Source organism: Diplotaxodon limnothrissa, linkage group LG7, assembly GCF_057381915.1.
Source record: "Diplotaxodon limnothrissa isolate DT_005_m linkage group LG7, D_limnothrissa_male_GT1.1, whole genome shotgun sequence".
NCBI classification, from domain to species: Eukaryota; Metazoa; Chordata; class Actinopteri; order Cichliformes; family Cichlidae; genus Diplotaxodon; species Diplotaxodon limnothrissa.
Window position 1 is genome coordinate 43,726,674 of NC_140602.1, and position 288,358 is coordinate 44,015,031.

The 288,358-nt window shown below is 40.6% G+C and overlaps 8 protein-coding genes across 10 annotated transcripts; 6 read left to right on the forward strand and 2 right to left on the reverse strand.

Moving 5' to 3' along the window:
• Positions 1–30,177: 30,177 nt before the first annotated feature.
• On the forward strand, positions 30,178–149,980 carry mmp17a (matrix metallopeptidase 17a). Its single transcript, XM_085359737.1, has 10 exons — positions 30,178–30,318; positions 99,763–99,895; positions 101,570–101,705; positions 119,829–120,115; positions 129,925–130,101; positions 130,636–130,738; positions 131,925–132,007; positions 137,176–137,328; positions 137,479–137,736; positions 149,655–149,980. The coding sequence occupies exons 1-10, from the start codon at positions 30,178–30,180 to the stop codon at positions 149,978–149,980; spliced, it is 1,797 nt and encodes a 598-aa protein (XP_085215863.1).
• A 19,054-nt stretch (positions 149,981–169,034) lies between these two features.
• On the forward strand, positions 169,035–191,936 carry ulk1b (unc-51 like autophagy activating kinase 1). 2 transcript variants are annotated; one of them, XM_085359738.1, is made up of 27 exons: positions 169,035–169,680; positions 171,272–171,364; positions 171,702–171,743; positions 174,697–174,729; positions 176,161–176,197; positions 178,006–178,179; positions 180,609–180,682; positions 180,947–181,048; positions 182,254–182,312; positions 182,687–182,769; positions 182,934–182,984; positions 183,254–183,345; positions 183,658–183,823; positions 184,006–184,060; positions 184,274–184,360; positions 185,432–185,563; positions 185,694–185,860; positions 186,816–187,075; positions 187,212–187,417; positions 187,730–187,851; positions 187,989–188,102; positions 188,653–188,837; positions 189,275–189,459; positions 190,205–190,323; positions 190,601–190,758; positions 191,114–191,249; positions 191,481–191,936. In XM_085359738.1, exons 1-27 carry the CDS (start codon positions 169,591–169,593, stop codon positions 191,534–191,536), a joined length of 3,078 nt encoding a protein of 1,025 aa, XP_085215864.1. In that variant the 5' UTR covers positions 169,035–169,590; the 3' UTR covers positions 191,537–191,936. The 2 variants fall into 2 exon arrangements, with proteins under 2 accessions (XP_085215864.1, XP_085215865.1); XM_085359739.1 differs by having other exon boundaries at positions 184,009–184,060.
• Positions 191,937–200,268: 8,332 nt separating this feature from the next.
• ccdc74a (coiled-coil domain containing 74A) lies at positions 200,269–203,157 on the forward strand. 2 transcript variants are annotated; one of them, XM_085358132.1, is made up of 7 exons: positions 200,269–200,560; positions 201,208–201,268; positions 201,366–201,470; positions 202,270–202,465; positions 202,568–202,668; positions 202,767–202,826; positions 203,031–203,157. In XM_085358132.1, exons 1-7 carry the CDS (start codon positions 200,269–200,271, stop codon positions 203,155–203,157), a joined length of 942 nt encoding a protein of 313 aa, XP_085214258.1. The 2 variants fall into 2 exon arrangements, with proteins under 2 accessions (XP_085214258.1, XP_085214257.1); XM_085358131.1 differs by having other exon boundaries at positions 201,208–201,255; positions 201,356–201,470; positions 202,267–202,465.
• Positions 203,158–208,088: 4,931 nt separating this feature from the next.
• Positions 208,089–217,973, forward strand: crkl (CRK like proto-oncogene, adaptor protein). Its single transcript, XM_085358133.1, has 3 exons — positions 208,089–209,360; positions 209,735–210,206; positions 215,759–217,973. Exons 1-3 carry the CDS (start codon positions 209,050–209,052, stop codon positions 215,891–215,893), a joined length of 918 nt encoding a protein of 305 aa, XP_085214259.1. The 5' UTR covers positions 208,089–209,049; the 3' UTR covers positions 215,894–217,973.
• Positions 217,974–221,294: 3,321 nt separating this feature from the next.
• LOC146628859 (T-box-containing protein TBX6L-like) lies at positions 221,295–227,037 on the reverse strand. Its single transcript, XM_085358134.1, has 9 exons — positions 226,995–227,037; positions 225,812–225,950; positions 223,256–223,358; positions 222,605–222,769; positions 222,369–222,515; positions 222,179–222,255; positions 221,975–222,045; positions 221,616–221,823; positions 221,295–221,478 (listed from the first exon to the last, which is right to left on the reverse strand). Exons 1-9 carry the CDS (start codon positions 227,035–227,037, stop codon positions 221,295–221,297), a joined length of 1,137 nt encoding a protein of 378 aa, XP_085214260.1.
• A 6,763-nt stretch (positions 227,038–233,800) lies between these two features.
• LOC146628860 (plasminogen receptor (KT)-like) lies at positions 233,801–238,832 on the forward strand. The gene is made up of 4 exons (XM_085358135.1): positions 233,801–233,892; positions 236,871–237,001; positions 237,118–237,227; positions 238,125–238,832. Exons 1-4 carry the CDS (start codon positions 233,812–233,814, stop codon positions 238,250–238,252), a joined length of 450 nt encoding a protein of 149 aa, XP_085214261.1. The 5' UTR covers positions 233,801–233,811; the 3' UTR covers positions 238,253–238,832.
• Positions 238,833–251,354: 12,522 nt separating this feature from the next.
• LOC146628861 (plasminogen receptor (KT)-like) lies at positions 251,355–260,198 on the forward strand. The gene is made up of 4 exons (XM_085358136.1): positions 251,355–251,446; positions 257,364–257,494; positions 257,611–257,720; positions 258,614–260,198. Exons 1-4 carry the CDS (start codon positions 251,366–251,368, stop codon positions 258,739–258,741), a joined length of 450 nt encoding a protein of 149 aa, XP_085214262.1. The 5' UTR covers positions 251,355–251,365; the 3' UTR covers positions 258,742–260,198.
• A 21,074-nt stretch (positions 260,199–281,272) lies between these two features.
• LOC146628862 (plasminogen receptor (KT)-like) lies at positions 281,273–287,092 on the reverse strand. The gene is made up of 4 exons (XM_085358137.1): positions 287,001–287,092; positions 283,977–284,107; positions 283,751–283,860; positions 281,273–282,857 (listed from the first exon to the last, which is right to left on the reverse strand). Exons 1-4 carry the CDS (start codon positions 287,079–287,081, stop codon positions 282,730–282,732), a joined length of 450 nt encoding a protein of 149 aa, XP_085214263.1. The 5' UTR covers positions 287,082–287,092; the 3' UTR covers positions 281,273–282,729.
• Between the last annotated feature and the right edge of the window lie 1,266 nt (positions 287,093–288,358).

Here is a 288,358-nt window from a genome sequence, read left to right on the forward strand (position 1 = left end):
TGGACACATAAATCAAAGACTTCCTTTCTTTTTGGTTGCTGTCAGTATTATTAGAGGAAAAGAGTGATGACTACTATTGAAACATTGTGCTGGGTCATTTACCTATGTTTGAATGTTCCTGTTCGTGACCTGAATGCTTCCTATTTGCAAAGGTGCCTCCGGCGTGCGCCAGCGCATCACTGTGCATGCGCGCAGACGTGCAAAGACACCTTTGCGCGTGTTTTTGTTTGCAGATTGGTACGTACACATTTATGTGGCGCTGCTCAGTTGCACAGAAGCTGGGCTCATTAAGCAGATTAATTTGAAAGATTAAATGAACGTGGGAAGGATGAAAGAAATGAGAGGGGACAGAAGCCATGACAGCAGAGAGGGAACGAGAAGATGAGATCGGCAGGGAGAATGATGGACAGCTGTGTGGGATAGTAAAGAGACCTGAGTGGAAGAGAGAAATGGAGAAAGAGAGGAAAATAAAGATAGGAGGAGGCTTCTGGGGAGCAAAAGAGAGCGAGAAAGTGAGTGAAAGCAGGTAGGCGGCAGAGGAACATTAAAAACTGAGACAGCAGAAAGGAAGGGGATATGAATGTGTGATCTTCTTGTGGAGGATAATGGCTCCCCTCTACTCTCTCCTCTATTGCTCACTGAAGGGCAGAAGTATCTGTGGGCAAATATGTATCAGACTCTGGGCAGCTTAGGCAATTTCATGGCGCTAAGGAAGATGATGATAATCCAGTTAAATTGAAAAATGGGAATGACGATGGATCCTCCTTCATCCTGTAATTAATCCTTTCTTACATTCATGCATCCAGATAGTCTATGTGATTAGGATTGACTGAGGATAATACTTACCCTCAGTGTCGCCCTGCTGAGAAATTCCTCTCTGGCCTGTGATATACAAAAGAACGTTTATTTCGAGCTTTATGTTCGGCGAAACAGGCCTGAATTTACATAGCAGGATTGAAAATGTGCTTCGTGATGCTTGGTCATAAATAAATCACTACATTTTTGCGGGCCCTCTAGTGTTTAATGGAACAGTTAAATGGAGAGTCTGTCACGGTCCTGGGTCGGTGACCCAGTGTTGAGTTGCTTGTGTCTGAGAGTTTTTGTATTATGATCTTAGTTCTCTTTGTTGTCTTAGTTTGGCTTTCTTGTATTCTGTTTAGTTCACTGAGTATTTAGTAGCTGCCCTCTGTGTCTCTTTGTTGGTCTCTGTGTTTCTTAGTTGCGCTGTCTCCCCTAGTCAAGTCTGCGTCTGTGCTACTTCCTGTTTTACTTTGAAGGTCTGTGTCTCATCTGAGTGTATCCTACTTTGCTTCCTTGTCTCTTCCGTTCTGATGTCTCCCAGCTGTGCCCTCCCTCTGTGTCTCATTCCCCTCATTCCTTCCAGTGTATTTAAACCCTGTGTTTCTCTGAGTCAGTGTTGCCTCGTCCCTCAAGCTGTGTGTTTCCTCGTGTGCCTCTCTGCAAAGTGTAAGTTTATATTTTCCCAGTTTAGTTTTGTATGCTTTTCCCCTGTCAGCAAATAAAGCTGAGTTTTTTGAGTTCATCCCTTGAGTCTGAGTGCCTGCATCTTGGGTCCAACTCCTGCCTGCCACACAGCACTTCCTGACAGAGTCATGAGGACAGGGAGGGGAAGTACAGAGGTCTCGCCCTGTTTGTGTGTGTGATGAAAGAAAGTTTCATTGGGAGGCAAAAGCACATGTCCAAAAGGCTAGATTACTTTGATTTGGTATAAATACAAGTATAATGTTCCTTATTGTGGTTAGATCAAACATTATAATGCAGAGAAGGAAAAATTAAGTGAAATATTTGTTGAGAAATACGCAAAATGAGTTATTCCTTTCAAAGCCTTTAAATAATCCCAGTAGGATTCTTGGTTTTGTTAGTGTGGGAGCTGTTTGTAGAATAAATTATGGTGTCACTTTTTTTTCTTTTCTAAATGACATTTAGCCCAGCAGCTTATTCATTTGTGTATCTAAATGAATTCTTTTTCTCTCAAGAACATTGCCTAAGATGTATTTAACCCTTTAAAGCCGGTCGGAGCGGACACGCTTCGTTTTGCTTAACTATTTTTAAATCCCGGTAGCACTGCAGCCACGTAAGCTAGCGCAATAATTTTTTTTTTTTTGCATATGAAACCAGAGGAGTTGTACTTACATCTTATGCCATCAGCTTGTCCTAGGTCACAGTTTCCTTCCACATATAGCTTTGCAAAACTGCATAAAAAGCATTTGTAGCAACAAAAACATAATATTCCAGAAACACGCTTTGCCGATCCGATCAGCTGTTTGTAACACTTCATACGTCCATCAGCGCAAACTATCGCGAACTATTGCGGAAATGTAGGTTTTTATTTAACCATCAGGGCCTTATGAGCCTATACTGGTGTTTTTAAAAGTTATGTTTGACTTTCTGTGTCGTTTCTGGGATACTTAGGACTCATATTGCACTGCTGGAAATAGTTTATTTTGATGCATATGCTGTTATTTTGCAAATTTGCATTATAATATTCATTTTTGTTTTTCCTGCAGTATATGAAAATTGGTGTATTTAAAAAATAAAACTATGAAGACACTTAAATACAAACTAAATTTCCTGTGGTGGGAAACTATTTTGTGCAACATTTTTGTATTTACAGTTTTGAGGGATAAGCCTCTTAAATTTCCCTAACTAGAAATATATGTTAAAAAACAAAAACGATTTTCAATTTTTTTGTAGGTTATTGCACTGTTTTGCAATTTATGTAAGTACTATGCACTTAATGCGTAGATTTTATTAAAATTTGGGCTATAATGGTTGTCTTGATGTATATCAACTTGAAATGCGCCCAAAAATGGCACTACAGCATGTAAAAATATAATATAAGCTCTGGCGGACTTGGTTCTATGGTAGGGTTAATTTTCTAACATCTTTGCATTTTTGAGAGGACATGTCTATTTATGCAAATGTGAAAAGACTCAAATTCACACAGGGGTGAGCCAACAACATGTTTTAAGTGGGGAAAGAATATCTAAGCCATCCTTCAACCATTAATGCACACACACACACACACACACATACATACACAAAGGAACAGGTCATAATGAGAAAATAAGAAAGCTGTTAAGCTGGTATTAAAAGATCACAGATTAATCAGAGCTGTGCATGTTGTGTTACTTGATGCTAAGTAGAAATTAAGAATACATTAGATCGTTAACCATAAAGTCTTTACATACTGTGAGCTGGTCTTTTTTGTGGATTGTCATCTTTTGTGGTGAAGAAGCTCGTGTGGTCCTGAGATCCCAAGAGCAGAGCCATCCAGAGTTCATGCTCCTGGTAATGTCACCCACTGAAGTAAGGAAAAGAAGGATGCTGACTTTGTGGGTGCATGAAAATCACTAGGAAGGTGGATGAAAGCTACAGCAGAAAAGCGATCCAAGTCTTCTTGTATTCCATGCCAGTGAATCCTGGGCCTGTTCTGGGAAGGATCATGCACTGATTTAACCCAGCCATGGTTGGACCACGAGCTTGGATAAATGGGGAGGGGTTGCATGAAGGACAGTTAAAACAAAACATTCGGATCATCAAAATTTAGGCTTATATTCCAAATTGGTCGGGGCCCGGGTTAACGACTACCACAGGCAGTGTTGGTCAAGTTACTTGAAAAAAGTAATCAGTAACTAATTACTGATTACTTCCCCAAAAAAGTAATCCCATTACTTTACTGATTACTTATTTTCAAAAGTAATTAGTTACTAAGTTACTTAGTTACTTTTTAAAAACACAATTTACAACCTGAATAGGTGATAAAGCGATAGATCTTTCAGCCCAATTCCACTTTTTCTGCATAATCCATCATACAAAATGTAATCAAATGGAAAAGTCTCTTTTTAAAACTTGTTTTATTAGTTTTAATCTTTTAACTTCATGCATCAAGCAAAAATTTAATTATATGCACCATTCTCTGACTTGAATAAATTAGTTTAACATTTGAATCTATTTTCTGCACATTCCAGCACATAAAATAAAATATTTTTTGTGTTTACACTCAGTCTTTCAAATAGATGCAAGTAAAACACAGCAGAAAATAAATAAAGTCAAAGACTCAGCGGTCCTGTTGCTCTATTTTCACCTGTAAAGCAGGAGTGGGGTAGGCGGAGGTTTACCCTGGTGCAGGTGTGCCGCAGCGGTCAGTTGAAGAATCCGCGAGTTTCTCTGTGAGTTTCCCATTATGTCGTAGTGCACTCGGTGCTTGCTTGGAAGTTTAGGGGTTTTTTTTCGCTGTAAAAAGAAGTTTTCTTCCCACGCAGTGATCAGCGGACACTAATGTTTTTGTCACTTTTTATGGAATCAAACTCAAAGTAAGGTCAGTACTTCCACACTTTAAACGCTGCACGCTCATACTCTCTCCCGCACTCGATATATGATCCATTGTTGATCTGCACACAGTTGTTGCCACGAACGGCGCACTCGCTTACGTCACTGTCGTGAGACATTCTCGCAAAAAATCGCGGTTTTAGTAACGCAGTAACGCAGTGTTCCTACGGGAAAGTAACGGTAATCTAATTACCGTTTTTGCGATAGTAATCCCTTACTTTACTCGTTACTCGAAAAAAGTAATCAGATTACAGTAACGCGTTACAAGTAACGCGTTACTGCCCATCTCTGACCACAGGTGATGTTGGGGAGCCGGGTGCTGGAAGAAACTGATATGCAGGTTGATAAGTGAGATCACTCTACCTGATTTTCAACACAGAAGCCGATGCTGTGTGTATAAAATCACTATATATTCTCCACATGTAGTTTCTCCATGAGTGACCTGAATAGTCGTCGTTAGAGGAAAATACTATTTCAGGTTTTTAAAAACGTACATGTCTTTTAATGACATGGATAACACGGTAGGTGTGCTTTAGTGGCTTCGCCCCCTCTAACTTGTTTTATTGTATCTCAACAAAAACCTTCACCTTACCTAATGTAGTCCTCCTCCTCTCATTTGTGTCTCAAAGAAAGCACAGTGGACATTTTCTAGATTTATGAGGGACAACAACTTCTTACAGGCACTGCTTAAAGATTGTGAGTGGGATATGCCTTACTAAATCTAAGAAGTGACATTTTGAAGGTCTGACCCTTCTGAAGGGTACATTTATCTTTCCAAAAGCACCATGCTATTGTGGCGCTTTCTATCTTGAATCAGCCCACAGTGGGAGCCTCTTAAAAAGATGCCCTTTTGTTGTTTTTTGTAACAAAGAATTGGCCATTCAATTTGGGTTACAGTTCAGATGTTCTATACACTTTGACATGTCCCAAAAATGGCACACTGAATTGATTAAATATGATTTAGGAGCACGTATTGAGACTCAAAAGTTCATCCATCCATCCACCCATTTTTTTAAACTGCTTATCTAATTCGGGGTTATAGAAGGATGGAGTTTATCCCAGCTGTTATTTTTGGGAAAGGCAGCACACGCCCAGACAGGTCACATGTCTATCACAGCCTCAGCTAAAAAGCCATTGTTGTCTGTGCAGTAAAAACAAGTCCTTAAAGACAAGCAATAAGTTCGAGATCTATGCATATTGTACATGTACATGCATATGGATTTGTAGAATCTGTAGGCAACATTTTAAGCACTGGAAGCTTTCTGGTTTCTATTCTGCTCATGTCTGAGTGCTGTTGACTGGTCATGTTTGAGCAGACAATGTATGTATAATCAGTTTAGTGAGCAAATGTGGAATAACATTTACCAAAATGCAATCTCAGAACCACTGAATACTGACTGATGATGACATAGGCTTTTATTAGCTTGTTAAAATGCATCTGCATTGATAAACAATGACAGATGGACAAAACAGAAAGTCTTGAAGTGAACGTCCACTGTCCAGATTTCTTGGCTGCATTGAAAGCATCCTAAAATTGCCTATTTCCCAGAGAGGTTAAGTTGGCAGACTGACCGAATGATTTGCTGATCGGAAGATCTCTGACTCTGCCCCTGAAATGTTATCAAACACACAGCAGACATAAATAGTCCAACATATGTAATCATTTCAGTCCACCAAAGCTGTTGATGGCTGTCTGTTTTCAGACCAGGATAATAAAGGTGAATAGAGAGGAAACCAAGACCCTGATGGTCACACTTGCGTGATAATGCTGGTCCTCTGAAGCGCTGCAGCAAACAAGAGACTGAAAAACAGAATTTGAAAAGCACTTTTGTCGAATGCCAATGATTGTTCATCAGTGACCTGTAGTATAAAAATAAAAACTACACAGTCCAGTTTGTGAAATCCAGGCACACATGACTTAAACCTGCCTAGAGAACATGCTTAATGAAATCTGTAAGTATATGTTCAGATGTTAGGGCCTTTACCTATCAGCCTATCAAAATGAGAAAAAGATGCAGCAATTTACTGAAAGATGTGGAAGCAAAATACAGAACATAAAGCAGAGAGTCATTATGTGGAGGCTGCCTTCATTCTGTACCACATCCTGAACTTTATTAGGCAAAATCCGCCCTTTGGGTAGACTTTGGGTTTGCTTTGGCTAAACTGAAGCTACATTACTCAGGTCGTTGCTGGATTTTTCATATTTCTTAATAACATGACTTTCATATGCTGTAGATTCTTCTTTTGTCCTCCACTTGTCCATTTTCCTTTAATTTCTTTAAGGATGCCCTGCACACCATGCAGAGATAGAGGGTGAGATAAAGAGTGTTAACTGTGGTATTTTTGATCGATTCGGCTAAAGAAATAAAAGCAAAAAATGTGTCTTTCTGTGACAGGCTGGAAGGAACAGTGCATAAAGATGCCATTTAAAAAGAGTTCTTTGCTAAGTTGTGTATTATGTGTAGACACAACACTGGTTCACCTCTTAGGTGCCTCTTTTGCAAATAAACCCCTGTAACTCCTCTCACAAAGTGAAAGAGGAACAACTGTGTGAGCACAAAGAAAATACAGCGAAAAAGTCCGAGAATCTTAACTCTTTCCAGCTGTGGATAGATTTCTCTCTTACTACTATTGACTGAAACATCTAAAAATATCTCTGCACTTCATTGCATTTACCCTGAACAAACACATCAGGAAACACGTGGGCAGAATTTACACACTGGGGTGTAGAGTAGCATTACTTATTTATCAGGCCAGATGGAATTTCAAAATGAGATGCTGAGAGCATGGTCAGTCAATAACTCTAGTTTCCCCGAAACAAAACAAAAAAAGGAAGAAAAAAAAGAGACAAATAAAGATAGTTGTTCAGCACGTAAAAACAGAAAAATGATAGATACATACTACAGTGCCGCAGAAGGACTGGGACCAGACCCGCGTGCACTCCAGCGGCTCAGCAGCACTGCACTCTGTTTACTTGCAAACTGATGATTCCATTAATGTTAATTTAAAAGGAGAATCAAAAGAGGAAATGGAATATTTTCAAAAGCCCAGAGCAGAGCACACTTCTCTGAACTGTTCTCATATGAATAAGTAATCAGGGAAAAGGTTAAGATGTGTCATTCTTATGCTCATGGGATGAATCTCTAACACCAAAGCGACTGATTTCTGAGCCCGCTATTGTATCGGTAAGAACTGGGAGAGCACCTTCTTTTTCCACTGAGTTGTTTTTATGTATATCAGTGAGTAAGAACAAGGTCAAAACAGGACTTTGACTCTAAAATCCTCGCGTGACAGACTAAAGCAGGAATTTTGCATTTGTTGTTGTGGACCCAGATCCGTAAAATTTGCAATTGTGCAGCAAAAGTTTCAAATTCCATTTTATTAATTAGTAAGCAACAATATAAATGTTTAATTGAAAAAAAAACTAAATTCATAGCTAGAGTTGAGCCCCAGGTGTTATATTATGTTCCTTTGCGATAATCCTAATTTATACTGGGCCTCTCTTCAGTTCACATACTGTCTGGAACAAGGCATTTCATCTCTCTTCAGTCTTCTAAATGGCTGCGCTTAGCAAACAGGAAGTTTTGAAACGCTCGACTGGTGGTATTTGTATTTGAGCGTCACCCAAATTATGTCACTCTTCACTGTGCAGCTTATGGATCTTAAGTGAAGCTCCGTCATTCAGTTTAAGCCCTCTTTGTTTTTCTTTGAAATGTGCTTTATGTCAGGAGTTAACAGGTTTTGGATTCGTCACATGTGTGGAACGTCTTAAGGGATGTGTGCTGTGATACAAAGCTTAATGTAGCCCATGATGATAGAGACCCCCTCATTAAATCTCAGACATAAATATCACAGGCTGTGCAGGATAGCACTCCCTGTAGTCTTACATTTCCACCCTATGATCCGCTGACTGATGATGTGGGGCTTTGGGACTGTGATTCGCTATGCTGGAGCTCCTGTTTGTAACACAGTAGCAGGAAAACAACATAGCAATTGAAGAAAACTGAGTAGAGTGCGAGCATTGATAACATAAAATAGCATAAGGATGTCCATCCATTTTCCTAACTGCTTATTCATTTCAGGGTCACCGGAGGGCCTGGAGCCTGTTGCAGCTGTCGTAGGCTTTTAGATATCATTATAGTGATTAAAGAGGCTAAACAATGAGCTGGTGCTTACTGGTGGGAATACTTCTGGGAGGTAGGAACAGAATCTTCATCTCCGGTGCAGATATGAGGATGAACGTGGATACTGACAAAAGACGCAGACTCTACGGCTCCATCTTTGCTTGACCATCTTTTCGTAAAGATCATGAGCATCTGATTCTATCACAACCAGCCAGGTCTAATGATGGCACGCGTTAAATCTGTTTGCTTCATGTATTTCATGTGTGATATCTTTTTTGGGAGGTTCTAAAGGATGTACTTCACTAATATTAAATGTAATATTACTGTGTACACTACACTTCATTTCCCCTTCTTGTTTTGTTCAGGTGTTCGATGAAAGAAAATCAGCTGGCTTGATGTTGTGCACATCAGGACTGATTGCTGTTATCCAAACAATCACAAATCTATCAAAGAACAGTCTAATCTAGTCTTCTTTTGTCCACGAGTACTGACAGGAATGATGACAGACAGCTATAGCTAAAAAAACAAAATAAAAACAGTTAAAGTGGCTTTTGGATAAGAACTTTTTGTAGCTTTAATGTAATGGCTTTAACAGGTATTGCATTACAGCTGTTTTAATATCTAGTCCCCACATACAGTTTCCAGAGAGTTATTTGGATGCTGCAAGGCCAGAAGAAAACTAGTCAATAAAATATCAAGTCAAATCAGTACATCCTCAGTGCTGCTGTGTGGTTCCAAATCATAAAGCGAGGCAGCTTCGGAGTGGACCTCTGCATCCACTGCCTGCCAATGTCCTGTGCACCCCGACGTAACTGTAGCATGTAGCTATAACCACTGCTGGATAGCAGGAAAGATTAAACATAAATCTGGAGAAAATTTAATCTGGACTTTACACAGTATGCACATTGTCGTTTCTGTTGGATGTGCTACAGCTGGAAGTTCATCACACTCTTGTACAGAACAGTGTTAAAGAACTGTGGATGAAATCTGGAAATCTTATCAGACTAAATGATGAGATGATGCCATCAATTGGAGCATAATTTTCCATTTCTTAGCCAATAGCAGACAAACTGATTAATGGATTCTAAGAACAGCAGAAACCTGTCCTCTTCATTTAATTCTGTTTAATCATTTCAGAGTACTATCACAGTTTCTCTTTATGTGTGGGCTTTGCCAGATTCCAGATTCCCACATATGCAGCAAAAGGACTCTGTAGGGGATTTTATCCTAATTTCCCACTAAATGAGAAAGCTACAGCAGAACTTTGGCTTGTTTTGCTTGTTTGTTGGTACCTTAGAGCAGCGGTCCCCAACACACGGGCCACAGAGTCATTTGGTACCGGGCCACTGGGTCTTTTCCCGTGTGTTATGAATAAATCTTCTGTGTTTTTTGGTACCGGTACTGGTTTTATTTTGTTGTATTTATCCGCGACACCTTAAAGGGCAGTCCACGAAAATATTGTCGGACATAAACCAGTCTGTGGAGCAAAATAGGTTGGTGACCGCTGCCCTGGAGGGCTTTTTCTCATGTTTGCTGTCCTATGGGTGTACCTATAAGCAGTTTGTTTTGGAGGTCACTGGGCATTAAGCCAAATATGTTTAATGTATCGGAGCTTTACTATCTTGCATGTCATTTGCATCTGATTTACATTTAATCTTAGTTCAGCTGTGCTATAGGTACAATGAGTGTCCCAGTTTTAAGGCCTTATTTCATACAATGTGTTTTCTCAGATATTTTAAAACTGGTAACAATACCCATCTACTAGTGTCTGTATCTGGGTCTTCTCTACATTATGACACAAAATTTCTAACGTATGATTACCACAGCGTGAGTCACTGGCTGTTTTTTTATTATTTATACAAATTATTATCAATTATTTATCTAATAATTTGCGACTATTCAGGTGGGAGCAGGTTACAGCAGATCTAAGGAGTATGAACTTTGTCCAAGATTTCACTTCACGTTGTTCTAGTTTCAGAAACGTGTTTGTATTTCCACTGAATAGCTTTAATGTCTGCAAAAATAATAGCATTAGCATTATTTTTACCCCACCTATTAGGAAAAACAATCAGAATACACAAACTACCTGCAGGGGTGTATGCTTATTATTGATCTTTTAAAATTAATAAAGTGTATTTCCTACAATTATCCACAGAGTTAAACTACTGTAGGTGTTGCAGCTGTTTTTATGCATTTGGGTTCGTCTGGATTCCAGTCTCTCCTAATGCAGGACATACCTTTTTAATTACTGAAAAGTTATTGTTCAAGAATGACACTCCTGCAACTCTCACTGTGGTCTAAAGGGCACAGTTCAGTTTGAACGTCCTGCTGTATTTTCTGTTATCAGCATTTGTTAAGCTTCCAGAGCGCCGAGCCTTTAAAATGGCTTGCAAAACTGTCAGCATCACTACCGTTGGCCCTGTAAACTCATCCAAGTAATGAGCAATGCCCTAATGGCCCACTTTAAACTCCTCAAAGTATCTCTGAGGTTGTCTTTACCTTTCTCTTTACATTTAATGTTATTTTTTTCAATGTATAATACCTTCCTTCCACGCAATGATAATAATAGAATCTGGTAAAATCGTAACACTTCATTAAATCTATGTCTCATGCACCAGGATAAGAGACAATGCACCTGACAGAGCCTCGGGTCTTTCAATGCACTACTTTGCAAACCTGGGATTTGTAGGACTCACAGAAAGCTGCAGGCTGGTAATTAAGCTGGATAGCTAAATAGCTATTAACCCCACTGTTTTCACTGTTACTTGCTAATATTATAGACTTTAATTGGACTCCTTTGGGTGTTTTCATGGCCTAATTCTGTCTTTCCCATGGAAAGTAAGACAGCACTTTGGTGTAGCAAGCTACTATCATAAAGCCTCTTTAGGAGACTCGAGTTTAGTTCTCTGCTGATAACAAAACAAGTGCTTTGTGTTGTCTTGTTTTACTCTCTATGTATTTTTCTGTATATTCACGGTTTGAGTGGCTACTTCTATAACAATGTCACCTAGAAAAATTCCTCTTATTCTTCTTCGTATATGGACTCAGGCGACAGAGCTCCTTTACTTGTAGAATGACGTGCAACCTTGTAGCACTGACAGTGCCTAGCAAACAACGACTATGCAAATGAGGAAGGATTGATCCTTTCTTTGAACTGCTCTACCTCCTAAACACTACTTGCCAATGTTTTTTCATTGTTTTCCAGGCGAGACACAGCGGGCCTTCAAAGACGAGCAGCGAACACCGACAAATACAAATTACGGGATTGACATGGGCCATGGAATAGCAGAATGTGTGAAGAGCAGATGAAAGGAGAATATAGAGAAGATGAAGAAGGGATGGGTGACGGTTCCTTTCATGATGCATTGGTTTGCCGCATCCCCTATGGTGCAGCTGTTTGTTATCTGTCAGAGTCACAGCACCATGCAACTGAGGGAGTGCAAATGATGCAAACTCATCCTCACTGCATTGACACTTATTAACATTGAACTGGAAAGGCACTCGGAGAGCACATTCTCCTCCAAGGCTAATGCCTGTTTTAGTATTTACTTTTTTTTCTTTTTTTTTTAAGAAATTGATCTGGAGCACCAACTGAACTTATTGGCTTCTTCCATCACCCAAGCTTTACAGTACCTCTCCATCTAGTTTTGGTTTGTCTGACTTGCAAATAAACAGTGTTGCTTCTCAACTTGGCAGAAGAAAATCAGTAATGGGGATGATGATTACCCCTTGATTATCACAAACAAAGAATGGCAATGATCACATAATTCCAGCTTGGATCTCTCCTGGTGGAGAAATAAATGGAGCTTAGAACCATGTATATCGAAAATGATCAGCTTAATTGCTCTGAATGACACGTTACCCAAATACCAGTCAGAAACTAAAAAGGCTTAGATTCAGGTCAAATAAAGCAAGGAGTGAACAAATAACTATAGTAGTGGATGGTATAAAAGTCAAAACACATTTTTATTCAATTAACTCAGATTTATGAATCAACTTTTATGCTTTACATTATTAGGGATGGGGTTGTACATGTTTTGTGGCATTACAGCAGATGCCTATAAATATCATCACAGGAAACTAAACTCAGCACTCTAACATGTTTCTGACAATCTATAAAGCGCTGTGCAAAAGTCTTGAGCCACATCTTAGGTTGGGGCTTTTGGAGGCCAATCTACAACTGATAGAGGTCCATTGATAGGTTTGTAGCATAAACCTATTCGCTGGAACGTTGAAGGCAATATAATTACACTGCAAAGCAAGACACAAGTAAGCAAGCTTCTTCATGTTTCTCGTGCACGGGAGAGAACCGGACAGGCGCCGTTCCCTCGCCTGACCCCAGTTGCTCTCGTCCGTTCTCCCGTACCACTGCCCTTTTATTGAGGTTACATGAATATGCATAGGTTCATTAACATATGACGTCTACATACAAACAAAGAGTACCTTGCCTGTGTGTGTGTGTGCGCGTATGTGGTGGGTGCGTGTGTGTGCGTGGTGGATGTGTGTGTGTGTGTGTGTGTGTGTGTGTGTGTGTGTGTGTGTGTGTGTGTGTGTGTGTGGTACTGCTGATCAAAGGGTCATAAAAGCACACAAGCAAACATCCCTGGTCAGGAAGAGGGTAGACCCCCCCCATCCTAGATAACACCGTGAGGAAGTCCAGCAGTTCATTTATAAACAAAAGCACTTAGACTAGAACAGACGCAACTACGTTAATCCTACCGTAAAACAATAAGACAAGGCACGAACTCTCGTGCCCTCAGTGTGCTCTCTAATACACACAAAGTTTGCAGACTATTAAGTATGATCAGACCTCTACCAATCTACAACTAATTATAAACTCTAAGCATAAGTAAATATTTCTAAGCATAAATGACAATCAAAAATACAAACTCTAACATCCATTGTGCATTTTTCTGTTCAAGCATACTTGTGCATCGGCAGTGTGTTAGGGGTCATTGTCATGCTGAACAATGACGATCACCGCTGGCCTAAATGTTTTACGGATGTTTTACAGATGTCTGCAGACACTCAGTGTTGCACCACTCTTAACCTCCTGTAACTTGAACAAAACACCTAAAATTGTAATTTTTCAGTCTATAAGACCTGTTGTCACTGATTTATTTATTTTTTTCATCCAGTTCTTGTGTAATGTGGCATACCTCAGCCTTTTCTCACTGTTTCCTTTCTTTAAGAATGGCACTTCTGATGAGGCTTCAGTGAAGAGGAAATGGATCAACTAAAAGTGTCACGGCTGGCGGAGGGAGCCGTGTGGTGTGGAGGAAAAGGAGGACCCAAGATGCAGCGAACTGATGACAGAGTGATGTTTATTTACAAGGTGGTGGTGGTGGCAAAAACAGGCAACTCAACATGAGCAATTACAAACCTAAACTGGGAGAAACTAAAGACAAACCTGAGACCATACAAAAGGGGTGCGGGGCAGAGAGACGCAGAGACAGGAACGAAACACCATAGAATGCAGAGCTACACGGAGGAACGCAGTGATACATGGATGAACGCAGACGAGCCGACGAGGAGCACAGGCAGACACCAACTATAAATACACACACCAGGTAATGAGGAAATGGCACAATCCAACACCGAACAAAACAAGCTCCAGCGGACCGAGGGAATTGTCCAAAACAAAAACACACATGCTGGAGTACCAGGACAAAACACAGTTCAGGAGGCCGGCCCAGAGGCTCACAGCTCAGAAGTCCAGGACAGTTTATCTTCTGAGGCCGGCCACGTCGGCGACACAGCTCCGAAAGCCGACCGAGTGGAAGGCAGCGGTGGCGGAGCGGAGGCAGTTCAGGGGGCCGACCGTGCACACGGCAGCGGCGGCGACGAGGAAACCGTTCAGGCGGCCGACCGTGCGGACAGCAACGGCGGTGACGAGGAAACCGTTCAGGCGGCCGACCGTGCGGACAGCAACGGCGGCGTCTAGGAGGTCGTCCATAGTGACGATGACGCTCCACCAGCGGCCTGGCAGATGACCGCCGATGTCGAGGCGGCAGTTTGGGACCCGAAGGTGGCGTGGCCGTCGCAGCACCAGACGAGACCGAAGCAGAAGCCGGACCAGGCGATGCTGACGAGGATGCAGAAGCCGGACCAGGCGATGCTGACGAGGATGCAGAAGCCGGGCCAGGCGATGCTGACGAGGATGCAGAAGCCGGGCCAGGCGATGCTGAAGACACGAAGGCTGGAGCCGGGCCAGGCGAGGCTGAAGACACGAAGGCTGGAGCCGGGCCAGGCGAGGCTGGAGCAGAGGCCGGACCAGGCGAGGCTGGAGCAGAGGCCGGACCAGGCGACGGCGTGGGTGAAGACACAGAGGCCGCAGCTGGCGAGGATGGAGACACAGAGGCTGCAGCTGGTGGCGATGATGGGTCTTGGGGATGGACGGGCTCCTCGGGCCCCCCAGCTGACGAGACAGGAGGCTGGCTAGGTTCTCCTGAACCTCCAGCTGACGAGTCTTGAGGCTGGACGGGCTCCTCGGGCCCTCCAGCTGGCGAAGCAGGAGGCTGGACAGGCTCCTCGGGCCCCCCAGCAGGCGAAGCAGGAGGCTGGACGGGCTCCTCGGGCCCCCCAGCGAAAACAGTCTCTGGACCAGTGGGCACCGGGGCCCCTGGAACACACAGGTCAGAACCAGTAGGCGCACGGGCCTCTGGCAGGCACAGTTCAGAACCAGCAGGCGCACGGGCCTCTGGCAGGCACAGTTCAGAACCAGTAGGCACACGGGCCTCTGGCAGGCACAGAACAGAACCAGTAGGCACACGGGCCTCTGGCAGGCACGGGTCAGAACCAGCAGGCACACGGGCCTCTGGCAGGAACAGATCAGAACCAGCAGGCGCACGGGCCTCTGGCAAACACAAGGCAGACTGCAGCTGCACAGAGCATTGACCCAGCTCAGGCAGCGACAGCCGGATACAGTCCTCAGCTGGCTTCTTAATCTCCAGGGGTCCAGAGTCGGCCGGGGGCTGGGACCCAGCCTCTGGGGAGGCCCTGGAGTGCGTCACAGTCTCTGGGCTGGCCAGCTGTTGCGGACTGACAACTGCGTTATGTGGTGTGTCTCTCTGCTTGACATGAACAGGTGTAAAACAGCGCTTTTCCGGTTGGACGGACTGGACTTGTAGTACAGGCGGAGCTGGTGTAGATGGTGGCTGAATAGGTGGCTGAGCTGATAATAAAGCTGATGAGTCTCTTGCCAACTGAGCTATTGACTGAGCTATGGATTGTAACCAAGTGTCTAATAGGTCTGGCTGTGACAGTAATGGAGGTGGCGATTGAGTGGCTAACAGAGCTAGTGGCTGCTGGGCGGCTAACTGAGCTACCTGCTGGGCAGCTGGCTCAACAAACACAGCCCCGGAATAAACAGTCATTCGAGCTGGCGAAACAGACGGAGTGTCTTTTCCACTCACCACAGCCGGCAGTTCCGAAGTCCTAATCTCCGGCTGTGGGGCGACGCGCCGACGGCGCGATCATCGCTTCCTCCCGGGCAAAACCTCCGGCGGGCCGGGCAAAACCTCCGGCGGGCCGGGCAAAACCTCCGGCGGGCCGGGCAAAACCTCCGGCGGGCCGGGCAAAACCTCCACCGCCGGGCTGGGTTGGGAAGCGGTAGCGGCTGGTGGGTGAAGGTGCAGCTCATGAAGGAGGAAGTCCCGTGCCAGCGGGTGAAGCGAGTCTAGCAGCCAGGAGTGTGCCGAGAGTAGCTGCTGTAGCCTGGCTTCTACAGCGCGGTGGAACTCTTCTTCCTCCTGCTCGAGCCACAGGTTTACCAACCTTGCGACCGTGTCGGTTACCTCCTCCCGAAACCCCTGGGTAGGTGCGAATGCTGCTGGGTCCATGTTGGTCGGCTCGTACTGTCACGGCTGGCGGAGGGAGCCGTGTGGTGTGGAGGAAAAGGAGGACCCAAGATGCAGCGAACTGATGACAGAGTGATGTTTATTTACAAGGTGGTGGTGGTGGCAAAAACAGGCAACTCAACATGAGCAATTACAAACCTAAACTGGGAGAAACTAAAGACAAACCTGAGACCATACAAAAGGGGTGCGGGGCAGAGAGACGCAGAGACAGGAACGAAACACCATAGAATGCAGAGCTACACGGAGGAACGCAGTGATACATGGATGAACGCAGACGAGCCGACGAGGAGCACAGGCAGACACCAACTATAAATACACACACCAGGTAATGAGGAAATGGCACACAGGAGGGGACACAGCTGGAACTTAATGGGCATAACGAGACACAGACCTACAAAGTAAAACAGGAAATCTAGAACCCGAACCGGACACAAGGGGGGAGGACACAGAATAACTAGAACAGAGGGAAATAGTCACAAAACACAAAACGCTGGGTCAACGACCCAGGACCATGACAAAGAGGCCAGATATATTTCTCAGGTGCTGAGTCTGTTTTTTTTTTCTTCTTCTATTTCTTAAGGATATGACTGTCAGATACTTCAGGTGTCGTTCATCTGCTATAGCTATTGTTAGGCCAGCTACTTCTTCTTTTGTCCTACACTTGTTGAGCTTCAAGACATATTGCACATCAGTGGGAACAAACCTTGTGTTTTTGCCATGCTGCTGGTAACAAAACACCTAAAGATACAATTAAAAATTGGTTCTGTGCTAAGTGGTTTGCTATGTGTAGAACACTAGTTAAACCCACTGAGTTAGGTGCCTTTGCATGCCTGATTGATTCATAGGTCAGTTACCATATCTTTTTAGCTCCGTATTTAGTCATTAAATATTATTAATCTCTGGCTCTCTTCCACAGCTGCTTTTTGTCTTGTTTTGCTCTCCTCACCTCCAACAGTCATAGCAGCTGGCTGCCTCTCCCTGAGCCTTGTTCTGCTGGAGGTTTCGTCCTGTTAAAAGGGAGTTTGTCCTTCCTGCTGTCACAAACTGCTTGCTAATGAGGGTCATTTGCTTGTTGGAGTTTCTTTCTATTATTATTGTCTTTACCTTACAACATAAAGTGCCTTAAGGTGATTGTTGTGATTTTGCAATATATAGATAAAATGGAACTGAACTGACCTGAACTGAATTAAGTGGCTCAACAATTAAAACAATATTTCTCTGAAAATGTTGATGCACAAGGTCTGGACTGAAAATGATTTTAAAAAAAGCAGGCAAAGTCCAAAGGAAAGCCTTGAAAGACTTGGAGAAATATTGATGAAGAACACTTTTAAAAAGTCTGGCTCTTTACAAGCAAAATTCTCAACACTTTTACACAATACTGCATGTGTATATTTTAACCCAAATCATCAACTTTCCATTACCAAACTTAGAAAACAAAATCAAGTGGTTGTGAGACTTAGAGAATAGAATAAAAACATAGATGGTCTACGTTGCTGTGGTTTTCAAAAACACCCTTCACCTAAACAAATCGCATTGGTTCTTCTATCACCTATTTAAGCATTCCTGAAACAACATAAGTGTTTCCACTTTTAAGGGCAGAGAAAGTGTGCGTTAAGATGCAGGAGGTGTGGTGGCGGCATAAACACACGAGACGGATGACTGGGAGCCTGGAGTTAAGGACTCGTCTGGGGCCGCTTTTAATGACTAGAGTAGAAAACTCTATTCTACTACCATCCTCTGGTCATGACGACCCACTGGAGCAACACTAAAGTCTGATTAATATGGAAATGTGAAAAATGCATATCTACATCTTGACCCTGTCTATTTGAGTATTCAGTTCTTGTCGGTTACAGAGAGGCTACGGTAGAGGGAACGGTAGATGTTAAAATTTTGGACATTCATCTGTTTTACGGTGGCGGTTTCTGCACACTTTTTCAGCCACGATGTCAGATTTCATTACCCTGTGCTTTGTAGTCACAAATTTAATCAAGTGTGTAATCGTACTATCGCCACTAACAACAAATGGAAATGCATTCTTTGATCAATATGCATGTCATGAAAGTAAAATAATGTAGGCACACACTGTAAAATCTGTTCTGTGGCTACGCTCTCAGCAGTGGGGATTAACCCCCCTTTGCCTTAATGAATTTCTCTTGACAAGTGAAACAGCAGTGATTTTGGTTCGAGGGCACACCTGTGTTCACAGAGTGTCACTGCATAACTAGTGTCTAGTTTTAACAAGGTAGACCCCACAGGTCTTTAACCTCAGATGTACAACAAATCCTATTAATATTAACTGCTGCCACTAAGCTAAATCGAGCTATTTAACTGATCTCACAAACACTGGTCATCCCTCTGATCTAGGCTCCTTTCTCACAACCACCTACTAAGATCAGCCCCTGGTGTGCAAATTCTATGAAAATACTCAGAATTACGACATTTTCCTAGAACTTCCTCTTAAAGTTAAGACTAAATCCTGGTAACGATAAATTATTCACTGCAATCATACGAAGAAAGACTGTCAGGAGAGGGGAGGGGAAACTAAGGTTTAAAAGTTTTTAACAGGAATGAGAAAATAATAGAAAACAAAGTGTGGCATTACAGGAGCACCAAGGGAGGAACTACAATGTGCACAGTCTCCATAATCCTGTTTATTCTTCTTTCTAAGCGCTAAATCAGGTGTGGGCGATTAATTTTCCCAAGGGGCCATGTGAGAAACTGAGACTGTTGTGGAGGCCTGCACCAGTATGCTTATTAAAAGAAAATCAGTCACCACTGTGACATGCAAGAGAGCCAATAAAAACAAACCAGTCATTTTTAAAGAGTGTTAATTGATTCACAGCATCAGCTCACACACTGAGTAACATGCAAGAAACCATTCCATCTTGTTAATTGTCAGTAGCTGCCACTTTGAGCCTTTGAGCAACACAGTAAATTTTCTTTTGTGGAGTCTGTATGCTGATGAAGACATGTTTAGATGGTGATCATGTACATGTATGTACACAGGGGCACTCTGGGATTATAACGCTTTAATGAGAGAAAATGATCATTACGACGCTAAGATGTGGTAAAACTGGAAAACGTGTAGTTACAGTGTTTCACAGTTTCATGTTGTGAGTCCCTTTTCATATCTTTAAAAAAATGGCACTCTCATGCAGCAATGCTAGTGTCTTTGATATCAAAGAGATTAAAGACATCAGTGTGGTAATTAAAAATGAGCAAAAATACAACTCTAAATATGGGAACCTGTGCACGTCTGCATTTTCAAAGACTTTATGTGGTAGCTTTGGCTTTTGATCTATCCACAGAATCAGTTTCTAGCTTCACCATGTTTCAGTAGAGTACATTCTCCACTGTGATTTGGGATTTGGTAGGTCAATTTCATGTCCATTGTGCTGATTGTCACTAAGTTGGCATTGTTTCTTCTTTTATCAGGCACCAGTTACTTAATACCTAGCAATGGGGGCAATGACACTTGCTCACTGAGGTCAAACTTTTGGTCCCTTTCTTACTCAGATTTGCGCTGAGATCCCTCCGTCCATCCAGGGGGGCTGGAGTCCATCCCGGCCGTCAGCCAATGAAAGGGGTACACCCTTGACAGGCTGCCAAGCCTAACACAGAGTGACAGACTATGTTCACACTCACACCTACAGCCAGTTTAGGTTTGGTAAAGTTGTACACATCCTGTTTATTCTTGCAGCCGTGCAGGGATCATGTTTAATACTGGATTGAGTACCTCAGGTTCACCATTTAGAATTGAAATTAGAAGCCAATTTTCTTCTTTTGCACACAAAAAAATGAATTGCTAAAATTGACCTCTTGAAAAGGGCTGTACTGTACTGGTTGTGCAGTCTCGAAACACGTCCATCATTCACACTTTTATATTGTCAGTATTCACAGCTGCCTGCGTACATGAAAATAGTGACATATAAATAACACCAAGATATGAATGTGAGTTATTATAGTTTGTATTTTCTAATTAGTTTTTATTTTTATTTCACTGTGACTTTTTAAAAAATCCTGTTTAGTCTCAGTTAGTTGAAGTGGATTTTCTTGTTTCACAATCATTTTTACCCGTCTGCTATAATAAGCTGATGGGGTGGGCGGGTGTGCTTGGGCTTTTTAAATTTTTGTTTTAGTTGACAAAAATGTTTTTCATATCTAGTTTTAGTTTTAATAAAGGGCAGAATAAAGATTGTAACTGTAACTGTATGATGAGTTTCAGATAAACTGGATGTCTGGGTTGAGCTTGTGGGTTATGCATGGAAAAGAAAAGAACCGGCATGGTTCTTCAGGTGACTTTCAGAGAGCTGACTCACAGAGGTCGGGATAGGCATTAAAAAAAAGAAGAAAAACTTCCCTTTAACCACAAGATTAATTCCAGCATGACGGACAGGTAATGGTGTTTTCATGAGGAATATCAGCGATGACTGTGGCATCTACCCGGATAAGATTATTAAAGTGGTATTTTGCCGTATGTGCTGAAGTCGGTGTGAAGGATGAGTCTTTGCTGAGATATGTGGATCGATAAACCTATTTAGGTGTCTGAGGGTTGGTGAGTACCAGATCATTCTTTAAGATAGTACTGGTCTTTGATGGGATCAAATAAACCAACATGAGAACATGAGAGAGAAGAAGAGTTAGCGTCGCCTAAATACGTAGGGGCAGTAACTCTAGGGTGAGGCGAGGTCTTCTTACTGAACTTGTGTTTTGATGACTGAAAGATTTGCATCTGTGAAGTTGGGGTGGAAGAGAGGAGGTGTCGTAAGAGGAGAGACTTGGAGGGGTTACTGTTGAGTTCATGTTGGGGTGTTTTTGCAAACATTTGTCTGAGCATTCATTTTTGTATGGACATTAGGCTTCAGGGGTTAATAAATCCAAATGGTCTTGAATACCTTACAAAAAAATCATAATAGTCATAATAAATCTGTCTGGATGCTCATGTGGAAAGGCTGTGCACTTTTCCTGTTCTCAGTTGTCAGATACTTACTCTCTATGGAAGCCAAATACAAGCAAACTGCCAAAAGGTTGCCCAGTATGACAGAAATCTAACCAATAGGGTTATTTTCAGAAGGATTTCTGTGAATTATAGCAGTGTTTATGAACGATAGAGAGAGACGTTTACACGGTGCAGGGGAAGCAGAAAGAGAGAAAAAGGGTGTTTGCTTAATCTGGATGAGAATTGACAATATTAAAGAGATGATTGATTGCGGCCCCACACCTGCAGATCCTGTTAAGGAGTGAGGAGAGCGCTTAATCATTGATGGCTCCCGTGATGGCTCACGCTGAAGTCCTACCAATGAAACAAGTTCAGTGAAACAAGCTCTTAACGCAGAGCACATTTTCTATTAGGGCAGTAACTGTGACGAGGTGGGAGCAGGACTGGGTTTCTCTTTGCAGTTTCTACCATTGTAACACTGACATTTACAGACAACAAGGAAGTGTGTTCTTTGGACAGGTGGATTATTTCACCTGGATTATTTTTTGCAATTAGAATTTGTATTTTTTTTACGTTCTTTATGTGCTGAAAGTTGCAAAATATCAAAATGTTGAGCCGTTTGTTAATATTTATTTTGGAGCAGAAGTAGATTAAAGTATCCATGTTTTAGGGTGGGCTTTGCCTCCGTTAAAAATATAACCTAGACTTTAAAGGTAAGGGGTCTAATGGATGCTTTGGTGTTTCCAGGGGACAGGAATATGATGAATACTTTATTCAGATGTTAAGAAGAGGTATAAAGTTTCGTCATTGTGGTAATGGATGATGCACTCAGATGGTGGGGAAAAATAACACATAAATACTCTCCCTGATGTTACACGTGTTAAACAAATTTGTGGTGGAACGCAGCTCTGGAGAGGCTTTTGAAAAGAGGCCCTTATGATAAGAGGAGTACTGTGCTCCATATATTAAAGTGGGACCTTTCTAACCCTGCATCATTTCATCTTTTCTTTCTGAATAGAGCAGATTTAGCAGGACTGATTGCTCCAAGTCTTACAAATACATGTCAGATTCTCAGCATTAACATCAATCCTTGCCTAGTAGATAATGATTTACTGTATGGCCTTTCACCATGTAACATTCATTACTTATTTTCAACCCCTTTTTCCAGATACACTTTTGAAGGATGGAAGATTAAGTAAGGTTTTCCACATTCAGGCTTCCCCAGGGTGACGGATGTTGGATTTGCATTTAACTTCCCAGGTCCTACTATGGATGAGTGACCTCACTGGGGTGTTTCTCTTCATTCTGCACACAGGAACAAAATATAGCTGTTCTTCTTTTGTAGAAGACAGGAGGAAAATGACATTTTAAACAACTGAAGAGGACTCTTTTGTATAAGAACAATATGTATTTTTTCCTCTTTCCTGCTGCACCAGACTGAATGTGAGTAGAGCAGTAGACTGACAGAAAAAGCACTCTTTTCCTTTTTCCTGCACTTTCCTGCTATTCCCATTTTTAATGTTGTTTTGATTGTTTGTTTTTTACTCTTTTTACTCAACAGACAAGGTATTTTATTATAAGGATCTGAACTGAATACCTAGTTGATTGTAGTTTGCGACGGATACTTGGTGAATAATGAAGATAAACTTTATTTAAGGATCTCTAAGTGCATACATGTGTATTACACTGTATTATGCAGTATACTGTTTCTACATTGTAAGAACCTTAGAAGTTTAGTTATAGTTTTATTCTTTGTATTGTGATACATTATTTTCAGTAATACAGGTGTGATATCAAATAAACTATATACTTAATCAGTCTTTTTATAATTATATTGTGATAAACTTTAAAATGTTACATGGTAGCTGAGGCCTGTAGAGTCTGTTATATAGTTCTTGGGTTTTTTGCTGTTTCTCTGACCATTACACAATCTTACCTTGGGGATAATGTGCTGGGATATCCCCTCCTGGGAAGACTGGGAGCTGTTTTGAATGTTTTGCCCTTGTGAAAAAAATTTTCACTGCCGACCAGTGGACTTGAAATAGTTTGGAAATGGCCTTTTAACCCTTTGATGTACAGCAACAATTGCTTCTCTAAGATCACCGCTGTCTTTTCTCCTCGGTAATATGCTGAGACACACCATGTTTCAGCCCAGCAAACTGCCAAAATGTCTCCTTGGTTTTGTTTTGTTTTTAGAGGTGCTCACACTTGCTCACTAGTCAGTTAATGAAGTGTATCTTATTATTAGCACCTGGCTGCCACTTACCCTCCTAATTCATGTGGAAGCAATAAGGGTGTACTTTCACACACTACTTCTTCATTTTGGCTTAGTCTTGGTTTCTGTTAAATAAATAATAACGCCATGTAATATATTATATATTGTGGTTCATACGAGTTTGCTTACCTGAGATTCTTATTCATCTGCCTAATTTTAACACTTGGTAACTTATCCTGATGCCTAAAACCTTAGAAATGATGGTGGGTGAATTTTTTTCCTAGACACCTTTCAGAAAAGATTATGTTCAAAGATATTTGTCCAGCATTTATACATTCATACATTTATTCAGTTGTTGACCGAATAGACAAAGTAAGAATTATGTTTAAAGAGATTTTTTTTAATGAACTTTGAGGGAGAATTAATGAGAAAAGTAGTTCAGTGGCCATAGGTTCACTAACACTCCTATGGGATTTAAGGATATGGTTGTGTTCTCATGAATTAATTACATTCTTTTTGAGGCATCTCAGCCACTAACAGATGCACGCCCAATGACACACACACCACGCACACACACACTAAGGAGAGAATAAAGCCCAAGGCCAGATGCTTGTTCACAAACACCTCTTTGTCTTTGAAAGGCAGGTGCAGGTATATTTTATTCAGAAAACTGGCTTGTTGCGTTTAGTCGCTGTCAGTCTTCCAGACAGCCACGGGGGAAGGAGTCATTTAAGTGAGCTATAGCTAATTCTCAACAGGGAGGTGAATGAATTGGTAACTTCAGGGGAGAGGGAGAGGGCCTCCATGGGAAATTATGTCATTGTTTATCATTTGTAAATATTGAAAACAACATTTTGGTGTTTTACATTGGCCATAGGCATTGTTATTTGTCTCTCTGTGTTAGCAAAGGACTGATGACAGTGATGTCTTACAGCTGGTGTGGCGGGAAAGACCTGAGACACCCAACGAGCCCATGATACATCACTGACGATGCATCTCAGTGCGCCCCAGGAGACATTTCTTGTGTACTGTATACAAGGCAACCAGAGAGACAATTTGCCTCTGCTGTTCCACCCTTAAATCAATAAGTATATGTGTGCCTCTCTTCTTTATGTGGCTACTATCCAGAAATAGTTTTAAAATTTTAATATTAATATTCTGCCAATAATGTTTAATCTAAATTTTCCAAAAAAGATGATAATGTATTCATAATTTAAATCCTTACATCTGCACTGACTCTTTGCTCATTCTTGTTATAGCATTGCATAATCTTCCTTTTTTAAAATGCCTTTCCTGATTCAATCTGTATTTTGGTATTGCATATCCTATTGTGGATTTTTATCATTTCAACAAGTAATACTTCATGATTTGTCAACAGCGTTTTCACTCAGTCAACAATGTCAAAGGGCCATTCTGATGATAAAGTTATTGAGAGCACTGACCTGTTTGTTATGAATGATCTCACTTACCACTCACGAATAGACTGCTTGTAATTGACCCACCAATCATACCACTGTATGGGGTTATATAACTAATAATAACAGCTTTTCACCACTACAGAAAAAAGCAATAAACATTAAATAAATATTTTGGCCCCTGACCTACAACCTGTAATCTAAAATAAAGGATTATATACCCATTTCATCCCCTCGTCAATTACACTTGGTGTCACCTGGAACCTTTAAAAGGTGCTCTGGAAGCCTTGGGGACTCTTTTGGCCCGAACACCTTTGGGGGAGCAAATGACGATAAGAAGCACAGCTGTGCAGTTAACATATTCCACTCATTAAATTATAAATGAGCTTCCCTACACATATCCTCAGGTATACGTTAAAATTATTATTTTTTGGACAAACCAAAATTGCCATACTTATCTACACTTGAGCCAATCCTCATTTCTTTATATTTTTCTTCAAGAGAGCCAGGCTTTCTTTATATTTTTAAAGTTCTCCAGGCTTTCCAAAAGTTTTTCTTTGGAGACTAACTGATTTTTCACTCAATTTCAGTCCAGTTGTTGTACCTGACCACTTGTCACTGCCCTAATTCAAGACATGAACCAGAGTTGAGTCTAAAAACAACAAATAACTTGGCAAAGAACCACTTTTAAATTGTATCTTTAGGCACTTTGTTGATAGCAGCCTCCCGCAAAACACATATTTTGGGGCATTTCTTTAGTTGAATCTAAATGAAAGAAAATGTAAGAAAAACACACACTATTTAATAGGCATAAAATAGTATTTTGTGCCAACAGCTACTAGCTGAAATTCTGGCATATCTTGGCATGGTGTGCAGTGTTTCCTTTCTTGAGAAAAATGGACAAGTGGAGGACAAAGGATTAAAAAAATTCCTGATCTGTCCGATGAAGCCTCATCAGAAAAATTACCTTTCAATGGAAAGGTGGCTGTCAAGAAGCCACTCTTAGGAAATGAAAATGGGGAGGGGGGAAATGAGTTACTGCAAATTATGCAACAGCTGGAGTGAATTTGAAATTTCTGGCTCAAAAATTGAGGTGGTCAGTGAGGTACAACAGTGAGTCTTTACAGTCATCTATAGATGACGGTGGACGCCCTGTCGTGGTTTGGGGCTGCGTTTCAGCCAGAGGTGTTGGAGATCTTGTAAAAATGCAATTATAAATGAGGAAAGTACCGTGCAATTTTAATCCACCTGAGAATGGCAGATTTGATTGGCAGCAGCTTCATTTTTCAATGACAATGATCCCAAACACAGTGCCAATAGAATAAAAGCCCACTTGTACAGAGAAGCACATAATGCAACTCTTATCAGTCATGGATTGGCCTCCCTGGAGCCATTATTGGCGCAGTGTGGGATCATCTTGACAGAATAAAACAAAAGGCAGCCAAAGAAAAACTTTGAATGTCCTATGAGAAGTCAGGAGGACTATTGCTGAAGACTGCTTAAATAAATTTTAAGAAAGCTTCGTAAGCGAGTTCAGGCTGTGTTGAAGAATAAAGGCGGTCACACCAGTTATTGACTGTGAGGATTGACCAAGTGGTGGAGGCAGAAATAAATTGTTCAGAAGGTTGACAGTCCAGTCTTTTTATTTTTATTCTTTATTCTGGCACACACTAGTCCTCTAGAGGCTTTGCAACCCCTGATTAAATAGCCAGCAGCCCCTCCCACTCCTTGAAGTAGCAATTAAATACTGATTAATGATTATTATATACTGTATGTCCATGTGAGTTTGCACATTTTTCAATAAATTGTTGCACAAATTTCCAACTTTCCTATCAATGTATAAGGCTTTAGCACAGCCTAGTGCATTGTAATTCCTGGGGCAGATCTTCACCAGTACCTTAAACACAAGTCAATAAAACATCATAAACCTTTTTGTGTATGCGTATTCTTGTATCTTGAGCTAAGTTATCCATGTGCAAAGACGAGCTGTTTGCATAAGTACTGTGAAGACTCTTCATTTCAAACAACACCGAAAGTAGATGAAGCAGAGGCATTAATGAAAGCTTCACGGGTATTAATACCGCAATGTTAACTTGACTAATGGTAAAGCCCATTAGGTAGAGCTGAAGGTGTGAATACAAAACACATTAGGTGTGAATTATGTTATTAACATTTACAATCAAACACTGTCATCATATTCAAACAGCATCTCACTAAGTCCCACAATAATCTGCTCATCAATTCTCCGTGACTTTGCCTGACATTACTTGACGACATAGAATTCAAGTTGACATTTATCAATGCAAAAGGCATCGCAGCCGCCAACTTGGCACAATATGCCTCAATGAATATTAAAATACATGCATTACAATACCAGCCAATTCCTCCCACGTCCACACTGGGCAATAGATTTTTCTATAATTGTACGATCTGACCAGAGAAAATTAGCTAAATTTCTCTGGAAAATAGTTTGAAGGTGAAAGCCAGTGCCCACAGCAGACTGAGACAAGTAAATGGGTACTTTAACCTTCTGTTAATATCAAACTGAATGACTGAAGCTTCTTTTTGCCAACAGACATGCTGTGAGACAATATTCAGACGCTACAATTATCATAATGTTGTCGCAATGAGATGTATGTGACTAGCACTGAAATCACTCTGTCGTCGAGAAGTTTTGAGCATTTAGCACTAACACAGCAGAACTTAATGCTGATAGAAAAAAAAGTTTTCTTTGTGAACCAGTGATGAATGACTGCTGGAATGGATCTGAATGAGACAAGCAACTTGCCAAGAAGATATTGACCGCTTCTGTCACTGGTCATTTATTTGGACCAATTGATGGGTCAGTTGATAGTAAAAGTTTCCAGATTAGCCGGTGGGTGTTCATAATATAATATTATTAATAAATCAATCCATTTGTCTTTCGTCAAATGAAGCAAAGCTCAGGCAAACTGAGCTGTATTGAGCATTTACTGTCAGTGTTTTCCACATTGTAATATTTGCAGATTATCTCCCTGATTTCAGCACATTTTATGCTCCCCCGTTTTGCTTTGAAAACAAACGAAAACATTAGTGTAATGAAGGGAGCGAAATCTTTGCATCTCACAGGCGTGCACATTCACCACTTCAAGGAACAAGCTTGTGCTGATATGTGTTCTTAATTGGATGTCAGTTCCTTCCTGTTTGTTTCCCTGCACATTCTGGGACTCTAATGGCACCAGTCGACTAGGTCTGCCAGTGAAAAAATAATGATATATCTATTAGAAAATGTACACAGAAAAATGGTTTGAAGTGGTTACAAGCGCAGATCAATTGAATAAGCTTAATTTGTGAATGTGTGCGCCTGGCAATCATTGTGCATTTCTTTGCAGTCGAGTCATGAGGCCGTGGTACAATAAAGGAGAGCTGTGAATCATTAGTGACACTGTGGTTAGGTTAAGGAGACTGTCTATCAAAGTAGACACAGAATGATTAAGACGCTTGAATATGGGCGCCTGGATGTGGGTGGCCACCGAGGTGTGCACGTATATCTGCATTATGATTCACGTTTTAAATGCACGATCCACCCTGACGATAAAGAAGCCACAGTGAGCAGTTATTCTAAGCAATAGCACAATAGAAACAATCATGTGCTTTTTAAAACTGCTCCAAGAAAATGGTGTTGTTGTTTTTTAAATGCAGGAAGGTTTCAGTGCTGTTTTGTTGGGTCATTTTCAGGTCAACACCTCTAAACCTAATAAGGATTCAATGTCTAGCCTTAGGACAATTCATGAGAGTGAACAGCTTTCATATTGGGATCTATACACCAGAAGATAAAACGGTAAATATCACGTGTGTTTTAATGTTTTTTTATTTTAGAAATTTCTGATGTTTATTCATAATTAATAATTCATAATTATTCATAATTCACAATTAATCTCTTTAAATCATATCCAACCCCCCTCACTAAAACTTCTGAGCAAAGTAGCCTGGGTCTGGAGTCAGAAGTATTTTAGTCAGCAGTGCTCACTCAGTGATGTTTTTCGGCATCATGTTGCATCACATTTTAACTGATCTTTTAATTGCTTTCTTCGGGGCACTGACCTTTCACTTTCTGATGAATCACGATTCCAGTCAAAAGAGATTGAATGAAAGGTGTCTCAAGCCAATTCAAATTTTCTCACAGCTGTTTAAATAAAGTCACAGGAAAGAAATATAGCAGCCCAAAGGAAATTTGGGAACAGAATTCCAAAATAAAAGCACACATGAAAACTACGTAAAGGACATTGTAAATGTGAGATGACTACGTGGGAATTTTGTTACCATGGAGGCGGAAAGTCGGGCTTGTAAACAAATAAATACATTAATAAAATAGAGTATTTTGTACAGATGTGCATAGACCTTTATGACAATCCTGAACAAAAGTAAAACTAGCAATGACACCTTGTTAATTAGGCAATCTACTTTTTTTTTTAAAATTATGTTCACTTATTAGAATCAAACATATATATAATTTGTTTTAGTTGATTAGAATATTTTGTTGTTCTGCTAATAAAATGGAGACTGGATGCCATATATATCACATTTAGCATTACACTAAATTAAAGTGATTCTTTTCATAAATGTAATTGAATAAATTAATAGTACGATTACGTCATGAAAACAACATGTTAAATCTGTCTGTGAACTTTGTGTAACTGTAAACAAGTAAACAAACCAAAGATAATATTACCTTGCATCCTACCTCCTTTTTTGTCGCTTGTGTTTTACGTATATTTTGTACTTTTAGATTCGGGGCAACGTGCAGTAAAATTACGCTTGTATTTATAATTCCCTCCATTGACTTTTACTTTACAGGGCTTTACGAAGCCGTGGGACTTTTATTTTGAAACTTTCACGGAAGCTCAATTGGTTGTTGCGTCCGTCTTGAGACCGCTCGAGTCTCCTTGAGGCAGACGCACGCAGCTGGCAGCTGCTTCAGTGCGCGAGACCCAACCATCGAACGGGGAGCTCGCGCTTCTCGCTTCACCTCTGATGGACTTGAGATAAGAGGAGATCAGTCAGCGTCTCTCATTTTTGATGCCCCGGGTGTTAGTAACACAGCAAGACACAAACTGCTCTGATGCTCTCAACTGTTCCTGCGCCCATTTTAATGTGTTTTATGTGTTTGCGCTCAACAGTGAGGTAGACTTTTATCCGGGCACATTTTAGAGTGTCAGCGTGTGATTTATCCCGTGGATGCGGCTGTCGGAATCCATGTAAGCCCTGCAGGATCAGCCTGTCACAGGGCATCATGGTGCATCAGGTTCTTCACAAGTGGATGAGGAATATTTCTCCAGAGATGCTGTTGCTGCTCCTGGTGCCGATACTGTACTCCTTTCGTCTGTCAGGAGCGGCTCCCTCTCTGACTACCGAGCAGCTGGACATGGGGGTGGTAAGTTTTGAACCTTTTCTAGCTACTTACAGAGAACCGGGCTCGGAAGTTTTTCTGGATGGTGCAGGGAATATGAAGTGGTGTGTTCTTTTTTGTGTGTTTTTTTTAGCTTTGGTGTGTGAGAGAGCTGGAAGACCCCAACACCCCCCCCCCCCCCTTTTTTTTTTTTTTTACTTGGGCTACTCTTGAACGTCCAGCGAAGAGCAAGTGCTGGCCTCTCTAAATACTTGCTCTGAATTTTAACTGCGCTCTGCAGTCCACTCCACAAGGCAGAGTGGCAATAGCACACTGCTTGATTAAAAATAAAAAAAAAATAAAAGACTGTATAGGATTTTTTTTCTCCCGAGGAGGAACCGCTCCATTAAAAGAATGAAGTTGTGATAAATACATGTCTGTGCAGGGGGTTGCTTCGATGTTGTATCGACCTCTTCCAGCTTATAGTGAACGACAATCCACGAAGCATAATTTATTAATGCTTTTTTTTCCTCCCCTCCCAGTAACGCCTTTGAAAGAGTCCAGAGGATTGCTGTGTTTAAAATAGATGATCCAATACTGTAGTCTGGCGTGGCTCAGTAGACTTGAACTAAATGCAATCTCTTAAATAGGCAGCACCATTGGTGGAGGATACAAACAAATCGATCAGAGCTGTGACTGCTTATGAGAATAAATTTAAGACCTTTAATAATAAGCTTCAGTGAGCCTTCATGGGTTTGGAGCTAGAGCAGAGTAAACTAATCATTAATGATTCTGTTACATTATATTTAGGTGTGTGTGTTTGGTATTGGTGATGCATCTTGAAATATACACAGCCTGTAAAGTGGTAACTGGCCTAATGCTGTATGTCATCATCACTACTACTACAGAACAACAGCATGAATGGCATTTACTTAAGACTGCCGTTAAGAAAGAAAAGAGACCTTATGTTTGCAAGATCATACTGTGTGTTTATAGCCACTATAATGACGGCAGGCATAAAATTACAGTATGCACCATTTACTTTAAAAAAAAAGTTTGTAAAAGCTGATTATCATCTTCCTAAAGTAGTCCCCGCTGAAGATGCATTTTTCTCCATATTCCACTCCTTAGGGCAACTTCTTTCATTCTTTCATTCTTTCTTTCCTTTTTATTGTTTTTTTTTTGTTTGTTTTGCGGCTCATCCCAACTTCAGTCTTCCTGTCTCACTTTCTTTCAGCCCTCAAACTCTTCTCTCTCTATCTAAAAAGAAAAAAGAAAAACACACAAAAATCCCTACACATGGGATTATTTTTTTGCTTAAAGACAAGAACAAGAGAAGAGATAAGTTTAGATTTTTTTTTTTTTATTCATGTGTTACCTTCTGAGCGCTGCGTCATTCAGTTTTTGATACTCTGTTCTGACACATCTGGCACGGCAGACGATCTTATCGAGATGATATGCAGGCCGTAATTGTTGGCACGTATGAGCAACAGAAAGACAATCTGAACACGAAAATTCAAGATATGTAGGTTAAAAACTAGGCACAGATCTGTAGCACAGAGCCTTTTTTTAAGCTCAATGTCCCCACATATGACATATGAGTGTTTAAGTAGGACATATACACACTTTTTCCTTGCTGCATTCCTATGAGTAATGAAAGTAATGAAATGATACATAACAGCAAAAATCATCATATCAGATGTTTTCCTCTTGATACCAATATCTCTCTGTCCTCTGTTATTTTTTTGCACAATGCTATCCTCCTTTTTTAATTGTTATTCATTAAAGAATAGGAAAAATAAAAGCAATGTGCTTTTCGGGACCTCTCGCCCAGGCATTTCTTTAGAATTGCATGAACTGTGACACAACAAACAGTCCAGTGTCACCAGATGAAAAGCTGTAGTAACAGCAGCAATTTTCCTCCATTTACTGTGTCACAGAAAGAAATGCTCAAGGTGGAGTTTTTCCTGCATTTCTAGATAGAGCTGTGTGTGAAACACTCAGCCTCTGTGCAGCCTGTAGACTGAAGGGCTTAGCTTTTTGATGTAATAGTTGGGATGCTTTGCCCAGCTTTCTCTGCCATTAACAGAAGGGTGACACTGCAAAAAACATGCTGCTTGGTAAACCTGAAGCAATTAGTTTAATGGAATGACCGTTTCTTTTATGTTTGAATAGTTTCCAGCTCGATGTGTTGAGGAAACCTTGTTTTGGTTATCAGCCAGGTAAAGTCTTGACTTTTAATTGCAGTCATGTGAAAAAGTTTTCATAGGACGTTCTGCAGTCCTGTGACAATCATTCAATAGTCAACAGCCACCTTTAGCAGCTATAACTTGAAATAATCTTTTCCTATATGACTTTATTATTCACATCATCGAGGGGAAACTTTGGCCCACTCTTCGTTACAGTTTTACTTCAGTTCGTGAGGTTTTTCTGGCATTCATTTACGGCAACAACTCAAGAGAGGACCTCTCTCGGTCCTGCCACGGCATTTCAGTCAGGTTGAGGTCTTGACTTTGACTGTTTCATTACAACACCTTGATTATTTTCTTTTCCAGCCATTTGGTCCTGATTTGGTGGTGTGTGGGGGGGAACATATTCCTGTTGCTTGACTCAAATGTGAGGCCATCTGTCTGGCAGTTAAAGCTTGCCCCAAACTGACTCTAGAACACTTTGGTATACAGAGACTTCATTGCCCACTCAAGGACTGCAAGGTGCCTAGGTCCTGTGCCTGCAAAACAAGGCCAAAGCATCACCCCTCCATGTCTCTACTTGACAGTTGGTATGAGGTGTTCATCCTTAAATTCTGTGTTTGGTTTTCTCCAGACATGGCGCTGTGCATTATTGCAAAACATCTCACCTGTGCGAAGAACATTGATCCAGAAGTGTTGTGGTTTGTTCAGATACAAATTTGCAAACCTAAGCTGTGTTGCCAGAACAGGGCAGGCTTTTCTCCTGGCAACCCTCCCAAATGAGCCATGTTTGTTCTGTCTTTTTCTATTTGTAATGTCATGAACTTTAACATTTAATATGCTAAGTGAGGCCTATAGAGTCAGAGATGTAGCTTTTGAGTTATTTGCAATTTTCCTGAACATTGCGTAGCAGTATGTTTTTGCTAGGATGTCCACTCCTGGAAAGTCACTCTTAAATGTTTTCCCCTTGTGAATTATAATAATGGATTGGATTTATATAGCGCTTTTCAAGGCACCCAAAGCGCTTTACAATACCACTATTCATTCACTCTCGCATTCACACACTGGTGGAGGCAAGCTACGGTTGTAGCCACAGCTGCCCTGGGGCAGACTGACAGAAGCGAGGCTGCCATATCGCGCCATCGGCCCCTCTGGCCAACACCAGTAGGCAAGTAGGGTAAAGTGTCTTGCCCAAGGACACAATGACCAGGACAGAGAGCCCAGGGATCGAACCGGCGACCTTCCGGTTACAGATGCGATTCCCAACCCCCTGAGCCACGGTCGCCCTGTGATCTCTTTCTCACTGTCGAATGATGGACTTCAGATTGTTTGCAATTGGCCTTATAACCCTTCCCCGACTGACGGGCAGCAACAATTGCTTCACTGAGATAATTGCTGATGTCTTTCCTCCTTGGCATTGTGTTAGCACACAATTGAATGCTCCAGCCCAGCAAACTGCCAAAACTTCTGTATTTATAGAGATGGTCATACTTGCTAATGATCAGTTAATGAAGTGCTTTTGATTAGCAGCACTTGCCTCTACTTACCCTCTTAATTCCTGTGGAGACAGTAGGGGTGTACTTACAGTTCTGTGAAAACCTTCTTTTTCACATGACTCTTGTGGATGTGGGAGTAGATACCTGTCTCCCTGTGTTAGTCTTGTGATGTCTTGGCAGTCCAGTGGTGTATCTTAACTGTTGCCAAATTTTATCTGGAATAGGCTCCAGATAGTGGTTGAGAAAATAGACTGATGAAGTTTATACCTATAGCATCTGCTAAAGTCTTGATTGGGATTGAAATATTTTGTTTATATATATAGTCCAACCTTTGTAGTCCTCAGTGTTTTGGCAATAGAAACCCAGTCTCGCAGATGGTAAAAAAAAACAAAACAAGACAACTGCTACCGATTTAAGTCCATTTTCAAAGCAGTTCTGCTTTGTTTTTGTTTGTTTGTTTCGATTTAGTCTGTTTAATTAACTCTGATCACATATGCAGACATGCTGATGTCGATTGAAGTCATTTCTTGGCTTCTTCATGTAGGCTGTACTAAAATTTGTTTGATCACAGTGACAGTTTTTATAGTGGTGAGAGCAGCGTCTTTGTAGTTTCTTCTCTTCATTGTGGAAAAAAACATCTATAGACACTTTAAACAACTTTTGCAACATGTTTACATTGTGATCTTTGAAAATAAGTGTTGTTTCTTCAAAATATGCATACTTCAGTTGGGGTTTTCTAAGGGTATGGCGTAGCCTATTAGTTGTATTGAGATGTGAATTGTCTAGTTTAAGGAAAACATGCATTCCCCCGGACCAAAGCATATTTCTTACTTTGAAAACGGGAGTACCTGAAAAGGAATGTGATGTCCTCTTATGGCCAACCGCAAAAAGCGAAATGTAGAAAATCTCTCTGCTCAAAAAACCACAAAGACATGAAAGTGCCTTTCAAGTTTATATTTTCGAACCCCTCTTGACCAAGGATCTTTGCCTGCAAGTCTGGGACAGATCACATATTTCTTTTTTTTTTTTTTGGTACTAAGAAATAGTTTGAGGACAGAAGAAAAAATATGTACCGTATTTTCACAACCATAAGGCGCACTTAAAAGTCTTAGATTTTCTTCAAAAAGTACGGCGCGCCCTATAGCGCAGTGCGCCCTATGTGTTGTAAGGAGGACGTAGTAGAGAACATCATGAGAACGCTAAAGGGTGAAGTGTGTGCGTTGACTTTATTGCACATACGTGTATAAAAGAACAGGTATGTGCGTTATGCAGCACATCGTTGTTTTAACAACCCTGAAAATGGCAAAGAGACACGCTTACGAAGCACAGTTTAAACTGAAGGCCATCAGCTACGCGGAGGAACATGGAAATCGAGCAGCGGCGAGAGAATTTAAGATTAATGAATCGATGGTTCGCAAGTGGAGGAAGCTGGAAAACAAGCTCCGACAGGTCAAGAAGACGCAGCTGAGTTTCCGCGGACATAAGGCGATCATCGAGCAAAGAACAAGCGGGAGAAGCGTTTCGACGGTCACCATTCGGCTAAAAGCAGTTTCACTTTCACTTTTTATGAAACGGTGCCATTTTTCCATCCGGACCAGGACTACGGTAGCGCAGCAACTTCCAGCGGATTATAAGGAAAAGCTGGCCATCTTCCGCTCCTACTGCAGCAAACACATCGGCGACAAACACATCCAGCGATGGATGACCGATGGAGACCAGTTTCACCAAGAGTGGAAGGCAGCGCCGGGCGAGTTACGCCACAATTTGCCAATGGATTGTAGATGCTTGGGCTAACATGTCTGCTGGCACTGTTGTTCGAGCTTTCGCAAAAGCCGGCATCATTTCCGAGGAGCCGCACGGCACGGAAAGTGACTCTGACAGTGAAGAAAGTGAACCTGGCATGTTTGATGGAGATTTAGCGCAGCTGTTCAATTCAGACACAGAGGATGAGGACTTCGATGGGTTTGATTGATGATAAAAATGTGAGTACCAAACTTTGTTTTGCTCCTGCTTTATTTTTAAATACGCACACTTGTATGCTTGTGTGTTGTTGATGATGACGATTACTGGTAATAAAAATGTGAGTAAGGTACCGAACTCAGGTTTGCTCCCGCTTTATTTTTAAATACGCATACGGTACTTGTATGCGCCCTATGATCCAGTGCGCCTTATGTGTGTGTTAAATACAGTAATGGCACACATAACTGAGACTGCGCCTTTTAGCACAGTGCGTCTTATGGTCGTGAAAATACGGTATTCCAGAGAGGCGACATGAATAAGATGTCTTTGGGGAAACTCCTGACGCTCCAGGGAAGAGGTGTCATCCTGCAGTTCTTTTTTTCAGAGGCCTTATGTGACACCCTCCTACTCTAGGGATCTGAGCTAGATAGCAAATTTTAAGTTCATAGTTTAATTTTCCCAGTAAAGTAAGTGATCATATCATTATGAAAATTACCATATGTGAAAGCTTCTAGCTGAAGCTGGAAGCCAGAAGATGATTTTTAATCCTGCAAAGCCCTGTTAGAGGCAAAAGCATGTGTGAATTACGACTTTATAGCACCTTATACTTGATAAAGTAGAAGAATGTGATTTAGACTTTTTGGAAGATTAAAGTTTCCGGCTTTATTCATTGTCAAAAAAGAGAGAATTCTCACATTTGATCTCACACAAAAAAGTAAATGTAAACAGTATAACCTTACTTCATCTTCTAGGTTCATCATGAAAGACAGAGAGTGCTTATCAGTGCAGACAGCTGAGATGAGTATTAGTTGCCCAGTGACTGATTTGTTGTCACTGGGGAGCCAGAGTACACACAGAGGACATTATTCACTGGAAGGACTGTAAACTACAGATATTATCAGATGATTGTAGACATAATTCTCTTTCCACAGTGGATACAAACCAATGAGCCACAACATTAAAACCACCTGCCTAGAACTGTTCTTACAGGACAGGACATCTGGGGGCGGTCCACGTCGTGTTTGGCATACAATAGGATCCTCGCAATGGGCCCTTGGGGTCTTGTAGGTTATAAGATGGGGCCATGTTGGGCCATATGTAAATATTTTCCATCTGGCGACTGTTGATAATTGTGTGGTGTTCCATATACGCAGTGCAACCTGTACTTTGTGGCACTTGTTAGGTCAGAAATGTATAGAAAAAGTGAACAGTACTCATTATGAACCATACAATTCCAGGTCTTTATGGTGCTACATATGCTAGCTTTGCTTGATGAGAATTTTCATCAGGGTCTGTGTAAAGCTTTCGGCTTTAAAGCCTAAATTATACTCCATTGCAGAAACAGGAGAGTTGGGGAGACACGACGGCTGAGTAGCAGTTATAGTCATTCCTGTTTTATTTTGACATCTGCCTTAAGTCAGCCGTATAGGGAGCATCCAAAGTTTGTGGATTGTAATGTAAATTCTCTCCAGACGAGTTGGCACGATCACAAAAAATTAGGCAGGCATGCAGGCATCCAGTGTCCCTCGTGCTCACCATCGTATGAGGAAATTTAAGTCACTGGGACATTTGAACTGACTCCAATAAACTTCCAGATATAGAAAGTATAACTGAACTGTTAACAATTTGCACCTTCTAAGTTAAATATTCAAACAATGTAATTTCCAAGCAGTAAAACCACCAAAACCGCCAAAATAATGCCTAACAACCTCAAACACAAAAACTGTCCCCAAAGAACAATTACTGACAGACTCACCTGATATGTGTTCAGTCATCTATCCCATCAATAATGGTGTGGGTGCTTTTCCTGAGTGGTATACACATTGAGGTTCTTATCCTGCAGAGGGAGGTCATGCTTAGCCTGCCACTGTGTACACTCACCCGCCACTTTATTAGACACAACTATTTAAGTGCTCATTAACTCATATGTCTAATAAGCCAATCACATGGCAGCAACTCAGTGCATTTAGGGATGTAGACACGATCAAGGCACCCTGCTCTTGTTAAAACCCGGTGTAGAATGGAGAAGAAAGGTGATTTTAAGTGATTGAACTGGCATGGTTGATGTTGCCAGAAAGGCTGGTATGAGTATTTCAGTAACTGCTGATTGTCCAAAGAAGAGAAAATAAGTGCTCTTCTTTGATGCCAAAATAAACAGTAGACAACTCTGGGGTTCCACTCCTGTCTTTTAAGAGCAGGATGCTGAGATTTCAAATCACACCATTATTTGTTGTAAACAACATGAAAACATGGATCTATTCTGCCTCGTATCAATAGTTTAGTTCAGATGGTGGTGGTGTAACAGTATGGGGGATATTTTCGTGGCACTCTTTGGCCCCTTTTATACCAACTGAGCATCATTTAAACACCACAGTATCATTGGTGATGATGTCCATCCCTCCATGACCACAATGTATCCATCTTATGATGGCTGCTTGGATATCACAAAGCTCAAATAAGGTTAAACTGATATGACCTCCACAGTCACCCGATCTCAATCCATTAGAGGACCGGAGAGTGATCTGATGGACCGGGAGATTCACAACATGCATGTGAAGCTGACAGATTTCCATCAAAGATTTCCACATCATGTCAATGTGGACCAACATGTTTCCAGGACCTTGTTGAATCCATGACACAAAGGATAAAAGCAGGTCTGAGGGTAAAAGGCAGTTCTACACGATACTCATAGGATATATAGCCTGTATTTGTATAGCGCTTTACTTAGTCCCTATGGACCCCAAAGCGCTTTACACTACATTCAGTCACCCACACATTCACACACTGGTGATGGTAAGCTACATTGTAGCCACAGCTGCCCTGGGGCGCACTGATAGAGGCGAGGCGGTCGGACACTGCCGCCACCGGGCCCTCTGACCACCACCAGTAGGCAACGGGTGAAGTGTTTTGCCCAAGGACATAACGATGGAGACTTTCGGAGCCGGGGCTCGAACCGGCAACCTTCTGATTACAAGACGAACTGCCAACTCTTGAACCACAATCGCAACCATATACCTAATAAAGAGGTCCATGAGTGTGTATGTGTTTGATATAAAGTACTCAGTCACTCAAGATTTCTAAGGAAACACTCACCTAACCACAAAATAAACCTTTGAATCCTGTAGTAGTGACTCTAACAACCAAATACTGAGTCCTTTAGAAACACCCCACACAGCAGCGATGAGAAGTGTTCATTTTATAGCTATGCTTATCTAGCTTGATATATCACTGAATAGCTCCTATTTGCTATTTCAGCACTTGAGGGAAAGTAGTCATAACAAGTAAAATATAATATGGTATATGTTTCTTGCTCATCATATAATCTTCCTTCTGAGGTGTATTTTCTCCACTGAAACATAACTGCAAGCTTCCCAAAGGAACTATCCATCTGAACGCACATTTCTTCCCTTTGGATAAGCGAGCCTGAGCTGGCCAGATTAGCAGCTGATAAATTACCTAAATTACTGTATATGCAGCCACCTGTGGAATTTTATTCATGAAAAAACACAACCATTACACATTTGAATAATGATCCTAAAACCTTGAGACTGCACTTGTATGTGTGTGTGTGTCCATGTGCCTAGAAGGACAACCACACTCCGGCTAGTCCATTTCTCACCTTCATTTTGCTACGTAATTTCTTAAATGAGAACACCATCTGGCATCAATTCCTCTGGAGCGGTAGGTGCTCCCCTTGTGCTCCCACACTGCCACCACTTACTATCCTTCCCTGCTAAAATCTAAATAATTTAATCAAGTCTTGAAATTGCATCCAGGAGCAATGACAAGAAGCAAAAACAAATGTATTGTTTTTTAGGATCGAGACAGAAGATGGGCTTTAAAAAGTGAGGCTACGTATTTTTTATTTTTTTGGGGGGTGGGGGGGGTGGGGGGGTTATTATAACCAAAAATACATTTTTGATATAACCAAAAATTCTTATTCTTCTATTTTTAGTGACATTTCTGATTGACTTAAAAACCTTTTTTTGTGGCCTTTTCCATGGTTAACAAATACATGGTCTCTGGGAAGAAAATGTAGCTGGGACTCACTATTATAGTATGTTAATAGGCGATCAATTTGCAGCTTGTGTTCTTAAGAGACCTATAAGCATGACTCAGGAAACATCCAGAATACTTATGCAACAATATCCACTCCACTCATTCTCTGCTGGTTGAATCCCAACCAATTTTCTTCAAATGGTGCTAATCCTCTGACCAGCAGCAGAGCTTCAAGATGCAAATGGTATTTTTAATAATTCAGTTTTTGTTCTATAGGGTATAATTGGGTTTCTCAAACAAGCAGCCTGGCCACCACCTGTAGCACCACCTTTACTAACGTCTGGGTTTGTCACAATACTAGAACTTAAGAAAATGCTGGATACCATTTGATACAATTTTTGATACCACGTGAAGAAAGTGATCAAATGAAGAGGCATAATTGTTTTTAAATAAAAATTATAACAATACTGTTCTGTGCAAAAGCATTCAGCTGCAGCCATATCTATTTCCTGTTTTTCTGGTGACTTGGTTTCATCGCTGATCAAATATGTCACAATTTCTGTCTGGTTGCTGGCAGTTTTCTCAGCTTCAATCAGGGACTTTAGGAGGACTATTACACTTTTTACTGTCTCCATATTGTTTTCTCCACACCCTCCTGGTGACATCATCAGCCGCATACATTTATGCTCACCATTACAGAGTGGATATCCCCTTCAGTATTCACCTGAAAAATGGGTCTTGGCACTCTTGCTTCTATATCAGCAATGGTGAAATAATTCAAAACCAGAAGCAGAATACCTGCAGTTTTTTTTTCCAAAGTTTTTTTCCACAATATTCCATCTTTTCAAACTGTTCCAACAGCTCCTGCAGTATAATCTGCAAATCTCTGAGCTTCTGTACCGATATAGCATTAAAAAAGCAATAAAAACTGCAGCTGCTGTGGCAGGAGCACACCACACAAGGTTACAAAAATTAAGAGGTGCCCAATGCACAGAAGTGGTGACATCAATTTCAATTCAGCTTTGTTGTACAGTGACGTTCATGAGGCACCGGACAACAGGTATAATGGGTCCTAAATGTTAACCTTGATAAAATGGCTAACATTAACATGTCCACTGACTAAGTTAATATTTATGATAACTTTAGTATTTTTAAACTGAAGCTTTACTGACCTGCAAAATGTCTCATAAAGATAGGTTCGTGCATTACTGTTTAGCTGCTAGTGGCATGTTTAGGTGCTAGTGACAGGAGGAGCTGTTTGCTGTGAAGTTGTGTGTCAGGTTTTGCAAATGAGTGTCTAATCCAATAATAGTTACTAATAATTAGAATATGAGTAATAATTTATTGAAGACCCTAATCGGTACACATGCTGCCAACTGCTGAAATTTGTTTCTGTCACTGAAAAAAAATTGTCATCCATAAGTCAAAACTTTTGGTTATTATCCAAAAGTTTCAGCTTACTCAGAAGTTTGAGTGAGCACATAGACATTTTGAGGTAATAACCCAAAATTTTGATGCTGGGGGGAAAAAAGTACCATCAAGTTGTCTGCACTTCAGTACCTTTCACTTTCTCCTTGAGTGTACCCCGTTTCAAATAGAACACTTTCTTTTGCACTTTTTGCCAGCACATCTTGGTTTGTCTTATTACTCCAAGAAGTCCAGGGATAGAAGGTGCTCAAAGAGAAAATGGGAAGCTGTGACAGTCAAGGATTGCTGCACTAACTAATAGAGACAGGTCAAGAAAATAAGACGTATCCCAAATGAGCATTCTGCCCACACAGAATATGATTTATCAGCAAGCATAATTTACAAGTAGTGACTGTCTGGACAGTGTATTGATATGTATTTCTAAAAATTTACCTTAGTGAGTGATGAGGAGTCCTGAAATGTTAGCCCACACAAAAATAACTGGATGCTAGTTTCCCTGTAAACCTGTTATTAGTCTCTCACCCTGAATCATTAGGATACTTTTAGCAGTGCTGTCCCATTTCATCAAGTGTGACCTGCCGTCTGTAGAAAGGTATCATGGGGCTTATATTGAGGGCAGCAGATTATTTCAGGAACAATGACGTGGGAGAAGATTTTAATGTTGGAGAGAACATATTTCTCCATAAAGATTGACAGTCAGCTTGTAATTTAAGCTTCTCAGTAAGACGGAAACCAGTCCTTCAATCCACTCCTATCCAATCTGTCACCTCAGCCATGATAAGATTAAAAGTTCTCTGGAGACATGCAAGTTTCTGAGAAGACTGTCAGCATTATTGGGGAGTTCATTATTTCCTCAGAAATCAATTCAGAAATGGTCTCAAGAGCTCCGACACCTCATTGGCTGCCACTGTAGCATGGTGGTGTGGGACTGATGTGTGGCAGCTGTAAGACTTCTCCATGGCATGTTTCAGACAATGATAACATTGATTTCCTGATAAGATTTGGCAGCATGTGTTCACAACTTGATTTACTGCAGGCAATATTTATGTTGATCTATGAGGAGACTAAAGTATTGGAGTTGTAAAATAAAGCTTGCAATTTCAACCACGTATTCCATTGTCTGTGTTTATTGAGTGTAAAGAAATTCTAGACCTGAGGATTGATTAGGATGTTTTTGTTTGTTTTTAATCAGTAGCTGAATGTGTTTCATACAGAGGGTATTTATGTCACATGTCTAAAATAATAGACATGTTTATTTTCATCAATCCAGCTGTCTACATGAGTGTCATAACATTTTGGTTGGTGCTATATGCACGTCAATGTGACTGGGAGCATGGTATTTTGTGTATATTTTGTAGGGCTGCACGATTAATCGTTAGAAAATCGTGATCTCGATTCATACTTATGTGCGATCTCATTTCCAAATGACAACGATTTAAAAAAAAAAAAAAAAAAAGACGACGTCGATTGTACCGCATTTTTTTTTTTTTTTTTTTTTTTTTTTTTTTTGGCCTGTCCCGTTTGGCTCTTTTGCCATCAGAATTGTTGTCTAAAGGCAAAGAAAGATGCCCAACGGATTTTGATCCGGGACGTAATCTGCATGAAAACAAGCGCTCACTCTTCCTGCTCAACAAATGACAAGGGCGGAGCCTTATACCACGTGATACAGAAGCTGTGCCGTGTGATGCTAAAATTAGCAGGGAAAAAACAACGGAGAGCATGTCAGGGATGACGAGAAAGTGACAGGAGAAAATCCGTCCCGGTCAACCACCCAAACATCAATAACGGGAACCTTATACAAGCAGTACAACATGTTGCAGCAACCACAAAACATGAGACATTTGTTGTTTTTATGTTTATTTATTGTTTTTATGTTCAGTCTCAACTGTTACGAAGTTGATGTGCAGTTAATAAGTGCAATAAATATTTATACTGGAAAAGAAAATCGTGAGAGAATCGTGATCTCAATTCTAAGCCAAAAAATCGTGATTCTCATTTTATGCAAAATCGTGCAGCCCTAATATTTTGTCTAAATTGCGTCTTGTCCTTTGCTGTGTTCCTGTATGTGTGCTCCTTGCTTTGTTTTTCCTGAGTTTCCTAATTGTGTTCTAGATGTTCAGATTCCTGGGCATGGTTCCCTGTTGGGCTGTCTGGTTTTGGACTTTGTGATTTTTCTGGTCCAAGATGTGTTAAAGCTTCTTTAAAGTTCATTCCTGACTCAACAGTCCTGCATTTGGGTCCATATAATTTGTCCTCCACACAGCATGTCGAGACACCAATCACATTAAACCATGCTTGCATTGGTTATAATGCAGCTTCCATTATTCTTTCTTAATTTATCTATTTCACCCTTTTCTCCACTGGAAACTGCAAGAGCCCATGTGTGCAGACAAAAGCTGCTGGGTTCTTAGATTGGAGAAGTTATAACAACAACTTTTTGTTAACCATGTGTATCTGCTATTTGCTTTTGCTGAAAGCTAATGTGCTTCTTTGTTCCTTATCTTTATACTTTTGTGTTTTAATGAATTAATTGTCAGTTTGTCTTTCATTGTTATAGGTCAAATTTTTACATGACTGGTAGAATTGGATGACATGTAGGATGAATCCATCTTTAATTCATTCAAATTACTGACTGAAAATTCACTACACCTGTGTAGAGTCTGACAATAGAGTTTGTCAGTTTGTCATTGCCTAGCCTATAGAGATCAGTGGTCTTCCCTCCACGGATATCTCTCCCCAGACCATCACTGACCCATCACCAAACCGGTCATGCTGAACAATGTAACAGGGAGCATGATGTTCTTCACAGTTTCTTCAGACCCTTTCATGTCTGTCACATCTGTTCAGGGTGAAGCTGCTGTTATCTGTGAAAAGCACAGGGTGCCAGTGATGGACTTGTCAGGTCTGGTATTTTATTGCAAATGCCAATCGGGTACACAGAAGCAGGCAGCGAGCAAAAGGCCCACGAGAGCAGATCGGGCCCTCAGGCCAATCTCACGAAGTTTGTTTCTGATTGTTTGGTTAGAGAATTTACACCAATGTCCTGCTGGAGGTCATTTTGTAGCTCTGGCAGTGCTCATCCTGTTCCTTCTTGCACAAAGAAGCAGATATCGGACCTGCTGATGGGTTAAGGACCTTCTACAGCCCTGTCCAGCTCTCCTAGAGTAACTGCCTGTCTCATTTGAATCTCCTGCGTGCTGTGAGAGACAGCAAAGCTTCTGGCAATTGCACATATTGATGTGTTGTCCTGGAGGAGTTGGACTACCTGTGCAAGCTCTGTAGGGTCCAGGTATTGCCTTATGCTGCCAGTAGTGACACTGACCCTAGACAAAACCAAAGCTAGTACAAAAAACAGAAAAGCTGAGGAGGGAAAAATGTCAATGGCCTCAACCTGTAAAACCCATTTTGGAGATTTTGTCTCATTGTTGCCCCTCTAATGCACCAGCTATTAATTTCATTAACACCAAAGCTGTTGTAACTGATTATAAAACCCCCTCTGCTGCTTAACTGACCAGATCAATATCCCGGAAGTTTAATTGATTTGATGCTATACTCTGATTAAAATGTGCTCCTTTAATTTTTCTGAGCTTTGTACATCTAATCGTACACTGTTACTCTTAGTGAAGTTGTAAGTAATTAACTTGACATCCTAAACAGATATGAAATGTAGAAAATGTTTATGCCCACATTCTGACTCGCTGTAGTGATGGCAACATACTTCTTTTTATTGTCACGCAAAACATCATTGATGCCAATGATAATTTTCATTTGAATCAGTAACTTCTTCATGAGCGAAATGATTGATTATTTTTATTTTAACCATCTAAATTTGAATTCTCAATAGAAAAAGAAAAAAACAAACAATTGGTGCACTGAAATAAAAATTATTGCAGCAACTGTCAACCCAGTCTCTCTAATATAGTAACATTGGTTGCTCATTTGAATCAGAATTTTTTGGTCTTTGGCAAAAAGATTTTCTTCAAGTAGGATTGATATTCTGGTTCTTGTATGCTCTGCAACAAAACTTTAAAATTGCTGAAAATACTGATAATAATAGTAGATATTAACATATAAATAAGTTATGTAGTAGTAATGTACGAGATGATGAACTACAGCTCATCAAATCCACTATCTTAAACAAGCAGAATAGAGAGATGCAAAAGAATGTGTGTTTTGCACAAGATTGAATTAAAACAAATAGTTATGTGTAATCTTTCAGTGCTTTGTCACAGATCTTTTGAAACTGGAACTTGTAAATTAATCAAAATGTCAACCACATTAGCAGACGTATTATGCCCGCTCCACCTTGGTATCTTTGTTCTGGACTGAGCTACACACTGGAGTAGCTTTGCAAAAAAAAAGAGAGAGAAAAGAAAGAAAAATCCCATCTCATCTATACTGGCCTTTCCGGGCCCATTAATTAATTTGCTGTCTATTAAGGGGTCCCTTCTGGGGGGTCCCTAAACAAAACTATTATTCAGTTTGTTTACTGACTTCCTCTTTAGCACAGCTTCAAAAGATTCCAGTGGTTTTCCAAATACTTGTGCTCCTCCCCTACGTCATCAAGTCAAGTAGCCGTCCTCGATCATCTTATTCACATTCAGAAGCAGATGATTCCCCCCGGACCACCATCCATCGCTGTAATGCATTTAAGCAAGAGACTCGGCGAGAGAGTATTTCTGTTTTTCTGTCAGTGGTATGACCCGAAGTTATACTGAAAGTCTGAGGGGCACAAGGTCAGCAGGGATAGAGACAGCACAGTCCCAACGTGGAGTCAGACAGAGCACCGTCCAGTCTCATATACTTCATCCTGTTTGTCAGGTAGTGAGTGATGACCAAATCAAATTAAATAAAAAAGTGATGACTTGGAGAGAACCACAGCTGCTTTTACTCATAATAAAAAAATAACAGCTTGCACGATTAAGTGAAGCTTTAAACAAGTTATCAAGGCTACAAATTCTATGCCAACTATCTTCCGTGGATCTAAAGTGTTTTCTTATTCAGTAAAAGCAAAGAAAAAATTCTTTAGACCCAAGAGTAGAAAAAGAACTGAAAACACGCATTTAGTGAAGTCTGAAGCCTGAGATTTTGGCTCGTAGTGGTTATTTGTACAAACGCTAACCTCATTATTTGAAATGCAATATAGGCCCAGTTTGTTTTTGATTTAACGCAAGTACTTGTTAAAAAAAAATCTTTCGATTAAAGTTGTTTAGCTACACATTAAGCTTTCCATCATTTCTGTGTACCGTATTTTCACGACCATAAGACTCACCGTACTAAAAGGCGCAGTCTCAGTTATGTGTGCCATTACTGTATTTAACACACACATAAGGCGCACCTGATTATAGGGCGCATACAAGTATGCGTGTTTAAAAATAAAGCAGGAGCAAAACTGAGTTTGGTACTCACATTTTTATTACCGGTAATTGTCATCATCATCAGCATACAAACATACAAGTATGCGTGTTTAAAAATGAAGCGGGAGCAAAACTGAGTTTGGTACTCACATTTTTATTACCGGTAATTGTCATCAATCAAACCCATCGAAGTCCTCATCCTCTGTGTCTGAATTGAACAGCTGTGCTAAATCTCCATCAAACATTCCAGGTTCACTTTCTTCACCGTCAGAGTCACTTTCCGTGCCGTGCGGCTCCTCGGAAATGATGCCGGCTTTTGCGAAAGCTCGAACAACAGTGCCAGCAGACATGTTAGCCCAAGCATCTACAATCCATTCGCAAATTGTGGCGTAACTCGCCCGGCGCTGCCTTCCACTCTTAGTGAAACTGTGGTCCCCATCGGTCATCCATCGCTCCCACGCCGCTCGCAGCCTTACTTTGAACGGGCGGTTCACACCGATGTCCAGCGGCTGGAGTTCCTTTGTCAGGCCTCCCGGAATGACAGCAAGCTCACAGTTCATTTGTTTCACTAGCTTTTTCACATTGGCTGTGAGATGGGCACGCATAGAGTCACAGATCAACAGCGATGGTGATGCGTGGAAAAAACCACCTGGTCTCCTTACATACACCTCCCTCAGCCAGTCTTTCATCATTTCCTCATCCATCCAGCCCTTTTCATTTGCCTTAATGATGATTCCTGCTGGAAACTTCTCTTTAGGCAAAGTCTTTCTCTTAAAAATCACCATAGGCGGCAGTTTCTGTCCATTAGCATGGCAGCCAAGCACAACAGTAAAAGAAGACTTTTCGTGCCCCGTTGTGCGTATCGCTAGCGTGCTGGTCCCCTTCTTCTCCACAGTGTGACTCACCGGGATGTCCAAAGTGAGCGGGACCTCGTCCATGTTTGTGATGTGGCTGGGCTGGATGTTTTTGTCGGCGATGTGTTTGCTGCAGTAGGAGCGGAAGATGGCCAGCTTTTCATTACCGGTATAATCCGCTGGAAGTTGCTGCGCTACCGTAGTCCTGGTCCGGATGGAAAAATGGCACCGTTTCATGAAACGAAAGCACCAAGACGGACCTCCTCGGAAATGTTCAATTTTAATTTCTTCTGCTAGCGAAACCGCTTTTAGTCGAATGGTGACCGTCGAAACGCTTCTCCCACTCGTTCTTTGCTCGATGATCCACCGCTCGAGTCTTTCCTCCAACTCGGGCCACCTCGCCTTATGTCCGCGGAAACTCAGCTGCGTCTTCTTGACCTGTCAGAGCTTGTTTTCCAGCTTCCTCCACTTGCGAACCATCGATTCATTAATCTTAAATTCTCTCGCGGCTGCTCGATTTCCATGTTCCTCCGCGTAGCTGATGGCCTTCAGTTTAAACTGTGCTTCATAAGCGTGTCTCTTTGCCATTTTCAGGGTTGTTAAAATAACGATGTTCCACATAATGCACATACCTGACCTTTTATACAGGTATGTGCGATTGTCCGGTATATACGATCAACGCCCACACTTCACCCTTTAGCGTTCTCATGGTGTTCTCTACTACGTCCTCCTTACAACACACAGGGCGCACTGCACTATAGGGCGCGCCGCACTTTTTAAAGAAAATCTAAGGCTTTTATGTGCGCCTTATAGTTGCGAAAATACGGTATCTGCTGTAAGCAGTTTGCTCAAAATAATCAAATCGGTCTTAGTCGGCTTTGACACAACCAAATATCCGACTTTACAGAAGTAATGGGCCCTACTGTGTCAGTAATTTAGCAGGAATTGCTGTTTTCCTCAGTTAAATATGATCCTACCGTCTCCCTCAGCCTTTCACTGGCTTCATGGTTTAGTTTAACTGTGGGTTAGAGGAAAGTTGGCTCCCTTTCAGGCTCTCCTTGTAGAAAACCCTAAATCAAGTCCATGTGGCTTTTCTATTTTAATGCAGGCATCCCGCCTCCTTTTAGTCATGAACCAGATCAAATTTTTGGTTGCAAGTGGTATTCAAAGGCCTTGTAATTATGGCGGTATCTGGTGTTGCTCCGATTGCTAGTTGAAGTTTAATTTTCAGGCACATTTTCCCCACAAATTGAACTGGAAGAAACCTCAAAGCATCAACAGAGCTATTCTGAGTTCACTGTCCAAAACTGGCAGAAATATAATAAATGTGCATTCCTATTTGTGTGGGGAAGGAAAAGCTTAAAAAGTGCTTCTGGATCAAAAAGCATGCTGATATTTATCTCTGGCATTGGCAAAGAAGTGATTGGAAGCACTGTCTCATGGTTTACTACATATAAAAAAAATAGATGGGAGAAAATAGGTTTCTGAGGGAATATTTGATGTGTGCTTTGTAATTAACTTTCAGTATTGTATGTTCTCAGACTCCATGTTCGCATCTGAGTAAAATGGGATAAAAGAACTAAAGCCAGATAGACAAAGTGTTTGCCCAGTGTCCAATGTGATTCTTGGAAGATGAATAAAAGCTTGATTGAAAACAAGCATTAAGGCATACAAATCAGACTTCTTTTACAGAGAGTAGACTCACTTAGGTCCATAACACACTGCGCAGCCACATTAATTTGGAGAGGTTCTTTTATATTCAAGATTGTATCTGGAGGTGCTTGTTAGCTCAGTAATTATTCGTTGGCTAATTGCATATTTGCCATGTTTATTTCTTTCTCCACCCCATGAGAGACAAATAGAAAGTGTTATTTCTCAGTGAACCTCTACCTAAGTCACAACAAAACTAATTGCATATCCTCGACAAAAGAACAAGTAATTTCGTGATTGGGCTGTTTTGTTTTTAAAATCTGTGAACTCCTCAAAATTCAGCTTAAGGGCAAAGAATAAAAGAGAAAGATAGAGCTGCAAATAAATGGATTACTCCTTGATCTTAATGAAGTATCTGTCAATTAAATCTGTTCAGATAAAGAACATGGCAAAACTCAACAAATTTTAAGGGACCATTGAAAAGTAATGATCCATTCAAATAGTCTCAAGACAGGGCCAGAGTAAACAGGAAGTCCGTCTTGGAAACTGTTCGGAAAAGGCCAGGTCCTTTTTCTAAATGAATACTGGTGGCGGCTTTGATGAACCAGCATCTAGCATGGCTAACATCAATCAATCATTTCAATGACCTACAGAGCCGTACGATATAGAGAGCACCGAGGCAAGGTACAGCATTACAAGCTTTGAAAATGGATTTTGTAAGGAAGGCAGCCACTCTAAAATATATTTGCCAGGTAATTAAGTGAACACTTATAGCATAACTTTATTGACAAGCAGTTCTGCAGAAGATATTGACCAAATAGTAAAATGCATGCTTTCAAAGGTTCCATAATAAAAGCCCTGTTAAGAAATGGAGAAAATTATGTGATGAACACTGAAACATTTAAGCTTGACGTGCATGAAGCATTGAGATGTGTCATTTTTGTCTTTGCGTACAAAGATTACGGATGTTACACATATTCTGTCAAAGTTCTCAGTCATCAGGGTCAAGTCAGTCTGAAGTGCTTGAACTCAAGCCAGCAGGACTTTTTATATGTTAATGAAGATGTTTATATCTCTCATCCAAAAGCCTTCCTCAGCTCAGAATGCTGATGGGCAGTACCAGAACCTCTAGAGAGGTTATCACAGTGGAGTTCATCCTGAGAGCCGTTCACCCACGCTGTCACCATGAGAGACGTTATGGTCACATCAGTCAAGATGGCAACCAAGGTGGTCACTGGGGCCCTAACGAGTCACATGACAACAGGTTGGGTCAGCAAATCTCAGGACCACTTCCAGGGTAACAGTCCCGCCATGAAAGTGGTCCTGAGATAGAGCGGGTCTTCTACTAATCGGAAGGTTTTTGGTTTGATTTCTGGCTCCTTCAGTCTGAATGCCAAAGTATTCTTGGGAAAGATAGTAAACCCCAGGTTGTACTGATGCATTGGAGTGTGTGAATGTTAGTTACGTATTTAAAAAAAAAAGCCTGTATGAATGGGTGAATAAGACATGTTGTATCAAGAGCTTTGTGCGCTCAAGAAGAGTAGAAAAGCATCATAAAAGAACCGGTTGACTTGAATTATAGGTCAAACATCTGGTACCCCCCATCAGCTCTGTGGATGAGAGGTGACAGATTGTATTTTATATAAGCTCATGTTTGATTAACCAGTGTTTGACGCTATGAGTGCTAAGAACTGGTGGATACCTCAGGACATCTTCTCTGTGATACTGGGTAGCTGATTTGATTAACCTTCTGATGTTGGGGCAGATGAGTGCAGTGATGCTCTCCTCAGTCGCTTCCCATTCACGTCACAGCGTAGCACACATTTCCAGGTGGAGCTGGAATATTTTTTGATGCCAAGCAGGGTACCCCTTGAGCAACTGTCAAAGCAGCATATGGTTTTGTTGTTTTATATTGACACTGTTGTTGAAAATGCTGACTTTCTAACACAGGCGGCCTTGAAAACAAACTCTTTGGTGTGCTTTAGGATAACAATGGAAATGAAGAGTTGGTAGAAAGAACAACTGTGGACATTTCTCATTCCTAAGATACATTAATGAATCAGTGCAATCTCGTACTGATTTAAATGCAAAAACACAAAAACTCTCATAGTTCTTCATCTTTTCATACAAATTTAAAAGAAATCTGAGAATGCAATGACTGCTACAGCTCTGCATTGATTTTATTTTAGATGCTGACATTTAGCAGACTTGGAGATGCAAAACAAATCCTCTCATCTGACAGCCTGTCTGTAATCCAAGGCTGATTTGACACTCAGAGCCAATATATGGAAGCAAGAGTGAAGCTACACTCAGTGCAATTCACAGTAGAAGCACTGAGCAGGCAATAGAAGTGACAAGACTACAGATGTAAGCATATGTTAGCATATTTACGAGCATTGTCTGTGAAGAAGCCGATCACCCTCAAGGCCCATGCACATATTAGCCAATATTAGCCAAAATGTGTTGATTTAAATGGATTTCCACTGTAGGCAGCTCTGTCAGTGCAGGGCCAGTATAGCAAGTTATTGAATCAAACTGACTTTAAATCAAATTTATCAAACAATAGATGCTGCAGTTGAATTCACTATTAATTTATTCTCTAGTTTAAGCACTTTTTTTTTTTCACAGGGAATTTTTTTGTTGAGGGGTGGGGTTGGGGAGGTTGTGGGACTCTGACTAACATTAAACATGGAAAAAAGAAGCCAAAAATTTCTTTTTATGAAATATCTAAAAGAAGTGAGTCCCCTTAGACTCCAGTGTTAAAATGCAAAACCTTACAGTAGATAAAAACATATTCAACACTTTCAGTGTCTTTAGCCTCTTTGTGACTTGCCTGACTAGTGCACATATTTGAATCACCTTGTTGTTGAATTGTGCTATACAAATAAACTTGCCTTGCCTTGCCTTGCCTAGTCATTAATGACCAGTTTAAATTGGAAATCAGGGCCTAAAATTACACATCTGTGAGTTTTATGGGTGCTGTCTTGTTTTCTGCAGCATTCGGTTGCACTAAAGGGCAAAATCATTGGCTGTTAAGCTCATCTGGCAATTTCATTTTACATTAAGAGTGTTGGGACAGATTTGGGTCATCCCAAAAAACAACTACCGTATTTCCCGGACTACAGAGCGCACCTGAATATTAGCCGCATAAGCTAAAATCAGGGGAAAATCCTGTTTTGTACATACATTAGCCGCACCTGACTAAAAGCCGCAGGTGTTTCAATGTTGACTTATCATATGTAAGAGAATATGCACAAAGGGAATTGTCAGGAAAGAGATGGCTGTTTGGAGACACACCCCTTTTATTAATATTTTGAAAAACAAGTTATGGGTACATATTTGCATAACTTTTTAAGTATATGTACAAGTAGCGGTAATTACAAGTACGAAACATGTACTGTGCTTCATAAATGAGTAACAAATGTAGTACATAATAACCTACAGCACACCAGAAAAATAGATTCAGACTACCTTTTAGGCTCAGGTGCAGTGACACGGCTTTAACAAGAAGAAAAGTCAGTCATTCACCATCTTTCTCTTCTTCCTGCGCACTAAAACCACCAAAGTCCTCTTCTCCAGTGTCGGATACGAACAGGCTCAGGATGGCTTCGTCATCCACTCTCCGCTTCTCTCCTTCGTTGTCACTTTCAAAACCAAAGAAATCCTCATTGTCAGTGTCAGAGTCGAACACCCTCAGAAGGGCCGTGGCGGTGTCCTCCTCTCCATCATGCAGCAGTCCAGCCCTTCGAAATCCGTTGGTGATCATGGATGTTTTCACACTTTTCCACGCTGTCAGAATCCACCGGTGGAGTTGAGCATAACTTGCTTTTCGCAAGTTTACCGCCGCTCATCATCCACGCCTCCAACTGAACACATAGCGCTACTTTGAAGTTTGTTTTTCCCGCTACTTCGTACGGCACTACATTGCCTGGCAGACGGACATGTGACCAACATACCACTCTTGAACCCCGATCCTTCCGCCAGGCAACGTAGTGCCGTACAACAGCGGAACAAACAAAACAAATCCTCTTACGATATGACAAAAATCATGGACAATCCATAGAAAAGCCGCACCTGACTAAAAGCCGCAGGGTTCAAAGCTTGTGCAAAAAGTAGCGGCTTATAGCCCGACAATTACGGTAGTTTGTTACCTTTGGTGTTGTGGCAATAGCTAAGGATTCAGTAAGGCTTCAAAATGGCGACTGTTCAACCAGCTGGTGATGTCCCCGTGTCTAAGGTCATCTTTTATGCATTCTGTGATTCCTGTGTATGCTTATTTTTCCAAACAGTGCGTGCTGTAGGGCATTGCAATCATTATTGCATATTAATGCATGAACCTACCAAATATTCTGTTACCTTGCTTGCTTATAGGCAGTCTATTCTTTGAAGTACTGCTGGACACAGAAAACAGAAACCCTCTAGCTCCATAACTACAATTACACTACTTAGATTTCTGTCTCAGTCATATTTCGTCGTGTTATCAGATTCTGTTAGCATGATAAAAAAAAGTCATTATATTCCAGGACTATAGGGGTTTCTCTCCTCTTTATCTAACTTCCTTTATCTTTGTTCCAAGAACACAGACTCTGTCTAAATCTTTGCTTCTTTTTTATCCTCTGTGCACTTATCAAGCAGATTAGGAATTTCTGCCGATGGTGATTTTTAGCCGACAGTTCTGTTATGACAGTGTGAGTGTACACGATTATGTACAGTATGTCTTCTGGTTCATTATCAGTGGGTCAGGTGTTTATTTGGGTTAGTTTTGGCTGTTTTTTTGTTAAGTTATTTACTCATTATAGGAGCTTTAGCAAGAGGAAGCAGCAGGGATGACTGATTATTAAAGTGCCAATACGACATGTGTTGCACTTTTTATAATGTGTTGAGCTTCCCTGGAAAAAAAAAAGGAGCTGAAAGACCAAGATTTCAGTCTTTAATCAAGGCTGGCGTGCTCAGCATAGGTATATGATCGCTGGTTTATTTAACGTTTACATACAACTGAACCCGAACACTGGGCAGATGTCATTAATCACCACAGGGAGCCTCAGTGATGGTGGCCTGTTGCTAGTTAATTTATATGCTGTTCTCAGTCATAGACTGTGTGTAAAAGATAGACTTAGTTTCTTGGCCTGAGAAATGAAGCCAATATGAAAATGCCTTAAACCTCCATCCTTTCTGATCGCAAAGTGGACCTGCTTTGATTGCTTAAAGGCTTTTGATTATTTAGAAATTGAGTGAGAAATGACCATATTGCTCCCTTATTTTTTGACCTCAACAAACACTCTGTCACACATACACACTCGAACCCACCTAACAAATGTAACGCAAAGTCCAAACATATCATACATGCAATAATTACTACAGTATGGGTAATGACTGGAACTTGGATCTGTTGCAGAAAGGCTAACATCTTGTTTAGACCAACCTACCTACAGTGCTGTGAACAAGCATTTGTCCTCTTCCTGATTTCTTAGTTTTCAGCACATTTATTGCATTTAAAATGTTTCTGAACATGAAGCTAATTTTAATATTAGACAAAGATTAACCCGAGTAAATATAAAGTCCAGTTTTTAATTGAGGACCTCATTTTAAGTGGAAAAAAAAATAGTTATCCAAACCAACCTGGCTCTGTGTGAATAAGAGATTGCCCTCTAACCCTGATAACTGGTTGTGCCACCCATTTGTCTGATTTGAACATTGGGTTGATCTAAAACATATGAGTGTGGCAAATATACAAAAAACTAAGAAATGAAGATGGGCCAAATACTTTTTCACAGCACAGTAGATCTTGCAACACATATAAGGTGATCATGATGCATGTAGGTTGTCATTAATATCACTTGCAGTGTTTAAATAAGAGTTCATTTGAAAGTACATGAAACTGAGTTATGTGCTGAACCTGAAATTCATTGCGTACCCACTGTCAAATACCCAGGATTGTGATATCCCTAGCAGGTAAGTTAATAAACAAATATGTCATAACAGCATTTTTTTTTATTTTCTATGGCCAAAAATACAATGTTTTTCCTTGACCACCAGACTGTCATGAGCACAACACAAGCTCCACTTGTATTTCTTGCCTACGCAGTTTCAAGCTTAGCTTTGCAGCTGGGCTGTGCTCTGTCAGACAAGTATCTTATTACCTTCTAGCACGCTGGTTTCATCCAGGGGACGTGAGTTGAAAAAAATTCAACTCACGTCCCCTTGACATCCAGCATGGAGAAAGAGATGCATTAGGAATGAAGACAGAACAGTAACAGCCGGGGAATGAAATAAATTAGTTCAAACACTGACGTGCATGGAAATGCTGCTGGTGTCAGTCTGGACGTGTGGCTGTGTCACAGAACCCCATTTTATTCCCATGCCAGAAGTATTGCTGGAGTGTGAACTTTGACCCTATTTCCCAGGCTACAGCCGTGTCAAATTGCAAAGCAAGAAAACTCCCTCTGCTCCTCATTTTGTCCAATTCATCTATCCATTCTTCAGGACTGAAGTCGGGCTTTCTTTTGATATGATCTCAGCTATGCGGGTTTGAGTGTCTGGCGGTGGAGGTATCAGCTGACTAACAGTGGGGCTGTCATTTCTGTTCCGCAGTATTATTGCTATGAATACAGTGCAGCTCCCCTTTCCTTCTCTAATGAAACAGCACGTATCCCGAAAGTTCATGTTTTTCCACAGGTGCTGCACTCATACGCATACATGCACACAGCAATATCCCACATTGTCTTCCCTCCTTGTTATACTTCTGTTTTCTCAGATAACTTTTCAATGTTGTCAAAATAACGGCTTATCACCACGAGGTGCTGGTTGTATTTTTCACAGCTGTGAGCTGTGGGGGGTTTCTAAATAAAAAACTGAATTCTTAGTTCTTAAGTGACCTTTTTTTTGATAATGCTGCACTCTAACTCTCAAAGTTTCTGTAAGCTGGAAGGTGAAGTAGTTTCGTGCATGAAAATGAACCAACAAAAGTCTGAAGCCTTTAATGCTCGACTTGTTTTGACAGATAAGGAGCTGTTTTGCTTTTATTATGCAGTTGTACATTTCAGGTTCCAGATTACTTTGTACCATGTATCATGACTACCAGACAGCTGTGGCTGCCATATGCATCACAGCTTAGCCAAGGAAGAAAGGAAGCAATATTTAACCTAAAGTAATTGATTGTTGGAAAAAAAAGCAACTTATAAACAAAAGAAGCAAAAGCTTCAGCGTGACACAGTCTGTGGGTGCTGCCAGTTCAAAGAAAGAAAACCAAATGCAGTCTAACAAAGTTCCAGCTTGCTCTCGAAATCATAAAAGAAAATATAAAGTAAAACTGCCGGCACAAACCAAACAAAGCAGCAACACCCCTGCTCCCGGTATATCTAACAGATCAGGAATGTGCTGTTCTTGTTTTTGTAGTGCCTGCTTAAGGCATTCACAAACGAAATCAGCAGAATGCAAGTTACAATGAGACTTTTCTCTCAGTGGTGTTCAACAACAACAGGCACAGAGGTGGGCTGCTTACTTTAAATCAGCCATCGAGTAATGTCCTTGTCACCCTTAGGCAACTCAGCTATTGGGGTGGTCTCTCTTTTCTCCCGATTGTTTATGGACCATCTCTTGTCCCATCATGAATTGTTTCTAGAGCACACTGTGCTATGTCCCATGGCTGAGTGCTGCATGCTTCCAGTTGTTCAACTGCATCGTAATTGGAAGCAATGTGTTCATCACATATCGCCTTGAAGCCGACAACTGGTCACTTGTGGGCATTCCCAGCTTCAGGTCCTGAGGTGAGCTGCTAAAGTATTTACTACCAGGTCATATATCAATCAACGATACTCTTCGCTCTTATTGGTAGTTACCAGGAAGTTGAAAAAAGTTTATGTAAGGTTCCACCTAGTTCTGTGGTATTTAGTCACCCCATTGCTGCAAATGGTTTACAGTGTGTATGTAGCTTTAGTGTTGATGTGCAGACCTTTCATATCATGCTTGCAAGCATCTTTGTAGTGCAGCTGGAGGCGGGCAAAAAGGCTTTAGCTGGAGGGTATTTGCACAGAGAACATAGTTTGGTATACAGCCATTTTCCATATAGTGTACTTGGCCAAACCAACACAGTCTGTGTAGTCTGAGCAGCATTGTGAGAAGAACATCCTGTACAAAGACCTGACACTTTTTTACTTTCTAGCCTGTTGCGATGATTGCAGTCTGCTTGTCAGCATTAACTTAATTCCCATGGACCCAACGAGAAAGGCAGACTGTGGCATGAAAACACTAACGTGAGACTGATGGTAGCTTTCCAGTGGGATCCAAGAATCCCTCCAGAATTAGCCCCTGGTGCCACACGCTACACCACTGGAGCACAGTGGATTATCACGGGTTAACTGCTGCTTCCCTTATTGGGTTGACGCTGTGAGGCAAAGCTGGAGTGTCCTCTCCAGGCTGTGAGCCAGGGCAAGCTCATATGGAGAAGCAGTTCTACCCCGAGTAACAGGTTCCCTCTTTTCGCACTGCTGATGAGTGTAAAGGAATGGCGAGGGCGGATATAGTTTGACAGCCTCTGGGACTCCAGATGTCAGTTTTTCTTTAGGGTTAATTCTCAACATAAGATTTCAAAACAAAGACATACTGCCAAATAGGGCTGCACGATTTTGCATAAAATGAGAATCACGATTTTTTGGCTTAGAATTGAGATCACGATTCTCTCACGATTTTCTTTTCCAGTATAAATATTTATTGCACTTATTAACTGCACATCAACTTCGTAACAGTTGAGACTGAACATAAAAACAATAAATAAATATAAAAACAACAAATGTCTCACGTTTTGTTGTTGCCGCAAAATGTTGTACTGCTTGAAATTCCGTCTCCACCGTTGCTCGACGCTGCGTGTATAGAGCAGGTAGTGCAACAATAGAAAAATAGTTGCGGGACGGCGCTGTGTAGCGTTTGTCTAGGGTGTTGATCATTTTCCTAAATCCCTCGTTTTGCACAGTGTTGATGGGAGCCATATCTTTGGTCAGGTGATAAGTGATAGCCTCCGTAATTTCTTTGTGCCTGCGGGAGTTCGACGGGTATAGGGAAGCGCTGTATAAGGTTCCCGTTATTAGTGTTTGGGTGGTTGACCGGGACGGATTTTCTCCTGTCACTTTCTCGTCATCCCTGACGTGCTCTCCGTTGTTTTTTCCCTGCTAATTTTAGCATCACACGGCACAGCTTCTGTATCACGTGGTATAAGGCTCCGCCCTTGTCATTTGTTGAGCAGGAAGAGTGAGCGCTTGTTTTCATGCAGATTACGTCCCGGATCAAAATGCGGTACAACCGTCGTCGTCTTTTTTTTTTTTTTTTTTTTTTAATCGTTGTCATTTGGAAATGAGATCGCACATAAGTATGAATCGAGATCGCGATTTTCTAACGATTAATCATGCAGCCCTACTGCCAAATATAAATACCGTAGACAATGACAATCTTCATTGGACAATGGTGGTCTTGACTGAAACACTGTTGAACATTTGGTGTGGAACAAGCATGAACCTTCTTTGTCTTGGCATTGGTTGAACTGGTATTTAATTTTTTAAGGTTCCCTCTAGCAACATATCCCAAAACCCTTTTTTTCCCACATGGTGCTTTTATGTTGAATATTTTGAGTTTAAAGAGCAAGGAAAATCCATCATTTCCCTTGCCGACAGGAACCTACATTTCATTTACTGTCGATGCCTGCGTGATGAATACCAGTTGGCACAAGCTCTCTGCATGTGTTCTCATGTAGCTAAACCCTCAGCCCTATAAATTACATACAAGAGCCATAAATACACTCACATGTATTCCTACAGCTTATTTGAACTTGGAGCCGACAGAGATGCCGTCTCCCGTATGCTGTACGAGCCTATAAAACCTATAAACGGGACTAAAAAGAAAAGGCACAAAGAAGTCATCTTAACTGTCACACATTAAAATTTGACTGACTGAAATCCACTCACACACTCTGAGACCCACACTTAAAAGTTTGAGATTATTTCTGGCTGAGAGCTTCACATGTTGACAGTTGGGGAGGTCTGTCAAGCAATCAAGTGTGTGTGCGCTTGTTTATATGCATATCTATATGTGTGACTGCACATATTTCTTTCCTGTTGTGGCATACTGGATGAATGCCACAGCAGGGGCACTGGGTCGGCGTTATTCAATCCCTCTGTCTGTGGGCTTTGGCTGGGTGCCATGCCACATTACCGCCCACGGAGGGAGAAACTTCAAAGAAGGATTGCGGGCTTTTTCCCTGAGTGGAGCCACTGAATCTTATGCCTGTTAAAATAAAACTCCAGTTACAGGGCCATGTCCTAATTGGCTCCAAAAGCCATCAGTTGTTTATCTTAAAACCTAGCCTGCTGATTATTTTTACTGCATGCACTCTGTGTGAATCCCCCTCCAGGGCTCACATAAAATATGCCATTCGGTGGATCATTTTGTCCAGCGTTCATAAGAAGTCTACAGGACTATGACAGCTGTGGAAAGACTGATACCTTTGTAATGCGGTGTCTTGTTGTAGAGCTGTTCTCCACGCAAGAACAAATCATACAGACATAAACAGACGTCTGGACACACAAGACATTTCATGGTTTAATCTTTTCTGCTGCACTTTTTACATTTAATGAAATGTATATCCTCTCAAAAGGGCAGGTTTTTTTGTTCCCTCTGGTCTTCAAAACAAACGCAGAATGATATTAAAGAAGGCAAACATGAACTTCACCTTTTCTGCAAACAAAAGATTTATTGAAATGTTACATTAAAACCACAGCTACAGCGCTCGTATAGCAAAATGTTTGTTTAATTCAGCATACAGAAAATAAAGAGAGGGTAAAGTTCTAGCCCCAGGTGCTGTTTGAAACAAAATTACTTGATTGTGAAAAGTTTTATGATAGTTGCTCTGTGACATCTTACATAAGTCCAAAAGATGGATTTTTACTGCTTATAGCACTGCAACACTGGCGAGAATGACCCAGCTTTTCATCGTCTTTACTTTCATTTGTTCAGGGGATTCTTTCTCTTTTAATTCATTATTTATTGATTTTCTTTTTTTGTTGTTGCCCACAATATGGAATAAAGACAAAAAAAAGAACAGTTGCACTGCGTGTGGTTCTTCCCTTTCCACTAACACGGCAAACATCAATAGAAAAATCCTACAGCTAGCAAGCAGGTGGCTGTAAGCTGGTGTGTGGTGTGTCGAAGTGTCCATGAGCAGGAGGATGGAGCTCAAATTGCTCCCTAAGAGGAAGCTACCGCCTTGCATAGTTGCTGTGCATTTTAAAGTGTTTTTCCACAGCAACTTTAAAGATGTTTGCTATTTACTCATATGTGGTTACAGATGAAAGTAAGTTTCAGAAACCTATAAGGGGATACATTTTTTAAACTAGCCTATAAAAACTCTACCTTTTGGTGGTTGTCTGTGGTCATTACAGGTTGTTGCAGGCAGGTGAGCGATGCCTAATCAGAAGCAGGTAGAGAAAACCAAACTTGATCCACAGGTACAGATGGGTGATACCTTACATTTCCTTTCCAATCCAATACCAGGCAAACCCAGTCTGCTGTCCCTGATATCAAAAGTGATACACGCGCTTGTGTTGTACAAAAATGAAATTCATTCAGGAAAAAGTACATGTTTCATATTCCAGGCATCTTGTGGCAGTTTTTGGTGTCACGGTCCTGGGTCGGATTGACCCAGCATTTTGAGTTTTTTATGTCTTGGTTTATTTTTGAATGATAGATTGTTCTTTATGTTTCTCTGGTGCTTTGTTGGGTTTTATGACAAATCTGTGTTTCAGTTATTTTGGTGTGTTTTTGCATTATGGATTGTTTTTTTTATTCTCTTGTAGGGCTTGTGGTGATGATGATGATGATTATTAGTTTCATGTTTCTGTTTATCCATGTTTAAGGATTTGTTGTTGCATGTATTGTTTGAGTTGCATGTGTTATATTCTGTCTGCCTCTCTGTCTGCCTCTTTGTTTAGTGGTTTCTTATTTCCTGTTTTATTGTGAAGGTCTATGACTCATGTGAGTGTGTTCAGTTCTACTGCTCCCCTGTCTCGTTAGTCCAATTTCTCCCAGCTGTGTCTCCCTCCTGTTTCCCTGATTACCACCCTGTGTATATTAGCCCTGTGTTTCCCTGTGCTCAGTGTCGTGTCGTACCCTCAGAATTATGCCTGTGTGTTGCAGGTCTCTGTTGCCAGTAGTCTTTGTTCAGTTCATGTTTTGTATTCTCCAGCAATGAAGCTGAGGTTTTGAGCTACAATTCCGTGTTTGAGTCCTGCACTTGGATCCACATCTCCACCTGCCCGCACACAGAGCCCTGACATTTGGAGAATCAACAAAACAAATACCCAGGACAAGCTTTACCGGAGTGCATGCTAAGTCCTTTTTTTTTTTTTTTTTTTAAGCTTTATCCATGCATGCAGCATCTCAAAACGTCATATCCACATTAAGAAGAGCAGAGGAAGTGACTGGTTTGGTGTTTTATACAGTGCTATGTTAAAGGTTTTTTTTTTTTTTTTTAAATCAAGCATCTAGTTCACTAGATTCTTGATAGTGCACGGCCTATGCACTCCATGTTGGAAGTTATTTCCTGCACGTAGATGTGAAGAACGTGAATTAGTTATTTTATAAATACTCTTTCCAAATCTTTTCAAATCAAGCATGTCTCAGTTCGATCCGGTTTGTGCAGAAGGAAGTAGTTTAATATGGGTAAAATGTTCAACAGCGCTAATCGTTTACTGTTACTTACAAGATGGTCTTGGTAACCAATAGGTCACTCCGCCCTGTGTGTACTATATGTGTGCAGTCACACATATAGATATGCATATAAACACTGATATAAATTACATTATATCAGTGTCTCTGACGGTTACCTCAGCGCTGCTGCCCTTCAGATCAATTCCCTCTATTACCGAGTCTCCTTCAATCTCACCATTCTTCCCTCTTTCACCGCTCCATATTTAACAAGATTGAACAAATGGCACCCTCCATTAACCAGGCATGTCTAAGTCATTTAGCGTTGAAGATCTAGGAGAGAGGTGTACCATTTTTTTTTTTAAACCTACCTCCTTTTACCCCTCTGTCTCTTTCACTGTCACTTCTTTCCTCTCCTGCACAGCTTCGGCCAGCAGATGAGGCTTGTGTCTCAGCTCTCTGTCGAACCAGCTGTCTTTAAGCCACGGATTAAATGAATCACTTACCAGCCGCATTTTAATCCCTGCTGTCACACTCTTGCTCTCTCTTTCACACACACACTTTGTTGCTTCACGTGGGTCCATTAAATTGAATTATATTTGAATTCTATCTCAAAGTTAGATATATGTAATTAAACACTGACATTCATCTGTGAACAGATACATGGTATTAAAGTAAGCCCATCCATCAGAACATATTCTTACAACATGTCAGCCATGTGTTCCATTACAAGCACATTAGATGGAAGTACTTGTCTAATGAAGTGATTGAGTGCTTCAGCAAGCTGGGGTGTGTGCCATCTGCTTGCTACATAGTTGCTTCAAATCCAACAGATGAATTTTAGTGCATTTGTCTTTCCCACTTCGGTCAGTTGCAGTGAGTGTAGTGCCGAAACAGTGTTTTTATTTTAAGAAAAATGCCAAATATTTTATGGTTTTATTTTCTTAAATTTGAGGATTTAAAGCTTTGTGTGTGTGTGTATAAGGAAGTGCAAGACTTTTAAAAAGTACAACAAAGCACAAATAACTCAATGAACTGCAGTCCTAAAGCAACATGGGTGAAAACGGTAATGTTGTATTACATATTGTGACAATGTGTACATGAAGGCAGCATATCACATCATCACAGTTCTTCCCTATTGCACTTTGAATAAATATTTTCTTGCTGAGACAGTAGCTAAACATCACACACCTACTCGCTGCAAGGCTGCTGCCAGTGCTGGCTACCACAGTGTTTCTGGTGCCCTCGTTTGTTTTTCGTTTCTTCCTATATTTGTTTTAACTCTGTGCTCTTTTTTTTTTTTTTTTTTTTTTTAACTCCTTCAGTATGAGCTTTTGAATATGCCATCTTGCAATGTTCTTGATTTTCTGTGATGTCCCAAGGATAGTACCTTTCTAAACCCAGCATTTGGTGTGGAGGAATATAAGGTGGAAAGAAAAAGAAGGCAAGATAGCTCTGTAAAGACATCTCTGCTGGAGGAAATCTGGAGGTCTTTACAGCTTCCTGTTCATCTGCCACATTAAGAGTAGCCAGCTCTGCTGCACCACGGGGCCGTCTATCCTTGCTTGCCCCTTATATTCTACCGATTGTACTTTATGTCTGGCAAATTTTGCAGGTGACCCATCCCAGTGGGGATCACAGATGTGAGGCCTGTTTGGCTATGATGTGCTTTAGAAGAAAAACTCTTAACTCGAAACACTTGAGTTGAGAATTCAGTTCTGAGAAGGCCTCTCACCTCATTGTTCTCTGTAAATCACCAGAACAGCTGTGAATGTGGCATACTTCCATTGATTCCTGTATGCTAGGATTTGTGGACATGCCACCATGTAGTTAGTTTAATTCGTGATTTCTTATAGTATGCATTTGCTATGGACAAACTACAGCATGTATTGTTGTTCACAAGAAAGAGAGGGTAACCATCCAGTCGCTGCTCTTAACTGAAAATATGCTTGTGGGCAGAACCAAGAAATCAACAAGAAAGTGCTTGGCTGACCCTTTCCACCCAGGAAGCCATCTGTTTCTCAAACCCCCTCAGAAGAATGATACTGTTCTTTCTCAGCCAACAATATCTATTTTTTTCTTCTACTTATCACAGAGGCATCAGCTTAAGCACAGAAGCCCAGACCACTCTCTCCCAGCCACCTCTTCAGGCTCATCTGGCAGAGCACTGAGGTGTTCCCAAGCCAGCTGAGAGAGATAATCTATCCTATCCTGGGGCGGCTTCTCATAGTATGTGGCCCAAACACCTAATCTAGGATATGCCCTGGAGGCATTTTTGACATATGCTCGGACCATCTTAACTGGCTCCTTTCTATGTTGTATACCGAGACTGTAACCTGATGTTCTATGATTTAAACATCCATCAACTCAGCAGTCTAAGCAGAGCAGACCTCCCACTTCCTATCTACTTCCTCTAGCTCTTTTGCAGGGAACATCATTCCCAAGCCAGCCAAGAAATGTAATTTCTCCATCATGCCTGATTGAAAGAGTCAAATTAAAACCAGCTTTGCAAGCATGCTGAAAGTTGTGACATTATATCATTTCTGTACGCTTATAATTGGAGGCTGAAATGAGAACTGGAGATGTGACAACAGTGATCGGTGACAAAATTAACAGTTTACACTGATTACATTGGTTTTTGTTGCATGCACATATTTATTTTAGTCTGAATGAGAATTTCATCTCAGCAGATAAGCTTAATGTTGTGTTTGCATGTGTTAATGCATTTAATCAGGAAAAGTCAGCAATGTGTCGTGCATTTGTCTTCTATTCACAAAGACTGAGATCCATCATTTGTTCAGTGCATTAGCTGGTGTGAATTACATTGTTCTGTTCTTCGAATTAAAAAACAATCTTTCAGCAAGGCACCAGTTCAGCTTAGTAGATGCCATTTTCAAGACGCTACGAAATGTTTGATGGTATACATTTAAATAAATAAAAAGGACATTGAGCTGAGGGCATGCATGGGAGGGAGTGAAGGCCATGTAATAGTATGCAGTGATGAATTTTTGGATTTGAGTCCATTTTGGAAACGTCAGGTTAGTGCAGAAGTCAACAGTATATTACAACACTGGTCCATATGCTTTCATTTTAATGCGTAAATGTTGGATAGACCTTTAAAACATGTTAGCAACCATGTTAAGCAAAGTCTTTTCAGTGGGGCAGTAGTTGGTCTGAACGTAATGTGGCTAGCACAGCACACACAGATAATTGCCTCCCACCTCTGTTTTCCATTTAACTCACTGGAAGGAAGCGACAGTGTTGTACTGGCTGCTGTACTGTTAGTGATTATCTGCTCTCTGGTGACCACTTTTAAAGGGACATAAAAGCTCCTATGTATCATCTCTGATGGCTGCATTTTATTAGATAATGACTGCAATATATCAAATTCGGACCGTGAGAGCACCACAACCATAAGCACTGTGTATGTGCCCTCTGTAGAGAAGGCTGATTGTAAACAAAGTCACCCCAGTCTACTCTTCTGTTAATGTGGGTAAGCACACTTGAAGAAAATACCCTACTATGGAAATCATATGGTTTTTATGTAAATTCATAGTATAGTAGGAGGCAATGTTTTATTTGTTTTCCTTATGCACTGTTACTACATATACCACTCATCCTGTGACAGCTGGGATAGGTTCTAGTCCACCTGCAACCCTGAATTGGATAAGCCGACGGAAATTGATGGATGGATCTCTATGTATGAAAGTGCTCATGCATTTACATAAGAAGTGAAAACAATAGCCTGAAGCATGTGCCAGCTCAGTCAATTGAGCAAAACTATGCATGTCATCTGAAATTTTTAATTAAGTGCAAAATTATTCCCAAGTAACTTCAGTAAAAGCTGCAGATGTTGGTATTATGGAGTTAGTAACAAACTAAACACAAAATTTGGGAGGAAGAGGAAAAAATGGACTAACCATCCCTACAATATGAGTTTTGTTTTTGAAAATGTTTGCGTTAAAGATGAGGATCTATCGCTCGCGTTTGGCACAGAAAGATAATAAAGAAAAAGATCTAAACTTTTTACGAGTTCAATGCAAAGAGTGAATGCAGACACTTGGCAGGCAGCAACAAAAGCAAATATTAACCTAAAACTTACAGGTAATAATGCATACTTACACATGAGAGAGAACTACAACCATGTTAACCACTGCAGCACTGTGCTCTCCAGACTTACTGCATTAAAACCCCAAATCACAACAGAAATACTAGTTCATGGGATACAAATCACCTAAAGATGGTCAGTTATTAAATGTGTGTCCAGCTGTAGTACTTGTAAAAAAAGTTTGAATATCATTTTGTATTGCATGGATGTGACGGGTATCTTTAGTAAGAACGAGTGTTTTTGAACCTAAAAAAGGGCAAAATGTTTACAGTCAAGTTGAATATGTTTTGGTCTTTAAGTCTGATGATTATCATCCTATTAATCAACTCCGTATTTAAGGGATTATGTTAGAATCACACCAGATTTGTTTCTAAATGAATCCCTCAGTCCATAACCCCCCTCCATTGTGTTTGGACTTTTTCAGTGCCAGAAATGCTTTCCCCTCAATCTGTTGCCCACAGGCTGTGTTACTTCTTTTATTCCATTTCCCCCGCATTTCACACCAAATGGATTTTTAATGTTACTTTATCTACAACACAAAACCTTTCACACACTGCATTCCTCACCAGGTTCCTCACCATGAAACCTTTTACTCGTGGGAAACGTTTAGAAAAAAATCAAAAGGATTTTCTGAGAGGTAGCTTCAGTAAGTTCTGTTAAAGTTTTGGATGTCAGGTTAAAGAGATTTTGAACTTGACTGTTGTTATTATTTATTTGCTGCACTACAATGGTGGACTACTAAACAAGATTAGTGAGGTATGTGCAGCCTAAAAACCAGAGTTTTGAATGACCTGTTTTCTGTTTTTCTTTAACCTGGCGAGATCACAATGCATGGAGTTTGCATGTTCTCGCTCTTGCGGGGGTTGTCTCCTGGTACTCCAACTTCCTCCCACAGTCCAAAGACATGCAATTAGTAGGGTTAGATTAATTTGTGATTCAAAATTGCCCATAGGTGTCAATGTGAGTGCGGATGGTTGTTTGTCTCTCTGTATTAGCTCTGCATCTATCCAGGGTATACCCTGCCGCTGGCAGCTGGAATAGGCTCCAGCACCCCCGTGACCCTAAAAAGGATAAGTGGAAGAAGATTTTTTGGACATGTTCCAAGTGCAAAATAGATTTTCAGTTGAGGGCATGTGTTTTACATCTGACACTTGCTGAGATTGTTGTTAGTGATGTTTCTAATATAAACTGGAATGGCACAGTAGTGAAAACTGGATGTTGCATTGTCACGAAGATTTACTTGTTTTAAATATGTGATGCAGACCTGTGAAAAACTAATAATACCCTCGACTGCCTCCAAAGGAGTTAAGAGGTTAACTATCAGGCGCTGCCCGTCAAATGCACTTGATTACTTGATCATCTGCAAGTGTGACCATTTTTATAAAAGAAGAAATTTTGGCAGATTGGCGTTTTGGAGCTTTTAGGTAAATGAAACTGAAAAGAGCACAAGGTTCATGACAGTACAGTTAGAAAAAGACTAAACAAGGGTGACTTGTTTGAAAGGGTTGCCAGGAGAAAAAGCCTCTTCTCTCTAAAAAAAAAAAAGAACATGGCAGCACGATTTAGGCTTGCACAGCTGCGTCTGTAAAAACCCACAAGAGTTTTGGAACAATGTCCTTTTGATATATAAGACCAAAGTGGAGGTTTGGCTGTAAGTCACTGTTGCTTGGCAAAAACAAAAGACAGCATATCAGCACTAACCGTCATGCACGGTGGTGGAGAGGTGGTGAATTTGGCTTGCTTTGCAGCCACAGCACCTGGGCACCTTGAGTCTACCATGAACTCTCTGTATATCAAAGTATTCCGATCAAATGAAGCTGAAGTTTGACCAAAACTGAGTCATCCAGAAACAAATCTGCAACAGAATGGGTAATAACAAAAAAATTAAACGTGGTCTAATGACCCAGTCAAAGTCCAGACAGTCAAACTGTAGCAGGATCATGAAATAGCTGTGCATAAATGGCCACAAACCTCAGTGAACTGAAGTCATGTTGTAAAAAAAAAAAGAGTCATAGAGATAAGGATTACTTTATGTTATTGCTACTAAAACTGTTTCAACAGCCTACTGAATTACTGGGTGTTTTCCACAGGGCTGCATAGAGTCCTGTGGAAACTCTCTTTCACAAATGTATATAAAATGCTAATATATAGGATTTTGTTTGGGCTCAAGCTGCCAAATCTGTTGTGTAAATTAGAAAAACTATTAGGCTTTTGGAGTATTACAGACAACATAGTGTTATGGAAATAATAATAAAGTAATCTGGGCAAAAAAAATCATGTCCTTCATTATGGGACAGTGTCACACTTCAGTACAATCCCACTCTGTCCACTTCTTAAGTAAAACCTTTAAAGGCATCAGATTTAAAGTTTAAGAGCTGTTAATCTGTGCTGATAAAAACAGCAGCACTGAAAGCTAAAATGAATATAATCACTTATGTATTTATATACTTGAATAAATGTATATTCACTTAACGATTTTCTGCCAGCATTCCTTTCTCCTTACTTACATGTAGCACCAGTTCTGCTTTTTATCGTAATGATTTTTTATGTTCTTTAAATTTCTTCACCCGTTGACGACTGAAAAACGACAAACAACAAATGACGCACAAAGTGCTTCCTTTGTGTGAACACACACAGCCTGAAGCAGGAAGCCTGGTTTAACACAGTTAACAACCACCAGCTAACACCTAAAAAAAACAAACACAAAAAACCCAACAACACAAAACGTCTGGCTATTTTGAACCTCCCTATTAGTGGGTGCACATCTTAGGAAAGACGGATAGATGAATAGCACCCCACCCCACTTTCAACGGCTGCAAAAATGTTCTTTCAAAAGTGCTATTTGATTTTAATCTAAGTCAACAGCTCGACACCTTCCTAAAATGGGCCAGCAAGACATCATGGGACTCACCATTTCTGAACAAATAAGTGATGTAAAGGTGCAGAAAGATAGATTACGTTCTCACTCAAGTTTTGTTGGCTGTTCCAAGTTTATGTGAAGTTTAATATGTCTCCAAGGCAGCTTCCACATCACCATTTCAGATGCTAGAAACTGACAGTTTTCTGTGTATTTCTGTCAATTCATGGTGCCCTTCAACATCTAAACCTTACTGACTACACTTTCTTAAAAAAATAATATAACCATCTTTTCTAAAAAGAAATGGAAAATATTCGGCAGGGTCCTTGTGAAGGTTGCCCGGTAAGAAAAATGACAGTAGGTCATATGTGACTGAGTCTGTAGTTTTATATGATATTCTGCTGTTGTTAAATTAAAGTATTTCCACGTAATGCGTTGCTGCAAGTACTGTCAAGACACGAAGTTCTTTAGAAATATATCTTTCAGTATTAAAAGCTGTATTAAACACAGATTAAACCGATTTTAAATATTAAATTTAATTATGTCCTCTTCTCTCAGTTTTTTTTAAACTACCCTAATTTCGTGTTATCCACAGTGAAGAAGAGATAATAATGTTGAGGATAGAATAAAGACAGTCTGTGATCATTGCAGCAACTAGATTAAAAAATAGAAGAATAAAAAAAATAGACTGCTAATGCTGATAAAACTGGGATCTTATATCTATTATTATATCCTGTCAGTTCACATCAGCTAAACCGGAGCCATTTCTCTTATGCACATAAAATTGCCTTGCCAATATACCCACTGTGTCTTGACCAAGGCTGAGTGCTTCTCCATCTTGCTCGCAGTCTTTCTTGAGCTTGCGTATATATCTCAAGACAATGAATGGAAGGTCGGCTTCAATCTCCTGTTGATCTCTTTCACCTTCACACCTTTTGTGTTCCATTTTGCCTCCCATTCGGTTTCAGTCTTTGTCCTGTGGAGAGGCCAGCACCAGGACTGGCTGGAAACTGAAATGGAAATTGATTAAAGCAGTGGGAAATGTTGCAATAATAGATTTTTTTTTAAAGGCAAAACACAGAGCAGCAAACATATGCCCACGATATCATCACTTTAAAAAGACGTGATCAAGGTGTCAAGCCATTGTCCATTTACACATCCAGCAGACAAAGGCCTGCATTGGCATTCAAGCGCTGCTGTTTTTCAGGCTACGAGGTGAATGTAAATCAAATATTCACTATTTCCGTTTCCATATGGGTGCAGTGGGTTTATCGCCTTTTTTTAAGCCAACTCTCATTACACATAGCAGTTTGATTTAGTGCTGGTGTCAATTTCATTCGTAAAAAAAGGAACTCAAAAAAGAAAATCAAATGAACACAAGAACATCAGTAATATTAAGCAGAAGTCTGGGCACTACAGGCCCTCAAACCAATTTTAATTATTCTTTTTGCATAGGGTCTTCTAGGATATACATACTGTTTCATTATGAGAAAAATTATGTTACTCTTAATAAGTCTGCGATCCTTATCCTTTTGGACATCATATGTACTCAAACTGCTGGAACATCTTGGATTAAGGATGACGTGCTAGTCAACATATGCTGCTAATGAGTGCACATGCAGGGCTTCACAGTTTCAGTTTCTCACTCAATATGCTCCTCACACCCTCAATAAGAACATAAGAAATATTCAGAAGGTTTTTGGGGGGTTTTTTACACATATTTACATATTTAATAAATGCCTTATATCATTCCCAGTATTTTTGTAACTTCACCAAATAACAGGAGATTGACCCTTTTCTCTTTTTCACTCATCTCCATAATTTTCCAAGTAACTGCTTTGATCTTTTGCTCATGCCGAGGCTGCTGGCTCGTGGCTGGCCCTGAGCTCTGGATAGCATTAGCTTTAGCATATTTTCCTTTCTTAGCTTCTTTAAACTGTCTGTGTCCAGCTGGGTGTGTGATTTACTTTTGTGAACTTTGTGTCTTCACTCACAGCGTACTATATGTTAGCATGTAGCTAACATATGTGTGTGCCTCTGACTATTTGTCTGCACCACTGTCTACATGTTGGTTCATAATTAGACCACCCGGTCATCGATCATGGCCAAGTATGCTGGAAATCAGCCAATTCGGGTCCCTGCCCAGTCGGTGCATTTGTATTCAATTTCATACAGGGTTAACATTACCTCAGTATTCTGTTTAATTAACGTTTTTCACAACCTTTCACCTTTTTGGAAATAGAGCTGTATGCTAAGGATTACTTAGAAGGTGACAACAGGAAAAATGACATCTGCTGCTGTTACAGCAGGAACTAATGATGGTCATTATGGAATGAAAGATTTCCAAGACATAAGTTCAAAGGATATTTGTATTTTAATAAATAAAAGCCAAGCTTGTATCAGCTCCATATATTTAAACATTTAAGCTGTTGACCTTTAGTTTTTTTTCCCCCTCATGTGGCTTTGAAGTAAAACGACCTTCATTCAGAGCAGCAAAATACCAGGAAAATCTCCATTAGAGTTAAAGCAGCACATTTCAATACATTCAAATAACCTGAGCAAGGACCAAGAAACAAAATCAACGTACAGTGATGACAATATGACAACTACAGGAAATAGCATCACCATATATGGTGCATTGTGTGCACAAATAGCTAGCTCATCTTGCCATTAATCACAGTCAAACCATTTGCAAGCTTAGTGGTGAGTGTAACATTATACTTTAAGTAGTGTTAAAAAAAATACACAACACGTAGTTGGCCCCCTAGATAAAAATAGTACTGTGGTCTCCAGTGAGGTAACTAGTGGTGACTAATGTGGGTGAATCTGTAGCTGCTGCCTGTGAAAAACACAAGGCAGACATTACCATCATTTTTAGTGGTCATGTTATTGTCCTGTATATTTTTGCACGAACATTTTCTTTGCAGCTACATTCCTCAGTCTCTTGTTCTGTTATTGTGCTTGTATGTGTTTATTTGTGTGTATCTAAACCCTTTACATACAAACAGGTTCAAAAGTCAAGTCAATGTTATTTAGCGAGACAACTGTACCGTTTTTTTTTGTTTTTGTTTTTTTTTAATTATAGGAAAATCTTACTATTCAGAAACCACAAAAAGAACATGCAAATTCCACACAAAGAGCCCGGCCTGATGGTGGAATTGAACTCGGGACCTTCTTGCAATGAGGCAAGCAACCGTGCCACCATGCTGCCCTTCTATTCGTCAATCACCAGAAATTACTTTCTGCTTCGCAGTGTTTTGAAGGGTTCTATAAATTCTAATAAGCCTAGAAGGTTTAGCCATATCCGTTATATAATATTAAACATATTAATGATAGACATGAACAAAATACAAAAAAGAAAAAACATAAAAGTAAGAAGCCACAGAATATAAGAATTTGCTCAGTATTCAAATAAAGGTCAAATCAAACCTGGAATACAAAACTTCAGACAGAGGAGCAACAGAAAAACCTGAAACAAGAGCCAAACTCAAACATATTAACTAAAGAATCTAAATTCAAAAGCATGACCAACCCCAGGGAACATAACACAAAATACTTAGTTTTTGAGGCATAGTTAAAAAAAACCAGTTGTTCTAGTATTGTGGTTTTTAACTATACAAAAAGATATGACGGAGCCACAAAATCAGTCGACATTAGAACTCACATGTATAAACAGCTGGAGTTACAAACGGATGTCTGAGACTACTCTGGAAAAGTCTCTTTAAATTTAAACATTTCTGTAGTCATATAAATGTTAAAATGAGATGTGAATACACACAACTGTGTGTTTTCTGTGGGAAGAGAAACTTCCAGGCCATTCAGCCAAATATTGTACATATACTTTTTTTGATGTGCTCTTGGTGCTGGACTCCAAACTGCACACAAATATCAATCTGTAAGTTTTAAGTTTTAAGGGTGTACTTAAAAACCATAGAAGAAGACCTTAACTGCCTTGGCTGACATTCATCCGCAGATTGTTATCCTCTCGCCTACTGATCAAATTGGATCCCTTGGATGTGTCCAGTACAGTATAAAAAAAATGGCCACTGCAGACAAGAGGAGGGACTGTGAAAGCTTGTAAAAGTAAATTCCATCCATTGCAAATCATTTGTGGTCGAGTGCACAAACCCATGGGGGTGACACTGAAGTGTTAAAAGAAAGATGGGTATCGGTATTTCAACATGTTACAGTTGGACACAAATGGCCATGAACAGACACTGACACAGATGGGCTCATGAGCCCCTTGATGAGAAACGTAAGCTCGGTTTAAGGTCAGGATTTGAAGTTCAAAATCTAATGGGGCAAAGTCCACAAGACATTTAGAGCAAGACCAGTTGGTGTTGAGAAGGACTGTGCTGGCAGCAGAAGCTCTCTCCTCTGTGTCAGATTTCACTGAGGCATGGGCATGAGAGCGAATCAAACATGTCATTGCTCTACAGTGGAGACCATTTAGATCATAAATAATGTTTCAACTAGTCACGTCATCACAAAGAGATAATAAAAACACCAGAATTGGTCAAATCGTCCGTTTTCCCTTTAAAATCTATTTGAGAGGCTTTCAAGAAAAATAAGTAATTAAGCGAAAGAGAGAGGCTAGTGAAAATTAGTATATGATTTTATTTAAATAAAGCAACATTTCTATCCCTCCATCCACCTATCTATTTTCTGCTAATTAACCTGGTCCAGTGGGTGGGAGGGTGGAGGCTGCTCCAAGGCCAGCTGAGAGATATAATCTCTGCAACGTGTCCTGGGTCTGCCCCAGGGCCTCCTCTCAGTAGGACATGTCTGAAACACCTCACACCCAGCAGGCATCCTAATCAGATGCCTGGACCACCCTAACTGGGTCCTTCAATGTAAAGGAATACAACTTGAGGCCATATGTGAGCGTAGGAATGCAGATCATGTGGTAAATTGACAGCTTCACTCTTGCCCTCACCACAGAAAAACGTTACAGCACACGCATAAGCACTGAAACCATAGCAATCTGTCTATCTAGAAATGCAGAAAACATCCTCTAGTGGGTCTTGTTCTCACTGTCAGGCACAGTGGAGCTTGACTGGAGTTGGCCACCACTGGTGCCCTATGCTCTTCACAGATGAGAGCTGGTTTACCCTGAGCACATGTGACAGACGTGTAAAGGTCTGGAGAAGCTATGGAGAACATTATGCTGCCTATAACATCATTCAGCATGACCGGGTTTTTGGTGGATCAGTGATGGTTTGGGGAGGCATATCCAGAGTGACACACAGATCTCTACAGGCTAGGTAATTCCCCCCCCCCCCCCCCACAGCCAACAGATAGGGATGAAATCCTTGGGTCCATTATCAGACTCTACACTGGTGCTGTGGGCTGGGCTTCTCTTGGTACACTACAATTCTGGCTTCATGTGGCGAGAGTATCCAGGTAGTTCTTGGAGAATGAAAGAATTGATCCCTATATATATATATATATATATATATATATATATATATATATATATATATATATATATATATATATATATATATATATATATATATATATATATATATATATATATATATATATATATATATATATATATATATATATATATATATATATATATATGTGTATATATATATATATATATATATATATATATATATATATATATGTGTGTATATATATATATATATGTATATATATATATATATGTATATATATATATATATATGTATATATATATATATATGTGTATATATATATATATATATATATATATATATATATGGTTCACGCCTACTGGCTGAAGAAGCTGACTGCACTCCACGAGCGTCTGGCAGCACAAATGAACCAGCTGCTAGTTAACGAGAGACACCCGGAATGGCTAACTGAAGGCCGGACGGTCCTGATCCCCAAGGACCCCAAGAAGGGACCGGTCCCCTCCAACTACCGACCAATAACCTGCCTCAGTACTACATGGAAGCTCCTGTCAGGCATCATATCGGCTAAGATGAACAGGCACATGGGTCAATACATGAGCGGGACACAGAAAGGAATTGGCAAGAATACCAGAGGCGCAAAACACCAGCTACTGGTAGACAGAACAATCAGCCGAGACTGCAAGACCAGACTGACCAACCTGTGCACTGCCTGGATTGATTACAAGAAGGCCTATGACTCAATGCCCCACAGCTGGATACTGGAATGCCTAGAATTGTACAAGATCAATGGGACCCTAAGAGCCTTCATCAGGAACTCAATGGGGATGTGGCGTACAACACTAGAGGCCAACTCCAAGCCCATAGCACAAGTCACCATCAAGTGCGGGATCTACCAAGGAGATGCTCTGTCCCCACTGCTGTTCTGCATAGGCCTGATCCCCCTCAGTGAGATCATTAACAAGACTGGCTACGGATACCGACTACGGATACCGACTACGGAACGGAGCAGTTGTCAGCCACCTCCTGTACATGGATGACATCAAGCTGTATGCCAAGAGTGAACGAGACATCGATTCACTGATCCACACTACCAGGCTATACAGCAATGACATTGGAATGTCGTTCGGACTGGAGAAGTGTAGTCGGATGGTAACAAAGAGAGGGAAGGTAGTCAGAACTGAGGGGATTGAACTACCAGAAGGCAACATTGCAGACATAGAGGACAGTTACAAGTACTTGGGGATCCCGCAGGCGAATGGGAACCATGAAGAGGCCGCTAGAAAAGCTGCAACCACCAAGTACCTGCAGAGGGTCAGGCAAGTCCTGAGGAGTCAGCTGAATGGTAAGAACAAGATCCGGGCCATCAACACGTACGCCCTGCCCGTGATCAGGTACCCTGCTGGGGTAATAGGCTGGCCAAAGGAGGAGATAGAAGCCACTGACATAAAGACAAGAAAGCTCCTTACCATGCATGGAGGGTTTCACCCCAAGTCCAGCACCCTGAGGCTGTACGCTAAGCGGAAGGAAGGGGGCCGGGGACTGGTGAGTGTCAGCACCACAGTCCAGGATGAGACAACGAACATCCAAGAATACATTGGGAAGATGGCCCCAACTGACCGAGTGCTCAGTGAATACCTCAGGCAGCAGAAACCCAAGAAAGAGGGGGGAAACGAGGAACCATCATGGAAGGACAGGCCCCTGCACGGTATGTACCACCGGCAGATAGAGGAGGTGGCTGATATCCAGAAATCCTACCAGTGGCTGGACAAAGCTGGACTGAAAGACAGCACAGAGGCACTAATCATGGCAGCACAAGAACAAGCTCTGAGCACAAGATCCATAGAGGCTGGGGTCTATCACACCAGGCAAGACCCCAGGTGCAGGCTGTGTAAAGATGCCCCAGAGACAATCCAGCACATAACAGCAGGGTGCAAGATGCTAGCAGGCAAGGCATACATGGAACGCCATAACCAAGTGGCCGGCATAGTGTACAGGAACATCTGTGCCGAGTATAACCTGGAAGTCCCGAGGTCAAAATGGGAGATGCCCCCAAGGGTGGTGGAGAATGACCGAGCTAAGATCCTGTGGGACTTCCAGATACAGACGGACAAAATGGTGGTGGCTAACCAACCGGACATAGTGGTGGTAGACAAACAGAAGAAGACGGCCGTAGTGATCGATGTAGCGGTTCCGAATGACAGCAATATCAGGAAGAAGGAACACGAGAAGCTGGAGAAATACCAAGGGCTCAGAGAAGAGCTCGAGAGGATGTGGAGGGCGAAGGTAACGGTGGTCCCTGTGGTAGCTAGGCGAGTGGCTCCAGCAGATCCCGGGAACAACATCGGAGATCTCTGTCCAGAAGAGCGCAGTCCTGGTACACTATATATATATATATATATATATATATATATATATATATATATATATATATATATATATATATATATATATATATATATATATATATATATATATATATATATATATATATATATATATGGAACCTCAGTGGAACCTCCAATAGCAGCTGGATAGCGTAGTGGTTAAACTACACGCCTTTGGAACAGAGGATCGCAAGTTCGATTCCTGCCTGGGGGCGTCTGTATCCAGTAAGGGTCCTAAGGCTAGACCCCCTATGCTAAGCAAGCCTACCGCAGACATGAGCGAGACAGATAAATATGAAGGCATGCCGGCTCGGACGTCGCCCGGATCAACAAGGTCCGCGTCAGGTGTTGAGGAACCAGGGCACCCTGACGAAAAGTGGGCTACTGGAACAAGAAGGCATCGGTGGGCAAGGGACGAAAACAGGGCGTTGTTGGAATGCTACTACGCAAGTAACCCCAGCGGAAGGGGCTACATGAATAGGATGAGGGACCTATGGATTCTTCGATACCCAACATCCACAATGACGGCGAAACAACTAGTAGCTCAGTGTTCCAACATTCGAAAGAAGGGACTGCTCTCACAGCTAGAGATTGACGAGGTACAACACAAATGCTATGGCAAGGAGGAGTCAGGACGCCAGGTCAGGGGGGAGATATCATCACCCCCACCCGAGATTGGGTACATAGCCCCAAGTGCGATAGGAGAAGGATCGTTGAGTGCGAGAGGAACTGACCTGAAAAATAGGATCATGGCCAAGCTTGAAACCTGGATCCCCCGTAGCAGGTTACCAAGATTACGTGAAGTACCCTCAGAAGGTCTGCTAGATGATGTTAATGCAGCACTACGGGCAATACCTACAACCACGATTACCGACACTAACAAGCTGATCTACAATACGGCAGCAGTGATCAGTGAGATGCTTGGCTACAAGTTGAACAGCCACAAGGGGCAGTACCCTCCATGGAGAAGGAGGCTAGAGGGCAAGATCAAAGTAGCACGGAGGGAGGTTAGCCAACTAACGGAGTTGCAGAAACGTGCGACAAATAAGGTGCCTAAGAAATACAGCAAGCTATCCATACCTGAGGCCTTGGAAACTGCCAAGCAAAGACTCACAGCCTTGGCCAGCCGCTTGAGGAGGTACACCAGAGAGATAGAAGGCAGGAGAATAAACCAGCTGTTCTCCACAGAACCAGCAAAGGTGTACTCTCAGTGGCAAGGGAACAATAAGAGAACAGCACCACCAAGGCTGGAGACGGAGCAATACTGGAAGAGCATATGGGAGAAGGATGCAACCCATAACGGCAATGCTCAGTGGCTAGAGGATCTGAGGGCAGACCACAGCGACCTCCCTGAACAGGGTCCAGTAACCATCACAGTGGCAGATATCCAAGAAAGGGTCTCCAGTATGAAGAGTTGGACAGCACCAGGGCCTGACATGGTTCACGCCTACTGGCTGAAGAAGCTGACTGCACTCCACGAGCGTCTGGCAGCACAAATGAACCAGCTGCTAGTTAACGAGAGACACCCGGAATGGCTAACTGAAGGCCGGACGGTCCTGATCCCCAAGGACCCCAAGAAGGGACCGGTCCCCTCCAACTACCGACCAATAACCTGCCTCAGTACTACATGGAAGCTCCTGTCAGGCATCATATCGGCTAAGATGAACAGGCACATGGGTCAATACATGAGCGGGACACAGAAAGGAATTGGCAAGAATACCAGAGGCGCAAAACACCAGCTACTGGTAGACAGAACAATCAGCCGAGACTGCAAGACCAGACTGACCAACCTGTGCACTGCCTGGATTGATTACAAGAAGGCCTATGACTCAATGCCCCACAGCTGGATACTGGAATGCCTAGAATTGTACAAGATCAATGGGACCCTAAGAACCTTCATCAGGAACTCAATGGGGATGTGGCGTACAACACTAGAGGCCAACTCCAAGCCCATAGCACAAGTCACCATCAAGTGCGGGATCTACCAGGGAGATGCTCTGTCCCCACTGCTGTTCTGCATAGGCCTGAACCCCCTCAGTGAGATCATTAACAAGACTGGCTACGGATACCGACTACGGAACGGAGCAGTTGTCAGCCACCTCCTGTACATGGATGACATCAAGCTGTATGCCAAGAGTGAACGAGACATCGATTCACTGATCCACACTACCAGGCTATACAGCAATGACATTGGAATGTCGTTCGGACTGGAGAAGTGTAGTCGGATGGTATCAAAGAGAGGGAAGGTAGTCAGAACTGAGGGGATTGAACTACCAGAAGGCAACATTGCAGACATAGAGGACAGTTACAAGTACCTGGGGATCCCGCAGGCGAATGGGAACCATGAAGAGGCCGCTAGAAAAGCTGCAACCACCAAGTACCTGCAGAGAGTCAGGCAAGTCCTGAGGAGTCAGCTGAATGGTAAGAACAAGATCCGGGCCATCAACACGTACGCCCTGCCCGTGATCAGGTACCCTGCTGGGGTAATAGGCTGGCCAAAGGAGGAGATAGAAGCCACTGACATAAAGACAAGAAAGCTCCTTACCATGCATGGAGGGTTTCACCCCAAGTCCAGCACCCTGAGGCTGTACGCTAAGCGGAAGGAAGGGGGCCGGGGACTGGTGAGTGTCAGCACCACAGTCCAGGATGAGACAACGAACATCCAAGAATACATTGGGAAGATGGCCCCAACTGACCGAGTGCTCAGTGAATACCTCAGGCAGCAGAAACCCAAGAAAGAGGAGGGAGACGAGGAACCATCATGGAAGGACAGGCCCCTGCACGGTATGTACCACCGGCAGATAGAGGAGGTGGCTGATATCCAGAAATCCTACCAGTGGCTGGACAAAGCTGGACTGAAAGACAGCACAGAGGCACTAATCATGGCAGCACAAGAACAAGCTCTGAGCACAAGATCCATAGAGGCTGGGGTCTATCACACCAGGCAAGACCCCAGGTGCAGGCTGTGTAAAGATGCCCCAGAGACAATCCAGCACATAACAGCAGGGTGCAAGATGCTAGCAGGCAAGGCATACATGGAACGCCATAACCAAGTGGCCGGCATAGTGTACAGGAACATCTGTGCCGAGTATAACCTGGAAGTCCCGAGGTCAAAATGGGAGATGCCCCCAAGGGTGGTGGAGAATGACCGAGCTAAGATCCTGTGGGACTTCCAGATACAGACGGACAAAATGGTGGTGGCTAACCAACCGGACATAGTGGTGGTAGACAAACAGAAGAAGACGGCCGTAGTGATCGATGTAGCGGTTCCGAATGACAGCAATATCAGGAAGAAGGAACACGAGAAGCTGGAGAAATACCAAGGGCTCAGAGAAGAGCTCGAGAGGATGTGGAGGGTGAAGGTAACGGTGGTCCCCGTGGTAATCGGAGCACTAGGTGCGGTGACTCCCAAGCTAGGCGAGTGGCTCCAGCAGATCCCGGGAACAACATCGGAGATCTCTGTCCAGAAGAGCGCAGTCCTGGGAACAGCTAAGATACTGCGCAGGACCCTCAAGCTCCCAGGCCTCTGGTAGAGGACCCGAGCTTGAAGGATAAAACCGCCCGCATGGGCGTGCTGGGTGTTTTATATGTGTGTATGTGTGTGTGTGTGTGTATGTGTGTGTATATGTATGTGTGTGTGTGTGTACATGTATATGTATGTGTGTGTATATATGTGTGTGTGTGTGTATATATGTGTGTGTGTGTGTGTGTGTATATGTGTGTGTGTGTGTGTGTGTATATATATATATATATATATATAGGCAAATTTTATGACTTGACTACTTCATCATGTACACTGGGGTTCACACTGAAAGGGCTGTAGGACATTGTAGTCCATTTACCACCGCTGTCCACACTGCTTTGTGATGTAAACATTAATTGCGTCCTACAAGTAAGGATTGGGTTTGTTTTATATTTTTTTCAAATTTAACAAAAACTAAGAAATCTGCTGTATTTTTATAAGTTGCTGGTAGAAATGTTGCTTAGTCAGTGTACCTTTTGGAAGAAGGAATTTCACAGTAATGCTCTAGCTATAATTTTGTCTTGAATCTAGACTTTAATGATGGTTTTAATTTTTTATTATTTTACTTTATCATTTTATCATTTCATTTATTTCACAGATTTCTATAAATCACTTAATTCCATACTGCGGATGGATTGTTTTACGCGTTTCGGATCTAGCAGCAGGTTTATAGATGTGATTTATTTTGTTTGATACAGACATTAACAGCTGTGTTTCCTTCCCAGAAGGCACGTACTGAGGTTTTACAATTGTAAGAGAGGAATGCAGTTTCTTAACTCTTTTATTTATGCCACTTGCTGACATGCAGGCTAATTTATACATGAATAAAGTCCAATAGTGTACTATAGTACAGTAATAGTAGTATAGTCACCATTGTCAGGACAGGATGTGGACCCAAATGCAGGGCTCAGGAGACAAAACATAAACATGTAAACTAAAGGGCGGTTTTCTTTCAGTTCTTGCCAACAAAAAATACAAAACAAAGACGTCAGCAGAGCCTGGGCAAATAATGTAGAGGACATGAGGAGACTGAGACATTGGCTGTATCCCAATTCAGGCCCAGATAGCAAGGAGACATTGAACAGATGTTGATTTTCCATCTGAACCATCAGAATCGTCAGGATTGAAATGTCAACACAAAACCAATGTTGAAACAACATTGAAATACTGATGAAACCTGACACTGACATTGAAATAACATTGATTCACTGTTGTTCTGTCATCGTTGATTGTTGATCTATTTATAGTTGACAAGGTGACAACAATCACGTTGAAAAATCATCAATTTATGGTTGAGCGGGAAATTAAAGCTGCTACCACTTGGACTATTCCGCAGCACCCCTATCACATTGGTACGTCCCTCCAGGTAACCATTGTCTTGTACAGTAGAGCGGGACATTAGATTTACTCTCAGCGGAATTGACCGGAGAAGGCATCAGTTCATGCACTGCACTGGCCTGCACCACGATTAGTATAAGGTAAGAATGAATGACTTTTGTTCTATTCGTTATTTCCATGGTTGCATTTGAATAACAGTAAAAAAAAAAAACCCAAACTTGTTAATGTAAAGTTTCGGATAAAATGTGGGAGCCCGAAATTGTGTCTACTTTCATCTTACAATCCGGCAACAAATAAATTGCACTGCGAACAAAGTCTATCAACAAAGAAAACATTTTCGTTTCATACTTTTCCGTTATATTCCCTTACAAAGCTAGCTTTAACGCTTCGAGGGTTCCTTTGTTCTTGCCGTCGCCTCAGCGCTTGACCCAGACTTTCGCTCTGTAGTTGCTTTTTAGCATAGTACTACAAAAAAATTGTAAATCTGTGATATATGATTGATAAACGTAAAGGTAACTGTATAAATGTGTTCAATGACTTTGTTACTTTTAATGATTGGAGAGCACCCGCTTCGATTCGCACTCAATTCAAACTTTACGCTGCACGCTCACCTAACTTTACGCTGCACGCTCACCTAACTTGCGTTTGCACCTTTTGACCACACGTAAACTGCGTTTCATCAACTGAAAACTGAGATTTTTAAAGACGCCTGCCAGGGCGGATATTTTCGAAAACTCCATTTTAGCATTTACGTGTGGACGAGGAAGACGGAGAAAACGCAGCGTCAAAGGTGTGCGCCTATTTTGATGCCACACTGTGCGCCAAGTTTTTGTCTCGGTGCCATGAATTCCTACAATGGCAGACTTAGACAAAATACTGTTAATTTTATTATCTTCAGTGTTTAAATGCTTACATATACACACGCAGTTGTATGTTAAAAAAAAAAAGAGTTTGTTTTATCGGGTTTGCTTGTAATTGTTGCCTATATACATTTTAAGCTATTATTTATTATTTAGTTCAATCAATAGATCAAGTTTTGTAGTGACTATGAAATATATTGTAAATATCTGTTTCCTGTTTATCCTAGACAGGGCAAAAAAGGACTCCAAATTTAAAAAAAAGATAAAAATGAAAGACTGGTGCATTGTGCAGTTCAGCACTGGTGGTACAGAAATAGTCCCTAGATCATGGATAAATGGAGAGAAATTGTCATGGCCTCCATATCCTCCGTGAGACACATTCAGGATCCACGACGCAGTAAAGAGGAGAGTTCATCCTGGTGCAACATGGCTCACCTATGCACCAGTCCGACTTCTAATAAGCCATGGTGGGTATCATCTGGATTGGTGTTGTATAAATGTAACAATAACAAGTTTTTCGTGTCCTAATTTATGTCTGGCCATACATTGTGTTTGTACTTCCAGACACATTTCACGAAGCAGAACGCAGTCTTCAGAAATATCTAAGTGAACACTGTGATATGTCTGACCTTCAGTCCGAAGCTGAAACTCAGACCAGTCATAAAAGAAAGCACAAGTAAAACTTTTTTTATTTCACAAACATATCTTTGATTGCTAAGAATTTATGATCTTGTCTTTTATACATATCTGTGGTGCTTGCATACTGCAATATCACCACATAATATAGTCCAAAAAGTGGAAGCTTGTAAACTTTTTATAGATGCAAAGCCGTGTACACTTGTGCACTTCAAAAATTCCTTGTATACTGTACCTGCACATTTGTAATTACTTATGACCGTTTTCAACTTTTTTTCTTTAGACCAAATCCCCTGTACACATATAGTGACTCAGAGGATGAGCAGCCCACAAAAAGACGGTTTCCCCAGGCCCCTCGAGTGACAATACCAGGTAATAAAATACTGTCTGGTGTCTTTGTACATATCTGTGTGTGACACAAGGAAACTTTTGACAAGTTGTCTGTATTCTTAAATACTTAAAAAAAATTATCTTTTTCTGTCAGACCTGACGAGAGCTGTTAACGAACTCTGTGAGGAGGTCAGAGCCATCCGCAATACCGGCTGTAATGAATCGGTAGATGCTGGGGTACTGCCTCTGGATTTGCCCTTGCACAACATTGAGGAGCTAAACAATGCAGAGCCAGCTCTTCAATCACAAGAGGCAAATAAGGCAATGGTAAGTATATAAAGGTTATGTACACTTTGTAACTATAAAGTGTAATAGCTGTCAGATGTGATTTAAATACATAACAACGGCCTGTTGATTAAACACACAAGCACTTGCATACACATTAAAGACATGAGACAAGCTAATTCCATCTCTTAAAATGTGTCTATATGTGAGACGCTTTGCCTTGATTGGAGGGACCACACTGGAGGTGCGAGTCCGCCGTGTAATGGCTTATGCCATTACAAACGAGCTGGCCTCGGTACTAAACTGGGCAGGGAAAAAAACCAAGGACCAGACAAAGCAAAAAAGGGCATTTAAAGATACAGCGCTCTGCAAATGCATATTTGGTAAGTTTTACCGTTTTTTTGCTATATTACTTTGTCCTTCTTAATAACAAGACTTTCATGTCCGGTTAATCTGGAGATGGAGTCTTTGGTCTTTGGCTTGTTTAGTCCTCAGGTTGTAGTTTGTACAGCCCGAGGACCCCATGTTTATTTTGTTTTAAAGACAGTTAACAAGAGCTTATTCATGTGCTCTAATTCACTTTTTTTGTTTGTGTGTGTGTGTGTGTGTGTGTGTGTGTATTTTTGTCCTAGATGGCCTGACGCAGCAGTTAGGGGCAAACTCTATGTCCGAGTTTGTCTTTGCACAAGCAGTGCAGAAATGGCTCCGATACGCCCCAGATCGTTTGGGTGGTGCAGGACGCACATCATGCATCCCCATCCCAGAGTAAAAAATTACAAACTTCTGTGAAACATATAAATGTAAATAGGAAACTGTCTTTTAATAAAGTATTTAGCAAACGAAACATGCCTATTGACCTTTTTTTGTTTAGTTTTTTCTCTGTTACATCACATGCAATGCTTTCTTATTTTAGGATATTAATATTGACATGATACATTGTGAGACATTTGGGGGTTTTTTTTAAAAGGGTGTCCAATTTGAGGAATAAGTACAATTATGTGTTTAGGTGGTTTAAGTATTGATAGAAACATGCAGTAGTTTAGTATTGGTTAAAATACCTATAAAGAGAGGTAGATTTCCAGTCATGATTTAACTGTTGTTTTAATAAAAAGCAACTGTGCGAAAGAGGTGGAAAATCAACACCATAGCTCAACAGTGTTTCAATATCAGAATCTGACATTGTTTCAATGTCAACAGTATTGGAAAATATAACGTTGAATCAATGTCAGGTTTCAACATTGATTCAACATCAAAACCTGACGTTGTTTCAACGTTAAAAAAGGGTGCAAGAGTGACGTTAGGTCAACGTCACACTTCAACGTTGATTCAATGACATCACCTGATATTGACTCAACATTGTTTCAATGTTTCCTTGCTATCTGGGGGGTCTGCAGCCTTAAAGGCCGCATCTTAAGGCCGATTACGTCACAGCGACGCGACGAAGGCTGTCCCAATTCGAAGGCTGCTCGAAATGCAGCCCTCAAATGCGTCCTTCATTTCCCTGAATTTTAAGGACGTGGCGGTGTAGACTTCGTGGCCCAACATATCCCAGAATGCATAGCGTGGTGGTGGGTGTGGATAATTTTGCCGGAAAAAAACGGCGGATGAGGGGCGCCCGAAGAGTAAACTTTAAGTAAGTACTGAATATTATGTCACTTTTTTATGTGCAAATGTTTAATAACGAAGAACATTAAAACATTACTGTTGGCCACATGTCGGCAAAGTTATGTGACATTAGTGACGTTTGTACTAACTTGGTTTTAAAGCCTTTACTTTAAAATATACGGCGTTCAATAGCTGAGCTTAATCTTACAGAGAATGATCAAAGCTCATGTAGAAACAAACAAATGAACAAAAGATTTTCTCCTTCATTTCTGTCAAACAAAGCTGTATGAAACGTTTCCAGCTGTTCCAGTATCATGGTTGCTAGGCAACCTGGGCAGCGCAACGGAGGCTAGACCGTCCCATTTCATAAGCCTCGCACTTCCGGCCTTAGCGGTCTTTAAGTACGCGGCCCTTGAGGATCGTTGAGGCTGCGTACTTTAAGGCTGCAGACCCTGAATTGGGATACAGCCATTTTATACAAACACAAGATAACGAGAGGATGGGTAACAGGAGGAAACACAGCTGGGGATAATTATTGAGAACGAGGCAGGGGAAGAAGAACTAAAGTTGAAAGACTAACAAAATAAAACAGGAAGTAAAAGAACACAGGAACAGAAACGCACTCTTGACACAGAGAAGACAGGAGGGCAGGATTAATAAAACACAAGGACCCAAAAATACAGTCTACAAAAAAGGTACAAACTCAAACACACAATCAAAAAACATCATTAGAAGAACATACGGAAATCATAAGAACACTCTTAACTAAGAGGTTTCTTCCTGTTAAAAAGAAGTTTTTCTTCCCCACTGTCACCAAGTGTGTGCTCATAGGGAGTCGACTCATTTTTAGGGTTTTTTCTAATATTGGAAGGTCTTTCCTAGAAGTCTTACGAAATCAAGCGCTTTGAGGCGACTGACTGGCAATTGGTGCTATTTAAACAAAACTGAATTAAATTGAAATTCATTGAATTTTCTAATGCTAGCCAGAGCTCAGCTTCCCATCTTTGTTTGAAATGTGGACTAATGTGGTATTGTGAGCATCTCTAAATGTCCCTGTTCTGTAGCCATAGAAAACTAACCACCTGTTAAACTCACAAAATGACTGTGCATTGTTTACAACATAGAACAATACACAGTATTATAATATGCGAACAACTTCCAGTTAGCTCTGATTTTCTGCTTTTACTAGCATTTTTAACTTTATAAATCTTTTTTATGCACAGATTGGAAATAATTATCACTACAGAGCTCCAAATATTTTTTAAATATTCATTCATTTGAATTTATTAATCAAAAATGATAAAAATGTTTACAGCTGCTCATTTAAATACCCTGTTTTGTTTCCACGGGCAGGTTGCCATGTGGTGCTTTGGTTCGTCAGTGTTCTAAAACATGCTTGACCTTGTTAGTAATTATTCCTTCGTCCTTGGCCTCTGTTGCGTCTATCATGTGTGGGTTCAGGCAATGTGTCTTTTTCAGCTCCAGTCCTTTCAAAATAAAGCATGTGCATATTAAATTTCACATGGAAAGTGAAGAAATCTCCTTAAGATAATAAATCATGCTAAATGCCTCAGTTTGCCACTAATTGAAGTTGCTTAACTTTTGCTTAAAAATTAAATTCTTTCCAAAACAATTCTTCATTGAGCCAATTTTTTTTTTAACCTGAGAGTGATAATATGATCATTTATGGGAATATGAGCAACTTTCTACTTACAGTGAGTGAGGACCAGTGAACAAGCGTTTATATTTACACCACACAAAGAGTTCATCAACTTTGGCTTGTAAGAAGGTCGAGCCAGTGATCAACAGACGGAGCCCCTTTGGGTTTAAAATGATGTGGTCTGGCTCCTTAGCGCTGGTCTAGTTCCTCGTTCTGTGCCAAATATATCTGGCTCTCCAAGGAAGTCCTGTTTGTGAGAACTGAGAAAACAGATGAGCAAAATGCATCACAGGAAACGGATGATGTCAAGGTTCGAGTTAATTCTCACTTTTTGCTACCAGGCAATCTAGCAGCAATGTTTTTGTTTGCTATCAAATGTGTTTCTAAGGCTGTGCAACTATCCTTCTACCTCACCTGCAATATCTCTCTGCTTCTATTTATTATATCCTGCTTCTTTCACCTCCTCTGTTTGCACAAGGACTAAATATTTCATTTCTAAAGGAAATACTGTTTGCTCAAAGTGTCTGCCACTAGTTGTGGATTTTTTTGAGCTCCTTAGTCTAACACACATGCTGTCATTGCCTGGCAGTTATATCATCCAAATGTAATGCTTTAAGTAAATGATTTCAGTATAAACCTGAGAAATAAAACGGAAAGCTGCCTCAACTGCTTTGGAGAGTGATAGCATCACCGTTGCTATGGCATACACTGCCGGGGCGTCGTTGAAAGAAATGGTTTAGAGAAATGTGCTTGGCTTAAAGCTTTCGATTGTTGTGCCACAAAAGGGGCAGGATTTTCTTTATAGACTTTTAGTGTAATAAGAGATATGTTTGACGACTGCCTTTCATATGCAGAACTGTGGGTATTTGTTTGGTAATCCACATATTTTTTGTGCTCAGCTTTGAACTATCACCATTATCAAATTGGTATATGAAATTTTGAATTTCAACATTGATCCATCAATTTTCTTTTGCTTATCCAACTCAGGGTAAAGAGGTGCTGCAGCCCACCCCAGCTGTCACAGGGAGAGAGGCAGGCTCTGGACAGCACACCAGTGTGCCGCAGAGCTACCTCACTGCACTGTTTTTCTTGGTTGTTTTGGTTTGGTTTTGTACCTTGTATTAAAGTTTACAATTAACCATTTATGTGTAAATGCCTATAAATTTACATTTAAATATGGATAATGTACTAGCAGAAAACTGCCAGCACATTTTGTTTTGTTTTTTTTAGGTATTTATTTTTTATTTTCTTGTTTGTTTGTCTGTTTGGTTGTTTTGTTTTTTTACACCTTCTGATCTTTATCTTGTAAATTAGGGGGCCGTGTCCTCGGTCTCCTAATCAGATTAACCTAGCGGTGCATCACTGTTTAAAAACACCATGACTTTTGTACAGTCAAAATGCTGACCTTGAAGAACTGACCTTAAACTAAAAAAAAGAAAAGAAACAGGAAAAAAGGTTAACCGTTGGCCTCGACCATCTTTTATGTACAGTCTATCTATGGTGGCGTGGTGGTCAGAAATCGTCTGAAGTCTGTTGACTCAGGGTTTTGTATTTATTAATATTATCCTATGTTCTTGTTTATTCTGGTTATGTATTCTGTTAAGATTTGCTAGTTGTTAGGTTTTGGCCCTGCGGTTCAGTCAGTCTCTGTGTTTCCTCCGTACGTTTCTCCCTGCTTATCATACCCGGTGTTTGCTTGCTCTCCATCTCCTTCAGGTTTGTTAGTTTGGTTCTTAGTTTTTCCAGTTTAGGCTCTTTCTTAGTTCTATTTTTGCCACCTTCGTTTTTTGTTTATATTTCTGTTATCATAAATAAAGATCACTCACATCTAAGTCAGTGCCTTCATCTTGGGTCCTTCATTCATAACTCCACACGGCTTGCCCCGCAAACCGTGACAGAAATGACCTAATACTGTATAAAATCACAAAAGGATTTACAAAAGAAGGACAATGTGGCAGTAGTAGGTAACATACTAGATGCTGAAAGGATTGAGAAGTGTGATGATTTGCTGGGAACTAAGGACTCTTTAGTGCTAAGATGGATTTCTGAACTACCTTAGTTTAGTAAAGCTATCTAAACGTAAGAAGACTGCAGTTTTCTACTAAAACTTTACAGTTAAGCATTTTCTTCAAGCGCTTCATAGAATCTTTTAGCGGAGAGGAAAATAAAAGTCTTCCTGTGTCCCCGAGGCATTAAAGAAAAATGTAAACTCTAAAGTGGCCCCCGCTACTTCACTGAACGTTGAGAGACAGTGAGGTTGTGGGGTTAAGCGTCTCCCGATGACTCATTTCTTGTCAATAAGCTGTTCATCAGGGGAAAACAGGGAGGTTTTGTCAGATGGAGCAGCTCAGAAGCAGAAGGATGAAGCAGCCTGAGCTTTATATAGAGGCTAAGGGGATGGATATTGACCTTTAGTGGAATCAAGAAGTGGATTCTTCCCATTTGACAGGACGTATTCTATGGTGTTGGAATGACTTTAATCTGTTACAGGAGGATGGGGGAATTTATCTGAGATAAATACAGAATGCCTCTGTCTTTTTGTCTCAGTGTCCACTTTCTATAGTTTTGTGTCTGTGGGGAAAATCCTTCTTATTTTCCTCAGAACATGCCACTCTATACGAAGCATTGCCCAAACAGGCAAAGAATAAAAGTGAAAATCGGGGGAAAAAAAGATATAGAAGTATAAAAATAGAGCAAAGCAATAGAGGGACACATGATACTGAACAAGAAATGACTTTTACATTTACATTGTGTTTCTTTTTTACTCCTGATAGGATTACCGTAACCAGGGTTCAGAACAGAGCAAACCAATTTTATTGCAAAGATAAGGAGGTGTGAAAGAGAACAAACATAAGCTCAGAGGATTTAATATTTACTTTAGTACTTAATGATAATTTGTCTCTAAGAGAGCCTGAGAAGCACAGAAATGTGTGAATGCCTAAATGATTCAATTACAGCGGCACAAAAGTGACATCGCTGTATAATATAAACAAGTGTGGATTCAGTAAAACTACAGTAGAGTGCTTTGGAGCCATGTCAAATACTGCAGAGTGGTGTTATACACCCCAGTGACTGACTTGCTGCTTTGCATTTTGTGGGATGTTTACATGGGTGAGAAGTGGCATTATGTGTAATGCAACAGTGATTAACAGTTTTAGACCTTCCACTATAAAGCAAACGAAGATCTCCTCACAGCGCCCTGTGACAGCATGCGCAATATGTAGTATAGTTCCCATCTCACATTGTGCTATTTTAATACTTTTTGAAGCCAGCAAAGGTCAAACAATCCAGTATTTCACAATGACCAGAGAATTCGTTTTTTTATTTCTTACTCTGTGGTGATAATCATCTTGTGACCTTTCATTTTTATCTTGCAACCAGACTTTAATCTTGCAATCCAAGGTACTTTGAGTCCTAAATTTGAAAGGAAAAAAGGACTATAGCACTACATTGCTGACATGCACACATTTCTTTTTGTTTTCAGTCTTTTGCTGGGTGTAAGATACAAAACACTTAAATGGCCTTTATTGCAGTCTCTTGGAGGCTTTGACGTGAGTTAGAAGCGTGGCTTTAGCTCATGAACGTGTAAGTTTTTAATTAGTTTTAATAAAGTTTGTAACAATTTACACTGTAAAAAGTGACTACCAGATTTACAGTCAAGTCCATAGGTTTTTACATAATGATACATGTCTTTTCTTTTCTTTCAAAGTGTTGCACAAAGGTATTGGGAATTGCAGCTCCTCTTACACACGGCATCGCTGTTTTTTTCTCTTGTTATTCCATGAGAAATTAAGCTGATGTAAGATCTGTTGATTTCAAGTGCTGAAATGGCATTTGGTATCTTTTCACATGAATTCCCAACATGAGAATTGTGCAGATGCCAGTGAAGGAGGCTTTTAAGCTGAAAAACCAAACCTGTCAAAGAGACAGCCAAAATGTTAGGGGTGAACAAATCTTAAAAAGAAGGAATGACAGTGACCAGCTCAGCAACACTAAAAGGCTTGAAAGGCCACAGAAAAACCATTCACAACATCTTAACAAGTCAACAAAAAAACTTCAGGAGGTGGGCTTACCAAAGAGCACAATAAAAGAGATGCTGTGAATGAGGTTTAACAACATGGTGCAAATGACAGGTTACACTCAAGAGCAAGATTAGATTAGACGTTGCCAAAAAACGTCTACAAGAGGCCAAATGTATCGGGACAAAGAAACGAGGTTTTCTTTGAGAAGCAGTCACCTGATTTCAACCCAGCAGAGCGTGCTTTTCAGTTACTAAATTCAAAGCTGGAGCCAAGAGACCCGCAAACAAGCAGCAGCTGAAGGTGACTGTGGTAAAAGAGTTGTCAGAGCATCTCAAGAAGGGAAACGGCTTTCGGTGATGCCATGGGTTCATGAGTTTGACTGCAAAGGATCATCCGAGCATTAAAAACAGAGTTAATTTTATTGACCTAAAATCTGTGTCATAGTTTTCATCAACAACCATTTTATTTCTGAAAAAATACTAAGCTAACAAAAGATAATAAATAAATAAAAACTCCTGCACGAGGACAAAAACTGTGCTGAAATGTATTGACACTAAATAAAATATTTTGCAGCTACACGAGCCAATGCAAAGTAATTAAGTTGTTTAGAAAGGCAGGACAAGTTTGGAAGTGATCCAATATCAAGTAATATCCTTGTGCAGTAAGGTTAGAGGCACACATTAGCTCTGGCTGCGGGGAAAGAGTGCGACTTTCCTGTTTCTCATGAAAACGTGCCAAAACATCAACCTTAGGTTCAGTCTACTATAATCTTATGTAGTCAGCTAAAACAAAAAGAATTTAGACGTCTAAGTAATAATTAAAACTACATGAAATTTTAGCCAAACACTAAAATTAAAAAAAAAATGCTGTCAAAGTTAATACTGCTTGAAAACAGTCCTAATGTTTAACGTTGTTTGTCAGTCCAGTTATTTTTGAGCCTCTGGAAATGAAAAACCATGAATGAAAGTGGCTCTAAGTCCTAAACAGTGACAGACAATCCTAACAGTACTTTGGTGTTATTATTTTTGATTTACCTTTAACCGTGGCAGTCTACAGGCAAAATTATGAACCTAAGTGCATCACGTTGAGGCAGTGATTTTGGAATACTAAGATTACTTCACTGGTTAGATGTTGGTTTTCATTTTTGGGGATGCGAATATTTGTTAATTGTGGAAAAATATACAGTCTCAGCTTGGCTGCCTGCCTACCTATCCCACATTGATCATCACCCTTCAGTTCACCCCACTGAATGAACGCAGCTCTGTTGTTACTTGATTGAGTGAACTAAAATCTTGCTCTCCAACCCCCCGGGCACACCTGCCTCTCTCTCTGTCTCTGTGTTCTTGTTCCACTGTCTAACACTGTATCTCCCACTGATGCAGTTACAGCTGAAATAACAGCACAGCCCTCAGCTTTAACTTCTGTGCGTGGTGATTTTGTCAGACAACTTTGCAGTTATAAAATCCTTGAATGTTCACTGTTGATTACTACAGATAAAAATTGTATTTGTGACAGCCGGTCACATTCAAAAAAAAAAAAAAGAAGAAGAAGCATCTCAAAATCACAGTTCCTCCACAGTTTGATAAATCAAGGCTGGTTTTATTTTTATCATGTGTGCCTTGTTTTCATGGAAGATTGGAAGAAGCATTATCCCAAAGTACAACAGCAATAATATTAAAAATGCAGTCAGCCACATCCTGGAGTGGGATAAATGAGAAACTCCATGCAGGATGGCCCTGACGTTACCTGTTAGGGCTTTTGCCATTTTCACAGCATGCCTCCTGCACGCTCACCGAAGTGTAATGTACTGTACTAAACCTACAGACTCGGGCCCCGCAGTCTGCTAGGAGAGCTGTGAAAAGCATGATTAAAAGTGCACCGTCGTAGTGAAACAGTGAACCGTTTGTTTATAGATGAGACATATAATTATGTTACATAATCACTATCATTATCAGTGAACACATTGGGGGGGCGGGGGGGTTTAACAGAAGTTAGTTTTTTCCCTTAATTTGCTGCTCTCACTAATCAGTTTGAACTCTGTGTATCATCGCTGGCTTCTTGATCTGGCACATAAATAACAAAACATAGTGTTTTCATTTTGTGTAAATGGGAAAATTGGGAAGGTCTACTGTGCAGGCGGAATTGGTAAATCGCATTATGAAAAGGATTGACGATGACACAAGGTGATGCACTTACCTATCTGTTTCTGTTTGCAAGCTTTTCTGTTTAATAGGTTGAGTCTGTGCTGTTGTGCATTTATTCTTTCATCTCTACTGTGTTGTTGCAGAAGTTCCTCCGTACTGCTTCATTTCTAGATTAAAACAACTCTGGGGGATCAAAGACTCTCATTAGGAGGCAGATACAAATCCCACAAAAATGGCTATATGTCAGGAAGCCACACATTCGAAACAAATTGCACAACGAGTCCAGAAGGATTTTCCAAGTTACTCAATGTGCACTGCCCTTTCCTGCAAGTAAATCACATTTTTTTTAAGTAACAGCCCTTGAGTGCTCTTAACATAAAGTAATCTAAACGCAGCGATTTCCACATATTGTGAATATCACCGTGAATGTATGCTTCCCCTGAGCACACGAAGTATTTCCTGCCATTTGTTTTCTTTAAACCGTGCAACATTACATTCACCTCTACCTCATCTGTCTCCCACACCCATGCTGCTTTGGTCCAACATCTAATCTTTATTTTGCTCATCTTGACCTGGGAGCGATAAGGACAAGCTGACAAGATCAGCTTCATGTTACTGTCTGTTAACTCGCTGTAATCTCGCTAACTTGCTGCTGTGTTCTCATCAGTGTGCCCTTTTTTTCCCACTCTGTTGCTCTTCTATCCCATGCGCCTCTGTTTTGTAGGAAACTGATTTAAATCATGTTCACTGGCTGACCTCATGTCAAGATATGCAGGGGCGACGCTGAGTCGGTGTTAGAAGGGGAGACGGGGAGAGAGCATGAGGGAAGGAGGTGAACGTTAAATAGACTGAGGGCTAAGGTGCAACCAGAAGCATAGACTGTCCTGAAGCTCTTAGCATATTTGAGTACTATGGCACAGTCCTCCAACAATATAAAAGACACAAAAACATACTAACAGGCAGAAGGCGAGATCACTATACCATAGAAAAGTGACTCACTCAGTGTGTATAATCAAACCAACAAACCAGTAATGAATTAATACGTAACAGGGATTTAATTATATGAACATGTGTGCATGAGTCACCCCTCTTTTCTTTACATTTTGCACAAAACATGGGAAATAGATGCAGTAATTTATTGAAACCATAAAACTTAAATCCTTTTTGTGCCAATTCCTTACCATTGTTGCCTTTTAAAGGGCCTGTCTGCTCAGTTTTGTAAGCAGAAGCAGTTGTGTTCAGCTTCAGTTCACACTGTTGAATTAGAAACCTGATTTAAAGCAATGGAAAAAGCAATGAAAGGGTCACAGGAATTTATACAACTGATTTGGTAAAAGCATAATAAAAAATATTGCTGTAGCTCTTACTAACAGTTTGCATTCTGTATGACTTCACTGGCTTCCTGATCTGGCACACAAATAACAAAACATAGCATGTTCATGTAAATGGGAAAATTGGGAAGACCTACTGTGCAAGAGGAATTGGTAGATTGTATTATGAAAAAGACTGACGATGATACAAGAAAAAAAAGATATTTTTTGTGTTTGCTGGATGATGTGTTTAAAAGATTGAGTCTGTGTGCAGTTATGTATTTATTCTTTTATCTCTTCTGCGTTGTTGCAGAAGTTCCTCTGTACTGCTTCGTTTCTAGATTAAAACAACTGGGAGATCAAAGGGTCTCATTAGGAAGCAGCTACAAATCCCACAAAAAGTGGCTATATGTCTCCATAATAAGCTCCTCCTTTGGCCATTTTTATCTAAAATCTGGTATATTATAACTGTAAAACCATATAACTGTAAATGTGCCTTTTTAATGCCAATTCGTTGCCACTGTTGGCTTTTAAAGTTCCCACTTTGTTCATTTTTATAAGCAAAAGCTATTGTGTTCAATTTGACTTCTCATTGTTGAATAGGAAACATGTTTTAATGGTGGAAAAAGCAGTCAAATGGTCACAGGAACTCATAAAACCAATCTGGCTAAAAACTTTAAAAGCTTTTTCTTTTTTGGATGCAACTCACACATGCAGTTGGTATTAAAACACACATCGGGAGATGCGGTGCTTACCTGACCTGCTCTCCTACCTCGTTCTGAAAGAACATCCATTTTTAGGACGGTCAGATAGAATAAGACTAATAGGTAACACAGGATGCCCTTTATGTGTGTGTGTGCACATCTCTGTTTTAGTGCCTTTGCTTTTGGTCAATTTTATTCATGCGGCTCATGCATGACTCATGCATGACTCGCATTTACACACTCCCTGTCTCTCTTGTGGTGTGTGAAATCATAGTCAGTGGTTTGGTTTGATGTTTACAAGGCTGTACAACAGAAAGTTCCCTAGAGCATTAGCAGATCTTAAGACTTAAGACGTCCTTTTCATCAGTGGTCTCCTTTGTGTCGCTATCTTTCTCCAGTTTACCATTTACATTTCTTTTTCCAGTCTTGTCTTCATTTTTTCCTACTGTGCTTTTCTATTAAGTGTTTTTGCTTTGTTAAGTTCAAACTTTATTTGACCTTCACACAGTTCTGGTCTTATATGTGGAAACATGCATTCAGAGTAACCTTTGTGAACAGTTGGTAAGCAGCCCTGACAGTGAGATGGATGATGGATTTGGGGGTTCTTGACAGGATAGGACAATGATATTGCTCTGTGCTCAAACACACACACAAAAAATGAAGTACAACTTTGTAATAAACAGGTTCCCTGCCAAATAATACCAGGATATTCAAGTTTGGGTTTTTTCTTCCTCTTTCATTTTCAGAATTTCATCCTCTTCATTCAAAACCTCCACACACTTATTCGCCTTTGTTGTTAAGTACAGGTCACACTGGTTTCTACTTGCTATTCGAGACTGGCAATGGATGTTTGTGGGCAGGAATGTTGGACAAAAAATTATTTCCATAGGTAGTTGGCAGTAGATTTTTTTTTAATTAACAAAGGGTTTATAAATTGCAGCTAAAGCCTATTATAGATATATAGTCTAAATGCACAATTAGGGAACATTTAGGTTACCAAGCCTTTAAAAATTCATATGAATGAAACAGAGTCCAGGGGCATATTCAGAAGGGGGGCATAGGGTGCCCCCAGCCCTTGGCTCTGTCGACGTGGTGTAAGCATGTAGCTGAGTTTGCTTGCAAAGCTGCAGAGTCATGGAAATGGCTGTAATCATGTTTTCTCTGTGAGGCACCAAAGCTAAAATCCATTCACAGTATTATTAGTAGTATTACTTACTTTTATGCTCATGCTAGTCTGATGTAGGGTTAAAAACTTCCTGAATTGGTAATAGTTGAGGGATTGGAGGGTTTGTTATATTAAATGATCTTAAAGGTTAGAACTGAGATGGACACAAATTGAAAATACATGTTTCTGTTACTGTTGCTGGAAATGCAATACAGCAGTACACGGGCAGTTATCTTTCTGTGTGTTTCAAGTACATTTGTACTATCTCCATCTCTCGTGTTGCCCTTAAATAAATCAAACAACCTTAAAACCAGTTCTTTACTTGTTCCTCAACTTGTTCTTTCTTCTTCTCATACAACAGAGACAAGAAATTTCTGAAATCTAAACTTTCATGCCACCCGCAGTGGAGAAACTGTGAGACTACAAAAACCGGATTGTTGAGACAAAGAGCCCAATAAAATGGCAGCAGGCTTGGCAGAATGTGTTTTATGCTTTTTGTGCGTGTGTGTTTCTCATTTGAGACCAAGAATATGGGGATGCAGACATTGTTTTGTGCCGTTGCTTCTTTATATTTGCATTTTTTAATAATGCACGATTAAAGAACTGCAGAGTCTCCTCCATCTGCATGAGCCCCTCGTGCTACAGTCAATCACAGATTTAGAGCGAATAAACTCATGTGGCTGGTCTCATTCCTTTCATCATATATAACATTTTCTTTCCCAGCAAGGTTTCTCTCTTCTAGTGTGTTCTAGTGTAATCAAATGTGGCTTTTGGTGTCATTTATTTGCCTACGTACCTTCACATTAGCATTAGTGAGTTTTTGGCTGCCACAATGTGTAATGTGTAATACTTCCAAATACATTCCATATATGAACTGAAAGGCAGAAACTGCATTTCAGGAGTCTTTTGTAAACATTATAAAAAATCTAATTATGCTCACCCAAATTGTCATTTTTTTTTTCCTGGTGTTGTTTTATTTGATTTGATTTCTGCTCAATTTCCTCTTCAGTGGGTCCATAAACGCTCTAATGCATTTCTGTGATTACTTAATGCACACTGAACTGCTTAAGTGTGAAATGTGCGGCACATATTGCCTTGGCCTTTAACTGCAAAGTTAACACTTTTGATTGATGCTCTTTCAGCGAAAGTATAGCCAAAAGGTCCACTAATGCATACAAGGCCAAGTACTTCTGCCGCCATGTTTTTTTTCTCACACAAAACATTTACAGTGAGTGCCTCTACGTAGCAGCTGTAGGGTGATGCAGTGAAGTCATTCTTTTACTAGATTTACTAGGATTAAGTATTAGTAAGGTGGACCTCGAGCAAGTTCCTGAATCTATAGTAGCTGCAGAGGTGTTATTATATACCTGACCTTGTGCTCTAGCTGGCGAGACTCACACTGACTGAAACGTAACAACAATACAGTCTTATATCATTATTTTCCTGCCAGAACATTGAGTACGCTGACATTTTCTTCAGTCACTGAAAGGTGGGCCAGGTTGCTTTTGAACTTTAAAGTGCTTATCTAGAACCTCCTGCTCAGCAATACCTGCCCCAGAATCTCAATTCCTTTCACCCAGGTGACACACATATTATGTGTCAACTGTATCAAGCCAAAGCTCATATGCCATTCAGTATTCTGAATCAGCTCTTTTTTTATGTTAATTTTTGCCTCTCATCTTTCTAACCTTTGTACCACAGCAAAAGTGAACATTATGTCTCAATAGCAGATCTGCCCTCCAATATCCTTTTATATCCAGTTGCAGCCACCTGCCGTGAACACGGGTATTAAAAGCAACAAAATCGAACACAGTTGCTTCAGTTTTATTGGTAATGAAAAGAGGGCTGTCTGCCCGACATTTGCCAGGACATAAAAATATAAGGTAGCATTTATACGTAACCTTAAATTATAATGTCCACATAAGGGTAGGGTCTAAATATGGGAAGCATTCAGATATTGTAAGCAAACACATGAACAGCTTGTTTCCTCTAATATAGAAAAAAAGGCTTTTATGAAACCCAAGCCCTTGACGACCCCGCCTCAATGTGGGTGGGGTCGTCATATAACATTGACAGAAACACAACACAATAATGGCGATGGTATACCTGCTGCTAAACCAATGGTAAACGTCTACATCTCATCATTGGACCACAGCGTTGCCTCAATGCCAGGTTTCAAAAATGGCAGGTTTGATTCCTGTGAAGGAGTTGCTCTCAAGACCTATTGGCTAACGTCATTCCCTGACCAATCAGTGAATTGCAGTCTAATGAGGGGACAATTTCAGCCAATTTCCCATATATAACTATAGAAAACTCTAAAAACCAAGTCAAGTCAAAACCTTCCTTTCCGAGTGGAAATACTGGTGGAAATAAGAGATTGTAGAATCAGCGGAAACACCCTTCAACATTATTATGAGTATTAATGTTGCATGGTTTGTCCATCACAGGGACAAGTTTTTGGAATGGCACAAATATGACAGCCAGCTGATCCGAGCAGAGTCAGGCAAACCATTTTATATATTACATGTCTAAAAATATACATCTGAATATCAGATTTTTACATCACCAAATATCAGTCAAATGGGTCTTAAAAATCCTGTTTTTATGTTTTACCTTGTCTTGCTATAGCTCCTTGTTGCTCCTTTCTGATGAGTAGTGATCTAACCATTAAAACCGTTAAAAAACAGATTTGTCAGACCAGCCATCAGTTCACGGAAATTGAGGGTTTGAGCTGAAATGGATACCTGAGTGTGACGCACTGAGAGAAAAAGGAAGAGGATGGATTTAGCTGCAATTTAAACTCATGATACACAAGATCAAAAAATAACCTTCGGAAAGTTTTCATAATAAAATTGACAGAGCATATCTGAATTAATCGTGGTACAGGACTCTTGCAGTGCATGTTTCGACCTGTCATAAAAGCATTTATATTTTTAAAAATGATTGCATATAAATAAGAAACATCCAAGATCCTAATATTGTGCATACTGGCTCATTGTCAGCGAACAGCTGTTAATGATATTTGTTTTATTACAAAACAATGAGGCGGGGCGGGGATTCCCCACATTGTCGTCTACTGTTGTTTCCACCAAATACAGGGAAATTAAAGTGAAATTGCAAAAATCTGCCCCCCCAAAAAAAAATTTTCCTGCAAATATTTAATATTTCAGGCTTTAAGGGGTTAATTTATATATATTACATAACATTTAAATTAATTATTTCACACCTGACTTGGTTTAGTCAGATGTTAGCAAAAGAATTAAAGTTTGCTCTCTGCCATTCAAACATCTTGCAATTAAAAAAATGCTGACAAATAGTGTCTAAATTTCTGTTAAGAGAAGGAAAACGGTTTTTCATTTGTTGGACGCACAAACAGTTGCACAGAAGCACAAAGCTCTTTTTGATCCTAAATATACAAATATGATTCAGTAGAGATCAAACTGAAGACGGTCTCAACATCTTTAGGGCACTTGAATATTTTCAGGTGCCTGGAGTGACGACTAAACTCTGTGTCTTCTGTTTCCCTTTCAGGACTGGCTGAGTAAGTTTGGGTACCTCCCACCGCCTGATCCTGTGACTGGCCAGCTTCAGACCAAGGAGGCCCTGACCAAGGCCATCAAAGCCATGCAGAAGTTTGGAGGGCTTAAGGAGACTGGAGTCTTGGGTATGTGGCTAGGTTGATTGCGAAGCTCTGCTCTACGGAAGGAGCACTATGGCTGGTTTTATATGTTCACTGATACCAGCGTATGTAAGAGTAAACGCCTGCGGAGGAAAATATAAGGTATGCCTTACAATAGAACGCATTCCTACCAACAGAAAAGCAACAGAGGCGAATCAATAACGCTTTGACACAATAACCACCGAACAATAAAAAGGTAGCTTTTATTTCAGTTCTTATGTACTGAAAAGCATTATATTGCACAGCTGTCTCCATGTCATGAGACACCTTGTAAGCATAAATCATTCTTGCTGCCGCACCACACAAAGCAGAATTACAGTACTGCTATGTACCTACTGTACTGTATGTGATTGATAACACTGGTATGTCTGAAGCGGAGCAGTATATTGATTAGTGTGGGTTTTACTGTTCGCTCTCATGTGAGGCCCTCATAGTTTCCCGCGGTGCATATTGGCAGTCTCACTCACTCGCACAGACAGCAATTCTCCTCTACAAACAAAACTCTTTACAGGCTACTCCCTCGCACATACACAAATATAGAAGGTAGAGAACAGGATACTGTATGTGAATAATTTGCTAGCCTAAAGCGCTGCTTCTCAAACTGTGGGGCGTGGACAGCCATCTGAGGAACATGATGTGATGCTAGGGTGAAGCTGAACATATTTAATGAATATTTATTTAAGTAAGACTCAATTATTTGGGGTAATTATCAGTAAAATGACCCTTTTTTGTGCTTCTGTAGTGGGGAATGCCAGAAATAACTGTGGATTTGGAGGATGTTAAACTTCTTCCTGGGATGAGATACAGTCAATCAATCTTTATTAGAAACTCAAGATCCAAAAAAATGTATAAAGAAAAGAATCAGTGTCCTAGAAAAATACATAAAGTTACATAATACTGTTCGGTAACTTTGTGGTGATCTGTTGTTCAGACAAAGCATCACAGTTTCATTCAGACATACCCTCTACTTTATCAGAGATAGCTCCAGCGCAGGCACAGCATTTCCTATACTCGCAAGATTGAACAGATGGTTCAGGTATCAGCACAATCCATTTTAGTGTCTCGTCACTGTGCAGAAATGCTGCTGTGGTTGTGGTGGAATAAAAAGAGAAATGGGGTTCAAAACGTCTGTGACAGGTGCCTTCTCCTGGATGTCCATCCGAGTAATCTCCACGGGCCGCTCCAGCGTCTTGGCTCTGAGTCCGGGCAGCCTCTCTTTCTTAAAGTGGCCAAAAGGCCGTACAAGTTCTTGGAGGCCTGCTGACTTCTGAAATGCAGATCATGACTGCGCTACATGCGTATCCATAAATATCACTAGTTCTGACGTAATAGGTTTGCTATCACGACTTTTACTCAGTAAATGCCTGAAGGGGAAGTTGGGGAGCATGTATATGTTTTGGCCCAAATGGCTTCTTGCAGCCTTTTGTTCAGTCAGCTGTGTACGTATATGTGCTCATACAGTGTAACATGACTCTCAACTACTGAAGCATTCATTTTCAAACAGATGTTGAACAGTGATGGATCACATGTCCTTATTCATGCGCAAGCATAAAATGCATTCATACACTAGCTAATTAGTTTTCTCTAAAAATAACATGGTAACTGTGCCATGTATTTGAATTAGTTTATATATGTGCATGTATCTCTTCTGTCCTGCAGACCAAGAAACACTAGGGCTGATGAAAACACCCAGATGTTCTCTGCCTGACGTGTCCGAGACAGAGGGGACAGTGGGACGCAGGAAGCGAAGCTTGAACCCTCAGAACAAATGGAACAAGAGACATCTATCCTGGAGGTAGGGAAAATTAACAGGACGCTTTAAGGTCACACGCAAGCGTCGTCGCCCAGATGCAATAAAACCAGCGAGTCCACAGACGGTGAATCCTTATTTTCATTCCCAGTGAGAGTAGCTATGTTAAGGCAGTAATGTATAATACAAATATGAAACCTAAATAGGAATCATCCTAATGATCAAAATAAATTCCCTCTTTCTTCAGATGTGATGCTTTTATCTGTCTGTAACCATATAGATAAATATTAGCTTTAAGGGATTTTTAGAGGTTTGTATGAATTTCAAGTCCTGCAAATGATGCATGATCCTTTTTTTTAGGACCTAGACCTTATTCTGTAAACCAGGGGTCCCCAATCCCAGTCCACGAGGGCCGGTGTCCCTGCAGGTTTTAGATCTCACTCTGGGTCAACACGCCGGAATCACATGATTAGTTCATTACCAGGCCTCTGGAGAACTTCAAGACATGTTGAGAAGGTAATTTATCCATTTAAATCAGCTGTGATGGATCAAGGACACATCTAAAACCTGCAGGCCCTCGTGGACTGGGATTGGGGACCCCTGCTGTAAACGGTTACAAACCACTGAAAGCTTAGAAGTGCACCCAGCTCGTGAGGCTGGAAGGAACATGCCACTGGAAACATTTGCTACTTATATTTGACTGTTTTAACTATAATATAGTAAAAATCCTCTCTCAGTCTATTTAAAATGATTTCCCATCTGTGCATGCTTTATTAGAACAGATTAGATGTCCCTTATTAAAGTGGAAAACTTTGGTGTTTTTAATTGACTGAGAGTATTTTGTAAAAATAAATAAATAAAAAGAATACATCGAACTTAATATAATCAGCAAACGTGTCTTTCTTATTAGATCATACACAAACCTTTGTGTAAATTATTCATAAAGTTTTCATAAATGAGACAGGGCTTTTATTTTTTTTAAGTCTTCAGATTTAATACCGATGCCTTTTTTATAATTCCTAAAGAGAAAGGTCACAGTCTGCTGTTTATACAGTACATGATAAGATAATATGGGCATGTTAAAAGCAGCTGGGCCATCTGTCAGGGATCCAGCTTAGTGTTAAACAGCAGAGGAGGAGGCGGTGAAACATATGGTTGGCCTGAGCTGGTTCGCACACGCCATCGGGAGATGATCTAAGGTAGGTGGTGTGTCAGCCGGTTTGTTTTAATCTGTGTGTGCTGTGCAGCAATAGACATCAACCTAAAGAGCAGTGCAGGGGAAGAGAAAACGAATAAATAAACATTTTGGTACTACATATGCACACATAAACAAAGAGTAACACCCACGCTCTTCACTCCCATGTGTGGCTGGATTTTTTTCCCTTTAGAGATGGGAGGTCTTTTGATAAATATCCCCGAATCACCCTCTGCTTATTCTCACCCACTGATATTGCTGTGATATTGGCCTGCAGTGAAGCTGCTGATGGAAGGAGTCAGCCAAATTATTATTTTATATATGACATATTGGCAACGCTATACTTTATTATATAGGGTTGGAATGGAGGTTGTGGAGTTGCTAGTCTAAGTATTAATATTTTAAAATGGAAGAGAATAACAAATAAAAATTTGTCACAGTTTATCAGTAGAAATGTCTTAAAACTGCATTCTGTCTAATAGCCTGCAGGGGGAGACTCTTCTGCCTGCAAAAAGAAGTCAGTTTGTATAAAGGTCTGAGGGAAAATGACTCCGCTGCTCTCTTAATCTATTATTAATGCATTCGTGTCCTCTGAGTTACAATGCTTAATTGACACAGAATGAGATTCAGTTTGTAAATTGTGGCCCGGTTTAGGTAAAAACAGATGAGAAAGCAGGGTATGCTTTGTGACTAAGCATGCTTTTCCTTCCCTTGATGGCCTAACTGCTCAAATCAAGGCTTTTCAAAAGATTCACACACCAATGAGCAGCAGCAAGGTGTCTGCGTGAACTTAAAATACAGTCTATGCATGTAGTACAAGTACAGATTTTACACTTGATTTTAGACATGATTTTACGTTTGCGTTATAGAGCTTGAGAACAGGCTCAAAAACAGTTGAGGCTGGTACTGCTTTGTGCTACTTTCATAGGATTTTGCAGGTACAAACTGTTTTTTGACAGCTGATTTCTAATTATTTGTAATAATTAGATAAATACAACATAAATATCAGTATGTGCATATGAATAAAGTAGCAAAATATATGTGAATGTTAATCAAGGGTTTACACAAAGGTTTCTTTGTGTATGATCTGTTGGGTAAACAACTATTGGTTGGCCAAGTGTTTTTATGTCACTTAGCATACAGTAGTTATAAGTTTTGCTTTAGGGAGAGTGTGGCATGCAGGACAGATGGACCACAACATCCTGCAGAAGGATGATGAAACAGGCAGGGTAATAGATCTAAGGTAGGACAGAAGGAAAGCAAAATGAAGCAAGAGGTGGTTGGAAAGCAGGACATCAGGGCACTTGAGGATTGAAGAAACAGGTCGATAAGCAGGAATTTTCCACTGGTGGGAGGGCTGAGCGCGCAAAAGGGACTGTGGGTGAGCCGTGATACTTAATAGCAGAACAGAAAGTAAAGCAGTGTGTAAAACGGAGTTAGCAAGATGAAGATGTCTGGGTAATTGTGAGCTGCACAGTGAAGTATTTGATTATAACCAATGTCATCCATCCTTTTTCTTAGCTGTGTATCCAGTTCAGGGTCATGGGTGGGTGGATAGCTCGTCAATATAATATTTTTTTTTTCAAAGATTAGCTTTTATCTAAACTTTATGAAGAAAGCTTTATTTTCACCGTGTGGTAGTGTGGCCCTAGATGTAGACCAGTCGATCCATCGGCCTTTCGACTACGCCCACAGCAAGGCTGACATTTGTGTTTAGGAAAGAATTTTTTGTTTGTTTGTTTGATTAGAACACGAACTATGATAAATTTAGTGAGTCATTAATTTCGATTCCACCAGTGAAGTAGTGCTGCGTAGCCAGCCCACATTTTAAAAGGTGTGAGAGCCAAATGTGACGTAGTGTTACATTTCCAAAAAGTGAAAAGTGTAATTTCCGTGGAAGAAAATTGTGCCAGGAGCTTTCCACTTTGCTACATTAATAACAGATTACTAACTCAAGTTGATGTTGGAAAATCATCCAGACTTTATTCCCAGGGATTACAGGTCAGGTTTATCCAGCCAGAATCAGCTGAGGAAAGTAAGCTTCTTCAGCAGGTTTGTGGCAGCAAAAGCAGCTGCTCAGACTGCAAGACGGATGAGTTCAGGTGGATGAATCACTTGTCACCGGAGGCAGAAAGGTTACAGCTTTTTGATAACAAATTACCTGGTGACTTTGTCCCTGTGGCATCTCCTTGTTGAAATAATCCTCAGTTCACTTGGGGCTTTCGGTCAGAGATACAGCCTTTTTTTCAGGGGTGGGGTGGGTGAGGATGTAACTGCACATGGGTGGGTGGTTTAGGGGGACAAGTGGGGTGGGGGTGGTCCGCATAAGGTCTCAGATGACCTGGAAAAAGCAGTTGGCCGCAATCCAGCAGCACACCGCATTGAAACCATGGAGTCAACATCTGCTTCTGGGGACCGGCATGCACATAGCTGTGAGGTCCTGCTGTTTTATGACTGGAACATTTTTGCTTTTTTTCATATCACTCAGTCTCTCTTTTTACTCTGCTTCTCTCCATCCTGCTGCTGCAAACCTTCTGCTGTCAATCACCTGCTTTATGCTGCCTCCAGCCTGGCCCTAGTTGGCTCTGTGAAATAAGGCAGCTTCTTTTTCAGTCCAGTGAAGCCACCTTTCTACTCGCAGCTCTCACATTTGTGTAGCACCATAACGCAGCCAAGATGTACTGAAAATTGAGATGTACAGACTTGGTGTCTTTTAAAAAGAAGAGGAAAAGAAAAAAGAAAAGAAACAGCCTCTGGCTTCTGCCGAGAAACAGATGGGGCAATTATTCAGGTTTTATTATAAATGCCTGTGGATTATTTGTTGATTTCAGATTCATTCACATCTAAAGAGGCTTCCATATTGCATGGTTTATCAATAAAGCTACACAGTAAATTGATATAATATTCTATATAGAACAACTGCCTCAGGCTTCTGTATTGATTTGTGTGCCAACTTTTTCTTTTTTGCCGTGATATTATGCTTCGTATAATTATCCGACTTGGAAAATCACAAATTCAAACAGTCTGGTATTTTTTGCCATCTCTGTTTAGCACCAAGGTCACCGTTTTGTTGACTCGAGAACATTTAGGTTCATCGCCAATAAATGAAGCAAAGAGTCACTGTCCCAGTCACTTGTTCCTCGATGGGATCTTAGACAATTAAAAACTCTAAAACACTGTTAAAGCAGAATCTCAATAGAAAAAGGCAATATATTGTAATTGAACTTCCTTTTTTCTCAGTCCAGTATTACTCTGGGACAATATTGCATAATGGAGTTTGTAATGACAAAACTAATTTCCTTCCTCATTACATATTTATGACTTAGATTCGCTAAAGACTTTGAAGAAATGCTATTTCACAGCCATTTTTCAAAGAATGAAGTTTTCCGTTTGCTAGATGAGATGTAAAGCTTGAAAATGGGAAAACATCTTAAATCCCCTCAACCATTTTATTTACATGGCATCCAGGAGGGTGATCACATTACTCTGCAATGAGTAACTTTTCCATTTTCTTGTCATTATGTCCATTATCTTAAATTATGAGAAGTTCATCTCACTGCAATACACATGGAGCCAATTAAAGATGTTAATGTATGTATAATATATCTGTCATGGTTGGTGAATGCTTTGGACCCAGGGTGCAGACCTGAAGCCAAATTAACCCTTTATTTAAGTGAAATTGGGACGATCCAACAAGCAGCAGTAACCCAAATCAAATACTAATAGCAGGGATAATTAGGTAATTAGTTAGTTAATTAGTTAATTAGCATGAGGCAATTACGAAAAGAAGACACAGGTGAAGAGAGTCAATGAATGAGACAAGGAGAAGAAAATCCAAACACAATGCACAGAAGATTATCTGGTAAAAGACTGAAGCAGGAAGTAACTAAACAGGGGACACAGGAACGCAAACTTGACAAGGAAGGGCGGGAAAAAAACCTCGGGGAAAAAACAATAAGGAAACTCAACCAAAGAAAATAGAAAATAAGCTTAGAATATGAAGAACAATATATAGAACAGAGCATACAAGGAATATAATAACGCACAAAAATAAAATATTAAACTCCAAGCTTGACTCCAAGCAAAGACCTGTCAGTTATTTGCTGTTTTTCCTCCTTAAACTACTTTTGAGCTGCTTGTGTCTTACTAGGCAGGTTTAAATTAGCCCAACTAAATGCGTTTACCACTAATGCAGAACTTAACAGTCTTGTTACTGATTTACAGGGGAAAAGTGTAACACTACAGGGGAATTACACTCAGGGTGTAATTAAATTGTCTTTGAAATTACAATGAAATTAAATTTACTTACAAATACTTACAGGTAGGTAAGCTAGAGTAAGGGGCTAACAACTAAGTTTATTTCACAGGAAACAATTTGTACAATTTCATAATGATTTTGCAGAAAATCAGTCAGTGTTTTCATAAATCACATGGTAAATATGCTATACTTTTGGGCTAGGTATAGATATGGATGATAATAGTTATAGGATAATAGCTATAAAAACGTCTGATTAATCCAATCCATAATACAACCCAGACCCGGAAAAATGCAGTGTACTTAAGATGCGGAAATATTGTTTGTTTTTCCCCAATATTACCAAGAAACTGCACAGTACTTAAAAAACTACTTAAATTTACTTACAATTTAATTATTTTTTATTGCCTGTAAAATACATGAAGTTATGTGCTACTTAAAAGTACTTAAAGTGTGTCTTTTTTATTTGTTTCCTATTATTATAGCTACCAAATTTACATATTTGTAGATGAAAATAATAATTATTATAATTTTATATCTAATCCATTGAAATTACTTTTAATTACAGGGAAATTACACCCTTTGTGCGGGCCATACTATAAAGTGTTACAAACTGAGCTTTATATACATATATATATATATATATATATATATATATATATATATATATATATATATATATATATATATATATATATATATATATATATTAGGGGTGCAACGATACACAAAATTCACGGTTCGGTTCGGTTCGATACTTTTGTGTCACGGTTCGATATTTTTTCGATACAAAAAAAATGTTCATGCATTTTTAATTTGTCATTTATTAAAATTATAAATATATATTTTAACTCAAAAGTACAGTTTTTAAATTTAACCCTAACCCTTGTGCGTGTTTTTTATTTTGACAGCGAATGCGCACCTGCGGACCACTTATGTGCAGCCCTGGTTATATAGCTCATCATATTGTAGCCACAGAAATTCTTTTGTCCATGAAACCATAAAGCTGCACTTTCTTTTTGCCTTATAGTCTGATTTGTCATAACTTCTCCGTTTTGTGGTAAGCTTTTCTTTGGCTGTCACTTCTTCACCCTGACCTGTCTTGTTTGGCTCAGCAGAACTGAAATGCTTTTACACACTCACTCACATAAGCTCAGCGATTCTCTGCGCGATCAACCTCTCACATGTTTAAGCTGCGGGAGATTTCACTTGTCATGTTTGCATAGTAAGCTAACGATTAATAAGACGATGTCAGAGGAATTGGTGCACAAATTATCATCACTCACAGATCAGTGCTGTCGCTCTCTATACACAGTTCGCACGATTGCAAAGTGAAAGCAAAAAAACAAGCGCAAATTCAAACGCGATTTCAATATGTCACATATTGACAGTGGCTCACCGATGCCAATGACATAATTACCCAGCTACATTTCTGAAAGAATGCAAAAGCATTGACATATATTTTTCCTTCCTACAATAGCCCGACGGGCAGGGTAGCCCGACTGAAAAAATCGCTAGCCCCAGGATGTCAGGCTAGCGATATTGCAAGCCCTGTATCTGATTGAGGAATCACTCATCTTTGGAAAAGAGAGTTTATTACAGAGAAATGTCTCTTTCCAAAATAAAAGCTATACTATCCGCTTCTTCTGGGCTATATTCTCAGCAGCATAAGGAGAATCATGTGCTAACAGCTGTCTAAATGACTCGGCTAAAGTTAGTAGCATGCTTGTTGTTTTTGTCTTTGCACTAGGATGATGTCGGCGTAAATGTGCAGTCATATTCGTTGTGTTCCCACTAGTGCTTTCAGGTTAATCTCGTTGAAATGACCTTAACACCACAACACGGCAAATCTCCGTTAACGAGCTACCGCCGATCGCCCCGTGCATGGGGCTAGACGGCTAACACGTTAACGAGCTAACTGCGCTAACACACTAGTTCCCACCCATGTAACTGAGCATTGCATGGCACATCCAACATACTGTTTTACTTTAGTCCATGACTCGCTTACCTTCAGGGTCATACGTCACATGAAAACCAAAATAATTCCAAACGCCAGATCTGAATGAGGGTGGGGGAGGTGCCCTGCGCTCTTCCTTCTGACTATGCTGTCTGTGTGGAGCACTCAGTGGATCTGCGCTCGACAGTGCAGCCTAGGCGGAGTAGTCGAACACAGATTCACTGAGCGCTCCACACAGACAGCATCGTCAGAAGGAAAGTTGATAAAATAAATTACAAATGTTGTATTGTTCGATACATACATATCGATACATTCAGACAAGACCGTACTGAAGCTCTACAGGAAGTGCCATTTGTCACTTCCTGTTTGCCATTTGTTTGGAAGTTGTGTTTTGATCGTGTCCTGTGGATTTTTGAAATTTGGCCATCAATTTCTGGAGCAAAGACTACTCACATTGTTGGAACTTTTGGTACAACCCTGTCTGGATTACGACTTTGATACAGGATATTGGACTGGACTAACGGAGTTAACGAGGTAATTGCAGGCTAGCCAACGCGTTACCAGGCTAACAGCTGACTGAGGAATCAGCTGACCGACCCTGCTACCAGGGTAACCAGATAAAATGGGGCCGAAGAGGACACCGACAGCTGAGGAAGTCGAGGACATTAAAAAGTCCCTTGACTTCATAATGGAGGAAATTTCTACTATCAGGTTGCAGCAGAAAAATATCATTGAAATTGTGGAGGAGGTAAAGCTCCTCCGCATCCAAAATGCCGAAAAAGATAAAAAGATTGCATACCTGGAAAGTAAGGTCGCTGACCTGGAACAATACTCCAGGATAAACGACGTCATCATCACTGGGCTCCATATTAAACCCCGGTCATACGCTCAGGCGGTGACCGCTGACAGCAACGAGGAACCTGGAGAGCTTGACATTAGCTCCACGGAACAACAGGTGGCTGCTTTCCTGCGGTCCAAAGGGATTGCCCTGGACTGTAACTCTGTCGAAGCATGCCACCCTCTTCCCAGGAGGAACAGCAACATACCGGCTATTATATTAAGGTTTGTAAATCGAAAGCACAAGATTACGCTGCTGAAACAAGGAAGAAAATTAAAAGGATCTAATGTCTTTATCAATGAACATCTAACCAAACACAACGCTGAAATAGCCAAAAAAGCGCGACACCTTAAGAAGCTGGGAAAAATCCAAGGCACCTGGACGACGAACTGCAAAATATTCATTAAACTAAACGGATCACCAGAGGAAGCCAAAGTTCTGACCATTAAAAATATGGCGGATCTCGAAAAATATCAGTGAGCAACACGATCTGGACGGCAAACAAGGTAACAGACAACCACACACTCACTTATGACACACACTGGAAGGAAGAACTCAGATACATCTGGAAGAATCAGCTGCATCAGTCAGACAGTTGCAGAATATGATCAATTGGAACTGAAAACATTTAACTATATGGATCACAATACACACGACTTGGAATATGAAATAGATCCAGACAACAACTTTTTCTCATTGCTGCTACTATACAAATAAAGACTACAATCAGAGGATTAAAACTGAGAATAAATTATCAATTATCCACTTTAACTGTAGAAGTCTCTATGCTAATTTTAGTCATATCAAAGAATATCTTAACCAGTTTTCACATCCATTTAGTGTCATTGCCTTATCAGAAACTTGGATCAATATGGAAAAAGGAACAGACTTTGAACTGGAGGGTTATGAATTCACATTTATAACTAGGCGAAACAAAGGAGGAGGAGGAGTGGCCTTGTATGTGGACAAATCCTTGAAATTTAATGTGGTGGAAAAGATGACGATGGTGATTGATAATGTACTAGAATGTATTACAGTTGAAATTTGTAAAGAAAAAAGTAAAAATGTAATCATTAGCTGTATATACAGAGCTCCAGGTAGTAGTATTGAGACATTTAAAGACTGGATAGAAGAAACATTTATTGAAATAGCTCGCAAAAAAGTTTTCATTTGTGGAGACTTCAATATTGATTTGCTAAACCCAAATAAACATAAAACCACTGAGGAATTTATAAACACAATGCACTGTATGAATCTATTCCCTAAAATTACTAGACCTACCAGGATTACATCACATTGTGCAACTCTCATAGACAACATTTTTGCAAATGACATTGAAAATAAGACTGTAAGTGGACTCTTGATTAACGACATAAGTGACCATCTTCCAATTTTTACAATCTATGATAGGAATTACAAGATCAATAAAATGGACAGTAAAAAAGAGTACAGACGAGTAAGAACAGAAGAAAGAATGAATGCATTTAAAAAAGATTTATTGAAGGAAAACTGGGGTGAAGTATATCAGGAACAGGACGTTAATAGTGCTTATAATAAATTCCTTAGAATATTTACATTACTGTACAATACCAACTGTCCAATAAAGCAATATAGTAGGAAACAGAAATATATGGACTGTCCATGGATAACAAAAGGTCTGCAAAATGCATGTATAAAGAAAAATGCTCTATACAGAGAGTTCTTAAGAACGAGAACTAAAGATGCTGAAATCAGATACAAAAGATATAAAAATAGGTTAACTAATATACTTAGATTTAGTAAAAAGGAATACTATAAGAAGCAATTAGATATAAATAGAAATAATAATAAAAGATTATGGGAAATCCTGAACAGTGTTATAAAATGTGGGACTGGACAAAAGAACTATCCCAAGTATTTCATTTGTAATGACCATGAAGAATACAATATGGATGTTGTGGCAAATAGTCTCAATGAATTCTTTGTAACTGCTGGACCAAATTTAGCAAGAACAATCACTCATCCTGGGAAAGCACAGGAAAAACCCGATACACTGATTGACAGAAATCCATATTCTATGTTTCTCACAGCCGTTGATGAAAATGAAGTTCTTGAAATTGTCAAAAAATGTAAAAATCACAAATCTTTGGATTGTAATGATATTGATATGATAGTGGTTAAAAGAGTCATTGAGGCTATTATAAAACCATTTACATACATCTGTAATTTATCATTTCAAACTGGTCGATTTCCAGACAGAATGAAAATAGCAAAAGTTATACCTCTATACAAATCTGGAAACAAACACCATTTCACAAACTACAGGCCTGTCTCTTTACTACCTCAATTCTTAAAAGTTCTTGAAAAACTGTTTAAAAACAGACTGGAAAAATTTATAGATAAACATAAACTACTCACTGAGAGTCAGTACGGATTCAGATCAAGCAGATCAACATCATCGGCACTATTAGATTCAATAGAATACATCACAAATTCCATAGACAAAAAGCAATATGTGGCTGGGTTATTCATAGACTTGACAAAGGCATTTGACATTATAGATCATGATATATTAATAAGAAAACTGGAACGTTATGGTGTCAGAGGGGTAGTTTTAGATTGGGTCCGGAGTTATTTAAGTGACAGAAAGCAGTTTGTGAAAATAAATGGTGGTTGCTCCTTATGTATGGACATTGCTTGTGGTGTACCCCAAGGGTCAGTTTTGGGTCCAAAATTCTTCAACTTGTACATTAACGACATCTGTAAAGTGTCCAAAGTATTAAAAATGGTTCTCTTTGCTGACGATACAAACATTTTTTGCTCTGGTGATGATCTGCAGAATTTATTGGAGGATATGACTAATGAAATAAGTAAAGTGAAGTTCTGGCTTGATAAAAACAAATTATCATTAAATTTGAATAAATCTAAACTTATGTTATTTGGAAATAGTAGTTTAAATACAAATGCAAAGATTCAAATAAATGGTGTTGATATTGAAAGAGTCAGTGAAAATAAATTTCTGGGGGTAATAATAGATGAAAAACTTAACTGGAGAGCTCACGTAAGATATATTCATTCCAAAGTATCACGAAGCATTGCAGTACTAAACAAGGCAAAACAGGTATTCGACAGAACATCACTTCATATTCTCTACTGTTCACTGGTTTCACCATACTTAAGCTATTGTGCAGAGGTCTGGGGCAATAACTATAAAACCACATTACATTCACTTTTTACTCTTCAAAAGAAAGCAATTCGAATCATCCACAATGCAGGTTATAGGGAACATACAAACTCACTATTTTTGCAGTCTGAAATATTGAAAATTGACGATCTAGTGAAATTCCAAACAGCACAAATTCTATTCAAAGCAAAAAATAAAGAACTGCCAGGTAATATTCAGAGTATGTTTTTTTTGAAAGAAGGAAGTTATAATTTAAGGGGTTTTTGTAACTTCAAAACAATGAGGGTACGTACTACAAGAAAAGGCTTTTGTGTTTCTGTTCAAGGAGTGAAACTATGGAACAAACTGAATATGGAATTAAAGCAATGTCCAAACATAAAACTGTTCAAAAAGAGTTATAAAAATATGATCTTCTCGATCTATAAAGAAAAGGAAAATATTTAAATTAAGTGAATGTCTCTATTTAAAAACAAACAAACAAAAAATTCATGATGTGATATTATAGTATATAGTATATCAGAAATCTGTTCACTATTTTTATTACAAATTATATCAGTAAGGAAGCTGACTAAATATTCACTGATAATTTATGGGACAGGGGTGGGATTAAATAAGTGTATACTTCTTCCCACTCCCTTTCAACATGTAAATTAATCAGAATGTTTTTTTGTATGTAATTTGTATATTTTTTTTTCTCTCATTTCTTTTCTAAATGTACTTGTATATTGTTCACATGTTGAAATAAATTACCAATCAATCAATCAATCAATATGCGTACCGAACCGAAAGCACTGTATCGAACGGTTCAATATCGATACGAATATCGTTGCACCCCTAATATATATATATATATATATATATATATATATATATATATATATATATATATATATATATATATATATATATATATATATATATGTATAATGACTTTCCTTTTCTTACAACTTGGTAAGTTGAAAATGTTCTTGTTAGATGGGGAAATAAATCTCGAGTGAGAATACTTGAGTGCCGGATTGGTGTTTGAAAAGTTGTTTTTTAAGCAGTAATATTCTGTGTGCTTTTATGATTTAAACATGATCACATCTATAAATCTAATGACTGAATGCCTGAAGATAAGCTCGGCTACTTGCATATATGATTTCTTCGCTTGCTTACACTCGTTTCTCCATCATTCGCTCCCCTCTCTTTGTTTTCCCTTCAACTCTATCCTCTGCCCGCCACTTAAGCTCCGCAGCAAAAGATCCACAGCCTGTCCAGCACTGCCTGCTCAGTGTGCACTTTGATGTTAGCAGTTCTTTCTAAACCTGTTCTGTTTGATTGATGTGTAAACGTCTGACAGTACACTCCATTCTCAGGTATTTATTTGTGAGTCGATGATGCACACTCAGGAGCTCTGTTGCTGCTAAACAGCCCTTCAGCCGCTAAGCCTCTGATGACTACTGTTATACGCTGCTGCCAAAAACTCTTACATCTGCACTTTTTGTTGTTGTTTTGTTTTTACAAACTGCTGGCTCATGCGCTTATCACTCTGTAACTGCTCGTGAGTCACGGTCTGACGATTTCAAGAAAACAGACATTTACGGCACGATCACACGGCCGTTATCTTGATCATCCACAAGCTTATTTTTTCAATGCTGACCTGAAAAATCCTTCAGTGATACGTGTGATTCCATTACTGCCCTTAAAATCCCAACCTGATGCTTTGAACACATTACACATTGAACAACTCGGGCGGAATGGATCGTGGTTATATGTGAATATAGATAACACTATATATTGCACCCAGGCTACGACCTTTTCTTTTCTCAGATGGTGCCATTAATCTTAGCACTGCAGGGATTGGAAAGTGATGATAATAAGTCCTCCCTAAGGGAGACTGATCTCTTTACAGGTGGATGTGAGAATTGAAGTGTGGTTTAATGAGCAGCTGCGGCAGAATTAGTAATGAGTGTTGGCATAGCTTTCAGGTGGTGTTTGGGGCCATGTGGCAGCAGATATGATGCCAAAAAAAGTCTGTAGACCCCACAGCTACAAATAACAGCCAGACTCAAAGTGTGATTCTATAATTTAATATCCTCCCTGCAATTAAAAAAAGGGAAAAAAGGAGGGCGAATGAAGAGTTTTTATCCCAGCTTATCTGGTGTTGGAGACATGCATGTGTGTTTAATTTGTATGAAGATATATTAAATACTTTTAAAAAGTATATACATTACACATTTCTAAGGTCCCTATAATGCCCAGGCTCTTTGTCTACGGTACTGTCACTATCAGTTTCAAAAACACACGAGTTGATCCTTTTGTTTTTTAGTTGAATCTATGAAAAGTGTCAAAGATGGTTTAACAGGCATAAAATAGTATTTTTTCACCAGCAAGGTGATTCCCAAAGATATGTTAGTCTGCATATTTCAGCACGGTGTGCAGTGTGTCTGTAAAAAATATTGAGACAACTGGAGGACAAAAGAATTCGTAGCAGATGAACAGTAGCTGAAAGTCATATCCTTAAGAAACAGGACAAAATCCAGCAAAGACCTGACACAGGAACTGAGAGATGCATCTGGTGTAACATTTCATCCATCTACAGCAGATTGGTGTCTCTCAAGAAGCCATTCTTAAGAAAGGGAAACATGGAGAAAACACTTGGGTATGCTAAATTACAGAGGACTTGGACTGAAAATCAGTGGCAACAGAGAAATCCCAGTTTGATTTTTTTTTTCATCATTGTCAGCATGTACAGAGGAGGTCAGGAGCAAGGTCTGCAGATATTTGTAAAAAGAATAAATAAATAAAATAAAAAGACTGATGCGCTGTCAGTGTTTAGGGTTGTATTTCAACCTGTGGTGTTGGGGATTTTGTCAAAATTGATGGAATTATGAACACAGAAAAGTATCATCTGATTTTGATTCACCATCCAGTACCATTTGGAAAGCATCTGATTGGTATTGATCCCAAACACACTGTCATTGCAGGAAAAGCATACCTGGATAGAAAAACACATCATGGAGCTCTATCAGTCAAAGACTGGCCTCCCCAGCTCCCCACAACAGAACAACTGAAGCAGTGTAGGATCATCCTGGCAGAGAACAAAGAAGGCCTGGAGAAGTATTCTTGAAGACTACTTTAAAAAAATTACAAGACCTATACTGCAAATGTGTCAATAAACCATTGCATATATTTCCCATTTCCCTAGCAAAATATAAAGAAATGAGGGGTGGCTCAAGAATTTTGCATACTACTGTGAAAGGAAAATAGTTACCCTCAAATGTTAATCTAAACATACTCAGTCAGTTTACACAGCTACTGAGCAAACTACCCAATCACTTCTGATTTAAATGAAGTGAGTGATACATTAACCCGATATGACTTTACCTGGGTGGAAAATCTGTGAATCTCTTTGAGGTAAATTTTCCAAAAAGTAAAGTTAAGCTTGGGTGTGTTGTAACTGTATCATAAAGCCCCTACACTGACATGGATTTATTGAGGCCAAGGTGTTTAATAAACATCATGAAGGTGTTTACTCAGACAAGATGTTTATTAAAGTTATTTGCTTTACTGAAATATAATCGATAAGGCTGTTAAAATCAAGGTGCACGTTTGAGATGCTGTCAGATCCGTGCCATGATCTGTAAAGATCATATTTAAGGGAAGCACTACAGAGAAATGACAACCGCCTCATTTTTATGCCCCTTTGCACCATACTGTATGTAAACACAAGCATCACCCAGAGACTCCTCAGTTCATCTGAGATGCTGGGCAGGAATGCTCTGACCTTGGTGGACTTACCTGCAATTAGCACATATACACAGACCCATACACACTCACTCACTTACAGCTCGATGCTACGCACACATTTGGATATTTGGACACTTACACACCGTCGCGCTTCCCCATCTTTCATTCTCACAAACATCCACCCAAACGCGCAGACATACACAATCACCCACCCTCGTCTGTTTGAATTAGGTCTAATAAGCAGGTGAATTGTCTGTGGAGGCTGAGCCATTTGCAGTGACCTTGGCTAACTGTGGTTAGCAGTGAGGCTCAGATGCTCAGGCAGCATGAACAAATGGACTGCACAGCCACATTTTCCCAAATAAATCAAGGCAAGAAAAATTCTGCACTACTGTACACTGCAAGTTTCCCCACAGAATAGATGATCCGATTAGATTTTGAGGTGACTTTGCTGCATACATTTGCATATTAATAAGGAAAATCCCATTTTCAAGCTGCTATTTCCTTATTGCTTTAAACATTGTTAATGCCGACCATGTGTTTTGCGACAACATGTTGATATAGACATATTTGCTAATTAATGAACCCATTCGCATCACTGGATGTGTTAAAGGCATTGTGATAACAGCAGAACAGGCAGCTCAAGTGTTCGCTGCAGTGAGGATCAGGAGTAAATATCTCTTGATATGGGCTGAAACTATTAATGTTAGCTGTCAAGTCCTCGAAGGGATTTCATCAGAGAGGTGTGATGTTATAGGTGATAGTTTCTGTTTTAGACTTAAGGGATAAACATGCTCCATATTCATTATTACTCCACTGGATATTTTTTCCCCTGCCAAGTTACAAACCAAGGTGAATATAGGTTTTCATATGTTTTGTGCGTGTAGTATCAGGATCACACAAAAACACTACAAAACCGGATATCGTGAAACGTGGTGGGAATGTGAAACAGGGAGAAAATGAATCAGGATCACTTTTTTTTTAAATGACAAGACATTGGTGTTGACTGAGGATGCACTTTCAGAGCGCCCGTCTAGTTTATACAAGGGTATAAAGAAAAATCATTAAAGAGATTCAGTGCTATTAACCCTCTGAGACTTAAAGCCTATTTTATAGTACTGCAGTTGTGTCCATTTGCGTAGGTATTTGCCTACGCAGATGCTGTGCGGATGGGTACTGTATGCAGCCTACGCAAACGTGCCTGTGTGCAGTTCTCCGAGGACCAAGGTCAAATACTGATGTTGAAAGGTTCACTGAGATTTTTTTTTAAACAGCTTGAGAAGCGCAGACTTGCCTGCATTGGGCACTTTTCATTGTTTTTTATCACTCGTATTCATTTCAGCTATTTTATAACTTCTTTCTTCTCCGCGGCTGGTCGCTGTGAATCGCTACAACAAGGTAGACGAAGGTTCGTAAACCAGCGTGTTACGCTATGCATACTTGGGACCAACAAAAAAGCATGCTTAAACCACGAATCTTCGTCATTGATGACCCAATCACAGCATGTGATGCAACATGGGGGAAAAAGTCAAAACCTTTGATTTGTTTAAGCTAAAATTTAAATACATCTAAATTAACATGCGTAACAGCACAAATGCTTTCATTTATTTATCTTTTAGTTCATTTTCTATCAGTTTTGAACTTGATGATGTTAGACTGTATTGTGGGTTAGAAATGGTGCTACTAATCCACAATAGTACAATAAAAAACTTGAATACAATTAAACTGGGTTTATTATTGAAACTGTCAATCAGTCACAATTAGCAGAGCGTTATGGCAACAGGCCAAAGAGCAATTTCTGCTATCTGATTGGCCAGGTCGTTCCCATCCAGCCAGCCAGCTGATCCCAGCCACCACAGGGCGAGAGGTTTAGTACAGAAATATTAATGGAGCCTCATGAATGACTTTGTTTTGCTGGGAATATTAGCAAAAAACTCAGAAAAACAAAAGTACAATGAAAAAGAGGAAGGCTGGCATTAAAAAAAACAAGTTTGAAAATCACTGCAGCAAAAAAAAAATAACTTTGTTGTTCATTTATCTTTTTTTCCATTCGTAGAATTGTTAAGCACAACCGTAACATGAAACTTTATACCTTACCTGTATATAGACCCCACACATGAGGCTGTTTATTCTTTCAAAATGTTGAAGCATCTCATATCTTTTCATCTCCTTGTAATAAAAAAAGAAAAAAAACTGTTACGTTAATACATGATGCTTCTTTATGTTTGTTGGTATCAGCTGAGAAAGCAGCCAAAATATAGCTAAAAAAACACTATACTGGGATAAATGTAGTGAGATTTCACTGCTGTTATTCTGTGAAGCAGGAAAGGCCAAGGACCAAATCCTTTCATCAGAATTTGATACATTCACTTTATTGATGTAAATTAATGTGCGATATCCTTTGAAGTATATAAATAAATGAAATATGGATTAACTTAAATTTAAGATGGAAAAAAGGAGTGCAGAGTGCTTCATTTGGCACTCACACGAGTTAGATTTAGTGTACTATACTTTCATAAAAACAAGAATAAAATGTTCTTCTTTCAAAGAAGAGAGTTCACTTTCCCAGAAAAATGTTCTAATCAATAACACTAAAGCTGTACCAGAAGTCAGATGAAAAGAGTCGCCTATCTTGGCAGAGAAACTGAGTATTTCTAATGCAGCACTTCTTATACAGTACTATAAAGAGCAGCGACTCCACAGTGAAAAAGTAATGAAATGTTGCTGTAAATCATGAAAGATCAAAAAGGAGATTCTGATTAGTCTGATTAACAGAGTTCATAAAAACTATATTACTTTTCAGTATTTGACAGATATAAATGATATTTCTGTAAAACGTCTTCATGATGTGTAAAAAAAAAAAAAAAGAAAAGAAAAGAAAAAGAGGAAAGAAAAGAAATCTAAAAAAAAAGTCTTGAAAGGTTTGGTGGCATTTGAAATGAAGAACTCGATCTATACTGTGGATAGATCGATCCATCTATTTCACATTCTTTCTCAGCATATATGTGATCTCTGTTTTCTCTCACAGAGTCAGGACCTTTCCTAAGGATTCGGCTTTACTGGGCAGGGACACTGTTCGAGCCCTCATGTACTACGCCCTGAAGGTCTGGAGCGATATTGCGCCCCTTAACTTTCATGAAGTAGCTGGCAGTGATGCAGATATTCAAATCGACTTCACTAAGGCTGACCACAACGATGGATACCCCTTTGATGGGCCGGGTGGCACAGTGGCACATGCCTTTTTCCCTGGAGAGAGGTTTACTGCTGGGGATACACACTTTGATGATGACGAGGCCTGGACCTTCAGGTCACCAGGTAAGGAACACACTTTATTAGCTACATCTTTCACAGATGCTGCAGATTTGTTGGCTGCGTTTGTTGGCTCTTTCCATCACATCCCAAGGTGTTCTTTTGGATTGAGATCTGGTGACTATGGGGTCCATTTAATTACAGTGAACTCAGTATCATGCTCAAGAAATCAGTTTGAGATGATTTGAGCTTTGTAACACGGTGGCTTATCCTACTGGAAGTAGCCATCAGAAGATGGGCACACTGCAGTCTTAATTAGATTAGGTTAGATTAGATGAAACGTTATTAATCCCTCGGGTGGGTTCCTCCGGGAAATTCTGTTTCCAGTAGCACAGCAGAAGTTGCATGTTACAGATACAATAAAGGGGAATGAGAGAAAGGATATAAGCATAAATATACCACATAATATAAATACAGAATATATAATAGGGATAAATAGGAATACCAGTGGATTGCACATTTGAGTGAGTCTATTGCACAGTGATTATTGCACAGTCGAATATAAGAAAGAATATTACGAATACTGCACAGTGAAAAAAAGCACTAAAGCTCAGTTGTTCCCGCCCTCCTTTGTCCCCCTGTTTCCCCTCCCTCTCTCCTCCAACAAGGAGTTAAACAGCTTGATGGCGTGTGGGACAAAGGAGTTTTTAAGTCTGTTGGTTCTTGACTTTGGGAGAAGCAACCTATTACTGAATAGGCTCCTCTGATTATTCACGACCGTGTGCAGAGGATGCCCAGCATTGTCCATAATGTCCAGCAGTTTCTTTAGTGTCCTTTTCTCTGCCGCTGTCACCAGAGTGTCCAGCTTCATGCCGACCATAGAGCCAGCCTTCCTGATTAGTTTTTCCAGCCTGGATGAGTCCTTCTTTGCCGTGCTGCTCCCCCAGCATAGAACAGTACTCCAGCAACCACCGACTGGTAAAACATCCTCAGGAGCTTCCCGCAGATGTTGAAAGACCTCAGCCTCCTGAGGAAGCACAGTCTGCTTTGGCCTTTTTTATACAGGTGCTACATGTTGCATGACCAGTTTCAGAGATATGGGATAGGCATGATCAGCCTTTATGTTGTTTAAGCCAAATTCTGAACCTACCACCCAGAGATAACAGCAGATTTTCTGTTGTCCCATTTTGGTGAGCCCGTGCAAGCTGTTGCACCCAGTGCGGCCTTCTGCTGCTGTACCCAACCTGCTTCAGTGTTTAACATGATGAAAAGAACATAAAAAACTGAAGGATGATCTGTTTCTGTGAGACACTTCCAGAGTACTATGAAATAAAGAGCCTGAAACGGTCTGCGTCAACAAAACTTTAACAAAATGAAAAGTGCTTGAGAACAGTTTTGAACTTCCATACTCACCAAGGTTTTTGTATTCAAAACAAGATTGCTGTACTTTGTACTTGTACTTTGGAACCAAGCTGCGCCTCCTACCTTTTATTCATGTTCCAGATTGTATTATCAATATTTTATCTGTTCGAACTATGAATATAACATGCTGTGGCTTCAGTGTGGTGACTACAGCAGCATTGACTGTTTTCACAAGCTTGTTAGGAAGCATAAAAGACCTTTCATCTCTTCCAACCGCCACAAACAAAGAATCCACTCCAACGTCCTACCCAAACCGAGGAAATCAGTTTTTTTTTCAGCAATTAGCACAAGCTGTTTATTGTTCACTGTTGACATTTATTGATCTAATTTTACTATGCCATGGGGCTTCTTTTTTTTTTTTTTTTACAAGAATTGAGTCTTTAAATTTAAAAGACCAGAGGGAAATAGCACCATATTTAGGGTGATTAAAGTATTTTAGCCGACAGCAAAATGTTTCCTTTTGATTTGTGCCGATCAGAAGCTGAAATAAATGTCTCCACCAGACCACAAAGCACCACTATAATTTGTGATGTCAGCTAACAGCTGCACCAATGACAATCGATGAAAGAGTAATTGCGACGCAATGAAGCAGAGATGAGATTTCTAGGGTTGTGGGCATGCTCTTTTGCGTGGAAGTGCATTTTTATAGTCTTTAACTTCTACTGAGAGGTTTCTATTCCACTCTATTTCATAAGGAAAGGCAATACCTTCTACTTTTACTTTTTGTAAACTATTTATATTTATTAGTCAACTGCAGGATGTGCTTGCAAAATAAGAAGCATAGCTAAATTTGAACTAAAAATGGCTAAAAAAAAAGAATCTAAATCTAATTTATGCATGCACAGTCAATAACACGTATATGCATTTTGAATGTGGTTTATTTTTAAACTCTAATGTCTGACATTTTGCGAGTATTATTTGCCTTCTTGCCTTAGATGAAATGATAATGCTCACAGAATCGTATTTCCCAAAATACTAAACCTTTCTTTTGAAAAAAGAAACACCTGAAGATGTGGTATTAGTGCGATAGCTCCTTGAAACAATCCATTGTGATTGTTATATAATGCAATTTCCTTGTCAAATAAAAGTATATTGAATACTTAATTTAGACAAAAACCCAATCGATAAAGACACGTAGTCCAAGTCTGCAGGCAGGGTGATAGTTCAATTTCTTTGTTTGCTTTTGCCCTAAAACTAGGAAACATATGTTACCGCAACTCAATTTGCTTCAATTACATCTCCCAACAGCCTGCATCAGTGTCACGGCATGATGACGTGATGCTCCAGGAGTTCAGAGCATCGTCTGGGTCAATGTGGTCGTGATTAATGAGAGCAGGTTGCTAAAGAAAAGAGGGATCAGAGGAGCGCTCTTGTCTTCATGACCTCTATTGATCTCTTCAAGCCACACAATTGTCTTACACAGACAAACGCTGACTTAGAAGAGGTAATTTAAGCAAATAAAATTCTCTGTGCAAAGACTCGTGCTTCCAGCTACGAATTGCTCAGCGGTGGTGACAGCCTGATGGAAGACCGCACTAGTGTTAAAAACACAGATTCTTACTGTGAGCAGGAGAGAAAAGATGCTGGCAGTGAATCATCTTACCTTGTTAGATGTTCCAGCCTTCAAGGCTAGTGTTTCACTGCCTGTGATGAAGGGTGAAATGTACATCAAAAAAAAATCACATCAGACTCTTTCATTTGGTAATCAGGCATCTGCCTCTTCTTCTTCGCCTGTACTCCATAAAGGGGGGAAAGTGTCTTATGGCCAACCAGTGCCAAAGAAAATCCCGTTCGCTGCAGCTTACAATGTTTTAATGAAGTTAGCTCAGAATTCAGGTTTGTGTAAATGCTGCTTTTATTTATTTTTTTTTTACTGTCTACTTAAATTCCTTGAAGCACTTTAGCACTTCTAGACCAAGATGATTAGAAATTATTGAATTTCAAATGTGCTTGTTCTTTCTGTTGCATTTTAAATTAACTGCAAAACTTTAGTAATCTAAAGTCTGACACTCAGCTCATTTTACAGCAATAAAAATCCATTTTATAGGTAATAAGTGACGTGCTGAATACGCCGACGCTTTGACTTCTCAGACTGAGTTATGCTTTGGGGTTTTTTTTTTTTACTTTCTCTTAAACCTAAATTAACTGTTAAACATATTGATGAAATATCACTATGAACATTTTAGGTAACAGCTGGCCTGTTTGCTCTTCTGTCAGACAAAAAAACAGCAACATTATCATATACTCTGCTGACAACAATAAACCCAATATTCTCTCTTCCTGCATCCTCGGGGAAATGTCTGTCTCATTAACTGCTAAATGCTCCACTATGTTCAACAGGTGGTTGTTAACTTTGAGCCTGTTTACTGTGCGGTGCTGGGTAGTTACTGTCAAGAAGCTAAAACAATTGTAAAATAAAGCTGATTTAAGGAGAGTGACGTCTCGGCCTTGGCGTCTGCTTCTTTTCACGCTGATTCAGCCAGCAGCAGCTTAACTATTCAGTGGTCGAGAAGGAAACAGTGGCACTTATTTGGGCATCGAAGTGTGTGTTAGATCATCACTGCCAGTAACTGTTCATATAGATCATCACCCATTAACAGCATATGAAACAGCAACTGGTAGCTTGGTTGTCGTTCCTTCGGCCTTTTATATTAGCTGTAAGCCAATGTAACATTAGATTGAGATAATGTGATGGCTGACGTACTTTCACGAGTATCATGTTCCAAAGACCCTGTTTGTAGGGGGGGTGGGTGTTGGTTATGGATTATACAGCCTTGATGTTTCTTCTTGTTCAGGTCCTCATTAACACCACCTCCTGCTATCCATTAAAGAAGAGACTTCACCTGTTTTGATGCCTGTATAAGGTGGTCTCTTTCCAAGATGCCGGTCTCCCTCTTCGCAGAAGGCTGGTGCATTTCTGTCAGTTTGCACCCTGGTAAAGTAGTTTCTGTGTGGATCTCCCTTCTTTGTCCCTTCATTAATTAGTCATTATTAAGTTAATGTTGACATCGTACAAGACTGTGCTAAAGTCTTTTTGTCAAAATTTTTATCTGTTGCCAAACCTGTTGCCACTCATTTTTAGTCCTGTTCTTTGTGTAATGTGGCACACCTTAGCCCTCCCTCCCTGGTTCCTTAATAATGGCTTCTTGGCAGCACCCCTACCTTTGAGACCATTTCTTTTCTGAAGATAAACTGAAGGGCCCGATGTCTCTCTTATGCTCAGATCTTTGGAAGATTTCTTAAGGACAGGACTTTGAGGTAGTGTTCATCTGCTGTAGGTTTTTGGTTTTTAGGCCTGCAGTTTTTCTTTTGTCTCCCACTAGTCCAATTTCCTCAAAATCTTAAAGAACCCAAAGCACACCATGCCAGGATATGCTAAGTTTTTGGATAATAGTGCTTCGGGAATCCCATTGATGCAAAAATACTATTTTATGTCTGCAAAATTGCCTTTAATGTAATCTTTACCATTTTTCATGGAATCTGCTAAAGAAATGGGAACATATTTTGTTTTGGCAGCAGTCTGCTAATAACAATGTGTCTAAAAAATACAATTTAAAATAAGTTCTTTGCTAAGTTGTTTAAGTGCCTAGAAAATAATTAAATCCATGTTTTCTGGAAGGGCAAAGTTAGACTGACTAACACAGTCTGATCCATTACAGTCAAACAGATCGTAGGTAAAATGTAAAATAAAAACATAGATAAGCTACAGAGGACTACAGAGTCGGGGGATAAGGAACAGTAGGAATGTGAGCCGTTAACATTAAAAAATATTCTCTCATCTTAGGCACTTGGAGTTTTACATTTTGAGCATTGAATTTGTTTTTATACTGGACCACGAGGAACAGTTGACAAAACGTCCTTTTCTCAGGAGAAAATTTGTATTTTTCGCTTAACCGTGGCTTTAGCCTTTCTCTTCATCAGAATATACTGTAGTGTATTATTAAGCTGGTCCTGAATCCTTGTGCTAGTCATGCTTTACGATGCCTGGGACAACTTTCTCAGTTTTGCTGTTGGCAAGATCTTATTGCAGATTCCCACCTTGGAGCTCATCCCTCTGAATGAGTTACCTGCCTTGTCCTGTTGTCTGAGTTTAATCCAATTCCCACGAGATCTCAAAGATATAATTACTTAAGTGCACCCATCATCTTTCCCCAAAGACACAATTTCAACAAGATTTGTTAAATACTTCTTTGTTAAATAGGTCTCCTTCCTGTTATTTCCTCTGCATTCGCTGGCTTATCAATTAATCAATCAGTTTCCTCTGGGTGCATACATGATTATTTAAGTCTTTCCCTCCCCCTTTTAGCACATTTCTAACTTCTGATTTTGACACCACTGATCGTGCGATTCTAAACCTAGAGAAAGTTTAACTGGACCTGGCATTTCTGCTACTTCACTCAGTTTTATCATATTTCACTGACAGACATTTTAGTATTCATGATAATGATTCGATACCTTCTTCTGCTTCATCTCTCTCCCAGGTGGGATACCTTTAAAGGTCAATCATTGGACCTTTTCAGTTTTAATTTGAAGTGATATCAGGCCATCTGCTTAACTTTCTTTCCACTGCTATGTGAGAAGCTTTACTTCTCTCTCATGACTGTTTGGCTTCTTTTTTTTGCATTTGGGTTTTTTTACAAAGTGGATTTGTTTAACTTTCCACCATCTCAATCCTGGCAAACCTGACATTGTGGTAATCGGCCACAGCTCATTTACTAAGAAGGCCAGTCACTACATTTTCCTCTTAATAGACCACCTCTGAGAATCTTGACCTCCATTTGAGTTTTAAATCTCATATCACTTTTTGTGAACGTTTACCTACTTTTTATATTTCCACATATAATTCAAAATTCTCAGTGTATCGTATATGAAATTTCACTGCAACCCTCTTAACTTGCATTACCTCTATAACCTGTATAACCTGGTCCAAAGAGTAGCGGGTGATCCCTTTTTGCCACCAATCATCTCGCACTAAGACAGCTGGAATAGGCTCCAGCCCACATGCAACCCTGAATTGGATAAGCAGAAGAAAATAGATGGATGGATGGAATTCATTTCAAAATCTGTCATTATTTTACTACCTTAAAAGAATATTTAAGGTACCAGCATGTTGTTCCAGTTCTTCTACTCTGTGTTTAGTCACTCATGTCTGCGAGCCAGATGTTTCTGCTTCTGGGTTTTGTTACAATCTGAAAATGTACTGATTAAACAGTTTTGTATAGCAGCTCTTCGGCCTGCTTAATATAAAGGATCATTTTTGCGCAGCTGCCAGCTTGCCTAATTTAGCTCACTAAATATTCACAAAGGAGCTGATGCAGATCTCCATTTCTCACAGTTAATTTTGACATCATATAATAGCTCTTTGCATACACTTTGCAGCTCAGAAGAAGTATTGTCTCCAAATGCTGATTATGGGATAGGCAGAGTTACATTTATTAATAGAGCCTGACCCGCTACATTGAGAGCAATATTATTATTACACTGATTATCTTTGGAGGCTAGTAGCACGAAATTGGAGTAATCCAAAGATATAATTGAGGTCATTTCGAAACCGTGTCACCATTACATGTTTATTTTTGTCACACGTCTCACTCGGAACAGATTTTGATTTCCAAATGAAAAGTTGGGCATGCTTTTTAAATTACAGTACAAGAATCTTACTTCTGTCTAGTTTTCCTTCTTTGGAAGCTCAGCGGGGTTCACGAAACTTTGATTAATACTTAAAAATGTGAGTTTGCTTCTCTGGACACTTTTTCACAGAGTTCTAAAAAGTAAAGTTTATTTATTGATGTCAAGTTTGATCAGCTTTCTATTTGGGTTTTAGCAACGAGAGGTTGCACTGGAGTACTGCAGAAAATTAGGCCTTTAGTATACTTTCCAGTGTTCTAGATAGAAAGTCCGTCGGGGAAAGATGCAGAAGCAAAATATGTGGGTTGAATGTTACCAGAAGACTTTGGATGAAGTATAAAAACTCCGATCCAATACACAAGTACTTCTGCATAGATTCCAACATTTACAATAGGAATGCCTTGATGTTAGGAAGTCCTTCACCTTAAACCATCTTTAACTGCCCGTCCCTCAGCACCACGCCAGTGAATACTTTATAATTATTTTTAAGCTGTGTTTGGTGATTTGCAAGGAGTTTTGTTAGGTTAGGAAATCGCCAGAGTTGCCTTCATAGTCAAGCTTATATTAATAGACTTATTACATTAAATGGTGTAATTTCGAGTGTGGATAAGGAAACAAACAATAGTCTTTTGTGAGAAAGCCCAAGTTCTTGCAACCGTGGGCACTGCCTTGTGTTTCCTTAAACAGACTGTTTTTATGGTGTTGCAATTACAGGTTGTAATAAACTGCTTTTACAGACAGACGTTTTGTTTCTGAGTGTTACAAGTTTGAAAAAACATGTAGTTCATCATTTGTTTAGTTTGAGAAATCAGTTATAAAAATCATTGATAGAAAAAAAGGCCTCAGGAGCTTCTGAATCATCACCCTTCGTTAATTTACCACATGAACCAAGTTTAAACACAAATGTGTAATTTAAACATTTGTATTCAAAAATATATACAGTGACCACCCTGTTAAAGAAAACCTCTAAAACACTTGCTTAAAACTAAAAGTACTGGATTACTGAAAATTCAACCACTGAAACTATTTTTTTTCTTACAGTAAATTAGAAAAAAAAAAACATAGATAGCAACAATAATAATTTTTTTTGATTAAAGAGCTGGTGCATACCGGTGGATTCACCATTACAGAAACATAAAGAAAGATTTTGGTAGTTGGCAGTACTACATTAGAGCAGCTGTGACGTAAACCTTACACTGGGTGGTGATCTAATAAATTTGTTAAGCACTGTATAAACCGATTCCAGATTGGCACAAGGTAATGCAAGGTCATAATAGCGCATGGATTGGCGCCAGATGAAAAGGATAGCCCTTGGCTAGTTGTGTACTTGTTTCTTTCCGTCTACCTTATGTTACACCATTCTTATTAAACTTTTAACCAAATGCTGCAGGCCATGTTTGCAGCATTCTGGACTCATCATGTCATATCCAAGAGAGTATTGTACCTTATTGCATTGTATTTACTGTGCATTAAAGTAGTAGCACTTTTTTTTTAAATATTTTATCTTATAATAACCTGGAATTACACAAATTGTTGTCAGTGATGTTATTGTGCTTACTTTCTTTTCTTTTTTTGTCTGTTTTTTTTCCAGGCATGGGAGTCTAACTCAATAAGTCTTATTCATCCACGTAAATCTCTCTTTGTCCGCAGGCACGAGCATTTTTTTTGTCTGTCAACCTCAGATGGGTTGTAAATGCGATGACATGGTGCCTACTTTGTTCTGAATCCCTGTTTTCTCCCTCGATCCTTTCATTTATCCACACTCCCTCTCTCCACCTTGTGCTCATGTAGATTAGAGTTGGCATTTGGCTTCTGGAAATCCCAGGTGCAGCAAGCACAAGTGCACTTCTCCAATTGTCCTTTGTCTTTTGACAGAGCACAGCGCTAAGACGTTCCCAAGTCGAGGCCAACATAAGGTTAACAGAATGCTGATTTGATCCTAGTCACCGAGGAACTCTAAGCTAGCTTGGCTCGACTCGCCCGCACTCACATTTTTGCGAATCTAAATCTCAAAAACCAGGTTTTGTCTTGCTTAGCAGAGCCAAACAAGGAGTTTTTGGAAGCGTTGCCGTTTCCTCTTAGCTCAACATCCAGGGAAATGTGTTTTAATAGCCTGCAGCCTCTTTGGGTGTCTTTCCACACTTAGGATTTGATTGGCAGCCCAGGGGCTCAGGCAGTATTACCATAGTTATCTCACTGCACCACATTCCTAACAGCACTCACAGCCACAGGAGCTGTCTGTCACGCTTCTTAACTTGCAACCTATAGAGTTCACTCATAAAAGGGATAAACACGCAAACAGTGGCTATACGGGTTTTACAAAAATCTGTAAGCAGCTAGGTGATCTCAATCAAAGCTGGAGGTGATACAGGCAAGCTATGGTTAAACTGCAGAGAAGAATATAGTAGTTTTCTGCTATGTCACAGTTTCACATTGATAACACCGCTGTTTTCTCTTACTGCCCTAAAAAGAGCGCAGGTTAGTTTTGAAATGTTTAAAGAAAGGAACGAGAAGGTGTTTCTTAGGTAACTTTTCTTGTCATGCTTGTGGCTTAATCTTTCTACCGTGGTGAAGAGCAGCAGTAATACTTGTGTGCAGCTACTTCTTTGATTGAAGTCAGTTCTCTCTTAAATAAATTAAGAATAGTTTCCAGAAGTGCGTCTTTATGTTTTATTCCTGTACCGACCTCTAATGTGCATCATTACTAATGCAGGTTTTTAATAGTCTCACACAGTCTTGTCCACTTTGAGCAGGTATGAGACCAAAAAAAGTCAGATATGCATGTAAGGCTAATGAGTGTTCCCCTCTTTCTGTGTCTGCCTTAGAATCTCATGGGATGGATCTGTTTGCAGTCGCAGTCCATGAGTTCGGTCATGCCATCGGCCTGGTGCACACATCAGCCATAGAGTCTATCATGAGACCATACTACCAGGGTCCCGTGGGAGACCCGCTGAAATATGATCTACCCTATGAAGACAAAGTCAGAGTCTGGCAGCTCTACGGTATGAGGTTTCCATTCCCTCTGCATATCGGTGTGTGTGTGTGCGTGTGACTGAAACAGAAAAGGATTGACAAGTTGTGTAGAGTACTGTTATTGATTAATGAAAACGTGGCTGGAGTTAATTGGACCTCTTTATGGCATATGACCTTATCACACCATTCCCTGATATACAGAGTATCAGTGAGCTGAGGGGAGACTAATGATCATGAGCTGAGAATGAAGTGCAGGAAAGAATGTTAAAGGACGGGACAGAATGGAGGAGAATGAATTGAACTAAATTAAAGATAGACAGACACTAAGACAAGACTGCTATATTTGGTTGTAATAAAAGAAACACGTACAAACGATGAACAACTGAGCAAGCAATTTTTAAAAATGTGCAAAATGTTCAATTCTTTCTGGAAATTGATGATTTTTATGTGACAATATAAGTACCGGTAATCTTTTTTTTTCCTACATGAAGGAATAAAACAGTGTAATTTTTTGCCACGTTTTGTTTTTCCTCTTCAAATGAAATCACACGTATCCCTCTCAGGTGTCAGAGACTCAGTTTCCCATACAAATCGACCAGGAAACCCCTCCCAGACAGCTGAACCTCCTGTTCTACTGGACCTCCCCGAAAACAGATCCACACTCCTGTAAGTAGGACACCTGGTGTGCTTTCAGCACAGTGCAAATAATTTAATGATTCTGGTAGCCTAACACATAAATGATACACTTCAACCTTTCATCTTCTCTCTTTCTGCTTTTCTGGCCTTCTCAAACACACACACAAACACAAAATTGTGGTTTATTCTTTTTACAAGCCCCCTTGGGTCTTTCTGTTCACTGCACTAAAGATGTTGGAGTGGAAAGTGTAATAAACGTCCCCAATAGATTCACCCAGAAAAGCAAAACTAAGTAAAAACAGCCGCTTGCTACCTCCAAAAGCTGTTTCTCACAGCCCTGCCAATTTAGTGCTTTCAACAGCACAACATATCATGTTCCAGATGTGGTCATTATATTGCATATTATTCTTATTGCATAATAAATTGCACATTATTTAACCATTTAAACTAATGCTATAGTCCATAATAAAGAATAAATGTTTTAATTGTTAGCCCTTTTAGCTAGATTTTATGTTTCATGCTATATTGAAAGCCGCCTGCTACCCGCTGCTTCCTGACCTCCATGCATACACACAATTTAAAAGCATTTTAAAACCAAGGAAGAATAGAAGCCCATTTTCCATCAGTAATATTGGCCTTTCACTGTCCTCATCACTCACTTTTCACCCACTCCATGTTATCATGATGCGTGGAAAAGCTATATCATGCTTGCCAAGGGTCACAAATGCTGACCACTATAGGCAGCAGAGTTTCATTAAAAGAGCTCTGAATAGAGATCTTTGTTGATAACAGGAGAGCTCTCGCCCTCCCACTCACAGTGGCAGGTCTGTAGTGCTATTGCCTTGATAATTGGCAGGCTGACCACGTCAGTGCTTTAAATCACTTATTAGCTTGTGGGATAAATGTTCTGAAAGACCGCACCGTTTCAGTGTGACAGCATTTCACCTCATATTTAGCCCATTTAATTAAAGCACATAACATGCACATTTGTGCACACATTCAGAACATCTCTCATTAGATGAGTACGATCGTGACATTTTTCTATATGCAAACAGCTGCAACTCGGTTGGATCGTTTTGGGTTCCTTTATGTTTTATGTCTAGTGGGTATGCGGCATAGTAGCGAATATGATTGTAATTGTAGTAACTTCTTTACTACAACCTTTTCCATCTTTTGTCTTCATTTCTTTTTTTCTGCTTCTTATTTTTTCACTCAGACTGGCACGGGATGCTCCAGACAGATGCACCAGTCACTTTGATGCCGTGGCCCAAATACGAGGGGAGGCCTTCTTTTTCAAAGGTATTCAAATCTGAAAGGAGAAAGTCAGAGTGTGTGTGTAATTATGATTGCAGGATACAACCTTCCCAGTCCAACAAATGGTTAAATAATTTAATACAGTAAAACTAATTTGTTATTATTCTTAAAAATGGCCAAATATGGAGATCTGAAGTTACACTTATCAAAGATGGACACAGAGCAGCTTTTAAAACATGCTCTTTTCTTAGTTTTCCTTGGTTTGTAACAGTACCCAAAGGGCTGTTGCTGGTTTCCTCTTAGAATTCGTACATAGCAAAAACCTTGAAGATATTTTCAGATCAAGTTGAAGTTGCGAGAAGACATTATGTTTGCATTTGTGAGGGTCTTGTGCAGAAGTCTTCTGCAAGTTAACTGAGTCCTCTGCATAAGGAATGCATATTTGCATACTGACCAAACAAATTAAATAAAAAATAAATAAAGGAAATGGTATATGACAAATGGCCTAGTAGATGAAGGCAAGTCTGAAGCCCCAAAGCTCTCTGTTGAGCTCAAAGAGTTTTCTTCTTCTTCGGTCATGTTCTCTTAATAATGCACACACTTGGTGGTTGATTACTTTCCCCGTTTCTTTAATTGTTAGCAACACAGGAGGGAAAACCATACATTACTTCAGCAGTTCGCGCTTCGGAACAACAGGAACAGGAAGTGAAGTAATCTATAATCACCAAAATAAAATCATTTTCAAAATAAAATGACAATCAGAAAACGTCTTTCACAACATAAAATAAATTAATATATTTACTCATGAGAACACAAATCTAACACCCCCCCTTTGTTCTCATGCTGTTAACCCATAGCATCGTATGCATTTCCAAAGAACCATTTTTGAAACTTTCTGAGTCTCACTCTTGTAACTGGTTTTGTTAGTATGTCTGCAGCCATTTCTTCTGATGGACAGTGTTCAATGCAAATTTTCCTTTCATTTACCGCTTCACGAATGAAGTGATATTTCACATCAATATGCTTTGACCTCTGTCTGTTCACTGGGTTTTTACTCAACGCAATGGCCCCTTGGTTGTCCCCAAACAGTTTAGTACATGTGTACCTTTTTCTGTCCATGCCGTTTAACAGTTGGGTTAAGTACATGCTTTCCTGAGTAGTGGTTGCAAGACCAATGTATTCAGCTTCACATGTTGAGAGTGCCACTGTAGGCTGTTTCTTTGTTTTCCAAGATATTACTGGTCCCTCTTTAGTAAGTGCAAAACAGTAGCCTGTTGTACTGCGTCTGTCTTTTACAGAGGATGCCCAGTCAGAGTCACTGTAAGCAATTAGATCTAGATCCTCACTGCTTTTCTTAAAGATCAGTTCGAAGTCGTTTGTGCCTTTTAGGTATCTGAGGACTTGTTTTGCCGTTACTAAGTTCTCTCTCGTGGGTTGAGCTAGTGTTTGAGATAGTCTGCTAACAACCCAGCTTATATCTGGTCTCGTACACGTCATGGCATATATCAAACTGCCCACTATTTCTCTGTACTCTCTTGAGTTAACAGTCTCATTTGCATCATTTCCTCCACATGTAGTGGTGTCCATTTTTAGTTCACACGGTGTGGATCTGGGTTTGCATTCAGACATCCCAAAGCGTTCCAACATTCTTTGAATGTACCTCTTCTGATTCATCCTGATTTCACTCTCTTTTTGTATAAACTGTATCCCAAGAAAACTGGATATTTTCCCCAGGTCTTTCATGTTAAACTTTGACCTCATTGTTTCTTTGAATGTGTTTAACAAGTTAGTATTGCTAGCCGCAATGATCAAGTCATCTACCCAGATGATAACGAGTAGAGTTTCATGTCCAATGTCCTTTCTGTATACACAGTGATCAGAAAGGTTTCTTTCAAAGTCATTTTGTTCAAGGTAGTCATTCAAGAGTTTGTACCAGTTTCTACCTGATTGTTTTAACCCGTAAAGGGATTTCTTTAATTTGTACACCAAGTTTTCTCCTGACTCTGTTTGCTCAAAACCTTCTGGTTGTTCCATGTATATTTCTTCCTCAATGGGAGCATGCAAATATGCAGTTTTAACATCCATTTGGTGGATAATAAGATCATTCTGGACTGCTATTTGCATTAGGGTTCGCACAGATGTCATGTTTGCTGTTGGTGCAAATGTCTCTTGGTAATCTATTCCTTGTGTCTGGTTGTAACCTTTTGCTACAAACCTGGCTTTGAATATTTGTCCTTGTTCATTTTCTTTGAGGGCGTAGACCCATTTTCCTCCAATGGTATTTCTACCAGTAGGTAAAGTAGTCAGTTCGAATGTGTCATTCTCTTTCAGAGAGTTGATTTCTTCTGTCATTGCCTGTTTCCACCTTGGTGCCTCTGGTGACATCAGCGCCTCTTTATAGGTTTGGGGGATTCCACAGGTTGCTCTGTAACAATAATCAACACTTACAGAGGTTACATTTGCTAAATCTTTGCAGTTAGATGTGTAATCCTCTAGATATTTAGGAGGTTTCCTTTCTCTGTTAGGATAGCGCTCAGTTTGGTTTTGCTCATCACCCTCATGTCTTTCTATGTCAGGGTTTGGTTCATTTGTGCTGGTTTCCTCTTCTCTAGGAGGTCTGTTGTATTCTTCAATGGAGAAGACTGTCCCATCTTTGTTCACCAGTTCATTCTGTCCCTTCTTGAAGATCACCTGTGCTCCATAGGTTGTAGCTGCCTTCACTGAAAATATGCTCTGAGGGTAGGATGGGATGAACAGGGCATCTCTCAGTGTGATGGTGGTACAGTGTCCTTGTATGTCCCGTAGAGAAACGTTGGCGTCTCCCCTCTTGAGTGCGACGTTGTTTGTCCTGGATCCATCAGCGAGCTCCATGTAGTGTTTCCCAGGATCAAAAGTCTCATCAAACTTTATGAACTTGTTCTTCTCCGTAATGATGTGTGAAGTAGCACCACAGTCCACCATTAGTCCTTCTCTTATTATGTCAGTAGGCAGAAGTCTTTGACTAACTTTAAATACAAAAGTCTGCTCTTCTTTCTTGTCCTCTTGTTTTACTACAGTTAGTTTCGCATCATCTCTGTACTTGGTTTTTCTTCTACATGTCTCATCACTGTGTGTCGAGCTTCTATGGTAGCTACACCACTTAGGTGTTCCCTTTTGGCGACAATCTTTTACAAAATGTCCTCGGTTTCCGCATCCATGGCAGGTGATTGATGTTAAATCAACCTTCATCACATTATCTGCTTTTACTTTGTTGTCGAATTTCTCGGTTTCCTCATAACTTCGTAGGTTGCTTTTGAACTGTGTGAATGTTAAATCTTCACTGCTTTGAGTTGTGTGGATAGCAAATGGCTTGTAAGTTTCAGGAAGCCCCTTTAGAATCATAGCGATAATAAGTCCATCACTGATGACTTCTTTTGCATTTCTTAGGGAGGTCACTGCTTTTTCAGCTCGGATAATATAATCTGTCACTGTCTCATCTGGTTTCTTCTGTAAAGACGTCAGCTCTGTGTACAGTGCGATGATTCTGGGCTTGCCTTTACTATCGTAGTGGTCACGTAGTATTTTTAAAGCTTTTCTTCCGTCGTCAGTCGCATCTCTCATTACCAGTGACAGACTTTTATCATCGAGAAACTGTATCAGTTCAGCGTAGCATTCAGCATTCTTCTCTGCATCTGGGTTAGTGACTGATAATATAGTGTCCTTTAGGCCAATGATCCGCATGTGGCTGAGAAACTTTGTCTCCCAAAGTTCGTAACTGTTTTCGTCTCCGTTGAAAACTAACCTCTGCCATCTTCCTCCTGTTGTGTCACGCCTGGGCCCATAACCTGTTGAGCTCAAAGAGTTTTCTTCTTCTTCGGTCATGTTCTCTTAATAATGCACACACTTGGTGGTTGATTACTTTCCCCGTTTCTTTAATTGTTAGCAACACAGGAGGGAAAACCATACATTACTTCAGCAGTTCGCGCTTCGGAACAACAGGAACAGGAAGTGAAGTAATCTATAATCACCAAAATAAAATCATTTTCAAAATAAAATGACAATCAGAAAACGTCTTTCACAACATAAAATAAATTAATATATTTACTCATGAGAACACAAATCTAACACTCTCATTTTGAGCACTCCAACAGTCGAGGAGTCGCTTTGTTGCTGGATTTATTTTACATTTCTTTGCGGTTGTTTTGTGTTTCTTTGTCATCCTTATTTTTCTCTCTGAGAGTATCTTGTAGGTCTGTCATTTTAGGGCTCTTTGGGTTCACTTTGGTGTCTCTTCAAGATCAAACTGTGTCTGTTTGTAGTTTTGCAGCCGCACATCTTGATTGGAGAGTCCTTTCTTAGAGTCTCAAACTGATTCGCTCACTCGCTTGCATTTTCTTACAGTAATTCCCCTGCCATTGCCTGAGTGTCTGAAGCCATTAACTGAACTCCATGAATCTAAATTGAACTAGTGAATGGTCCACCGGCGATTCCACTTAAAGATCAAAGGATGCCTTGCCGTTCTTCTAAAGGGAGAGTGTACTTTATTGTCCAACGTCAGATATGGAGAAAAAGTGTTTTCCTGGATGAACTGGGTTTTGATTGTTGTTGCAGTTCAATGTGCAACATTGAACATGTGGCGAAAAACATGAGTTAAGAACATATGGTGAAGTTAGTGAGGCTGGGCGTGGGGCCGAGCAGTGGCGCCAGCAATCAACAGGAAGCCAAGTCATGTGTGTTTCTATGAGGTTGAGTAAAAGGCTTACACACTATCACAAATTCTCCAGTCCAAAGAAAATGAAGCCCAAACTGGTTGATGAACTGAATCTACTAAGCATAAAAAGTGATGTTTCTGGGGCATTAACCAGTCTGTATGGTATATTGAAAAATCAGTGGAGCAGCATTTTTGATTTTTGTTTTCTCTTTCATTTTTCATAAGCATACATGATGTTTTTTGGCTACGCTCAACTGGATAATAAATTGTTTTCCTCCTAAACTCAAGCCAAATTTTTCAATTTCCAGTGCTGCTAACTGGTTTATCAAAGTAGTTCCAGAAGAATCAACAGAAGGTAAAAAGTGCTGAGTTTGTTAATTAGCCAAATTGAAGGAGTAGCTAGCTTTTGTGATGTGACTACTGAAGATACAGCACACTCTGTGGCTTTCCTTCTAAATAAATCCTGCAGAGTATTGTTAAGAAGTTCTTATTGATCTTTACTTGCTATTTCTGTCCATCATAGGGAAGTATTTTTGGCGGCTAACTCGAGAGAAGCACCTAGTATCTCTCCGTCCTGCTCAGATTCATAGTTTCTGGAGGGGCCTTCCTCCTAATCTGGACAGTGTGGATGCTGTGTACGAGAGACCAGGGGACCACAAAATCGTGTTTTTCAAAGGTAAATCTATGTAACTTTATTCGATTACTCAGTCTGTGTGTTCACAAGTTGTTTTTTTGCTTGTTTGTTTCATTTAGTTTAGTTTGTAATTGTGTGGATACATCCTATCATATAAAAGGTTTGATTTTAACCTCTATGTTCATCACTCAGGTTTAAAATACTGGGTTTTTAAAGACAATAATGTAGAAGAGGGTTACCCTCGTCCAATCAGTGACTTTGGCTTGCCACTGGAAGGAGTGGACGCCGTCTTTGTTTGGCTGCACAACGACAAAACCTACTTTTTTAAGGACAACCGCTACTGGCGCTACGATGACCACTTGCGACGTATGGACCTGGGCTACCCTAAAGACAGCTCACTATGGAAGGGGCTGCCTCCACACCTGGATGATGCCATGAGGTGGTCTGATGGTGAGTAGACATAAAAACCAATGTTTATTTGTATGACTTTTCATCAAATTGACAGAAGTTGGCTTGCTGCCTGTATAATCAGTACTTCAATAAAACAAATCACTGAATGACACAGCAAAATATATACATATATATCTCACTGTTACTGTAGTGGTTAATCCACCAGTATGCACAAGGTTTAAGACTAAATTGTTTTATAAAAAAGCTTTAAAAAAAGCTTTTTTATATTAAGATGTCAAATTACAGTTATTGACTTGTATTCTCGAATAGAAAATCCCCCAGTCATCGCTGCAGATGGACGCCCCGCCTTCAGCCTGAAGTTTCTTCCTGTTAAAAGGGAGTTTTTCCTTCCCACTGTCGCCAAGAGCTTGCTTATTAATGTAATCTGATTGTGTTTCCTCAACAATCAGATTACCCCTCTTATTGTAGGTCATTTTTATTGTGGCACCTTGAGGTGACTGTTATTGTAATTTGGTGCCATATAAATTAAATTAATTAGAGTTTTCAGAGAAGTCCAGTTTGCTAAGTATAAAAACATGAATTCATTTATCTTTAATTTAATAAGGTCTAATAAAATTCAGATTCATGCACATTTATTAAAAATAATATATATATATATATATAAGTATTAAGCGATTTCTTTGCCTGCCATGACACTTAAAGTTGAGTTCAGGTGCATGCTTGTTTCTGCTGATCAGATGTTTCGACAACTTGACTGAAGATTTGGAAATGCACACATCTGTCTATACATTTTGTTTTCTATTTTAAATCTTTGGTTTTTAGTTTTATTATTAACATATCAAGCAAACATTTTTTCACTTTGTCACTATGGAGTATTGTGTGCAGAATTTTGAGGTGAAAAAACAAATTAAATCCGTTTTGCTTTAACATGAAAAATGTGGAACAAGTGAAGTGCTGTGAATACTTTTCAGATGTTTTTTAAAAGAGAGGCTTAAAGAGCTTTTAGAGGCTCCAGAGGGGCTCTGAAACTCAGGGAACATTTGCATTATTCTGTGCATCGTTCTGGAGTCGTGGAGTTTGGGAGATTTGGAGAAATACATACAGTGATATGTTTTATAAAGCAGATCAGCCCTTCAAAAAATAAATCCATGCTCACATGTTCAGACTTTTGTTTTTAATGATTAAAGTAAACAGACACGCACATTCATCTACACAAAATCTCACATTCACATACAAACTGTACACGAAAATGTGACTTACAGATACACCACAACAAGGAGCCAGAGCCCCATAAAAGGTGAGCTGGGGTTATAGTAAATGTAATGTAAACCCATATATTTACCTTGCCTACGGACCTTTTGGATGTTACTTGCTGAAGTTTCCAGACAACAAACTTTTTAGATTACAGACACTGAACCAGGCTACCAGAAACGGCTCGCGAGGCAGGCATCCCGGCTTGCCGAAAACAGCCTTGACCTTTACACTGCAAACACAGCGTAGAGTTGTGTTGGCTGTTATGAATCCACAAGATTCAAGTAATCAGTGCTGCCACTGTGAGCTCGGTGGACATGGTCAGATACGCTGGGAACAAACCATCTGAAAAAAAAAGGCTAAGAAGGGATGACAGGATCTCCGGTTTAATCAAGAAGCTCCAGCTGAGAATGTTCGTGCTGCATTAGCCGCAGCAAAATCACCATCATGCTGTCGATCCTCTTCTGCAGATCCGTGTTCTGATGCCGCTCTGGCTGCTGCTGCTCCAAGATGAAAGTAGAGTTTATCTTTGGAGCAGTCACTCTGTTCATCTTCTTTAAAATACTTGAAAGGAGGTAGAGTGTGAAAGAAGGCAAGGGAAGCACTGTTGATTTTACCTCGTTTGGGCAGCCATGCATTTCACAGACTGCCCTCATTGCATCAGCTCTCGGTTCAACATCAGTTATTATTCTACAGCCATCGGCCGCCCTGGTAAGCCCTCTTATCACTGAAACAAGGTCTCTTTCTGTCTCACATGCAAACACCAGTATACACAGCATAAACACAGAAGTGCACTAAGGGAATCATGTAAATAGGCACTCTACTGATCTCCTCAGACTAGTAACATCCTGCATTTTTTACGGCACGTTTAGTTTTTTACTTGATGTTAGTTTTTGATTTGAACATCTTAATTTATTTTACTTATCTCGTGTATGCCTACACATTTTATTTAAGTCTTAATTAAGATAAGATAAGATAAGATAAGATAAGATAAGATAAGATAAGATAAGATAGGATAGAACTTTATTAATCCCTCGGGTGGGTTCCTCTGGGAAATTCGACTTCCAAAAAGCACAGCAACGACCGAAGTTACAGTTACAGAATTGTTATATATATATATATATATATATATATATATATATATATATATATATATATATATATATATATACACACACACACACACACACACACACACACACACACACATATATATATATAAATACAGAGACAAATATAAATAAAATATACAAAGGGGATAAATAGAATAAATAGGAATAAAAAATAAAAATACAAGTGAATTGCACATTTCAAGTATTGAGTCTATTGCACTGTTGACTATTTACAAAAGTATTGCACAAGGTATTGTACAGTGAGGTGAAGAGGCACTACAGCTTAGTTGTTCCCCCCTCCTTTGTCCTCCTGTTTCCCCTCCCTCTCCCCTCCAGAGAGGAGTTAAACAGTCTGATGGCGTGTGGGACAAAGGAGCTTTTAAGTCTGTTAGTTCTTGTCTTTGGGAGAAGCAACCTGTCACTGAACAGACTCTTCTGGTTGTTTATGGCCGTGTGCAGAGGATGCCCAGCATTGTTCATAATGTCCAGCAGTTTCTTTAATGTCCTTTTCTCTGCCACTGTCACCAGAGTGTCCAGCTTCATGCCGACCACAGAGCTAGCCTTCCTGATCAGTTTCTCCAGCCTGGATGAGTCCCTCTTTGCTGTGCTGCTCCCCCAGCACACCACAGCATAGAAAAGTACTCCAGCAACCACCGACTGGTAAAACATCCTCAGGAGCTTCCTGCAGATGTTAAAAGACCTCAGCCTCCTGAGGAAGTACAGTCGGCTTTGGGCTTTTTTATACAGGTGCTCTGTGTTGCATGACCAGTCCAGTTTATTGTCCACCCACAGCCCGAGGTACTTGTACTTGTTGACCACCTCCACCTCCTCCCCCTCTATCTGAACCGGCAGTGGACCTTCTCTGGACCTCCCGAAGTCCACAACCAGTTCCTTAGTCTTTGAGGTGTTGAGTTGCAGGTGGTTTGTGTGACTCCATGCGACAAAGTTCCTCACCAGACTTCTGTACTCCTCTTCCTGATCATCCCAGATACACCCCATGATGGCCGTGTCATCTGCAAACTTCTGAATGTGGCATAATTCAGAGTTGTAGCAGAAGTCAGAGGTGTACAGGGTGAAGAGAAGAGGGGACAGCACAGTTCCCTGTGGTGCTCCTGTGCTGCTGACCACAGTGTCAGACGTGATGTCCTTCAGCCTGACGTACTGTGGTCTGTCGGTGAGGTAGTCGGAGATCCAAGCCACCAGGCAGGGGTCCACCTCCATCCTGTTCAGTTTTTCCTGAAGCATACAGGGCCGGATGGTATTAAAGGCACTGGAAAAGTCAAGAAACAGGATCCTGACCGTGCCTTTTCCCCCATCCAGGTGTGAGTGGGCTCTGTGTAGGAGGTACAGGATGGCATCCTCCACTCCGACACCCACCTTGTATGCAAACTGTAGTGGGTCCTGGGCATGTTGTACCTGTGGTCGGAGGAAGTTGAGGAAGAGCCGCTCTAGAGTCTTCATAAGATGTGACGTCAGTGCCACCGGTCGGAAGTCATTCAGCTCATTGGGCCGGTTCTTTTTGGGGACCGGGACGATGCAGGATGTCTTCCATAGGGCGGGCACTCTCCCCAGTCGCAGACTGAGGTTGAAGACTCGTTGTAGCGGCTCCCCAAGTTCAGCAGCACACGCCTTAAGCATCCTAGGACACACCTTGTCTGGGCCTGCTGCCTTTCTGGGGTGAAGCTTCCTCAGTTGCCTCCTGACCTGATCCACTGTGACACTGGGAGATGTTTGGGAGGAGGGGAGGGGGGGAGATGTCTTGCTGCTGAGAGAGGGATTCGAGGAGGGGGGTGTCATGGTGTCAGGAAGGGGGGGAAGCGAGGGAGGCAGGAGAGTGGGGAGAGGACTCTGTAGTGAAGGTGAGGGTGAGGGTGGGGGGGTTGTGGGCTGGTCAAACCTGTTAAGAAGCAATTGTGTAAAATCTGTTAGCTGTGTCACTGCATACAGACAAAATTAGCTTAGTGAACTTTGGATTGTAACATATGCTGGTGGAAAAAAATCCTAGAGGATGCTTTGTTTTTTTTGCTATTTTCGCAGCAGTGATTTATTCCACACTTGTGTGTGATTAGCAACACGATTGGCTGGATTATGTTTCCCAGTTCAGCTGTAATTTAGAAGATGACTATGTGTCATGCAGCAGCCATCTTTGGCATTTAAGAATCATAAATAACCACTCATCACTTAAACAGAGTGCTCAGTTTCTTTCCCTTATTTACATCTGTGTTATTAATTCTTTCAGATTTATATTATTTTCTTTATGATAGGAATTTATTATTGCAGTTTTAGCATTTGGTAAATTCGTGTGATTTATCATTTTGCCAGAATGCACATACTCACAGTCGATAAAATACTCTTAACTACTGTTCATCTTGTGATGGGAACACACCACCTGTGAGTTTCTTGACTCACAGGTGACTGACTCAGACTGACTGCACTAACTCTCAATTAGTGAATGTTTGGAAATTATTTCCATCTAATTTATGAATGTGGACAGATTGGAAGGTCGTTGCGGACTGTTTAAGGGACACAGTTTATTGTCATATCATCACTCGAAGTCGCTTGAAGGACAGCAGCTGAGTCTGAGTGGTCATACACCTGGTCCTTGTCTTTGAAGGGACGAGACTGCAAGGTCATTGCACACAGTCGCAGGGATTTTGGTCACACCCTGGTCTCCAGCTATTATTTTCACTAGTGTGAATGTAGCATAAGAGTTTGTAGGAGAGTGACCACTTAAGCGCTGTTCTGAGTGTGCGTGCCGTCCTCACATAGACAGCAGCCTGCACTTCTTTTTTACTTACTGGCTTTCTCATTGGCCACAGCCAGTACTCCAATCTTTGGAGAGTGTAAGTGCTCAACAGTTGTCACCGAGTTGTTGAGCATGACAAATGTTTCATTGCAGCAGCACGGGCACTGCCTTCTGTTTGTAGATAATTAGTCCAGTTCCAAAATGCAATTATGGTCTGTGACATTTTCTATTTCCATGCTGGATAGACAACAGAGGTATTGTTTTCTGCTAACCGCCCCAAATTAGCTCCCAGTGTTTATGACATATGGTTAGCCACTAACCCTTCAGAGTCACTTGACAGCTATTTGAAATAGTCATCAACAGTTACCGATGACCTTTTCCCAGACATAGCTCAGCATATTACCAAAAAGCATCATTCCACTTAATGTTTAACCAAGTCAGAAGTGCTTGTTTTTGCAGAGAAGTGCAAGCTTCAGCGACTATTGGGATTTGCTAGACACTATGAGAAATAAGTGTTTCGTACTACGCTGTGTATTACACAAAGAGACATAAATATCAGGTGTCAGATGTTTTTGTGACACGTGCGTTGCCTGCCTTTGTTTGAGTTTTAACCAGAAGCTGGTTAATCTGGTACAAGAATCAGTCACAGAGTATTCCTGAAATGTCAGCATCGTCAAAATGATGGGGAGTCTCTGCTCTCATTTATAAAAAGAAAAACGTTTGATTACTTTGCATTTAAGATATTCATTTTTAATGCCCTCTGTGTGCAAGGATAGCTGTCGAGCGTCTTTTTAGCTTTGTCATTTTTTTGGTCGTTATAAATTTTAAATCATCGCAGAAAGCCTGATCTAATATTTACACACAGAAATTTAAATGAACGGCTGCTAAACCAAATAAAACAGCTCAAATACATACTGTGTGTGTGTGTGTGTGTGTGTGTGTGTGTGTGTGTGTGTGTGTGTGTGTGTGTGTGTGTGTGTGTCCCTCCCAAGCCCACACTCCTGTTAGTTTCTCTGAAAGTGGCGAGCTTTACGCGAGGAGGTGGGATAATGTGATCATTTCTGGAGCATGTCACGCCTGAATGTGCCATGTCAGTAATGTTTATGGACTGTGTGCATCTGTGCCTGTAAAACATTCTGGTCTTTTACCTCCTGTAAAAATGTTGAGTACCTTCTTTAAGAACCACACACGTGAAAATATAAGCTTGTGCGAGCTCACTGCTCTTCCAGCAGAATTATGGTTGGCATTAGCGCGGCATTACCCATTGTGATGAGGCATTATTAGTTTGTACTGACAAAAAAAATCTTAATAAATAGAGAATTCATTTTCAAAAATCTGGTGCTTAGTGTTGGGTATGTATAAAGAAATGCACGCTTTTCTTTGGCTTTGGGGTTTGTAGTATGCACAGAATAAATTAACTAGTAGACTGAATAGTGTGACAAGTTTATTCTAAAAGTAGCAGTTTTTGATTTCACATTGAAACTGTAAAGTTTTTGTCTGCCACTCTTAAAATTTCTTTCACAATTAGAAAGCGTTTTATGATAGAATTTAATCACAGAACAGCATGCGTGGACAATAATATTAGACTTAATGAGTAAAAGACTATGAAATCAGAAAAGCAGCTGTCAGTTGGACAATTAACAATAAGCCGATTTTGACACCACATCCATGCTTTGATAATTAAATGGAAAAATAATAATAACCTGAAACAAAGCCTATGCTATGTAAGTCTACAGGCACTAGGTACACCCTTACTACTGCCATAGGATTAAAAGGGTAAGTAGCTGCCAGGTGCTGCTAATCAGATGCACTTGATTAATTGATCATCAGCGAGTGTGAGCACCTCAATTAAAGCCGACATTTTAGCAGTTTGCTGGTCTGGAGCATTCAGCCGTTAACACAATGCCAAGGAGGAAAGACATCAGTAATGATCTCAGAGAAGACACTGTTATTACTCATCAATCTGCAAATGGTTATAGGGCCATTTCCAAACAGCTTGAAGTCCGTTATTCAGAAGTGGAATATATTCAAGACAGTTTCCAATATTCCCAGGAGTAAATGCCCGGGAAACTCACTCCGAGGTCAGAAACTGCAGAAAAAATCCAAGAGCTACATCTCAGCCTCTACAGGTCTCACAAATCGTGTTAAATGTTAAAGTTCATGATAGTAAAATTTGAAAAAGACTGAAGCATGATTTGTTTGGAAGGGTTGCTTTGTTTCTTTTATGTTTGGTCATAAGCACCACATTTGGCAAAAATTAAACAGAGCGTCAGAGCACAAACATCTAACACCAGCAGCAGGACAAAGAGCCCAAGCACATTAGCAAATCTACAACAAGTTTAGCTGTAAAGAAAAGAATCAAGGTGTTGCAATGGCCCAAAGTCCACACCTTAACCTAAAATCCTGTGCTGGGACCTTAAAAGAGCTATGCATGATCATAGAGATAATATTTTAGGTAAAGTTCTCCAGAATCACACCACCAAAGTATTATATTAACAAGGTCCTGACATTTGCTTTGACTAGGCAAACGCTTCAGAGCTACAGATGATCCTCAGATGCAGGAAAAGGGTTGCTTGAAGTTCCTAAATGGTTATTAAAGGTCAAAAGCAAACAGTAATATTTTCTGGTAGAGAAAAAAAATGTTTACTTTTAGTTGCATTGTTTTGGAAGCCTTTGTGAAGCAAAGCCCCCTGAAGAATGTGTCATCCATTTGGCTGTCCATATTAGGCTTTGATTAAGCACTTGTTGTAGTTAAAACTGGCACAAAAACAGCTAATTAGCCAGAGGTACTTGGTTGTGTTTTTCAGGCCACTCTCAGCAGGAGTGAGCAACATTACTGATTTCCCCTGCAGCAACTCCCAGCTGAATGTGTGGAAGCTCTTTTCCCTGTCAGGTGTTTAGAGGTCTGTGTTGCATCTGAGTTGTTACCAGCTTCAGAGGTCCTACACCAAGCTCTGTGCTGTGCATAGCAATAGGCAAATCACACAAAAGGTAAGGCCCCAGCAAATCAAAGCTTCATGTTAGGGCACATAGGAATGTGTGCATTTATATAAACAAGAACACAGACAGTCACGTATACTCTATATACACCTTTGGGCATTGAAACTTAAGCTACATCAAAGCTTTTTATCTGCCTTTAGGCTGTTTCCAATAGGATAAGGAGAGAGAAACGAAGAAGATGGGAAGATAACTCATGGTGAGCAGCAGTGAGAATAGAGTTGAGGAGAGACACAAGCCATGGAAGAATTCACTTTTAATAGCATCCCCAGGCTTCTACCTTTCTACCTATAAAACCCGGAGAGCAGTCAAATGGTGGAAGTGGAAGCTAAATTGGCTAGTCATTCATATGTATATTAGGCTGTTAAGTAGGAATTCTGGAGGGAGGGGAGTGGGGGTGGGGGAGTGGAGTGGAGTGGAGTGTTTCAGTTTGCCATCTTGGGGAGAAATCAACACACATGGGTGTATGTCCTTTGTTGCTGACATTTATTGATAAAAACAGTACAAAAAACCAACCATTTGTACACATATTTACAAATAATTCAACATTGTCAGCAATCACTCACAATCCTGGCACTGCCATGGTACCTGTAGTCTGCATTTACCACATTTGTATCTTTTGCAGTGAACACATCGCACAGTGGCCTGATTTTTCTTGCATTTGTGTTTGACCTGACACGTGGCTCTTTTTCCAGGGCTCGGTGTGGAGGGTTCTGCCCGAAGCAACTGATCTTTTCTTGCCTTCTTCGCAGCTACATGAGAGTGAGCCAACTCTGTTGCAAGCGCCACCAGGAAGTCCACCCATCTTTCCTTCGTCCCGGTGCATGCTTGATACAGCACATGTGCATTCAGTGCTGCCATGTCAATCATGTTATAAAACACGGCGACTGGCCAGCGCCGTGTTCCTTTGCGGACAGTGTACTCCCGAACCATCTGGTCCATCACATCCACGCCACACTTTGTTTTGTTGTAAAGGGTGACAGTGTTTGGCTTCCTTTTGGTGGTGTTATCAGTCTGAACCACGCTGTGCATGCTGCTAAGAATATAGACTGTCTTCTTCCGTTTGGCCGCATACGCCGTCAGCGTGGCAGCAGAGGTTGAAAACACCTAAGAAATAAGATAAATTGTTATTTTCATAGCCCTTTTACACACAATGAAACACATAAACATAGAACCACAAAAGACCTGCAACATAGTCGCCGTGGGATTGAGGAATGGTACAATCAGAGGCACCAATCAGAGCACTGGTAACACTAACCCACCAGTCGCCGTGTTTTATAACATGATTGACATGGCAGCACTGAATGCACATGTGCTGTATCAAGCATGCACCGGGACGAAGGAAAGACGGGTGGACTTCCTGGTGGAGCTTGCAAGGGAGTTGGCTCGCTCTCATGTAGCTGCGAAGAAGGCAAGAAAAGATCAGTTGCTTCGGACACAACCCTCCACACCGAGCCCTGGAAAAAGAGCCACGTGTCAGGTCAAACACAGATGCAAAAAAAATCAGGCCACTGTGCGATGTGTTCACTGCTACAGGTACACATGTGGTAAATGCAGACGACAGATACCGTGGCAGTGCCAGGATTGTGAGTGATTGCTGAAAATGTTGAAATGTACTCACTCACTTTTTATCATTATTTGTAAATATGTGTACAAATGGTTGGTTTTTTGTACTGTTTTCATCAATAAATGTCAGCAACAAAGGACATACAAAGGACATGTGTTGATTTCTCCCTAAGATGGCAAACTGAAACACTCCACTCCCCCACCCCCTCAATCACTCACCCCCACTCCCCTCCCTCCAGAATTCCTAGGTAACGACCTAATATACATATGAATGACTCCAGCATTTGACTGACTGCTCTCCGGCTTTTAAAGGTAGAAACGCAAAATGATGACTCCGCGGGGGTCTAAGGTAGAAAACCAAAATGACTGCTCTCCGGGGGTCTAAGTGTTTTAAGAGCTAAGAAGAAAAGAGAAAAGACTTGATGTGAACAATGCTGAAGGGGACAAAAGCAGCAAACGAGGAGCCACATCAGTTATACGCTTGTCTATCTCAGTAGATTCAGATTTTATGCTCCCAAGCAACTGTAGAAGCATGTCTGAGGGAGGCAAACTTATCAAATTATTGTGCTGATCGTTACCTTACATCACACCTTACAATGCGTGCTTCTTTTTTGCATAGTGCATCACATTTGATGTAATTCTGGTCACCTAACATGACACAGATATCAGCGAGAAGCAGCTAGTGGGGAAGATGTTAAACGGTGCATAACGTTAGCTCCACGGGTTGAGAAAAATGTCTCAAGTGTGTCAAAAAGTATAGTATGGGTTTCTGTAAAGCTGTGCTTTTGTGTGTATCAGGTGGGGTTAAAGTGGTGTACAGTGTGACCTGAAAAATGGTCCTGAACAAAACCGTCTACAGCATGTGAACAGTATGTCAAAGTCGTGTCCTTAAGAAACAGGAAGAGATATATGAGACATTTGATCCATCTACTGTTTACTCAGGCCTCATCAGAAATGGTCTCAGTGAAAGGATGGCTGTCCAAAAGTCCTTCTTAAGGAAGTGAAGCAGAGTCCACAACATCTGGACTGAAAATCAGTGACAACTGATGATTCCAATTTTCAAATGTTCAAATTTTTTGGTTTATCAGTATGTATGTGAGTGCCAGAACCTCTTCAAAAGTTTACTTTTCAATGGACTGGTGGCTGTCAAGAAGCCCGTCTTAAGAAAGAAAAATTGAGGTGTGCCAAATTACAGAGGAAGTGGATTGAAAATTAGATGAAACAGGTTTTATGGAGTGACGAATCCAACTTTCTGACTCAAAAAGTTGTCGAAGGAGGTCAAGAGAGCATGGTTTGGGGCTGAATTTCAGCCACTGGTGTTGGAAATATTGTCAAATTGATGGAATTGTGAATGTAGAAAAGTACTCTCAGTACTCCACCATTTGGAAAGTGTCTGGTTGGCACCAGTTTCATTTTTCAGCATAACAATGATGTACTGGGAGAGCGGTAAAAACATACCAACAGTATCACTCATGGATTGGCCTCCCCAACGGGCACATTCAAAATCAAAACTTAATGTTCTTGCATTGAGGTCACTGCCTGCTAACCACTACACCTCCGTGCCACCCTAAGTTTATTCTGGTTTCTATGTTTGTATCATTAGCTCAGAATACATTTGATATATGCTTGATTTTGTACATTAAACTTAAAACTCATTATGTATTGCAGCAGTGCACACAGGCAGCGCTTCACTCCTGACAAACTGTCAAGGCTGGTTTTAATCTTTACGTTTGATCAAATGCACATTTTTAAAACTCTGAACATCTTTTTTTAACTTTTCTGGAAAATTATAAGCAAGCACTTAATAAACAGTCAGTTTGCTCCCTTCCCAGTTTTTAATTCCTGCAGCTTTTAGTGCAGAACCTCAGCCTTCATAACATCCGCGTCCCTGACCAGATCACTGGAACTAATAGCCCATTATGTATGAACTAACAGGCACATTTCCTTCTTGGGATGATTAACATTTTCCAGTCATTACTTTTGTGCAGGCTTTAACACAAAAACGGGGGGGTTTTTTTCCTGTTGGTCTCCTCGTAAATTCCAAGTCATTGTGGGTCATTTTGGATTTCACCAGTGACATCACACGGAAACTTCTATAATCCTGCTCATATATTCACTTGCTGTGTTTTTAATACAGTTACTGCAGCCAACTTTCCACCTTACGTGCGATTTAGTATTATATTGTTTCTCTGCTCCATGTGATCTTGTTCTGTTTATTCACATCCAAAAATATAACAGTATCAACCCTGTGTCCTCCCCCTCCCTCCCTCCCACTCTCTCTTAAGGCTCGTCCTATTTCTTCAAAGGGAAGGAGTACTGGCGAGTGCCAGGCAGTGACATGGAGGTGGAGGCAGGATACCCCCGCCTCATCGCAAAGGACTGGCTGCTGTGCACAGAGATGCAGTCGGACTCTCCGGACACACAGCCCAAAAGCACAGAGACGAGAGTCAACGTGCAAAATCACCCAGATCACGCGGAGAACGGATACGAGGTGTGCTCCTGCACCTCGGACACCGCATCGCCTTTAGGCGTCCGCCCATCCCCGTCTCCCGTCTGGCTGCTGCCGCCACTCTGGACGCTGTCACTGGCCCTCCGCTCCGAACTGCTATGATGCTAAAGCATGGGACACAGTTCTCAAGCTGGGTGCAAGAGTTTAATTATTAGTGAAGGGCCAGTGGACACACACTAAAGTACAAACTGGAAATTTCTGCTCATATAAGTATTGATTGGTATGTTTTTACCATTATTTTGTTGTTATTTATTTCACATGCCATTTGATGGTCATCTAAAGCGCCTTGCAGTTTGGGATGTACATACCAGTATCATACTATCAAACTAAGGTACCCCTGACAGGTATCAATGCATCCACAATGATAATGTTAGTGCCGTACTTGACAAATTGTTATATCTTTTTTGTTTTAGGTTTGTTTTTGTTGTTTTTGAATGGCTAAAAAGGCTTAACGCTGAGAAGACTAAATGAGTAGAGATTGTTTTTTTCATGTGCACCAAGTTTACAGCAATAATGAATGGCATTTGTTTGATGTGAAGTGGTTAAAAAAAATAGAAACATTTTAATAAGTGACACCATGGAATCTGGTAATGACAGACATTTTTGAGAAATATGCTTCCTTGCTGAGAGTTTGATGAGAACATTTGCTTTAGAAAGACCAGGAAAAGAGGGGAATAGCTAGCTGACCTCAAGCTCATTGAACTAGCATTGTTTTTGTCATTTACAAGTCATTTACTTGCTTCAAGACATTTTTTTTTTTACCTTCCAGCATAGCCATAAATATTTAAACACCTATCTTCGCATCTAACTATCAGCAAGAGAGTAAAGAAGCATATTTGCCAAAGAAAAAAATTGTGCCTGGAAAGTAAAACTTCCTACCAGGCTACTATATGCCTTTCAAAACCCTGTCCGTCAAATCTATTTTTTTATCTTTCGTTTCAGCCTGACTGCAGTTAACATGATGGCGAAGTTTAGGGTTCTGATTCACCTATCCCGGAGAAAAATAGTATTTTTACGCAACCTGATATAAAAACCCCACAGAACGGCTCAAGCCAGGGTAAAGAATGACATCCTGGGATATAAATACTGTAGTTAGACAGTTGACTGACACCCCGGCACATATCGAGGCAGCCTGGCAAAAAAAAAAAAAGTGCCCTGTGGATGTGGTGTAGATAGTTTGTAGATGAATGGCCCCTGTGGGATCCTGACAGCCAGGCATAAATGGCACGCTGGATGGCAACAGGTAGATGAGTGGCATTTGAGGTTGTAAACAGGCAGGCAGGCAGGTGAATACCACCTGCTACAGCTACATGCAGGAAAGGGCACTCTGGGATTTGGAAAACAGACAAACGAATGTTATTCATGGCAGAAAGTCTCTCTCACGGTTGCTTAGTGCCATTATCCTTGCTTTGATCCTTTACCTAAACTCCCACACTCTTTGAGGAAATGATGTTCATATATCTACACAAAGTCGTTATTTTCACCAGAAGCATTCCCTGCCATTATCAGAGGCAGCATTTGCCTCTGCTTTGTTGTATTTTTTGTAATTAATATGGATAGATTGTGAGTCCATATTTGCTTTGATCAGATTACAGCTCACGGTTTCAATCCCAAGTTCCTCCTGGTGACATCATTGAAAAACCTCACAAAACAGCAACCAGGTTTATTGTTGCTGGTATATTTACCTACAGTTTAAATATAGACACAGATATATTTCAATGGAGATGTTCCATGGGTACTTCAATCCAAGTGGACTGTGTATATTTCAAGCTGTGTTTTCTAATGTAAAATATTTTTGTAGAAAAAACATTAAAGAATCCGAATGACTTTATTGGATGACTGTGAATTATTTCAGCTACTCGATCATGTGGGCGGAGTGTGCAATTATTGAGCGGCACTTGAAAAGACGCCCAGGTTTGGAGGTTATGCACTAACTGATATCTGCTCTCCATCTTGCTAATGTTCTTAAGCGTGTTGTAATGGTCTCTGCTGCACATTTCAATATAGGTCTGCTGGCAGAGACAGGCAGCTTTATTGGGGTGTGATGGTTACTTTCACTTAGCCACCACAGAAACTGCACGGCACATTGTACTCACTCAATCTTGGCATGTAATAAGCATGTCATAAGCATTTTTATGTAACCTCTAATTATATGACTCTATAGGGACCTATAAGTTGGAACAACTGGTTAAGAAAAAGGATGGATGTCATCCTCAAAAGTTGTTTGTAGTTGGATTTTTTATGGTTATTATTTTTAAAAAGCTCATAAGAGTAATTCTGGGGCGTTTAAGCTGTTAGAATAGATCCAAGTGGGAACAGTAATCACAGAGAAATAGCATAAAATGTTTTGCTAGAGGTGGCACGGTGGTGCACTGATTGGAACTGTCACCTCACAGCATGAACGTTTTGCATGTTCTCCCTGTACCTGTGTGGGTTCTCTCTGGGTACTCCATCTCCCTCCCACAGTCCAAAGACGTGCACATTAGGTTGTTTCTTAGTTGGCCATAGGTGTAAATTTGGGTATGGGTGATTGTCTGCCTGTCTACCTGCTACCCTGAATTGGATGGATGGATGGATGGAATATGGTCCTGGAATATGCATGTAGCCCTGAAGGATTTTACTGCTTGTTTTGTGAGCTGACCAGAGGGGTTTGCCAGAGTGTCATCGATGGTATCTGCCACCCTTTAGCTTTGCTCCTGGGCAGATGATTATACAGTGTATACACTTTTTTTTTCATGTGAAGTACAGTGGAGGGGTAACCTACTTAATCCCTCTTTATCCAAACACGTTTAGGTCCTGTTATGCTTTACCCATGAGTGGCTAAGATAGACACTGAAGGTAACTGCAAAAAAACAAAAACAAATGGCTACATACACCCCCGGGCCTCGGACCGGTACCGGTCCGTGAGTCGTTTGGTACCGGGCCACGAGAGTTGAGGCTCAGGTGTGAAATGTATGGTGTTCAGGGTTTTTATCGGTTTTCAGCGTTATTTTGTTATCGTTTTTATCGTTTTTATCGTTAACTCGGTTTTCCTGGGTCTTTTCACGTGTGTTATGAATAAATCTTCTTTTTTTCGGTACCGGTACTAGTTTTATTTTGTTGTATTTATCCGCGACACCTTTTTTTTTTTTTTTTTTTTTGCCTGTCCCGTTTGGCTCTTTTGCCATCAGAATTGTTGTCTAAAGGCAAAGAAAGATGCCCAACGGATTTACTTTACCAAACTGACCATCCCAGCCTTGCCGTAATGGTCCATTTGATTCACCTTTTATTGTTTATTTTATTTTCACTTACTGAATACGGGACAGACTTGACTGGGGGAAAGAAGGGGAGAAAGAAAGAGGGAAAGAGAAACAGCTGAGAAGAGGGACGGGGGAGAAGGGCAAAAGACAAAAACCAACAGAACGGGCAGAGAAAAAAAATGCATATATCAATCACCTGGATCACCTGCTGAGAAAGAAAAAAGAAAGCAAGCAGAAGAGAACAAGAGTAATAGAATAAACAACATCACAATGATATATGGGAATATGACAGTAAATACTAAATGTTAAACATTATTGTGCAGCACATAAGATCAACAGAACACAGTGTGCTTTGAGGTAGGAGCCAAAAAGGGTGTAGTTTGTGGGTGTGATCACCCGTGTGTACACCTGTGAGCATGGACGCGCTTGTTTTTTGTTTTTTTAAAAGGTTCCTTCATGTAATAATCTGCTAGAGGGTGTGGGGGGGCCACAGCCCCGTCCTCCAGGGCATGAAGCAGGTGTGGAGGAGATCAAAACTCCAGACATCCAGAGGCCCCCAGAACACAAGAGACCAAGGAAGACCAACAGAGGGGCAGCTGCGCCACTGTCCCGGAAAGAGCTGAGGAGAGTCCCAGATGAGGGCTCACTCAGCAGCCGCGGAGCAGAAGCCAGGGGGAGTTGCAGTGACGCGCCCGTGAGCTCCGCCGGCAGCCAGCTGCGCCTGAGTGACCGAGCCCCAGGCCGAGAGGCCGGGGGCACCCCACCTCCGAAGTGGCCCGAGCGAGCCCCAGGCTCCAGGCCCCGATAAGCGGCCGCCAAGGAGTGAGCCGGTGTGTACCTGGACGCCCATCCCCGGACACAAAGAACCACCAACGCACCGATGTCTGAGGGGGTCCGCCACTGGCAGGGGAAGTGGTGGTAGGGGGAGATAGGCCTCCAAACCTTGGAGGGCCTGAGATGTCCCCAGAGAGGTGGCGCCTGACACCCAACCTGACATATAGACACAGACATACAGGCACACACAGATACAAACATCCATTCCCACCCTCATGCTCTCATATGCACTTACTCCACACTCAACCAACGTGGAGACAGACATAAAGAGACGCTGTACACACAATCACACTCCCCAAGCGTACTCTACAAACCGGGTCTAGGTGCCCCCGCCCCTGGAGGGGGGAACTGCACCCAGACCCAGGTGGTGTTTCCCTTTTCCCTGCGGTGGGGGGAGGCAGACCGTCCCGACTCCGCAGCAGCAGGAAGGCTCCACACTCCAGACCGCAGTCGGACGGCCAACTCCTCCTCCTAGTCCTAGCCCCCCTGCTCCAGCAGGTCGCAGAGAACGGGGGTGAGAGAAGACTCCGAACCTCCCTCCACCCGCTCATTGTAATGTTGATGCATGTGTGTTCTAAGGTGCATTTAAAACCCAGGAGGGCATGGAGCTACCTAACAGAGAGCAGCAGGTAAGCGCATGGTCCCTCCTGCTAGCCCTCAATGTCTACGTGTATTTAAAATTGAGAGGTGGGCAACGACGTCAGGGGTGAGGTATACACCCTGATGGTGATTTGGACTCCGTGATTGTGCCCACCCCCAAGATCCTATATGTATGTGTAATGAGAGTGTGAGTAATGTGAATGTCTAAGTTGTGGGATAAAATTGAGGCAGAGGCAGCCAGAAGGGGACAGAGGGGGGTAGCCTCCTCTGCACCCTGGTGACATACCCCTACTCCAAGGCCCCGCATGTGTGGGTGGTTGTGGTGGAGCGGGAAGAGGGAGGCAGCTGGAGATGGGGAGGGAAGGAAGGGAGGGGCAAGTGACCCCTCCCTGGGGCCAGCTCCCCCGCTGACCCCAGTAGGCACCCCCATACTCCGCGACCCGCCAGGGAAAGGGGGCCCAGGCCCATCCAGACCGGGCCCAGTGCAGCAGCGCCGCCCGGCCCCACAGAGCCCGGGACAGTCCACCCAACCCCACCACAGAGAAAACTGCACCCACCCCACCATCCACTCATCTTCCAGACTACATAAGACAATAAACACCCAGGCTGAGATCTTCCTCCACCTCTCCTGTATCTCCCCCTCCTGCAGAGGGAGCTCCTGAGGAGAGGAAAGCTCCTGCAAGATGTGACAATCTCCCCCACCAGTTGAAGAGCCCCCCAGGTGGCTCGACGCACCGGCGGCACCCTGCTCCAGGGCTGGGCCCCCATGCACCCACCCGCCCACAACCCCGGCAACACACCAACCAGGACCCAAGCCCCCGAGGCCCGGTCCAGATCCCAGCCCAGAGACGGAGCGCCCCCAGAACCTCACGCCCATCCCGGACCCACCCAGGGGCAGCCAGGCTACCAGGTCAGTAACCCACGTCCGTCAGCACAGACCCTCCCCTAGCCCCGCTGCATGCAGCCGCGAGGAAACAGTCACCGGAGAGCCAACAGAGCCCCTAACCGGACATGACCGCTACCCCGGGTTGAGCCCCCCAAGGAAGATGCCTCCGGGGAACCCCCCGACGCCCTAAGCCTGTCCCTACCCCCACACCAATCACAACAGTGAAGGCGGGACCAAACTATGACCCCCCACCCCCACTAGGTGATGGAGCTGATCAAAGGAGCCCAGAGCAATTGATCTGATGTGGTGGCAGAGGCTGTATCAAGACTAATGTAATCTAATAGATAATTTCTATATTGGTTAGAATTAAGATTATTTTTATTTTTCCAGTTCATGAGGACTGTTTTCTTGGCTATGCATAGGGCAGTGAAAACCATATGGGCGATATTCTTTTCTGAAGTGACATTATCTAAGCTGCCCAACAAACACACTAAGGGGGAAGCTGGAATGTTACATTTCAGACACTTCGATAAGTCTTCACATATCTCGCGCCAAAACTTCTGAACTGGTGGACAGAACCAAAGAGCGTGGATATAATTGTCCGGTGAATTGGTTTGGCAGTGTGAGCAGTTGTTGGTAGACGTAAAGCCCATCTTGAACATCCAATGACCTGTATAGTGCACTCTATGTGATATTTTGTATTGAATTAATTGAAGACTGGGATTTCTAATTAGATGAAAGGTTTTTAAGCAAATCTGAGACCAGAAGTTTAGGTCTAAGTTAACTGATAAATCCGCTTCCCATTTTGCAATAGGAAGTGATATTGATTCATCTGTTTTAGAAAGCATTCTGTATATTTTGGATAGTAATTTGGGGGGTTTAAGAGTAAGAAATTGAACCACACTTGGTGGTGTTTGTAGTTCAACTTGACCCGGTTTAAATTTCTTTTTTACTATGGATTTAATTTGTTGATATTCTAAAAATCTTTTCTTGTTGATCCCATATTGTGTAACTAGTCCGTCAAATGAAATAAATTCTGTTCCTTCTAGTATATGTTCTAAATATTTGATTCCTTTACCACTCCAATCTGAAAAGTTTATCATATTATTGTTTTGTAATATGTCAGGGTTGTTCCAGATAGGTGTACGTTTGCATGGGATTAATGAAGACGCCGTCAATTTTAGAAACTCCCACCATGCTGTCAGAGAAGAGCTGATGTTGATGCTTTTAAAGCATTCATGTCGTTGGATGTTTGAGCTGATAAATGGTAGGTCTGAGATCTCTAGATTATTGCAGAGTGCTTGTTCTACATCTAGCCAAGGTTCATCTAAGAGGGTGTGTTTTAGCCATCCTGAGATAAACTGAAGCCTGTTGGCTAAGAAGTAGTGCTGAAAGTTAGGCAGTTCTAGTCCTCCTTTATCCTTGGTCTTTTGTAGTGTTTTTAAGCTTATACGTGGGGGTTTATTTTTCCAAAGGAATTTGGACATACATGAATCTAGAGATCTGAACCAATCTTGTGGCGGTTTAGTTGGGATCATTGAGAATAAATAATTTATTTTTGGTAAGACCATCATTTTTATAGCGGCAACCCTTCCCATGAGTGATATGGGTAGACATTTCCATCTAGCCAGATCATCTTCTACCTTCTTTAAAAGTGGGATATGGTTTAATTTAGTTAGATCTGCAAGCTTGGGAGAAACATTAATACCTAAATATTTTATATTTCCCGATTGCAGTGGTGTAGAAGAGGAATTATGGAAGGAGCAATTAATCAGTAGGACTGTAGATTTTGACCAGTTAATTGAGTAATCTGATATTCTTGCAAAAGAGTTTATCAATTCAATCACCCCAGAGATATTGGTTTGTGAATTTTGGAGAAAGAGTAACACATCATCCGCATAAAGGCTGATTTTATGTTCCACGTTCTTGCATTTTATGCCCTTAATTACTGAATTCTGTCTAATTGCTGCTGCTAGTGGTTCAATAAAAATTGCAAATAGTGAAGGGGAGAGTGGGCATCCCTGCCTGGTGCCCCTCAAGAGACAGAAGCTGGAGGATGTCTGGTCATTTGTTCTAACACAAGCTGTTGGGGAATTATATAATATTTTTAACCAGTTTATGAAAGAGGATCCAAAACCAAATTTGTGTAAAGTTGCAAATAGAAATTTCCAGTTAACTCTGTCAAATGCTTTTTCTGCGTCTAAAGAGAATATTGTAGTTTCTAGGTTTTTACTGTATGAGTAGTCTATCAAATTAAGTAATCTACGTGTATTTGTTGATGAGTGCCTACCTTTTATGAAACCAGTTTGGTCAGGATGAATTAAGAGGGGGGTTATTTTCTCCAGTCTCTTTGAGAGAGCTTTGCAGATTATTTTAAGGTCTACATTTATAAGGGATATTGGACGATAGCTTGAGGGATATACAGGGTCTTTGCCTGGTTTTAGCAGGAGATTAATGTTTGCAGAATTCATATTTGATGGAAGTCTGCCCTTTTCTTTAATTTCCAACAACGTTCTGTAGAAAACTGGTGCTAGAATCGACCAGAATTCTTTGTAGAATTCTGCAGGAAAGCCGTCTGGACCTGGAGCCTTATTATTGTGCATACTTATCAGGGCTTCCTGGAGTTCACCTGGTGTCAGTGGTGAATCCAGTGCCATTGCTTGAGTGTCCAATAATTTTGGAAGAGTTATGTTGTCCAAAAACTGATCAATTTCTTTTTTAGATGGGTTTATTTGTGGTGAATACAACGTTTTATAGAAATCCCTGAAAATGTTGTTTATTTGTATCGGATCATATATTGTGTTCCCAGATGAATCTTGAACAGCACATATAGTTGTTTTTTCTTTATTTATTTTTAGCTGGTTTGCTAGAAATTGACCGGATTTATTACCATGTTCATAATTTTGTAGGCGTAGTCTTTGTACTAAGAATTTTGTTTTTTTATCAATTATCTCATTTAATTCTAGTTTTGTTTTGCGTATTTTGTTCAATGTTTCCTGATCTTGGTGGGACGCGTAGGCTTCTTCTAGTGATTTGATGTTTTTTTCTAATTCCTGAATATTTTTGTTTTCTTTTTTCTTTTTATGTGATGAGAAAGAAATTATTTTACCTCTCATCACAGCTTTCCCTGCTTCCCATAGAACAGAAGCTGATGTTTCGGGAGTTTCATTATAGTTCAAATATGAAGTCCACTCTTTTTTAAAATATTTAATAAAGTCTTCATCTTTAAGTAGTGATATATTAAATCTCCAGTTTTTTCTTGGCGTAGTATTATTCTTGTGCATTAGTGTTAAAGATACAGGACCATGATCGCTGACAGCTATAGGGTGAATCTCAGTGTCTGAAATGTCGTTCAGCAGTGAGCTGCTGACCAAAAAATAATCCAGACGAGAGTAGGAGTGATGGACATGTGAGAAAAAAGTATATTCCTTACTGGTGGGGTGAAGGGAGCGCCATGCATCGCAAAGACCAAAGTCGCTCATATACTGTTTGATTATATTTGTGGACTGCCAATTACGCTGAGTTCCCGCTGTATTGAGCCTATCCATGTCTTCATTTAGTCCAAGGTTGAGGTCACCTCCAAGAACAAGTGTGCCATCTAAGTGTTCAGAGAGTGCACTGAAAAAACCGTGAAAGAATGAGGGATCATCAACATTTGGACCATATACACTTGCAATACATAGCTTTTTATCACGTATAGATAGTTTAATGATTAAGAATCTGCCCTCTGGATCTATAACTGTATCGAGTACTGTGAAATTAATATTTTTATGTATTAAAATTGCTGCTCCCCTTTGTCTAGAATTATAACAAGCTGAGAACACATTAGGAAACTCAGGTGTTTTAAGTTCATTCGAACCTCTAAGAGGTCTGTGGGTCTCTTGTAATAGGACAACATCTGCCTGTAGTTTTTTGAGTTGGTTAAATATTTTTAACCTCTTTTCTCTGGAGCCAGCTCCATTTATATTCCATGTAATGAACCTCAGTGTACCCATAGATGTTTGTGTATAACTAGGGATGTATGCTGTGTGCGTTGCTTAGACAGGTGGAGAGAATACGTCACTTGTTCATAAATAAAGAGAAGGAGAGAGAGAAAAAATGTGTGGCGAGATGCTCCCTGAGTCTGACTTTGTGTATGCATAGTTACTAATATGAGTAGGCTTGGCTTAAGTGTGTGTGTATCTTATATGACTGTGTGCGCTGTCTGACTGATGTAAATGTGCTGCCGTTGAGCGCATGGTGCGTATGTGTCGAAATAAAGGATGTTTGTGGATGAGTGTCGAAGCAGGTGATCGAGGCAGTGAAAGGAATAAAGAAAGAAACCAAGGACAGCGACACCTTAAAGGCCGGTCCGTGAAAATAATGTCGGGCATAAACCGGTCCGTGACGCAAAAAAGGTTGGGGACCGCTGACATACTGCATACATATAATCTAGGCCATTGGATACATTAGCTTATTAGCTTAGATTACATTAGTTTATCAATAAATAAAAAATAACTTCAGAAAATGGGTGGTGCAGTGGTTAGAAGGGGGTCTCACAGGAAGATTGGGTGCTGGGTTTGAATCTGCCGGCTAGGTAGGAGCTTTTCTGTCTGTTTTCTCTGTACCTGTGTGGGTTTTCTCCAAGTGCTTTGGCTTCCTTTCACAGGAGAGATGAAACACTGTCTAAAAACATGCATGCTAGGTAAACTGGTGATTCTAAATTGCCCTGTGATGGACTCACAGTGACCCTGACGTAAACAAGCGATTAAGAAAATGGATGGGCTCCGACAACAGTTCCAGATTTTTCTTTAAAAGTTTATTAGATATGTGTCCTCACAGTGCCAAATCAAATACTAAGAGCGACTGACCAGAACACTTTGGCCTGGAGGGCTTTGCCACACAGAAAAAAAAAATAACTACATTTCGGAGGTGACCCAGTAATGGTCTCGGTCTGGCTACCAATATAAGAATTGTCTGGCTCTGCCACTGGCAATGAGGCCAGCAATGATGGTGACAAGTTTCACCCTCACCTCAAAATTACAGCTAATAATTTAACCTCCTGGGTACAGATGACCTCCACTAGCCTTCATTCTGTCTTGAGAAAAGTTTTGTTTTCTTGTTTTGTGTAAATGTAGCAGCCATTATTTCCCCCGCAAAAATGTTTCTGCTTGATTATTGTGTGAATTTTCTGTGCTGTGTCCTGAGATTACGAGCATAAACACAATTTCCTTTGTGCTTTGCTGTACACGCTTGAGTGGTGTTAATTAACTAGCGTGGCTCATCAGCCACCAGGAGAGCACCTGCTCCCGGAGGCAAATGCAGGAGCAGCAGGACGGGTCATTTTTTTAACAGCTGGCCCAGCTGACCCAGTTTGAGCTGGAGCCAGATGATGAAGTGATGATGAAGTCATTGCTTTTCTAAATTTACATTTTTATCAGCAATTCTACATTTACTGCATCACAGCTTGTATCGATTGGCCAAACACTAAACTATTTCATTTTCAAGCTTTCTCTGTCCCCTGAGGTGACCGCCTAACTGACTGTATGTCAATCACACATAAAATATAGCAGGCAGGATATGTCTCACTTTATCTGGATGTTTTTCCACAAGAAAAAGAACAAAATAAAGAAATTACAGAAACCCCAACACACCAATGGAGGGATGAAACACCGTCCAAATATCATTTTGATAAAAGTGTATACTGTAACTGTGAGATTAATCGGCTAAGAATCCAAACAACTACGAATACATTACATCATCTCTGTCTGATGTCTGTGGCCCCGCGACCCAGACAGTTGTTAAATTCACACATTTCGAGACACCACGCTAAGTTCAAATGCAATACCAATGGTCTGTGTGGACGAACTGATCTGTGGAATTAAACAGCGTGTATATATGTAATTGAGTGTGTCCGCCATGTAAAACTGTTCCTGCAGTCGCTGCACTGTGGAGAAGTGATCCTGTTAACAGGCTTGGCTCTCAGCTGATGCATGGCATTGCAGTTCAGGGGGAGAAAAAACGAAAGAGCCTCAAAAGGAGCTGGCTCAAGCGTGCATGGTGTGAGGGAGAGAGAGGGAATCATTTGGCAGACCTGTCAGGCTGGGCTGTGGCAGCCCTCTGCTGTCACATTCCACTATAGGTCATATTGAATTCAGCTCCCACACAAGCCGGGGGAAATGACAGGAAGGAAGGATGCAGCCGTTCATTTCTGCAAAGTCCGAAGTTTGCGAAGAAGCGCCGTCACCGCTGCTGATGTGTGGTGTGACAGAATGACAGAGTGGCACTTGGGAGACTTCACCTCAACTTCGCTGGTGTTTGTGGATGAGAAAATTAGCAATGCGTGAAGACACACTGTCGTATTAGTAGTCTGAGCACAAAAGTCTCAGATGGGTGAGTAACAAAGCGAGAATAGCTTGTGTTTTGTTAGTTTTTGCCTTTGGATAAAACTAATGACAGTATTTTTATGTTTATTCTGCCACAGTTACTTTTAAGAGAAAAGCAGAGCTTATATTAAGGTCTGAGCACAAAATAATAATAATAAGAAGAAGATACAAAAGCAGTGAAAGGGAGAAGAGGCCACCTCATAACAACTGCCATGCGTGGTGGTGGACACCTTGCAGTCATTGAGTCGACCGTGAACTCCTCTTATACCAAAGTGTTCTAGAGTCCAAACTGTCTGGAAGCTAAACCTTGGGTCACGCGGCAGGACAATGATCCTGACCACAGCAGAAAAATCTACAACAGAATGGCTGAAAAAGGAAAAGAATCAAAGTGTTGCAAAGTCCCGACCTTAACCTGATTACAATGCTGTCGTAAGAGAGCTGTGTATAAACAAAGCCCACAAATCTCAATGAACCAAAGCTGCAAAGAAGAGTGGGTCAGAATTCTTCCACAATAATAAAGTCGTACAGCAAACAAACTACAAACTACTGAATCATGGATTGTACTTCGTTTTTCACAGTACTGCAGAGGATCCTGTGAAAACGTTGTTTCATATAATCACTGCAGTCGGTTAGTTGGCCATTTTTTTACTGGGCACACTGTGAACTGCCAAAGCTGATCACATGGCACAAAGTGAATGATGCTGTGTTTTTTAGATGGATTTAATATTGTGCCACTGGTGACGCTCATGACATGTCAGCTCTTTAATTCGGCTCAACTCATCCATATCACTGAGTGCTTAGATAATGAGATGAATGTTGTATTTTGTTGAGGGAGACACGAATCCATCAGGTTTCTTAGTAAATCCAGCATGCACAGTACTTGGACCCTACTACACAGAAGCCAACATAAGCAGTGAATGACTTCTGGAACGTGATGCTATAGAAAAGCTTTACATGCAGCCCGCGAATACCAAAGTCTCACTTGGGTCACTCACTTCTAATAGATTGTATTGAATTTCCTTCAGATTCTCAGTTTAATTATGTGGCCTAACCTATTGGCAGGGATTACAAACTCAAGCACAGCTTTGCAGTATGCAGACAAAACTGTTATGCTGATCAAGTGCGTAGTGGTAGCAAAGATGGATTTAAAAAACCAGTGACCTTCACAGCAAAATTGCAAGCTATCCATCTGTGTGAAAGGTTGAAGAGATGAGCGAGACACAGTGCACATCACCTGATGTTAGCTAAGTGAGGAGAGAGCTTGGCAGACGCACCTGTCCTCTGGCATACAGTCAAGGGAGCATCATGTTAGTCATATTGTGTGATACTGTTAATAAACAAAGGTGTGTACAGCTCAGTATTTCCCAGTCAGAAAAGGAAAGAAAGAAAACATACAGATATGGGAGATATGTGCATCTGATATTTATAAGATCACAGCCAGCATGGTACACAATCACAGTTATTTCTTTCAACTGGTAGGAATGATGTGGACTAAAGGCCTAAGTGAGACCCTTATCCTAAACCTCTAAAGGTAATGCAAAAAAATCTAAGAAAAAAACAGGATGTACTTCTGCATTAGAAGCAACTATCTTAAGAAACATCCTACTCAGAAGTCTTTTCTTTAGTCAGAGTGAACACCTGAAAGCCTGTGTGCAGAACCCTAATGTGGGCCAAGAAGAACCAATCAATCATTCTGTGGGAACCACAGAGCATGCTAAAATATTCAAAAAGAGAGCAAATCCCCGCCGAGGCAACACCTGCGATGGTGGCTGGTGGGTTGCGTGCAGAGAGATACATCAGCTGTCTTGTACATCCAATCTTCTCTGTCACAGTAAAAATACACTAAAGGGGGAGACGAGTCAAAACTGAATTAAGTTTTTCCTTTTAAAAAAAAAAAAGGCAGCATGAACCCAGCTCCAGCGTGCTGTCAGGGGTGCATCATTATGCAGACCTGTACATCTCTGTGAATGTAGATTGTTTTTTTGGCTCAGGAAAACCACCATGACTAATTAATGATTTCATGCAACAGCACTGTTGCAGAGTGCTGCAGCAGCATTATACAGTAACCGGCTGATATCTAGCCAAAACATGTTATAGGTTTTTCCTAGGAAATGAAAATAAATAAAAAAAATCTTTTAAATAAAACAAAAAAAACAACAACATTATTCCTACTATTTCACAATTTTTCTCCACTTCAGCCACCCAAGAGCCATTTTAACAACTTGTTGTTATTTCGTAATAGTGCTATTGACTGCATTTGCTAAGTGAGTGTTGCCATAGATTATTCCACATAAAATAAACGATAGGAATAAAATATGACGTTGTCCTGATGTATTTGTGGAGATGCACGAAATATTAAAATACTGGTCTTTTTTTTACGGTCCTCTACTGCCCTCCTCTGGTAGTTACAAATATGCCTCCATCAATCCCAACACAGATTTATCACTCTGTGCGGTCTGGCTCTATCCATTTTTTGATCTTGGCTGACACTGGGTGACCCAGGGCCTGTTCTTCGTACCGCGCTAAGTGAGTTAGCTGGATGAGATTGTTGACGATTTCGCGTGATCCTGGATCGTTCGGTTCCCCGAAGCCCATCCGGGACTTGCTGTCATAGCAACAGAGCCGTAAGCGTAAACCTGCTGGGGAGCAGGTTTACTTTATGTAAACAGGATTAGATCGCGGCCACGCAGGTATGTCCGCGTCATTCATACGAAAGCAACAGCGATATTCCACCACTGTTTCACCATAAATAAATAACATCAATGTAACTAAAGATAATGCAGCACTTGATCCTTTCATTGATTTCACACAGATACATACAGGTCATTCCCTAAAAAAGGGAAATGTACTATTAACATTCTATTACATGTATGTGATTATTACAGATGTAATTCATATTTCAGAGTAGTAATTGTAAATTACTTCGTGTAATCAAGATGAGAGACCACGGCTATAAAAGCGATGGTGGATTTGGGAAGTCTGTCGCAGTCATGTCCTGTCCGTTTACGCGAGCAACCCATTGCGGAAGGTGCAAGATTGATAAGGAGAGTCCTCAGAATTCAGCGTATATTGCGGGACAGACAGGATCCTTTAGCTCAGCGCGACAGTGTGCTCATAGAGAGATATCGATTTTCCCGTGAGGGTATTATTCACTTAACCAACTTGTTGACGAGGGGGTGCAGGACCACCACCTGTCTTTTTTTTTGCTCTGCCCTTTTCTTGGTTGCTGTTATGAACAAACAAACAGAGTATTCCAGGGTCTCTTTCCAAGAGACGACAAGCAATATAAGTGATAAATGTTACCATTCTGTAGAATATTCTTATATTTCACTTTTACTTGTTCCCATGTTCTAGTGGGTCCTGTTGTGGCTCTAATGTGAAAGGGGATATAATATAACATATTATAATATAATATAATGTAATATAATATTGGATAATATGGTGTGATATGATAAATCTACCCTACCGCCTACTGGTGTTGGCCAGAGGGGCCGATGGCGCAATATGGCAGCCTGGCTTCTGTCAGTCTGCCCCAGGGCAGCTGTGGCTACAACCGTAGCTGCCTCCACCAGTGTGTGAATGTGAGAGTGAATGAATAGTGGCATTGTAAAGCGCTTTGGGTGCCTTGAAAAGCGCTATATAAATCCACTCCATTATTATTGTTATTATTGAATTACTTACGAGTTTGATTTGTCAGCAACTTTCTGCCAGCCCTCTCTCCTTGCTTTTGCAGCCTTTGCAGTGTTCCCTTGCGTTTTAATTAAACTCTGAAACTCCTGAAATCCCTCACTCAGGAGTTCTTGCTCTGCTGCCGAAAAATACCGAGCGCGCTCCTTCGACATTTTCGCCGACCAATCAAAGGGTTGCCGATCAATGTTTCTACTATCGATGCGTAGCCCCTGTTGGGCCACCCAGTGATCTCACATTACTTCATCCAGCTATACTAATCGTCAACAACAGGTGTGTTCGGGGAACCGGAATAGCGAGCTCAGAGTTAGCGCGATGATTTGGTCTTGGATGTAGTAAGCGACGTACGAAGCACAGGGCCCCAGAGTGCTGACCGGTTGCCAGTCCATCACAAACAGAAAAAGAGACTAACTATTCAACCTCACATCCACACCTAGGGTTGATGTGTAATAAGATAAGAAAAACTATGATTATTTTTTTATTATTTATTTTTTTGAAGTTTTTTTTTTGTTTAGATGTTTAAATGGTCTCCCTGTGCCTGTGTGGGTACTCTCTGGGTCCTCCCAGAGTCCAAAGACATGTGTGTGAGGATAGCTGATGGCTCTGAATTGACCACAGCTGTGAATGCAAGTGTGAATGATTCTCTGTGTCTCTGTGTTAGCCCCATGAAAGACTGGCAACCTGTCCAGTTGTCATGGACCTGGGCCATGTGGGCCCGGTATTCTCAGTTTTTGTATGTTTTGTATTTCATCCCCTAGTCATGCCTTGGTTCCTAGGTTCTTCTGTTAAGATGTTCCTTATTTGGTTACCTCCTGTGTGCCCCTGTGTAACTGTGAGCCCTCGTGTTTTATTCCATGTTTCCCCAGCCCGTTATGTCTGTGTTTTCCCCGTGCTCTCTCTCCTCCTGTTTGAACCTCTGTACTTCCTGTTTGACTCTGCCTGTCTCCCGTCAGTGTTATGTTCACCCCGCCCTGTCTCGTTATGGTTATCTGTGTCAGCTGTGTTCCCCGTGTGTTCCCCGTGTGTTCCCACTTTCCTCGTTAACCCTCTGTGTATTTCTGTCTGCGTCTCCCTCTGTTCGGCGTCGCGTTCTCCCTCATGTTGTGTGGATCTTCCTGTGTCTACCTGCGAGTGTTAGTTTACTTTTCCCCAGTTTAGTTTTGTATTTCCTGTGTTCTGCCGTGCCAGCATTAAAGCTGTGTTTCTCGAGTTCATCCCCGTGTCTGTGAGTTTTGCATTTGGGTCCTCCTCCTGCTTGCCACACAGCGATCCATGACACCAGTGCTTCACCCACACTTTGCCCCATGACAGTTTGAATCAGATGTTAAAGTGTAATGGACAGTACAGGGCCTTTATTGTGCTGTAAGTGAAAACTATTATCCTGTTAACACAATGTCTTTTGGACAGATGTGGACAAAGCGGAGATATTTGGTCACAATGCTCAGCGTCATATTTGGAGAAAACCAACAAATGTTTCATATCACCTGTCGGGCATGGTGGAGGAGGGGGTGATGATTTGGGCTTGTTTTGCAGCCACAGGGTCTGAGCACCCTGCAATCACTGACTCAACCATGAACTCTTATATATACCAAATTATTCTAGAGTCAAATGTGAGGCTGTCAGCCTGACAGCTAAAGCCAAAGCACAGCAGCAAATCTACAACAGAAAAGAGCCAAAATGACTCTTGCTGTAATGCAGTGACCCAGTCAAAGTCCAGACCTCAATCTGATTAAAATTCTGTACTGGCATTAAGACAGCTGTGCATAAGCAAATGCCCACAAATCTCAATGAACCAAAGGAAAATTGTAAAGATGCGTGGGGCAAAATTCCTCCAGGGGAATATGAGAGTGTATTAAAGTCATATGTAAACAGTTGCTTCAAGTTATTGCAGCTAAAGTTGCTTTTACAAGCTACTGAAGCATGGGCCTGCATAGAGCCCTGTGAAAGCTGCCTTTTTCATATTACTTTAAAGTATTGGTCACCATCCTTTGTGTCCTCTAGATCATTCTCTAGAAACCTCATATTTCATTTTGTACTTTTTGCATTTATTTCTTATGATTTCAATATTTTTTGGTCTTTTATTTGGCCTGAAGGCAAAATCACTGCTGAAAGGTATATACAGGTTTTAAAACAGTGTATGCTTCCATCCAGATAATGTCTTTTTCATGGAAGTCATTGCAAATTTCACCTTAGACGAAGTGTCATCTCACATTTGCCAAAAACATCTCAATGATCCCCAAGATTTTTGGGAAAATATTCTGTGGTCTTACAAGATAAAGGTTGAAGTATTTGAAGGTTTGAGTCCTGTTAGTGTTTTATAAACAGAACATCATACTAACAGTCACACATGGCGGTGGTAGTGTGAGGATCTGGAGCTCCGTTGCTGCTCCAGGACCTGGACAATTTGCTGTAATTGATGGAACCATGAATTCTGCTCTCTCTCAGTTCTTTGTCTCAATTTTTTTGCCCTGAAGCTCAAGAGGACTTGGGTAATGCAACAGGACAATGATACAAAAAACACCAGCAAGTCCACGTCTGAATGGCTCAGGAAAAACAATGGAAGGGTTTGGAGTGGTCAAGTAAAGGTCTGAAATCAAATTGAGATGCATGACCTTAAACAGGCCGTTCATGTTCAAAAACCCTCCAATGTGGTTGAATTCAAACAATTTTGCAAAGATGAGTGACACAAAATTTCTCCACAGCGATGTGAGCCCCTCGTCATCAGTTATTTTAAACACTTGATTTCAGGTGATGCTGCCAAGGGTGGCACAATCAGTTATTAAGTTTAGGGGGCATTTACTTTTTATTTTTATCTGAAAAATGTAAATGTTACACAGTTTCCATGGTATTGGAGGATTCTAGCTGCTCAACAGTCCTGGGTTATCATTGTCCAGTATTTAGCTTCATGCACTAAATATGTACCCTTCTATTACGAAGCCATGCTGTTGTAATGAATGCAGTATGTGCAGCATTCAGACGGATGCTGCATACGTCCCCTCGGCCTGTTTTTTTTTTTTTTTTTAATTTTTAAAAATATTTCAAAATGATTTAATTTTGGTCTTAAAACTTATAAAATTTCTCACTTTAAACATTGGACATGTTTCATCATGATCTAATGAAGAAAAAACATGGGTTTGTGATATTTGCAAATATTCGCATGCTCAATTTATTTCTATTTGGCACAGGATTCTAATGAAGACCATGGTTTAATAAAAAAAAATTTTTTAAAAAGACCTCATAACATTTTTTTTCTTTAAAGATTTTTGATTGCCATTTTTCCGTGTGAAATAACTAAGTAAACAAAGGCTTTAGTGGACCTGTCTTTCTCTCGTTTTCTGCTTCGGCCTATTTTTCCAGCGTACACATTAGCACGCATCCGCACATAATAGTTATCTGATGCATTGTTTTATACTGAGACGAAGCGTCTTCTTTTTCCAGTCTGATCTTGTTTAATAAAGTTAAAGCAAATCTACTCTTTCATTTTAGGGACGCTCCGTGACGTCAAACCCACAGCTTTAATCGCAATGCGCATGCGCTTTGTTTCAGAAGCTAGACTGCGTTCGACGGCACGAGCGATGTTGTGACTTCAGCGAGTCAGCTGCTAATTGCAGTGCATTAAGGGGGGTTAGCAATGGTCTCTGCTATTTAGACCTGTTTTTTTCTTTTGAGTTTAATACCGTGGCTCGTTTCGCCTGTACGGACGCTTAGGCGACAGAAGTCAGGACCTCCTGTATATAAACAAAACGCAGCGAGCTGCTTTTTAAGGTGGCACCACCGAGACAGCAGCTAGGAAAGTCGTTCGTTAAGTTAGCTAACTTCATGTTGGCCGCACTGTCAAAGATGGAGCTTGCTTCACGGCTTTGTCAGAAGTAACACGATTTAAATAAAAATAAAAACTTCAAAGCGTATCCGTGTTAACATGAGAGAAGAGGCCGGTTTGAAAGGTAGGCAGCCTATGGCAAAAGAAAGAGGGGCTGAACGTCGCTGCAGCTGGCCCCAGTTGACAGAGGAGAAAGGACTCTCTAACAAGAAGGGTGACCTGAGGTCTCCTGGTCATCTGTCCAGGTCTTAGTAGTGTAAAAGTAAAGACTTTGGCTCGACATGGAGACGGTGGGGAAATTTGAGTTCAGTCGGAAGGACCTGATAGGGCATGGCGCATTTGCTGTGGTCTTTAAAGGTAGACACCGAGAGGTGAGTATTACCCCTTTGCAAGTTTATAATACGTTTTATTGCTGCTATAAAGAAATCCGTTGTCTTTTTTTTTTAAGGCAGATTTGTTGCGCTGTTAAATGTAGGTCGCCATCTGGTGTAGTTGTTGTCATTGTACGCCCTTAAGAGGCCTAGTCTCACATACAGGATGTTCCTTGAAATAACAAAGCTGTATTAAAAAACGTTGAAATACTTTATTTAAATACTTGCGACACATTTTATGAAAGCATGCCTGGTTATTGTGTGACTGCCTTTATTTTTGTGGCTGGCTTGTGGTGCAGATGTTGTGTGTCAGCGTCGCTAATGTAAATATAGGCCACCAGACACGTATTGTTTTCCTTAGAAAGCTCCACACTGAGGCCAAATAGACATGTTCAAACATGTACTACACCCAGAATGGATGGATATGAAATGGAAATGCTCCATCCTGAGACGTGTAATCCACTCAGGGGATCATGTGGGCCTGAAGCATCTATGTTGCTTCTTTACTACATTGGCAGACAGATGATAATTTCACCCCGTTAGAGCTCTTCGCTCTCTGCGGACTTGCTTGTTTTTCCTAGGATATTTAAAAGTAGAATGGGAACCTTCAGTTTTCGGGCCATTCTTTTGTGGAACCAGCTTCCAGTTTGGATTCAGGAGACCGATACTAGCTCTACTTTTAAGACTAGGCTTAAAACTTTTCTTTTTGATAAAGCGTATAGTTAGGGCTGGATCAAGTGGACCTGAATCCTAAGATAAGCTAAAACTTTATTGATCCTACAGCAGGGAAATTTGTGCGTTACCACAGCTCAGGTACAGATAGCAGAAGAACACAAAGTTATGCTGCTATATGACTAGGCTGCTGGGATTCCCATAATGCATTTAAATATCTGGTGTTAATATTTGGCTCTCTCAACAGCATGTCCTCCTCTCCTCACCCCAGCCGGATGCAGCACATGGCTGCCCCTCCCTGAGCCTGGTCCTTTTAGACCAGGAAGTTTCTTCCTGTTAAAGGGGAGTTTTTCCTTCCCACTGTTGCCAAATCTCTTGCTTATAGGGGATCATATGATTATTGGGGTTTTCTGTTTTCTTTGTGTTATTGTTTGGTCTTTACCTTACAATATAAAGAGACTTGAGGCAACTGTTGTTGTGATTTGGTGCTATATAAATAAAATTGAAGTGAACAGAATAATTTTCATCCGCTGTTTTCAGTGCATTTTACAATACGGTAGTGAACTGCCTTTAATTTTGCTGCAAGGTCAGAAAATCCACTGCCAAGGTCACTGCAGTGATTCATATGAAATATGGTGCATGGGAGTCTGCCTTAAAAAGAGGAGAAAACCCTTAGCAATCAGACCTTCTGGCTGTTTACACTCTCAGCAAGTCATTTCCTTGTAGGCCAACACTTCATGGTAGTCAACAAACAAATATACCATAGTGTGACACTTTACATTTCCTTTTACCAAACCATACATTTGACAGATGGCAGTGCAGTGAGACAAAGTGCAGACACTTTCTGACATTCGAGCACACCTCATTCTCTGCAGTGTTTTATTTCTTTCTTCAAATGACTTGAGTTTCTGTGCTCCAGAAACATGACTGGGAGGTGGCAGTAAAATGCATCAACAAGAAGAACCTAGCCAAATCTCAGACTCTGCTGGGGAAGGAGATCAAAATACTGAAGGTAAGTCAAGTTCAGAGAGAGACAAAAGAACACCCCCTGCCTAGTGTTCAACATCAGATTGATTGATGTATGTTTTCGTAGTTAAATCTGTCACCTGGCATCTGAACCTGTGGTAATATGGTATTCACAGCTGGCCACGTGCCAGATGTGTTAGTGAAATATGAGGAGTGGTTATCTCAGCACGATTGTCTTACTAAACGCAGAGTTTGTTATAGTGAAAATGAGTACTCAGAAGCTTCTCACAGACTACAAGAATGCCCTGACCTGAACAAGCATGTAAAAAGAAATGTGATGATGATAACGATATGTGACCTGAAGTATTTTGTCTTTTCTGTAGGAACTCAAGCATGAGAACATTGTTGCTTTACTGGACTTTCAGGTATGTAGCATCACATTCACAAGTGTCAAAATCACATGTTAAGGTTTCTCATTTTTCCCTGTTAGACAGCAGCTGAAAGCGGAGCAGATGGGCTGCTGGATGTGGCTTTTCCACATGACCCACTTGTGTCTCATGCTAGTTGCACAGTTATGGCTTACCTATTTGTTAAATGAGGCTTTCCAACATTTGTTTGTTTTAAAACTGTTTGTTTCTGCTCTGGCGACTCTGGTTTTTTGGCCCGTTGAACTTGGCCAACCCTTCTAGTGCTTAAATTCTCTCTGCTGCTACGTGGCCTGTTCTTGATGGCCTCCTTTTATTAAGTCTTTCTTTGAAGTGTAGCAATTTAAGTTGTGCGTGTAGGCAGAAACAAGTTGATCAGGGCACAGGCTACTGTGTTAATGCTTCTTTACCAGTTGTTCATGGTTAGAGAAGCAGATATCCTGGCTCACCATAATAAACAAAAGGTGTTGCATTTTTAATCAGAGTCCACACTCTCAGTGATGTCTCTGTGATGGCCGCACCTGCTAGTTAGTTTAGATATAATGTTCCTTACTTCCACACACAAACTCTTATCTGAACTCACCAGGTGTTTCTTCTGTCTTTGTAGTTCTTGATTAACAAACTGCCATCTGGTTTAAAAAAAACATCAAATGTGCAAATTCTGCTAATTTCAAAGGCTGCGTTGTTCTTGCAGACTAACAGCAGGTAGCTGATGCTGTGTCTTTGAAGAAACTGGTCTGGAACAAATCTCTTAAAAATGTTTGTAATTTTAAAAAGTTGCAAAGAAGTTTTGAAGGTTGTTTCATTGTGATCTGCTTATTTATTTTTAAATGAAATGTGAATCCTTGACTCTAAGAACTGAGATGAGATCCTCCTTCTCTGTTGTGTGAAGAGAAAATGAAAACTGTGCACATATTGAAAGTTTCATTAGCGGACTGAAGGTTTGAGCTATCATTCTCTGCCCATATCGGTTAAGCTTGACAGCTTGCTCATAATGGAAGAACAGTGTTGCATGCTATCATATGAGCTGCTTGCTGCTTACACACTAAAGCACTGAAATAATTAGCAACAATCATTTCTCTGGACATGCAGAACCTTAAAAAATACCCTGTTCTCTCTTTATCGTCCGTGCTGGCTGGGGATAGTTGGAGCTGGGCTCTAAGATTACAGGTTTGTTGTGGCACGACAGTGCTGATCTTCTTAGCTGGCAATCCATCCATCTATCTAATTAGGTCCTAAAGAAACTGACACCAAACCAAGCTCTGGAAACCAGCAATGAAAGGGACTGAAGATGGGTTTGCAAGTCAAATATTTGTGTATTGTAGGCTTTCAATTTTGAAGGGTTAGTGTTACTCATCTGGGTCCAGACCTTTGAATCTGTTTGCTGTACTCAGATCGACTGATCTGTCTTGATATTAAACCATTGTTTGACAGTTGAAAAAGTCAACTAGCCAGTCAGAGCCATGGCCACAAATAACACCATTGTCAAGATCTTCTCAAGCTGTACATCTAGTGACATATAGAAAAAGAAACCCTTTCACCTGCTGTCAGCGTACAACTGAATATTGGCTAAAGAATTCAGACTCATTCAAACAGGGTCAAGTTGGCAATCGCATGCAATCTGTTTCTGATAATAAAGCGATTCGTTGAAATTGAAGCTGAAGTTCACACGAAGTCCAACATGAGTCTCACAGATTTGAAAAAGAAATCTAGAAATTTTATTGAACTGCCAAATGACAACCTTGGTTTTATTTGGGAATATAATCAGTTGGCAATCAGCTGAGCCAAACCCCAAAGTCCAGTTTTCACTCGAGTGTGACTGAGTCATTATAACCCAGGACGTAGTTCAGATTTTTTTTTTTTATTGTAAGCTATTACAGTGCCATGGCAAACGGCAACAACACCAAACCTCTTATTTAACTATTTCATCGAATGTTATTTACCTAGCTTAGTGTTTCCCCACCGCCCCTAAACTCACTGGTTGCTTGTGTTTGGCCGTCCATCTTTAATAAAGCCAACGACAACTATTCAGAAAGCCTGACTCAGCTGAACTGTATAAAACAGTCTGGCCTCTGACTGCTGGCTTTAGTGAGATACTGAATCGAGGTCAGAGAGAGACTACAGTCGTCTGTTGCCATGAGATAAGAGAGGTTTTTTAAAATGGGCTTGACTACCCTTCACAAAGTTTTCCTTTTTTTAAAATAAGTTTTGGACTGTTTCCAAAGTGCACAATAGATGTTTGAGTTTCTGTGGTTCTAAGTTCTCAGTAAGGAATAATTTCTAAATGATCCATTATTTGTTTTTTATCTTGGTGTTGATGTGAGAAAATATGACTCGCTTGTTACTGATTCACACTTGTCGCCCGTTGCTTTGTTAATGTTGCTGAGGACAGAGTCCACCTTCTCTGTTAGTATTTTTTTTATTTTTTTTTATTGTTGATTTTGCTTTTTAAGGATGCACTAATTGAATTTTTGGGTGGTATATAAAATCATTTGGCCAATAGCCAGTGCCTTTTTTTGTCTTTGTTTTGTTTGGTATTTATTTCCACTCGGATTCCTAATTTCTGATGGCAGACATACAATTCAAGTGGGGGGTTTTTTTTGTGTGTTTTTTTTAATCCACGCCACCTCCATATTTATTGTGTAAGAAACAAAGAAAAAAAGAAAACGGGTGTTTCAGGGGTATCAGTTGGTTCTGCCTATACAGACCTGGTGTTTTAATCCTCCTCCCATTGTGCAACTTTTATAGACTTGTCGGTATCTGTATCTGGATTTTAGCCACTTATTTTCACTTTTCTGCAGCTGTTTAAGCTGCTTGATACTTCTAGTCTAAGTCACCTCGTTAGCTTGCTTTAACATGAGTGGTGTGTACAGGAACCATCTGTTCCTTCTGCTTTGTCTGCCACTGGCGTGTGTATGTTTACCCCCACTCTTCTTATCTCCCTTCTCTTTAGGAAACTGCCAGCTCAGTGTACCTGGTAATGGAGGTAAGCTTGCTGGGATGTTTGGCTTTGTTTGCTCAGCGCTGTATTGTCTGAACTCTAACAGGGCTAAAATTAGCTGTCTCCTCTGGCATCTGTGGGGGGGTTAAATGGCTAACAGCCACTACTCTTTTTGCTGTGATTTGATGCTGTTGTCCTGATTATGAATTAGAGGGGGAAAGTCCATAAATGGAGGGAGTTGTGAGTTCTCAAATTGCTTTTGATGCTTTTGATGCTCATACTCTTGTTTTGTGCATTTTAAATAATTTCTTCAAGGGAACATGCCAGACTATGTTTTATCAATGTAAATTTTGTTTATAGTATTTGTCAAAGCGATTAAAAATTGCTTGCTATTTTTGTTAATGTATTTTGTAAAAATACATATACACTCACTAAACTTTTTATTAGGTACACCTTGCTAGTACCAGGTTCGATCTCTGACTTCTTTGACTTAAGAACTGGCTCAGATCTCGGTGGCATAGATTCAAGAGGGTTAGGTCTATATCGACTTGATATCATCACACAGATGCTGCTGATTTTTTTGTGGATTCATGCTTTCATATTGTTTACACCAAATTCTGAACCTACCATCTGACTGTTGCAGCAGAAATCAAGACTCATCAGCTCCAGCAACATTTTTCCAGTTATCTGTTGTCCAATTTTGGTGACCTCCCCCTTTACTTGAAGTCCCAGTATCCTGTTTCTTAGCTGACCGGAGTGGCACCTACTGTGGTCTTCTGCTTCTGTAGTCCACCTTTTTTAAGGTTCGACATATGCATTCAGAGGTTTGCAGATGTCTTCTGCAAACCTTGGTTTTACCAAGTGGTCATTCTCCTGTGGCCTCAGGAAGGTATTTTACATGGAGAACTGCCGCTCGCTGAATATTTACTTTTTTGTGGATCACTCTCTGTGGTCAGATGATCAGGTGTACCTAACAAAGTGGCTAGTGAGTGTACACGACATTGACAGCCAGGCAGAAGAACTTTGGATTTCTTATCCTCATTTTAATCTTCTGCTGTCAAATGTGTTCTGTCATGTACTTTGCCATTAAAATAAAAATATACAATTGCTGTCTAGATCTATACCACAAGTCAAAAGCAGATTTCTTTATGCTGATCTGTGTGTCTGAGAGATTAAACTACTTGTGAGGCAGCATTTTACGGCCTCACCTGTCACAGCCCGTCCTTTTCTGGGTTCATTCATATTAATGCTGGGAATGGGAACAAGGGTATAAATCTGTAAACACATCACTCTTCGGCAAATCACTCCTCTGATCTCTGCTGCTTTCTAGTTGCTTCAGAGGCTGTGTGATCTCAGAGTCTTTTTCACTGTGGTTACACCTCAGTCCTCGGTGCTACCTGTGTTTTCTAATGCTATTCCTTTTCATCTCTCTCCCCCTCCCCTTCATTCCTGCCCTGTCACTATTTTTAACCACAGTACTGCAACGGCGGCGATCTCGCTGACTACTTACACTGTAAGTGCAACAGTTTATCTACTTATGCTCAATGTACTCAAAATGCTTCTTAATCCAAAAAATCAGTTAAATCAGGAATAAAATCTTTGCTCAAGTCTTTCTAGATCTAAAGCAGGCCCTGAATGCCCTTCTTTTATCTGAACACAACGATTATATCCGTTTCCTAGCAAGCGAGATGAAAACTGGACTTTTGGCATATTTTCATATGTATGTAAATGATGATATTTGGCATAGACATGTGTTCAGGAAAGAGCTTAAATTTCAGAAATAAGAGAACAGCAGAGCAACCATAGAACTAAAAAAATGGATTCTGCAATGATGGCCAAATCATCAATAGTCTTAATTATAACCTTAAATTAGTAAAAGCCTCCAGTAAAGCACTTTGTGACAAAACGTTTATGTTAAAGAATTTGTCAGAGTGAATTTCTCAAAGGGAGGTGCTGGTTATGACAGTTATTTTTCTGTCACCTCCCAACACTCAGGTCACATCTTTGTTTTGTGAGACTTCAGGCTTCCGTGTTTAGCCCTGAAAGCAGCAGCAGATTTGGCTTGTCACTAACAGATTTGGACCCAAACGTTTTAATAGTGTGTTACGTTCCCCTGAGGGGTCTAGGCGGGGAGAGGGAGGTAACAAAAAGTGACCAGGTCAGAAAAAGGAGTCAAGGAGGCAAAAGGGTTAAATTAAAGAATTTTATTAAAGATTCAATTTATACTAACTAAAAGAGACGGACAAGCCGCTATCACCATTTAAGAAAACAAACAAAACTCAGGCGTTGGTCAATAAAGTAAAACGTAAGCCAAAAAGAAAGAGCAGCTCACTAGCTGAAAACCACCAAAGACACAGCTCACTAGCTGCAAACACAACAACCACTCAGCTCACAAGCTGTAACCCCACTACTGGCACTCTGGCCCAGAGCTCACCTTTCCCTGGGCTTAAATCTCCTTGATTACTGACGAGAGTCAGCTGCACAAAAGGGAAAGGTGGCACCTCAGGCACAAGAGGTAGTGGGACACGCCCACACAGGCACCTTCAGGAGAGAGGCCCTGCTAGGGCCGTAACAAGTGCCTAAAGAATAATCAGACCAGAGACACCTCTCTGCATTGTTCTTCTGTCTTTTAATAAACACAGTACAGTGTTTGATCATATACTTAGAGCCACCTTGTGCTCACTTTTGAGTCAGAATGGTAGAAAACTGGGAATTTCTCAGCACTACAGATTTTCCCAGCTTCGTCGTATCCTCACCAAACTTCTCTGGGCTTCAAATAGCCAGGACCATCAATCCATTTGTGATATCCGTCAAACTTCCTGTAATTTTGCACCCAGACTCTAAATAGAAATCCCATCCTATTCTATTAATAGCCAGCATGATTGAAAAATGGGTTTGGATCCTCTCCCCATTGTAATAAATGACCTAGACTGCTTCCAGCTCAAGGCGAATACAGCATGTCTTTAAAAGTCTGCTGGAAGGGACGTGGACATGGAGCAATTGTAGACAAGGAAGTGTCCATAACGCAATACTGTATCATTTTGAGCTGGAGACACAAAAGAGGACATGACAGTTGGGTGATATTAGAGAACCCAGGAATAAACACACGCTGCAGATAATTTAGGAAATGTATTAAAATGATCTGTTGCATAAAATCATTGTATTCCAACTATAAACTAAGAGAGATTCATTCAGTCCGTGATAGGTTTACCGATATCATCATGTTGTGTCCTCATTAAGAAAATTCTACTTGCATCGTAACCTGTAGGATTCACATCAAAGTTAGTGATTAATTGATATTTGCTTTGTCTTTTCCTTCAGCTAAGGGCACACTGAGTGAGGACACTATTCGGGTTTTCCTGCAGCAGATTGCAGGAGCCATGAGGGTCCTACAATCCAAAGGAATAATTCACAGGGACCTCAAGCCACAGAACATCCTGCTTTCTTACCCACCAGGATGCAAGTCACACTCCAACAACACCTGCATCAAGATTGGTAGGTTTGGTTATGTGAGAGTCTTTAAGGCGATTATACATACTGTTTGTTTTTGTTTTTTTAAGCATTTCAACACACTTTAGGAGACTTTAAGATTTTTTTAAGCTCTGTAGTATCTGTTGATTAATATGCCAAACAAGAATACATTTTTTTAAAGTGATGGCAAAACATTTAAAATATAAAACTTGTGGGATTTAAAGCAGCAGAACAATTTACAGGAGCAAAAAAATAATTCAATCTCAAAAGCTCCTTATGGAAATTCCTACAACTTTTTTTATAGACAGTTTTATTGCAATGGGATCTCATAATGATTTCCCTGAGGTAATTGATTACCCGAAGCTCAGAAGGCTAAACTTGTTTGAAGAAATTGATTACATATAGAATTTCACATTTTACCTCTGCAGTGTTGCTATTGTTCTTCTGAGAGTGCACGCTGTTTAAAAATGCCGCAAAGCAAAGACGCTTTCTACAACTACAAGATGCACTTGTGTCATCCAGTTTAAAATTGATTGATGTGGTAGAAGATGATATTGGTGCAACAGAAAGTAATCAATAAGTGTCTGGCTATTGGTGACTCTATTCTTAAAAACATGAAACTAGAAACCCCAGTGGACACAGTCAGAAGTATTCCAGGTGCCAGAGCAGGCGACATTGAAGTAAATTTGAAATTCCTGGCTAAGGCTATGGAGCAGGTGTGTAACTTTACCAAAATAATGTCATACTCTGTAGTTTTCTCTGATCCCATACCCAGTCGGACCAAGCGTGACATGTTTAGCTGTATGTCACTAATTGCTGGCTGTCCGAGTGGCGTCCAGCATGTGAGCTTCATAAATAAATGGAAAACTTTCTGGGAAAAACATGGTCTTGTCAGGAGAGACAGCAGTGGACACCAGCCGTTTAAAGTCTTCTCCCACAGAGGTTGATTATTTTGTTAAGTGTTACAGCTTCACTGTATACATCGCTCAAGGCAACAGATCAGAGATGCTGGTATAATTCACAATGTGCCTTAAAAGGAAATGACTTAAAAAAAGAAGAAGAAATGGTGTTTCATTCATTTAAAGTCTCCTTGTTTTTTTATTTTATTTTCACCTTCTTTTCTCTTTCCCATCACCCCAACCAGTCGTGGCATATGCCTGCCCCTCTGTGAGCCAGAGTTCTTCCCGTTAAAAGGACATTTTTCCTTCCCACTGTCGCCAAATGCTTGCTCATGGGAAGCTGTCTGATCGTTTGGGTGGGGCTCTAATATTGTAAGGCCTTTACCTTACAATATGAAGTGCCTTGATGTTATATAAATAAAACTAAATTGCATTAAATTGAATAATTATGAAGTATCTTTCCCAAGTGAGTGAGAGCGAGTGTGTTCAGCTGTTTGGAAGCTCTACTAGTCCCTTAGCCTATTAATTTTTTCCCCTCTAGAGACTGAATGCATAGCAAAGCCACCGCAATCTCAAACAAGCTGACTACACACACACACGCACACGCTGTACCTACACAAGGTTTTTTCGCAAGCGGTTTGTTGATTCGTTTAAGAGGCTGAGTGCATTTTAGACATTTAAGAGTTTTTGTTTATAAAATGTACTGTATATACGGATTACAAAATTATGACTTAATACTACAAACAAGCAAAGAAACACTTAAATGATCACACGAGGCTAGCTCCAAAAGTGAGTCAGGGCCCCATCTTGAAACGGTGTCTGGTATTAGGAGCTCATCTGACTAAAGGCAAAGTTTCTGTTGCCTTTAGCCAGATTTTTATTAACACCTCTGCACTGGGTCATCATTGTGTGATGACCCAGTGCAGAGGTGTTAAAGATAAGGCCCAAGGGCCAGAACTGGCCTGCAAAAAGCCAAATGTGATTTGCTTTGACTGCTAAGATGGAGAAATTTACGTCAGTTTTAAAGCCTTACTGACAAAAATAAGTCTCCTGACAAACCGCAACAAAGCATTTAAATAATGCATAAGCAATCAAATGTACGACGCTGAGGTGTTCTCTCATTGTATTATATTAAATAACAAAAACTTGTATAGGAATACAGTATTAGGCTATGTTTGTTCAATGCATCTAAAAAAATAAAATCAACAAGCCAGTGTGCTACATTGATCTTCTGTGGTTAAGAAGTGTTTTAATTACGTCATAATTCAAAGTAAACTCCAGTGTGATGATACTAAATTTCCATGAGCTTAACTAAATCATAAGCTCGCCAAGACTCGCCCATTATCGCTCAAGTATTGCATATTCTTTCGTTTGTTTTGCTAGTTTGTTTTTCCATTTTTCTCTTATTTAAATGATTTTTTTTTTGCCACAATGTAAATATTATGAAGGTACACCTGGATTCCTTTCTGGCACCAAATATTTACTCATCCTCCTCTTTTCCCTTTTTTTCTGTATCCCCGCCGTTCCTTCCCTTCTGGACGTTTATGTCCACAGCGGACTTTGGCTTTGCAAGGTACCTTCAGAACAACATGATGGCAGCCACGCTCTGTGGATCCCCTATGTACATGGTAAGCACAATTTGGGTAATTTTTACTGATGAAATGGAAATAACTGTTTAAATGTGAATAAATGTTTCAGTTGGCAGATTCAAATATGGTGATTTTAGCTGTTTGAGATTGTTGCAGTCCTATTCATTCATTTATTTGTTACATTTTTAACTAAATGCGATTTGTAAAACAATACAGGGATGAATATAATATCAATTTAATAATCAATTGTCCCTCAAAGTTTTAAAATTGATCTCACCTCCCCTTTTTAATTTTTCTCACCAGGCTCCTGAAGTAATTATGTCCCAAAACTATGATGCCAAGGCTGACTTGTGGAGTATAGGAACAATAGTGTTTCAGTGCCTGACTGGAAAAGCTCCTTTTCAGGTAAAATAAAAGTTTACAATATCCAGAATGATTCTTGGCCAAGCCAGGGGGGGGGAGGCAGGCAGGCACGTTTATTTTTATTTTTTATTTTTTTCCCCTTTCCAGAATTCTGAGAAAAAAGTCAGAATTCTGACTTTAATCTCAGAATTTTGAGAAACGAATTCTGTAAAAAAAAAAAAAAAAGAGTCGGAATGCTGAATTCTGACTTTTTTTTCCTCAGAGTTCTGGAAAAGAAGATGTGCCCACTTTTTTTTTTTTTTTTTTTTTTTTTTTTCCCTCCGGTGGCCCAGATCCTCTTCCGTAACAAACTTGAACTTGAAGTCAATCCAGTATTTGGTGTGTCCACTCTGCGCCTTTAAGAGAGCTCCAGTTTTAGGCTTTTCTAAACTGTTATGTTGGGGCTTATCATCTATTTCAAGACCTTCAGATAATCTTTTTGCTGGAGATTGTTATTTAGGACTGCATGTTTTGGACCACTGACATGTTGAACTTTGAACTTTAAGACTGAAACCAGGCACATGCATCCCTGATGTGATAGGATATGGATAAAAACCTCAAATCAAAAGTGCCTGAAACATTGGAATATCAGCTCATTGTGAGGATGTCATAACTAGCACACAGATTAGAAAATATTTTTGCTTTTGTCATTTGCTCCAAATCTGTGGGCATTCTTGCACTAGCAGTACAGACTGCACACCAGCAGGGACAAAACAACAACTCCAGCATTGTGACTTCTTTATTCTCTTTGTCTTTGGCAGCTACAGTCATGCACTGCTTCTCTACTGAATTCCTTATAACTGCTCTAACATCACACATTAAAAAAAATAAAATTCTCCCTTTTGTTTTTCCTCAGCCTGTATCGGGCTAAATGTAGATTAAAGATGCCAAATGTGGACGTTGACAATGGTGTTAAAATGAAGCGTAATATAGCAAAACCTGTTACGTGTTGTTCCTCAACTGATCCAAAAGCATTTTTAAATTACCTGCTGTGTTTTCCTTGTTCTCTGATATGTGTACATAAAAGTTGTTACTCAAGTAAATGGAGTGTGTTGTTTGCAGTGCAGTGACAAAACCTGATATAATAAAAATGTATACAGCAATGCACTAGAATAGTGTAATCGTATAATTACTCTGTGTGTATATGCATACTCTTACAGTCTTTCTTATGTTTTTCCAATATATCTGTGACTTTTTGCCATCTTCAGGCCAGCAGTCCCCAAGATCTCCGGCTGTTCTATGAAAAAAACAAGAATCTCAGCCCCAAGTAAGAAATTATGTTGAAATGACGATATGTTTTTTAAAAAAAATGATTTCGTAGTTTTCTGCATTTATTTTAAAGGTATTTCTTAGAATATAAGTATTGTTTGGATGTTTAGTGCAGAACCAATCTGAAAGGTGTGGCTTATTAAGATGCCATATTGTAGGTCAGCTTATCAAAGACCTGGAAAAAAGCCATAAATCATTCATTTATTCTTGTTTGCTAATACACATAAATTGCCTCAGAAATGTCTTAATCTAGAAAATCTATAAAGAGTTGAAGTGTAGGAGTTGAAGGTGGAGTTTTGCTGTATGTAGAGTTGTGACCTTTTAATCATTTGCATGAAGCAAAGACTGATTGTTGTTGTATTTGTTTTACAGCATTCCCAGAGAGACTTCAAGCCACCTGAGGCAGCTGCTGCTGGGTCTGCTGCAGCGCAACCACAAAGACCGCATGGACTTTGGTCAGAAAATGTTTAACGTTCATTCATACTCGACATATTTCACTCGTGCAAGTTTGGATCAAACTTTGCTTATGCAAAAGATGTTGTTACAGTTTCTTAGTTTGTTGCATGCAGAGGAAAACTGTGAACTTCCTCTCATTAATTATATTTATTCTCCCTGGTAGATGACTTTTTTTGTCATCCTTTCCTGGAGGCTAGCTCATCTGTGAAAAAGAGTAAGTAAGAATAAACAGCATTACTTCCTTAGTTAGGTCTAATATAGATACAAATACAAAATATGTTCCATTTGCTTCAATAGAAAATATAACCCTAAAAATAAAACAAGGTGACTGAAGCAATGTTTACAGGATGAGATCTGATAGTCAGGCCAGTCACGTAAAGATAGAACGGGTGTTATAACACCTGGAAGTCCTGTGGACTTTAATTCTGAACACACAAAGTTTCTTTTTTCAGAAACTAACAACTGTGTTGAATTTCATTTCAGCAACTCCTACTGTGACCATGACTTGTTTGCCCAGCTCTGCATCAGCCAGCTCTTGTAGCAGCTCTTCCACGTCTCACCTCGCCTCACCACCGGTTTGTGTTTGTTATTTCTTATATTTCCTCCAGCATTTCCCCCAGAGGGGATGAGCACGAACACCAAAAGATCCCCAAAGAAGCCAAAAACTTTTTTAAATTTATCATTTTTTTTATGTGCACTAATTTCCCAAAGCGGCGACCTCTGGAGGAAAACAGAGATTTTTGTATTTACTTTTTTTTTGATGAGTGTAAAGTTTTATTTGCATTCATAGAAGCAACAACTTTCTCACCTTTCCCTTCTCTGATGACTAATTTATACGTTCCTCCTCTGTGTTTAATATGCCACCTTCTGTCTCCCTGTCTCTGTAGCAGTCGCTTGCTGAGATTCAGCAGTTGCGAGCCAAAGCTCTGGCCTCTCCCACCCAGGAGGCCACTGGTTTTCTCCTTAAGGACTCGTCTGGAGGTGGCGGCAGCAGCAAGAACTCATCCTCCTGTGACACAGATGACTTTGTGATAGTGCCTGCTCACTTCACCAGTAAGAAAACTTTTCTTTTTCATCGAGTCCCTGCATAAACATTACATGGAGCTCTTCAGTAGACTTGAATTCATCTTGTAGCCTTTTTTCTTTCCATAGACTGACATTTATATTGCATTTCTCAAGCTGAAGCGCTGTGCTATGAGGCTGTTCAAGTTTATAACAGTTTTGTTTTTGTTCAGCAGGTGAGCTGACAAGTGAGAGTAAAGTGCTGCAGGACAGCCTAATGAACAGCGGGTGAGAAGCAAAAGCTAGTTATTCATTAATATCCAGCACAGCGGCTGATATGTTAATTAAATGCACTTCTTTGGCACTGTTACAGAATCGGGCTTATAGAGGAAGATAAATTATGTTAGTAATCACACTTATATTAGCTGTGAAAGTGTACGCCCTCTAAACTGTTCATGAATAACATTGTGATGGTTTTATTCTCTTCTCCACTTTAATTAGCTCTCTTTTAGCATCAGCTGGTCTGTGTAACCAAGCCAAAACACCGCCGCACTCGCCTTCCTACAGTGGATCACCAAGTCCTGTCAGGTAACTGCACACAGCCAAATTTTTTCTTATGGTGGTAAATGTGGGGGAGTTAATTAGGTGATCTCCTGATGAATTTGCAAGTTTGCTCACCTACAATGATATTAACAGTCTCAAATTTTTATTGTAGTTTAATTTTAAAGGAGGGACAAAAATTCAAAAAACACATTATTAAAAAAAGGTTTAAGTGTATTTGTGTGTCACTGAATGGAATAAGAAAAACTTGACTTGATGGAGAAACCCTTGTTGGCAAGCACAGCGGCAAGAGGTTTCTTGCAGTTGGTCAGCAGGTTTGAAACCATCAACTTTGGCCCACTCCTCTTTACAGAAATTCTCTAAATCCTCCAGGTTGCTTGGCAACTCGAAGCTTCAGCTCTATCCACAGATTTTTCTAAAGGACTGAGGTCTGGTCTGGGCCACTCCATCACCTAACCCTCTGGAGTCTAGGGTTGAATCGGCTGTTTTTGACCACCTTTGATTTTACCTTTATATTTTTCTTTTAAAAACTGTTTACCCTCCTTTGTTTGGTTTCAATGTTTTTAGCACAACCTCACGTCTGGCTTCACAGTAATTTCTGCGATATATCCGAATAGTTAGACTAATAGCTGAAACTACTTTCAAAATTAGAGACTGTGTATTTCTTTGTAAGTGAACAAATTCAACAAAATATCAAGTAATTATTTCCCCTATTGTATAGTTACATGGTGCAAGAAAGAAGCAGCTGGTAAAGTAATTTGGATTCAACTAAAGCACCGAAGGTTCATGCACCAAATTTTCTTCACTATAAACTGTCAGGTTTTTAATTAAGTCAGTTTTATTAGTTTAACAAGCTTAATTGTCCTAGTGTTTATCTCTCTATTACATACACAGTTACTCCACAACTGTCATCTTAATCTTTTGTTTTGTGATGTTAGTCGATGTGTCGTTTGTACGTAAACATTGTGCAAATTAATAAGTCACATCTGCTTCCTCTGGAAAGTGTTAACTACGCATGTGTGTACAAAAGCACACGGACTGTCTCCTCTCTTATCTAACTGTTCCCTTGGCACCCTCGGTTATTCTCACTGTTGTCAGGCCCAGCGAGTTCTCGGGAAGTAGCTATGGAAACCATGGTCAGTCATTGCCTATTCCAGTCCCCACTCAGGTCCAGAATTACCAGCGTATGGAGCAAAACCTCCATTCTACCAAACAGGATGGTTCGCCACGGTCTGCATCAAGAAACACACACACACACATTTATAAATGTATAAACTCCACTGTTGCAAAACTAAATTTACAGGTTAGCTTTTAAACTTCTTGATGGAAGTGCAGTGACTCATAAGACTCACTTCATTAGGCTGTCAACACCAGTGCGCCGCTGCAGCAGTGGAAGCTTGTTGGGCTGTGCTAGGACTGGACCTTCACCACCATATGGGCAGGGGGCTGTCACCACCATCACCACCACCACCACCACCCGCAGGTTCTCCCTGGGAGGTGCCAGAACTTTGCAGCTCTCTCCTCAAGGTAACTTGAAGGCCATGCTTCACTTGCTTCTGCATCAACCTGGCTTAAAAATATGGAAGCTGTAGAGTGATAGAGTGCAAGCTTGGAGCTAACTGGTTGGTGCCAAACTCCAGTGACGATATTTGAAAGGTATTAAAACTACACCAGCCGGTCTTTTGTCTGTTTGTAACCATATTATAAATTATAGATATTAGTTATAAGCAGATCAGGGAAAGTTTGTTTTGGTGCAAATGATTTCTAGAGGAGCAAAAACTGTTAAGGAAATCTGAAAAGTGAGATTATTTCTCTCTTTGTTTGTTTTTTAAAGCTCAGTTGTACTTAATACTGTCATTTATAACTTGTATATATAAATCTACTTCTGTCATTTATATAGCAGAAATTATCTGAGTTGTTTAAGCTTTTGATGCACGATGACTTGCTGAGATTTTTCTTTGTTTTTGAGTATTTATAAATTGAATATGTGGGGCTTCTAAGCAGACAAAGACATTTTAAGGCATAAACTGGGGCTGTGTGAACATGCGATGAGGAGTTTTCTAACCTTTAACTGGAGGTTAAATTAAAATCCACTAACAAAAAGACCAAGCAGAGCAAATGATGATAAATTATTGAATAGTTTAACCTCTAAAATTATTATTGATTTCCAGTGGTTGGCATGAAAACTGAACTGCAGACAGAGGTGAAATACAGTGTGGTGGTGTTCTTCCTCTTGGGTTAGTGTGGTCAGAAGTTTTAAAAGTTATTGCTTGAGAAAATGAAACCGCCATCACATACTTTTCTCACCAGCTGCTTTCAAGTCCTCCTCGCACAGAACCTTCTCTTCCCAGACATGTATGCTGTCGGGGGAGTTAGACAGGACATGTCCATCTTTGCTAGCTTTGTTGTTTTCTAGGCCTGTCTGACACTTCATGTTGCATTGCCACCTGCTGTCTAGCAGTCCTTCTGTCCCACTTTGCAGCTCTGCAGCACACTGAACCCAGGCTGAATTCTCAGCAGCAACCACAGAGGGCAGGACTTGGCACAAGGCTCCACAGTGCCCCCTGTCTGTTGGACTGTGCCACTGGTGGTGGCAGGCAAAAAATCCGAAAGCAGCACTCGGACCCTCTGGGTACTCCCTCAGCCGGACTCATGGCTGTCCGCCCCTTACACTCTTCTCCCAGACTGAGTGAGCTGATGCAGCGTAATCCTCTCCCCACTATTCTGGGCTCCCCCTCCAGGGTAGGTCTGTGTTTTGTGTGTCAAACAGAGAGAAAAAATTTTTTTTTCTTTATGTACGCAAGACAAGACAAAACCACCAACTGGTTTAACCCAACCTTTCTAACCTTTTTCTTCGCCATGTTTCCTCTTCGCCCAGGCCATCCCACCATTTGAATTCCCCAAGACTCCGAGTTCTCCAAACCTGGTGACCTTCCTGACACAGCAGGGTATGGTCATAGGCTCTCCTTGCAGCAGGACTGCCCCAGCAGAGCTCAGAGACCTGGTACACCAAGCACCCACACCGGTCACCCATTCTCCTCATTGCATCCACAGATGGAATGATGATACCAAGAGCTTTGGAAGGTCGTGTTTTGTTTCTGCTGTTCTTTGTTTTATGTTCCCCGATGATGCAATCCACAAAGAACCAGGGTACACAGAGAAGCTTGTGTCATGTAAAATTAGTTTAAAACAGGCAATGAAAAGCACACATTGCTGAGTTAAAATCTTTCTCTACCTTTTCTTTATTCTTTGGACTTTTTATTATATAGTGTACTGTTTTATTATCCAAATATGATGTAAAATTATATTACAGACTATGTAGATAGATATGGCTAATTAATAAAATGAAGGAAATGAATAAACACCTTGTCTCTGTGTCATGTTTCTTTGAAGCAGGTCTCAAAGTGCCGGTGGTCTGTCCGACGTGCTGCTGATGGCTGCGTTTGGACCCGGTGGACCTGCAGGTGACCGAGGCAGCACAGAGAACCTGACCTCTGAAAAAGCCATAGATATAACAGGTAGACATGACTGTTGCATGAACCAAAAAACACACATTGTTCTGCAGTTTAACCACTGACGCATGTAAAGGTTTGGAACTGATAGTGATTCATAGGGAGAAAAATGTTAAATTTGTTCCCTCCTTCTGTTTCTCAAGGATCCCCGGGTGGCGGGGGAGGCTCTGGCAGCCCAGCACAGGTGGTTTTCACTGTAGGATCTCCACCTAGTGGCAGCACTCCACCCTTTACCTCCAGACAGAGAAAATACTCAGGTATTGTGCATGAAAACATGTCGACAGAGCTGAATACAAGTAATTCATCTCCAAATCGCATCTGCAGCACGATGGCAGTATTACAATGATTCACAGTCGGGCAGTACAGAGCTGAGTTTTTCATTTTAAGTAACGTGGAAATTAAATGTTCTGGTTAGCATAAGAGTATGTGTGTGTGTGTATATATATATATATATATATATATATATATATATATATATATATATATATATATATATATATATATATATATATATATATATATATATATATATATATATATATATATATGTGTGTATGTATATGTGTATATATGTATATATATATATATGTGTATATGTATATATATATGTATATATGTATATGTATGTATATATATGTGTGTGTATATATGTGTATGTGTATGTATATATATATATATATATATATATATGTGTGTGTGTGTGTATTTATGAACAATCAGGAAACATGAAAGCCAGCTGCACTGATGAAAAATGATTGCCTCGGGCATTGAGTGTAACATTTCTGCCGTCTCTTTCCCTGACTGCAGGCTCATTCACTTCAGGCAGCCCTGCAGGCTCCTTAACCAGCCGTCACCCTCCGACAGGCACCTGTTTGGATGGCTTTGAGGCTTCTTCCAGTCCTCGTTACAGTTTCCCCGATCCCATCACTGCCAACATGGGTGGTCGCGTCACCTTCGAGGCTCCCGAGCTGCCCGAAGAGACGCTGATGGAGGTGAGATGCCAGATTCCTCTGGAAAGTAATGAGGATGGAGTCTTCTGTGTTCAGAGCTTGTGTGTAGCAGTGACTTTTCCTGTTCTTGTGTACATCAGTCAGGGTGATCTTGAACTAAAGAATACTCAGTATCCCTTTAAAGAGTGTTGGCCATAAGGAAGGATGGAAAACATTGTCAATGAGGTTTTTGGGGGGTTTTTTTCTTTCTTTTTTTTTCCTTTTAGTTCACGACACTGTAGAAAAATAATTTAAGGTAAAAGCTGAAATGGATTTATGGAAAGCACTGAATGACCTGTCTCTTTTTAAATCCTGGGCTTTTTTCACCCATGGAGATTGAATGCAAAACCTCATTCTGGTGTCCACCGTTTAAAATTCTGTCATTATACCCTCCCCTCCCTTTCTCTGCCTGTCTTTCTTCCGTGCCTGTCGGAGTTCAGCAGGAGCATACAGACACTGTGCAAAGGCTGCGGTTCACATTGGATTTTGCTCTGTGTCTAATGGAGGTGGCTGCTGCCCGTGGTGCTACAGTGACAGGGGAGCAGGGGGACTTTTCTCATCTCTCTCTCCTTCAGCAGCAGAGCCTGGTAGCAGATCAGATAAGCTCGCTGAGCCGAGAGTGGAGGTAAGGCCGTATCTGCTGTGGCTGTGCCTCTTTGTTGGATGAATTGATACCTTGGCGATTTCCTGGCTTTACGCCGCGTTTGGTGATAAGCCTCTGGGGTCTTGGACATTTTTATTAAATTGTATTGGTGCCTCAGAGACTTACTATGGAAAAAAGAAATTGGAATACATTTAATTATTTTTTATTTTTGTTGCTGTAATGTTAATGTAATTGTAAGCTTATATGCTTGAATGCATCTTTGCTGCAGGACAAAAACTAAAGTAAAAGCAGCGGGTTGTAGTGAAGGAGTCATCATGTAGGTCATTTTGTGTTTTTATGCACCGGGACTTTTTTTGTTGTGTACTTCAGCTTGAAATGAAGAATATTTGCATTTTGCCCAGAGAGTGCTGGGAGCAAATAGAAAAGAGAAAACTGCCCAAGTGCCTGCTGCTCAGGACACCATGGCAAAAGTAAAAAGCCTGAGGCACTCTCATTTGTAGAGGATGAGATTTTTGGCATTCTCAAGTTTTTTTTTGTTTTTTGTTTTTTTTTTTCTTGGGAAGACTTTAATCTGAAGTGTAAATGTAGTTGTTGCGTTTGATGGTTTTTGACTGCCTCTAGTGAATTTTCTGATGCTGAATATTTCTTAAACAGAAACCTGTGATTCAGATTTTTATCCTACAAGTATCGATTGTGTTTAATGTGTCATTTGTCCTTTTAGAATTGAGTTTAACTTAAAGTACTTTACGTGTGATTGCCTCCTCAGTCATGCAGAACAGCTGGTTCTCTACCTTAAAACTGCAGAACTCTTGTCCAATGCCTTACACACAGCAATGGAGCAAGTTAAACAGGGCAAGCTTTACCCATCTGCTACTGTCAAACAAGGTATGAGCCTTTTCATTTTTTCAGTGGCAGTCTTAAAAACAAAAAATTGCCATGTGCAGGATATATATATATATATATATATATATATATATATATATATATATATATATATATATATATATATATATATATATATATATATATATATATATATATATATATATATATATATATATATATATATATATATATATATATATATATAAATAAAAAAAATTATGATTCATGTATTTAGTTGTTTGTTTGTTTTTTGTTTTTAATTTCTCTCCATATACAGTTGTGAGAAAACTAAATGAGCTGTACAAGTCCAGCGTGGCATCCTGCCGCTCACTCAACAGCCGTCTGGAGCATTTCTTTACCCGGAAGCATCGCCTAATGGACCAAATCACCTCCATCACAGCAGAACGCCTGCTGTTCAGCCACACTGTGCAGATGGTAAACCGAAAGAAAAGTCGGATAATTGAGAAATAGAGGAGAACATAGGGGGAAATTGACCAAAGAATCTTTAGATCTAAAAGTATCTTTATCAAGGTGCTTTTTTGGCTCACCAGGGTTGAGTAGGCAACCCATATGCCGTAATATTATTGTAGAGGCCTGGGTTTGAATCCGGCTTGTCTTGTCTTTCCCCTACTTTCTCTCCCAGCTTTCCGGTCAGCTCTTAACTGTTCTGCCACATTAAAAGCTTAACAGCCCCCCCCCTTTTGTGTGGTTAGCATTTGACATATTATTTAATATAATATTTTACTCAAAACAAGATCAAACCTTTGACCTGAGCACTCTGTCCTCTCAGGTTCAGGCTGCTGCACTGGATGAGATGTTCCACCAGGGGGAAGCATCAGTCCTGCGCTACCACAAAGCTCTCTTACTGATGGAGGGCCTGTCTCTGCTGCTCACTGGACAGGATGACATCATCAGTGTTAGCAAATGTAAGTATCACCGTATCACAGTAACAGAAAATGCCTCCACTCAGCATCAGCAGCTAAGAACCACCATTTAATTCAGGAATGTTCCTTGAGCTAATACTCTCATTGGTGGGAATCTGTGCAGATAAATTCAAAGTGTTTCATCGGTCCTGTGGTAATAAAGTCAAGTATGATAGGCTGCTTTATCATGACTTGTGCTTTTTTTTTCTCTTTCCCTTTGCTTTGTGTCTGCAGGTAAAGAGTGCATTGAACGGCGCCTCACAGCTTTGCAGGCAGGGCTCTGTATATGATAGCCCTGCACTATTTTGGGGAATGTGGAAAGTATGACAGTCGTTTGCGCCCCGCACATTACTAACCAAATTTCCACACGCCTCTCATGGTTCTCCAAACACGTGTTGGACGTAAAGAGGATTTTGCTTCCAGCTCTGAAAATGCCAAGAAGACTCCCCTCACTTCAAGTATCGCATTCAGGAGCAATTATTTCCAAGTATTCACATTAGCCACATATGGTACTTATCTAAACGCATAGCTTTTGAAGATCAACAGATATCCTTGCTATGACCTTGCAGTGCGGGACTATAGACAAAATGGTCACACAGGATCACAAACTGGAGGGGAAGTGCTGTGGACATGTGCTGATTTAAAAAAAAAAAAAAAAAAAAAGTTGGATTGTCCGACTATCATCCTCATCAAATCTACATCTGTTTTATACCCCTTGTTTGCTTTCCTGTGTTGTTTGTGTTCTTTTTTTTTTTTTAAGCTTTTTTTTTTTTCCTCTTTTGGGGTTTATGTAATTATTTTCTTGCTGACAGGAAGTGTACAGTATGCGGCATTACTACAACTGGTGACCAGAAGTGCACACGCACTGTTTCAAAACCGTTGCCAAAATAACTTCTTTTTTTTCTTTTTTTCTTTCAAAGTTTTGTTTTTTGTGTATGTGTGTTTGCTTTAGATTAACTTTAGGTAACTAAACTGCTATATAGAAGAAGAAAAAACTATCTGACACTTTAATGATTCTATACTTGCTTAATATCAAAGACCATGCCTTTTTGCTTGCAACGTGCGGTGTCGAAGGGATTAATTTGATTAGTTTTCTAAAAGGTGGCTGGTATTAAGGCAGAGAATGGGTCCAGAAAACACTCGTTACCCAGCGCTAAAGCGTGGGTATAGCTTTTAATTCAGAAGGGGCTGAACGTGGTCTCTTAGCATCTTTGATCACAATCATGTTTAAAATGCTGCAATAACCTGGACTATATTCTTCGGGTATACAGAAGCTTAGGTGCTGCTGGGGCTGGTTATGCCTTCACATGAATTCCACTTTTTTTTTCTGTCTTTTAATCTTTTATCTGTCAACTCATTTAGCAAGTATAATCAAATCTGAATGTAGGGGCTGTCTGGAGAGAAACAGCATAAATATTAGACTGAATGTTAGATATTTAACATTTAGGCTGATCTTGGGGCTGAAGTCTGAATGTTTTTGCACTGTTAAAGTACTGTACAGAAAGACCGTGAGTGGAATATGGTAAATGTGTCCAGTTTTTGTAGATACTTTGACTTGTTTATGACAGGAGATCTGCTTATATACGTTTTTAATGCAGTTTTAGTTGTAATACATTTACTGTCAAAATGTAATGTTAGATGTGGGAGTGTTGACAAAGAGATGATATAAGCTATGAGAGAGTTCTATTTGAAGAAAATGGAAAAGAGATTTCTTTACACTGAAAACAAAAAAAAAATGCATTGATTGTGTTTGTGCTTTATTTTATTGTAGTGGGTAAGGTTTTTTTTACCTTTTGTTTGACTTCTGAAAAGTGACATGTTGAAGTGCTAAGATTTGTGTGGGGTTTTTTTTTTTTATTTGTTTTTTTACATTGAGCTTTTTGACATTCATCCCAACAACCTAAAATGCTGTCCAGCTGAAAAATCTCCTTCAGCTGCTTTAAAAACAAAAGTTTTTAAAGAAGAGTTTGTTTGCATGCTTTGGTTTTGTGAAGCAGTGCTGTTTGTGGTGCAGCGGATGAAGCTGTGACAGCTCCGTAACATGGGAAATATTTTAATTTTGACTCCAACTGAATGCGTGGATGTGGTTAGCTAAAAGTAAAATACCACTTTGAGGAATAAAAAGTGGCACATCTAGGACCTGTAGTACTTTCTTTCCCCTAACGTGTAATTTCTCGAGCTTTTACAAGTTAATGAAGGTGGGGTTGTGTGGTCACGTCTGAAGACCGTTTACAGTGACGCCTGTCAGCAGAAAAGAATGGAGGAGAGATTCATCAACATATCCTTTGTGTGCATTTTCTTTGTTGCCCTTTGTCAAGTTTCTGTGAAATGCAGATTTTGCTCTACATGTATGCAGATGTTTAAGTGTACATTCCACAAATCAAATCATCTACGGGCTCCCTGTCTCTGCACTTGCTGCTCTGTTCAGATCCCTCGTAATTTAAAAACAAAAACAAAACCTCAAGCATGTGTCACTTTTTACTGTCCCATACAATCATAAAGATGTTTGTCTCCAGTAGGACTCAAAAGCACCATGAAGACGACGGGTGCAAAACTCGAGATGCCTAAGAGAGTGCAAGTGAAGAGTAATTTTTACTTTGGTGCACTCGATCAGGAAACCTGTCACTTATTTGGTTAATTTGTTTTGTATGTTTGCTAAACAACGTACCCAAATGATTTCTTTTTAAACTTTTACGTTACTAATTCTGTAAAACTTGTAAATATTGTAATTTAAGTTATTGTTGTTGGCATGGAGAGAACAGCACCATACCACCTATACATTCCCAAAGACAAGGCCTTCAGCTCAGTCATCCACATTGTCTGTTTAATGTTGCAAAAGCATTTAAATGTTGTCATATCCATAACAGACACTAGCTCAGTGTCCCTGTGTGTGTGATGTAATATTTACTGTTTGGAAGCTACATCATGAATAAAGTGAAAGGAAAGATCATTAACTGTTGTGGTGACTTGGTTTACTTGACCTGAAGCTTTACATTTGTATTCTTCAACTAAATCGATTCGGGTTTAAAAACTTGGCATTCTTTACTTGCTTTTCAAGACTACTTTTATTAGAAGGCCCCCTGTGTTTAAGAGGCTGGCAGTGCAAGAGGGACTCTGTGGCTTTTGACCTATTTCTCAGTAAGTGCCCCCCAGTAGCATCTTATGCAACCCGTAAACATGAAAGGAAACAAAATTTTTTTTTTTGTATTTTGCTAGAATTTACCAGCACAGAATAAAACCATGGGAACATCTCAGTTTTATTTCAATGCTTCCCTTGTAGTGATAACAGCAGAGTTAACCACCTTCACAGTGACAGCTACTGCAGCTTTACAGAAATGAAAACAGCCACCTCACTAATGGTTGAGTCTATAAACCACAAACACAGTGACGTAAACTATCATAAACCACGATCCTCTTAACAGAAACTGGTGCTACCAGAAATGCATGATGGCACCTTTTTCCTTTGCAGCTTTCAGTCATGTGTGAGTGCTCTCAGTTAAAATAAAAATTAAAAAAAAAAAAGCTTGAGAACCACCTTTGTGAAAATTTAACCCACCTTTAAGGACATTTATCAGGAAGAAAAACATGGGTAGGTTCTTCTAAACAGACCTAACCCAAAGTTAGTAATATCTGGTTTAATAGTCGCCTAAAACATGTGCTCTACACATCATGAATTTGGGGTTGATGATGCCCCGGATACCTATCACTCCTTCTTCTCCTTGGAACTAAATACATGTGATTTTTCATCTTTAGCTCAGAATCATACACATGCTTAAAACTTGCAAACTGTCTACACTGAAAAAAATATGTTGTTGGATTTACTTAATTCAATGGTGGACATTTGTTGCACACAGATGTTTTGCTTTGGCAGCAACTTAAACAATTGAGTTAAATTAACACAATTTATTCATGTTCAATAAACCTGTGCAATTTGTGTTGATAAAATGTGACTTAAACATGTTTTGATGAAGTAATTTGAGCTCTTGAAATATTTTAATCCTTCACAATTTTCTCACTTTATCCCAACACCATTCAATAACTTTTACCCAATACTACTTGGTCACTTAAATGCTACATGTTATCTTCAAATTACATTTTGCTATTATATTCTAGCATCAAATACACAATTTTCAAATGGAGGCCTTATAACAGATTGTATTGTTCTCTTCCAAGATGGTTGCTGGCATCCACCATTAACCTTTCAAAACAAAATGTCTAATTTCACTGCATTGACAGTAGGTAAAGAATTAAACTGACATTACTCCTCCACTGAATCTACATAAATCAACAGTTAAATAATGTCAGTTCTTCCGTGTTCTCTGGAATCAATCACAGTAAAGAAATTAGACTGTTTCTTTTGAAAAATGTTGGGAAAGAACAATACAAAACATTCTATTTAAGGCCTCTGATGTCAAGATTCAGTTAAACAACAATTATAACTAAACAATTTGAGGTAATGTTAGTTTCCATTAACATTAAATTAGGTTACTGAATTGGCAAACACCTTCCTATCAACATTACCCATTTTACCCCAATAACTAAAGAAATTAGCACTTGCAGGTCAAAACCTTTATTCAAGAGATGCAAAAATAACATTGATACAGTGACTGTCAAAAATTACGGCACTGATCATACTGTGACATCTTGGTTCAAAACAGCACACTTAGAAATATTCAACGTTCTTTACTTCAACTGAATGAAACTGAAAATACCATTTCACACGACCCATATGGGATATTTAGACTGCATAACTGTTCATGCTACATCTCTTCACTAGTAAAAGAAAGAAAAAATACAAAGAGAAATTTAAAAATGCTGCCAAAATGCTGTACAGAGCAAAAGGAAAAACAAACAACAACAACAAAAACGGCTCGTCCTCATGGCAGTTGCAGAGTATATAAAAATGAACCCTGCGATCTGTTCCTGGAATTGAGCTTCAAAAATGCAGCAGAACAAGTGTGAGATTTAAATGTCCTCTCACCTAGAGCTGATCAGCTTGCATGCATAACAGTGAGCTTTCCTTGCAGGAGCAGTTTTGTCTTAGTTGTGAGCTTTTCTTGAGAGCTGAGTTGCATCCAACTCCATTACCACCCTTTGAATCACCTCAAAAGTGTAGCAGAGTTGTGATGGGTAACTCATATTGAAGGAATAAAAAAGGTCCAAACAGCATGGCTACTGCAAAGGTCACGTTATCCAGATCTTGAAGAACTACTATACCCTCGATGATGATGCCAACATCAGAAAAGTCATTGCCTGGTGCATCCTCTGGAGACAGATGTTCATTGTGGTTTTCTCAATCTGTGCAGTGGCCTCAGTCAAGTCCTGGTTAAACACAAAACATTTCTTTAAGATTCCTTTTTAAACTCATCTCTTTTGAATCTACCAGTTCTAATGTTAGAGTAATTTAAACCAATGCAAGCAACATAGTAAATAGCTATAGCCAAAGAGTGGCCTGCCATGCTGCCATTCATGGTCTAACAGAGTTTCTAAGAGAGAGTGAAAAACATAATAATTTCAAATGCTTTACATTAGTTTTTGTTAGAAAGACACCGGCCCATCAGAAATCCAGGTTATGTCACTCAGAAGATGTTAGAATTTAGACTTTCAGCCCCACAATTTGGTTAGCTGTTGGTCTTTTTTTTTTTTCAAACAAAAGCTAATGTAAATATTGGTGGGATTTTCCTTTGTTCACTAGAATGACAAATTTAAAGTTTTTTCACACTGATGTGACCCCTAATATAGGGGGGTGGGGCCTCAAGGGGGGGCGGCCGAGTTCACTACCAGGCCTCATGTGAACTTCAAATTATTAAAGAGGACTACTGGTCCTAACCAGTCCAATGAGGATCAAGTGGATAACTAAATGCATTTTTAAATGTTGCAAAGCCACAATCTACTCATAAAACACTCACCATGAACTCCTGCACCAAGATGTTGCAATTGTCTTTCACACAGATGCGGAGCACTTTGATGAGGGACTCCCTTCGAGCATTAATGTCATCCTAAAGTATTATAACAAAGAAAACAGAGATTTGTGAACTTTTCAGTAGCACAGAAGAAAATGATCCCAGACAAAAACTTAAACCAGTCAACATGCAACACCAGCATCTACAAAGAAATATCAAAAGTTCCTGTTTGACATCAACTTTATGGATATATAGTTTCCAGAACATTTATTTTTTTAAAAAGATACATTTTTCTCAGTGGGCCAGTAAATGCATAACGAAAATTATGGCATCCTTTCGGTGGAATCAGTACTCACGGGTAATAGTTGACTGTTTCAATGGATGCAGCATAAAAATCTTTTACTGACCTAATGCAATACATATACACTTTGTAGTTAAAGAATTTTAAAGTTCTTACTGTCATCATGGCAGCTACATCCTTTAGCTTTGTGCCCTGTTCCCCCGATCACTTTGCAAACACTTTCAGCAGACTGTCAGAGAGAAACTCAGCTCCGTCAGAAACCTTGACTGTAAAGGCAAGGTTGGGATGCACTGGAATGCTGCATTTCATCTAAAATGACATAAAATTATTTTGAAATAACAGCAGGCACTGTGCTTGGTTAATCAGTAATGTTTTGTTGAATAAAAACTGTGTTTCCAGATCTTATGGGATTAAAAAAATCCAAAGATGTTTGTTTCTGATTTGCAACCCAAGAACCCACAAGTTACAACCTCATTTTAGTTCAAGTGTGCATTAATGTGAGTCCAGTAATCACCTTTCTGACAATACATACAGGTATAAGTTAAACCTATGGCAGATTTTGGATTTCTCAGTTGTATTAATAGGGTGGTCTATTTGAGTATGCATGCACCTAATAATTATAAAAAAAACCTATTATAATTAAGTTACAGAAACCTTAAGCGAAAATAGAATATACTTTCTTACCATAACACCTTGAACCCACAATCCATCAGCTGACTCCTGGTGAAATGCAGAATAGAGGTCATCTCTCAATGTGCAGCAAAAAAAAAACAAAAACAAAAGGACAGCAGGTGAGGGCAGGAGGGGTAGGGATGTAAGCTAGCATAATGCCACTGATGATATTAGCTAAAGCTGTTCAATGTCCAAAATCTCACTAACACCACGGTGCAGTAAATACACAATGTAACTGAAGAGTCAGTTGGCAAATCTATTCACACAGAAAACCAAATTATGTCGTGAGTGCCTCGTAATTAGGTTTAATGTGATATTACGGCTCTTGTGCCAAAGACAAATTCAAATGAAAAAGCGCCAATTCTTTGACAACAGATAAAACAGCAAATAAGCTAACGGCTCTTTTTTAGTTACATGGCGGCACTCTAGACGTTTAACTACATTTGGCTGAAATATGGTAAACATTAATTCAAAAAATCAAGACATACCAAAAAACGTAGAGTTGGCTGCTCGACTTGACTGAGATGGATGCATTTTTTAAACCACGATCCAAAGCCCGCGAGATGAAATCACGCGTGGTTTCACGAGATTTAACGTTGCTATCTTATTGACTTACTTCACCTGAACATGATATGAACAATTTAATACACCCTTTCTGCATATCATGTAGTTTTTACACTATATAGTTACATTTATCTTTAAAACATGAGGCAATTGTGTTAAATACATGCAAGATGCTTACATAAATCCAAGAGATGGCCAGTCCCTTTTTTTCAGTGTATAGGTGGTTCAATTATAAAATAAATAATTTTATCTTGAACTCAATCAGGCTTTCAAAAACTGGGGGTGGTTATGAGAAGGTGACAACCACCTTCAAAAAAAATTATCATTTGTTTATTAATAGTTGAACAAAGTTTCAATGCAACTCAGTTATATTTATAAATAAAAATAGCAAACAATACAGTGAGTTTTGACACATGTAAATATACAATATAAAATGGTAAGGCAAAGAAAATCGGCAAGTACACATGCTAATCACAAAAATATCAGTCTAATCTTTTAGGTAGATTTTTAAGTAAAGACAACTAAACAGCGAATTTTTACGGAAGCATAGAGCTGCCACCCAGGCAAAAGAAAAATACAAGTGTATCACGTTATAACGTGAAAGGTTTATTGTTCTAACAAGATACTTTTCCTGTTTGTACAATATACTATCATGTTTGTACAATATACTTTTCACGTTTGAACAACATAATATCACGTTATTACAATATACATAATTATCACGTTCGTACAATATAGGATCACGTTCGTACAATATAGGATCACGTTCGTACAATATAGGATCACGTTCGTACAATATAAATATTATATTGTACGAACGTGATAATTATGTATATTGTAATAACGTGATATTATGTTGTTCAAACGTGAAAAGTATATTGTACAAACATGATAGTATATTGTACAAACAGGAAAAGTATCTTGTTAGAACAATAAACCTTTCACCTTATAACGTGATACACTTGTATTTTTCTTTTGCCTGGGTGGCAGCTCTACGCTTCCGTAAATTTTAAATTTTTTATAAACTTCCGGTTGGACGTAAGATCTGCCTTGGCCAAGCGTTGTAGCCAAGGAGACCGAGCTTCTATTAAAAAAACAAAACAAAAAAAACTTTATTTATAGCAAGGACCGATATTAACATAAACTGCCTAAATACATTTAAAGTACAAGAAAACCGAAAACAAATCATTGGGGGATACATAATAGCAAAACACCATTTTTTAAGTTAAAGATAATAAATACAGTTTTACAAACAGTCTTGAATATTATGTAGGACTTCTACATTTAATTTGAGCAAAAACAAATTGAAACTAGTTAAAATACATATTAGAAGAGGAAATAAGATAAAAGAAAGGATGCGCAGCTGGCCTGAAAGATCGACGTCAGGGCTGAAAAAGAAAAAAAAAGGAATCTTGGTTGTCACGGCAACGTTGTGTATGATTGAGCGCGTGCCAAATGAGCGTGAAAATAGTTATAAGTAGGAGTACCTATAGCTAACTTTTCTTCACTGGAAAACAATGGGAAGGGTGAAACAGCGAGCTATTTCAGTCAGGGGAGGCCTGAAGTACTAAAGCGGAGAGCGATGTCAAGTCATAACCTGCCACCGGCGCGCCATTTGCCACACTGGACCAGAGTAGGGCGGCTAGAGAAGTCTTGCTCGCTACGACGCTTACCGGCTAACCCTGAACAGCGGCTCCCGCTACCTGGTATCAAGCCAGCGGGCAGAGCAGCGGCAGAGACGTCCTGTCAGAGCGGCAGCACGGACCTCCGGGTTGCTTCACTGCAAAGAAACGTCCAGTTCCTACAAGAACAGCACAAGGAAACACTGAAGAAGCTCCACGCAGAGATAGAGAACCTCAGACGGGAGAATAAAGGTGAAGAAACAGTGCATTCATAACTCTTGTATGTGTAAGTTAATTATTTGTAAAAGCATAGAAGTCAGTGACAGCAGTCCTGCCATAGGTCTTTTTAAAAGCAGTAAAAGCAGAATGCTTTGTGGAATGAATGAAGTAAGCAAAAGTAAGTTTTCACATGCCTTTAATTAATGCTGTAATTTGGCCTTTCTGAGATTTTTTAATAGTGGATAGTTAGACAGATAGAGCACTCAATTATTCCCTGTGGGGAATTTTGAAGGGTTGTGGCATTCAAGAAACCACCCTATTTCATGGCTCACAAAGTCAAATAATTATCTAAAGAATTCACAGAGTCTGTGACTCCTGTCTCCTGACAAGGTGCGGCAAGACAAGGTCAGGCTAGGTATGGTGGACGCATGGCAACTCCAGGGTTTAGTTTTAATGATTTCTCAGTGGGAGGTGGGCAGATATCCGGTGTCACTTTGCAGAGCGAGCCGCATGCTGTTCCATATAACAACATGTCACCACCCACCAGGAGACTCCCCGGTCATTCGTCGTTGCATCCTTGCTGCAGCAAGGCCTGTTTTGACTCATGGGTTGCTTACTGGTTGTTTAAGCCCACCTGCAGTGTACAGTACATTAAAGTTCTGTTGTTATGGATGTTGCAGAGTTGAAGTATAAGGTGATAATGGAGCCTCCTAAGTCAAGTAGAAAAGGTAACATGTTTAAGCACATGTAATGACTTATTAGGTTTTCATTTAGGTGAATTTCAATGTGCCACCTAAACTTAATGTCTGATCCTTCTTCTTCTACGAGTTGCACACAGTCGACAAAACTGTAGACCACCCACTCAGGGCAGTCAAGCCCATACTGGACTGTACATGGAGGAGCCACTGCAGGACACGAGACTCTTGCAGGACCAGGCTCTCGGGTGAGTGGTGGGCCTTTTTCAGCTACTTATCTAGCTCAGTATTTACAAGGTGTGGTTATATTTCATAAATGATCTTAGCTCCCCCCCCCCCCCCCTTTTTTTTTTTCAAAGCTATGCACACAAGAACTGATGGATAAATTAGATTCAGATGCAGTAATATGGATATGATGGCACAACAGCCATTCATTAATAACTTACTAAGCAGATACTCAGATAAGCTCAGATAACAGGCTACTGTAAGGCAACCATCAAAAGCAGGAGAACACTAATTCAAGCTCTGTGTTTTAATCACTTTACAGAAAAACAAGATGTCAGCTGTCTCATATTAGGTAGTGATGTAGGTGCACAAGTATTATAGTGCATGTTAAATTAACACTATAAAACAGCATGAGGATATGAACGTGAAGCATGTAAAGAAGCAAAAGCCAGTATGTAATTAGTTATTTGTTGGTCTGGTCTGCAGTCTGAGCCCTTTGATTTCTGGAATATGTGCCTTTTTACATGTCTATAAACTTCTTGACCTGTTAGTACCAGGTTGGCTTTTGATCTGGTGACTGTGGAGGCCATTTGAGTACAGGAATCCACTGTCAGGTTCAAGAAAGCAGTTTCAAATGATCTGAGCTTTGAGACATCATGAATTATCCTGCTGGAAGCAAAGTGGGCTAGTGAATTGAACCTAGTCCCCTGTCTGTGAGGGGGTGGGGGTGGGGGGAGTTAACAACCAGGTATTCTCAACCTAAACTGCCTTATACATGTTATACATCGCCCTCAATGACATTATCTCATTGACTTGCAGTAGCATTGGAGCAAGCACTGAAATTCTGGATTCAGCCAGGCAGGACCATGGCACGGAGGCCAATGGGCGCCTCATCACTTCACTGCAGCCTCTCCGAATTCACAGCAGTTCCTCCCAGCCCCCACGGGCCCCCACACTACAGGAGTGTGAGATCATCATCCGACAGCTATATAATGCTAACAGCTTACAGTCTCAGGAGGTAAGTGCCTGAAGGGCAACGCTTAGCTATTCAGTGTTTTAGTAGCTCTGTTTGTTGTGGCTTTTAAAATAGTTACTTAAAGTACAACCCTGTGTCATCTAGATCGTGCGTGTGAAAGCACTGCTCAGAGACATCGTTTCAAACAAGAAAATCACCCCAGAAAACTACATCATGGCTAAGGCCTACCTTTCAGATGGAACTCGGTGAAGTGGCATTATCATTTTCATCATCAGCGACATACAAAAGCCTTCAAAGCAGCAAAATTATGATAACAGTTTCTAATTTTCTTTGTGTGTTTCAGCGGGTCTTTAGAAGAAAACAAATTACCAAAACTTGGCCTTCAGTCATTCCCAGAAAAACAGTATGTAATTTTGTCTGATTTTGTATTCTGTCACAGTGCACAAAACAGATTCCTCAAAGCCCTGTTGTGCTAATTTTCACAAAACTTGGTTGCATAATAGCCCAGAGCTGCCTTTTGCAAGAGAGATCGAGGTTTCTGAGTCAAAAAGAAAAAAAAGCCAAGCATGTTAGTCACCCAGAGTTAAATCCACATATCATTTCCCAGGTGTGGAACATCTCAGTCTGGGGTTGTCTTCCCTGCCCTCAAACAGAGCCTTGGCTACAACATTGCAGATAGACAGAAGAGGTCCCGTGCTGTGCAGAGAGACCGTTTGAGAAGGGCTGTTCAGTGACAGGAACACAAATACCAGAGCATATTTCTGTGGTATATAATGAAATAAAGCATTTCTGATTGATGATGTTTTATGATGTCATAAAGTTGAGCAGGATAGAGTGGTCGCAGCAGGAATCGCACAACACTTAGTCAATGACGGCCCAGTTGGATTACCTCTTCCAGTAAGCCTTGCCAGTGTGAAGCAGCATGCCGTACGGAAGCGCCTCCCTTAAGTGGAATGCAACCATCATTAACACACCTGTGTGCTTCCTGTCATGGCATGTCAAAATGTCTGCTGCTCGGGAAAAAAACCCCTATACAGACACGTCACGTTTATTGACAATTATTGCTCATAATGATGTGTAAGATGGACAGATAACACAAATAATGCTCTATAAGGCCTGGATTTTTTTTAGTTTTTCTACATAGCAGAAGGACTGATTTCAGCTTTTCACTGGGAATTTTTTTTTTTCAACCATTGAGTTTCAGGACATTTGTGGCTTGTTGTCACTTCACAAAAAAGCAAGCATAAAAGCACACTTTGTTTTTCATAAAGCCACTTTTTTTTGTCATTCAGTGTGCTAAAGAGCAGTTTAATGATTTTTACTGGCCAAGCATTAGTATTTAATCATTTACAATTTGAGTTTAAGCATAAGGATGAAAGGGTATAAATGTCCTCTGCACAAGACAGTGCTGTTCTTTTAAATTTTTCCCTTTGCGCCTGACTCTTCGGGATACTGTTCCTTTTAGTGGACCAATCGTGTGGAGAGTTATTTGCATGCTGAGTGTCGTATTTGAGATATAATGACACAAAATAGGCAACAGGTGATCCTGCCTTAAATAAATGTCCTATTGTTATGTTAGCACTGGTTTCTAAGGTCATACACCACTGCAAACACTGGATTTGTCAGTTTAAGAGAAGTGAAATGTCACTTAGGTTTTGATCGCTGAAGATTTGCCAAAGTGCGCAGTTTACGGCGATAATTAGATATATTAAGAAATGTATTTAAAGCTTTGATTTCTTTGTTTATGTGGAGCATTACTTGTGTTTAATTAAGCCCAACTGCGGTCCTCTTTACATGGTTTATGAGTCATTTTGTGCTTCACAGGCTGCGATCCCTTTATTCCTTCTCTCTAGAAGAACCCTCACAGGCTCCTTTAGTTGCTGATTCATGCATAACATCTATATTGGACATGTATTTATAGTATAAACACTGCATAAAGTTGAAACAGAATAAAATAAACAAGCCGTGGTGTGCCTTTTTATTGAACTTGCTTGTCATATGAATGCTGCGCTGAAAACAAGGAAGTTAAAATAACCAAAAGGAGAATTGGCCACTCGACAGGCCTGGCTACAGCAACGTTGTCAGTTCTGCTAAATTAGGCCGTGGTCTTGTATTAACTCTTCACTAACTGAATGAAAAAATAATTAGTGAGAACAAAAAAGTTTAGAAAGTTAAGGTAAGACTATGAGCATGCAGTTGTCACAGGTAATGTTATGTGATATTGTAAGAAACAAGAGAAAAGTGTGGTTTCTTAAAGTTTTAGAAATGCTATGAGGAAGTGGCTTGTTTAAAAACATGTGAACCAAAGCAACAACAAACTGAAACATGAGGAAGTAATGAAGTGGGTGAAAATTCTTTGTCTGAAGCCTTTATTGTGAACCTGGTGTACCTGTAGAAATCTAGAAGTATTTAAAGATATCTATGGATATCTATCTATCTGTCCATTTAGTAGCATGTAAACAGGTTTCCTTTACACCTTTACAGAAACCTGACTGGATATTCTAGGAAACCAGGCTGAGAGGTGAAAGGTGACTCATGCCATGGAGGCTGTAACAGTGAGTCGCTCATCTATATAAACCCTTACACTGGTCTAAAAATGCACTGACACTTTAACAGCAGCATCTCGTGCCATAATTACCAGTGTACTGCTTGTCTGTTGTCAGTCTTCACATCAAAGCATGCTCAACTTTGAATTGAATGCCGGTGACAACGATCAGGAACGTGATAGGATGTTAAAATAAAATATAGGAGAGGCTAAGTATTTCAGAAGTGAAGGCTGGGAGGGGGTTCGCCACACTTCCAGAGACTGCATGGATAGAGGATACAGAGATTTTATAATATATGGTAAAAACTTAAGAGGATCTTGTTCCTGTATGTCTGTATGTGTGACCCTGGGCAGGATTTGTCAAGGTAAACTCTGTGTTTGTGTTCTGGCACATGAGAGCAAGGTTGCAACTGTGCTCAGGAGCTTTAGTATCTATAATTTATTCAAAATTAAAATAAAATAAGCTTTTTTTAAGCAAGGTTTAGTCTCAGAGAAACTGACCTTTCCGACACAGGTCTAATCCTGCATCGTGTAATCATCCTCTTCAAAACTTGATTTAAATTATAATTAACTGCAGTTTGCATCACTACACTGGAATTCCTTTAACTTTCTCACAGGATACATAGTTAGGCACAAGCAGTAGATGGTTTGTAAAATGTGTAGGTTTCTTATGAAGTCTTAAGTGTTAGTGGTGTGAATGAATCGGGGGGAAGGGGCATTTATTTGCAGACTAATAGCTTACACACAATCTGACTCCCTGAAATTAAACTGTGGCGATGCTCTCTGCAGTGTCTTAGTGTATTTTTCGGCTGCAGAAGACGCAACGTCTTCTGCAGCCGAAAAATAAGCTGGGTGGAGAGGGGGCCTCTCGGGCCATAATTACTTTTCTTTTTGTTTCGCCTGCGCAAAGAACAAGATCACAGGTTTTGTTCACTAGTTCCTTGTGTAGCAACTCATCAACCACCGATTAGGTCAAGGGTGGTTGTGTCATCTGTGCATTTAATCTTCAGACTGCAGGGCATCGAGACTGAGCTAAAAGAAGCAGCCATTCAAGGTTACTGTGTTGATGTGAGTTTAACAGAGGTCAAACGTTTTATAAGCTATTGCAAAACCAGTTACAGATGGGGTTTTGGGTTGAAGAACCAGCTTTTCTAGGCTTTTCTGCATGTGTGCTGACCTGAAGTTATCCATTTTAGTATGGTGGGTTTTTGTAGCAGCTGGTACTTCAAAAGAGCACTTGAAGGACTGTGGAACTGCTGTTAGGTAGTCAAAATGTCACGTTTCATTACGTTTGGACCTGTAGTATCGCTTAACCTTAACCTGCCACACAGACAGACAACAAAATCTATTGATAATGGGATGATGGCAGACATTGCATTTTGCGTACATCCACTAGATGGTGATGTTTGTGAAGAAACCTTCAGTGTGCATCTACATACAAGGTTAGACAGCAGGTCAGATAAAGGTACTGTATGTCTCACCCTGCAAAATCCCACAAAACCCATCACTTAAATGAAAAGTTGCCCTAGTTTTAAATGCATCAAAGCATGAGGTTGAAGCCAATATAAGCCTTTTTACCCATAATTCGAAGTAAACTAGTCTGTTTTTGTTTCTCTTTTCAATTAGTTGCAGCACTGCATCTTTGTGGAAATGTGGGAGTTGGCAGGCTTAAGCCATTAAGTCTCGGTGGGTGCAAATCTATTAACATTCAGACAGTGTTTCAGTGATGAGAGCTGTTCTGTGCCAGCTGTAGCCTCATGAGGCACGGCCACTGAAAGCTCAGTCACCACAGGGACAGAGCTTCTTTACAGATCCTGCTTTTATCACTGAGCAAAACTTATTCTGCTTGGCTGAATGGCTTGCCGCACTCTGCTTGTGTTCTCAGATGCATTCTTTCTCTTATATTGTATTCTTCTTCTTCAGAGACACTGCCCCTTGCATTTAAATGCGCGCTCTCTCTGCAGCATATTCTGTTTTGGATTGGGTCATTTTGGGTGAGCTCCAAATCGATTTTTCACAGTTCTTTGCCAGATAATACTTATTATCGAATGAATGAAGGGGAAGTTAAATAACACCAGGAAATGAAAATAGGAAATAAGTACAATTTTATACTGGTGGTATGAATAAGTTGTTGACTGAGAAAATATACTGTACCTATGAGCTGCGGTTATGTGGCTAAAAAAGTATATTAAAAACACACGAGCTGACCACTGACTTAAAGGCACAGAACACAAAAAGATCCGAGACAATCATTAAACACAGTACTAACATAAGAACACGTTGTTCGGCAGACATCTAACTTTTTTTTTATTCAGAATTATAGCTTATTCTATCTGTGAATCATTTGATAGAGTAATGTTTCTATTTGTAGAAAAAAAGCTCAATCATGATGCTTCTCTTCACACACCTACATAACTACCTGTCAAAAGCACATATATTGGCACTTTCTACTCCACAATACTTCAAAGCTGCAATAGATTGCAAAAAATATGCTCCAGTGTTGTACGGTAAAAGTAGTAGTTAAATTAGCCTAGATTTAACAGAACCAGCTATGACTGTGAAACACTGCCTACACATATTTCCAATTAAGAATCAACTAATGACAGTGTGGGCATTTAAACTGAAATAACACCTCGCTCTCATACACATTTAGTATGTTACAGCAGCCTTTAACATCAGTGTTGCCTACTTAAGACCTGACTGCTTAGCCTCTGCTGGATTGGTTTAGCATTTATTTGAGGTTTAGCCATACTAAACTGTGTTATTATATTTTTGAGTCACACGCTGATTCCCTTTGAAGTTTTGAAAAGCAAACATCCAATTAAATGACTACGTCAAAGCAGGAACACTGAGTAAAAAACACACTTGTATCTCGACCTGCTCCACATTGCTATTTGCACTATATTCCCGAGACGATGGAACAGCAGAAGAATCTATCAGCAGAATGCTTCACTGAGAAATGACTGACACCTACTCTCGCGGAGCTAGGGGCTGTCCGTGGCTTCGCCAACCGCCCACCTCCTTCCATCACTCCCCCTCCCCTCTCTCTCGCTCCTGCCGTCAGTGACGCGCTGATAGAAAGCGGGACCTGCCCTCCGGTCGCCATTTTTCGACCTCAGTACTTCTGGTAGCCTGTGCTAGTGGGGACGAGCGGAAATAAGGGAAAGTATAAAATAAAGCAATCGTTAAGCCGAGATCCCTTGTGAGCGGTCGGGGATGCACGCGACAGCTTCCGTAAACGGTCGTGGCTCCTGAGATGCACGCGCAAGAGACGAGTCGCTGCCCTGAAATCATTTTTTTGTGTGAAGACGTGTTGCGAGCCGCCATTTTTCTGCTGTGTTGCCTCAAAAGTCTGCTCCGACTCGAGAAAGGGGATTCGAAAACGCGTTTCCATGAAGTGTGTATCGCCGTGAGCTCCGCGGGATTTCGGCTGATAGTTTCGTGACCTGCCGTGGACCTTTGTGCACAGATGAGGGATTATCAGATGTAAGAAAAAGGAAGAAGAAGGGGGGAAAGTGAGGCCACATTTTCCGCTCTTAGAACTGACACTGACTGGAGGAGATACATTTATTAGAAGAGAAGATTTGGTGTTTTCTCGGAAGGCGGAACGAAAAGGGGAAGCTTCATTGATCGTTTGTTGCTCTGGCCCTCCGTCAATGGTAGCCTGTCGTAAGTTTGCTCGTTTTTCTTCTGTTATTTGGCCCCCTTTTAACAACTGCTCGGCCGCAGCCTGGACTGCTGAACACAGGGACAACAGTATGCTCCAGAGTTGGATCAAGTCACTGGCAGCCTGCATCTGAAAGGAGAAAAAAAAGAAAACAAAAACGCCAAGTTGTTTTTGTTTTTCTTAAACAGATTTTTTCGGTGCCTGAGGCGTTTTGTGAAGAAATCACTCGGAAACTCCTTCCAGAGCGACGAGTGCCCTGCCCCGAGTCTTCCAAATCCTACAGTTTGCTGTGATTGGCCAATTGGAACCACGCATACAGCTTTTAACTTATTGCCTAGCCAATCCTGTAGTATTTTCCTTTCTATTATTATTAATATTAATTTGTAAGCCACATTAACTTATTTTTGAACAGAAATGTCAACTGCTCGATTTGATTCCTCTGATCGGTCCGCCTGGTATTTTGGACCCGTGTCACGACAGGAGGCACAGAATAGGTTACAAGGACAGAGACATGGCATGTTTCTTGTTCGAGACTCGTCGACCTGCCCCGGCGACTACGTACTGTCGGTGTCGGAAAACTCCAAAGTGTCTCACTATATCATCAACTCTTTGCCCAGCAAGAGGTTCAAAATAGGGGATCAAGAGTTCGACCACCTCGCAGCTCTCCTGGAGTTCTACAAAATCCATTACTTGGACACGACCACGCTGATAGAGCCAGCCCCCAGGTAGGGAGGTCACCCACCACGCCTCCTCCAGCACTTTACCATACTATTTTTTTTTAATATTTTTATCAGAACTAACCCAGTTTCACTTGGTTATGTCATAAAATCAGCACTATTACCACACATCTAGTTTGCTTGCTTGTTTGTTTGGGTTTTGGTACCACTGGAAAAATAAACCTCACTGAGGATTTGTGTGGTTTTACAACCAAACATGATACCACATTTTGGTAATTGAGGAGTTGGGTAATCGTGTTTGTAAAGGATTTTATTCAACAAATAATGCAGTTTTGTTGTATTCTAGGCTTCACAGTGATAACTTTTAAGGATAACAAATTAACATTTACTTAATTTCCTCATTATTTTTCGTTTTTGCTAAGGTATTCAAGTACGCCGAGTCCTCCTGTCCAGCCCATGGTTGGAGCAGAGGAGAATCTGGAGTATGTGCGGACTCTGTACGACTTCACCGGGAGCGATGCTGAGGACCTTCCCTTCAAGAAGGGGGAGATCCTTATCATCCTGGAAAGACCGGAGGAGCAGTGGTGGAGCGCCAAGAATAAAGATGGACGTGTTGGGATGATCCCTGTGCCCTACGTAGAGAAAGTGGTACGACCTTCACCCCACCCTGTCCAACCTTCTCATGGATCGCGAAACTCCAACAGCTATGGGATCCCTGAGCCCTCCAATGCTCTTGCTCATGCCTATGCCCAACCCCAGACGCCTTCTCCAATGCCCAACGCACCTGGAGCAGTTATCGCTCCGCTACCGTCCATGCAGAATGGCCCTGTCATGGCGAAAGCCATCCAGAAACGAGTGCCCTGTGCCTACGACAAGACTGCTCTTGCTCTAGAGGTATTGTATTTATTTGATCTTACCTGTTTTATTTCTTTGTTTTTGTTTTTTGTGTTTTTTCTAGGCGATCAATGTGATTTCATCATGTTTTAATGCACTGCTCATTTTTATAAAGGATGGATATTGTAATTAAATCATTAGCTTTTCTAAAATCTGTTTAGCTGGACCTTTGATCTGTAACGCAACATCATGCAGTAAATTAATATGCCAGGTAAGGGCCTGGAGTACAACACGCTATAAGCTTCTTTGCCTAAAGCAGCAGTATCCCATCTTCAGTCATTTCTTAATTATTTTTCCATTTGTGCCCAAATAAATCAAAAATGTCTGTGTGCAGCTTAGACTTTTCTACATAAATTAGAGTTTATCACCTCAGTCAAGTTAAAACACTGAAAAAACTTGTGTAGAAGTCACAGAAGCTAAGAGGTTTTATAGAAGACTTTGTTTTTACATTTTCACAACCTGACATCTCTCTAGGAGCTGTCAGGTTACTTAAACATAGACAACAATCGCCAATCTCAAGAGTTAACTCTTATAAAAATTAGGTTGTGTGACCAAAGCTTGGAGAGGCTTCTGTGTAAAACGATCACTTCTTTTTATACTAAAATTGCAAAATTAAGTAGTAGAGGGACCTGGGGAAACACCAGTGCCGCCTTCAGTTACCGCAGTAGTTTTGCTGGTTCAATGTGAGAAAGTGTCTACAGATAAGCTTCGCCCTTTCTCAGTCCTTTTGACATTCTAGCCTGTTGATGTGTGCTCACACTAAAAGAATAATAACCAAACTGTGGTTTTAGCATCTTGCTGCTTGCTCTTATCAGGCCCTTCCTGTTTGTTTGAATATAAAAAGTTATTATTACACCAGGAGACTATCTGCAAGTTCACAACTAGCTCTGGACACTGGCTGCACAAAGATGCTTTGGTTATGGGGTGCTGCTGTTCAGTCAGAATACATGAACCACATCTATTTTGTAGCCTTGGATAGTTAAAAAAAAACAAAACAAGTTTCTGGCTTTGGATTGGACCAAAAGTCATGCAGATATGAGATGGGTGGTTTGAGAGAGCTTAATATGATTCTTGGAATGATGAATAATAAATGCAAAACAAAAGTTTGCAGATGTAAATGGGAGGGTGGGTGGGGAATCTAGTGAAACTCACCACAGCATTGTGGCTTTTGATCACTTGTCTCTGTGACTGAAGCTTACACTCAGTGCTGTCCATCTAAATGCTAACCTGGAAGCGGCTTTGACGAAAGCATTTCTCAGCAGTCTTGCCTTCCTCAGTGGTACGCTGTGGCTAATACAAATCTGCTCTGACTGTGGTGGCATGTCGAAACATGCAATGCAATGCTCAATATGTGCCTCAGAAATATAGTGGGCCTCCAAAACACTCAGCTCCAATAGCAGATTGAGCTGTAGTGTAGTTTTTTTTTTTTTGTTGGTTTTTTTTATCTTTTTATTTTTCACCCCAGGGGAAGGATGAGAATGCAAGCTATCTTAAAATAGTGCCACTTCCATTCACTCCCATCAGTTTGACAGCAGTTATAGGTGTAAAATAGGGTAGTAGATATGGATACAGAGAAGTACTTCCTCCCTGTGACTCTTTCTTGCACATAAATGAGTGTAAATTGAGCATATCTGAATCCTGCTAAAGGTTAAGCAGTTTTGTGTGTGTGTGTGGGGGGGGTGTTTCGTTGATGTGTTGTTAAGTAATCGACAGCTAATAGCAGTCACCTCAAAAAATGTCCCTAACCTCATTTAGACTCAAACTGCGATGCTGGTTGAGTGCATAAACAAGATGCATCAGCTGGCTAGTGTCTCTGCACCCTTCTGGGCCTGTTGTCGCCCATCTTTTATTAGCACCGAAATGAGATTCCAGCTTCCATTTAATAAATGTTCATGTAACTTACTGTAATAGATAGAAGAGAGGAAGAGACGAGGCCAAGGGACGGCTGTAAAGAAAGACGGGTTGCACCCGAATGAGCAGTCAAGAGTGAGCATGTGAGAACTGAAACTTGAGGCGGGACTGTGTTTGCCGCTTACGTTTTCTCTGTGATCATATGGTGTAGCAGTGAAGCAGCAGATGGAGCCATGGTTAGCAAGAGATGAAATATTAAAGTTAAATGTGGCTCTTCTCGGTACATGCATGATTCCCAAAAGTACATCTGAGATGATTATTGATGCAACAGTGCATTTGTTGGTGCCGGCATAGATGCTCGTATAATGCTTGCTGGCTCGTGTCATTAGTTAAGTGAAGAGTACATTTTCTCTGTTTCTAAGAGATTCCCCAAGCTGGTCTGATGGACCTTCAGGTGAACAGCTTTAGATGTTTTGTCCGGAATCAGAATTAACTCGTTTTATTTTTATTTATTTATTTTTTAATAAACCACCAGAGTCTGGCAAAAAGCAAACTTTGGCCCCTGAAGGCATTAAAAATGTTAACATGTGAGAATAAAAATAAACTTGACCTAACATTTTTTTAAAATGATTATTATTAATCAGGGATTGATTTAAATCCGATTGGCATCCATTTTCATTGTTGCTTCTTTTGTTTCCATTTCATTTATTTATATTTTAGTTGTAAATGTCACAAAACCAAAATTTTCTGTGACACTGCTTTGATTCTTTTTCCCAACTTGTAATCACCGACCTGTGTTCAGGGTGATATGGGTAATGCGTTCCCACAGTTCATCCTAGGTTATGCCATTTCATGTTGTCATCGCAGGTTTTAGAAATTGCCACATCTATTTGCATTGGCGAGCTCCACCTAACTCCAAGTATTAGTTTATTTCAACTGGACATAAGTAACCATAAAGCCACAGGAGGTTTCATTCCCCAACTTTGCCATGGAAGTACTGTTAATACCTGATGTTGCACAGTGCTAAATTGCAATGGTTGGATTGATTTCCACAGAGAAAAAATAATAATAATGGTAGTTGTTGAAATCTGCATCATAGATAAAGTCTTTGACGTCAGTGCTTCTAGCTTTAGGAACAGAAAGCTCATGGTCAGATACATGTATCACCACTTTGCCACCAGCGCCAGTCTTCCTCAGAGTAAAGTAATGAAACTGTTCCAGATTCAGTGTTGCTGCATTCGTTACATTGTCCATGCAACAAATGCAGATTTGTTTCTTGGCACAGTCTTCTCTCTAGTGTGGATAGTGATAGCCCTTGTACCTGCTTAAAGATGGGCAGCACTTGAATGGTTCAATAGGTTCACTCTGCAGAGTCCTGATTTGAATTCTCTTAACTGAGCTTCATTTAAGGAATCTGCATATTCAATCTAGGTTCTGTGTGTTTACGGTCCTGTGAAGACTTACAAATGTAGACATCCATAAGGTTCTCTGAATGTATATATGGATACAGCTTTAATTACTGCTGGTTAGTTCTCTGGGATACCTTCGCTACTTATGTCTCTCAAAATGTGAATACTGGGGGGGGGGCAGCATTCCTTAATCGAAAACCTCCTCCTGGTTATGCATTTCCTTGTTCATTTGCGTAATCTGCAGCCTTGCTTTTTCTATTTTGCAATTCCCGACAATTTTGGTTTGCAATTTGACTAAACCCCAAGTCACCATTCGCCTGTCAACAAAGCTTTGCTGTTCACAGCTGTCGGTGTGTGCCCCCTTTCAGCCTCTGATTGATACACAGTATACGATCACAGACTCTGGCTATTAATGTGCGTCATAACTTTTGAATGAACTGACGCAGCTTAAAAAGCTTTATTGACTTTTTCTGCTGTACTTTTACAATTACACAACTCCATAACTTCAAGTCATAAAAGGTGATTCCCACAAGAGTTTCCTCTCGGTTGGGTCTGTCTTTATTTTTTTATTTATTTATTTTTAAATCTGGAAGCTCTTGGAATTCCAGATTTGTACACCATCTATTTCAATGTATCCACATTTTCTAAGTCTTTGGTTTTTAAATATACTGTGTAGCATGCTGCAAAAAGCTCGGCCTAAATGGAGATGATGCTGTAGAAGTTCAAGACAAAGAAGAGCACCCAGAATTTTAAGTATCTACACTTCACCAGTGTTCATTATAGTTGGTTAATTCAAAAAAGGCATCAAAAACTTTCACTAGCTAAAGCGGTGTTTCCACGGTTATTTTTGGCTTCGAATTTGCCTCCACTGAATGCCCAGAATCTTTAATTTTGTGGCATGACTATTTTAGATCACAAGGTTCAGGATATAGAAGCTGCGACTGGACATACAGGCAGATAAAATCAAGTTATACCTTCAATATGTTATGTTTTTAGGCTTTTTTTTTTTTCCCCCCTCTTAGTAGCTTATTAGTAGTTCTCTCTCTCTCTCTCTCTCTCTCTCTCTCTCTCTCTCTCTCTCTCTCTCTCTCTCTCTCTCTCTCTCTCTCTCTCTCTCTCTCTCTCTCTCTCTCTCTCTCTAATATTCAAAATACTTAAAACATGCATTCTTAAATAACAATGCTTTTCTGGCTGAAGATTTCTATCTACTTGACATAAGGCAACATTTAACACCTTAATTTAAACCTTATGAAGTTCTCAACGTACAAACTTGACCTTTTCTGACTTTTTGACAGATCTCACTAATACTTTTTATGACTGTATACATCATATACTTGTCATTTGAGAGTGACATCGTTGTAGTTCCAAAGTCCAGGACAGGATTTGAAGCTTCATTCAAATCGATGCCACACTGGTGTGCCCTCACATCGTATTTTCAGTCGTGGTTTTGATGATGGACTTTTTCCCCCTCCTAATCCTGATAAAGAACATATGGCTTTAACAGATTGGGGTCACACGCAGTGTCAAATTCAAATTTTATTTGTCACGTACACAGTCATACACAGTACGATATGTAGTGAAATGCTTGGACAACTGCTCGTGACCTAAAGAAAACAAAAAAAGGAAAAGGCTATGAATAAGATAGGAAATAAATATGAAAAATTAAAAAGGGTAAATTTAACTAGGAAGGAATAGAATATAAATTAAGGTTAAAAATGAAATAACTGTACAACACAAATTAGAATGAAGGGTAAATTTAACTGGGAAGAATAAGATAAAGATAAATATATAAATTAAAGTTAAAAATAAAATAACTGTACAACAAAATACACAATACACAATATAGAACTATATAAGAATGTATGAAGAAATCTAAATATAAATAAATACATATATCACAAACCATCTGAGCGACAGCTCGGCGCTCTTCTGTCATCTTTTAACCTGCGGTGTAATGTGACTGGAGATCTGACAGTCTGGGTTTTATTTTAGAAAGCGTGTATTAATAAATCAGACTGGATGTTCTGTAACCTCAAAGGGTTTATTGTTGTAGTTTGGAACAGGCTTTAAAACAAACATAAGCCACTTGTCATAAGGATTTAGTTTTTTTTTAATTGGGCCTATGACTGACTACTGTAAGACACGGATTGTAGTTTTGTTTTACAAGTTTCTGACTAAAATGTTTAAATGGCACAAAACAACTCCCCAATACTGCATCGTGCAGAATGTCTTGTGTGTAATTAGGTTAGACTTTGACACCAGTTCTCCTGTAACTCTGCTTTCTTTTCTCAGGTTGGTGACATTGTCAAGGTTACGCGGATGAACATCAGCGGTCAGTGGGAGGGAGAGGTGAACGGACGGAGGGGTCTCTTCCCGTTCACCCATGTCAAAATCATAGACCCCCAGAATCCAGAGGAGAGTGACTGACCTAGGCGTTCAGCTGAAGCCTCTCTCCCGTATCGCCGAGTACCCGAATCTGCTGGCTGTCTCCATCTTTTCCTGCCAGTGTCACAGTTATGTGCTTGCCTGCTTGGGGCTGTACCATGATAGCAACCCCCCTCCCCCTTTCCTGTTGTTGTTGCCAGCCATTGCAAGGCTTTCTGACTGTTTACAGCTTTGGACATTAGATCCAAACTAAAACCTGACCCCACTTTCCCAGGTCCCTTTTCCCTTATCTTTGTTCCAGGCTGGGTGGCATTTTTGCATTAGTGTTCTTTTCATTTCCAGATCACTGGGCATCAGACTGTGTGTGTGGGTATGTATGTTTTTGTGTATGTGTGTGTCCACAATGGATAGTTAGCATATAACATCACGTCTTTTAAAAAAAAAAAAAGGAAAAAAAAGTTTTCTCTTAATATTTGTTATGTTTGACGTCTTTGGGACTTTCGGAAGTGTTGATGTATGCTTGTTTTGTTGATGTGAGAATATTTGTATGAAATAGGGAAAGAAAGAATTATCCCTATGGACTAGGGAGAGCACTGAGGCAATGAGGAGCTAACCAGCCAGTCATGTTATTTCTCCAAACAATCAAGTCACTGTTGTACCTTAACCATTGCACAAGCACACACTTGTACACATTGGCCATGAGTTATTCAGGTAGACAGATTTTTGTGTGTGTGTGTGTGTGTGTGTGTGTGTGTGTGTGTGTGTTACAGATTAGGAGGAAGTAGAAAGAGATGGGGTGTGTGGAGGATTTGAGTTGGAACATGGCACGGTAGATCTCATTATCCCATCCATTCTACATCCTGACTGGCTGATAGCTTATTTATCTTATGTTACTAAGACATGACACGGCCATGTGACTTCATCATAATTGTTGCTATTTTCTAAATCATTGTCCAATGATTAATTTTATTTTTTTGTTTGGATTTGTTGACATGGATAGTGGGGTAACCTTGCATCTCCACGTTGGTGCCTCTTTACTTGCTTGGAGATCATTGAAGACTAAGACACATTTTAGATTATATGCATTAGGAGTGCCAAGCTTTGAGCAGGGTTTCTAAAGCCAAATAGCAACAGCCCTGGCGAGCACTTTCCACAAGCATCTGACTACAAGGCTAAACATACTAAAAACATAGTGTCCACACAGTGTGGGCATGAGGACTTGAAGCCTTTCCACTGAGATGAAGAACTCAGTGGCGTAGGTCGGGGAAGGAGGAATGTCTGAGCAAGCCAATGAGATCCCATCAATGCCTTTTCAAAGTAAGACAAGTCTTACTTCTAGCGCATGCAATCCCATCTCTGGCCCTTTAGTTTTTATTGTGATGATACTCCTCTCAATGTAGGATTTTTATTAACTTTTTTCAACCAGCTTTATTCCTTGAGTATTTTCGGTCTGCACACCAATTATTCTTCTCCTTCATGCTGAGTAGTAGAAAGAATCTCATCACACCGTGCCACAGCCGATTCTGTCGAGCCGAGGATTAAACAGATGTGCAAACGGTGCAGAACCCCAGGTCTGTGCTGTAAAAACTGATCAATCCCACCCCTGCCCATCCTACCCCCCTCTCTGTCACTTCTTTTAGCGCTTTCTGTTAACAAAAGGAAAAGGAGAAAATCATTGCTCAGCAAACGACTTAGAAATCTTTTAGTTGTATCCCTGTTTTCCTTTTCGGTGAGTTCGTAGTAAGCTATGAAATCAAGTATTTTTGTTAATGAGTGATGTTATTAAAAGTAACCATGGGTGACATTTTAAAAAGGGAAAACGAATAAATGCCTGCTGGTTGCCTCTGTGCATGACCTCTTAGCCAGGGAGATCATATTTTTTTTTTTTTTTTTTTTCCCCCTCGCCAAATGCTGCTTGATGTCATTAAATTCCTCATTAAATAAAAGTTTCTCATTTAATCCCACCTGCTGTGTACAGACGCACCGTGTTGGGGTTTTCCTTGTCAAGCTTAATGAAATCTTACTAATTAAGCAATACACTCTGATAATTTCCCTTTGAGATGAACTTTGCTTTTTCCTCATGCTTCTGAGTTATTTTGTAATGGCATTAACAGTATTACTGTGCTCTCTTCACATATTTTAGGAAAGCTTGTCTTTTACTTAAAAAAATTGAAAGATTGTGCCTTTTATTTTCTTATTTCATTTACATGTGTTAATATTTCCCATGGTTAACACCTGTGCTGGTAAAGACCCTTTATGTACATAACAAGTAAATAAAAATGTTTACTTCTTTAAGTTTGCCCTCTGGTTCTGTCATCGTGTTAACAGATGGTTGGGTGTGACGCGTGTTGGCTGCGGCTCGACATTAACAGTTGTGTATGTAGAGCGCAGGACAGTTGCTTTTTTTTTTTTCTTCTTTTTGACAGTTCCAGTTTCGATTCTCCCCGTGCCCAGGAGAAAGGAAGCAATTAATGAATTTTAATGAAGTGCTAATAAAAGACAGTCAGCTGACCCGCAGATGGGGGAATGGAAAAGTTTTCAAGGGCAATGTTTCTGGTGGTCATGCTCTGTGTTTGTTCCGCACTTTGCAAACCAGATACTGAGCGGTATAAATCAGCAGGTCCACCAATATTTCTACTTTGTATGTGCTATTATGACTTCTGTAACAAGGTCTCTGCAAACAGTGTTGTGAGAAATGAGTGCCCTGCTGTCTCTGATGATCCTTTCTGCTGCTGGGGGACAGTACTGCTGCTGATGCGCTTGGCTAAATGCACTAAAATGATTCCTGCCACTGACTAGGACAGGTTAATGGGAATTTAATGATGCTAATAACTTAGCTTGAGCCTACAGACGGTTGCTCGTGTTAGTTTTGTTTATGCAAACCATTACTGCTCTTAACATAGTATCAGGTTTATTTTTTTATTTTTTTTTATCTGGTGAATTATGAACAAAACCCAGACATTTTGGCACGCTAATATTTAATCCATCGTGACGCATATTCAGAAAAGTGGATATTGTTGCAGTGACCTATACACAGATACAATAACCAGCTCTCATCTTGCATGGAAAGTCCACACCCTGAAACGAATGCTGATGTCCAAGGCACACCAACGAATGTATGTACAAGTATTGAGTGCTACCCTTGTACACAGACAGCAGCGGTCTTCAAGTTGGTGAAACTTACATGTTGTCCATAAAACACTAGAGGTTGAACTGTCCTGTTTGCAGAGTGATGCTTTGTAGCCTTGATTTTTTTTTTTTTTTGCATTGCGTCAAATGACTCGAGGGGGAATATGGATGCAAGCAGCATTGCGCAAACCCATAAACCTGGCACTAGTTTTTACTAAAAGCTGTTATTGGTAGAGAAAATCTGAGGCGTACTCCTGACCAAATTTTAAATGGGGAGGCTTGAGTGGATAAATATTTGCGAATTTTAATTTTGTGTTGTACCTAGTATTGTCAAGTGATCTAGACTTGCTATGACACAAACCATCAAAAGCAGCATTTCTTTGACACTTCGTGGATATTAATGAAAGCGTACGGGCAAATATGTATCCATATAAGGCAGTTTGAATTTCCACATTGATTCTCTTTGTCCTTTTTGTCTGGATCCCTTGTACCTCATGTGTGGGTTAAGTTGCCATTAAAGCCAATCAATGTATTCCTCTGCACTGTGTAAGGCACAGGCCGCAGCGAGAACGACCATAATGAATCAAACCTGACTGATGCTGACCTCTCTTCGGGGCACAGTGTGCGTTAGTGAGGGTTTAAATAGATGTGCAGCAGGGTCGATAAAGGCCTTCCTACAGTCCATTATGGCCACCGCCCTCAAGCTAGCTGTGATGGCAGTTATTGTGCTGTAGAGCACTTGGCCCGCAGAAGTGAACGTACAGTAATTTTTCCTTTTTTAATTCTAATTTGAATTCATCTAAAATAGCCGACCAAATACACAACATTAATCTTCATAAGGTATAGTAATGAATGTGGTTTGTTTGCCCTCTGGACACTCAGCAGAAGCAGTAACTGACTTTATGGCACGTCAACTCTTTCCAAACACCATAAACAAAAAACCCAAAGGGCACAAGCATTTTTCCCTTTAACCTTGTGGCGTTTTAAACCCCAATCTGATCCTCACATGTGATTAGAATGATGACCACTGATGATTATGAAGTATGACCTGAAACCGGTGACCGAGAAAGTCACTCGGATCTTGTCACTTCCTTGCAAGTGATCCAAAGGTAATTTTTCTTCAGTGCAATCTGAGATGTTCGCAACTACAGGAGCAGAGTCTGCTTTGCAATAACTTATCAGATATGGATGTTATGTACATTTTTGGTGGCAGCATAAATGGTACCAAATCAAAAAAAGATGATAGAATTCAGAAAGATGACCCGTTAAACATGAATTAATGGTGTCAGAAATCAGTCACTTACACAAGTGTATTTCCACCGCTTTAAAAAGTGCATGTTAAAATTCCAGGTTAGTTTCTCAGAAGCTAGAGTTGCCCAACTTAAAATTAAAAGGACTACAAGTTATGTTTGGCAAAAAATGTTCCATAAGTCAAAAACACAATAAGGAGTTTGCCTGGGTTAAATTAAATTAACTTCCAACTAAAAGTAAGTCACAGCTAGCCCTTCAAGTACACACTGCTCCAGTTTTGGTACCATTTATGTCTGTGCGTTTGTTTAAAGGAAGAAGGGAAAAAAAGGAGTTCAAATCTACAACACAAAAAGATGCAAGTCTGCGCGCATGTTCTAGAAAACTACTTGCTGCAGTGTCTGCTCCCTAAAGCTTTATGAATGTCCCAGATATGGCTTTGCCCTGTCATTCGTAAAACATTTACAGGACAGACGCTCCTGCCTTCTGCTAGGGAAGCATGCCAGGCTATGATCGCATTTCCACACTAGTAGTCTGTCATTTCTTTATCGAGTCAGACACTACGCCAGGGCAGTCTATCATAGCTCCGTTCTTCTTGAACGGTGTCTGACACGTTGTTGCACATGGTGTTAATTGGACTCATTGAAGTGTGAGGTAGAGCGGTCTGTAGGTGTGTTATAGAACAGAATGGATCGTTTCACTTTTACATTCATTCTCACATTTATTTCTCAGCTGAGAGAGAAAAAACAAAACAAAAACACAATATACATGTTAACTTTAAAAAAAAACAACTAAAACTTGAGCATAGACAAATCTCAAGTTAGACTGACCAAAAAAATATATATATAAAATACAAAATAACACAAAAGCTAAAACCTCAAGCTAAACAGATTTTTTTTTTCCGTCCATTAAAACAGACTATTTTAAGTTGCTGCTGTATATAATCCAAGCTAATGGAAATAAAACAAGTGGAAGGTCAGTTATTCCTCCATGTCTATCACAATCCTTTAGTTCTTTCGTATCGTCATCATCCAACAATTTCACTACCTTAAAAAAAGATCAATCTTTACCAAGTTGTGTATGACAGGACAGGGCTCTGGCTCCAGTCTGCTGTGGTGTTATACTGGTGGAAGTAGCCATGTTGTTGGATGCAAGGTTCAACTGCAGAACGTGAATTAGGAGGGGGGTGGAGGATGATCTGCGCACCGTCTGGATCTCTGGAAGGGTATGGGAGCATACCATACTCAGACCTGCATGGAAGAGTCACACGGAGGTTAAATGTAATGTGACTGATGCCTGGTGCTATTCATCTTGATCTCAGGTAGTCTTTGAGTGGGTAGAAGTGTACCAAGCATTTAAACAATACTGGTTATTTTTAAAATCAGACCTGTATGGTTGGTATGGCACGGAAGCAGGCACCATCTGTTCATCACTGCTGCAGTTGTACTCCCGCAGCACCAGGGGCTCAACGTGTATATTCTCAGACGGCTCCAGAGCTGAGCCTGAAAGGTGACCTCCCTTCAGTGACTGCTGTGTGGAGGCCCGACTCTCCTCAGTCTGTGTGAACTGAGAGGTGGAGAGCATCCTCTGCAGGCCTCAGAGGGAAATGCAACATTTAAATCTCGGGAGTGTCGCCACATTTTCACACTGCTTTGGCACAACTTACATCACCATAAATTATTTTCTTACATTTTCTTTTAGTATTCATTTAGTAAAAACTTGAAGATAAACATTACAGAAGCTTACTTGGAGAGCTGTTGCTCAAGTCATCCCTGTCCAGTGTGGGTCTCTTAGCACGGGGGCTTTTATTTGACAACCTAAAATATATCGTATATAATAATTTACATGTTCTTTCCAATTAATGTTAATTTCATGTTTACAATGACCTAAATTAAGAAAAACAAATTGAAAAGTATAACAAAATTTAAGTCTCCTGAGAGGCATTCTTACCTCTTACTGTGAGAATGAGTGCCTCCTTCCCTGAAGCCTTTAGCGAAGGGGTTGTGATCAATTTTCAGTTTGGTAATCTTTGAAGAAACAAGAAAAGACAGTTGAATTGGCATTGCAGAATTCTGTTAAATAAAAAGGATGTTCTGCACAAAAATTTGAATGTTATTGACTGTTTCTGGCAGATTTGAACCTTTGGGTTTTGGTAAGCAGTGACTGCAGTGAACGCCGTCTCTGGGAATGAGAAGCTCTGCACAGAGCCCCAGCGGAGAGTGTACGGGTTATCTGCCTGGACCACATGAAACCTCGGGTAGTAGCGATGCATGGAGAGCAGGATGATCTGATTGTAAGGACAAGAAAGCAAATGGTCAAATACAGTGAAGACGACAATATAGGAAAAAAAAAAAAGGGGGGGGGGGGGTGTCTTACATGGCCATGCTGATCCAAGGTATTGTTGGTGAGCTTAAGCTTGGGGAAAGATAGTGGCTGCTTCATCCAGTGCCTTCCTGGCGCAGGAGAGTCTGGGTGCGTGTATGTACGACACGGGGGGTGGGGGTCTGCTGCTCCTGCGATCTCCCAATGCTCCTTTTTCCACTACAGAGAAATAGTGAAGTGGGGCAGATTCAAGTGTGAGACTTCAGGATGTGTATAATTAAGCAAACTCTTCACGAACCACAAGAAAACCCTACAAACTCACACATGGGGGAGAGAAAGAAAAAGAAAAAAAGCACTCCTTACAGTACTTGACAACCCAATACACTATGCTAAAAGGGAGTGACCCAGTTGGATGGGGATGATTAAAGGGAACAATGCATGAGCTGCTGAATCTATGGAAGGTCAACTACTCCTCATTCACTGATCGGTGATGCTAATTGATTGGGCTTCCAGCCGAGACTGCACTTATAGGCTTGCTTTGATATGCAGCAGTGAACGACCCAGAACGGGCAGACTGAGGTCTGGCTCCAAACTGCAGCCTTTTACAAACAGCACTCGGCTCACTTTAAGGCCAAGAAAGAAGGGGGGTGGGTGGGAGCGAACTAGCTACAGCACACAATCATCGCTTGTTGCATGCGATCATACCTTGTACTTGAAGCCATCTACAGGAACAATGTCCATCGTGATGACGTAGTTGGTAAAAGGCTGGAGCCTGGATACCCTGACGCTGCAGTGTGGAAACATCCTCCTGAAAAGGCACGCACCAAGTCAGAAGCAAAAATGTGGCTCAAATTAAAAATAAACAACTTTTTAAACACTTAATTTGGGGATTTCTTTTTTGCATGCAGGTCCATTTCAAAGTTTCTTCTACCCAGAAACCTGAAAAACAAAATGACGCGCAAAACAGGTCATCCACTTTTATGTGGCTTGCATGAAACAATATGTAAAAATGCACTTTGTGTAGTCCTTTTTCAGGACCTTGTATTGTCACCACCAAGGTTTTTTAACCCCCTAAGACCTGAACGCTTTTAATGGCATTTTACCTGACTTATTGTTTCTGAGAAAAATGAGATCCACATATGAGGACATTCGTTTTAAATTTCGATAGAACAGTGGCAGTATAATGTCCTCGAATGTGGGTGTCGGGCCCTTGTAGAGCAAAGAGAGATCTTTGAAAACTAAAAGAAAATACACTCTGGAAGCTACATGAAGATAAACTGAATTCATTGAAAAGCAGTCTTTTCTAATTTTCAGTAAAATGAGAAAATGCTGCTGGATTAGTAACCAGATTGTGTGCTTCACATCGTTCCTGGAAATAATATTTTATTTTGGAGTCATGGAAGTGTTTTAAGGAAAACACAGAGGTCCTTTTGACTATTTATTTAACTGTACCCACTGGATGTGTAACATTCGTCTTCAAAGTTACACATGTTATTTTCTACTCTGTGTTCTAGAGCGTTGACACTAGAAATTAGCAGTTTCAATCCAATGAGACATGAAGCCATTCACATGCTGCTGTCAGATTAAGGAAAGGGAATACCATGGAGAGGCTAGACAGGCCATGACTATGAAAGACGCAAGTCAAGTTTACTCCCCGTTTTGATTTTATATACTGTTTTTTTTGTTTGTTTGTTTGTTTGTTTGTTTGTTTGTTTGTTTGTTTGTTAATTAGTTAGTTTATTTGCTTGTTTTAATCAATTTTAAATCATGCTTTTTATTTGTTCTTGTTTCTAATGTCTCTGTAAAGCACTTTGAATCACCTTGTTGTTGAATTGTGCTATACAAATAAACTTGCCTTGCCCTTGCCTTGAAGTGCCCGTGTCTGTCTTCCAGTGAATGCATCTGCGTTGTCTGATTGCAAGTAAAAGCAGCGATAGAAAATTTAACTGTATAGCACAGTGAACTCCCTGCAAAGGGACAGTCTGCTTTATTAAACAACAAAAGCAACCTCTTCCTGAATCAATAGGCAAAGATTTAAAGATGGGTGCAACTTAAAGCTTTCTTATCTGCTTTTATTAATGGTAGGGGAAGTACTTCTTTTATTTAAAGTAGCAATACCACAATATACCATTACAAGTACATTTACAATAACACCAGACCCCTGTTGCATGTATGGGTTGCACGTGTCACTCAATCAAGTGAGCTATAGTGTGACTGACAGAAGTCATTTTATATGTGTATTCTTTAGGATTTAACTCAAAGACATCAGACGCTGCTACTGCAGGGCGATTGTGGCTCAAGAGTTGGGAGTTCGCCTTGTAATCGGAAGGTTGCCGGTTCGAGCCCCGGCTTGGACAGTCTCGGTTGTTGTGTCCTTGGGCAAGACACTTCACCCGTTGCCTACTGGTAGTGGTCAGAGGGCCCGGTGGCGTCAGTGTCCGGCAGCCTCGCCTCGGTCAGTGCGCCCCAGGGTGGCTGTGGTTACAACGTAGCTTGCCATCACCAGTGTGTGAATGTGTGTGTGAATGGGTGGATGACTGATTGTGTAAAGCGCTTTGCGGTCCTTAGGGACTAGTAAAAGCGCTATACAAATACAGGCCATTTACCATTTCTTGCCTCAGCCAGAACACTGAAGATGGGTCAGTAACTCAAAACATACTGCCAAGGCAACAAAGAGGTGGCACACTAAGGCCATGTTGTGGTCTAGCCATTCTCCAGCCCCCAGTCCTATAGACAGTCTGTGGAGGGAGCTGAAGCATCAAATGCCAAGTGGCAGCTAAAAAACCCTGAAGGAGTTACAGAGTTTCTTTAAAGTGGAGTGGGCCAAAATCGCTCGTGAGATTATTTCACTCAATGCTTATTTCACTCCATTACATGCACATCAGTTAATAACTTTTATGGTTCTGTCTCTCACCATTAAAATGTTCATTTCTATTGAAGTGAATTAGCAGGGGGATCAAATAATCATATCGCCCAACGTTCAAATAAGCAGATAACACATAGTATCAGAAACGCCAATGCAGTCAACTAAAATTTAACTAAAGTTAATTAAAGTGAAAAAGACTGCTAAAAAAAATATAGCAACACCTTAAAAGAACTTCTTGAAACTGAAAGACAGCAAGATTTTCAGTGAGCCAAACTAGTCATTCTAGCAGTTCTCCAGCTGTTGTGAGAAATACTGATGTCATGAAAAACTGCTGAAGGCACAACACAAAGCACTCTTTAGTGAGCAGAACATGTTCCAAGTATCAGCTTCATTACCTTCCATGTTTTGTGATAATCATCTCTGTACCGATGCTGTGAAAGGACTGCCAGAGATCAGCGTTCTCCAGGGTCACCCTGATGCCACTGGGCTGGTATGGGTGAGCTAACAACGACATGCTCTCATTCAAACTGGAGTCTTGGAAATGAATAAAAAGAATACAAGTATACATGTAAACAGTTCTGCAGCTGTATTGATAGAACCTGGGAATGGTTTACTGCAGCATGAAAAGCCAGCCTCCACATCTGAAGAGGCCTTCCACAGGATCAACAGTTCTCCTCAAGCCAATAAAATATGAATGTACACTCTCTCTGTAAGAGTTTACCCTTTTTTTTTTATTGTTGTTAGTTTGGGTGCTCATCTCGCATAAGTTATTATTCACCTACAAATCATTACATTTTTCAGACTATAAGGCGCACTTAAAATCCTTTAATTTTCCCAAAAATCGACAGTGCGCCTTATGTATGAATCTGGTTGTGCTTACTGACCTCAAACTAATTTTATGTGGTAGACGGCGCTCAAAAATCTGTCAAAAATGTTTTAGTACAACTTTGGTAAGCTAGGAACCTGCACCACTTGATGGATTGGCCCAAAACTCTGTCCATCCATGAAAACAGAATTTATTAAATTTAACAAAGTTAGAAGTTAGCGCGCTAGTTTCCACCTAAACATGATATAGCATGTTCTGACTGAGAGATTTCTGAAACAAGTAAAACGTACTGCTCTGCTATCACTTCCAACATAAATGAAGACAGAGAAGTAAACAGCAGTGACTTTTTTAGGGTTACTGAAGTTGGGCTACCTGGTATATAATGATGTGGTACGTGATGGCTAACGACATAGCTATGTTAGCATAAAAAATAGTGAAGCTGGAGGATGAAAATTAAGTTTTTTTTGTATTAGTCATTGATATACATGGGAATAGAGCAGCTGCCAGAGAATTCAACATTAATGAATCAATGGTACGGAATTGGAGGAAGCAAGAAGAATGACTTATCTGATGGTTTTGTTTCGCTTAATGCGTCTTATGTATGAAAACAGACTGCTCAACAGTGCGCCTTGTAACCCTGTGTGCCTTATGGCTCGAAAAATAAGGTAATTTATTGTCTTTCTAGAAGATTTTTTGTGTGTCATTTTAAACATGCACATTCATGCAGTACATGGTGTGATAACTGAACTTACCAGCGATATGGTGCAGGTTATCATGTCCTCCTGTCATCTCCATCACAATCACCCTGTGAATCCCTCAAGCTTTTAAACCAAATCCAGCCTTGAAATGGTCAAACTGTAGTGAGAACACTCAGGAGTTTATATCCTTGATCTGTGGGCCTTGAACTCGATTGGTCATAAGAAGAGGGGTGGCCTTTTTTGAGGGGTGGGAGGGGGGGGGGGGGGGGGGGGTTTACCTGCTATTTAGTTTCTTTATTTTTCTTTTTAAAGGGCTTGTGTGCAACCATTTGTTGCTTTTTTTTTCCAAACACTGCTATTTAAATTTGAGTCTTGGGAAGAAATAAGATTTTTCCATCATATTAAACCATAAATGTATCCAATAAATTAGTATGTTCCATTCTTTATTTGGTCCATTGACTGCATTTACACGTAGATGGTAGAAATCACGTCTGAACACACCTTTAAAGCCCTCAAAGACAGAAAGGCGGTTGATTTGGCTTTGATGCAAGAACTGGTGTTCTGCTATGTTCAAGGCACACAGTATGCGTGTACTAGACCTGAAACCCATAAAAATATTAATTCCCTACTTTTCTCCTGCATTCCCAAAGAAAACGGACAGCAACCATTTAAAAAAATGCGGGCTGGGGGGAGGGGGGGGGGCACGACCCCTCTCGGCAGCTTTGAATGTGTATTGAGAACAAGCTGTTTGAGAGTTTGTGTCTAGCCTTGACAATGATGCTAAACTGGCCAAATGGCCTCATTTACTCAAGCCCCCGCCACACACCCACTCACTACTACTCTCTGGGAAGAGACAGGCAAGCAGTCAGAAGCCAGTTCAAATCAAAGACCGGTGGCAGAAGAGTTGAGCAGCTGTGTTAAAGTTTGAAAACCAAATGCTAAGGATAAAAACAGAAAAAGTGCAAATAGAAAACATCCCTATCTATCTATCTGAAGATCTCTCTGAGCCGTTTTTGATCAAGTTTCAATAGATTTATTTGCACTGAGAGTAATTATGATTAAAATCCTTCATCAAAATTGCCACAGTTCCCAAACAGATACAAAAATGGCATAATGTGCATCTTTTAGCCTTCCTCTGCTTACAAACCACATACAGTAATTCCCATATGTTTAAAAAAATCACTTTAAAGAACAAAGGAAGAGGCCTGCTGATGCCAAATTTTAGAAGACAAATCTGGATGTTAAAAGTTTCTAAGTCTTTAGGAATGCATACTTCATAGTGCTGTCAGATTATTTACGGTCAGATTTCCCTCTCTACATTTTACAGCCATCTTATAAGGAAGAGTGGCTCGCTTGCCCTGTGAACACATTTCTCCTCCAAATAAAGGGCATGTTGAAACATTTCTCCTCTGCTTAAGTCAACTTCAGGCTTGAAGATGGAATTTGGTCTGCCTACGGCATGGATCACCTCTGAAAGTATGCCACAAAGTCAAGTCTGTATGGAAAAGTCATAATTTAGCTCTGCTAATGACATTTCATGAGAACAAAGCCTTTTATTAGGAACCAGTTGCTTCTTTACAGGGACATTTGATTAGCATAGTTTTGGTCCCCTTACACTGACAGTTTACTGACTTCAGAGTTGTTCAGAGTGATCACCTTCATTTAATGATGAAACATATCCATCTTCTCTTCCAGGATGACACTACCTCAACCCACAGGAGGCATCATTGGCAGTTATGTAAATCATATCCTTTTAGTCACTACTAAATCCAAGTCAGCTTTAGACCGGTGTGTTGCATTGTTCTCACCACATACAGGAAAGAAGGATTTTCAGTCCTTGCATTAAAGCTCTAGGGAACTTAAGATTAACATCAATAACATGTTGAAGAGAACATGTGGTAGCCGAACACCTCACCAAGACATTTTTGCTGAGATTTGCCTTAATTCGTCACCCATCACCAAAGTTTACATCCTCCCTTTGCACTTTTACCCATGTGATTTAAAACGAATCAAACTGAAAACCACCAAATGATGTTAAAAGGTGAAAGCCACACTATTGTAGGTTGTAAGATATTATCACTAACATTTCTTCTGCATGTCTGTCGTTTTGCTATTTCCAATGCATCAGTTCTGCTGCAGTAAAAATATCTCATGCCACAGGAAATTCTGTGGTTTCAGCAAGTTAGTCTAAACTGCAGCTCAAAGATGCAGCGCATGACATCACCACTGGTAGTTTACACACTTGGCTCTGCTCAGCTCACTACCTGGTGGGCCTTTTCCTACACAGAGGAAGTATTTGCAGCCCACCAAAAAGGTTTTACCAGAGAAAAAGAGGGGAAAGCGTTTTTTTTTTTTTTTTTTTACTTTTACACCAATTCAGGATTTTTAATAATGTCAACTCTAAGAAGCATATTTGTTTACAAAATGGTCACAAATAACAGGAAAAGGCATTGATTTTTGTCAGATAAGACGATGAATTCATCTCCTTCAAAAATACTGTAAATGCTTCAGCTAGAACCACAGTTACTGCCAAATGCAATAAATACTGAAGCACTTCCACAGGTAAGTGCTTACGAGCTTTATCTTATGATTGCCTATCAGGTATGCTTTTTGACTTGTGCTATGTTTAAAGTGATAAATGTTACAAGGTCAACAGTAATAAAATAGCTGGCTCCTTTTTCTTTTTTAAATGAAGGTGATACATGCGTGCAGATTCATGCATACAGAGATGCTGTCTGACTAACAGGATATGTGTGAAAAATGTGTTAAAAGGAGATTAAAAATTGTGAGACTGCGACGAGAATCTTTGGTCAATGCTGCCACCTACTGGACCCTAAATGGCATGAATACCTCCAAATCACTTTCCTAAAAAATCTGATGTCCTCCTGATCAAACGTTCTGCGTAATTAAGCCTAAAGTAAGAGAATTTAATGTTCACTTGAATGTATATTTATTATGATGAGACAGATTTTGAAGGATTTGTTTTTAAATTTGTGATTAAAAAGGAGGTCCAATATTCTAAAACTGTCTGAATTATGTACAGGCTTATTGTAATGACTAAGCACACCTGTGGCTTCTGTGGTTTGGATAAAACTGGGGGCTGCCAAAGTGAACTAATGAATTTAGTATTTTGATGAAATTTTAAAATAAAATGAAATGATGTTTCTCACCTTACGGAGCAATCAGACTCCTGCGTGGACTGACAACCAACTCAAACCACCAGCAAACAATTAGCTATGGCTTGGACTGAACCAAATGATGGGTGAGCACTCAGATGCTCTAATTAGTGCTGTCAAATCCAGAAAAGTGGAAAATAGGTGCATGCTGCAGGTGGGGAAAGAAAGCTTAATTGACAAAACTATTATTGCTACCAAGAAGCAGAAGACAAAACTGAAGTAAAAGGATTCTGTGAAGTTAAAGGAATCAAATCAAATCCATTCATTTCATTGAGAATTCAAATTTATTTATGTGGCTTTGAATGCAAACAACAGCTGCCTGTCTCTAATACTGTAAGGTAGTCCCTACAGTATTAGAGACAAGGCCAGCAATCTGATGATCCCCTATGAGCAAGCACTTGGCAACTGTGGGGAGGAAAAACTCCCCGTTGGGAAGAAACCTCCAGCAGAACCAGGCTCAGGAAGGAGCAGCCTTCTGCCGTGACTGGCTGGGTTTTCAACTGTTGTTTGCATGACTGAGATGGTAAGAGCCTAATTAACCCCATTATACCCCAATTATTAGTTATTTCCCTATTAAGATCATCATAGTCCAGTTAGAGCCAAATAAAGTTGGCACTGACATTAGGTTGTCTTCACCTTTTCCATTTCCATAGAGGAGAATTAAAGGTATTGTGCTAAAAATGAAAGTAAATAAATTAATATAGCTTGAATTTTGTTGACCAAGAACAATAAAATGCAAAGGCAAACGCAAATACAGTCATGCAAACAACAGTTGAAAACCCAGCCAGTCACGGCAGAAGGCTGCTCCTTCCTGAGCCTGGTTCTGCTGGAGGTTTCTTCCCAACGGGGAGTTTTTCCTCCCCACAGTTGCCAAGTGCTTGCTCATGGGGGATCATCAGATTGCTGGCCTGTCTCTAATGCTGTAGGGTGGTCCCTACAGTATTGGAGACAAATGTAGGGTGGTCCCTACAGTATTAGAGACAACTGTAGGGTGGTCCCTACAGTATTAGAGACAACTGTAAGGTGGTCCCTACAGTATTAGAGACAACTGTAGGGTGGTCCCTACAGTATTAGAGACAACTGTAAGGTGGTCCCTACAGTATTAGAGACAAGGCCAGCAATCTGATGATCCCCTATGAGCAAGCACTTGGCAACTGTGGGGAGGAAAAACTCCCCGTTGGGAAGAAACCTCCAGCAGAACCAGGCTCAGGAAGGAGCAGCCTTCTGCCGTGACTGGCTGGGTTCTCAACTGTTGTTTGCATGACTGAGATGGTAAGAGCCTAATTAACCCCATTATACCCCAATTATTAGTTATTTCCCTATTAAAATCGTCATAGTCCAGTTAGAGCCAAATAAAGTTGGCACTGACATTAGGTTTGTCTTCACCTTTTCCATTTCCATAGAGGAAAATTAAAGGTATTGTGCTAAAAATGAAAGTAAATAAATTAATATAGCTCGAATTTTGTTGACCAAGAACAATAAAATGCAAAGGCAAACGCAAATACATCCTACAGCATGTGACATCAGGTGTGCCACATAATGTCTGACCTCTTGGACCATTTTCCAGAACATGTGATGAATAGCCACAATTGCTAACTTGCACATGTTAGACACTGTGGTAATGGATTGTCCTAAAAATCCAGTTCCTCTCCTGATGATAGAAACCCCTCTATGAAGAATCCCATTATGTTCTTCTCTCCCTTCCAAGGGACTAGGTCTTAGGTCTGGGATCGTGGATTCAGCAGGGTCTGATGCATCTCGATTTGAATTTTCCCATAGCTGATGTCTTTGAATCACAGAAGGCTGCTGCTGTATATGTTCAGGGTGAAGAATTTCACACACTTGGTTTAAACCGCTATTCTGATTATGCTGTCCTCTGCAGCTGCTGAAGCGGGGTTCAGGTATATGCTGATCTGGCAATGGTACCTCATGTTCCGCGTGTAAAATTTGGTTACCACAGCGAACTTCAGGTGCCTCGCATACAGTTTGGTCAGCAGTGGGTGAACGTTGGTCATCAAATCCCAACGTTTTTCTCATAATTTTGTGAGCATAAGTGCCCACAGTGCAAATCGCGCCCCAAACGGAGTTTGACATGTTTACAGATATATTTGCTAACTACACGCGCAAGATTAATGAAAACTGTTTTCTACGTGCGACCGTCCTAAAGGTAAACTGTGTTGAAGCACCTCTATTTATAGACTCATGTGGCAGAGATGGTGACGTCAACCGTCACGGGAGACTGTGACGTGCGGTCGACCGTCACGTCACAGTCTCCCCTTTGAGAAGATCAAAGGATCAAAGAATAGCTCCGTGTCATTCCGCGCATGCTCAGATCATGCGTATTGAAATGAACGGGATATTTATTTATTCATTTTAAATACCTTGCTATATAACAAAGGCGACTGCGCACTCAAAGGACGAGGAGAGTTCAAAATAGGGCTGTTCGATATAACGACACATATGGATGACGATATGAAAAAGTCTATCGCTTCATATTACGGCAATATTTTTTCATGGTTTTTATGGCTGTATCCCAATTCAGGGTCTGCAGCCTTAAAGTACGCAGCCTCAATGGTCCTCAAGGGCCGTGTACTCAAAGACCGCTAAGGCCGGAAGTGCGAGGCTTGTGAAATGGGACGGTCTAGCCTCCGTCGCGCTGCCCAGGTTGCCTAGCAACCATGATAGCTGGAAACGTGTGGTTGACAGAAATTAAGGAGAACATATTTTGTTCGTTTGTTTGTTTCTACATGAGCTTTGTGTGATTTAATAAGCATCTGAGGCTGAGACCACAGGACTGTAAAACATGATTGTTGCATGCTTGCATATTTCTGAAAACATCTTAGTGGTGTGGCAGCCATGGGTTGAGCCAGCCCTGCAAACCCTGTGGATGGACGATGCAGTGGACAGTGGGAGGAAGCATCCTAAAGCTCTCTTTGCAGACCAGCCTGTGTGATTCTCCACTCGCCGACCAGAAAAGACAAACGGCGGGTCTCAGTTGCAGCACCTCATCCATTCTGTATGCATGAATCTGCACGCATGCATCACCTTCATTCAAAAAAAAAGGAGCCAGCTATTTTATTACTGTTGACCTTGTAACATTTATCACTTTAAACATAGCACAAGTCAAAAAGCATACCTGATAGGCAATCATAAGATAAAGCTCGTAAGCACTTACCTGTGGAAGTGCTTCAGTATTTATTGCATTTGGCAGTAACTGTGGTTCTAGCTGAAGCATTTACAGTATTTTTGAAGGAGGCGAATTCATCGTCTTATCTGACAAAAATCAACGCCTTTTCCTGTTATTTGTGACCATTTTGTAAACAAATATGCTTCTTAGAGTTGACATTATTAAAAATCCTGAATTGGTGTAAAAGTTAAAAAAAAAAAACACTTTCCCCTCTTTTTCTCTGGTAAAACCTTTTGGTGGGCTGCAAATACTTCCTCTGTGTAGACAGTAGTCGTGTTGTTATTCGCTAACTTAACGGGAAAGCTTAAAATGAGTTGAGGCTTAAAGCTAAAGCTGAAGTGAAGAGACACTGAAGGACTGAAGAGGTCACTACATGCTGAAACAAATCCAGTTTGAAGCAGGTGGCTTTTCTAAGCCCGACTCTGGAATTTTGTTTGCTGTTGTGATGAGAGCAGAGCAGCACGTTTGAATGACTGCGTGTTTAATTCACAGAAACGCCAACGCAGCCATGGGTGTCCTGCTGTCCAAATCCATGGATGACAATTTAAAAAAGCAACAAGAATTCATGCTAACGAATGCACGGCTGCAGGTGAGTGAAAGTGCACCCACTCGCACATCACCTCTGACCTCTGCTGTGACATCTTTCACTAGTGAAAGATGGTGAAAGTGAAAAAGCAAAAAAAAAAAAAAGCAGATTTTTAATTATTTTTTAACACATAAAATTGCCCCAAACCTTCCCACCAAAAGGTTTTACCTTCATACTTTGAAATTGTACTAGTTGCAGATGCTGAAATGATGTCGGACTAAGTTTAAATTGTGCACTTGTTTATTTGCATTATTTTTGTATCAGCTCCATGAGTACAGGAGACGTCCACAGCAACTGTAGGTCTGCAAACATTTTTAATCTCTATGACTACAACCTGTGTACATATACTTTGTTCCTTTTTTCTTTTCTTTTTTTACTCTGGTGAAATGCACAGCTCTGGTTGTGTCGATGCCTTAATTGATTATTAATCTTTAGACCCACTACTTTCCCACTACTCTCTGGAGGAGGTAATTAACTACACTGCTCATTGTCTGAGTAGTGTGATCACTGTGCGTTACTTCCTTTGTCCCACACACTGACACAAACCCCTGTCCTAATGACGACACGCATACCATCTTTCTTTTAGTGTTTAAGTATTACTACACACCAAAGTCAAAAACCAGCCCAAAGTGATTTCACAGCAGGTACCACTGTGATTCTACTTAAAGAGGAAACTTGCACAGGTAGAAAAAAAGTTTGTTACCCTGGTGAAGATCATGCTATGGCTTCTGGACTGGGGTGAGCATACACTCAGCTTTAACCTCACTCTTCCTCAATTTTTAGTCACAAAAAGAAATTCTTCTGTGGAAATACACCACTGGGCTCAGATGTTCATATTGCTGTCTTAAGCAGGAGGAACTTTCTTTGGAAAGATGGAGTCAAAGAGGGTCAAAGCTTTCTGAAATCTTTCCAAATTACTGTAACTGTAAGATGCTTTTTTAAATGCCTATTTTCAATCCCCTGGCAATATTTCAATAGAATTGAAATCTTAGCATTGGTTAGGCACCTCAGGTCCTTGAGTCCTTTCTTTGTGGATTTACTAGTGCATTTAGGAACATTACTCCATATCCAATTTTGGACAAATCATTTTTAAAAGCATGAGAGCATACAGAGTGCCCAAAAGTCAAAGTTTGCAAACATGCAAAAAAAAAAAAACCTTAATCCACAAAAAAACCCTAACATGAAATATTTTGTATTCATCAGGAATACCTGCTGCACATATTTTCCGCATGTATTTGCTCTGCTTTTCTTTCTCACATGTTACATCTGTTTCTTTTCCTTCTTCCAATGTGTAGATCATGATGATTTGTGTGCATCTGTTTTCAAGTTAGTGTCCCGCTTTGTGTTCATACTTGCACCCTTCACAAATGTCACCCTCAGACTGCGTTGGTTCATTTCTGCTTTTTCCAGTCCTGTCCCAGAGTCACAGTCTGCTGCTTGTCTGAGCTTGCCAAAACCAAATCTTTTCCTTTTGATATTCCCACCAGCAGATATGTTTGTCTAGTTTTGAATTGCACATCTACACTAATAGGGCTAATTTATCACTTATGGGTTCGTAGCTATCCCATACAAACAGCCTGTAGAAACAGAAAATGGTAAAGAATGTTATACAAAGACCCTGAAGTCTTTAATGTAGATGACACATTATCATTATTATTGTTGTTATAAGTGTTCATTATTATAAACACTCATGAGTCATTTGGCATCAGCACAAAAATGAGAGGGAGATGGGCAGAATATTGAAGGAGCAGAGGCAGTGAAAGTGGATGAGTTTAAATAGCATCCAACCATCCAAAGTAACAGTGGGTGGAGACGAGTGTCAGCGGTAATTTGTGATGGATAGTTGCAGACTGAAAGGAAAGGTTTTTAAGATGCTATGATGTGTGGTTTAGAAAACTGGAGGTGACAGAGTTGAAGATGTTAAGATTTTTTTGTTTGGAGTGACCATGAAGGACATGATTAGGAATGAGTACATCAGAGGGCCATTTCAGGTTGAGTGCTTTGGAGACAAACTAACTAATAATGTGAAACTGGTGGCTGAGCAAAGATGTGCAGTGATCTTTACTTATGTTACGTATTTGTGTATATGGGCATATTGAACTGCTTCATTTTTATAAGATGGAGACCCTGCAGCATCTATGTACTTAGATGCTGGAGTGAGTTTCAGGATAGTTTATTCAAATTTAACATCCTCTATCTTCCATTTACTTCCTTTTTTGTGACCCAGATGAAGCCGTCATGAAAGCTGACCTTTCAGCGAACGTGTCACCCCATTTCCCGTTCCTGCAGCTCATACACATGGTGTGGAGGAGCGGGAAATGCTTTCTTTTCATAATTGCATTCTTCACTCATTCACAACATGGGCCGTTAAAGGGGGACACCCTTAAGTGTGCTCAGACTACTCACTAGTTTGTTTCAGCGGATGCTGGCTTTAAAAGAACAAACACTGTCAATTACAGAAGTCATTCCTGTAATTTCCATTGAACCTAAAGAGTGTACAGCCAAGAGTCGATGTCAGGAGTACGAAACACCCAGATTGTGGAGATGAAAAGTTTGTCACTTCCTCCTTCCCTAGAGCGTAGTGTTTGTAGTTGGCATGTTTACAGCAGTGGATTCCAGGGTTTAGTTTCATGACTTAAAAAAAATTCCAAAGAAACTTCTCAAGCATACATAGAAGTTCAGTCTGTGCTCCCAACTAATCACATCTCTGTTCACGTAATGTACACTTCCTACAAGTTTTTAGGGGCTTTTTTTTAAAAAGTACTAAGCCTTTGGTGCTTATGGAGATCTCTTTAAACTGTCTGTACTCTCATAAAACAATTAACTGATGAATCAGAGGATTATTACAGCTCTGATCAACAGTAATTGACTGAAATTGATTATAACTGAAAATGAAATCTTACCAAGCAGGGAAAATTTTATTTCATCATTTCTTCTTAATTTATTTGTGTGTGTCTGTGTGCGCGCGTGCACGTGCCCAGATGGAGCGCCAGATTCTGATGCAGAACCAGATGAGAGAGCGGCAGATGGCGATGCAGATCGCCTGGTCCAGAGAGTTTGTGAAATACTTTGGCAGTTTCTTTGCGGTGGCCACAGTGGGACTAACTGCAGGGTGAGATTCTAACACCTCACAAAGATCTGACACAAACACACACAGACTCATCTCTGTGTTGTGCTTTTATCTTTGCAGTTAAATATTGTCTTCTGTTTATCATCATTTTTCTTTAGAGCTATTAAAAGAAAGAACCCAGGCATGCTGGCTCCCATCATACCTCTCAGTTTCATATTTGCCTACCAGATGGACAGCGCCTATGGAACGCTTATTAATCGTATGAGAGGTAAAGCTACACACTTACAGGCATCATCATCTTAAGGAAACCTGTTTAACATTTAAAAAGAGGGTGCACAGACGGGTAAATAAATCCTTATCAAGCATTATATAGTGATTCTTTGCTTTGGTTTTCGAGGATTATTTTACTTTGAACAGCAGAACACAGACTCACTATATCCAGAAAACACAGGCTCTAATATACAGTTAGGTCCATATATATATATATTTAAATACGTGAATAGTGTCTGTTTACCAAAACAATTTCCACTTTCCGCTATGATGGGCATCTATATAATGTGTAGACGCCCAGCTTTCATATGAGAAAATCCACATTCAAATCGGATGAAGGTTTTGGAGTTCCGGCCCCTTAACGTGTGCCCCCCGCTTTTTAAAGGGACAAAAAGTAATTGGACATTTGACTGAAAGGCTATTTCATGGGCAGGTGTGGGCACTTCCTTTGTTATGTCATTATCAATTAAGCAGATAGAAGCCCTGGAGTTGATTTGAGGTGTGGCGCTTGCATTAGCACGATTCAAATGAATACATTTTATTTTATTTGTCCAGTTACTTTTGATGTCCTGAAATGATGGGATTGCATTTTAGTTCTCACATTTTTGTGCAATCTTTTTGTTCAACCCACTGAATTAAGGCTGACAGTCGGCAGTTCAACTGGATCTGAGTTAATTATATTTAAAGTTGTTATATTTAAAATTAATTGTGGTAATGAACAGAACCAAAATGCTAAAAAAGAAAAAGTCTCTGTCCAAATGGACCTTACTGTTTACCAAATAATGCATCTAAATGTTTAACAAATATTGTGTTTAGTTATTCATTAATGACATTTTTAAAAAAGATTGCAGTCACTAATTATACCCATTAAATGTGTTTTTCATGATGTCTTTAGGGGAAGCTGAGAATATCATGGAGACTGAAAATGACCGTCTACAGTTACCTCAAGGGACTCCAACCTTTGAGAGCATAGAGAAGGCCCGCCGTGCTAAAAGCAGCCTCAGCGCCTTCTTGGAGAAATAATGTAATTAGTTATTGTCTAACAGCGTGGTTCCAGAGAGGAGCTGCAGCCACTGTACATTTCGTTTTCAACAAACCACAAAGACGGGGAAGTGGCTCACAAAGAAACCTCAGGTTTAGCTGTCCAAAACATACCCACTCCCTAAACGATACACAACTATACTTTATGTAGCATTAAGGTAAAAGCGGCCTCAGCTCCTTCTTGGAGAAATAATGTAATAATTTATAGAACAAACGTCCTCTATCATGGAAAATTTTAAGGCTCTGCTATTTCTCTCTGTCAGGTTGACCTTATTGAACGAAAGGCTCCTTATTCTGTCTCATTTCAGTCTTTCAGATACACCAATCGGGCATTACATTATGACTACCTAACTAACACTGTGTTGGTCGCCCTTTTGCTGCCAAAGCGGCCCTGACCCATCACATGATATCTGGCACCAAGATGCCAGGTGTGGCCTCCGTGTTGAATAGTCTGAATCAGTGTTACTCACTTTGCTAGTGGTCATAATGTTATGCCTGATTGGTGTATGCCACATGTTGATCCATGAGTTAAGTTTTATTACAGTGTTATAAGAGCATTGTGTGACCACAGCAGATAACTTGTCTCTAAATATTGCACAATTGCAGTTATATCATCAGTGTTTTCTTTAGGTTGTTATTTTCTAGGGTTTGTGTAACGCTAAGTTATTTAAGGACTAGTTTATGTCAATGGATGAATTTACTGACTGACGCGCAGAAGAAATAGTTCTTTATGGAGCCCAGATGGTGTGAATGATGAGACCAAAAACTGCAATGTCTTGTACCAAAAATATATTGAATAAATAGGGGAAAGGGGAAATGGAACAAAATAATTAACACAACACACAACGTAAATGTCCACAATTAAATAATAAATCAGTGCTGTGATTTTTCTGTGCAAGAGTCCTTTTGCTAAGAGTCCTTTTTTTGGTCCTTTTCTTTTTAAAGTTCACTTTTAAGGTATTCCTCCTTAGGGTCCAGCTTCATACAAGGGGGAAATATGTCCGTAATCCAAAGACGGCTAAGTGGGGGAAAAGAAAGAATGGTCCTACCGGCTCGCCACTTCAATATGAAGAAGATCAATTCAAAGAGGGAAAAAAAACCTGACCTGTAGGTCAGAAAAATGTCCATTAGCACATCAAGTTCAATTCAGTTTACCGGTAAAAAAATATGCTCTTCTGCAAGTCTAGGTAACAATGCAAATCATAAATCATCATCAATCAATGTAAAACAGTTAAATCATTAATCATCTTGGCTACGTAGCTTAATCTATACATTCCAGTAGCGTTCGCTACAAACAATACAAAAACAACAATAAAGAAAAACAACTGTCTAACAGACAGCATAGCCGAATTCAAGGCAACACATAACAATAATCTTTCAATCGCACTTTGTTTCAAAGTAAGCCCATTAACATGCTTAAGTAAATAAAAGTGTTCAAAAACAGCGGTTTTTGAACCGGAGTTCTGCTTGCGGTGGGAGCGCTGCCGCACAGTCATTTTTTAATCGCGAAAACGATCGGCTGGTTACTGACAACCAAAGGTTGAAAGATATTAAGGACACTTACCGCTGAGTTTAAAGTTTAAAGATGAATTGAGGGGAGAAAACGCTTTGTTTTCCAACACCGTTCTAAATGCCATAAGCTCACAGCCACAGCAGGAGTCGAACCCGGAAGTATCCCTCCACAGCCGGTTTTCAGAGTTGCCGCGACGTGGGAGGAGCCAATCAGAAGAGGGACCTCAAATCAGCTGACGTGGGTCATGTGACAGGGAGTAGTTGATATGGGTTACATTTGCTTTGATTATGTATGATGGACTTGAAGGGAAATTGATAGTAATATTAATCAGTTTATGTTATCTCTCTGGGGGGTTTTGTTGTATTTAGATGAACAAGAATACCAGCTGCTATAAGCCTGGTTCATGAATGTAATGATGATGATTGAACAAAGTGGTAAGACAATGATTGTTGACTTTGGTCAAAGCTGCAATTAGACCAGTGCAGAGCAGAAATTCTCTTAAACACTCTTCATAACAGCTCATTTTATCTGGCTCTTATGTGTAATACGTCGCCTTTAAAAAGCTCCTGAAACACTGATGACTGTTGCAGGTCACTTGCCTCTCTGTTTAGATGATAGACTGTATGCAAAAGATGGACGTAGCATCCAAACCCTCCACTTTTTCTCCTTTACATTCAGCTCCTGCTGTCCTGGAACAGCAAAGGCTTGCCCTTTCTTTCTCATTTCAGTGGCTACAATCCATCCTTTGTATTCAGTCTGTGGTTCTTTTCTATCCAGGTCATAGACGTGTTACTTTCTAAGAAGCTTTGTTTTGATGAAATGCCCTCTGCCAGGCTGGTAACTTTTGCAGTTGCCGATAACCAACAGCTGAAGTGATCAAAATGTAATGGTGCATTATTGGTAAAGATTCTCAGACATTTGTATTGACAGATAAAATGTATTATTTTCAACACTAAAATTTTAATTGTAGGTGTGAGGGAGCTTCAATACAAAGCTGTTGGACCTCCAACTTTTTTAAGCCATCACAGTAGATTCCAAGGTGCTGATATCTATACTTTGTGTTTGACATCTGGAAAAAATTTTAAATTAATAAAAAAAGAAAATTGAAAAGATTTCAGTGTCTGAATTGATCTTTGTGACAAGGACACCCCCTGAATGCAAAGCTGTAGAGCAGGGATGTCAGTGTTTCTGTTAATGTAATGAGATCTTTTAATCTCAAAGAGCAGCAACTTAAGCAGTATGTGGGGTTTGTTTGTTTTTTAACGTGATAATGAAATGCTGCATATTAAATGACATTTCTCAGGATGACTCTTTGGGCTTAAATTGTTAGAAGTTAATGTGTAAAGTTATGTCCTCTTTCATATTTTCCACAGCCATTCAGTGGACTGGAGTGGAGCATATTTCACAGTTTGAGTGTGAGAGGATTCCCCAACAGGGAAACAGTGAAACTAGCAGAGCCAGAGCTCAGCAAAGGCCAGAAATATTAAAGATCCTACTTTGTGCATCCTCAAAACACACTGGCACTCCATCTTCTTGTGAGCCCTTGAGGGTCGGCCTCTGTTTCCTCCCAAAGTTGTGGGGGCCTGCTGCATCCTCCACATAATATCTGTGTGGCAACACTTGATGTCTACCAAGAAGAAGGAGAGGAGGCGGCACAAGCAGGACAAGCCGAAACAGTTGAAGGCACAGGTGCAGACGGGGAGCTTTCAGGAACCTGTGTCTGAGCCAGGCTTGCTGCACAAGTGTCTCCTGAACAGCTACCTGCATGATGTAGTAACGCACAGTGATCACACTACTCAGACAATGAGCAGTGTAGTTAATTACCTCCTCCAGAGAGTAGTGGGAAAGTAGTGGGTCTAAATGGATTTGGTTGTAGTCATAGAGATTAAAAATGTTTGCAGACCTACAGTTGCTGTGGATGTCTCCTGTACTCATGGAGCTGATACAAAAATAATGCAAATAAACAAGTGCACAATTTAAACTTAGTCCGACATCATTTCAGCATCTGCAACTAGTACAATTTCAAAGTATGAAGGTAAAACCTTTTGGTGGGAAGGTTTGGGGCAATTTTATGTGTTAAAAAATAATTAAAAATCTGCTTTTTTTTTACTTTTACACCAATTCAGGATTTTTAATAATGTCAACTCTAAGAAGCATATTTGTTTACAAAATGGTCACAAATAACAGGAAAAGGCGTTGATTTTTGTCAGATAAGACGATGAATTCGCCTCCTTCAAAAATACTGTAAATGCTTCAGCTAGAACCACAGTTACTGCCAAATGCAATAAATACTGAAGCACTTCCACAGGTAAGTGCTTACGAGCTTTATCTTATGATTGCCTATCAGGTATGCTTTTTGACTTGTGCTATGTTTAAAGTGATAAATGTTACAAGGTCAACAGTAATAAAATAGCTGGCTCCTTTTTTTTGAATGAAGGTGATACATGCGTGCAGCTTCATGCATACAGAATGGATGAGGTGCTGCAACTGAGACCCGCCGTTTGTCTTTTCTGGTCGGCGAGTGGAGAATCACACAGGCTGGTCTGCAAAGAGAGCTTTAGGATGCTTCCTCCCACTGTCCACTGCATCGTCCATCCACAGGGTTTGCAGGGCTGGCTCAACCCATGGCTGCCACACCACTAAGATGTTTTCAGAAATATGCAAGCATGCAACAATCATGTTTTACAGTCCTGTGGTCTCAGCCTCAGATGCTTATTAAATCACACAAAGCTCATGTAGAAACAAACAAACGAACAAAATATGTTCTCCTTAATTTCTGTCAACCACACGTTTCCAGCTATCATGGTTGCTAGGCAACCTGGGCAGCGCGACGGAGGCTAGACCGTCCCATTTCACAAGCCTCGCACTTCCGGCCTTAGCGGTCTTTGAGTACACGGCCCTTGAGGACCATTGAAGCTGCGTACTTTAAGGCTGCAGACCCTGAATTGGGATACAGCCATAAAAACCATGAAAAAATATTGCCGTAATATGAAGCGATAGACTTTTTCATATCGTCATCCATATGTGTCCTTATATCGAACAGCCCTATTTTGAACTCTCCTCGTCCTTTGAGTGCGCGCTTTGTTATATAGCAAGGTATTTAAAATGAATAAATAAATATCCCGTTCATTTCAATACGCATGATCTGAGCATGCGCGGAATGACACGGAGCTATTCTTTGATCTTCTCAAAGGGGAGACTGTGACGTGACGGTCGACCGCACGTCACAGTCTCCCGTGACGGTTGACGTCACCATCTCTGCCACATGAGTCTATAAATAGAGGTGCTTCAACACAGTTTACCTTTAGGACGGCCGCACGTAGAAAACAGTTTTCATTAATCTTGCGCGTGTAGTTAGCAAATATATCTGTAAACATGTCAAACTCCGTTTGGGGCGCGATTTGCACTGTGGGCACTTATGCTCACAAAATTATGAGAAAAACGTTGGGATTTGATGACCAACGTTCACCCACTGCTGACCAAACTGTATGCGAGGCACCTGAAGTTCGCTGTGGTAACCAAATTTTACACGCGGAACATGAGGTACCATTGCCAGATCAGCATATACCTGAACCCCGCTTCAGCAGCTGCAGAGGACAGCATAATCAGAATAGCGGTTTAAACCAAGTGTGTGAAATTCTTCACCCTGAACATATACAGCAGCAGCCTTCTGTGATTCAAAGACATCAGCTATGGGAAAATTCAAATCGAGATGCATCAGACCCTGCTGAATCCACGATCCCAGACCTAAGACCTAGTCCCTTGGAAGGGAGAGAAGAACATAATGGGATTCTTCATAGAGGGGTTTCTATCATCAGGAAAGGAACTGGATTCTTAGGACAATCCATTACCACAGTGTCCAACATGTGCAAGTCAGCAATTGTGGCTATTCGTCCCATGTTCTGGAAAATGGTCGAAGAGGTCAGAAATTATGTGGCACACCTGATGTCACGTGCTGTAGGATGTATTTGCGTTTGCCTTTACATTTTATTGTTCTTGGTCAACAAAATTGGAGCTATATTAATTTATTTACTTTCATTTTTAGCACAATACCTTTAATTTTCCTCTATGGAAATGGAAAAGGTGAAGACAACCTAATGTCAGTGCCAACTTTATTTGGCTCTAACTGGACTATGACGATTTTAATAGGGAAATAACTAATAATTGGGGTATAATGGGGTTAATTAGGCTCTTACCATCTCAGTCATGCAAACAACAGTTGAGAACCCAGCCAGTCACGGCAGAAGGCTGCTCCTTCCTGAGCCTGGTTCTGCTGGAGGTTTCTTCCCAACGGGGAGTTTTTCCTCCCCACAGTTGCCAAGTGCTTGCTCATAGGGGATCATCAGATTGCTGGCCTGTCTCTAATACTGTAGGGACTACCTTACAGTATTAGAGACAGGCAGCTGTTGTTTGCATTCAAAGCCACATAAATAAATTTGAATTCTCAATGAAATGAATGGATTTGATTTGATTCCTTTACCTTCACAGAATCCTTTTACTTCAGTTTTGTCTTCTGCTTCTTGGTAGCAATAATTAAGCTTCTTGCCCCATTCATCCTTATGCTCTCCTGTTTTTTCCTAACTGGCATGTCTGACCCGTGCGAGTCCAGACACCACACAGAGAAAGCCTCAGACTTTAAAGCCGGAAACATTTTCAGTGACGTCACAGAACAACGCACCTGCAGTCCACACAGTAGGTGACGTATCATTTAGTTAATCTTATGATTGCCGATCAGGTATGCTTTTAGACTTGTGCTATGTTTGAAATGATAAATGTTACAAGGTCAACAGTAGTAACATTGCTAGCTCCAGTTTTTTTTAAATGAAAGTGACAGATCTTAATGTGGGAAAAGCTTTAACCTTCCCATTGTGATGAATTGACCTGATTTCAAGTTTTAAAATGTAAAAAGAAAATTGTTAAAAGGACCTTTCTTATACAAAATTTCTGCTTGGATTAAAAAGTGTAACCAGCATGTAAAATGAAAATGGTTTGACCTGGCAGCCAAAGTGGAGGCTGAAAGGGTCTAAAACTACATCTGTCTTTGCAACTGTGAGACATATTTCCCCAACACACACACACACACACACACACACACACACACACACACACACACACACACTCCGTATTCTATTGACCTGACGTGTAAAGTGCAAGAACGCAGGTGTTGTGAACTGTCCTGTTCCTGTGGGCAGTAATGGAGTTGATAATAAGATATCAGCAAAGTTTACTGGAAGTTTTTGGGTTCTGACACTTCTGGATGGCTAAACAAACTGACTCAGGGATATCCTTGCTGTACCACAGAAACAACACAACAGGAGGGTTAAAAACTGAGACCACAGTGAAATTAAGCATTCTTTGGTCAACACTGCCACCTACTGGACTCTACATTAAGGCCTAAGATTTTCAACTTTGGTTTAAATCATCTAGCCACGCAATGTGAGGAAAAGTTCACTCCAAACACAGTGAGGTTCATTCAAAGGAACTTTTATGTAGATGATGGACTTGTACGTGTTATATCAGAAGCTGAAGCAATAAAACTAGTGAAAGAGGCAAGAGAATTGTGTAGCAAGGGTAAACTAAGATTAGACAAAGTTCATACCAAACTGTGAAAATCTGATAAAGTCACTGTCGGGAGAAGAGAGTGCTGAAAGTATTAAGGACTTAGATCTATTGATGGAAAGACCACTTGGTGTTCAGTGGTGCATTTCTTCTGATGAGTTTTAGTTCAGAGTAACTGTAAAAGAGCGCCCAATGACAAGAAGAGGAATTCTGTGCACAATAGCATCAGTGTACGACCCACTGGGATTTGTGGCACCCTTCATCCTAAGAGGAAAACAAATCCTGCAACAGTTATGCCAAGAGAAAGTAGAATGGGACGAGCCACTCTCAGATCAACACTGTCACTGTGGGAATCCTAGATCTTCAAAACTTGTCAAAGGTGAAAGTTCAAAGACGTGTCTTACCTGCAAACACAGGCAGTGTGAACTACACCATTTTTCAGACGCTGGTGTGACAGGCTACGGAAAATGTAGTTATTTAAGAACAGAACAGAACAAAGAAATCAAGGACTTGACTCGAGGGAAGGACATTCAACTGAAGGATAAGACACACAAGCTCTACAGCCTAAGTCCATTTGTTGATGAGCAGGGAGTACTTAGGGTGGGAGGACAAGAGCAACTCTACACCCATATATCAAACATCCTGCCATTATCCCCAAATCAAGTCATGTTGTGTTTACTTATTAAACAGTACCACGAAAAGGTGCAGCATCAAGGAAGAGGAATAACTGTCACTGAGCTGCGCTCCAATAGAGTATGCATTACAGGATGCAGCGATTCAGTTGCTTCTCACATCTACAAGTGCACAACCTGCACAAAGTACAGGAGACATAGTCAAGATCATGGGAGGTCAGATTTACCAGAGGATAGAATGGAAACAACACCCCCATTCTCCTACTGTGGCATTGACTGTTTTGGACCTTTTTATGTAAAAGAGGGTAGAAAAGAACTTAAAAGGAATGGTCTTCTTTGTACATGTATGTGTTCTAGAGCAATACATAATGAAATGTTGGATGACCTTACAACTGATCATTTTATGAATGCATCATGTTGTTTTATTTCTATTTGTGGACATGTAATCAGGTGTGACCAAGGTACTAAATTATTTTGGTGCTAAGGGAGAGCTTCTGAGGGCAGCACGGTGGCACGGTGGTTAGCACTGTTGCCTCACAGCAAGAAGGTCCTGAGTTCAATTCCAACCGTGTTTGCATGGGTTATCTCCGGGTACTCCGGCTTCCTCCCACTGTCCAAAGACATGCAGTTTGTAGGGATAGGTTAATTGAAAAATCTAAATTTCCCGTAGGTGCGAATGGTTGTCCATCCCTGTGTGTTAGACTGGCGACCTGTCCAGGGTGTACCCCACCTCTCGCCCTATGACAGCTGGGATAGCCTCCAGCGCCCCCCGCGACCCTGAAAAAAAAGGAGAAATGGATGGAGAGCTTTTAAATGCACTGAATGATTTTGACAAAGAACAGTTGAAACAATGCAGATGTAAGTTTGTTCTGAGCACCCCTCTTCAAGCCACATGAGAGGTTTTTGGGGAAGGCAAATTAGGACTATTAGATGCGTTTTAACGACTATTCTAGATCACACTTCTAAGAGACTTGACACTTCCTCACTCAGAACGTGTCTTTATGAAGTTATGGTTATTGTGAATAGCACCTAGTAGTAGTAGAGAACCTAAATGACCCAAATTTAGAGCCTCGTACACCAAATCATATTCTCATGATGAAGGCCAGCATTATTCTACCCGCTCCTGGCAAATTTGTGAGCAGGGACCTGTACTTGAGAAGGAGATGGCGCCAAGTTTAGTTTTTAGCCAATTAATTCTGGACAAGGTGGAAGAAGGAATATCTTCTCACTCTTCAACAGAGACAGATCTGGCAAAAAGATAAAAGGAGTGCAAAGGTGAAAGATATTGTTATTCTTCAAGAAGACAATTCTCCAAGGAAAAAGTGGAAACTGGCAAGAGTAACAGAGGTATATCCAAGCGTAGATGGAAGTATTAGAATGGTTAAGCTTTTTCTCTGTGATTCAATTTTGGATAGGGATGGGAAAAGGACTGTCAAACCAGCGTATCTTGATAGGCCAGTACACAAAACTGTGCTATTGCTAGAAGCAGAATAAATGCTAAAATGTAAGCATGTTCCTACTATAATGTGTTTAGGCAGAAATCACAATAGGTTTGTCATTTGGTGGGAGTTTTACTGCCATACTTTTAGTTAACATATTTTGTTTTGCACTATGCATATTTTATATGTCATTAGGACATTTATTGTGGAAATTCTCATGTAGGAACTATTGTACTGCATGTTGGTTCCACTGGTGCACCTGAGGAAGATGCATGCCCATGCTGAGGTATGACCATGGCAAGCTGAAGCTGGAGAGACAAATTTAAGTCAGAAGAAGTTCAAATGTTCTTAAAAATATCTGTAAGGTGTTTATTTCTGCCTCAAAGCATGGGCCAGTATGTTTTGCATATTATATCGATGACTTTATGTCTCTGTTTCACCCGTCTTTCTATTTCATTGAATTTACATTGTGTTTTAGTTCAACGGTTGTGAGTTTGTGATCAAGTTGATGCTGTAACAATATCAACCCCGAGACCTTACAACTCACTTTAAAGCCAACTTCATGCCATCAATAAAAATAACTCTTTGACTTAAAGAAGAGGTGGAAGTGATAAATATGTTTTCCAATAAATCTGATGGCCTACTAATAAAAGCACTCTGTGTAATTTAGACTAAATTAAGTGAAATATATGTCTACTATCAGACTAGAAGACGGAAAACACATCATAAGATGTTTACTTGAATTCTCAGCAACTTTGGTCCTCAGCCAATAAAAAAAATATGAAACTTTTACTGTGACGTCATAGAAAAACTCACCAAGGTCAAATCTTATTATGTTTACACGCAAACACATATCATCATTCTCGGGTTGAGCAACGCTACGGCTTCACTACATCTGTTTGTTCTGTACAAAAAGACGTGCAGGTCACTTAAAAATATCTCACCCTGTGTTTCTCTGCCTGTGGTAGAGGTGGAACCAGATCAAGTGGAGCTGATTCTTGAACAGCCTCAAGTCAGAGCTGGATTGACCTTCTGTCACCAGGTACTGATGAGCCCGCTGTGGAGAAACATCACTGATGATGTTCATGAATCCCCAGCTGACTCTGGTAACCTTAATACAGCACAGAAAAAATGTCACAATATTCATTTATGTTGTGATTATTGTGATAATAACAGAAACAGATGCATCTATGTCATCATCTTTGAGCTTTTACACTTAACATAATTATAAAAACATGAGTATAAAAGGTGTTAAAACTCTGATGCCATCTTGGAATACTGCACTTTGTTCATGTCATTACAACATTTCTCTCTTTCTAATCATATATCTAGATGTTATGTCAACACACATTTAATCTACATTATAAGAGTGCCTTTGTGATAAATGTGTCTTTCATTCTTGAATTAACTGGTTAAATATTTAATCTAACTAAACCCTAAAGATGGAGTCAGAAGACAACAGTCACCTGAAGGGGCTGAAAATTGTAAAGACCCTACAGAACAATCAGTAAATGTGAGTAAATCTGTGATTCTGCGAGTAACACACTGGGTTCAGTTTGGAGGTTGAACTCTCACTCACCAGGATTGACAGCTGTCTGTGCCACAGTTAAACTCATGCAGTGCTAATTTAAAAACTCTCAAATATTTTGGACAATTTATATTTTTCTATCACAAAAAATACACGTCTTCATTGAAGTAAACACACAGAGCAATTAATATATATTTTTAAATATAATTTTTCTTTATTTTAATTATCAAATTACAAATAAAAAAAACAACCCACCTAACGAGCCCTGGTCAACCCCTCACTTGAATTTTTGATTTTCAGTTTAAGGCAATTAAATTCAATCCAAAGATTCAACCCCAACAATCAAGTGATTCCCTATGAGCAACGGTGGACAGGAAAAACTCCCTTTTAACAGGAAGAAACCTGTGACAGAACCAGGCTCAGTGTGGGGCAGTCTTCTGTCATGACTGGTTGGGAGGTGAGGGCAAAATAAAACTGAACATAAATGAGAGCACAGTATAGTTATTATGTTATAATTAGCCAATCAAGGTGGGCAGGTAATAAATAGCGCCCGTTATGGCAAGACCTAGACCTAGACCTAGACCTAGACCTACGTTACTTGCGAAGTTGGCAAAAGCACTCTGTGGTGCTTTCTCACGCCTCACATTCTCAGTCTCTTTCTTTCGTACACTCAACTCCCTTTCAATGTTGTCCATCCTTGCATTAATCATTCTATTTTGCTCTATGAGAGCCTCTAAACGCTGAGCTATTCTCTCCATTGACCAACTTTGTAACTGCTGCAGGGACAAGTGTCAAAAGAAAAAAAATGTTCCCTGAATTATTTAAATGTAAAGGTATTACCTTTGTCAAAGACTCCTGCTTTGCAAAAACAAGTCGCTGTTACCGAAGACGCACCAAGGTAAACTGTGTTAAAGCACCTCTATTTATAAACTCATGTGGCAGAGATGGTGACGTCAACCGTCACGGGAGACTGTGACGTGCGGTCGACCGTCACGTCACAGTCTCCCCTTTGAGAAGATCAAAGGATCAAAGAATAGCTCCGTGTCATTCCGCGCATGCTCAGATCATGCGTATTGAAACGAACGGGATATTTATTTATTCATTTTAAATACCTTGCTATATAACAAAGGCGACTGCGCACTCAAAGGACGAGGAGAGTTCAAAATAGGGCTGTTCGATATAAGGACACATATGGATGACGATATGAAAAAGTCTATCGCTTCATATTACGGCAATATTTTTTCATGGTTTTTATGGCTGTATCCCAATTCAGGGTCTGCAGCCTTAAAGTACGCAGCCTCAATGGTCCTCAAGGGCCGCGTACTCAAAGACCGCTAAGGCCGGAAGTGCGAGGCTTGTGAAATGGGACGGTCTAGCCTCCGTCGCGCTGCCCAGGTTGCCTAGCAACCATGATAGCTGGAAACGTGTGGTTGACAGAAATTAAGGAAAATATATTTTGTTCGTTTGTTTGTTTCTACATGAGCTTTGTGTGATTTAATAAGCATCTGAGGCTGAGACCACAGGACTGTAAAACATGATTGTTGCATGCTTGCATATTTCTGAAAACATCTTAGTGGTGTGGCAGCCATGGGTTGAGCCAGCCCTGCAAACCCTGTGGATGGACGATGCAGTGGACAGTGGGAGGAAGCATCCTAAAGCTCTCTTTGCAGACCAGCCTGTGTGATTCTCCACTCGCCGACCAGAAAAGACAAACGGCGGGTCTCAGTTGCAGCACCTCATCCATTCTGTATGCATGAAGCTGCACGCATGTATCACCTTCATTCAAAAAAAAGGAGCCAGCTATTTTATTACTGTTGACCTTGTAACATTTATCACTTTAAACATAGCACAAGTCAAAAAGCATACCTGATAGGCAATCATAAGATAAAGCTCGTAAGCACTTACCTGTGGAAGTGCTTCAGTATTTATTGCATTTGGCAGTAACTGTGGTTCTAGCTGAAGCATTTACAGTATTTTTGAAGGAGGCGAATTCATCGTCTTATCTGACAAAAATCAACGCCTTTTCCTGTTATTTGTGACCATTTTGTAAACAAATATGCTTCTTAGAGTTGACATTATTAAAAATCCTGAATTGGTGTAAAAGTTAAAAAAAAAAACACTTTCCCCTCTTTTTCTCTGGTAAAACCTTTTGGTGGGCTGCAAATACTTCCTCTGTGTAGACAGTAGTCGTGTTGTTATTCGCTAACTTAACGGGAAAGCTTAAAATGAGTTGAGGCTTAAAGCTAAAGCTGAAGTGAAGAGACACTGAAGGACTGAAGAGGTCACTACATGCTGAAACAAATCCAGTTTGAAGCAGGTGGCTTTTCTAAGCCCGACTCTGGAATTTTGTTTGCTGTTGTGATGAGAGCAGAGCAGCACGTTTGAATGACTGCGTGTTTAATTCACAGAAACGCCAACGCAGCCATGGGTGTCCTGCTGTCCAAATCCATGGATGACAATTTAAAAAAGCAACAAGAATTCATGCTAACGAATGCACGGCTGCAGGTGAGTGAAAGTGCATCCACTCGCACATCACCTCTGACCTCTGCTGTGACATCTTTCACTAGTGAAAGATGGTGAAAGCGAAAAAGCAAAAAAAAAAAAGCAGATTTTTAATTATTTTTTAACACATAAAATTGCCCCAAACCTTCCCACCAAAAGGTTTTACCTTCATACTTTGAAATTGTACTAGTTGCAGATGCTGAAATGATGTCGGACTAAGTTTAAATTGTGCACTTGTTTATTTGCATTATTTTTGTATCAGCTCCATGAGTACAGGAGACATCCACAGCAACTGTAGGTCTGCAAACATTTTTAATCTCTATGACTACAACCAAATCCATTTAGACCCACTACTTTCCCACTACTCTCTGGAGGAGGTAATTAACTACACTGCTCATTGTCTGAGTAGTGTGATCACTGTGCGTTACTTCCTTTGTCCCACACACTGACACAAACCCCTGTCCTAATGACGACACGCATACCATCTTTCTTTTAGTGTTTAAGTATTACTACACACCAAAGTCAAAAACCAGCCCAAAGTGATTTCACAGCAGGTACCACTGTGATTCTACTTAAAGAGGAAACTTGCACAGGTAGAAAAAAAGTTTGTTACCCTGGTGAAGATCATGCTATGGCTTCTGGACTGGGGTGAGCATACACTCAGCTTTAACCTCACTCTTCTCATTTTTCTAGCTCTTATAGTGTGTTAGTAAGATGTGGATCCAAGTCTGTAAAGCAGTTCTGGAAGGCGGGGATACATATTCTAACATGTGGTCTAGTTCGGTGCCTGATACACAGTTTCAAAAATCTCCTGTGGCTGCTCATATGTACGGTACACATATTTTGAGAATGGACTTCCTAGGAATGAGGAATTGGTGCCATCAAAATGGATTTATAGTAGGGGGTAGAGGTGGGAATCACCATACAACTCGCGATACGATATTATCACAATATTTAAAGCACGATACGATATTATTGTGATTTTTTTTAAAAATATTTTGCGATATTCATATTCTGTACATAAAGATAAACTTTATCAATATTCATTTTATCTAATATCAAAGTCTCACACTCAGTCTTTCTCTCATTTCAGTCAGTTTTATTGTTGACAAATTGAATGGTTTGTATTACAGTCTAGTCCAGTGGTTCTTAACCTGGGTTCGATCGAACCCTAGGGGTTCGGTGAGTCGGTCTCAGGGGTTCGGCAGAGCCTCCACTGCGGAGGTCGCAGAGGTCCAGCCACGCCCGAATTATCGTGTAAATTTGTGATGACACGCCCCCTTCTGGCCATCACTGGCTGCAGACGATCATGCTACACTGCTTGGCCAATCAGGGCTGCGGGGAATGTAGCGCGCGCAGTAGTCAACATGTGAATGTCGTGGTAGTACTTCGCGTGATTTTTTTTTTAACATTTTAATCCATACTAACTATGTCGGGCAAAAAAAGAAAGTGGTTGGACGAATATGTACAATATGGATTTACATGTATCACGGAACGTGATGGGAGTGAGCGTCCTATCTGCATGATTTGCAACGCCAAGTTGAGCAACTCTAGTCTCGCACCGGCAAAACTAAAGGAACACTTCTTGAAGCTGCATGGAGACGGGGAATACAAGAACACAACACTTGCTGAATTCAAGGTGAAGAGAGCCAGATTCGATGAAAGGCCCACTCTGCCTGCTCTTGGATTTGTACCCGTTAACAAACCGATCCTCACAGCATCGTACGAAGTTGCTTACCTGATCGCAAAGCAGGGCAAGCCACACACCATTGGTGAAACACTCGTGAAACCAGCCGCGTTAAAGATGGCAAATCTGATACTCGGAACAGCGGCCGAAGGTAAATTATCACAAATTCCTCTTTCAAATGACACCGTCAGCGACAGAATAGAAGACATGAGTAAAGACATCTTGGCTCAAGTAGTCGCCGATCTGATTTCAAGCCCGGCAAAATTCAGCCTTCAGCTCGATGAGAGCACAGACGTTGCTAATCTAAGCCAGCTTACTGTTTTTGTGCGCTATGTGAAAGATGACATGATAAAAGAAGATTTTTTATTTTGTAAGCCTCTTACAACAACAACTAAGGCAGCCGATGTGAAGAAGCTTGTGGATGACTTCTTCGGAGACAACAATCTTTCATGGGACATGGTTTCTGCAGTTTGTACAGACGGAGCTCCCGTCATGCTGGGAAGAAACTCTGGTTTTGGTGCGCTAGTAAAAGCCGATGCACCACACATCATTGTGACTCATTGTATTTTGCACAGGCATGCATTGGCAACAAAAACCTTGCCTCCAAAAATGGCAGAAGTATTAAAAACCGTGGTGGAATGTGTGAACTATGTGCGAAATAGTGCTCTGAGGCACCGCATCTTCAGTGAGCTGTGTAAAGAAATGGGCTCTGAATTCGAGGTACTTCTGTACCATTCTAATGTTCGGTGGTTATCCCGGGGACAGGTGCTGAATCGTGTTTTTGCCATGCGTGTGGAATTAGCCCTGTTTTTGCAAGAGCACCAACACTGTCATGCAGATTGCTTCAAAAATCCTGAGTTCATTCTCATTTTAGCGTACATGGCTGATATATTCGCAGCTCTCAATCATCTCAATCAGCAGATGCAGGGTGGTGGAGTCAATATCATAGAAGCGGAAGAACACCTGAAGGCTTTTCAAAAAAAGCTAACGTTATGGAAACGACGAACAGAGAACAACAACTTTGCAAACTTCCCCCTTCTGGACAACTGTGTAAGTAAGGTCGAAGATGTGTCTGGAATCGGAGATGTTTCTGTATCCACGGAACTGAAGCAAACAATTGCAACGCACTTAGATGAGCTTGCAAAGTCTCTCGACAGATATTTCCCTACAAGAGAGTCATATCCAGCATGGGTGAGACAGCCGTTCACGTTTGCTGTTGAGACAGCAGATGTAAATGATGAATACCTTGACGAAATCATTGAAATTCAGCAGAGCCAGGTTCAACAGCAACTCTTCAGAACAACAACACTCTCAACGTTTTGGTGTCGACAAATGGACAAGTATCCAATTATTGCTAAGAAAGCCCTGGATTTTTTTATATCATTTGTTACAACATATCTTTGCGAGCAATCCTTTTCGACGATGCTGGACATAAAAACGAAGAAAAGGAACAGACTTTTCTGTGAAAATGACATGAGACTGGCACTTGCCAAGGTGAAGCCACGCATATCTGAACTGGTCTCTCAAAGGCAACAGCAGAAGTCACACTGATTTGCAGGTATGTAATTTGTTGTAAGTTCATGCATTGTGTTGGTTTTGTTCTTTGAACAAGGTGATGTTCATGTACGGCTCATTTTGTGCACCAGTAAAAAAACATATCTATGTCTTGAATTTGAAAAAAAAAATAAAAATTTCACTAAAGAGGGGTTCGGTGAATGCGCATATGAAACTGGTGGGGTTCGGTACCTCCAACAAGGTTAAGAACCACTGGTCTAGTCCAACTTAACTGAATGCAACCATCTGGTACAATTATAGCTATTCTGAACTATGCAATTTATGAAAACTATGCAGCCCATTCAGCAACTGAAGAATTTGAAAGTAAATTTAAAAATATATATAATTTTACATTAAATAAAAAAGTTTTAAACTTAATTAAAATTAAACATGTCTTAAATTAAAATAAGTAAACTGTCATGTTTATTGCTGCCAAAAAAAAAGTTAAACACATTTGGACACTCTTCCTCAATTTTTAGTCACAAAAAGAAATTCTTCTGTGGAAATACACCACTGGGCTCAGATGTTCATATTGCTGTCTTAAGCAGGAGTAACTTTCTTTGGAAAGATGGAGTCAAAGAGGGTCAAAGCTTTCTGAAATCTTTCCAAATTACTGTAACTGTAAGATGCTTTTTTAAATGCCTATTTTCAATCCCCTGGCAATATTTCAATAGAATTGAAATCTTAGCATTGGTTAGGCACCTCAGGTCTTCTCCTTGAGTCCTTTCTTTGTGGATTTACTAGTGCATTTAGGAACATTACTCCATATCCAATTTTGGACAAATCATTTTTAAAAGCATGAGAGCATACAGAGTGCCCAAAAGTCAAAGTTTGCAAACATGCAAAAAAAAAACCTTAATCCACAAAAAAACCCTAACATGAAATATTTTGTATTCATCAGGAATACCTGCTGCACATATTTTCCGCATGTATTTGCTCTGCTTTTCTTTCTCACATGTTACATCTGTTTCTTTTCCTTCTTCCAATGTGTAGATCATGATGATTTGTGTGCATCTGTTTTCAAGTTAGTGTCCCGCTTTGTGTTCATACTTGCACCCTTCACAAATGTCACCCTCAGACTGCGTTGGTTCATTTCTGCTTTTTCCAGTCCTGTCCCAGAGTCACAGTCTGCTGCTTGTCTGAGCTTGCCAAAACCAAATCTTTTCCTTTTGATATTCCCACCAGCAGATATGTTTGTCTAGTTTTGAATTGCACATCTACACTAATAGGGCTAATTTATCACTTATGGGTTCGTAGCTATCCCATACAAACAGCCTGTAGAAACAGAAAATGGTAAAGAATGTTATACAAAGACCCTGAAGTCTTTAATGTAGATGACACATTATCATTATTATTGTTGTTATAAGTGTTCATTATTATAAACACTCATGAGTCATTTGGCATCAGCACAAAAATGAGAGGGAGATGGGCAGAATATTGAAGGAGCAGAGGCAGTGAAAGTGGATGAGTTTAAATAGCATCCAACCATCCAAAGTAACAGTGGGTGGAGACGAGTGTCAGCGGTAATTTGTGATGGATAGTTGCAGACTGAAAGGAAAGGTTTTTAAGATGCTATGATGTGTGGTTTGGAAAACTGGAGGTGACAGAGTTGAAGATGTTAAGATTTTTTTGTTTGGAGTGACCATGAAGGACATGATTAGGAATGAGTACATCAGAGGGCCATTTCAGGTTGAGCGCTTTGGAGACAAACTAACTAATAATGTGAAACTGGTGGCTGAGCAAAGATGTGCAGTGATCTTTACTTATGTTACGTATTTGTGTATATGGGCATATTGAACTGCTTCATTTTTATAAGATGGAGACCCTGCAGCATCTATGTACTTAGATGCTGGAGTGAGTTTCAGGATAGTTTATTCAAATTTAACATCCTCTATCTTCCATTTACTTCCTTTTTTGTGACCCAGATGAAGCCGTCATGAAAGCTGACCTTTCAGCGAACGTGTCACCCCATTTCCCGTTCCTGCAGCTCATACACATGGTGTGGAGGAGCGGGAAATGCTTTCTTTTCATAATTGCATTCTTCACTCATTCACAACATGGGCCGTTAAAGGGGGACACCCTTAAGTGTGCTCAGACTACTCACTAGTTTGTTTCAGCGGATGCTGGCTTTAAAAGAACAAACACTGTCAATTACAGAAGTCATTCCTGTAATTTCCATTGAACCTAAAGAGTGTACAGCCAAGAGTCGATGTCAGGAGTACGAAACACCCAGATTGTGCAGATGAAAAGTTTGTCACTTCCTCCTTCCCTAGAGCGTAGTGTTTGTAGTTGGCATGTTTACAGCAGTGGATTCCAGGGTTTAGTTTCATGACTTAAAAAAAATTCCAAAGAAACTTCTCAAGCATACATAGAAGTTCAGTCTGTGCTCCCAACTAATCACATCTCTGTTCACGTAATGTACACTTCCTACAAATTTTTAGGGGCTTTTTTTTAAAAAGTACTAAGCCTTTGGTGCTTATGGAGATCTCTTTAAACTGTCTGTACTCTCATAAAACAATTAACTGATGAATCAGAGGATTATTACAGCTCTGATCAACAGTAATTGACTGAAATTGATTATAACTGAAAATGAAATCTTACCAAGCAGGGAAAATTTTATTTCATCATTTCTTCTTAATTTATTTTTGTGTGTCTGTGTGTGCGCGTGCATGTGCCCAGATGGAGCGCCAGATTCTGATGCAGAACCAGATGAGAGAGCGGCAGATGGCGATGCAGATCGCCTGGTCCAGAGAGTTTGTGAAATACTTTGGCAGTTTCTTTGCGGTGGCCACAGTGGGACTAACTGCAGGGTGAGATTCTAACACCTCACAAAGATCTGACACAAACACACACAGACTCATCTCTGTGTTGTGCTTTTATCTTTGCAGTTAAATATTGTCTTCTATTTATCATCATTTTTCTTTAGAGCTATTAAAAGAAAGAACCCAGGCATGCTGGCTCCCATCATACCTCTCAGTTTCATATTTGCCTACCAGATGGACAGCGCCTATGGAACGCTTATTAATCGTATGAGAGGTAAAGCTACACACTTACAGGCATCATCATCTTAAGGAAACCTGTTTAACATTTAAAAAGAGGGTGCACAGACGGGTAAATAAATCCTTATCAAGCATTATATAGTGATTCTTTGCTTTGGTTTTAGAGGATTATTTTACTTTGAACAGCAGAACACAGACTCACTATATCCAGAAAACACAGGCTCTAATATACAGTTAGGTCCATATATATATTTAAATACGTGAATAGTGTCTGTTTACCAAAACAATTTCCACTTTCCGCTATGATGGGCATCTATATAATGTGTAGACGCCCAGCTTTCATATGAGAAAATCCACATTCAAATCGGATGAAGGTTTTGGAGTTCCGGCCCCTTAACGTGTGCCCCCCGCTTTTTAAAGGGACAAAAAGTAATTGGACATTTGACTGAAAGGCTATTTCATGGGCAGGTGTGGGCACTTCCTTTGTTATGTCATTATCAATTAAGCAGATAGAAGCCCTGGAGTTGATTTGAGGTGTGGCGCTTGCATTAGCACGATTCAAATGAATACATTTTATTTTATTTGTCCAGTTACTTTTGATGTCCTGAAATGATGGGATTGCATTTTAGTTCTCACATTTTTGTGCAATCTTTTTGTTCAACCCACTGAATTAAGGCTGACAGTCGGCAGTTCAACTGGATCTGAGTTAATTATATTTAAAGTTGTTATATTTAAAATTAATTGTGGTAATGAACAGAACCAAAATGCTAAAAAAGAAAAAGTCTCTGTCCAAATGGACCTTACTGTCTACCAAATAATGCATCTAAATGTTTAACAAATATTGTGTTTAGTTATTCATTAATGACATTTTTAAAAAAGATTGCAGTCACTAATTATACCCATTAAATGTGTTTTTCATGATGTCTTTAGGGGAAGCTGAGAATATCATGGAGACTGAAAATGACCGTCTACAGTTACCTCAAGGGACTCCAACCTTTGAGAGCATAGAGAAGGCCCGCCGTGCTAAAAGCAGCCTCAGCGCCTTCTTGGAGAAATAATGTAATTAGTTATTGTCTAACAGCGTGGTTCCAGAGAGGAGCTGCAGCCACTGTACATTTCGTTTTCAACAAACCACAAAGACGGGGAAGTGGCTCACAAAGAAACCTCAGGTTTAGCTGTCCAAAACATACCCACTCCCTAAACGATACACAACTATACTTTATGTAGCATTAAGGTAAAAGCGGCCTCAGCTCCTTCTTGGAGAAATAATGTAATAATTTATAGAACAAACGTCCTCTATCATGGAAAATTTTAAGGCTCTGCTATTTCTCTCTGTCAGGTTGACCTTTATTGAACGAAAGGCTCCTTATTCTGTCTCATTTCAGTCTTTCAGATACACCAATCGGGCATTACATTATGACTACCTAACTAACACTGTGTTGGTCGCCCTTTTGCTGCCAAAGCGGCCCTGACCCATCACATGATATCTGGCACCAAGATGCCAGGTGTGGCCTCCGTGTTGAATAGTCTGAATCAGTGTTACTCACTTTGCTAGTGGTCATAATGTTATGCCTGATTGGTGTATGCCACATGTTGATCCATGAGTTAAGTTTTATTACAGTGTTATAAGAGCATTGTGTGACCACAGCAGATAACTTGTCTCTAAATATTGCACAATTGCAGTTATATCATCAGTGTTTTCTTTAGGTTGTTATTTTCCAGGGTTTGCTTTGATTATGTATGATGGACTTGAAGGGAAATTGATAGTAATATTAATCAGTTTATGTTATCTCTCTGGGGGGTTTTGTTGTATTTAGATGAACAAGAATACCAGCTGCTATAAGCCTGGTTCATGAATGTAATGATGATGATTGAACAAAGTGGTAAGACAATGATTGTTGACTTTGGTCAAAGCTGCAATTAGACCAGTGCAGAGCAGAAATTCTCTTAAACACTCTTCATAACAGCTCATTTTATCTGGCTCTTATGTGTAATACGTCGCCTTTAAAAAGCTCCTGAAACACTGATGACTGTTGCAGGTCACTTGCCTCTCTGTTTAGATGATAGACTGTATGCAAAAGATGGACGTAGCATCCAAACCCTCCACTTTTTCTCCTTTACATTCAGCTCCTGCTGTCCTGGAACAGCAAAGGCTTGCCCTTTCTTTCTCATTTCAGTGGCTACAATCCATCCTTTGTATTCAGTCTGTGGTTCTTTTCTATCCAGGTCATAGACGTGTTACTTTCTAAGAAGCTTTGTTTTGATGAAATGCCCTCTGCCAGGCTGGTAACTTTTGCAGTTGCCGATAACCAACAGCTGAAGTGATCAAAATGTAATGGTGCATTATTGGTAAAGATTCTCAGACATTTGTATTGACAGATAAAATGTATTATTTTCAACACTAAAATTTTAATTGTAGGTGTGAGGGAGCTTCAATACAAAGCTGTTGGACCTCCAACTTTTTTAAGCCATCACAGTAGATTCCAAGGTGCTGATATCTATACTTTGTGTTTGACATCTGGAAAAAAATTTAAATTAATAAAAAAAGAAAATTGAAAAGATTTCAGTGTCTGAATTGATCTTTGTGACAAGGACACCCCCTGAATGCAAAGCTGTAGAGCAGGGATGTCAGTGTTTCTGTTAATGTAATGAGATCTTTTAATCTCAAAGAGCAGCAACTTAAGCAGTATGTGGGGTTTGTTTGTTTTTTAACGTGATAATGAAATGCTGCATATTAAATGACATTTCTCAGGATGACTCTTTGGGCTTAAATTGTTGGAAGTTAATGTGTAAAGTTATGTCCTCTTTCATATTTTCCACAGCCATTCAGTGGACTGGAGTGGAGCATATTTCACAGTTTGAGTGTGAGAGGATTCCCCAACAGAGAAACAGTGAAACTAGCAGAGCCAGAGCTCAGCAAAGGCCAGAAATATTAAAGATCCTACTTTGTGCATCCTCAAAACACGCTGGCACTCCATCTTCTTGTGAGCCCTTGAGGGTCGGCCTCTGTTTCCTCCCAAAGTTGTGGGGGCCTGCTGCATCCTCCACATAATATCTGTGTGGCAACACTTGATGTCTACCAAGAAGAAGGAGAGGAGGCGGCACAAGCAGGACAAGCCGAAACAGTTGAAGGCACAGGTGCAGACGGGGAGCTTTCAGGAACCTGTGTCTGAGCCAGGCTTGCTGCACAAGTGTCTCCTGAACAGCTACCTGCATGATGTAGTAACGCACAGTGATCACACTACTCAGACAATGAGCAGTGTAGTTAATTACCTCCTCCAGAGAGTAGTGGGAAAGTAGTGGGTCTAAATGGATTTGGTTGTAGTCATAGAGATTAAAAATGTTTGCAGACCTACAGTTGCTGTGGATGTCTCCTGTACTCATGGAGCTGATACAAAAATAATGCAAATAAACAAGTGCACAATTTAAACTTAGTCCGACATCATTTCAGCATCTGCAACTAGTACAATTTCAAAGTATGAAGGTAAAACCTTTTGGTGGGAAGGTTTGGGGCAATTTTATGTGTTAAAAAATAATTAAAAATCTGCTTTTTTTGTTTTTTTTGCTTTTTCACTTTCACCATCTTTCACTAGTGAAAGATGTCACAGCAGAGGTCAGAGGTGATGTGCGAGTGGGTGCACTTTCACTCACCTGCAGCCGTGCATTCGTTAGCATGAATTCTTGTTGCTTTTTTAAATTGTCATCCATGGATTTGGACAGCAGGACACCCATGGCTGCGTTGGCGTTTCTGTGAATTAAACACGCAGTCATTCAAACGTGCTGCTCTGCTCTCATCACAACAGCAAACAAAATTCCAGAGTCGGGCTTAGAAAAGCCACCTGCTTCAAACTGGATTTGTTTCAGCATGTAGTGACCTCTTCAGTCCTTCAGTGTCTCTTCACTTCAGCTTTAGCTTTAAGCCTCAACTCATTTTAAGCTTTCCCGTTAAGTTAGCGAATAACAACACGACTACTGTCTACACAGAGGAAGTATTTGCAGCCCACCAAAAGGTTTTACCAGAGAAAAAGAGGGGAAAGTGTTTTTTTTTTTTTAACTTTTACACCAATTCAGGATTTTTAATAATGTCAACTCTAAGAAGCATATTTGTTTACAAAATGGTCACAAATAACAGGAAAAGGCGTTGATTTTTGTCAGATAAGACGATGAATTCGCCTCCTTCAAAAATACTGTAAATGCTTCAGCTAGAACCACAGTTACTGCCAAATGCAATAAATACTGAAGCACTTCCACAGGTAAGTGCTTACGAGCTTTATCTTATGATTGCCTATCAGGTATGCTTTTTGACTTGTGCTATGTTTAAAGTGATAAATGTTACAAGGTCAACAGTAATAAAATAGCTGGCTCCTTTTTCTTTTTTAAATGAAGGTGATACATGCGTGCAGATTCATGCATACAGAATGGATGAGGTGCTGCAACTGAGACCCGCCGTTTGTCTTTTCTGGTCGGCGAGTGGAGAATCACACAGGCTGGTCTGCAAAGAGAGCTTTAGGATGCTTCCTCCCACTGTCCACTGCATCGTCCATCCACAGGGTTTGCAGGGCTGGCTCAACCCATGGCTGCCACACCACTAAGATGTTTTCAGAAATATGCAAGCATGCAACAATCATGTTTTACAGTCCTGTGGTCTCAGCCTCAGATGCTTATTAAATCACACAAAGCTCATGTAGAAACAAACAAACGAACAAAATATGTTCTCCTTAATTTCTGTCAACCACACGTTTCCAGCTATCATGGTTGCTAGGCAACCTGGGCAGCGCGACGGAGGCTGGACCGTCCCATTTCACAAGCCTCGCACTTCCGGCCTTAGCGGTCTTTGAGTACGCGGCCCTTGAGGACCATTGAGGCTGCGTACTTTAAGGCTGCAGACCCTGAATTGGGATACAGCCATAAAAACCATGAAAAAATATTGCCGTAATATGAAGCGATAGACTTTTTCATATCGTCATCCATATGTGTCGTTATATCGAACAGCCCTATTTTGAACTCTCCTCGTCCTTTGAGTGCGCAGTCGCCTTTGTTATATAGCAAGGTATTTAAAATGAATAAATAAATATCCCGTTCGTTTCAATACGCATGATCTGAGCATGCGCGGAATGACACGGAGCTATTCTTTGATCCTTTGATCTTCTCAAAGGGGAGACTGTGACGTGACGGTCGACCGCACGTCACAGTCTCCCGTGACGGTTGACGTCACCATCTCTGCCACATGAGTTTATAAATAGAGGTGCTTTAACACAGTTTACCTTGGTGCGTCTTCGGTAACAGCGACTTGTTTTTGCAAAGCAGGAGTCTTTGACAAAGGTAATACCTTTACATTTAAATAATTCAGGGAACATTTTTTTTCTTTTGACACTTGTCCCTGCAGCAGTTACAAAGTTGGTCAATGGAGAGAATAGCTCAGCGTTTAGAGGCTCTCATAGAGCAAAATAGAATGATTAATGCAAGGATGGACAACATTGAAAGGCAGTTCAGTGTACGAAAGAAAGAGACTGAGAATGTGAGGCGTGAGAAAGCACCACAAAGTGCTTTTGCCAACTTCGCAAGTAACGTAGGTCTAGGTCTAGGTCTAGGTCTTGCCATAACGGGCGCTATTTATTACCTGCCCACCTTGATTGGCTAATTATAACATAATAACTATACTGTGCTCTCATTTATGTTCAGTTTTATTTTGCCCTCACCTCCCAACCAGTCATGACAGAAGACTGCCCCACACTGAGCCTGGTTCTGTCACAGGTTTCTTCCTGTTAAAAGGGAGTTTTTCCTGTCCACCGTTGCTCATAGGGAATCACTTGATTGTTGGGGTTGAATCTTTGGATTGAATTTAATTGCCTTAAACTGAAAATCAAAAATTCAAGTGAGGGGTTGACCAGGGCTCGTTAGGTGGGTTGTTTTTTTTATTTGTAATTTGATAATTAAAATAAAATTATATTTAAAAATATATATTAATTGCTCTGTGTGTTTACTTCAATGAAGACGTGTATTTTTTGTGATAGAAAAATATAAATTGTCCAAAATATTTGAGAGTTTTTAAATTAGCACTGCATGAGTTTAACTGTGGCACAGACAGCTGTCAATCCTGGTGAGTGAGAGTTCAACCTCCAAACTGAACCCAGTGTGTTACTCACAGAATCACAGATTTACTCACATTTACTGATTGTTCTGTAGGGTCTTTACAATTTTCAGCCCCTTCAGGTGACTGTTGTCTTCTGACTCCATCTTTAGGGTTTAGTTAGATTAAATATTTAACCAGTTAATTCAAGAATGAAAGACACATTTATCACAAAGGCACTCTTATAATGTAGATTAAATGTGTGTTGACATAACATCTAGATATATGATTAGAAAGAGAGAAATGTTGTAATGACATGAACAAAGTGCAGTATTCCAAGATGGCATCAGAGTTTTAACACCTTTTATACTCATGTTTTTATAATTATGTTAAGTGTAAAAGCTCAAAGATGATGACATAGATGCATCTGTTTCTGTTATTATCACAATAATCACAACATAAATGAATATTGTGACATTTTTTCTGTGCTGTATTAAGGTTACCAGAGTCAGCTGGGGATTCATGAACATCATCAGTGATGTTTCTCCACAGCGGGCTCATCAGTACCTGGTGACAGAAGGTCAATCCAGCTCTGACTTGAGGCTGTTCAAGAATCAGCTCCACTTGATCTGGTTCCACCTCTACCACAGGCAGAGAAACACAGGGTGAGATATTTTTAAGTGACCTGCACGTCTTTTTGTACAGAACAAACAGATGTAGTGAAGCCGTAGCGTTGCTCAACCCGAGAATGATGATATGTGTTTGCGTGTAAACATAATAAGATTTGACCTTGGTGAGTTTTTCTATGACGTCACAGTAAAAGTTTCATATTTTTTTATTGGCTGAGGACCAAAGTTGCTGAGAATTCAAGTAAACATCTTATGATGTGTTTTCCGTCTTCTAGTCTGATAGTAGACATATATTTCACTTAATTTAGTCTAAATTACACAGAGTGCTTTTATTAGTAGGCCATCAGATTTATTGGAAAACATATTTATCACTTCCACCTCTTCTTTAAGTCAAAGAGTTATTTTTATTGATGGCATGAAGTTGGCTTTAAAGTGAGTTGTAAGGTCTCGGGGTTGATATTGTTACAGCATCAACTTGATCACAAACTCACAACCGTTGAACTAAAACACAATGTAAATTCAATGAAATAGAAAGACGGGTGAAACAGAGACATAAAGTCATCGATATAATATGCAAAACATACTGGCCCATGCTTTGAGGCAGAAATAAACACCTTACAGATATTTTTAAGAACATTTGAACTTCTTCTGACTTAAATTTGTCTCTCCAGCTTCAGCTTGCCATGGTCATACCTCAGCATGGGCATGCATCTTCCTCAGGTGCACCAGTGGAACCAACATGCAGTACAATAGTTCCTACATGAGAATTTCCACAATAAATGTCCTAATGACATATAAAATATGCATAGTGCAAAACAAAATATGTTAACTAAAAGTATGGCAGTAAAACTCCCACCAAATGACAAACCTATTGTGATTTCTGCCTAAACACATTATAGTAGGAACATGCTTACATTTTAGCATTTATTCTGCTTCTAGCAATAGCACAGTTTTGTGTACTGGCCTATCAAGATACGCTGGTTTGACAGTCCTTTTCCCATCCCTATCCAAAATTGAATCACAGAGAAAAAGCTTAACCATTCTAATACTTCCATCTACGCTTGGATATACCTCTGTTACTCTTGCCAGTTTCCACTTTTTCCTTGGAGAATTGTCTTCTTGAAGAATAACAATATCTTTCACCTTTGCACTCCTTTTATCTTTTTGCCAGATCTGTCTCTGTTGAAGAGTGAGAAGATATTCCTTCTTCCACCTTGTCCAGAATTAATTGGCTAAAAACTAAACTTGGCGCCATCTCCTTCTCAAGTACAGGTCCCTGCTCACAAATTTGCCAGGAGCGGGTAGAATAATGCTGGCCTTCATCATGAGAATATGATTTGGTGTACGAGGCTCTAAATTTGGGTCATTTAGGTTCTCTACTACTACTAGGTGCTATTCACAATAACCATAACTTCATAAAGACACGTTCTGAGTGAGGAAGTGTCAAGTCTCTTAGAAGTGTGATCTAGAATAGTCGTTAAAACGCATCTAATAGTCCTAATTTGCCTTCCCCAAAAACCTCTCATGTGGCTTGAAGAGGGGTGCTCAGAACAAACTTACATCTGCATTGTTTCAACTGTTCTTTGTCAAAATCATTCAGTGCATTTAAAAGCTCTCCATCCATTTCTCCTTTTTTTTCAGGGTCGCGGGGGGCGCTGGAGGCTATCCCAGCTGTCATAGGGCGAGAGGTGGGGTACACCCTGGACAGGTCGCCAGTCTAACACACAGGGATGGACAACCATTCGCACCTACGGGCAATTTAGATTTTTCAATTAACCTATCCCTACAAACTGCATGTCTTTGGACAGTGGGAGGAAGCCGGAGTACCCGGAGATAACCCATGCAAACACGGTTGGAATTGAACTCAGGCCCTTCTTGCTGTGAGGCAACAGTGCTAACCACCGTGCCACCGTGCTGCCCTCAAAAGCTCTCCCTTAGCACCAAAATAATTTAGTACCTTGGTCACACCTGATTACATGTCCACAAATAGAAATAAAACAACATGATGCATTCATAAAATGATCAGTTGTAAGGTCATCCAACATTTCATTATGTATTGCTCTAGAACACATACATGTACAAAGAAGACCATACCTTTTAAGTTCTTTTCTACCCTCTTTTACATAAAAAGGTCCAAAACAGTCAATGCCACAGTAGGAGAATGGGGGTGTTGTTTCCATTCTATCCTCTGGTAAATCTGACCTCCCATGATCTTGACTATGTCTCCTGTACTTTGTGCAGGTTGTGCACTTGTAGATGTGAGAAGCAACTGAATCGCTGCATCCTGTAATGCATACTCTATTGGAGCGCAGCTCAGTGACAGTTATTCCTCTTCCTTGATGCTGCACCTTTTCGTGGTACTGTTTAATAAGTAAACACAACATGACTTGATTTGGGGATAATGGCAGGATGTTTGATATATGGGTGTAGAGTTGCTCTTGTCCTCCCACCCTAAGTACTCCCTGCTCATCAACAAATGGACTTAGGCTGTAGAGCTTGTGTGTCTTATCCTTCAGTTGAATGTCCTTCCCTCGAGTCAAGTCCTTGATTTCTTTGTTCTGTTCTGTTCTTAAATAACTACATTTTCCGTAGCCTGTCACACCAGCGTCTGAAAAATGGTGTAGTTCACACTGCCTGTGTTTGCAGGTAAGACACGTCTTTGAACTTTCACCTTTGACAAGTTTTGAAGATCTAGGATTCCCACAGTGACAGTGTTGATCTGAGAGTGGCTCGTCCCATTCTACTTTCTCTTGGCATAACTGTTGCAGGATTTGTTTTCCTCTTAGGATGAAGGGTGCCACAAATCCCAGTGGGTCGTACACTGATGCTATTGTGCACATGTAACACTTCCAGCTCTTCAAGAATCACAGACGCTCAGAAGGGTTGGCTTTTCACAGTTTACTTCTGCAGAAGACATAAAACACATTCAACAGGTGTCTTCTGGTGGTACCGGCAATTGTAGCTCCCTCACAGTGCAAGCGCGCGCTGTCTTAACAGACTTACAATTAACTTTTTAATAAAGAAAAGGTGGAAAATAATAATTTCTCCCATTTTACAGTCTGTCATACTGAGCTTGTATACAAAAGAAATCTTATGACTAATAAAATACATTCCACAATCGTATAAAACAAAATAACAGGATAAACATAAATACCACCGACTAAACATTTCCCTCTAGTGGACAAATTAACAATAGCGCATTACATCTTCACTTGCTTGTGCTTTACAGACAAAATGGCTGTTAACAAGCTCACATACCTGCAGAAGACATAAAACACATTCAACAGGTGTCTTCTGGTGGTACCGGCAATTGTAGCTCCTACAATGTAAAGCAACATCACAAAAAGCACAGAAAAACGGTAAATCCAAACACATTTCCTGCTATGCGCAGCAACCACTAGGGGGCTGACAAAGACTAACTGCCAAAGAGCATAAATACGGCAGAAACACTATTTAACAGCAACCCGCCTTTGTTTCAGTTACACAGAAACTTTCTAATATCAATATGAACCTATATACATCGACATATATAACTTATGTAACAACATTCACACCAGAAACCATAAAAATGCCAGAGCCTTTCATTACCGGACTTACCCTCACAGTGCAAGCGCGCGCTGTGAGGAGCGGAAGCCTTAGCAGCTTCTAAACGTTAGGGTGAGATCCGGTTTCTGGGTTTTCAAAATAAAATACAATTTAAAAAAAATGATAAAATTCACACTTAAAATGATAATTAAGAACAGGTAAGTGCATGTTTTTCATATGTATTATTAACTCTGTTACACTCACCCCCACTGAATTTTATCAAATTTGAGCCCCAGGTACCCACACTAGTATGCACCAACCAACCAGAGGTCAAAAATCACAAACACCAACTAAACGTATCCCTAAGGATGAAGTGGGGTGGGAGCAGCGCCAAACTCCCAACCCAGCAACTGGCAGCAGGGTGCCCGAAATACACCCTACTAATAACCCCTTACAAGGTGTGTACCATGGCTCAACAGAAAGAAAAAAAAATGTAGAGTACATAACAGCAAGTACAAATCCCATCATTCAGGTAGGCATATAAACAGAACATTTAGTTAGAGAAGGACGGGATCAAGGACTTACAAACTGACTTCACGTCAAACCTGTCACGAACCACGACTTGATTTGACATTGTCTGGATCAGTCTATTCACAGGTTTGACAAGTTGCCCAAGTCTGGTTCTGATCTGGGAACCATTCCCGGTTTGGCTATAGTCAACCATTGGGGACTGAGCAGCAATGGCAGGAGCAACTACATCCACCACTACGTCAGGTGTAGTAGAGCATACTTGTACACCCTCCCCACAGCTCGTAGCAATATTGACCTCCTGGGACGCCATGCTAGAACCGGTTTGGTCAAAGTTCACTTCAACAGACAAGGCCGATGCGGCTGGCAAGACTGAATCCACGCTTGAAACATCAGTAACATCTCCCTGAGACTGGCTGGACTCCGTCAACTGCGACACCCATGCAACTGTCCTCTCTCCAGGGTCCAGAGGTTCAGAGATAACCTCCAGGTCAGCTGTCCCACCCATGGCATTGGGTGAGCGGTTACCATGAGCACCAACACAGCTCACAGCAGGGGCATTCAAATCCCCCTCCCCAGACGCAGCCCCATCATCATCTTCAGGCGCCGTGTTTACATCCCACGTAGAGGAGACGTGATCCGAGGTTCCAGCATCATCCTCCAGGGGCAGGAAATTCGCCACCAACAGCAGATTCCGGTGGACCACTCTCTCTCGTCCGGAAACAGAATCACGGATCTTGAAAGTGTGAGTATCATGGTTCACATCGATCACGGTGTAGACCGTTGACTCCCACCGATCAGCAACCTTCTTCTTTCCCCTCTCTTTCTTGTTAGCAACCAGGACTCTGTCACCAACCTCAATCCTGGAACCCTTCACTCTCCTGTTATAGAGTTGCGAGTGACGACGCTTCTCCTGCGTAGCTCGGGTGCGTGCAATGACCATTGCTTCCTTCACATCTTCCCTGAGGGAAACCACATACCTGTCATAACAGGTAACAGCAGGATCGCTCAGGACAGAGCGGAACAGAATGTCAACAGGCAACCGGGGCGTGCGACCAAACATTAGGTAAAAGGGTGCGAATCCAGTTGTCTCATGTGCGGTGCAGTTGTACATGAACGTCAGAGTCTGTAGCCGACGTGGCCAGTCCACTTTCGAGTCTGGTGGTAGGGCACGAATCATTCCACCCAGAGTCCGGTTGAAGCGCTCCACACTGCCGTTCCCCATCGGGTGGTAAGGTGTCGTGTGTGTCTTCTTCACACCAGAGACTCTGAGGAGCTCACTTATCAATTGGCTCTCAAAATTAGCACCCTGGTCGCTGTGTATCCTTTCCGGAAACCCGAACACACAGAAGTACCTGTCCCAGAGAAGCCTTGCAACCTGTTTGGCCGACTGGTCCTTGCATGGGAAGGCCTGCGCCCAGCCAGTGAAGTGGTCTGTGATGACCAAGACGTCGACGGACTTGTTGTGTGAGGCCTCAGCCGACCAAAAGTCGATGCAGACCAACTCCAACGGTCTGGACGAGGACACGCTGACCAAAGGAGCACGTCCCTCCGGTTCGATAGTTTTACTGACTACACAGCGCTGGCATCCCCGTACATGGTCTCTCACATCACGCCCAAGGTTCAACCAGAAAAATCTCTTTCTAGCCAGGTCTAAACTCCTGAACTGGCCCTGGTGACCGGCATCATCATGGATTCCTCGGAGGACCTCAGCCTTCAACGAGTCAGGAACCACGAACTGCAGTCGTCTGTTACCTGATATCTGGTCTCTGGAAACTCTGTACAACACGCCGTTGTTGAGGACCAGCTTCTCCCAGTGGCTCAGGTATCTTTTAACAAGGATTAGGTCCCCTACCCGCTCTCTCCTCGAGGGTCTCCTGTGTCTCTCAACGTAGAAGACGACGCGGGAAAGCACTGCATCCTGCAGCTGTGCGTCCCTAAGTTCTCTCTCTGAATGGGCAGGTAAGGCCTCCAGACCGGGGGACACCATCTGTGGCAGGTGATGTAAAGCCTCTATTGCTCTCCCTCTTGGGCCGACATCCCACTCGACATGTGACTGCAAAACAGCTGTGACAGCATCTTCAGCCAGAACCAAGGGATGCAGACTCTGCGTGCCTTGGGACATGATGGAAGCTCCACCACCGGATCCACCATTCACCTTGCAGTCGGTGGACCACCGAAACGCCCCCTGGATTGATGCATGTGAAACATCTTTTGCCTCATTAAGGAAGTCTGCATATCTCTCAGCCAGCAGTCTGTCACTTACATTATCCTTCACAAAAGGCAATCGGCTCAGGGCATCTGCCACAATGTTCTGACGGCCTGGGACATATTTAATGTCAAAGTCATAGCTTGCAAGTTTAGCCACCCAGCGTTGCTCACAACAGTCCAGCTTTGGCTTGGTTAAAATGTGGGTCAAGGGGTTGTTATCAGTCCAGACGGTGAACTTGTGACCTTTGAGCCAATGACTGAACTTGTCGCAGACCGACCACTTTAACGCCAGAAACTCCAACCTGTGTGCTGGATAGTTTCTTTGAGACTGAGACAGGGATTTGCTGGCAAAAGCAATCGGTCTGGGCTTGGTTCCACCGTCCTGGATTTGAGCCAACACTGCTCCAATGCCATCCAGTGATGCGTCTGTCGAAAGCAAGAAGGGGCGAGAGAAGTCTGGGTGAGCCAAAACGACTGTATTTAACATCAAGCTCTTGAGCTTCTCAAAAGCCTCCTCTTCTCTGGATGTCCAATCCGAAGCACTCAACTTCCTGCATGGCCGCCTCACCTTAGTTGTTCCCTTGCCCTTCTTCACAGCACCTCTCAGGAGCTCAAACAGAGGTCTGGCAACAGCAGAGTACATGGGGACAAAGTGTTGGTAGTAATTAATCATCCCCAAAAATGATCTGACCTTTCGTTGGGAAGGAGTCACTCCATCAGTGTCCATGAGGTCCACGCTCCTCATGTTTGCGATAACTTCGACTTTGGATGGGTCTGTTGATACCCCATTTTGATCGATGATGTGACCGAGGAACTTCACGGATTTCCTCAGGAAGAAGCACTTTCTGGGGGCCAGCTTCAAGTTATGCCCGCGCAGCCTCTCAAACACCATTTCCAGGCGCTGCAAGGCAGTGTCCTCGTCTGGAGCAAACACCAGGAGATCGTCCAGGTAACACAACAGGCTCAAATAATTCTGGTCACCAAAGATGCTGGTCATCATGCGCATGAAGCTTGCAGGGCTGTTGCACAGACCCTGCGGCAGCCGATTATACTCATATAGACCCATGGGCGTGGTGAAGGCAGAATATTTCCTATCATCTTCATGCAGCGTCATGTTGTAGAAGCCAGATGTCAAGTCCATGGTACTGAACAGGCTGTTTCCCCCCAAAGCAGCCAGACAATCTGCTTGATGTGGAAGAGGATGGGCATCCTTCAGGGTTCTCTTGTTGAGCCACCGGAAATCGTTGCAAATGCGTAGATCGCCATTCTTCTTCCACACGAGCACCAATGGTGATGCATACTCACTGGTCGATTTCCTGATGATATCCCTCTCCTCCATCTCAGTCAACACTTGTCTCAGCTTCTGGTACTGGCTTGGGGGCACACGCCTGTAGGGAAGTCTGAAAGGTCTGTTATCTGAGAGGCGGATGCGATGCACAAAGTTTTTGGCTTCCCCACAGTCGAGATGATGGCGGGAAAAGACATCCTCGTACTGCAAAACCAGGTCAGCCATCCTCTCTTTACACTGTCCCGATGTCTCACAGGACTCTATGTCAACATCACCAAGCCCAACAAGTTTGAGTTTCTCCGTCATGGAGGTGGGCGTGACTTGTGGCGACATGGCCGACTGATGGCTGCTAGCCAGAGTTGTCTCCTGGAGCGCTGAAGCATCAAAGTCCTCGAGCGCCACACAGGAGTACACATCTGCTAGTTTGGCGTTACGTCGCAGATGTACAGGCTGCTCAGACATATTGATCAGTTTCAATGGGACCCATCTATCACCCCACAAGGGAGTAACCAATCTAGCAACCAAAATCCCTCTGGGTGCTGAGCGGGATGACGAGGGCTCTGTCATCACTGTACTGCCAGGGGAGACATTGATGTTCTTTGGTAGTTTTCCCCATACCAGATATTCGCGACCCGGTTCAAGGGACACAGATGAGTTACACCTAACCGTGCCCACTTTGTCCGGGACGTCCGAATCTTTCCATGGGGTCAAACCAGAAAGCATAGACAGAAAGTTTTCAGTCTCAAGGTTGGTCTTAGAGCAATTACTGAAGACCGTGTTCCAGTAGGGCTCACAACGTTTAGACTGGTGTAATATGTGCTTAATGACGTTCGTCCCCAGTATCAGGTCATCAAGCTGCCCTTGAACCACCAGGATGGGAACTATCATTCTGCAGCCATACACCTCCATCTCCACATTGAGGGCATACTTAGGCTTCACACGTAGTCCTCCACACCCAACAAGGGTCACATCCACTTTGATAACATCTTGATCAGATATCAGTCCAGACTCACGCAGAGTCACCTCGGCTGCTTCATTCATGCTGCAGGCCATGGATCCACTGTCCAGCATACCACCCATTTTCAAAAGCCCACCGAAAGTGACGGGAGTGTAGAAAAGACTGTCACTATTGCCGACTTTGTGAACGTTTTGGAAGATAACTTCAGAATCTTTGCATTTTTGTCTTGCCTCCTCATACACTGACTCCGCATCACAGGTATCAGCAGTTTGGGAGTTTCCTGTAAGACCTGCACTGCCTCCCACCGAATACAGGTCGGTTAGTTTCCCTCCGGCTGGACCTGGGTAGACGTACTAGCCGGGCAAGACAACCGAACATGGCCAGGAGCAAAGCATGAAAAGCACAGTTTGTCAGATAGGCAGTGTGATACTGTGGTATGTCTTGGATCACTGCAGACTTTGCAGGCATCCTCCCTCCTCCGTCTATTTCGCGAGAACTGATTAAACGCCCCTCTCCTTGGTGTCTGAGTGTTGTGGTGCTGCATTCTCTCCATCATGGCCTGAAACATATCCACCATCTGACCCATGAGCCTTTCCTCTGACTGTTGAAGATTTTGACTCACCGCAGTCGAAGGGGAGAAACTCAGACTTCCGACGAGGGGATCTCGTGTTGCAGTGGTGGAGGGGAACGAGTCCACTAACCCCTGAAAACCTGAGGATGGGGGCGAGAAGCTTCGGGAGCGTCCCTCCGGCACAGCAGCTGCAGGTGAGGCGTTCGGGTGTACGGTGGTGATCGTAGAATTATAGCCCTTCAACTGTGCAGCGCCGCTGGCTCTACCATTAGCACTCACCTCCCTTTGATAATCATCAATCCTTTGTTGTACGTCTCGAGCAGTCCACTCATGGACAGGCTTGCACTTGAAGACATAAGACAACTCGGGGTCAGGACAATGTTTCACAAACATACATGCTACTTCATGAGTTAAAGGGGTCGCTGTCTGCCCCTGTCTGCGTAGCCCCTCTATGGCTAGTTCAGCAGCCTTGTTCAGTCTTATCCAATAATCTACCGGGTTTTCACCCCTGGTAGGGAGCGTTGCATAAAAGTCAGCAAGAGGGAGGCACGATGAAGAATCACTGAAGTAATGGCGAAGGACACCAAAGACCAGATCAGGTTTCTGTTTGACATCAAGACCTGGGTCACTACGAAGAGCCACTCTGACCACATCTCTGGCCTTCCCCATTAAGTGGCTAATAATTTCGTCAGCCTGGCCATGAATGGGGACCTCTTGCTTCCACAGGTAGGTTGTTGCCATGTCAATCCAGTCCTGAACAGAACATCTGTCTGTGCCATCACCCCTAAAAATTTGAAGCTCCCTATTGGGCTTAACATGGACAGTTACATGTGGTACATCTCGAGCGGTACTGTTACATTGCTCAGTTTGAGTCTTAGAGTCACCAATCAGGTTCACAACGCCAGCTGACAACAGTTTAGTAACAATGGATTCACCAATCTGGGCTCCTATTTGCTCAACCATGTCAGTAAAACTGTGTACAGTATCACTGTCTCTAATTGGAGTGGAAACCTGGGGCATATCACCCACACCCCTACCGATGGGAATAAAACTCGGGCTTTGGCCTAGCCCAGTGTCACTGCTCACAGGACCAAACTGTGTGACATTACTGGCGTCAACTGCATGAACTAGTCCGGCACCTCTACCCTTAGGTAGTACTGGAGTGACAAATTTATCCATCGTCAAATCACACACTTAAGATAATAACTGCATGTGCACTCCGTTAGGGAGAGAAAAACAAACAAACCCAGAGATAAAAATAAGAAAAATAACAGTATAACAGTAGCAAAACGAGGGAAAGAGAAAAAAAAAAATTATAATAATAATGTCCAAATAATTTGAGTGTATAACCACACGTTGTATATCAAAACACAGACACTTTCACCCTTGTCTTATTTCAGTCACACCCCTCACCTTTTTGTTTGTTTGTTTTTTTGGGGGGGGGGGTTTCGCTTGTTTGGGTTTTTCTTTTGTCTAAACTCACTTGGTTACAACAACCCACATTCAACTTGTGAACAGCAGGGGAGCAGAACAGCAGCCACGGCGATGAGCATCAAGCTGATCTGAAGATCCGAATGGTCACGGCACCAGTGTAACACTTCCAGCTCTTCAAGAATCACAGACGCTCAGAAGGGTTGGCTTTTCACAGTTTACTTCTGCAGAAGACATAAAACACATTCAACAGGTGTCTTCTGGTGGTACCGGCAATTGTAGCTCCCTCACAGTGCAAGCGCGCGCTGTCTTAACAGACTTACAATTAACTTTTTAATAAAGAAAAGGTGGAAAATAATAATTTCTCCCATTTTACAGTCTGTCATACTGAGCTTGTATACAAAAGAAATCTTATGACTAATAAAATACATTCCACAATCGTATAAAACAAAATAACAGGATAAACATAAATACCACCGACTAAACATTTCCCTCTAGTGGACAAATTAACAATAGCGCATTACATCTTCACTTGCTTGTGCTTTACAGACAAAATGGCTGTTAACAAGCTCACATACCTGCAGAAGACATAAAACACATTCAACAGGTGTCTTCTGGTGGTACCGGCAATTGTAGCTCCTACAATGTAAAGCAACATCACAAAAAGCACAGAAAAACGGTAAATCCAAACACATTTCCTGCTATGCGCAGCAACCACTAGGGGGCTGACAAAGACTAACTGCCAAAGAGCATAAATACGGCAGAAACACTATTTAACAGCAACCCGCCTTTGTTTCAGTTACACAGAAACTTTCTAATATCAATATGAACCTATATACATCGACATATATAACTTATGTAACAACATTCACACCAGAAACCATAAAAATGCCAGAGCCTTTCATTACCGGACTTACCCTCACAGTGCAAGCGCGCGCTGTGAGGAGCGGAAGCCTTAGCAGCTTCTAAACGTTAGGGTGAGATCCGGTTTCTGGGTTTTCAAAATAAAATACAATTTAAAAAAAATGATAAAATTCACACTTAAAATGATAATTAAGAACAGGTAAGTGCATGTTTTTCATATGTATTATTAACTCTGTTACACACAGAATTCCTCTTCTTGTCATTGGGCGCTCTTTTACAGTTACTCTGAACTAAAACTCATCAGAAGAAATGCACCACTGAACACCAAGTGGTCTTTCCATCAATAGATCTAAGTCCTTAATACTTTCAGCACTCTCTTCTCCCGACAGTGACTTTATCAGATTTTCACAGTTTGGTATGAACTTTGTCTAATCTTAGTTTACCCTTGCTACACAATTCTCTTGCCTCTTTCACTAGTTTTATTGCTTCAGCTTCTGATATAACACGTACAAGTCCATCATCTACATAAAAGTTCCTTTGAATGAACCTCACTGTGTTTGGAGTGAACTTTTCCTCACATTGCGTGGCTAGATGATTTAAACCAAAGTTGAAAATCTTAGGCCTTAATGTAGAGTCCAGTAGGTGGCAGTGTTGACCAAAGAATGCTTAATTTCACTGTGGTCTCAGTTTTTAACCCTCCTGTTGTGTTGTTTCTGTGGTACAGCAAGGATATCCCTGAGTCAGTTTGTTTAGCCATCCAGAAGTGTCAGAACCCAAAAACTTCCAGTAAACTTTGCTGATATCTTATTATCAACTCCATTACTGCCCACAGGAACAGGACAGTTCACAACACCTGCGTTCTTGCACTTTACACGTCAGGTCAATAGAATACGGAGTGTGTGTGTGTGTGTGTGTGTGTGTGTGTGTGTGTGTGTGTGTGTGTTGGGGAAATATCTCTCACAGTTGCAAAGACAGATGTAGTTTTAGACCCTTTCAGCCTCCACTTTGGCTGCCAGGTCAAACCATTTTCATTTTATATGCTGGTTACACTTTTTAATCCAAGCAGAAATTTTGTATAAGAAAGGTCCTTTTAACAATTTTCTTTTTACATTTTAAAACTTGAAATCAGGTCAATTCATCACAATGGGAAGGTTAAAGCTTTTCCCACATTAACATCTGTCACTTTCATTTAAAAAAAACTGGAGCTAGCAATGTTACTACTGTTGACCTTGTAACATTTATCATTTCAAACATAGCACAAGTCTAAAAGCATACCTGATCGGCAATCATAAGATTAACTAAATGATACGTCACCTACTGTGTGGACTGCAGGTGCGTTGTTCTGTGACGTCACTGAAAATGTTTCCGGCTTTAAAGTCTGAGGCTTTCTCTGTGTGGTGTCTGCACTCCCACGGGTCAGACATGCCAGTTAGGAAAAAACAGGAGAGCATAAGGATGAATGGGGCAAGAAGCTTAATTATTGCTACCAAGAAGCAGAAGACAAAACTGAAGTAAAAGGATTCTGTGAAGGTAAAGGAATCAAATCAAATCCATTCATTTCATTGAGAATTCAAATTTATTTATGTGGCTTTGAATGCAAACAACAGCTGCCTGTCTCTAATACTGTAAGGTAGTCCCTACAGTATTAGAGACAGGCCAGCAATCTGATGATCCCCTATGAGCAAGCACTTGGCAACTGTGGGGAGGAAAAACTCCCCGTTGGGAAGAAACCTCCAGCAGAACCAGGCTCAGGAAGGAGCAGCCTTCTGCCGTGACTGGCTGGGTTCTCAACTGTTGTTTGCATGACTGAGATGGTAAGAGCCTAATTAACCCCATTATACCCCAATTATTAGTTATTTCCCTATTAAAATCGTCATAGTCCAGTTAGAGCCAAATAAAGTTGGCACTGACATTAGGTTGTCTTCACCTTTTCCATTTCCATAGAGGAAAATTAAAGGTATTGTGCTAAAAATGAAAGTAAATAAATTAATATAGCTCCAATTTTGTTGACCAAGAACAATAAAATGTAAAGGCAAACGCAAATACATCCTACAGCACGTGACATCAGGTGTGCCACATAATTTCTGACCTCTTCGACCATTTTCCAGAACATGGGACGAATAGCCACAATTGCTGACTTGCACATGTTGGACACTGTGGTAATGGATTGTCCTAAGAATCCAGTTCCTTTCCTGATGATAGAAACCCCTCTATGAAGAATCCCATTATGTTCTTCTCTCCCTTCCAAGGGACTAGGTCTTAGGTCTGGGATCGTGGATTCAGCAGGGTCTGATGCATCTCGATTTGAATTTTCCCATAGCTGATGTCTTTGAATCACAGAAGGCTGCTGCTGTATATGTTCAGGGTGAAGAATTTCACACACTTGGTTTAAACCGCTATTCTGATTATGCTGTCCTCTGCAGCTGCTGAAGCGGGGTTCAGGTATATGCTGATCTGGCAATGGTACCTCATGTTCCGCGTGTAAAATTTGGTTACCACAGCGAACTTCAGGTGCCTCGCATACAGTTTGGTCAGCAGTGGGTGAACGTTGGTCATCAAATCCCAACGTTTTTCTCATAATTTTGTGAGCATAAGTGCCCACAGTGCAAATCGCGCCCCAAGCGGAGTTTGACATGTTTACAGATGACGAGTTCTCTATTGCTTTCCTTAATTCTTGCAGTATTGTACGATTGAAAGACGTGATTTGTTTATATTTGCTAACTACACGCGCAAGATTAATGAAGGCTGTTTTTTACGTGCGGCCGTCCTAAAGGTAAACTGTGTTGAAGCACCTCTATTTATAGACTCATGTGGCAGAGATGGTGACGTCAACCGTCACGGGAGACTGTGACGTGCGGTCGACCGTCACGTCACAGTCTCCCCTTTGAGAAGATCAAAGAATAGCTCCGTGTCATTCCGCGCATGCTCAGATCATGCGTATTGAAATGAACGGGATATTTATTTATTCATTTTAAATACCTTGCTATATAACAAAGGCGACTGCGCACTCAAAGGACGAGGAGAGTTCAAAATAGGGCTGTTCGATATAACGACACATATGGATGACGATATGAAAAAGTCTATCGCTTCATATTACGGCAATATTTTTTCATGGTTTTTATGGCTGTATCCCAATTCAGGGTCTGCAGCCTTAAAGTACGCAGCTTCAATGGTCCTCAAGGGCCGTGTACTCAAAGACCGCTAAGGCCGGAAGTGCGAGGCTTGTGAAATGGGACGGTCTAGCCTCCGTCGCGCTGCCCAGGTTGCCTAGCAACCATGATAGCTGGAAACGTGTGGTTGACAGAAATTAAGGAGAACATATTTTGTTCGTTTGTTTGTTTCTACATGAGCTTTGTGTGATTTAATAAGCATCTGAGGCTGAGACCACAGGACTGTAAAACATGATTGTTGCATGCTTGCATATTTCTGAAAACATCTTAGTGGTGTGGCAGCCATGGGTTGAGCCAGCCCTGCAAACCCTGTGGATGGACGATGCAGTGGACAGTGGGAGGAAGCATCCTAAAGCTCTCTTTGCAGACCAGCCTGTGTGATTCTCCACTCGCCGACCAGAAAAGACAAACGGCGGGTCTCAGTTGCAGCACCTCATCCATTCTGTATGCATGAAGCTGCACGCATGTATCACCTTCATTCAAAAAAAAGGAGCCAGCTATTTTATTACTGTTGACCTTGTAACATTTATCACTTTAAACATAGCACAAGTCAAAAAGCATACCTGATAGGCAATCATAAGATAAAGCTCGTAAGCACTTACCTGTGGAAGTGCTTCAGTATTTATTGCATTTGGCAGTAACTGTGGTTCTAGCTGAAGCATTTACAGTATTTTTGAAGGAGGCGAATTCATCGTCTTATCTGACAAAAATCAACGCCTTTTCCTGTTATTTGTGACCATTTTGTAAACAAATATGCTTCTTAGAGTTGACATTATTAAAAATCCTGAATTGGTGTAAAAGTTAAAAAAAAAAAAACAAAAAAACACTTTCCCCTCTTTTTCTCTGGTAAAACCTTTTGGTGGGCTGCAAATACTTCCTCTGTGTAGACAGTAGTCGTGTTGTTATTCGCTAACTTAACGGGAAAGCTTAAAATGAGTTGAGGCTTAAAGCTAAAGCTGAAGTGAAGAGACACTGAAGGACTGAAGAGGTCACTACATGCTGAAACAAATCCAGTTTGAAGCAGGTGGCTTTTCTAAGCCCGACTCTGGAATTTTGTTTGCTGTTGTGATGAGAGCAGAGCAGCACGTTTGAATGACTGCGTGTTTAATTCACAGAAACGCCAACGCAGCCATGGGTGTCCTGCTGTCCAAATCCATGGATGACAATTTAAAAAAGCAACAAGAATTCATGCTAACGAATGCACGGCTGCAGGTGAGTGAAAGTGCACCCACTCGCACATCACCTCTGACCTCTGCTGTGACATCTTTCACTAGTGAAAGATGGTGAAAGTGAAAAAGCAAAAAAAAAAAAGCAGATTTTTAATTATTTTTTAACACATAAAATTGCCCCAAACCTTCCCACCAAAAGGTTTTACCTTCATACTTTGAAATTGTACTAGTTGCAGATGCTGAAATGATGTCGGACTAAGTTTAAATTGTGCACTTGTTTATTTGCATTATTTTTGTATCAGCTCCATGAGTACAGGAGACATCCACAGCAACTGTAGGTCTGCAAACATTTTTAATCTCTATGACTACAACCAAATCCATTTAGACCCACTACTTTCCCACTACTCTCTGGAGGAGGTAATTAACTACACTGCTCATTGTCTGAGTAGTGTGATCACTGTGCGTTACTACATCATGCAGGTAGCTGTTCAGGAGACACTTGTGCAGCAAGCCTGGCTCAGACACAGGTTCCTGAAAGCTCCCCGTCTGCACCTGTGCCTTCAACTGTTTCGGCTTGTCCTGCTTGTGCCGCCTCCTCTCCTTCTTCTTGGTAGACATCAAGTGTTGCCACACAGATATTATGTGGAGGATGCAGCAGGCCCCCACAACTTTGGGAGGAAACAGAGGCCGACCCTCAAGGGCTCACAAGAAGATGGAGTGCCAGTGTGTTTTGAGGATGCACAAAGTAGGATCTTTAATATTTCTGGCCTTTGCTGAGCTCTGGCTCTGCTAGTTTCACTGTTTCTCTGTTGGGGAATCCTCTCACACTCAAACTGTGAAATATGCTCCACTCCAGTCCACTGAATGGCTGTGGAAAATATGAAAGAGGACATAACTTTACACATTAACTTCTAACAATTTAAGCCCAAAGAGTCATCCTGAGAAATGTCATTTAATATGCAGCATTTCATTATCACGTTAAAAAACAAACAAACCCCACATACTGCTTAAGTTGCTGCTCTTTGAGATTAAAAGATCTCATTACATTAACAGAAACACTGACATCCCTGCTCTACAGCTTTGCATTCAGGGGGTGTCCTTGTCACAAAGATCAATTCAGACACTGAAATCTTTTCAATTTTCTTTTTTTATTAATTTAAAATTTTTTCCAGATGTCAAACACAAAGTATAGATATCAGCACCTTGGAATCTACTGTGATGGCTTAAAAAAGTTGGAGGTCCAACAGCTTTGTATTGAAGCTCCCTCACACCTACAATTAAAATTTTAGTGTTGAAAATAATACATTTTATCTGTCAATACAAATGTCTGAGAATCTTTACCAATAATGCACCATTACATTTTGATCACTTCAGCTGTTGGTTATCGGCAACTGCAAAAGTTACCAGCCTGGCAGAGGGCATTTCATCAAAACAAAGCTTCTTAGAAAGTAACACGTCTATGACCTGGATAGAAAAGAACCACAGACTGAATACAAAGGATGGATTGTAGCCACTGAAATGAGAAAGAAAGGGCAAGCCTTTGCTGTTCCAGGACAGCAGGAGCTGAATGTAAAGGAGAAAAAGTGGAGGGTTTGGATGCTACGTCCATCTTTTGCATACAGTCTATCATCTAAACAGAGAGGCAAGTGACCTGCAACAGTCATCAGTGTTTCAGGAGCTTTTTAAAGGCGACGTATTACACATAAGAGCCAGATAAAATGAGCTGTTATGAAGAGTGTTTAAGAGAATTTCTGCTCTGCACTGGTCTAATTGCAGCTTTGACCAAAGTCAACAATCATTGTCTTACCACTTTGTTCAATCATCATCATTACATTCATGAACCAGGCTTATAGCAGCTGGTATTCTTGTTCATCTAAATACAACAAAACCCCCCAGAGAGATAACATAAACTGATTAATATTACTATCAATTTCCCTTCAAGTCCATCATACATAATCAAAGCAAACCCTGGAAAATAACAACCTAAAGAAAACACTGATGATATAACTGCAATTGTGCAATATTTAGAGACAAGTTATCTGCTGTGGTCACACAATGCTCTTATAACACTGTAATAAAACTTAACTCATGGATCAACATGTGGCATACACCAATCAGGCATAACATTATGACCACTAGCAAAGTGAGTAACACTGATTCAGACTATTCAACACGGAGGCCACACCTGGCATCTTGGTGCCAGATATCATGTGATGGGTCAGGGCCGCTTTGGCAGCAAAAGGGCGACCAACACAGTGTTAGTTAGGTAGTCATAATGTAATGCCCGATTGGTGTATCTGAAAGACTGAAATGAGACAGAATAAGGAGCCTTTCGTTCAATAAAGGTCAACCTGACAGAGAGAAATAGCAGAGCCTTAAAATTTTCCATGATAGAGGACGTTTGTTCTATAAATTATTACATTATTTCTCCAAGAAGGAGCTGAGGCCGCTTTTACCTTAATGCTACATAAAGTATAGTTGTGTATCGTTTAGGGAGTGGGTATGTTTTGGACAGCTAAACCTGAGGTTTCTTTGTGAGCCACTTCCCCGTCTTTGTGGTTTGTTGAAAACGAAATGTACAGTGGCTGCAGCTCCTCTCTGGAACCACGCTGTTAGACAATAACTAATTACATTATTTCTCCAAGAAGGCGCTGAGGCTGCTTTTAGCACGGCGGGCCTTCTCTATGCTCTCAAAGGTTGGAGTCCCTTGAGGTAACTGTAGACGGTCATTTTCAGTCTCCATGATATTCTCAGCTTCCCCTAAAGACATCATGAAAAACACATTTAATGGGTATAATTAGTGACTGCAATCTTTTTTAAAAATGTCATTAATGAATAACTAAACACAATATTTGTTAAACATTTAGATGCATTATTTGGTAAACAGTAAGGTCCATTTGGACAGAGACTTTTTCTTTTTTAGCATTTTGGTTCTGTTCATTACCACAATTAATTTTAAATATAACAACTTTAAATATAATTAACTCAGATCCAGTTGAACTGCCGACTGTCAGCCTTAATTCAGTGGGTTGAACAAAAAGATTGCACAAAAATGTGAGAACTAAAATGCAATCCCATCATTTCAGGACATCAAAAGTAACTGGACAAATAAAATAAAATGTATTCATTTGAATCGTGCTAATGCAAGCGCCACACCTCAAATCAACTCCAGGGCTTCTATCTGCTTAATTGATAATGACATAACAAAGGAAGTGCCCACACCTGCCCATGAAATAGCCTTTCAGTCAAATGTCCAATTACTTTTTGTCCCTTTAAAAAGCGGGGGGCACATGTTAAGGGGCCGGAACTCCAAAACCTTCATCCGATTTGAATGTGGATTTTCTCATATGAAAGCTGGGCGTCTACACATTATATAGATGCCCATCATAGCGGAAAGTGGAAATTGTTTTGGTAAACAGACACTATTCACGTATTTAAATATATATATGGACCTAACTGTATATTAGAGCCTGTGTTTTCTGGATATAGTGAGTCTGTGTTCTGCTGTTCAAAGTAAAATAATCCTCGAAAACCAAAGCAAAGAATCACTATATAATGCTTGATAAGGATTTATTTACCCGTCTGTGCACCCTCTTTTTAAATGTTAAACAGGTTTCCTTAAGATGATGATGCCTGTAAGTGTGTAGCTTTACCTCTCATACGATTAATAAGCGTTCCATAGGCGCTGTCCATCTGGTAGGCAAATATGAAACTGAGAGGTATGATGGGAGCCAGCATGCCTGGGTTCTTTCTTTTAATAGCTCTAAAGAAAAATGATGATAAACAGAAGACAATATTTAACTGCAAAGATAAAAGCACAACACAGAGATGAGTCTGTGTGTGTTTGTGTCAGATCTTTGTGAGGTGTTAGAATCTCACCCTGCAGTTAGTCCCACTGTGGCCACCGCAAAGAAACTGCCAAAGTATTTCAGAAACTCTCTGGACCAGGCGATCTGCATCGCCATCTGCCGCTCTCTCATCTGGTTCTGCATCAGAATCTGGCGCTCCATCTGGGCACATGCACGCGCACACACAGACACACAAAAATAAATTAAGAAGAAATGATGAAATAAAATTTTCCCTGCTTGGTAAGATTTCATTTTCAGTTATAATCAATTTCAGTCAATTACTGTTGATCAGAGCTGTAATAATCCTCTGATTCATCAGTTAATTGTTTTATGAGAGTACAGACAGTTTAAAGAGATCTCCATAAGCACCAAAGGCTTAGTACTTTTAAAAAAAAAGCCCCTAAAAACTTGTAGGAAGTGTACATTACGTGAACAGAGATGTGATTAGTTGGGAGCACAGACTGAACTTCTATGTATGCTTGAGAAGTTTCTTTGGAATTTTTTTTAAGTCATGAAACTAAACCCTGGAATCCACTGCTGTAAACATGCCAACTACAAACACTACGCTCTAGGGAAGGAGGAAGTGACAAACTTTTCATCTCCACAATCTGGGTGTTTCGTACTCCTGACATCGACTCTTGGCTGTACACTCTTTAGGTTCAATGGAAATTACAGGAATGACTTCTGTAATTGACAGTGTTTGTTCTTTTAAAGCCAGCATCCGCTGAAACAAACTAGTGAGTAGTCTGAGCACACTTAAGGGTGTCCCCCTTTAACGGCCCATGTTGTGAATGAGTGAAGAATGCAATTATGAAAAGAAAGCATTTCCCGCTCCTCCACACCATGTGTATGAGCTGCAGGAACGGGAAATGGGGTGACACGTTCGCTGAAAGGTCAGCTTTCATGACGGCTTCATCTGGGTCACAAAAAAGGAAGTAAATGGAAGATAGAGGATGTTAAATTTGAATAAACTATCCTGAAACTCACTCCAGCATCTAAGTACATAGATGCTGCAGGGTCTCCATCTTATAAAAATGAAGCAGTTCAATATGCCCATATACACAAATACGTAACATAAGTAAAGATCACTGCACATCTTTGCTCAGCCACCAGTTTCACATTATTAGTTAGTTTGTCTCCAAAGCGCTCAACCTGAAATGGCCCTCTGATGTACTCATTCCTAATCATGTCCTTCATGGTCACTCCAAACAAAAAAATCTTAACATCTTCAACTCTGTCACCTCCAGTTTTCTAAACCACACATCATAGCATCTTGAAAACCTTTCCTTTCAGTCTGCAACTATCCATCACAAATTACCGCTGACACTCGTCTCCACCCACTGTTACTTTGGATGGTTGGATGCTATTTAAACTCATCCACTTTCACTGCCTCTGCTCCTTCAATATTCTGCCCATCTCCCTCTCATTTTTGTGCTGATGCCAAATGACTCATGAGTGTTTATAATAATGAACACTTATAACAACAATAATAATGATAATGTGTCATCTACATTAAAGACTTCAGGGTCTTTGTATAACATTCTTTACCATTTTCTGTTTCTACAGGCTGTTTGTATGGGATAGCTACGAACCCATAAGTGATAAATTAGCCCTATTAGTGTAGATGTGCAATTCAAAACTAGACAAACATATCTGCTGGTGGGAATATCAAAAGGAAAAGATTTGGTTTTGGCAAGCTCAGACAAGCAGCAGACTGTGACTCTGGGACAGGACTGGAAAAAGCAGAAATGAACCAACGCAGTCTGAGGGTGACATTTGTGAAGGGTGCAAGTATGAACACAAAGCGGGACACTAACTTGAAAACAGATGCACACAAATCATCATGATCTACACATTGGAAGAAGGAAAAGAAACAGATGTAACATGTGAGAAAGAAAAGCAGAGCAAATACATGCGGAAAATATGTGCAGCAGGTATTCCTGATGAATACAAAATATTTCATGTTAGGGTTTTTTTGTGGATTAAGGTTTTTTTTTTTTTTTTGCATGTTTGCAAACTTTGACTTTTGGGCACTCTGTATGCTCTCATGCTTTTAAAAATGATTTGTCCAAAATTGGATATGGAGTAATGTTCCTAAATGCACTAGTAAATCCACAAAGAAAGGACTCAAGGACCTGAGGCGCCTAACCAATGCTAAGATTTCAATTCTATTGAAATATTGCCAGGGGATTGAAAATAGGCATTTAAAAAAGCATCTTACAGTTACAGTAATTTGGAAAGATTTCAGAAAGCTTTGACCCTCTTTGACTCCATCTTTCCAAAGAAAGTTCCTCCTGCTTAAGACAGCAATATGAACATCTGAGCCCAGTGGCGTATTTCCACAGAAGAATTTCTTTTTGTGACTAAAAATTGAGGAAGAGTGAGGTTAAAGCTGAGTGTATGCTCACCCCAGTCCAGAAGCCATAGCATGATCTTCACCAGGGTAACAAACTTTTTTTCTACCTGTGCAAGTTTCCTCTTTAAGTAGAATCACAGTGGTACCTGCTGTGAAATCACTTTGGGCTGGTTTTTGACTTTGGTGTGTAGTAATACTTAAACACTAAAAGAAAGATGGTATGCGTGTCGTCATTAGGACAGGGGTTTGTGTCAGTGTGTGGGACAAAGGAAGTAACGCACAGTGATCACACTACTCAGACAATGAGCAGTGTAGTTAATTACCTCCTCCAGAGAGTAGTGGGAAAGTAGTGGGTCTAAATGGATTTGGTTGTAGTCATAGAGATTAAAAATGTTTGCAGACCTACAGTTGCTGTGGATGTCTCCTGTACTCATGGAGCTGATACAAAAATAATGCAAATAAACAAGTGCACAATTTAAACTTAGTCCGACATCATTTCAGCATCTGCAACTAGTACAATTTCAAAGTATGAAGGTAAAACCTTTTGGTGGGAAGGTTTGGGGCAATTTTATGTGTTAAAAAATAATTAAAAATCTGCTTTTTTTTTTTTTTGCTTTTTCACTTTCACCATCTTTCACTAGTGAAAGATGTCACAGCAGAGGTCAGAGGTGATGTGCGAGTGGGTGCACTTTCACTCACCTGCAGCCGTGCATTCGTTAGCATGAATTCTTGTTGCTTTTTTAAATTGTCATCCATGGATTTGGACAGCAGGACACCCATGGCTGCGTTGGCGTTTCTGTGAATTAAACACGCAGTCATTCAAACGTGCTGCTCTGCTCTCATCACAACAGCAAACAAAATTCCAGAGTCGGGCTTAGAAAAGCCACCTGCTTCAAACTGGATTTGTTTCAGCATGTAGTGACCTCTTCAGTCCTTCAGTGTCTCTTCACTTCAGCTTTAGCTTTAAGCCTCAACTCATTTTAAGCTTTCCCGTTAAGTTAGCGAATAACAACACGACTACTGTCTACACAGAGGAAGTATTTGCAGCCCACCAAAAGGTTTTACCAGAGAAAAAGAGGGGAAAGTGTTTTTTTTTTTTTAACTTTTACACCAATTCAGGATTTTTAATAATGTCAACTCTAAGAAGCATATTTGTTTACAAAATGGTCACAAATAACAGGAAAAGGCGTTGATTTTTGTCAGATAAGACGATGAATTCGCCTCCTTCAAAAATACTGTAAATGCTTCAGCTAGAACCACAGTTACTGCCAAATGCAATAAATACTGAAGCACTTCCACAGGTAAGTGCTTACGAGCTTTATCTTATGATTGCCTATCAGGTATGCTTTTTGACTTGTGCTATGTTTAAAGTGATAAATGTTACAAGGTCAACAGTAATAAAATAGCTGGCTCCTTTTTTTTGAATGAAGGTGATACATGCGTGCAGCTTCATGCATACAGAATGGATGTAGTGCTGCAACTGAGACCCGCCGTTTGTCTTTTCTGGTCGGCGAGTGGAGAATCACACAGGCTGGTCTGCAAAGAGAGCTTTAGGATGCTTCCTCCCACTGTCCACTGCATCGTCCATCCACAGGGTTTGCAGGGCTGGCTCAACCCATGGCTGCCACACCACTAAGATGTTTTCAGAAATATGCAAGCATGCAACAATCATGTTTTACAGTCCTGTGGTCTCAGCCTCAGATGCTTATTAAATCACACAAAGCTCATGTAGAAACAAACAAACGAACAAAATATATTTTCCTTAATTTCTGTCAACCACACGTTTCCAGCTATCATGGTTGCTAGGCAACCTGGGCAGCGCGACGGAGGCTAGACCGTCCCATTTCACAAGCCTCGCACTTCCGGCCTTAGCGGTCTTTGAGTACGCGGCCCTTGAGGACCATTGAGGCTGCGTACTTTAAGGCTGCAGACCCTGAATTGGGATACAGCCATAAAAAAAATATTGCCGTAATATGAAGCGATAGACTTTTTCATATCGTCATCCATATGTGTTGTTATATCGAACAGCCCTATTTTGAACTCTCCTCGTCCTTTGA

Coding starts and splice junctions, on each gene's coding strand:
- mmp17a (XM_085359737.1), top strand. CDS start 30,178: ATGGTGCATCAGGTTCTTCACAAGTGGATGAGGAATATTTCTCCAGAG. Junction 120,116..129,924: donor CTGGACCTTCAGGTCACCAG/GTAAGGAACACA, acceptor TGTCTGCCTTAG/AATCTCATGGGATGGATCTG. Junction 132,008..137,175: donor GGAGGCCTTCTTTTTCAAAG/GTATTCAAATCT, acceptor TGTCCATCATAG/GGAAGTATTTTTGGCGGCTA.
- ulk1b (XM_085359738.1), top strand. CDS start 169,591: ATGGAGACGGTGGGGAAATTTGAGTTCAGTCGGAAGGACCTGATAGGG. Junction 174,730..176,160: donor CAGTGTACCTGGTAATGGAG/GTAAGCTTGCTG, acceptor TTTTAACCACAG/TACTGCAACGGCGGCGATCT. Junction 187,852..187,988: donor AAAAGCCATAGATATAACAG/GTAGACATGACT, acceptor CTGTTTCTCAAG/GATCCCCGGGTGGCGGGGGA.
- LOC146628862 (XM_085358137.1), bottom strand. CDS start 287,081: ATGGGTGTCCTGCTGTCCAAATCCATGGATGACAATTTAAAAAAGCAA. Junction 284,108..287,000: donor TAACGAATGCACGGCTGCAG/GTGAGTGAAAGT, acceptor GCATGTGCCCAG/ATGGAGCGCCAGATTCTGAT. Junction 282,858..283,750: donor GCTTATTAATCGTATGAGAG/GTAAAGCTACAC, acceptor TGATGTCTTTAG/GGGAAGCTGAGAATATCATG.
- LOC146628860 (XM_085358135.1), top strand. CDS start 233,812: ATGGGTGTCCTGCTGTCCAAATCCATGGATGACAATTTAAAAAAGCAA. Junction 233,893..236,870: donor TAACGAATGCACGGCTGCAG/GTGAGTGAAAGT, acceptor GCACGTGCCCAG/ATGGAGCGCCAGATTCTGAT. Junction 237,002..237,117: donor ACAGTGGGACTAACTGCAGG/GTGAGATTCTAA, acceptor ATTTTTCTTTAG/AGCTATTAAAAGAAAGAACC.
- LOC146628859 (XM_085358134.1), bottom strand. CDS start 227,037: ATGGAGATGACAGGAGGACATGATAACCTGCACCATATCGCTG. Junction 222,516..222,604: donor CCTTGGATCAGCATGGCCAT/GTAAGACACCCC, acceptor CCTTACAATCAG/ATCATCCTGCTCTCCATGCA. Junction 222,046..222,178: donor ACTCATTCTCACAGTAAGAG/GTAAGAATGCCT, acceptor GATATATTTTAG/GTTGTCAAATAAAAGCCCCC.
- LOC146628861 (XM_085358136.1), top strand. CDS start 251,366: ATGGGTGTCCTGCTGTCCAAATCCATGGATGACAATTTAAAAAAGCAA. Junction 251,447..257,363: donor TAACGAATGCACGGCTGCAG/GTGAGTGAAAGT, acceptor GCATGTGCCCAG/ATGGAGCGCCAGATTCTGAT. Junction 257,495..257,610: donor ACAGTGGGACTAACTGCAGG/GTGAGATTCTAA, acceptor ATTTTTCTTTAG/AGCTATTAAAAGAAAGAACC.
- ccdc74a (XM_085358132.1), top strand. CDS start 200,269: ATGTCAAGTCATAACCTGCCACCGGCGCGCCATTTGCCACACTGGACC. Junction 200,561..201,207: donor CCTCAGACGGGAGAATAAAG/GTGAAGAAACAG, acceptor TGGATGTTGCAG/AGTTGAAGTATAAGGTGATA. Junction 201,269..201,365: donor AGAAAAGGTAACATGTTTAA/GCACATGTAATG, acceptor AGTTGCACACAG/TCGACAAAACTGTAGACCAC.
- crkl (XM_085358133.1), top strand. CDS start 209,050: ATGTCAACTGCTCGATTTGATTCCTCTGATCGGTCCGCCTGGTATTTT. Junction 209,361..209,734: donor CTGATAGAGCCAGCCCCCAG/GTAGGGAGGTCA, acceptor GTTTTTGCTAAG/GTATTCAAGTACGCCGAGTC. Junction 210,207..215,758: donor AGACTGCTCTTGCTCTAGAG/GTATTGTATTTA, acceptor TTCTTTTCTCAG/GTTGGTGACATTGTCAAGGT.